The sequence below is a fragment of the Tenebrio molitor genome, chromosome 7 (assembly GCF_963966145.1).
Source record: "Tenebrio molitor chromosome 7, icTenMoli1.1, whole genome shotgun sequence".
In the NCBI taxonomy this organism is placed as follows: domain Eukaryota; kingdom Metazoa; phylum Arthropoda; class Insecta; order Coleoptera; family Tenebrionidae; genus Tenebrio; species Tenebrio molitor.
The window spans coordinates 12,573,630-12,819,049 of record NC_091052.1 but is presented as its reverse complement, the minus strand read 5'-3'; the positions used below and the strand labels follow the sequence as shown (position 1 = coordinate 12,819,049).

Below are 245,420 nucleotides of genomic sequence, written 5' to 3'. Positions count from 1 at the left end.
ACCATTTGGATGTGGAAAGTAAAAGGAAAAGTTGTTGGATTTATTAAAAAAGAGATAAATAACAGAAAAAACAAAAATTACTAAGTAAATAATTTCAGAAAATCAAACAGGAAAAACAACGACCAAGTGGAGAAACTGAAAAAAAATTGTCACCGATTATGATTATCAAATTTATACCGTGACATCGAAAAAAAAAAATTAGAGTTGGCTGTGACCAAAAATTTCAGTTGGCAATTCGTTAAAATTTCAATTACCAGATGTCAGTTTTAAAAGTTAGGTTAGTGATTTTGAGAACGTTAAAATCTTGATTTTCATAAAGGTGTGAATTATGTGTGACCTGTCGGTTGTGAGGAGCTCCAATCGTATTTACGAACTAGTGTCTGCCTTCAGCTTCCAAACATAATGCTACTCTCTTCGCTTTATGTTTTCAAATGACCTTCGCAAAGTCGGGACATCAATTAAATTGCATTTATCAATAATTACTTGCATTAATTCGGGAATTGTGCCAGGCCTGGCACGTTATTTTTCAGGTATGGAAAAACAAAATAATCAAGGCAAGTTGTTAGTAAGTGCCTTGAAAGTCCGGAATGACAGTTACTATTGTAATTAATGACATCTGATGACATTTGAATTAAATTTTTACGTGCTGCCAACTGAAGTGTATTAATCATGGCCATCTCGATTTTTTTTATTTTCGATCGCACGGTAGAATAATTGGCAATAAATACAAAGAAAACTTATTTTGTGTGTAAGTAAAGCAACAATAATACAGTTTTTAAAAAATAAGCCTTCACAGGGAAAGGAAAATTGTTTGAAGAGAAAAGACTCTTTTACTTTCCAAAATATGTAAGACGTGGATAAAAGTCTAGTTGATTAAATAGAAAAACTTCGCACGGTTAATTTTCTCTTTTTACAATTACTCTAAAATTAAAGTGTTCATACTTTTCTTTAATTTACTGTAAAAAAACACATATTACATGAATTATTTTTCGTATAAATATGTTTTTTTAATTTTTATTGACTAATAAATAGCTAATAATCATAATAGGGAAAATACGGGGTGATCAAGAAGGACTGTTTAAGTTGGTAACACTGAATTGTATTTTAAATCGTATAACAGGAGTAACTTTCGGTTGTTGATGGCTTGTCGTTGTTAATGCTATACCTACATCAGATATTTGTCAAATAAACCAACAAAACATATCCGGTTGCAGTGTTATAAATAACCGAATTAAAAAATTTTCTCAATTGTACTGCCAACTTAAACAGTCCTTCTTGATCACCCGGTACAACCTATTGGGTTGGCAGATCTGAATGTCAAAAATTTTGGCATTTGTTATTTCATATAAATCTGCAAAAGTGCAAAATAAAACAGTTGGTCAGTTGAAAAATCCAGTATAAATGTTGTGCGGTAGGTATTTTACATCGCTTCAACTAATCAGGCACTCGGCATTGCCTCATGCCTGAAACCTAGTTGTTGCGCTGTAAAATACAGCTACGACACTCTAATGTAAATAACTATTTTCTCTATTATTCTTTTTTCTTTCCGAAACAAGAAATGGATAAAAATATAGTTGATTAAACAAAAAAAAAACCTTCATAGAACAAAGAAAACGATGATGATTTTTTTCACAATTTGACAATTTCTTTTCCTATTTTCATTTTAGTTTCATGTTTCCAGATTTTATGAAAATTTTAAGTTTCAATTTTTCTACTGCGAGAGCAAAAGTTTTCAAAAACTAAAAATTTTTCTTTTGAAATAGGTACTGAATGAATTTCATTTTTAATCATGTTTCAGATTAAAAATAAAGAATCATTTGTCCAAACTTATTTCAACTAAAATATGTATATCAGGGGCAGAGATCTAGGGATAGAAGGAATAAGAAGAGGTGGAGACAATCCAAGAAACATATTAATTAGAGATGGGTGCATAGTCAGGAAAAAGTGCAAGAGGAGCAGGCTGAGAGTGAAAGGGGGAAAGAGAGCGGCAAAATTTGAGGAACGCTGGAGAAAAAAGAACATGGAGAAGAAGGAGAGAGAAAAATACTCGTACTACCAGAGGAATGGGTACGCCAGTGAAGAAGTGGAAAGATTGAGAGCAGAAGGAAGATGGATGAATGGCAGCTAAGTGAAAGGGACAAAGACGCGGACACGCAAGAAAGGAGGGAGCGAATCAGAGAATTAAGGTACAACAGAGAGAATGAGAGGTGTATGACAGAGAAAATTCCGGAGTACCTGGGGAGAGAGAGTACAAGAGAGAGAAAAATGATGGCGAGATTTAGACAAGTGTTGGACGGAAAGAGAGGAGACAAGGTGGAGGATATGCTACTACATACTACTATTTTGTCTATGGCAACAATTGTTTGCTTCTGTTATGACATTCATGACATTTGTTATGTATTGGACGTAAAGTGGAATAATTTAGCGAACAATGGAATTTACTAATAGTGAAAAAACCGATATGGTAATTTTTGCCGATTTTTGATGTATGACTCAAAATTTTATTATCAAGAGCCTTTTGAGACCGGAATTTGCCACTGGTTAAAATATTTATGAAACTTTATGAATCACCCTGTAGAACAGGCGGGACAGAATAGAAAAGAAAGGGGTGGGGGATAGAAACAAACATGTTAGGAATCAGAAAGCCCGTAGGGCAAATAAAGCATTATTATTATTATGTATGTATATCATTAAAATCTACGTTTTTTTGTGGAAGTGTAAAATTTGGCATCATCTTGCACGAGGAAATACTGATTCTGTGCGGAGAACAAAGAAGGTTTCCTATTAACGCAAAAAATTTTTTCAAAAAACGAAAAAAATATCGACGGCGGATTTTTTTCGGTAATTTTTTTAAATCGTCCTGAAACATGAAACTCTAGAAAGCCCAACTCGACCATTTTGTGACAGCAAAACGCTGTGGTGTCTTACTCGGCCACCAGATTTGTGTCCACTCGAATTTGTACGGTCTAAATGAAATTGAAGGTCCCTCGTTCGAAATCCTTTATTAAGCATGAATATTTATAAAACCAAGCAACAACGTATAACAATTGTTAAACTATCGTACAACACATTTTAACGATGTCTCTAGATCTAACATTTACATACAATATATGTACAAATGATGTTCCCATTATGTCAATAGGCAGTCTATTGATCTAAATATTCATTATTCTACCTAATCTAGTGTTAATTTGTTTTCAATTTAAATTTCTAGTTTACTTTGTTCTATATTATCATTTAGATACAATTCATCATTTTATTGTGTGCTATTTAAAAATGTTTTATTAAATCTTCGTAATAAAATTCGATAATGGCACTACGTGTTTAAAAACATACAAACCCAAACCGATAAGTCTTTGTAAAATTCTCTTTATAAATAGAAAACGTCACCGAGCCGTGTAAAATATATAATTATTGATGCTTATTTACAATTCAGGTAGCTCTCAATCGAATACAAAATTCATAAGCTTTATTCCTGTCGTTTAGCAGTCGACGTATTTGTAGGACGAGATGAATTTTGAACGGTGGCAACGTCGCACCGACGTAACGCCTCTTACGCTCTGTTTACCCAAAACGTTACGTCGTCACGTTCACGTCAAGCAAACAGGGACGTATTTACACGAATGAATGTTGATCGGTCGCGACTGGGCCCGCTATAAAATACTCAGATGATTCATATTTACAGAACGATGATCCGATTCTGGCGATGGGGATGACGTAGGCAATCGCGTGAGCAACTACTGCGGAGGAGGGCAACGGACGACGGTCGTGGTGGTGTACTCCTCGAACTTCTTGTCGATGGGGATGCGGTCGTCGTAGAGCGTGGGCGCCTGCAGGATGATCCCGGCCGTGCCCACCAGCACCGCCAACGTGAAGATCCACAAGAAGAGCCGGTCCAGCACCATCGCCACGTACTTCCAGTCCTCCTTCACCTTGGTGGAGTCCTCCAGCATCTTGGTGTGCTCGGCTATGAAGCGCACGCAGAAGCACGACTTGTGGATCTCCGGGGGGCACCTGGTGTGGGAGAAGGCGGGGTTGCGCAGGACGGGGCTCTTGATGCCGCTGCTGTCGCCTTCCACGGGCACCTCTTCGGACTCCGAGTGGGGCACGGCGACGGGGCCGTGGATCTGACAGCTGCCGCCGAAAGGGCCCCCGTCCTCCAAGCTACAACAAGAAAAATACTCTTCCTCTTGTCCTCAGTCCCCTAACTAAACTTCCCTTATCCTGAATATTAATTAGCGCCTCGAACGCAATCGACTTATTTCATAATTTTAACTACTTCTCGCTGTATCCGGATTCCATCCACGTTTCAAAGTGGAAGTGATGAATAATAATGGACTTAACAATAGAAATTGCCTTTTAATACAGCCGCCTTCAATTCGGCTGAAGGTTGAAGTTGATGGAATCCGGCTTGTGGGTTTAATAATTGCGAAAACATCGATCTTCTTGTTTGACGCTTCGCTCCAAAGCTCACCTAGGGGACAAGTCTTCCTTCGAGGGAGTCCTGCTGGGGTACTTCCTCCTAGGACTGCAATCGTCTCGATGGACCGTCGTGTGGTAAGGATAAAGACACGTCGAAGGCTCTCGCCCTCGCATCAAGAACCGACTGGACACGCACCTGCAACCAAAACTCCACTCAAGAACTCTTCACCATCTAATTACGCGAGCGTGTTCAACCCTCATTTCTGCTTCTTGGATATGCATCGTGGCGTGCGAGGTGACCATAACACCCTCTTACAACCCTTACCGAGACAGCTAATTCACATAAGAACACTCGCACCCCTCGACAGTATTTACCTGTTCGTTTCAAAAATATATTGAGGCCTTTTCATTACTAATAATCTGGGTAGTATGTGGATGAACACCCTCTTCACCCAGGGTGACATTTTGTGCGTTTGGGGTGAGCGGAAGTGCACGTTGAGCACCACCACCGTGACGCATATGCTGAAACAAGAATTAAATTTTTAATTAAGAGGCGACTGCATAATATGCAAACCGAGCTGAGGGCGAGCGCTGCAAAACACAGCGGGGGCGGCGTCGTATATTACAGTTCTGACCAGAAAATCGCATAATTTAGGCGAGGGGTCGAGCGGATGCCCTTAGTGGTATTAAACATGCAACGTGAGCTGGGGTGTTAAAAGCAGGGAAGATGCTGCAAGGGCAAAGTTTAGGAAATGAAAGAAGTGGAATTGTAGCTGGTGAGAAAGGAAGAAGTGGTAAGATTTATTTGTCTTTGGTTGTTTTGATTTTATTTTTTTGTAACGATTTCCAGCTCGGAAGGTAAGAGAAGCAATCAAGGATGAACCAAAGATTATTCAACAATTAATTGTGAAGGGTAGAACAGACACGTGATAAAGTTGTTACAAGTCAAAGAACGGGCAAACGGGAGGAAGTGTGTGAGAGCTCAAATTTGGACATAAATAGGATGAGGAGAATAAAATGAAAATAAATGCAATGGAATGAAATTCTAAATTAGAAATGGATCTAAAAAAAAGTAGAGTGTACAAGAAAAACAACAATGAAACAATTTTGAAAACAATGAATTTCACAGAGAAAGAAGAAATTATTGAATAGGAAGAGAGACTTTTTATTGTGTTTTTCTGTTTTTTTCCCAAAATAATTTTAGCTAAATGAGAATGAAAACATCTACAGAGTGTTCCAGAGTTGCGAAAAAGCTCTATAATTTGTTTGTTATTAAAGATATCAACTTTTTCTTTTTTCTATATGATAGCTACGTTTCTACTGCATATTCGGAAAATATTGCGGTATATATACAAGGTGTCCCAATATTATAAGAACACTAAAGTTTTTTTTTAATGTTACCCAGTTTGATTTCATTTTTGGATTCTATGCTAAATTGTGAATCAAATCTACAAGGTCGTTTTTACTTATCTCCCATTGTTTTTGATCAGTGGCGCTGGTAAATACCAGAATTTCGAATTTCAGGGGTCCCTTCAAAAATTCGTACCTTCCAAACAGTTACACATAAATTTAAATAATTGACGCTGTTTGATTCCTGAATGTTTGCCGCATCTGCTAAGTGTTTACCCAATAACGTGCTTAGTCGCATATGCCTTCTGCGATTTTTTAAATATAATAAACTAAAAATGTCAAAAATTCATTTTTTTCAAATGGCACTCCGCATTTATTATTGCACTGGTTGAAAGCTTTTTTGAGAAGCTATCCAACGGTACCGGGTTTGTATAGTTGAATGTGAAAATCTAGGGTGCTATCTTAAAATCACTAAAAATCACTAAAATAATTAAATGTTTAATTGTTAAACACTGTTTTGTTGGTTGATTCATCTTTATGGAGTGACCATATTGTGTGATTATCTTTTGTTAGACCTACTAGATTTTTGTAATGTCTTTTTAACGGAAAAATTGCACCAAATTTAGCGATTTTAGGATAACACCCTAGATTTGCAGATTCGACTATACAAACTTCATAGTGCAATAATAAATACGGAGTGCCATTTGAAAAAAATGAGTTTTTGACATTTTTAGTTTAAAAAATCACAGTAGGCATATGCGACTGAGCAGGTTGTTGAGTAAACACTCAGCAGATGAGGCAAACATTCAGAAATCAAACAGCGTCAATCATTTTAATTTATGTGCAACGATTTGGAAGGTACGAATTTTCGAAGGGACCCCTGCAATTCGAAATTCCGGTAAAAAAAGCGCCATTGATCAAAAACGATGGCAGATCAATAAAAACGACCTCTATAAATTTGATTCATAATTTAGCATACAATTCAAAAATAAAATCAAACTGGGTAGGTTCCGTTTAAAAAAATTGAGACGCATTGTATACAGAGTGTCTCAGCTAAGATTTTGGAGCCTAATAACTCAGTTATTTTCCAGCGGATTTTTGTGAAATTTAAAATGCAGATATTTTAGACGATGAAGAATAAAATCCCGTTAATGCAATCACCCAAGTCTTAAAAACGTAATTTTTACATGCCTTTTTAAAATGTTGAATCAATTAAGATTTACATAAAAAATTGATCGTCAACAAAAAATGCTGTCGGAAAAAACTCGTCCTTGAAAGACGTCTGGTAAGCAAGAAAAAAGCAAAAAACTGTGTTAAACGTGGCTGCAAATGCAAAAACGTAGACGCGTATGAAACAAGCGCAATTTTGCAGAATTTTGGTCATCTCTTTTCGCAGAAGCGCAGGTGACATATTTGACGTTTATCTTGCTAACCTTACAAACACTTACAAAGTTAAAGACAACATTTGGACGTAATTTATTATACTGGAAGCTTTAATTCTTCCATAAAGGACTAAAACACGATCAGGATATTTTAGCAAGGTAATTTAGTTCGCGTACGCTTCCTGTGTCTTCAAATAAATTGACGACTCTCTTAACCTTACATTTTGTAAAGCCTACATTTGGATAGTGTTCCACGAGAAAACGAACTGTATCATTGAAGTTCTTACGACACTCTCCATAGGCAATTTTCAATAAATTTTCACAATTTGAGATTTATAATAAACCGCGCCCAATTTTGAAAGACTTTAAAGGGTTTACAAAATGTTGCTTGGCAATTAATCATCAATTGTTTCAAAAGGTAACTGCCTAAATACCTTCAAATTTTTCATTAAATTTTTAACGACAAAATCTAATCTTTTCGTTGAATCAGACAAGTGATTTACTTAATTGTTTGTGTAGACCTCTATTTTTTAATGTTTAACAATCTAATAATAATCGCGCATAATTTTCGATAAAGGAAACATGTGTTCAAATTACATTTTTTAACTTGAGGTAATTTTATTGTTACTAATTGAACCTTACCGGTCTAAAATAACTGCATTTTAAATTTCATAGAAATCCGTTGGCAAATAACCGAGAGACTCAAAATCTTAGCTGAGACACCCTGTATATACCGCAATATTTTCCGAATGGCAGTAGAAGCGTAGCTATCGTCTAAAAAAATGTAAAAGTTGATATCTTTAATAACAAACAAGTTATGGAGCTTTTTTCTAAGTCTGGGACACCTGTATCTATAATTGAGTAAAAAAAATGTAAAATGGCTGTTGTAACAAAATTTCTCTTCACAGAAGAAAAACAAAGAGATTGTAAATTCTCTAATTCCCACTTTTTCTCTAAAAATTGAACCAATTTCTGCAGAAATGACATTTTTAATTTCTTTTTTTGTTTTCACTTACTTAATTTCGCGTTCCAAGATTTTTCACATCAATTTAATTTCCTCCGCAAGTGCAAAGTTTTCAATAAAACCCTCGATAACAAACCCCCAACGTTTCTTTCGACCGAATTTTACTGTTAATCGCCTTCAGCTGCAGATGCAGCGCTCTAGTTGGAGGTATTTAAAGGGGGAACCTAGGTCGCATTAATCCTTTAAGAGGCTTAAACGAGTCCTTACCTTATCGATACGAGGATCATCGCGAATATCAGATACTTCCCCAGGAGCGGGACCACCAGCGACGTCGGCGGTATAATCTCGACGACCAGGAGGAAGAACACATGGAGGCTAATCAGAATCGAAATGGAGAGCGTGACCTAGAAAAATCTCATCTCAACAAATCACTCGGCAAATTCGAAAGAGTGTCACGTCGCCCCACGTCAGACTTTAGCGCAGCTCGTCCACTCGTTGGAGTCAATTATGGCAACGCGATGAAATATCCAGCCACCGTAAGATAACAGAATGTAATTAGACCAGACGAGAATGCAAAGAGCGATTTCCAGGACAATGCTTGGAGACAAAATACGACAGGGTGCATAAGACAAACAAAATAATTCGAGCGGAGGGCATTGTCTCGTGCTGCCCCACTAGACTCGGCTTGTTTAAATCATTCAAAATATTTCGTAGAGCAACTTTCACCGACGGTCCAAATTTATGCGCCCCAATTAAGTGTCTAGCAAAGACTTTATTAAGGGGAAGATTAACCAACCCCCTGGCCCTCTTGTTTGCTTAGGACCCGGCCATTTGCCTCCTACGACACATTCCGATAAATTCCCGCGTTTTCATTAGAAAACTCCAATAAGGCGACTGTCGCCAATCGATGACGTGCACTACTGAACTCAATAAGAAATAATGATGTTTCAGAGTCTTGTGACAAGTTTAATGGAAGACCTCCGGCAATATGACAATTTGAATATAAAAAGCATCATTCAGGCGAAGTTTTCAGTGAAACTTTCCATAAATCAGGCGGATTGATGGTGTTTGCATAAGTTCCGCCATATTTCGAATTAAAACCGGCTCAGGAAACGAAATAGATTTATTTCGGGTGATTTGTACGCACCGAACACGTACCTGTCAATTGCCTGATCGATCTTAATGACAGCGATAACAGATGGTGCAAAAATGATTGATCGGGGAATTTTCAAAAGTGAGCTAATTAATCCGGAAAGGCGAGTTCCTTTTTAATTCCGGCAATTAGAACGGAACCGCGACCGTGTTTTTGGTGGCAGCTTTTATGACGAAACACCGCCAGATAATGGAAATTCAAGGAAAAAGAAAGAAACCGTCATCGGAGGCATCCATTAACGGACATTACGGCTCGCATAGGACTTCATTATGCGGGGACATCAGCCCGATGTTTATTATTTCTTGCGATGTAAAAAATTATTCAGACAGCTTGTTCGAGACTTGAAATTTCTTGTCGGTAAATATCAAGTTCCCAAGTCAAACAGACGACGACGTCAAAATGGCGTGGCTTTTTTGTCCTGGTCGCCGAGACGGGATGCACAAAATTACGCTATAAAGCCAAGGTGGATTATTTATTACCTTCTCTCCACTGTCTGAGGGCAGGTAGAATGTGAGCACCGTGAGGAACGAGATGCCCATACACGGGATGATGATGTTTACTGTATAAAACAAAGTCTTTCTTCGCATCGTAATATTGAAAGTTATATCGAGATATGGCTCATCACAGCACGTGTAGAATTTTTCATTTCTGCAAGGAAAAATGCGTTAGGGGGGTTTTTATTTATTTATAAACAGGAGATGGTGGAAGTGATGAGGTTTCAGCAAGGAACAGGAGAAACAGACGTGGGGAAATAAAATCGGCTGGTGAACAAAAATGGTGGAGGCGCCGGGTTGCAACGCGTCTAATTATTGTCAAGGCGCATCCACCGGTTTGTTGATTGTGTCTTTTTAAAAGGAAATATATTTTGTACATCGTGGTTAGAAAATTGTCGATAAATTTATATTGTTTCGTCGTAAAACATGGAGGTATTGAGTCGTAAATATTTTTAGAAGAGCTCTCAACACCGGCGAAGACATGGTAACGACGAATAAAAATAAAAATTTTACCATCACATTTTGATTACTTGGTTATAGTTGAGAAGGGGAAAATATATGTCGGTAGAAATGTGGAGAATAAAAAAATCGTGAAACAATTTTTTAGCACAATTTCATTCAAATGTCTTTATTTTTAAATTGGAGAACTGGGAAAAAATATTGCAAATTAATATTGTCCAATTTATAAGAGAATCGAGAATTAGCATAAAGGAGTGAGGCTTACAAAAAAAATAATTAAAGAATAAAAGGAGTATTGAGTTTGCAGGATGCGAAGCAATGAATGATTTTTTCAAACTAAATTGAAATGCAAAAGAGATTTATTTTAATTGTTATTTCCCTTTTTCATTCAATTTTTTAATGTTATTTTATCTCTTAGCTTTTCCATTTCGATATATTACAGAACTAAAGACAATACAGAAAATACATCCCATGATTGTGAATAAAATAAGAAAAATTAGTGATAAATGGAAGGAATACAGTGAGAATAAGGATAAGAATTAATAAGGACAATGGAAAAAAAATCTTTGCATGCATTCAAAATATCAGTTAAAAAGGAATGAGTCACAAATATTTTCAGAATAGCTGTCAGCACTGTCGAAGACAATTTTCGTATGAAAATAAAAATTTATAAGCATCCTATTTTGATTTTGATTACCATTATTAACCATTATTTGGTTATGTTATGATTAAGAAGAAAGGAAATTTAAGAGAAATAAGTAAGAGATAAGAATGAATAGAATTCGAGACAAAATTGCAAAGCAAATAATATCAGAAGATTGAAGATAACATTCAAACAGGTAAAACAAGGAGAAAATGGAAGAACTGAAGTAAAATTGTTACGTATTATGTAATAGAAAGATATGAGTTTCATAACATAATTTTTGTTAGTAAAGAATAAAGAAAATGTAGAGTGTACAAGGAAAGCAGCAATAGAACTATTTTGAAAAAAAATATCTCACAGGGAAAGGAAACTTGAAACGCAAAGGGATTTTTTTTTGTGTGTCATTCCCTGTTACTTTCCAAAATAAGCCTGGTTAGAAGAAGATGAAAATATAGATGAGGAAACAGAAAAAATGAAAAAATAACAATAAAACCATTGTGAACAAATATTTTTTGCGTAAAAAGGAAAACGATTATAACTCAATTATTTTTCAGTTTTCATCTTTTGAAATAAACAGGGTGTCCCTCCTAAGATTTTGGAGCCTAATATCTCGGTTATTTGCCAACGGATTTTTATAAAATTTAAAACGTAGATATGTTAGATGGTGAAGATTCAATTAGTAAAAATAAAAATTGTAATTTTAACACATGCTCCCTTTGTTGAAAATTAAGCGCAAATATTATTAGATCCAACGAAAAAATTAAATTTTCTTGTTAAAAATTTGATCTAAATTTTGAAGGTACAGGGTTATTCTACATGATTGTAGTCGAAGTAGGCCATGCCCATGTTATTACGTTTTTGCCGCTTTCATGTGAACTGTCAGTTGTGTCGCTGTCACTGTCATTTTTTAGGTGAAAAGTGCGGTGATGAGGATTTTATTTATTTTTGTTAAATTAACGATTGAATCCAGAAATATTGAGTTGTTCTACAATCAATTTAAAAATATTGAGTTGTTTTGCAGCCAATTTAACACATCATTTTGATCATTTTTTTATGTGGAGCGGCAACCATAAATTTTACATTCAGTTTTCACGCCTACTTCGACTACAATCATTTAGAATAACCCTGTATAAACCATTCACGATTATTTCAAATTCGGACTATCTATGAAAATCTGACATTTTAGTTGGCAGTATTGTGATTTGTCTTAATAAATCTATTTTAGGTTATAATTCAACCGAACACTGCTCCCAAGTTGTTACATTTTTTAAATAATTAAACGCATTAGGAACAATAATCGTAAAATTGTAATGAAACATACATATTTGTAGGGCAGTTCTGGGTAAATTCTTATTAATTAAATTAATGACGGAATTGACAACAATGCGAATATTTTAAAACGAAACGTCATATGACAGGACCTGACGCCAATCTAACAAAAAAATATCGCGGCCTCCTGCGTGTTTAAAATAATCGTGAACGGCATATATGTATTTGAGCAGTCGCCTTTTGAAATAATTGATGAAACATAGGCAAGCAACATTTTGTGCACCCCTTAAAATCTCTCAAAAATGAGCGCGCTTTGTTATACAGGGCAAGTCACATAAGGTTTATTTCTGAATTTATTTTGTACGCAACCAAGAATACTAATTACGCTGACCACTTGATACCATTTATAATGTGATTTTATTTAGTAATCCACGTATAAGGCATTCACGATCTTTTTGGGACCGAGTTGGCTATGACCATCTAGTGATTTTGTTGGCAGTACTTCGGTGATAACTAAATTCCCTAAAGGAAATTGACACTTTCTGTGTTAGGTTAGGTTGTTTTCAGTTTAGGGTTATATTTTCTAAATAGGTACATTGTTGCCGGATCTCTTAAATCTGATCTGTCCTTTTTAAATTAAATTAAATCGTTTAATAGAAATTTTTTATCGTATAAAATTATTTTGGCAATTTTGACTGTTCCTTTGACGGAAGTTTAAATTATTTTTACATACATAATAAATCATTTAGTTTCTTACGAATATTAAAATAATAAATCTGGCAATCCGGTGGCAAGAAAATGCCGAACAGACACTGACAGAAAAAAAAATTGCATCCGTTGCATCACTGAGTCAGTGAGTCCAACATGAAAAGAAAAAATCATAGCCAACTCGGTCCCAAAAAGATCGTGAATGCCTAATAGGTATGTAATTTGGCTAAAAATGTCAAAATGACAGTTGATGAATTTAATTTTTGATTTCATTAATCAGAACAGGAAAACGTCATTGTGACTTTTTTAGCCAAATTACAACGTAGGTACGTTGATTACTAAATTAAATCACATTATAAATGGTATCAAGTAGTCAGCGTCATTAGTATTTTTGGTTGCGTACAAAATAAATTAAGAAATAAGCCTTATGTGACTTGCCCTGTATAGAAAAGTAAAATTGTATTAATTTGTTGAAAATACTTTCAAAATAGACAACAATGGCAGAAGTTTCAATATTTTTTAAAAAAGAAACAAATTTTGCTATAAATAAATAACAATAAAACGTAACAACAAACGTCAAATGTCACCTGCGTTTGTACAAAGAGGGGTAACCAAAATTTGACGATTTTGCACATTTGTTTCATACGCGTATTCGTTTTTGCGTCTCCAGCCATGTTTAAGTGCTTTTTTCTTTTTTCTTGCAAACCAGACGTCTTTCAAGGACGAGTTTTTGCCTCTAACATTGTTTATTGACGATAAATTTTTTGAGATATTACACTCGAAAGTCTTAACTGGGACACCTGTACAAAACTTTATAAAATTTAGAGATAAACTGAAAATAAATAGAAAGGCGTAAGCTGTCTAAAATAGTTTTGGTTATAAATGGTCCCAAATTGTATTTTTTTTTAAGTTTCGCCAAGAACGTTGCGACAATGTAATGTTGGTTGCATCGACAATTTGGTCAGGCTCATTATTCCTCGTGATCACTCTGTACATACAGGGTTAGTCACCAGAGACTTCCGATGAAAATTTCGTTATATGCAACCAAAACTACAATTTCCAGTGGTTTCTAGCTTCCCAGATTTATAAAAAGTAATATTTAAATCAACGATTGCTGGCCCTTATTGTATGCATGTCAGTTTTCACATTTAGGTATATTAACTTTTGCTCATAACCTCAATAAAGAGAAAGTATCATGATTAATCTTATTCTTATTAATCTTAGTCTCTCGTGAATAACCCTGTAGGTATATGTAATAAGAGAAAAGAAAATAAATATTAAAAAAGATTATAGATTCAATGTCTATGAAGTGAAAATAAAAAAACATCGATTTTAAATTATTAATAGCAATTATGAATAACAAAGATAAGAAACCAGCGAAAAAGAAATATTTAAAACTATAAAGAGAATTTTTGTAACACAAATAATTATCCTTTCAAATCAATTTAACCTACACCGCTCGATATTTCATGTACGCTCACGTTCAAAAAGAACAAGAATTGTTTAAACTACAGAGCCGGCTCCATGTTTCGATTTTGACGTTCAATGAACGAACACGACCGCCAATCTCCGAGTTAATTAATATTCAAGCGATCAACCGCTTTAAACGAAATTATTATTTTGATGTGACTTTAAAGCAGCATCTGAATGACACACTTAGTTCGAAACTCTTTTAAACCGCCATAAAATAATGACGCCGACGACAATAATTACGTAAAGTCGATACCACTCTTCAACTTTTTAGAGCCTCATTGTTGGAAAGTGTGGTCCGTCGGGACCGCAAACCGAATTAATCTCAACCCAAGACAGTTTATTAATTCTTTTCGCTGCGGCCATTAGTTGTTTGGTGTCAAAGTAAAGCGATTACTGCCGATAAAATTTTTATTGCGCAACTCAATTAAGCCGAAGCTCTTCGCGATTCATAAGAGGCGATTTTTAAAGCTTTCGGCGGGAAGCTACGTGCAAACTTTTTCACACAAACAAGTCACAACCGCAAATGGATGCTTCAAAGGATTCAGCGACAATAAAATCCACCGACGGATAATTACCGAACTCCACTTAGGTGCGATTACGTATTCCCTGGAAATTTCGATATCGGCATTAATAATTTATAGTTTCCCAAGATATTGGGATAATCGAGGATCCCGGACAACATAGACCTGTACGTCTGCCATCCATCATCCAGCTTTGCGCTCCATTAAATCTGTTTATTCCGGGCGGAGTGATATTGATCTGTGCAAGTGTCCGACGTCGCCCGTAAAAATTAAGACACTTAATCTGAACATGAAAAGGTGGTGTCCTTGCCGGAAAAAAAATGGCAGCTCGGGACCGCCCACATGAAAGTTTAATCTTTGGAAAGCGCCGGAGCGGAACGCGTTTTCCGTCAGACGAGATCTTGTTAGTTGGCTGTACTGGTGTAGTGGCAGCATTGCGTAAGCTAAATACCCATCAAGGGAAGTCCCGACTTAATTACAACCGAAATTTATCTTCTTTAATAACTGATCTTGCGTCAATTAAAACAGAACGATACAAAAATGCATCAAGACTCAACATGCTTTATGATTTATGACAACGCACACATTTTCCAAGTCGTGATGACCTTCGACCGGTTCAAACGCGACTCAAATGACCATCGCACAATTTATAGACATTCTATCAAAAGGTGGTGCAACAGACCCGCAAAAAATTTCAAAGCTCCATTCGTGGAGAGCTTTCAATAACTGCGTGAATCAATACTGTAATATTTGTAAATTGGCAAATTTTTATTTCAGAAAACGGTTTACACATTCGAAACTTTTCCAATTGGGGCGAAATGTAATTTCTTCCTGACAACATTTAAATGTAAATTCTTTCACAGCGTGCCGTTTGGCAAATAATTGAGAAAACCGAAAGGTAATCGAGACGCTATATAAATCAAGGGAAAAATGAAACGAAAGGAGGAAAAGTCTTGCAGTGGGATATTAGAAATTGTTCGAAGGTGTATTTCTTTGGCTGTAAATGTGTAATGGGATGTAGTGAACACGTTTGTGTATTTTTTGTAGGGTTAGAATGATTGATTGAATAATGGTGGATGCGCCGGGTAAATTTCATTTGTTGTGGTTTTTACCTTACGGCAGGTACTTCTAGAATGTCCCATTCAACGGACATGTAAAATTCAGAAAGGTCCACCCCCACGTCGACGATGTTGCTTCCTGCTTTCTCGTCCATGTGGCGAAGATCCACCTAGAGAAGACAATGTTGGTGAAAAATGTGACGAGTCTAGAGAGCCACACCGATACGATAATATAACTATGAGAACAAGTTATACAAATAGTAAAACACCTGTAACAGACAATAAACATATGAATAGTGAGCAAACAAGAAAAAAATCCCGGATCCGGTGAGATTTTGAAAAATCCGGCGTGAACTTCTCAATCTGGGCCGAAGAAAATTGCGGCAAGATTTACGATTGTTCTCTTATTTAGTAGTATCCGTTTCGACGCGTTGGAAATTCGTAATCGGCCATAATTTCTTGTAAAATATTCCCTTCGGGTGTTTGACAGGAAAAAATAGCGAATAATTTCGTGGCGGAAACACGAAATCGTCGTCGACGAACCGGAACAAGTCGAATTAATTTCATTTATCAAACGGAATTTGTGTATGCAAATCTGTGTCCGTTCCCTAAAGAAAATAAACACAAGGCATGCTGAAGAGTCTTGGCCATGCAGAAAGAGGCGCACGCATTAGTCTCTGCCTTATTTAGTCCGGTCAGGATTAAATTGTCCTTGTAAAATCTCGTCAATTAGATTTAATCAAATCTTCGATTGTTGCACGTTGGCAGATCAGTCATCTGGCACCGCCGCCCTCCACACTCCGGTTAAACTCCGGAGCTTAATATCTTAAAATTGTGTAATTGAATTTTGTAAAGCGGCAAGCAAGGGAGAATTATTCAGATGAAGGCGTCGCAACCATATTTTTTTGATTGCAATTAAACAAAAAGTCGCGTTATCTCCCTGGAAGTTTAATTTTCTTCACAAATAAACTCGCACGCCGGAAAAATCAAACCAATTAAAAATGTAATTAAACAAGAAACTCGTTTCAAAGACTGAGATGACGTTGGCAACGAGGCGTTGTGTCACCTGTCAGGCGACCGATTTAGGTTGGCAGCGCGCGTCAAACGTCACATTGACAAGCTATAACTGTCACTGGGTAATTTATAACCTGACAATATTTATCACGAGTTGGAGGTAAACACGCGCCACCCTTAACTCGAGATTAGTGCTTTGGGGGCGGTTAAAATTGTGATACATCTGCCTCCGCTTTGACAAGAAGTTAATCCAATGAAGGCCGCATTAACCGGGCCGCAACTCGTTGTGTCACATAATTATAACGATGTACTGACTGTTTAAGATTCACCCTTTTTCGCCTCCCACACGCGGGGTTGCGGCTCGCGCCAACGCGATTAAGTCGAAAAGGATGACTCTCCCCGTGAAACACACTGTCATTTACGTAATCCAAACGAGACCTAACAAGCAGCAGTTTCTTTGGTAAAAGCAGTAAAAAGATCCCGTCGAATCGGTTCTCGCGAAATCGGTTCGGTGTTTTTAGACAATTGAGAGATTAAAGCCGTTAAGTTGGTAACAAGATAAGTGTAATGAACTGCCATTATTTACGGGGCCAATAAATCGCGCCGTCAAAAGCGACCCAACTTGACGGAAACAAAAGAACCAGTGTAAACAATTCCCTGGGGATTTTCTGGGCCGATCTGGTCACTTAATAACCGACTTATCTAATCGGGTTTAACGAGATTTTACACTGACAAGACCAATTAATTAGTTAATCGAGTTAAAGGAGTTTAAAGTTGATCAGTTTAGTGGATTTTTAGTCGACTGTTTTAGATTTTTATTTTTAGGGGATTTTGTTTGTCTCAAGTTTTGTACATATCTCTTCAATTACACTAAGTCCGGTATAATTGCTGGTCTGGATGTGTTAATTGGTGGTGACGCAGATGTGATGGGCATGCTCGAGATGAACCAAGCAAAGCACTGAAACTCATCTGTCACAAGTTCAAGCAAAAGTAAAATGTCAGATCCGGAAGAATTCAGTCATGCCGTGACGAGTGTGCTTTTGTATAAACCGTCAGGTTACTGCGTTTATTAGATTTAAGTGTAATTCTTTAGAGATGTCTTTTATACAGTGTCAGAAGGAGGAATTCGTGTCGTCGCTAGGCGAGTAATGAAACCAAGAGTAATGAATTGGAGCTGGAGACCCTGGACATAAACTAAAGCATCACAGGAACCATGTAAAGCACGAAGCGCAAGACAAGCCATTAGTTCACACCGGCATTTCTTTTAATTACGATTATTAAATTAAAGTGGGACGCAGTTTGTCAACTGTCATACTTACCAACCTCACCCACACAAAACACCTAACTCGTTCTAATCGTCTCTAACTGTTGGTAATTTTCGTCGTGTCAATCTAGGTTGGTAGCGCTATCATGCCGCAGAGCCAACGTAAGCGACATCTATCTAACATTTACCGAAACTGCTAACACTAACCTCCCTTAATGGAAAAGGTATAAAATTTGTGGTGCCTCAAAAATTATTACACCACACAAAAAAGGTCAAAAAAAAAAAGACGTTTGCTACCACTAGCTGGATAGGCCCGTCAAGTATGACAGTCAGGATCCTGGCTCCTGTTTAGGTGAGATTATCTCATTTTTTAGATTTGTCTTTTATCAGATTGTATTAGATTTTGAGAGCAGTCGAGGTGAAATCAACCGAAAATTGCCACAATAACTTGTTCCCGTGTGATTTGCTTATCTCCTCAAACAAAAAGGAAAAGTCGAAACCTGTTACGTGTTCGTAACTTCGTTCGAGTCAAAAAGTGACCCCAAAAAATGGAAACGAGCGTTCCGGGGGGCGCGTCCGAGGTGTGAAAAAATCCGAGCGAGACTGGTGCCCCAGAGCGCACTAATTTGGGCATTTATGGCGTAACGACAGATCTTGCTCGGGGCCCGGGATGCAAATTGCTTTGCAAGTTTAGGCCAATTTATTTTATGGTAATGCAATTAACTTCCAGCAGTCACGTGCGTCTGGTGAGTCACCGGCAACAAGAATCTTGTCTTGGTCGCATTTAATCCGGGAAAAGAAGAATGAAAGAAATGAAATCGAGATTTGAGTCGTTTAATATAGGCGAGTGGCGGCGTTCGTTCCGGATTAAAGAGTATCTCGAGGTATATCCGGAGACAACGCTTACCACATCAAATGTAAATTTAAAACCTATTAGGGCTATAAGTGGGATGAGCAGACGAGATTCTGCGTCTCGGTACCTCAGCCCTCCGCTAATTTATTCCATTGATCTGCTTATATTGTTGTTCCTTCGAGTGAACTACTTTTAGGCGAAGCGAATGCAAACGGGGGAGGAATAAGTGGATAATTGTTCGGCACCCCGACAAATCGATTGTGATCAGGACCGGTCGATGCGGTGGCCGATTCGTATTTTTCGGGAGTGGTGGAGAAGTGCCCGCTCGGAAGTCATAAACCAGAGCATCCACCCTCTTCGCAAATCAATCGCGCACACTTATTCTCCGGCTCCTTGTTCCTTGTAAATTAATGGATTTTACATCAAAACTTTCCAAACAGAAGTTCCTTATTATTTTCGCAATAGAGTATCTCTCGCCGTGATAAACTCCACCCCTTCTTGTCGGCTAAATATTAAAATCGATACGTTAAGTACCGTGCTGATAATTAATTGAAATAAATCAAACTCGTCGACGATTTATTGCAGTTTGAAAGTGTATCTATCGTATGCAACGATTGGCTACCCTTTAATAGGGGGTGAACACGCTACAAATTCAGCAAGGGGTGCAAAAGTCGTGCAGGTGCATGCATTCATTGAACTCGACCTAGTCGAGTGCTTTGAACCGACGACATTCAACCCGGCTAAAATGGCCGGCTGACTCTTTGACAGTCCCGCCGCCTCCGCACGAAAAATGAAGCGACACTTTTAGCGAAAGAAAAATAATTAGAATCGAACGGGCGCCAGGACGTGTCAAAGAGCGAGTTCCATGCAACACTCGAGCAAAACATTTCCATGCAAACTTCTGTTATAGCCCAGTCAATAAAAGTTTTAATCTAACCCGGTACTGCATTAGGGGATGAGTTAATGGTCCCCGGTGAACTCTGCCGTGGAATTTTAAGACAATCTGCAAGCCATGAATAGATGGAGCACGCCGGTTCGGCTTTAATACAAGAATGACGCTCTGGATTAACTACTGCGGATAAAATGGTGAATCAAACGTAATGTGCGTGCATTGTCAAAGTCGTATCGAGACAATCAACTCCAAGAACACAACGATCTAAGGAAAATAACTGATTAAGCGGAATCAAATGTCGAGTGGTGTAGGCAAATCGAAATACCCTGTCTGTGGGGTGGCTCGGCGCTAGTCGAGCCCAGCTGCTAAAACTTACTACAAAATGGGATAAATGCTTGTTTATCTGGGTCACCTTAAACTGCATCCTCACGAAAATAACACACGTTTGGAAAAATATTGTGTTCCTGTTGTGTCCCAAGTGGGTTCGATGGGAGACAGATCGGGTGAGGGGAAGGGTCACTAGTAACAGTTTCGAACAATTCTGTATTTGTCGTGTTGAAAAAAGCAATATCCTGTTGAAATGTATTCCAAAATAAAGACTAGAACTGTATCTGCACTACCAGCTTGTGAGAATGTGCAATTCTAAAGGAAAATCAGTTTTGCCTAGTAAATTCCTTGTTTCTCAGATTTCAATGTAAAACTAAAACTTCTGAATCGATTACGACTACGTCTAATTCCATTTATTTTTTTCTTTGATTTTCTACGCTTTTTTATCTTTTTTTCATTACCCTATTTGTTCCCTTTTTGTTTCTTTCTCAATTTTTCTATTCTCAATAATACAATATTTTTTGCCATCTTCACCTTTATCATCCACTTTTATTCTGTTTCTCTTACACTCTTTCTCATACATGAACTGTTGTCTTTCCACCCATCCCTTGTTTCGGCTCCATGCATCATCACACTTTTCAGATTCATTTTAAAATTCTTTCGTTATTTCTTTAGCATTTTATGATTTTTTCTCTTTAAATAACATTATCTCAATGTATTCACATTTTCTTCACTTCCACAAAATTTGTTTCACAGTCTAGGGGCCCGATTTCAAGTAATGGTGGCAAATAGGTGGTGCAGGGCAAATGTGTAGCTATCTTTGTCCTACAAATTAATTACCAATATGCGTCATCTTTCTCTCTTGCGCCGTTACCATGACAACAACAAGTGCGACAGTCGCAAGTCAACTTGAAATCGGCCCTTAAGACTGGTTTACAAATCTATGACCAACTCAATAGACCGGGACCAATGGCTTAACGTGACTTCCGAATCACGAGAGCCTTTTTTTTATTTCGCCCTGGGTCGGATTCGAACCCGCGACCCTCGCGTCCCTGAGCCGAAACGGACTCCCTTAGGCTAGAGCTGCCTTATTTAATTATCTTTGAATTCTAATGATATAGTGCATTCCTTGTCACGTTCTCTTTTTTTCTCTTTCATTTTCTTACCTCAATTCTCACATATTTATCTTTTTCTTTTCCCTTTTCTAGCTTTGCATCTTCCTGAATCTATTCTAAAATAGATCCTTTGTCTGCTCTTGCTTTTCACATTTTCTCATAAACGGTCACACAAGTCAGCTTCTCTTTTCCTTGTTCCTTGAGGATAATGGATACGTGTGTATTGCACCTTGGTGTAGCTTTGAAGGCTAGGTACACAATATTTTGAGTAACAGATAAATCTGGCACACCCTAATAAGCCTGTGTAGATCAAAGCCAGTCTGTTCTCCGCCTACGCGTCTTAGACTACATCAAAGAGGTTTTTTTTGGTATAGCTGAACACGAATGACGGACAACGTTCCTATTTGAGCATAAACAAGAGCAAATTTGGTGGAACAAAATAATTCTGGTGGTGAATAATATGAAATAATTGCGTTTAGGCATCATGCTTTGTTATAAAACGTGCTCGTAATTTATTCGCATTGTTCCAACGCTAATGTAAATGAAAGTTTCGTCGATAAAATCATTCAAAGCATGCAATCGATGTAAATATTTGTAACCGCGTTCATAAATCTATTAAAAGCGTTGCCGAATGTGCGAAACGTCTAAGTGTGTCGGCTCGAGATAAAATTTAAAAGAAGCGACGACCTACTCGGACGTTTCTTTGATTAAGTTCTCCCAAGAATAATTTTCATTTGTGGGGAAAAACTGCTGAGCCAGTTATTGTCTAATCTCTCGATTACGCTCGTCAGGAACCCTTCGATGAAATCATTTGGCAATTAATTGGTCTTTGTCAACAAAGCCGGTCTTGTGATTTTTTCCACGACGCTCCACTCATTTACGTAATCAGCGCAACATCACTTTTGATCCTCTTAGCATCCTCCCGACGAAAATGAAGGGTATCTCGCCTCATTAATTTGGTCACGGCCGTCATATTAAAAATCATAGAATGTGCTTTAATAAATTTAAAAAGGAGATAAATGGCGAAACGCTCTTGCTAAAAATACGCATTAAAACGACGAATTTCAGAGCTTTCAACTTTTCCGCTCCAACTCGAATGCCTGAAAGCTCTATTATTTCAACATTTCTTGAAACTTTATTTTTAGAGGGGTTCCAGTTTCTAATGGGTCTGCACCTGGAAGTAATTACGGAAACTTCGATAAATAAAGAAAGTCGAGATGGATTCCGGCAAAATTCAAATCACCAATTAGCATAGAGTTAATTATCATAACAGCGCTCTGTGATGATTGTTCCCGTTAAAAATCTGTTCGTGTGCAAGAAAAGACTGCGAGAGGAGCGCAACTGTGACTCGTTTGCGTTTTGAGAGCTGAGTATATGTGTGGCGTAGTTTGTAGTCAGTGGCGCTTTCGGTTGTGGTGATAAAGTAGCGCTAGTCGCGGAGAGATGTCTCTAATGTCGCGCGGTAACGCTCGCGGCTTCGCCGCTCCGGTGATATAAACGCATGGGATTGCTCATTGAATGGGCTATATGGTGCAGTTGGAACAAAGCGGCGAATATCGAAATGCCATTTAGGTATAGAAGCAGGTGCGCGTGTGAGTTGGTTTGGATGTGCAGCCCGTTCCACAGATCGATTTGCACGCCCATCTGGCATCTCATGCAGAAGATGTCTGACATTGTTGTTTACGCGGCCAGCAGTCAATATAAAATGGCATCTGTGAGTATAGACAAAGTGTGAGGAGTACTGTTAATTTTATACCTTTCCCAAGTGTAAACAGTCGATATGTACAGGGAGCGCAATTCTCTAAACAAACACCAGTCAACAATAACACCTCGCGAACCTTAAACCCATCGTACGTCCAACTTCCTAACTTCAACACGCATGTTTGGACGTCGTACGGAAAGAACTCTACGTCTATAGCGCACGAGGACTTGTATACCGCGGGCGGCTGCCAGACCACGAGGCCGTTGTAGTAGACGGTCGCCTTGGTCATCAACGTGACCTCATAGTTGCCGTCGGCGCTGCAAGAAAACACACTGACAGTGCTGGCGCGCCACGGACCGACCGTCCACGGGGACTCCACAGCTCTCCGCCCCAAGATTGCCAACATCAATCCGACGACGGATCGCGCGCGACCCACGAAGACAACCTTGGGGATGATCGCCATCGGTCAACAGCTCCATCTGGGTCGCACGACCTGGATTTATGTCACGGAGATAAGCGCCAAAATTTCCAGACCCACATCGACGATAACCAAAGTTCAAATTTACTTTGTTTCTACGAGAGCTCACGCGATAAAGGCTGGAGCAGGTCGGCTACGGTGACCCCACTCTTGTCCCAGATCGGATCGCGACAAAGAAATGTCCACGAACAAAACTCGATCGTCGCTGGCGCCATCACTAACCGCTGTGGCTTCTAATTAACAGATGTCGCCAATGTCTACACCTCCCACCTTTCCACCGCTTTTCTAGATCAAACAAGCTACAAAGAATCACACACGCCGTACACACAATCTCAACAATGTAAACTAGTTCTTTTACGAGGCCGCGGTGCTAACTCCCGGTTTATTATTCCGTCCTGGTACCCTTCCACGACGTTTGTTTTATGACGTATCTGCATTATTAAACCGGTTTTTGAAATGGCTGAAAACGGGATAATCTAAAATGACTCCATTCACTCGAGGGCAGCGGATTTGGAGGTGATCGCGCGACCGTTTGCGGCTGATTTACGTGACGTGATTGCCATGTGGTGGTGATAAATCTGCGGCGCAAACCGATTGCCCACGCGAGCTGTTTTTAATGTTATGCTTATTGTCAGATCATGGAGTGTGCACACTCGCTCGCGACTCTTTTTCCTTTTGTTTATCGACACCGGAGACCCGACACGTTAACAACGTTCCTGGTTTATTTAAACAGCGACAGAACGAGACCGAGCCGGCATTTTAATATTTAATTCGGATTCATAAATAATGCATTAAACGGCGACTGAAATTTAATTTTGTCAAAGAAATAAAACGAAAATATTAACGTGCTGGTTATGAATGGCGGAATTATTAAAACTAGTAATTCATTTACCAGTTGAGCACTCTCCCGACTAATTTATCACCGCGGGGATCTCGTCCAGATTTACATATTTTTATCCGACCTAATAAACTGCCACCAGCCTCGATCGACCTTGAGCGATCGTACAACGAGTCTCGGAGCAGCGTTGCTGCCACTGCCGGACAGATGGCGCCAGTGTCAACACCTCGCGCGCGTCAGCGCGCCGCGTCCGGCATATAAGCGGCACCGACGATTTTTGTCGTCTGGAAATTTTGGTGGTTTCGAGTTTTGTGGCGCACCTATGGAACAGGGGGGACAACTTCGGCCGTGCATGCACCACCTACCTTGAAGCCGTCGTACGTCCAGCTACCAAATTTGAGGACGCAGGTCTGTTCGTCGAAGGGAAAATACTCAACGTCAATCTCGCAAGACGACTTGTATATAGCAGGGGGCTTCCATTCGACTAGACCTTGGTGGTAGATGGTGGCCTTGGTGGCCAGAGTTACTTCGAAGTTCCCGTCCGCGCTGCAAGGCAATCAACAACGACCAGCAACCGCACAAACTAACAGCTACTAACAACTGTAAATCGATTTCTGAACACATCACAACACAATTATACAAGACTGGGTGGTCCAGAGTGGTACAACGTACGTATGTTGTGCTAATAAATACCGGAAAAGGAGGTGGAATGTAATGGAAAGCTCTAAAGACATAACAGAAGCGCGATAAAGTTGCTCGTCCGGATTTTACGAGCTTGTTTTATTGGCCGAGGCTCTTGTCACTCGTATTTGTTGCAAACGGAAACGCCGAATGTTGCACCGTAAAGGTGTCAAATTAACAACAAAGAACCGATCTAATGTCTTTTCGAACTCCTCGAACCGCGCCGCTTCGAGATCCACGTCGGAAAGAATTTCTAATGGAAATTCGCATCCTTCGCACTTAGCCGGTGCGTTTTTGTATAACTAAGCCCACGACGGCGTGATTTGTGAGTGGTAAATCTGAGCCGTCACGTTTTCCACAGCTCTGAAAGAATACAAACCGGGAGACAGTGCGTCACGTACAACACTGTATCAAACCACCCCTCCTAATGCACCCCGCCGTCACAACCACGCCCCACAAATACTCGGAAATAATTAATAATTAGTCCCCAACAAAAATTACCATCTCCTTCCGATTCCGCTCCTTGCGGATTTCACTTCCCCTGATTTATTATTCACAGTAAAAGGTCCTGCAATATTTACCTGGAGACCCAACAGATTCGCCAGGATTCTCCGGGGGAAAAAATTAAAGACGTTAATCCGGCACGCGACACTTTGACGTTTCTTGCGACACGATGAAAATTTTAATGATCCCTTTGTGTGTGGAGACGGATGTTCCGGTTTTAATGAACCGTACTTAGGGGAGTATTTATGACGGACGCAAAGGCTTGAGAAGCGATCTGTAAAAAGCGAACCGTCCTGATTAAAATGGCATGAGCGAGACGTATCATTAAATTGTGTTGTTTGAGTCTGTAGGTGCGCTGCAATTAAGAGAATGAGGGTAATGTTTTAGGTTTCACGAAACTTCCACGCTCTTATAATATCTCAGCAAGATAAGGAAGTCCCGCCGCCGTACCCAAATCATCACATCACATTCAAGGCAGTAACGAGAATGGAGCCCCATTTTTGCCAAGATTAACGTCTCGCAGATGAACCGATCCGGAGAGAGTTGAATTAATTCCTGCTGAGTACTAATTCGTGTTGCATGTTTACTGTCAATCTGGAATTGCAGCAGGACTGAGACAACCGAGATAACTTAGATAACTACTTCCTCTGTGGAAACTTGCGCGCGATACTATCACTCCACGAGGCTTTCGACCATTGTTCAAGGAAGAGGGACTCCCTCTCGCATTCAAATCGATACGCGCCCCGGAAAAATTTCACACCCCCGGGTCCGCACGATTCAGTTTTAAAGTCGCCACGATGCAATTAAAATGATGTAACGAAATTTCCCCCCAGGTAACACCCCGCCACGGTTCCGTGACTCCTTAAGATGCAATTTCCTTATTGTTGCTGAAATATAGCTCTCGGAAATGATCGTCTGTTCACGTTGAAAATCGCTCCAGATTTACTTCATCAGCAGATTGCGATATTCGTCTAAGTAAGACCCACGCAAAATTGAATTCCTCCACTTAAGCCACTTTGAGCCGATTAAATTCACAAATGGGTGGAACGCTACCGTACCAGAAACCGCATCGCACCCATTCCCACTCATAAATCAAATCTTGTTTACTCGCAAATCTAGTTTTTCTGCACTCTACACACCATTTGTTACAATTTACCGGCGCCGTCAAAACCAATCTAACACACCGAGATGTTAAGACTATTTGTATGACGCAAGGAAGCTACCAAGTCTCGCTAATAAGACTTCCAGGTCCCTCTCCTTAATGGAAAATATATGTAAGCCGGGCCCGAGCCCTAGGACACTACCCCTAATAACAAAATTGTTTCCGATGGCATCTGATCCGCTCGCATGTCCCTCTTTATTTAATATCGAACAACTTCACCCTCGCGTCCACTTTTTCCACGCCAATTTTAATAGTTCCCGCTTCCCCTTAATCCTTTTTCTCCGGCCGATCGATGCGCCGCCACCCATTTTTTACACGTGTCATTTCGCGAAATGTATCTTCGTCAACAGCGCGCCGACATAAAAACGAACACGGCTGAAATACGATCAACAAACGCGCACATGCCGGGTTATTGTATTTGCATCGGGAAAAGGCCGCCGGAATTAAAGTGGAACGGCGAAGGGTTCGCCGCTCCGGCCGGGCCACTTATAGGCGAGCGGAAGCCGCGCCGCGGTGAGACGCCGACGCTGGCGCCATCTCGCGAAACCGAGTGTGATTTTTTGGTTCGAATGCAGGTGATGATGAAAAATGAAAATTGAAACGGATGCGCTGTGAAGTTCATTTCCATGAAAAGCGCTATGACTTAATTGGCAACCCGGCCTAACGATATTCACAACGGTTAATAACGTTTATCCTCTAAATTGGTAAGTCTGGACATTATTTAGTCATTTATGAGGCCGGAGTGTTAATGTAATGAACAGGATGTAGCTGGGTCGTTTTTCTCCCACTAGTGTCGTCTTCAAGGTAGACATTTGCATGTTAATTCGATTGATCCTTGTCACCGGTCCCGGCGTATTACCATTTCAATTTTGATTCCGACGTGCCAATATTTACTATTTACCAGGAGCGTTCCAATTGGATTTCCTTTATTTAACATTCCATTTACGGCACGACACAGGACAAAGCATCCGATAATGGCGTCTCGATGAGACTCTTACGAATCAAAAATAAATAACAATCGCGGAAATTGTTTACGGCCGAAGTGAATTCCAGAGAAATTAAGTTAAGGCCGCAAAAAATGGCAGAAGGGAATTGAGCCGGACGCAGAGCAGTTATAAGCGGTTATGTAGAGGGCGACTCCCCAGAGATAATGCCGTAAATTACTTTAGTTACTGTCAGTAACCGTATCAACACTTTACGCTGAACGCCGCTAATATACCGGAGGTTTCCATCTCCCACGGTCGTCATTACTCCGCAGCTACACCGCTATGCCATTTCTTAATGATTAATCTTGTTCCATTTGCATGTGTGCGCTCCAAGTGAAGCCCTGAATTAACTAATGACCCCACAATTGGGGTGATAAACGCGTTTTTATCCGAAGCGCGAGCGACGGAGATTGGTGCATTTATGCGCGAGCGGAGCGTCGACACCGGTGGACGGAACACACTGGCGCCACCTCTCGCCGCAAACAAATAAAAACAAAGCGGCGTTCAGGTCGGGCGGATAAAATTGCGCAATCTGAGCAAGCCACGATCAAGACGCAATAAATACAGCTCAGGCCCAATAAAACATGTTTATAATTACTATAAATTGGAATTTAATGAATTGGAAACCAATATCGCCGATCAAAGTGGTTGTTAAATCGCTCGAAATTGCTTTTATGATTGTTTCGCTCGAAACGGAATTGACACCACGAGAAGCGTTATCACGCCGAACGTTTGTCGCCAGTTCGATTCCATTATTAACAAAGTTTCAACAGATCGAATTTTTAAAAGACTCGAGTATTCGAGATCCGGAGACAAATTAAATTTTCAATATGGACAAGGCCAAACATGAAATCGTACTTAGCCTCATGAATTCTTAATATGTTGGAGATGCTCTCAGACCGGATCTGACGACGCCGACGTGGTCTTCAAACAAATTCGGTCTTAACAGTCGTATTCTCGTTTAACTGCTTGTAATTAGCTGGGAGGAAGAAGCAAAGAGACGATTCCGCTGGGAATCGATACAGGGCGACGAAAAAAGCGCACAAAAATAATTAACGCGCCGCAACGCTACAAGAATAAGGAAAATTAATCATGAAGCAAGGCAAACAAGTTTAAAACCTTCTGCGATACACCATGTTAAGCACTAAGAAGATTATGCTCCGTACTTTATCTACGTAAGCGAGCTTTGCTCTTATTTAACCATATACTACAGATAAATCATACACAAATTGTTCCAGTCCTGGAATTTGCAAGCTTGCATATTTTTCCATGATCATTAAGGTTCAGTGGTCTTTGCTCACTGAAAATAGTGAGCAAAGATGGCAATTGAATCACTAGTGAGGAAAAAATATTTTCTCACTAGTGAACAAAGTGAATGTTCTGCGAGTTTGTCGCAAATGATGCACTGAAAGTGTTTTTAATCTATTTTTAAAATACTTTCTCAATATTAATAACTAAAGCTTGTCTTATTTTTAACCTGTTATTTAGATTTCAATTGACGAAAAAATGTGAAATTGCTTGGGGTAAATTTCATGCTAAGTGCATTATGTGTTGGTATCACTGATTAAACTAAAATCTGTAAACCAATTACAAACACGCAGCGCCTAACAACATAACCTCTTTTGTTTGGAATTTTGTTGATCCACGTTTTGTTGTGAAAAACTATTTTCGTAAGTTCCCTGTTGGGCTAATTTTGTAGAAGTTATTGTTTCAGTGCTTTTAACAGTTATAAAAAATAGTGATGCAGATAGATAATGATAAATATGTACAGTTTACGTTAATATAACCTCATTTTTTACTCTTGTCATGTTTTTTTCATTTTGATTTATTTACATTAAAAAATAGCGATTTACGTGACCTAGAAAAGTAATTTTTGAATGTGAGTCATGGTGATAGTAAAAGATGGTTTACAGAGATTTTGTTGAACTGACAGAAAAATGCTGCCCGGAATTTCGATTCCGCGACTGTATTTTATGATCATGGAAAAAAATCAGATTCAACACGCATGAGCAAACCTGCATGTAATCACTTGTTCGTTTGGGGTCTCGCCTTCGGCTCGGACGCCCAACTTCCGTACTCGTGATTAAATGCACTACTTTGGTCACTTGTATTGAAAATAGCTATTACTCAAGAACGTGAAGGAAAGATGCGAAGAAAAAGAATAGTGTAGAGTTTGTGACATTGGCGCCACACGTTGGGCGTCAACGTTGCGCAGAGCGCCCAACGTGCGGCGACGATCCAGTAACACTGAAATACGTTCTAAAAGCGCTATACTTTTGTAAGGAGTGGACTTATTTGTGGAGTCCATCTAAGTTCTTTGTGAACTATCCAGGAGCGATGGCTTCCTGAAAGAACGCCCTCATAACTCCAAATGTCGGTGCGAGGTGAAACTAGTCAAAGTGTGAATTGGCCGTAAAGTAAATTATGGCGCGACCATAGCCTCCCCCGGACAAACTACCCCAATAATTCCCCATATAAAAGCAGATAAATTCATGGTCGTCGCGACCGGATTGATTTAATCGCATCCGTACAGGCAACACTCTCCCTTTCGGCGATAGATGAAAAAATGAATGTGTTTCGGGGAAATCCCTTTCTCGCCCTCATTACTCGTACAATTTATAAACGTCAAGTGATCAAGTGGCAACCGAATCCCGCGATAAAAGAACCAGAAATGACACTGAAATATGAAGCAAGTGGGCGACCGTACTGAACTTGTGCTCGTAAACATGTTGGTCTTGAAATATCGCCTGGAAGTTGGCGAGCGCAATTGCTTTCGATGTTATTGAAAATTTACAGTTGACAAAAAGTCGGAATTTAAACGGAAACTTCCATATCTTCGCGCCATTAAAAGCTCCTCGTCTCTTTTTTATCCCACTTGTGATGGGGTAGGGTTGACTGAAATACGAGGCAATACACGGAAAGCCTGCCAATATGGAAAGTGCATATCGTATCGATGGCGAAACAAGGATGCGACAGCGTTATCCTTTGATCCCAGGGTGTAGTGTCGCGGTTACCTGTGCAATTTGAAAGAACGACTCCTGCGGAGCGAAATCAAACGATTCTAATTGCGTTGGAATTTTTAATCTGGAGAAAACAACTTTTCCGCGAGTTTCAATTTATACGTCTCGGCTTGGAATTTATCCAAAACACAACACAGTTGCGAAATTATGATTGTTCAGGTCTTAGGTGGAGGGAATTGAATTTTGGGAGCACTATTCAGCCACATAAATAATTCCTTGTGTTTGCGGATGCAAATGGAAGTATTACTTACTGTTAATATCCCCGAATTTGGCCATAAAGCCCCACACCCGCGCCATAAATTTCATTTTGAACAAGCATAAATCTTCCTTGAATAAATTATCTGGCGGCGGTCTCAATACCTTTGACGCACAAGTAGATCGCGATAATTTTTCACCCGCCGCTAATGACGCGCTTTGTTTCTGTTTTCCCGGAAAAAAGAGCTCCCGGAACATCCAGATTTGACTCGTTACCACGCCGAATTATAAGCCGATCTGACGGACCATATTTTATCTAGTGTGAAATTTATTTTCGTCATAAAAGTCCGAAACCGCATACCGGAAACTTTTAGTATTAATAACAGTCTTATTTCCTACTGAAACCTGTATTTATTACGTATTTTACACAAAACGCATGCAAACACTTCCGAAGAAATATTGCGAGCGTTTATTCCGTAATCAGCCGCGGGGCCGTTTCCGTCGTAAAAATAATTTCGCCTCTTCAAGCCACAAAATATAGATTCTTGCGGAGTCCGAATCTTGTTAAATGGAGCTCTTGGCTAATGGGCGCATCAGTTATGGCGATAAGGCGGATGACAGAGGCGGTGAAACATTTATAAGTGTGATCGATTCCGGGTGAGCTGGGGGCGGCTCAGGACCGGAATTAAATTAAGCCAATCGAAATAATTGTTGATCTATCAAAATATGACACTAACTGCGAGGTCTAATCGGCTACGAGGATTACAACAAAATAATGTCTCGATTCTCGTTTTACTAAATTGTTACGTTCTCGACGTCCTTTTTTCCGTCCTTCTCCTTTAATTTACAAAATTTATTTTTATTTTGTTCAAAATGTGGCAGTAACAGCGAGATGTACTCTGCAAAAAGAGTGCGATAACGACTTATTTATCTCAATTCTCTTACGATGAAAAAGTGCTCCACATGAACATCATCGACTTCTTTATTTTTCCCCCTCGGGTTGCATTATTATTTTTCATGTCTCTTGAACACATGTTCCTTTGTTTTTATCTTTTTCAAATACTTGCTTAACTGTAAAATTCGTAATAAAAAACATATAATCATGATTAGTCACAAAAAATATCCCGGCACCTCCACCATTTTTACACAACATACTTGTATCCAATTGGAATTTTCCCACCTAATCTTGGACATAGAGCAATTCAGTTTTTTGCATTTGTTTCTACACAATTAAATCTATAAAACGTATGTTTCAGATTTTCTTTACCTTGAACAATAACAGAGCCGTCATCATTTCCGTTAAGAAATCCTGGCGCCTCCACTATTTTTACGTAACTTTTTTTTTCTCGTTTCCTGCTAGCCACAGAATCAAGCAGTTTTTCCTATTCGATTCTCTTCAATTAAGTTGTTCAAAACAGTTTTGATGTATCTTAGGTAATAACGAAGATATCGCAATTATAAAAAAATATTTGAAAATTTTTTGACCAATCTGTGGGGAACCGTCATGCGACTTTTTGCATCTGATTCGACACAAATAAATCTATTCAGGACAGTCTCTAAATTTAATCTAGGTCAAGTCGAATCCGAGATATCATCACTTGCAACTTACAAATATCCCGGCACCTCCACCATTTTTGCAAAATATATTTCTAATCTCAAGTAATTCTAGGAACGGAATCAAATAGTTTTTCCACTCGAATTCTCATAACTAAATCTATTTAAATCAATTATTAGGTGTATTTAGCGAGCTGTAATCTGCGAAAGGAGGATTTATTTATCTTAATTCTGTCATGACGAAAAAGTACTCCTCATGAACATGATCGATCTCTCTTCCCATTTCCTTTACATCATTGCTTTATTTCTTAGGAGGGAGCAGTTACTTTATTATTATCTTTCCCAAAGAATTGTTTAACACGGCTGTAAGATATAATCTGAACTAGACGTGTAACAAAATAAAATACTCATTTATTTTATTTCTCTTTTCATAATGATATCTTTCCTTTATTTATCTACCTCAATTCTATTTTCATGCGAATTTGCTTCTTCGACTTCTAGATTAAAAAGAAACTCCATTTTTCATCTGTTAAAAAATAATACACAACTGTTAATTTCTTTTTTTTAAAGATACATCTTTCTTATCATTAAGTCTCTTTTTACAGAAACATGCTCTCCACAGGGATATCGTTATCTACTCTTTCTATTATTCTCCATCGCGCGTTCAAATGAAATCCTGGGCTGAGTAGGCATTGGAAAAATTAAACCGATTAGAACAGTGTAAAGTTTGAATTTCCCGCCGTTTGACACGAATGACATTTGTTTATGTTTAATCGGGACATAATTGAACATGTTTGTTTTCAGCAAAGGGTGCCCTTAGATATTTCCTTCGAGAATAAGAATCGTTAAGTTATTTTATTTTTAATGTAAAACATTGCCAAGAAAGAAAATAAGGAAAGACTTTTTTGGCTCTAAATTTTAGGTCAACATGCTCCAATTAATCTACGCTTTAAAAAACACAACAATTGACGGTTTCCAACGCCTTCCCAGCCCAGGATTTCATTTAAACGAGCGATATTAAAAATGTATACTAAAATAAAACAGTTTGATTTCCGTTTTTCTGAATATACGTTCTTTTTATTTCGATTTTTTTTCTCTTCTAGAAAACAGCTTCGACTAGAAAACTGATTGAATAGTAAATCAAATATTTTTCACTTATTCATCATCTCATTTTCTTTATTCTTCCTTATATTTTCCTTATATTCACTCCATCCATTTCTTCATAATCTTCACTTTCTGCTACAAATAAATTCTGATTCACTTTTACCCCAAACAACTGAAGAATTAACAACAAAGTGTTGAAATTATTTTGTTATAAATTATTATCGGTTTTGATTAGAAATCCTATCCGACAGTCTGCGCTTTGCCGTCCAATAAAATCCTAAATACAATACGATAATTTTATTCTCCCGGCGCCTCCACCATTTTATTTCCTGCTTTATAATCCCATGCAAATTGGTGCAGCTTCCCGCGGACACAAACTAGACAAATAAAATTTTACGATCCCGTCTCGACGCATTTCCGTTGTACATTGTGTAATTTTTGCATTTCCGTCATCAATCCGACACCTTCGCACGCGTTTTAGCAACAACTAAGTGAGTCGCTTCGCAACTTTGTGCCTTCCATTACAAAGGAAAGAGAGCAAAAGGAACAAAGACAAGGTAATTACAGATACTCGACATCTGAAAACCAACTGTTAGTCGTACATAGAGAGTAAGTAGATCTAGCAACTAGCAAATACTTGTAATTGTCTAGTAAACGTGTGATAATATTTAAAGCAACTTACTTGTTGTAGAGCACTATGTCTGGCCTCCATATGTGGTCCGATGGGACGTGTAGCATATGGACCCCGCCGTACTCTTTCGGCTCCCATCTTAGTTTGTAGTCGTACCACGACTGCGAACAACCGATCGAGTCAAAACCACATTTAATTAAATTCGAGGCGCTCCCTTTTACTGCCCATAAAACGGAATTATTTAAAATAACGATCAGCGTGCACCCGGATTATGGTGCATTTTAATTTTGTTTGTTTCCAGTTTACACACCACTCACTTGTCAGAGTAAATCGGGGAGTTGTAAAACATTTCTACTCACCTGCTCCACCCACAGATTCGTCGTCATGATCTGGTTCTTCAAGTTCTGCAACGAAAAATGATTTTTATTTGGGCGAAACAAACCCGCCGTACAATTAGCGAAGAGTTGCCTAATTGACTCTCCGGAACTTTCCGGAATGGGACTTAATGCCGCTTTGACAGTTTTAAAGTGGCCCGGATTTATCCGTCAAAACTTGCCGGGACACCTGTACAACAAAAAGTTAATTTGTCTCGGTAAATATTTAATTACTCGAGCTCGGAGCATTTTTCGCTGACGGACGAAATATTTTGGGTCACTAGATCGTAATTAAATATTGAGCAATTCTGAGATCAAAGAGCGAATTACGTAACGAGGCCGAAATTCTATATACTTTTTCTTGGGAAGTATCGTTTTCGAGGTGCTTTCGTTGATATTCTTATTTTTCCATTTTCTCCCGCGTACTAAAAAAAAGTACGGCACTTGTGAAGCGACCGTAAAAGAAACTTTCATCGAAGTCTGATTAAACCGGGGCAGGAATTTGTGCAGATGTTAAAATCGAATGAAAGTGAGTGTCGTTGGGCGACCATCTCGACGCACTTACAAATTATGGGCTCATAATGGAGCCTGCGATAAATAGACCGTAAAATTTCGACAAACTTGATAAAGTTTGTTTCATTAGACAATTTATGGCGGACATTAACCGATTCAATCTCTTCTCGTTAGCAAAGACGTGCATTTAGCAGTTTTTAATTCGGTTCACGTACACCGATTTAATTTTTAGTGAAACATGGAGTTTTCGGGATCTGCCTGGTCAACTGGAAAAACCAATAAACCACGTATCACTCCACTGCCCTTAATACGCCATCAACTTTTAATCCGAAATCGCACAAGTAATCATCTTTGCCAGGAAACTCGATTCTTTACTGACATCTTATCAATCCTGAAGGTTATGTTGCAGCACGGATGACCCGGATTAACTCCATTGTTGCAGGAATCGGTATCAATTGATTTGCAAATTCATCAATGGCACTGTTCCAATCATGCCAGGTATGCAGCTAACGATTTCGAGAGGGGCCTAGTACTAAACTGAATCGGGAGCAAATGTTTGTAACAAAGGGCATGTTAGGGCTTTAATAAAAATATTTTACTTCAAATGGCAACAACATTTCTTCGGTAAGAATGGGACACAGTTGAAAAGAAAAAAAAGTTGCATTCGCCCAGAATATCCACCTTCTTTGAACATTTGGTAATAGAATCTGATTAAGTAAAGCTGAAAAAGACAACCTCTAGATTTGACAGAGCTCTAATGGTAGCAGAGATATTGTTGTTTTGTTTTGAAAATCCTGGCACCTCCACCATTTTTGCAAATATATTTTACCTTCAAGCGGTCGAATATCGCTCCTTTGTGTATCTCTATAAAAACGGTTGAGTGTTTTTTTTTTTTTTGTAAACTAGAAAAACTTCAAGTCCTAGGAGTAGAAGTGTCCGGCGGCGCGACCGAGTTAAATGTAACGTCATTTGAAGCATTTGTCACGATTTATTTATAAATTACATGAAATATTTAATAATTAAAAAAATGCTCTAAAAATTATTAAGTACCCAATATTTAACCGCCCGTGTGGGCGTGTGCATGTATGTCAGATGTCAAAATCAAAAATAGCAGGACGGTCGTTCAGTGTTAAAAAGTAAACAGTTGTAAATTGTAATCTTTTGTTATTCACGTACTGATAATTTTTGTTATATTAACTGAATTATGTCCGATGCCATTGAAAACGAAATTCATCGCACGCTTCTAGAATTAACGCAGATCGAGGCAAACTCTTTGCAGGATCTAACCCCAGCAAAATCCCGAAGAGTGTATGATTTCTACATAATGCTCCTGGTGAAAAGTATCTGGCTACAAAGATAAAATTGCTGAGTTCCCTAGAGGAAGGATTATAAATAAATTATTATTGTAGGTTGTAGACTTCGCCTCAGTCTTCAATCTCTGGGGTTAGCACAAAAGCACTTCTACTCTTAATGATATAATCTATTATTTGCAGTACGTCAAGTGATCCTGATGACGTAGTCAATCGTTTTTTTTTTCATTCGCCACAATTAAAATAATAAGACACAACTCTCATTCTTAATCTATCTCGTCATCGTCATTTTAAAATATGAAATATTTTGGCGCCTATATCATTTTTATTAACATTACAAATGCTAAAAATTGCATCAAACTCCTTTTAGAATGCAGTGCACCACAGTTAGATCTCCTAAAATCTGGTTTTTGCATTTCATAATGAAAGTGGCACTTTTTACACGAAAAATCGTAGTGAAAGTAGTACTTTTTGCATCATTTTTTTCCATCTCCTTGGAGATGATTGTCAAAGTATACCTTTTTTTTTGTAATTTTTGATAAATTCTTTTGGACCAAATTTCTTATTTGCTTGATTAATTCGGGCTACGTCCTCATTAATCAATCTGCAAATTCGTGAAAAAAAGTATCACTTTCATAACTACCTTAGGCTTAATCTAATCAAACCAATGACAGTTAATTCTATTAAAAACAGTTTTCAAATTTAATCCACCCAGGTAGTAGCAGAAATATCTTACTTTTTAATAGAAAATTATGTATCAAATTTTCTCAACTAATCCTAATGACAGCGTCAGGTGGTCTCTTGCATTTGATTAGAGATAAAAAATCTATTAAGAACAGTTATTAGGTTTAATCTAGCTCATACGAGAATTTTTAATTAATTAATATCCTGGCGCCTTTTTTGCAAAACATATATTCGCAATTTTCTCAAATAATTTGGGAAATATAATTAAGTAGCTTTTTCTCTTCACATTGACACAACTAAATCTATTAAATATATTTTTTTTTATTTGGTGTAGCTCAAATAGTAACAATGATACAGTCTCTTTTAGTTTTAAAAATATCCCGGCGCATCCACCATTTTTACAAAACATGTTTTCAATTTTCTTAACTACTATTAGATATAGAGCCAAATGATTTTTTGTATTCGATTCGTCACAATAAAGTCCATCGAAAACAGTTTTCAGATTTTATTTATTTTAGATAGTAACAGAAACATCGTAATTTTTAGTAACAAAATATATTTGAGTTTTTCTCAGTTAATCCTAAAATTAACATAATGCGGTTTTGTACATTTGACTCGACACAAATAAATTTATTTCCGAGAGTATTTCAGTTTAATCTAGCTAAAGAGACCACAAAGTTATCATTATTTTAAGTGAAACATGTCCTGGTACCACCATCATTCTTGCAAATATGTATTTCTAGATTACTCAATGAATAGTAGATGTACAAAGAAGCGACTTTTTGAATTCGAATCGTCACAATTAAAGTTATAAAATCCAGCTTTTATAGCTTCTCTAGTTGAAAAGATAACGGAGATATTGTAGTTTTAATTTAAAAAATATCCCGGCGCCTCCACCATTTTTGCAAAGAAAATTTATTTACGCTGGCTCACTTAGTAGTAGACATAGAATCAAACAGTTTTTGGGTTCTATTGGTGATAATTAAGTCTGTTAAATGCAGTTTTTATATTTGATGTGGCTCAAAGAACGGCAGAGATAACTGTATCGCCACCACCTCAAGAGACGAAGATTTTTAATTTGAATCAATACAAGGAAGGAAAATTTTGTTTGGAACTAAGACGAAGCCACATTACTCGGGTACATATTGCAAGACATTTTGTCGAATCCGAGGTAGTTTTAGTACATTTAATTTCCATAAATGTCTCAAAGAGAGTCGGCATGAGTACATCCACAGTGCAAACTTTTCCATTCAATTTATTTAAACTGGAAACTATATTGGTGTTCTCCATCCGAAAGTACAAAGTCCTGGTTATAAGTCTCCAACTTTAAAACAATTCATTTTAAAATACAACAGAAGAATACTTGAAGTACATCGAGATGTTCAGAAACGAAACAGTAAATAAATATTTCCTGGCGGAAGAGTAAACGCAACTGCGCTAAGTAATTTAGTGGAGACTGGAGGAATCAAGAGCAATTTCTATTCGCGACACTCGACCATAATGGATTTTAGCTCGTCTACAATCTGGGAACAATCTTCCACTTCTTGCATTCGCTTCCAACGGATGTTTTTATTTATGTCGCGAAGACTCCATCCCTTAGCAAAACAGCCCCGGTCAGTTATTGTTATCGTCGGACCGAGACAGATAAAAAAATATTGACCGAGATGTGTAGAGAATTCCCATCAAATATTTAATTCGACACCGCATAACACGTGTCAGCCGAATCCTGAGCAGAATTCCCACTTCAGCTGTCGCTCGCGAGGACTCCTGAAAAAGCCGTCGCTTTATACCGGCGACAAATACAAATTTCGGGTGGAATCATCGCCGATTATCCGCCAGTCAAGGTCCCGGAGGTCCTGAAAAGGGTCATCGCGCCTCGTTGAACAGCGTCGAAACACGGTTTGCCCCGTTGTTAGCATTGTTTCAGGTGTGGGCCCGTTTTTCACAGTCGACCAATTAACGACCGTTGAAAGTTCTGATGGGGCTGTGCGGAGAGCCAATTAAAAAAACTTCCAACCGATTTGAACCAGGACCGGTCTGAACTTAGGATAATCGGTCATTTAGTCGATTTATTGAAGGACAAATGGACGGCGCTCCATCACTCGCCCCGATAAATGATACCTTTCAGGATATCGACTTCTTGGAGGACCGGGAGGAAAGCGCCAGATTAAACAGGAGCCACTCGTGTTCCAGTTAAACGTTGCTGCAAGCTATTGACGATTGTCGTTACAGCGGAGCGAAAAGTGCAAAGTACGTCCGGTAAATGTGACGAACGACGAATCCTGCAGGACTCAACGGCTTTAATTACTCCGATTTGTCTCTGCTTAACACAACATTGACGTTTCTTGTCAGCGATGATAAATGCGTGACCGCTGCTGATCTACTTATCGGACAATTTGCGAATGAATTATTTTATCGGGACTCTCACGCTCACAGCCCCGAAGCAACATAATCATCAATTGGTCTTTTTTCAGTCGGTCTCTCCAGGAACCAAGCTTATCTATTATTGATTGGTAATAAAAGCAAATGGTTACTATGGATTTAAATTTTTTATGAAGCTCGATGGAAAATTCTGGGCAGCGCTACAGGTTTTGTTTTGTGTGATAGTCGATCCAGCAATAAAGTACACAATAACAGACCAACACAAAATGTGAATGACGTTCTGATAACAATAGCTGACACCAGTTTGTCGACATGATTTAAAACATTCTTTCACAAAATCGATCCTAACACACAACCTGAGAACGTTTTTGGAAAATTATTTCATTAAGAGTAGAAGTGAGTTTTTTTGTGCTAAACCCAGAGATTGAAGACCGAGACGAAGAATGGCATCGGACATACTTCAGTTATTCCTTAAATATAACATAAATTATCAAAACGTGAATAGCAAAGATTACAACTTACAACTGTTTACTTTTTAACACTGAACGGCCATCTAGCTAATTCTGAATTTGACATCTGACATCATGGACACGCCCACACGGGGCGACTCGTGTTACATCACAGTGGAACCGGCTAAACATTGGATGATAATGTCCTTGTTTCGCTTTTTTGAAAGCATTTTTTAATAGGGATAATTTGCTACTTTAATGCCAATTTAACCGTTTCTATAGAAATACACAAAGACGCGATTTTCGACCGCTTGAAGATAAAAATTATTACTTCCTGTAACAGAGATATGTGACGTTTTGTGAAAAAGCGTAGTAGCGCCTAGTTATTTTTGCTAATCTATATAAAACAAAAAATTATTCAGTTAATGCTAAACATGAAACTGAGTTGATTTCTGTATTGTGACAATTAAATCTATGAAATATTATTTTTGGATTCTGCTAACTCAAACAATGACTAAAATATCGCCATATTAGCAAGAAAAATCCCGGCGCCTCCACCAATTTAAAAAAAATATATATTTTTTTGCATTTTCTCAATTAATGTTCTATAAAGGATCGGCACTTTGTTGCATTTCATGATATATAAAACAGTTTTTAAATCTAATCTGTCTCAAGCAATAACAGAGATATTGTCTTTACAATATAAAATTTCCAGAATATTAGGTAATCCTAGGTATGAGGCCAAATGGTTTTTGCATGCAAATTGTCACAATGAAATCTACAAAACGCAGTTTATCGATTTCACTTAGTTCAAACGGTGACAGAGATAGCGTCAATTTACTAAAAACTATTTCTGACCATTTTTGAAAAATAGTAGTTATTTGCAGTTTACTCAAATTAATACTCCACCGAAAGTGAAGTAGTTTTTTCACAATTCAATTCCTCACAATTAGGTCTAAAAACGAGCGTCAGATTTGAAATGGTAGCTAGATATTGTTATTTTTTAATTAAATATATCCCGGCGCCTCCACCATTTCTCATCCGTCAAATTTCAGCGTTGTAAACTAATCCTGGGGATGAAATCAAACTGTTTTTGCATGTTCGCACAACTAAATCTACAAAACACAGTTTCTCGATTTAATCTAGCTCAAATGATGACAGAGATATCGTCATTTTAGTTCGAACATATCCTGGCCATTTTCAAAAAATAGCTATTTGCAGTTTTCTCAATTATTTCGTCACAATTAAATCTATTAAAAACAGTCCTCAGACTTGATGGAGCTCAAATGATAATCTAGAGTTTGTCATTTTTAATTAAATATGTCCCGGCGCCTCCACCATTTTTCATTCGGCAAATTAATATTAAGGTGAAATCAAAGAGATTTTCGTATTCGAGTCTCCACAATTAAATGTACAAAACACAATTTTTTGATCTAATCTAGCTCATACGGGACAGAGATATTGTCACATTAGTAAAAAAAAATTTAATCGCACCTTCACCACTTTTAAAAAAACATTTCTTTGCAATTTCCTCAATTTATGATGTTTTAAAGATGTAAAACGGTTTCTTCATTCCATTCGAGACAAACAAATCTATCAAAAAAAAAAAAGTTTTTGAATTTAATATACAGGGTGATTTTGAAAGTTGTGCAGAAATTTTAACCACGAGCTACTGGCTTCATGTAGAACTCGGAAAAAATATTTAAAAAATTCTATGTCAAAAAATAAAATTACATTTATTTTTTGAGCTACAATTTTTTTTAATTGCTTTTAGTTTTCTACGTTGTCTTACGACCTCGCAGGTAAAATTTCGGCACATTTTAAAAATACACCCTTGTGTATCATGTTTTATAAAATGTACGCCGAAATTTTACCTACGAGGTTGTGGAACAACGTAGAAGACTAAAAGAAATTAAAAAAAATTGTAGCTCAAAAAATAAATATTTAAATATTTTTTGACATAGAATTTTTTAAATATTTTTTTCGAATTCTACATGAAGCTAGTAGCTCGTGGTTAAAATTTCTGCACAACTTTCAAAATCACCCTGTACATATTTCATGAAGTCATGTATAACCCGGCGCCTCCACCATTTTTATAATTCCTCATAATCGGTGTTATTCTTTTCTCTTCTTCCCCAAATTAAATAAAGAATTAATTTTCTACTGAAAATTGACCTGACCTGATCTGCCTGGCTGTCTCATTCACAGAAGTATTCATTCATTAATTTTTTCATTCACTATAATTACATACTGCAAAAAGCACCGTCTGGAATTTTTGGCATTCATTCATTAAAGTAATCATTCATCCGTTCATTCATTAATTTTTGTCGTTCACTTCTTCCGCAAAAAAGCACCGATTGATCAGCAATTCTTCTCCGGAAGTAATTTTACGAAAAATCAAAATCGTTGCGCCGGTCGTTTCCACCCTGCGCCAAAAAAAAAATCTGCAAAACATCGATCTCTCCCCCGCGCCCCCTCATGCCCCCCTCGCAATCAAGCTGATTTATGCGTCCCTAATTTAATAAGAGCCGCGAATTCGGCCAATTCCCCTAAACACCTCTGCATTTTTTCGGCGACAACTTATCTGTTTCTCCCTCTTGAACAGTCGCGCCCTACGGACGCTTTACACGGTCGCAAAGGGATCTCGCGTACAGGTCTGTTGAATTATTTAGAGCGGATTACGACCTCGGCGCTACTATCGACTCTTCCGACCGCCAAGCTTTAGAAAAACTCGCACAGAGGAACTACAATTCGCGCTACTGCCCATAAATACGTGCCTATTGGAGGAGGTCGGCGTGGGCGTTTTACAATTTTCCGAACGGCAAAATCGACCTGTTAATAGCGCGGGGATGAATGTATTAAACGCGTTCGTCATCCATCTGGACGGCGGCGTTGTCTCCGGAGCCGGAAGCTCCGATCCGGGCCCGGTTCGAGCTTAAAGGAAATGGAAACAAATAACTCGGATTAAAAAGCGAGAGATGGGGTGTTTATGCAGCGGCTTGATGGGCGAAGACTGTGCTTTGCAGGAACCAGCTGAAATATCGCCGTCCTGCCCCTGAACTCGGACGTCTTCAAGATCGATAAAGGTCCTTTATCACGTTTCGGAAAAAGTCCGCGTGCAGATAATTCGCGTTGACCACCGGCGAATTTCAACGCATTTTCGTTATTTATCCCTCACCTATGCCTCAATTTTCGCCGAACCGTAGATTAACGATTTCCATGATAACCGTAAAAACCCCATCACAATTTATCTCGGGGCTCTTATTTACGAGCGTCAGTGATTTATCTCATGCAAATGTAGTCGCGGGTCACAGACAGCGATATCTAAATCTGCACAATATCGACATCTGCAAGGCGAACGTGTCCTGATAAAATTATTATCCTTCAAGGTCCCGGCTTCTCGGCCGTTCGTCATACCCTGCCTTCCTGCGCCCCATGACAAACTATAAATTTAAATCCAATTTGGGGGAACGTGAGTTTTGCTTTGTATCGTGTAAAGAAATTGTTGCCGACAGGGATAACCGAGCCGGAAAATCGCCTAAGCAGGTGGATGCAGGCCGACCGAATTAATAAATAATCAGCTAATGGTAAAAAGGAGCCGGGAAATGCTGATTTATCGCCAGATTTCGACCGAACTTAACCAACTTTCATACGAGCTCAGTTCGCGGTGCATTAAACGACTTCATTGTGGCACTCAGAAAGTCTAATAGTGAAGATTGCCGACTTAAAATATCCGAAAATGATGGATCACGCGTGAAATAAAAGTCTGAAAAATGTATTGTAAATCTTGGAAAAATGGTGGATGCGCCAGGAAAGCTTGTTCCAAATAGCCTATATCCTAATTACAGAAAGCTACATAACGCAAAAAGTAATTTACAGTGTCAAAAGAGCTTGAAGAGTGTAAGCGAAATATACAAAAATATACTAGGAAGTCTACAATTTTTGCAAAAATCTATTTGCAATTTTAGAGTTCGTGGATTCGATTGCACTAAGATTAGAATATAGAACGTATTTTTAGCTTTGATTTATTTTAAATATTAACAGAGATATTGTTCATTTTAATTAAGGATCTATCCCGGCGCCTCCACTATTTCTGCAAAACGCGTTTGCAATTTTCTCTGTTATCGCTAGACATACAGTCACACATTTCTTTTGTATTTGATTCATCACAGTTAAATCTATTAAACACAAGTTTCGGATTTTATCTACCTCAAGCAATAACCTAATTTTTAATAAAATATTATTAAGGCGCCTTTACCATTTCTGCACAAGATAATTATAATTGGAAGATAGCGGGATGCGGTTTTCTGCATTTTATTCCCCACAATTAATCTAATAGTAACAACTTTTATAATTAACCTGGCTCTAATAATAACAGAGATATGGTTGTTTTCAGTAAAAAATTATCGGAAGGGATCTACCAGATTTACAATTTGCAATTTCAAGCTGTCACAATTAAATCTACTAAAAACAAAAAGAGCAATAAAAGAAAGAGTTCTTGGTACCTCGAAAAGTGTACAGGAACAACGAGAAACTTCAAAACAATATCCTCTTATCACTGACATTTTTTTACTATACTTATTTGCTATTTTCTCAACTAATCCCAGAAATTAAATGTCCAAGGTTTCTGCATTCGACTCGACACAACTAAATCTATACAATGCAATTCCTGCATTTGATTTATTTATTTGAAATGTCATTCTCAGAAAAAAAAATCCCGGCGCCTCCACCATTTCTACAAAATAAATTTTCTCAACTGCTTTTAGATACTCGTATAGAGCTAAATGATTTCTTGCATTGAATTTATCGCAATTGAATTTATTAAAATCTCTTTTCAGATTTAATTTAGTTCAATTAATAACAGAGATACATATCGTCATTTTAATAAAATTATCTTTTAGCGCCTCCTTCACTTTTGCAAAATACATATACTCGTATAATTATAATGTATTTGATTCGACACAGTTAAATCTAAAAGGACATCTTTATCCTTTTCAATAGAAAAAATATCCCAGTACCTCTACTATGTTTGAATTTTTTTTTTGTCAAGCAATTTTTTGTATTCGATTAATTATATGAAAATCTATCAAGAGCATCTTCTATTTCGTTATCCTGGCGCCTCCACCCCAACTTCAATTCGCCGCATTTAAATCTATCAAAAAGCAGAAAGAGACATGTAAGACCGTACGATGCAATTTATAGTTTGGAGAGAGATAGCAATGCCCCGAAAGTGTAAAAGGAACAAACGCAAACAACAATGACCTAATTTTTAACAAAATATTATTTCGGCGCCTCTACCATTTCTGCACAAGGTAATTATAATTAGAATTTTCTCAACTAATTCTAAAGACAATGAGATGAGGTTTTTTGCAGTTTATTCCCCACAATTAAATCTAATAGAAACAACTTTTAGAATTACCCTAGCTCTGGTAATAACAGAGATATGGTTGTTTTCAGTAAAAAATTATCGGAAGTCATCTACCAGATTTAAAATTTGCAATTTCAAGCTGTCACAATTAAATCTACTAAAAACAAAAAGAGCAATAAAAGAAAAAGTTCTTGGTACCTCGGAAAGTGTGAAGGAACAAAGAGTGACATTTTTTTTACTATACTTATTTGCTATTTTCTCAATTAATCCCAGAAATTAAGTGTCCAAGGTTTCTGCATTCGACTCGACACAACTAAATCTATACAATGCAATTCCTATATTTGACTTATTTATTTAAAATGTCATTTTCAAAAAAAAAATCCCCAGCGCCTCCACCATTTCTACAAAATATATTTTCTCAACTGCTTTTAAATATAGAGCCAAATGATTTCTTGGATTGGATTTATCACAATTGAATTTATTAAAATCTCTTTTCAGATTTAATTTAGTTCAATTAATAACAGAGATATCGTTTAATAAAATTATCCTTCATTTTTGCAAAATATACAGGGCAAATCACATAAGGCTTATTTCTGAATTTATTTTGTACGCAACCAAAAATACTAATGACGCTGACTACTTGATACCATTTATAATGTGATTTAATTTAGTAATCAACGTAGGTATGTAATTTGGCTAAAAATGTCACAATGACGTTTTCCTGTTCTGATTAATGAAATCAAAAATTAAAATTCATCACCTGCCATTTTGACATTTTTAGCCAAATTACACACCTACGTGGATTACTAAATAAAATCACATTATAAATGGTATCAAGTGGTCAGCGTAATTAGTATTCTTGGTTGCGTACAAAATAAATTCAGAAATAAACCTTATGTGACTTGCCCTGTAGAGGGTGCCTCAGCTAAGACTTTCGAGCCTAATAACTCAGTTATTTTCCAGCGGATTTTTGTGAAATTTAAAATGCAGATATTTTAGACGGTGAAGAATAAAATCCCATTAATGCAATCACCCAAGTCTTAAAGACGTAATTTTTACATGCCTTTTTAAAATGTTTAATCAATTAAGATTTACATAAAAAATTGATCGTCATTAAAAAATGCTGTCGGGAAAAACTCGTCCTTGAAAGACGTCTGGTTTGCAAGAAAAAAGCAAAAAACTGTGTTAAACGTGGCTGCAAATGCAAAAACGTAGACGCGTATGAAACAAACGCGGAATTTTGCAGAATTTTGGTCATCCCTTTCCGCAGAAGCGCAGGTGACATATTTGACGTTTATCTTGTTAACCTTACAAACACTTACAAAGTTAAAGACAACATTTGGACGTAATTTATCATACTGGATGCTTTAATTCTTCCATAAAGGACTAAAACACGATCGGGATATTTTAGCAAGGTAATTTAGTTCACGTACGCTTCATGTGTCTTCAAATAAATTGACGAATCTCTTAACCTTACATTTTGTAAAGCCTACATTGGGATAGTGTTCCACGAGAAAACGAACTGTGTCATTGAAGTTCTTACGACACTCTCCATAGGCAAAATTTTTTTCCTTTTTCAACAATATTGAAATTTCTGCCGCTGTATACTATTTTTAGAGTATTTTCAATAAATTTTCACAATTTGACGTTTCTAATAAAGCGCGCCCAATTTTGACAGACTTTAAAGGGTCTACAAAATGTTGCTTGGCAATTAATCATCAATTGTTTCAAAAGGTAACTGCTCAAATACCTTCAAATTTTACATTAAATTTTTAACGACAAAATCTAATCTTTTCGTTGAATCAGACAAGTGATTTACTTAATTGTTTGTGTAGACCCCTATTTTTTAATGTTTAACAATCTAATAATAATCGCGCATAATTTTCGTTAAAGGAAACCGATATTAAAACTACATTTTTTAACTTGAGGTAATTTTATTATTACTAATTGAACCTTCACGGTCTAAAATATCTGCATTTTAAATTTCATAAAAATCCGTTGGCAAATAACCGAGATATTAGGCTCGAAAGTCTTAGCTGAGACACCCTGTATAATTGGAATTTTCTCAATTAATCTTAAAAATAGAGTAATGCATTTGGTTCGACACAATTAAATCTATAAAACGTATGAAAGGACATCTTTCTCCTTTTCAGTAGAAAACATATCCCAGTACCTCTACTATGTTTGAATTTTTGTTTTTTTTTGATTGTCAAGAAATTTTTTCTATTCAATTAATTATATGAAAGTCTATCAAGAACATCTTTTATTTCGTTATCCTGGCGCCTCCACCCCAACTTCAATTCGCCGCATTGAAATCTATCAAAAAGCAGAAAGAGACATTTAAGACCGTACGATGCAATTTATAGTTTGGAGAGAGCTAGTAATGCCCCGAAAGTGTAAAAGAAACAAACGCAAACAGTTTGAATTGGTGTTATTTATTTGCGAGTTTGGAGTTTTTGAAGAAGACGTATGAATTGCTTGGGCGAAGAGGGAGTAAGCTAAGCCTTTGGCTAAACACCATCCCGGCCTCAAGTCTCCTAGAAAGAGATTTCTTATCGTACGAAAAAGTAATTTAAAAAAACAGTTTAGCCGCCACACCTGCACTCAAGATAAATCCTCATCCCTTATCTGAGCACTTCTAAAAAATTGACTCAACCGTACCTGCTTACTCCGACATTTGTACGATTAGCGAAAATGCAACACGCATGAGTTGCTCCCTCTTTTAATTTTTCAAATTCAAGTCTAAACGTTTGTGGCTCTCTGGAGGAGCATTAAATTTTAATCGACAAACTTGTCCCATTTTATCTGCCATTTTACGGCCCATCACTTTCGACGTTTAGACACCACCCTCGAAAATATCCAAATTTGTTGACCGTCAGGGTTGACCTCACTTTTACCTCGCGCCACCCCATCGAAAAAAATAATTGTTTATTCTGCATCAGAGAGCCGGACCGAGCGACTTGATGAGCTGTCATCTACAGGATTCACAATGATTTCCGTCATTTTAAGGCACCCTCCGCCATTATTAACCCCCGCCATGAATAATGCATTTTTCCATTACTCCCACCCTTCCCACGAAAAAATCACACATAATTATTCCGTCGTTTGGATGGTGTTTTCGCGATTGCGGTCCTCACCTCCATTTTTTCGCCGTCAGCCGAACAAAGTAAACATCACCGGCACGAAACGGTGGCGGCGCGCTGGGGGTGGTGATGCATAGGATACATCAGTATCGGAGCGCTTTCCCATAACGTGATTCTCTCAACCGTTCTAAAAATGTCACTCGGGTCCGCAGGGACCCTGCCGTACATTTGACAGTTTACGTTGCACACTCCTGAAAAAATAAACAGCCAGACCCATTTCAATGATGCAAATTTGAATTATTTTACGGCAAATCGGTCTTGGGATGCGAAGGGAATAGAGGCCACTTCGGTTACATCGCAGCCTCATAAATCAATCAGATAACAGATGTTTAACGAATTGCAACGGAATCGGCATGTTGTGGGTTATTTACGAGGAGGCGGGAAATGTTTCAGCCAAATTTCCACGGAAAAATGTGGACGTGGAAGTTAATCCGCAAATGCAACCAAGAAAATGTTACTAAAAAGAGTGCACGGTATCACACCCAAAATTGATAACTCGCCATTGTTACTTATATTAAATGGCCATTTTATATTATAACGTTTGCATTCGAGAGCTTTTGTTCAAAATTTATTAGGGTTTAAGCTTGACACAGTTACAATTACCTATTGAAAGTGTAAGGTTGTCGGTTCAGAACAATGTGAAGCTATAAATCATTAATGATACATAATCAAATGTTTAATGGAAGAAGAGAGAGTGGAGATGAAATTTGCGGAAAATATTGATGAAAGTCTCAAAGGTAAACGATTTTTTTATATTTGTTAATGCGTGGAATTGCGAGCACAAATCGAAGGAGCACATACTATTTTACTTTCTTCTACGCCTACTATAAAATTTTAAATGGGAAAATAATAAAAAGAGAGAGGAAGGTAAAGCTTTCGTTCACGCGAATTGTTATGCTTCATGGACGTTGCAATTCAAGTGAACGAAAGTGGCCTTACTTACATGCTGTATTTGGTTTTGTTCGACAACTCATTAAAAAGTGAATACGTGATTTTATATTAAAAATTTTAAATAAAAATAAATCACATTTTTGGACGGTTCTGTTGCTATAGGAAAAAATCAAATACTCGTACAAAATAAGTAAAGTTCTCTAACATCAATAAAGAGGCAAGTACCGCCTAAAAAATTTAAATTACGTTATCAGAAAGAATTGAAAAAAATTTCAAAATTATGCGTGAACGAAAACCAATGAGTGAAAAACGATGAGCGAAAGTGAAGTGAATGAAAGAGAAACCTTCAACTATGGATACAGACTCACTTTCTAGGCATCGAACAAAAATTATTAAATGTTCCGTCAAATCTGATGGTTCATTGGAAAAATTCCAAATTTGCGCGAAATTGCTCAAAACTATCATTCTTAGGTGAGAAGAGAGTCTTTTCAAAAACAGTAACACTGTAACATTTTTAGTAAAAAGATTCTGGGATTTCCACCATTTTCGCACATCATACATATACTTGGAATTTTCTTAACTACTCCTAATCATAGCGCGATGCAGTTTTTTGCATTTGATTCGATTCAAGTAGCGCTACAAAACGTATATTTTAGATTTGATCTGTCTTCAATAATAACAAAGATATTGGCACTTTAATGAAAAAAATATCACGGCGCCTCTACGAGTTCTACATATAAAATTTGATTTTTTTTTTTGTAACTTCTACTAGACAGAAGGTCAAGGGGTTTTTATATTCGATTCCTCACATTTAAATGTATTAAAAACAGTTTTTACATCTTATCTACCTTAAGTAATAACAGAGAAGTCGTAATTTTTAGTCAAAAAAATATCACTGTGCGTCCACCATTTTTGGAAAAGATATCATTGAGAATTCTGAAGTAATGAATAGTGCAAATTTTTATATTTCATTTAAATCTATTAAAAATAACCTGCATTTTCTCTAGCTATAGTAATGACAAAGATATTGTTATTTTCAATGAACAGTTATTCCAGCGCATCCACCATTTTTGCAATTAGCAATTTCAATTCCCCGCAATGAATTTATTAACAACATTTAAGGAAAAGAGAACGAATAGTACCCTGCAAAGTGTAAAAACATTACCAAGAATTGCACTATATAATGATCTAGCTCAATTAAAAATAGAGATATTTTTATTAAATTACTTTACAGTTTGATAATTTTTAATTAAAAGAAAGGAGTAAATTGCAATGCAATGCAACAATTAGTTCCAGGGATACAGTCATGGCAATTTTCTGCATTCGATTCGATACAATTATATCTACAAAACGTATTTTCAAAATTGATTTACTCTGATAACAGAGATATTTCAATTGCTAATAAAATTATCCCGACGCATCCACCATTTTTCATTCGAAAAATTTCAATTTGCTAAACTAATCTCACCGATGAAACGAAACAGTTTTTTGCGGTAAAATTGTCATATTTTGATCTCCAAAACACAGTTTTTCAATTTAATCTAGCTCAAACAAAAACAGAGATGATGTCGTTTTTGTTTGAAAATATCCCGGCGCCTCCACCATTTTTGAAAAACGCGTTTGCAGCTTTCTCAGCTAGTTTTAGGAGTAATTTCTTTGATTTGACACAAGTAAATCTCTAAAACACAACTGTTGGATTAGATTTTGTGCTGGTTTCAAATCCTTTCGTTTATGTGATTAAACAGAAAACGATGACAAATTCAAATTTCTGAAATCCAGATATCTACGACAGAACGGTGAACTTTCCTCAATGCATGAAAACCTCAAGACTGTTCTAAATACAGCCGAAAATAAAAAATATAATAAAAAATTCCAACACTCCCACGTATTGAAAGGGCAACGCTGTTAAAATATTAAAACCGCGAGTTTGTTAAAATTGTTTTTAACTGTAATCACTTGGGAGTCGAATTTCATTTTACAGTAAACAGCTTTTACAATAATTCCAGCACCGTTCCTTTTTTAAAAAGCAAGATCCAAGCCATTTCTGTATTAGCCAGTGCGACGTCTCTTAATTTGATCCAATTAAAACTTATATTTTGGTTGTGCAGTAATATTTTTCAAAACTTTCTGCAAATTGCTTAATTCGTACAATTCCAAAATCCAAATCTCGAACGTCTTTAATAAATTAAATTTTAATTTATTAACAAATTCCATGAATTTTGTCTTAGATTTTACATATTTTACTCCACACTCTGTACCAACAATTGTCTTCTTAATTTATTCCCGACTCCGGCCCAACTGATAATCTTTTTGCAAGATACAAAGACAAACTCTGTAACACCTCCGGTACTAATAAATCTAGAAAACTGAAGTTTTACCAACTGTCTCTACTAAAACTCCTGCATATTAATTTCGCACAAAACTTTACTAGTCTTCCTAATAATCCACCAACATAAACCTGATTCACAATATTGTATTACCGCAATAATTACACCGCAAGTTCATACATTCACCATAAATTAAAGCGATATTCGCAGGAAAATAACTTATAAACTGAAACTAAATGCACGACCATAAATGCATGGTTGATTACACTTTGCATTACACTGAAATACAGTGGTGCATCGCAGTAATTATTCGCAATTTGCCAAACTCATTATGAGCGAGATTTGAAAGAGAAATATTTCCGGTGCGTTTGAAATATTCATTTAATTTCCCTTAAGAAAACAGAGTGTGTTGGCAATCATTAAGTGTTGGCAAATTCTGCACCAGTTGCACTGTTTAAATATTACAGTTGTCACAGCGACCCAGTTCGCCATTCGTAAAATAATAAATTTCGATGGTGAACACCCTTGATCTTTTCTGTTTTGCTCAGGAAAGACGGAAACAAAGCTGTGACATGCATTTAAAGCGAAACGTGCACCGCATTCATGCCTCGAATTACCCCGAAACGATTTTTTAATAATTATCAACACCACTCTCGCGCACCGTTCATATCGTTAGCACAAAACACTCTCCAACCTCCGTTTTATTTGTTTTTGTCGCGCCGCCCCTCATTAATAATTAATCACCTATCAGTGCTACCGTATCAGTCGGCGCTTTATGCTCCTTGTCCTTTCATCCGATCACAACATCAAAGTCCCGCAAAGAAAATTCACCATTTTCTAAACGCCTCATCTCGAATAATCCCCCTTTGTAGCGACGCCTGAATTATTAACAAACGTGAGGAGTCGCACCTCTTTATTAAACGAATCCTGAATAACATCGATTGCTCCATTTTTGCGATATGTGCGATCACAGGAACGATAAAGTCATTACGTGTCACAACAAGAAGATGGATGGCTTTGCAAATTTTCACCGATCATTTTTTATTGTAATATGTGACAAAGTGACACGAGCCGATGTAAAAATGATGAAAATTTCAACACATTATTCGGTTAGCGACAATTTCGGGCGTCTCGAGACTCGTATCCATTTCATATTTCAATTTGCTGAAAGGAACATGAAATATCTCGAGCGCACTCACTGCTGAGTGGCGGTTTTCCCACTAAACTGCCACCGAAACGGATTAAAAAATCACAAAAAGGCACTATTGTCAACACTTGACTGTTTACACGCAACACAAAATTTTTGTGGTAGTTTTATTAAACCTGCAAAAATGGTGGAGGCGCCGGGAAGCGAATAGAAAAGTTTGGAAAATTCGCTCGCTGAAGCTTTGTGGATAAAACTGTTTTCTGTATTCAGTTCGTCATTTTTAAAGCTCATATAACTAGTTTTTAGAACTGAAAACATTTCTGGAAAAGGTATTTGCAATTTTTTTTCTCAATTACTCTTAACAATAGAGTTACGCAGGTTTCTGCATTCGATTCGTCATAATTATGCCACAAAATACAATTTTAGATGATCTATCTCGCGCAATAAGAGAAATATTAGTATTCTTCCACAAATACCCAAGCGTCTTCACTATTTTTACAAAACATATTTACGAGTACACTTTCCTCAACTAATTCTCTAAAAACAGTATCAAACAGTTTTTTTTTTGCATTTGATGGGACACTCTTAAGTCCATAAGATACAATTTTTAGATTTGCCTTAACCCAATCAAAAACAGAGATATAATTTTACTAAAATATTTTTATAAAAGGTATTTGCAACTTTCTTGAAGAGTCCTAGAGATAGAGAGATGCAGCCTCTTGTATTAAAACCATCACAACACAGTTCTAATAGTTTAAGCAATAACGGAATAAATTTCCTTTATAGAAAATATCCGCCGATTCCACAATATTTTCAAAATATGTTTGCAATTTTCTCAACTAATTCTCTAAAAACAGTATCAAACAGTTTTTTTTTTGCATTTGATGGGACACTCTTAAGTCCATAAGATACAATTTTTAGATTTGCCTTAACCCAATCAAAAACAGAGATATAATTTTACTAAAATATTTTTATAAAAGGTATTTGCAACTTTCTTGAAGAGTCCTAGAGATAGAGAGATGCAGCCTCTTGTATTAAAACCATCACAACACAGTTCTAATAGTTTAAGCAATAACGGAATAAATTTCCTTTATAGAAAATATCCGCCGATTCCACAATATTTTCAAAATATGTTTGCAATTTTCTCAACTAATTCTGAAGATAGAGTTGTACAGTTTCTTGCATGTCCTTCGTCACGTTGAAGTCTATAAAACACACTTTCTAGTTTTGGTCTAGGTCAAATAATGACAGAGATATTTTTGTTTAACTGAAAAAAGAAACCCGGTGCCCCCACCATTTTTGAAAACAATATTTGTAAAAAAAATTCACAACTAATTTAAAAAACAGAATTATATAGGTGCTTGCATCCGATTCACCATAATTAAATCCATAAATTACAATTTTAGATTTGATCTACCTCACGCAAGATAAATATTAGTATTCTTCCACAAATACCCAGGCGCCTCCACCATTTTTACAAAACATATTGACGCTTCCTCAACGGATTCTCTAAAAACAGTATCAAACAGTTTCCTTACATTTGATTCGACACTCAAAGCATATTTCCAATTTTCTTAACTACATAATTCTAAAGATAGAGTTGTACAGTTTCCTGCATTTGATTCGTCACGTTGAAGTCTATAAAACACACTTTCTAGTTTTGGTCTGGCTCAAATAATAACAGAGATATTGTTGTTTAACTGCAAAAAGTAACCCGGCGCCTCCACCATTTTTACAAAACATATTTTAAGTTTCTCGCTTACAGTAAAGATAGAGTCCTATAGTTTTTTGCATTCAATTCACATATTTAAATCTCTTAAAACTAGCATCTTGAATGGCATTAACTAAACTGTTAACATTTTTGCAAAAAAAATATTTACCAATTTTTTTCTCAACTAATCTAAAAAACAGAATTATGTAGGTTCTTGCGTTCGATTCACCATAATTAAATCCATAAATTACAATTTTAGATTTGATCCACCTCACGCAATAAGAGAAATATTAGTATTCTTCCACAAATACCCAGGCTCCTCCACCATTTTTACAAAACATATTGACGTTTCCTTAACTGATTCTAAAAACAGTACCAAACAGTTTCCTTACATTTGATTCGACACTCTTAAGTCCATAAAACACGGTCTCTGCATTTGTTTAACCCAATCAAAAACAGAGATATTATCAATTTACTTTTTTTTACAAAACGTGTTTGCAACTTTTTTCAAAGAGTCCAAGAGATAGAAAGATGCAGCCTTTTGCATTAAAACCGTCACAAATGAGTATGTAAAACGCAGTTCTAATATTTAATCTAGTTTAAGCAATAACGGAATAAATTTCCGTTAAATAAAATATCAGCCGATTCCACAATAGTTTCAAAACATATTTGCAATTTTCTCAACTAATTCTAAAGATAGAGTTGTACAGATTCCTGCATTTGATTCGGCATTGAAGTGTATAAAACACACTTTCTAGTTTTGGTCTAGCTCAAATAATAACAGAGATATTGTTGTTTAACTGAAAAAAGTAACCCGGCGCCTCCACCATTTTTGCAAAAGATATTGTAACGATTTCTATATTCGAGTTCGCTATATTTTCTAATATTTAAAGAAACTTTATTTATCACCGTCAAACATCAAAATCTATTTATTAAACAATTGGTTTTTCTATTCTCCCCACTTCCTCATTCCACTCACTTGATTACTTCTCAGCCCACACTATCACTATTCGTAACAATATTTTAAATTTCTCGCTTACTCTAAAAATAGAGTTGTATAGTCTTTTGTATTCAATTTATCATATTTAAATCCCTTAAAACTAGCTTTTAGAATGACATTAACTAAACTGATAACATTTTTTTTTTTATATATTTTGCCATTTTTTTTTTTCTCATCTAATCTAAGAGACAGAGTTATGTATGTTTTGGCATTCGATTCGCCATAATTAAATCCATAAAACACAAATTTAGATTTGATCTACCTCACGCAATAACATAGCAATATTAGCGTTTTCCTGACAATATCCCGGCGCCTCCACCATTTTTATAAAAACATATACAGGTGTTTTCGAAGTTGAGGGGTTCCTTGTAACTATACATTATTCTTAAGAATTTTAGCCTAAATCTTCTTAGTAAAATGTTTGTAGATAATTGATTGTATATTTTTATTGTTTTTTAAAATTTTGAGTCCGGTCCTGTCTATTTCTCCGCTGTCCTAGATTAATAACTGACGTGGCCCAGGATGGTGTCTTTCTGAAAATCGCTCTGCGTACTCTGTGGACGCCGCAGCTGCATTCTGATAACGTGATAACATTGCCCATGCATTAGCAACATATCTGTGAGCTCATTATTTTCGTAATGATAAAGCCATTCCGACTAATTAGATGACAACTCTGACAGTATTTTTGATTAACGTCCATGCTCATTTGATTTTTTTTTTTGTCAATTCTAATTTCTAACAAATCAGCGCAAATTTGAGCAGCACCGGTTCCAAAAATTTCAAAAAAATTAACTAATTGTATCTTGATTGGCGTACACATTTTACTAAGGTGACTTTGGCTAAAACTCTTTAGAACAACGCATACTATCACAGGTTAAAAGAAACACTTCGAAAACACCCTGTATACACTTCTCTCAACTGCTTCTAAAAACAAAATCGAACAGTTTATTGCATTTTATGAGACGGACTGTAGTCCATAATGTACAGTTTTTAGATTTGCTCTAACCTAAGCAGAAATATTGTCACTTTACTAAATAATAATATATAAAACGTATTTGCAAATTTCTCCACTAGTCCTCGAAATAAAGTCATGCAATATTTTGTATTGAATCCGTCACAATTAAGTGTATAAAACATAGTTTTAATATTTAATCTAGTTTAAGCAATAATAACATATTTTCATTTTTAGTAAAAAGAAATCTGGCGATTGCACAATTTTTATAAAACTCATTTGCAATTCTCACAACTAATTCTGAAGACAGAATCATACTGTTTGGTATTTAATTCATTGCAATTACGTCCATAAAACAGTACATGTTTCGGTGTTAAAAAAGCTCAGCTAATACCGTTATTGTTAATGAAAAACCCGGCGCCTCCACCATTTTTGAAAAAAATTCCACAGTCTTGACTAGTTGTAAAGATAGTGGCAATGTTTTGAATTCGATTCGCCGCATTTAATAAAGGATTTAGATTATATTTGACTCAAACAATAACCGATATATTGGCATTTTACTGAAAAAAAATTCCCGGCGCCTCCACCAGTTTTGAAAAACATATTTACAATTTTCCCACTTGTTCTAGAGATAGAATCGTTCAATTTTTTGCATTTAATTCATCACAGTTAAGTCGCTGCACTGAAGCTTTTAGATTTGGTATAACTACAAAACTGATGAAAGCTCCGGCGTATAAATACAAAAGCTTGAAAAACTCCTTTCAACACCTGAAGGTTTACATGCAACAAACTGTCTTCAGCTCGGCTTTATTGCTGAAAGTGTAGTGTGTGCAATTTACGGCGCTATTTGAGCTTAATGGCGTGTAGCTGCGGGGCATCGAATCATCGACTTATGAAAGAAAGCTCGACCAGCGTCTTTGTTAATCGCTCGTCGTTCGATCAATTGATATCTGAAACACTTCCAATTGACAAACATTTGCGACACTCTTCCACCCCTTCTGTATGGCTTTAAATTCGGTTCAGTCCGCCGACTCTATTGACACAACAGATTCAATCGAGCGGATATTCACAGTTTCAAGCTGACGGAATGAGTGAATTCTTGGCCGAGTTGTTCTGATTGATCAAGTCGCTGGCGGCGAATGTTTTTAAAAGTTTCCGCGGAACAAGAGCGCTTGTTTCGCAAGAAAACTCGTAAATTACCGACGCGAATCTGGGTCACTGATGCAAATCACCTTCCCTACAATCCAAACCACAAATCTGTCATACGCTTGCACGGGATGCAAATGGATCAGCGCCATTTCACCGCAGCGAAAATCACAACACGGTTACGTTGCAGGAAAAATTCCTGCTGCGACGATTCAACAACCAATTAATTCGGGCTAGCTTTGCGGATGATAGATCGGAAACAGTGACCCCACCAACATCTAATTTTATTTGTGTGTGTTGATTTTCGGAATTAGCTGAAGCTGGATATGTCTAGATTGCCTTGTAGCTATATCCCAGCTATCGGAACTAGTCTATCGATTTATCTACACAGGAAGGACAGGTTCATAACCGTGATGCGTTATAACTTCCGAAATTGCCAAGCTAATAACGGGTTAATCAGCGAAACGTAATTCTTCAACGTCAAATTGATCTAATTGCCTTTAATTTCCATAAAATGTTAAAGCTCTCGGTGATAAAAATAACAACGAATGGCTTTATTCGGGGTCGTAAAATTTAACGAAAGGAAAAGTTTTGGTTAGCTGGTTTTTGCCATAAAATAGGGTAAAATGACAGATGTCCGGACTCCATAAAATGTTAAGGGTGCGGATTAGAGGTGGTGGGGTCGAGAACAAGGTGCGAATCTTGAAGATCATACACCTGAGATTATCCGGCGCGATGAAAACTTTTTCACGAGCTTTCTCGAAAAAAAACTGGTAATTTATTTCGGTAACGCACAACACAACCTGTTAAATAAATATTTGCTACAATGAAACTTTCTTTCTTTGAATTCACCTCGTTATGTGCGCCACCCCCGCCAGTAATTGGAGCGGTTCAATTTAATAATGTTTTGTGAACGAGCCAACAATAACAAATACATCCGAAAGTGACGAAGTGAATTAGTCCTCCCTTATCCCATATTCAAGTCTTCATGTGTTAACCCATTTTCCGCGCCCCTCAAATCTCATTTAGGCCCACCCGATCGGAATACTCCGTCAATATTTAACCCAACTCTTAGTCTAACGAACAGAAAACACATACAGATCAGTCGAATATCTCGATCAAAGATATCTGCTTCCCAACTTTAAGACAATTCGGAGATTTCTCGCGAATCATTGTTGGAGAGCCGCTCCAACCCTTATTAACCCGAACTAGGGGCGTGTCCTTGTATTTCGCCTTCATTCTCTTGTCGGCCAGGAGCGGACAAGGTCCTGGCGGAAAAATTGTCAAGGTTGATTTGACGAATCAACAGAAAGCTATTAGGTGGAGATGGAGTAAAAAATCGCAAGACGGGGATTATGAGAGAGTCGTGTGTGTCGCAACAAAAGGAATCTGAGGAAAACGTGAAAAAACAAATAAATATAAGTGAATCGAAGAGGGAGAGAGAGGAGAATTATTCGGACGTGCGGAGAGGGAGTGAGACAAGGAGGCTGGCTGCATCCGGGTTTGTTTGCTGTGTATGTGTACAGGAGAGGCGCACAAAAAGAAGGAGAGGTGAAGGAACATGTATATGGTGATAAACAAATAGTAAATAATTAATTTGAATAAAATATGGAAGGTAATAAATTGGAATGGTCGCCTCCACCACTTTTAAAATACTATTAATGAAATCAGGCTTGATGTGAAGGGAAGGACATTGAGGGTGCGACACAGCCCTCAAAAAATTATTTGATCTCAAAACATCTCTAAATAATTGCTTGCAGATTTAAATTGGTTCGATTAAAATCAGAGGTCTTGTCATTTTTGCAGCAAATTTTAATTAAGCAAAACGAGTAAAATGCTATGCTACGGCTATGCAGCTTCCTGCATTCGAATAGATACAATTATATCTACAAATCGTATTTTAGAGAACCAATTTAACCCAAATAATAACAGAGATATTTTAATTGTAGTTAAAATTATCCCGGCACCTCCACCATTTTTCATTCGCAAAATTTACTAAACTAATCCCAGCGATAAAATCAAACGGCTTTTTACATTCCAATTGTTACATTTCCATCTCTAAAACACAGTTTTTCAATTTAATGTAGCTCAAATAAAGGCAGCGATATCGTGGTTTTAGTAAAAAATATCCTGGAGCCTCCACCATTTTTGAAAAATATATTTGCTTTTTGCTAAACTATTGCTGGGTGTAGTGTCGTACAGTACAAAAACATTTAAGAAAAAGAGAACCTACCTTGCAAAGTGTAAAAGCGCAGACAAAAACTCTACTGTGTTATAATCTAGCTCAATTAAGAACAAAAATGGATTTATTGAATTACTTTATATCGCGCGTTTAAATGAAATCCTGGGCTGGGAAGGCGTTGAAAACCGTCAATTGTTGTGCTTTTTTAAAGCGTAGATTAATTGGAGCATGTTGACAGCTAACCTAAAATTTAGAGCCAAAAAATTCTTTCTTTGCAATGTTTTACATTAAAAATAGAATAACCTAACGATTCCTATTCTAGAAACAAATATCTAAGGGAACCTTTTGCTGAAAACAAACATATTCAATTATGTCCCGATTAAACATAAACAAATGTCATTCGTGTCAAACGGCGGGAAATTCAAACTTTACACTGTTCTAAACAGTTTAATTTTTCCAACGCCTACTCAGCCCAGGATTTCATTTGAATAGTTTAGTCATTTTTAATTAAAAGAACGGAGTAAATTACAATGCAATGATTAGTTCCAGGGATATAGTAATGAATTTTTCTGCATTCGATTGGATACAATTATATCTACGAAACGTATTTTTCAAAATTAATTTACTCTAATAAGGGAGATATTTCAATTATTGCTATTTAAAATTATCCCGACGTATCCACCATTTTTCATTCGTAAAATTTCAATTTGCTTAACTAATCTCACCGATAAAATGAAACGGTTTTTTGCATTAAAATTGTCATATTTTAATCTCCAAAACACAGCTTCTCAATTTAATGCAGCTCAAACAGAGACAGAGATATTGTCGTTTTAGTTTCAAAATATCCCGGCGCCTCCACCATTTTTGAAAAAGTTATTTGCACTTTTCTCAGCTACTTTTAGGAATTAAATCATAGGGTTTTTTGTATTTGATTTCACATACATAAGTCACTAAAATACAACTGCTAGATTAGATTTTGTATTGGTTTCGAAATCTGTTCATTTCAGTGATTTAAGTGAAAACGATGAAAAATCCAAAACTTTGAAATCTAGGGTAGAACACTGAACTTTTCTCAGCACATGAAATCTCTCAAGGCAGAAGAAAACAAGAAATGCAATAGAAAAAAAAATGAGATATCGTCATTTTAAGTGAAGAATCGCCGCGCGTCCAACATTTTTGCAATACATTTTTTGCATTCTATTTTTTCTTAGAAGAGAGTAATCGAGTGTTTTCTATTAAATTCGATTAGATTAAATTAAGTCCTTAAGACATAGCTTTTAGATTTAACTTAGTCCAAGCAATAATGCGATATTGCAATTTTTGTAAAAAGTATCCCGGCGCCTCCACCATTTTTGCAACTCAACTCAACTAATTCCACTATTTTTGAAACACTGTAAGAAACTTTTACTGTAAGATTGGTTCGATTTCTACGTCGCCCTGAATTCTTCTTGTTGGGGGCGGAATAAGATTCGAATGAAATTGTCCTGAAATGGGAACACGTCTAGAATAACTTTACAATCAAATGAGGACAAATTAAATTCGTTTATTTTAATCAGGTCTGTTGTGGAGCGAAGAACATCGGGTGTGGGTTACATGTGCGACAGACAAAAATTAATTAATCTCCGTGGAAAAGTTCCTAGTCCTTTCTGTCCAGCAATGAAAAGTCGGGATCCGGCGGCGGAGGAAATTCGGTTCGTCGATATTTCAGATGAGACAAGTTATAGGGTCGCAAAGGTCGCCCCCGATAAATACGCGGCAAGCTCCTTCGCAACGCTGTTAAATTCAACGAAATGCGAAAATCGAGGAACCGTCAAATAAATTTTAAATATCATTCAGAATGAGCTAATAGGAAACGAGTCGGTTATCGGGGCGAAAGTTCCGCCCCAGAAAATAATAAAACATCAAATTTAGATCGACAAGGGGGCACCATTGTGGTTGTGCTGTCAGCCCTGCAGTAAACTCGAATGAAAGGGGCACCACGACCGGCAACTCTAGCTCATCGAGGATGTCCTCGTGGAGTTGTATCGCGCGGAGCAGATCTGAAGGATAAATGTTTATTGCCCCTCCGACCAGGACACAATAATCACATAAATTCCACCTTCTCGTGGCACGCTTCCTTGGAAAACTCCACTTAACCGCCGAATTAATTGGAAATGATTGCAACTTTATGTTAAACGACTATTCGAAATTACACCGTTTGTATTCATCGTAGCTTTGTCGAGAATTTATTAGGGTGTAAGCGTGACAGAGTTGGTCACAATTACTTACAGAACAATAAAGCCGCATTTTAGGACAATGTGCGACGGTAAATCGTTAAATTTCTTCGGCAAAAATTCAAACGTCCTCTCAGGATTTCGCGTTTTGCTCGACTTATCAAACTAATTAAGATTTATGGAGCTGATTAAATAAACAAGACGGCTAAAAAGTTGCTCTTAAGTGGTAATTAAGTGGGATCTATTAAAGCCCCAACCAGATGAAGAAAAATATTTACACAAATTACGTTGAACAATCTCACTCGCGAATTTACAATATGTTTACGCTTTGGTTGCGAATTACAATTAGTCCTGTTGTGAAAAATTCAAAAACAATCCTTTATCCTCGCGCCAGTCCTTTTTTAGTTTCAGTTGTGCACAAAGGATTTCAGCTTGATTTATGATAACTGTCTGACATAATTTTAAACTGTGTGTCTCGAACAACTCTAATTTAAATTTTCTAGTTTGTTAGTGTTGGCACGATTCATTTGTGCAAAGTTAATCAAACTGATACTAAATCTTCCATATCGCATATCCCACTTTATTATAAACACATTATGATTGACAGTTTATTTAATTTAACCCTCATTAGTGATAATCCCTGCGCAGATTTAATTAATTACAGATAATACCCCGATTTATAATGAATAGTGCCAGATAATCAAAATTCATATTTAATATTCACCACAATGGATTTTCCACTTCCCTGAATCCCAATATTTGTTTACTCGTTTTTGTTTAAACACAATTTCAACATGTGAACCATTAACTGATTACTTTTCACCGTGAACAACAATAAATTCCGATTTGCATTTAAAGGAAACGGAAATTGCTTCCAGGTTGTTGTAATTCATCATTCAGTTAATTCCTCCCGGGGGAATCATATTTTTATAATAAATTTCACTTACACTGACCTGAGGGAAACGAATTGCTGCGCATAACATATCAATGACAAGCATTTCAAATTTTTTTAATGTTAATCGATGTTGACCTTTACAAAATGGTGTCACCTGCAATGAGTCAATTATTTTGAATTATTCCGCAAGAGACGTGTGTATTTTTGATGAGGTGAATGGTCCGTAAATCAGGTAAATTGTCCCATTTCTAAAATATCTCGCTACATTAGATACTTATCGCGGTATAAAAATGGGAGTGGTGTTTTCGGATGGAACTTGTTTAAAATCGGGAATACAAGGGACCGGGAACAACATGACGAGGCAATAAAGTCGCCGTTCGAGGCCAAGTTACACTAATTAAAAACTTCAGAGGGCAATATTATTGCAAAAAATAAAAAGTTGTGATGGTGGTGGTGTAATTTGGTCTTTCTAGTGATGGGTCGGGGTTCTGCGCACTAAAAATAATAAATATTTGGGAGAGTCGGTGATAAATCTGTGCTTTGACACTAGTTCGTTCCGTAAAAAGGTCAGAATCGAATACAAAGGGAAATTCTTACGTATCAAATTGCTGTGACATAAGCAAACAATAAACTTCGTCCTCGCTATTTAATTAAGAGCGCTGTCAACTGCCCTAAAATTGAAGGAAAAGAACCGGAATTTACTATTACTGCGGTATTAAAACAACGGCAAACAGAGCTATTAATTTAATCCAATGAGGAAAACTTAAAAGTTACACAGCGACGGTTAGCAAGACGAGCACAGAGAACTTTTATTGGATAAGTGGTGTTTGCCGGGCACATTTATACATTTATCAATTTAATTTGAGGAAAATCAACAAGGAGCAGATGGAGGTTGGAGTTTTATTAGCGTGGCGCATCCACCATTTTTACAAAAAAGAAAAAATTGTAAAAGTACATGAAAATCCAATTTGTATATATCAGTGGCGAAAATTTGTTTCTGTGGGAGTTGGGTGCTGCAACGATAGTGGTCTTTTACGGACGCGGAAGCAAATTAACCCGGCGCATCCACCAAAAAATCTATCAGAGTAAATAAAATTCCACTTTGTTCATTTCGATGGAGGAGCTATAAAAATCGTGTCTTGTTACAGAGGTAGAAATATTTTTTTAAATCAGATCTACCCGGCGCATCCACCATTAAAAAATAGTTATTTGTATATCAAGGATGCGAAGTCGTACTTTGACGAACCGAGAGAAAAATTATCGTCAAGGCCGCTTTGCGGCCGAGACAAGACAATCTCGAGGTCGTCAAAGGATTTCGTAGCCAAGGTGTACACAACATTTTGTGTGCAACCCGAAAATTTGTATTTATAAAATGAACAAGTAAAATTTCCTTCACTGTCAATAAAAATAAAGTCGGCCTACATGTCGCCATGTCGCTATGGAAACGACATAAATAAAACAAATCACTTTGAGAAAAATTGCAAAAATGTCCGAAGAAAATTACGATGTTTCAGTTCCGTGAACTCATCCAGAGTTAAAAAAATATTATAAATTGTGCAGTGTCGCATTTGAAACATGAAAAATCGAAACGGCAACATGAAAAATGTTACAGTGACTTTGAGACTGATGTAACAAGAAGAATGTGAAAACCGTGTCAGATAATGTTGTACTGGCTTACCTATTTATTGGAATTTATTTATTGTGGAAGGTAAATGTTAAGTTCTGTTATGCTAGGTTGTATCATCTGCTCCTTTATTTCAGGTTATTTTAATCGTGGAAATATCAGGAGCCGTGCAAAGACACAAATAAACCAAAATGTCTGTTGATGACATTCAGGAAATGTTACGAGATATTTCTCTTTTTGATCGGTGAAAAATTAACCAAAATTAACCTAATTCACATGTGTATGTTTCATATAGATGATAGATTGATAATGGGGATCTTTCTTATCGACTCCTCAACCTCATGCGGCTGTCTCATTTGAAATTGGCGGAAATTTCAAACCGGATGAAAATTCCGTACTAATAGTGGCCGCTCCTGACACAAAATCAAACTTTAACTGTAACCAATCCAGATTTTGTAAGATGACACCGGAAATATGCAAATAGATATGTTGTAATTGTAATAATAAATAAATATAAAAATGAGTTTTACATTTACGGCCGTCGTCAAGGCAACGGCTGCGAAATTCAATTTCGCGGCCTGTTGTACGCACGCGAAGTGCTCAATTCGGGTACGGTTGTCACAAACGATTTTGGCGTAGAGAATGATTTAGTTTCAGTAATAAAAAATAACAGATCCTGATAAAACTTTGAAATTATTGGTTTTGTGTTTATTTAAATCAGATTAACGCAGCGAAATCAACATTTGTACAAAAAAGAGAAATGCTAGAACGCATAAAAAATCTGGTTTGTTCATATCAGTGAAATTGCAATAAGTTTTCACAGTTAAAAACTGTTCTCTTGCTATGAATGAAGAACCCGGCCCATCCAACATATTTATATCAGAAGAAATTTCGTAGTAATTAAAATAGGATTTATTCTTTTCAGGAATAAAAAAGATCAATTTCGAACAAAACCTCGTTGAAATGATTTTTTTCTTGTTTACTTAAACCAAATTAAGGCAGCACATTTAACATTTATTAAAAAAATCTTGATGAGCTCATAAAAATTCAGTTTGTTCATGGCAAATAAGGAAAGATATTTAGATCTAAATTATTGCAGTTAAGAAATAGTCTGCTTGTTTGTTAATGTGGGAATAGGTTTTTAACTAAAGCAACCCGGCGCATCCACCAATTTTACCAATAAATCATATTAAATGAAAGCCCTGTTTATTTATTTCATCGATAAAACCATCAGTTTCTAATAAATGTTGGTTAAAAGCGATAATTTCTTTGTTTTTTAAAATCAAATTAAGGCGGCGCATTCACCTAATATAAAAAAAACCAACCATAGCACATGAAAATGCATTTCAACGGAGAAAAAATATTTGGTAAGTTACCACGGTTATAATTGTAGATTATATAATTAAGAGTAGAAGTGACTCTTTTTGTGCTAAGCTCAGATATTGAAGAGCGAGACGAAGTCGGGGTCGGCAACTGAGCGAAACATAAAAGAGCTTCTACTCTGAATGATATACAGGGTGTCTCAGCTAAGACTTTCGAGCCTAATATCTCGGTTATTTGCCAACGGATTTTTATGAAATTTAAAATGCAGATATTTTACACCGTGAAGATTCAATTAGTAATAATAAAATTCCCTCAAGTTATTATCAAGAGATTAGATTTTGTCGTTAAAAATTTAATGTAAAATTTGAAGGTATTTGAGCTGTTACCTTTTGAAACAATTAATGATTAATTCCCAAGCAATATTTTGTACACCCTTTAAAGTCTGTCAAAATTGGGCGCGCTTTATTAGAAACGTCAAATTGTGAAAATTCATTGAAAATACTCTAAAAATAGACTACAGCGGCAGAAATTTCAATATTTTTGAAAAAGGAAAAAAATTTTGCTTATGAAGAGTGTTGTAAGAACTTCAATGACACAGTTCATTTTCTCGTGGAACACTATCCAAATGTAAACTTTACAAAATGTAAGGTTAAGAGAGTCGTCAATTTATTTGAAGACACAGGAAGCGTACGGGAACTAAATTACCTTGCTAAAATATGCCGATCGTGTTTTAGTCCTTTATGGAAGAATTAAAGCATCCAGTATAATAAATTACGTCCAAATGTTGTCTTTAACTTTGTAAGTGTTTGTAAGGTTAACAAGATAAACGTCAAATATGTCACCTGCGCTTCTGCGAAAAGGGATGATCAAAATTCTGCAAAATTGCGCGTTTGTTTCATACGCGTCTACGTTTTTGCATTTGCAGCCACGTTTAACACAGTTTTTTGCTTTTTTGTTGCAAACCAGACGTCTTTCAAGGACGAGTTTTCCCTACAGCATTTTTTATTGACGATCAATTTTTTATGTAAATCTTAATTGATTCAACATTTTAAAAAGGCATGTAAAAATTACGTTTTTAAGACTTGGGTGATTGCATTAATGGGATTTTATTCTTCACCGTCTAAAAAACCTGCATTTTAAATTTCAAAAAAATCCGCTGGAAAATAACTGAGTTATTAGGCTCGAAAATCTTTGCTGAGGCACCCTGTATATTATTTCAAGCGGATCACAAAAAAAAATTGAACTCATTTATTTTCTTCTGCTGCAATTACAGTAAAATGACAATTTTTAAATTTGCAATTTTCAAATTTTAAGGCACCAGTAATTCCTAGTTCTGTTGTTGCAATATTATTAGTACTTGAAGGTTCAATAGTATTAGGAAAGTCTACTAAAATCTAAAGTTTACTTTTTAACGTTGAACGGCCATATTGCTATTTTTGATTTTGACATCTGTCATCCATGCACATGGACGGCTCGTGTTACACCACAGTGGCACCGTAAAATATTGGGTAATAATTCCGTTATTTCTCTTTTTTATAGGCTTTTTTGATAAGGATAATTTAATTATTAAATATTTCGTGTAATTATTGATTAATAAATCGTGAGAAATTCTTCCCTAGGATTTGAAGTGTTTCAATTCCAGTTACAAAAAATTCACTTAAGCCGTATCTATAGAAATACACAAAGGTGCGATTTTTACAGTCAGATCAACCCGACGCATCCATCATTGCTCCAAAAAAATTGCCAAGTATCAGATTCCAATAAGTTTTCATAGTTTAGAAATGAAAATTACAAATTGTTGGCAACAATTTACGCTAATTTAGGCAACTCTGTAGCACAAGAGGACAATGCTGACTCAACATATGCTGAGTACACAAACCAATGCTCTACTTCCCAGATGATCTAATTTAGATGCAAATTTTCATTAAGAGAAGAAGTGAATCACTCCAACCTACGAAAATCACTTGTGCGCGTCCGCATCCTTCATAACAAAAAAAAAGCGATATAAAAAACAGCGAAAAATGTGCTATTGAGTTATTTACTGTTGTCCCAAAGTAAGAAAAACTCATTTCCCGGCGCATCCACCATTTTTGTAAATATATTACATAACAGCTCGGCAAAAAATCCAGGCTAGTCGGTCTAGAGCCATTGAAAGCGCCATCCTTCGGCGAGCTTCCCTCCACAATAAAAATCTTTTGTACACCGTGAGGACTAATCCAAGGAAAAGACACTGCAGCACACTTATAAAATATGCTAATGGCGTGCGGCTTGAAAGATAAGAGCATTCGAGTGAACAGGCGCATCTGCCAAACCTGTCACGTGGTTCTCAGCCAAGATCGATTATGGTGGTCCTTTCAGGATAACAATTTCTTTAAGTAGAGCAACATTTGAAAGGGTCTACAAGATACGAGTATTAATCCCACTGTCGTTCGTTGCAAAAGCGTGAATACAGACTCGGTACTTTCACATTTATTAACTCGATTCTATTTTCCTATTAAGCGTCGACAACCGCTTTTTGTCGACGGCGCTTTCATAAAGAGATCTTCCTGCTGACATACGTCCCCTTTCATCCCTTCGTCGCAAAAATACATACGGTGCATTTCTAGTGCACGTTGATTGATGAATCGGAGGAAACGTAATCGTTTCATTACTGCTCATTGTTTACCCGATTATTCGTAACACACGAAGATCAACAGCAAGTATAATTTCGCCAGTTATCAGTCAACAGGAAATATAATCCGAGCCGTAAGCACGGCCTAAGACACTGCTCCGAAATTATTCATTTCACCCTGTCAGCAGCAAACGTTATGTGAGCTCATAATAGTGCATGACACAGACAGTTCACCCCGACGCGTGTTGGTTTATTCCGGGGGCGCGCCGCGATTCCGGTGGTCGCTTTATACGATTTTACCAAATCCGTTCGCTCACCTCTTCGATGAAAGAACCAGACCTGTTAAAATTCCACCCTCGTGGCGATCATCCCCCTCGACAAAACATTGTGATTGTGAAAATTTAATATTTGTGTTTCGGGGTGACACGTGTACAGCGATCGCTCTGTTTTCTTAATGTCGTAAAAGAAAACGGACCGATCGTTACGATTTATTACGAGGAAGGGGTGGATTTTGTGCATCGACGCTCATATCTCTGATCATTTCTTTGTTCGTGTGATCCTTGTTAAAAATGACGCTCTGGGACCGGAGCAAATTTCCAAACATTCGATCGGCTGTAAAATTTAATCTGTCTAATGAAAAAACTCGTATCTTGTCCGGAAAGGGAGGAAAAAATTGATGAAAGAGTCGACGACGACGGGGTACGTTTGACTCTGCGGCATTATCATTTTTCAGCAATTTTGTAAATCGAATTAAGACTGAACAAAAATAAAAAGCTTCTATTATCCGATATCGTTATCATGTTTTTGCACTCGTTCATTTTATCCCGTCCCAGTGCGATGCTCGACAATAATGAAAAGATTATCTCTTTATAATGCGATTGGAGCGATACAGTTGCAAAAACAACCAAAAGGACAATTATTTTTACACGACGAAACCTGACACGATTAACATAAAAAATGCCTTTCGCTAATTATTATTCTGCGCCGAATCCTTCGACCAAAATATTGCGTTCCTTCTAAGAAGAAAAATAGATTTTCTGTATTTTATATTTTCGGCGTGTTTTTCTACATTTCCTTCTGTTATGCCCACTTCGGCGGATTCCATCCAATGCCATTGATCATAGTTAACATAATTTTATCACGTTGTGCCACGCCCCGATGCTCTGACCAAATCTAATATTTTTGTTTCGGAACCTTTCATTTACCCGGAACAAAAAAGATTCCAAGAGAAATAAATTTCTCGGCTGTTGACCCATTTAATTAAAAAGAAAATAAGAAAGACGTTGACCCGCCGCATCCACCGTTTGCATCTCTCGTTAAAACTGAATTTATCGTTAACTGACTTGACCCCTGGGGCGATGCTCAATCTTTTTCAGGGAGTCCTGTCAGGATTCGGACGCACGAGGGTCCTGCGGCACGCTCTAGAGGACCAGTTTAAATGTATTCTTATTTTAGAAAAAAATATTGTCATTTTAAAAAAACGCTATTATTTATTACTCCAGATTGATAAAATCGAAATCTGAAGGGATATCTTTCCTTTTATTAAAAAAAAATTATCTTATAATTATTTTAAATTAGGTATTGATGGCATTAGACTAGCGAGGTCAGCGAAAACAATTTTTTAATAAAAGAAAATTTTCATTGGATACTCCTGGAAATCGACACATTTAAAAAAAAAAGAGTTTCAGTCAAGAACAGATTTCGTAGACTTTTTTTAGAAAATAATGAGCTATTAGGAACCACTTTTTTTTAATAAAAGAAAGTGATTAAATTTAAAATAACTCTGAGAAACAGCAACACTTGAGAATATTTTAATTCAACAAAAATGTATGAAATTGTTGCTGCTTTAACCCCTGGATTGACGGTCAATCCTTCCCCGGGGCACCTGCCAGGATATGGGAAGCACAAGGACCTCGCGACACCCTCTAGGGCCTCTTGCTGCAGAGCAAGGGTCGCCACCCCTTTAGTCTGGTGCATCTAACCCAAAACACATTTTCACTTCGCAAGCCGACTAAAAACTACCCCTTTGCACCGCTGCAAATGATGAACTCGTGCAATTATTCAAGCGCATATTAGTGTGGTTATCTGTCAGGATCGAGTCACCCCGACGAAAATAATTAGCCTGTTTTGCGTATCGTTTAATTAGGCCAATTTACAGTTGCAATCAAAATTCAACCCGTGTTCACAACGGTTAAAGCACGCCTAGATTACCCCTAAAAACAAGGGTGAAAATAATTAATCCTAGGAAAACGGTGCAACAAATTGCAACAAGTCGCTCTATTTTTAATTAGAGCGGGGTGGTTTCATTATGTGGGAACAAAGAGCGAGGGTTATGAGGCCTCGCATATATCACGATAACTTTCACGATCTAACTTTTGACACGATTTTTTATCTGCAGGGCGAGACTCGCGGTTTATTGCATCCCCGGGTCTTACGATGGGGATTAAGTGGAACGCATGTTGAGAAGTGAAGAACGAGGCAAGGTAAAATTAACACCACCAGATTTATTCCACCCCAATACGAGTCGGACAAAAACAACAACTCGGCCAATATTTAAGCGAGTCAAGCATAATTCACAAGAGCCACACAAAGAAATGATCTATCACCCTGCGAGAATTACGTTTTTTAACACCCCCGATTCTTGACTGGCTCCTATTTATTAACAAAGTTGAGCCGTGTTTTGCATAAATTTAATATAAGTCGAGAAATTCACAAAAGTTCACCTGAATCATGCAAATCGCGGCTCAATACAAAAAATTGCTTTGATGAAGAGAACTCGGCTCAACAATGCATCGGTGTTGTTCCACTAGAAGCGAACAAAATAAACTTGAATCTTGAATGAAACATAATTTTCAGAATTAAATTAAGCACGCCCCGTTTCGCCAAGGGTAAACGTGATTGTAAATAGAATGAAAATCTTACTGGGGTGCGAATTAACCGTTCAAGGGACAATTAGGGGTGCAGTAATGACACGTCTGGTCCGTGGAATGGACCAGGGTGCGTTAGTGGCGCCAAAAACTTGGATCTTACGTCTTTTGTGGGCGAGTTCTTCCATACTCAAATGTGATGATTAAATATTTAGGAGGCAACTTTTAGACGCCACCCCAAATGGGTAGGTGGAGTGATAAATTCATTATGGCAAATTGTTATCTCTGCGGAACCATTCTTTAATTACGCCATTATTATAAGTTGTGGAACTCGACCTTCCACAAGTCTTAATGAGAATAAGTAGAGTTGTCGATGGTACTGGGAATTTAAACTCCCTTGAATTGGCACGAAAATTAATTAAAAATTTTAGAGCGGCGCATCCACCATCTTCGAATTTATTTCTAGTGTCGCAATAAATTTAACAAATTTTTGTCATAAAAAAGGGAGTAGTTTTAAAAAACAATTAGACCAGCGCCTCCACCATTTCTGCATCAAAAACAGAAAATTAAAGATAAATTTCAAACAAGTTTCAAAATACCGTATCAAATGAGTTCTCTCCCTCAAATAATAAATTGTGTTGAATTTTTTAAGTGTGGCGTTAGTAACTAAAGTCTTAAATCTAGACGAACTTTGCATTTTCTAGGGAAGAAGAAAGACTCGAGGAAGCTTTGAAAGGTTTAATAAATTTAGTTTTGATTTTGTAAAGAAATAATTCCGTCTATCCCGGCGCACCCACCATTTCCGCATTTATTTTTATTCTCATATTAAATTTAGTAGCGTTTTCTGATGTTTGTCATAAAATTAGTCACATTATGATGATTCATAAGCCAGGAGAAGTAGTTTCTAAAAACAATTATCCCGGCGCCTCCACCATTTCCGCATCAAAAACAATTTAATAAAAATTTTAAATTGGCGACAATTTTTCATCACTTGATACAAATTTCTAATCAGATTAGAGAAACTATAAAATACCGAAAAATGTGACAATAAATTTTACTGAAGCCTGAAAAACTAGATTTGGCTGCATTTTTAAAGTGTAGCGTTAGTAACTAAAGTCTTAAATCTAGCGGAGCTTTGCATTTCTGGGTGAAGAAAGCGTAAGAAAGACTTGAGAAAGCTTAAGGTGAAAGTCTGAAATAATAAATTTGTTTTTTAATTTTTTAAAGAAACAATTCCGTCATCCACCATTTCCGAATTAATATTTATTGTCATAATAGACATTGTAGATCACGTTTTCCAATGTTTGTCATAAAATTAGCTACATTATGATGATTTATAAATCAACAGGAGAAGTTTTTAAAAAGAATTATCCCGGCGCATCCACCATTTCCGCATCAAAAACAATTTAAAGCAAAGCTTAAATTAACGACAAATTTATCAGCACTTTTGATAGAACTTTCTAATCTTAAAGAGCTAGAAAGTGATGAAAAATGTGAATAGCACACGTGTGGATTAAACAAAATTGTCCACATTTTTTATAAAAGAACTGTACGATAAGATAAAATGAAAATGCACGTCCAGTGTATAAAACGCGTTTTGGAGCTTTTTCCCTCAAACAATAAATTCTACTGAGGTCGGAAAACCTAGATTTGATTGCATTTTTAAAGTGTAGCGTTGGTAAGTAAAGTCTTAAATCTAGCCGAGCTTTGCATTTTCTGGGTGCCAAGAAAGTGTAAGAAAGACTTGAGAAAGCTTTGGGTGAAAGTCGGAAATAATAAATTTGTTTCTTGATTTTTCAAAGAAATAATTTCTTGTATCCCGACGCATCCACCATTTCTCACCGCAGAAAATACATCTCAAGACAGATTTTTGATTGATGAGGGTCTGAACCAGGTGCCCAAAAGTAGCAAATAATAACAAAGCAAAAATGAACGATCGACATTTCTTTGGCAAGTGTAGAGGGCGACTTAAATATGGCAACAATAAGTCAGCAGGGTTGCGACCTTCGCCCTGCGAAAACAAGCGAATCTTGCCCCGCTCATCTTCCCGAAACATTTAATTAATTTCGGAGGCTTCGAGAATATCCGCGTGAGTTTCTAATCCCTAGAAAAACCCCCGGAAAAAATGCAGGCTCACCACGTCTATCAGTTGGGAAAGTTTGAGTTTGATGCAGACCCTGAGGACGTCCGAGGTGTTGACCACCGGCCTCACCAGCTTGTTGTAGTTGGAGAGGAGGTCGTCGTAGAGGCGTTTGGCATCAGGATTGCCGGCCACAGCACCGTGCACCACCAAGGCCGACAGCAGCCAGGCTCTCAGCGTCTCGGCGGCGGAAGGAGGCATCCCGACGCGGCACCGCGGCACTCTGGAGCCACACTGCACGCTCGATTCGTGCGGACGATGCCGGATCGGCCGCCGCCCGATCCCGTGCGAATCTGCCCTCGTGCACTGGAATTTCACTCCGGGATTAAGATGCCGGATTATCTTTTTCTAATTGCGACTGACCCGGTTCGCCCGTCTTAAATCATCGGAGGCGGACGCGATACGCCGCTACCGGGACCCTGCCTACTGCCACCCACCCCCCGGATTTATCGGGGACGGCGCGATACGCATCCATTCACTAACATTTCTATAACGATTTTTAAACCGACACAACAAAAAATTTCAGAAAAAAATCTTCAAAAACAACAATTTAGTACTATTATCATTGGATCAGTGAACTTAAGCAACTTGGGTTGTGGCCAACATTTGGATGGGTGGCCCCCTTTCACTAATTTTTTTTTACGATATTTTATGGATAAGTAGCTTTTAACAATCGCCAACTGCAGAATAGTGGGGTAAAGTGAGGTAGATGTCGTTTTACGGAAGCGAAGCTTTTCCTTCTTGGAGCAGGCCCATTTGCAAACCTGCGCTGGATAATGGCCCATCCTTCCCGCATCCATCTTGGTGATAATCTTTCGTCCCGATCATCGTTGCGTTTGATCGGAATTTGATTTGGCAATGGTTTCGAGCTCGCATGCAAATCTGGAGCGACAAAGCCAAGTGGAAATTTGCGTTCGCCATATTTATGTTCAGAATTTAGCCGCACATTATTCATGAAGTTTACGTATTCCTAGATCCGCAATTGCCGCCGGCTGTGAAAGACTCGGATACACATTGCTAACATAACAGGAACCGCTTAGCCTTGTTCGCACTATAAAAGTCCTGTTAAGCTGGCCGAAAAATAAACAATTATGTCCACCAGACGTCGATAGAATTTAATTCATGTTGGATTTTGTCCGGGATAAAAGGATAAAACGGCCCGAATAGTGCGATAAGGTCCAAACTGATTATTTTTGTTGTAGTAATATGGCGACACGAAATTGCGTTGAGTTTTCGCTTCATTACGAAATTCTGCATGTTGAGAGCGGAATTTATAAAGTACGGGGAAAAATCCGAAAAATCCCCGGATTAACGCGTTGATAAAAGCCAGCCGAGCGCAAAAACCGTTAATTATTATTACCTGAAACCGCGCAGGGAATTAACTGAAACAATAAACGGCGTGCTTGTCAAAAGCTTGTCCTGGGGAGGTGCAGAAAAAACACAAAAAAATACTAGGACTATTTGTTACGTGAATTAAAAATTATAAAATAGTTCCGTAACAAGATAAAGCGCGCACCTATTGAGCGAAAGTATTTTCATTTATATTTGTTTTCTATTTAGAATGCAAGTTCTAGCCCAAAACTCACGTTTCTCTGTTACGCAAGTCAAAGTTGTATATCTGGTTGCCTACCAATCCATTTCTAGTAACTTTTGGTACTAATCGTTTGCAAAACAATAATCGATTTGAATTGTGAATTGTAAAACAAACCTTTACAAGAAACTCCACGGGATTTGCGTCTTTAGTACCGCTTTGTGTTCCTGGAAAGTAGAGTTGTCCAAAAAGACTGAACAAATAGCGTTAAAAGCGACTTTGTGGGTTCTTAGCTCATTCGTAGAGAACTATGCAAACTTCAATACTTCTTAACACAATATTGACACAAAGAGAGTCATTGTGGCAACACTCGAACCCTCCCAGCTAATCTCTTACATTTTTACCTCGCCAACAAGGACACCTAGATTGATACGTCTCTATTGCATCTGCGTGAGACATTCGAGAAGCTTTTCTTCCCCCCGAGAAGTTTTGTTAATTTTTAATGCTTCCGCTGGCATGTGTCGGTTACCAAACCGTGTGCGAACCATTTCCTCCTGTTGCGAATTGATCGAAATAGCTTTTGCAAATTCAGGAATCCTTTCGTTTAAAGTCGAAGCGAAGCCAAATGGAGGGTGAAGAAAGTCGTGACTTCGAAAACGCAACACTCATAACGATTAGGTCGGAATTTAGAAAAAAGATTCCGGCCGAACAATCTTAATGAAATATAATTGGTTTTCGGGGTTTCTATGTTCGCCTAATTCTGTTAAGCGAATCCTACAAGTTTGTCGAGCGGGATTGACTGCCAATCGCACGCAATTCTCGCAGTAATGCGATTAATTTTTTGGGGGTTGTAATTAATGACGGCGGCCGCAAAGGCGTTCGGCTTTTTATGAGTGGAAAACATTTTAATTCATTCATAAAGCGAGCAGTGAGAAAATCGAAAAATGTGAGTAATGGACGCTCGCAGCAATCAATCACCGATTCTCCCGGATATCTGGAGTATCTTCCACTCCTGCCCCAAATCGAATTATTGATTTCAATTTACTTAAAAATCGGTCAATTCGCGATCGGGGAATTAGACGCGGTAAATACTGTAATGGGAAGTGACGGTGTTGAAGGCTCGCGGAGGCGAAGCTCAAGGCCGGGGAGCTTTCTCCGGAGGGTCCAATTACAGACAAACGGAGACGGACTGGTCCGAGCTTTGTTTCGGGGAATTGCCGAAAAGCTATCGCAGTTATAATCCTGAGCTTAAATCCACAATCAATATTGATCAACGGTTACCTTTCCTAACACACACCTACTGGCCGAGAGAAGTTTGTTTCCAGCTCTCGAGCTTTAATGCGTTTCCGGTTCGGTGTGTTTGTAAACAAAACTCGATGTTCTTAAATTGTACAAACATCACGCGCTGGAAAAATAACCGAAAAATAAATCGCGTCCCACATGAGATGCCGAATGTTCGTTTCAGATCACACATCGCGGTGTGAGTCTTGCCGAGATGTATAATCTGAGCCGATTTGAAAAAACGACAGATTCTAAGTCGGCTCACAATCAATGGATTTGTGCCTTCCAGGGAATTCAATTTTTTTTATTCGATACGATGGAATAGAATTCCCAACGATCCGATTGTTCACTCGCGAATTCTCCAAAAAATTATTTTGCTCGTGACAGACAAACATTCTCAAAAAATTAATCCAGCATAATTATTGTACTCTACAAGATCATAAACCAATTCATTCTTCGTTGCGCGTTTCCTAAAAATATATTTTCTTCACGATATTTGATTTGATGAAACATAAACCAACATAAAAGACGGAAATATTCTGTAAGTGGCTGTCTGCGTGTTTGTGCAAAGAAAACAAAAATCATTAACACTCGTGGTGACGTTTTGACCCTCTGACCCTCTGTCTTGTTCGTGATTAGACAACTAAAGAAAACTTTTTCAGAAGTAGAAATCTGTAAACTGAATACCGACATATCTCTTATGTTGCCATCTATCAACGAGTAAACTAATTACAGATTGTTAATTAGTGATTTCTTAAAGAATACTGAACAGTCCAAGTAAACTTTGGAGAGTTGTTGGTAGCGTGGGTAGCGTATAGATAATATAATAATATACTATCGTATATTGAATGCAAAGTCAATGCACGCGAAATTTTTTGGTTTGGAGAGCTTAGCCCCAAATATAAAGATGTCGCTTGTAATGTTTCTAGCACAGGTTTCTATAAATACGTATAATTTTTCCACGGCCTCCCAAATATATAAGACACTCGTCTCTTTTTCCGGCCAGTCGCATTCGAAAAATGTCTGTTTTTGATAATTGAAATTGCTATTGATAACGTAGAACATATAGAACGCAAAGTCCGTTGTAGATTTTGGAAAATCATACTCATAATTAGGGCCCGGATTTTAGGCAAAATGGACTATTTTTATTTTTTAAGGCACATGTATGAAACTTGTCTATAAATGATTTCTGGCTTAATTAGAGTAATTAGAGCCATATTTGATTCTGCCTATTCGGCCTAAAATGCCCTTTAAATACCTATTTTACCTTTTAACTGCCTGAACATGCCTAAAATGACCAAAAATCAATTTCATTTTTGCGGTTTTTTCCCAATTTTCGAATTCTGGGAAGTTTACGGTATTGAAAATGTAAAAGTGGTACCTCAATAAAATTTACAATGCTTTATGATTTTAAAATTTAAGGAGATGTAATTACTGAAATGTACAAAGTGCAGTACAATACAGGAATTACTTTTTCGCTTTTACGGTTGGGACCATGATGTCAGCGGTAAATACTCCGACAATACCTAAGTACCACAAACCATTAGACTGGACTGGCATAAATTACAGAGTTTATCTGTTTGCCTCTGTTTTATGTTGCCATAAAAACGAAAATTAAAATCCCGAAGTGAAACAATAAGAGAAACCTTAAGGGTGTCATTTTCTAAAAATTTAAGAAATATAAAATTAACCATCTCCTCTGAAATTTGGTGGGAGACGTAAATATAAGCATTACAAATTTGTCATTTCTCGTTTACTTTATCTCCGTGCAGTGGTCGTGTTTCTTGTGAACCTGTTTAAAGTGAACATAATGCCGAAACAAAAAATTAGTTTACGCGAAAAAATATTACAGTGGACAAGCAAGAAAGATTTATATGAAATAAAATCAACCCGAGAAATGTTTTGTAAAGCTTGTGGTAAACTGGTAAGTTAAGCATAATTAAAAATATGTCATTTTATATTTTTTACTTATTTGAAAATTTTATTTTTTGTAGTTTATATGCGAAAAAAAATGTCACTTGCAACAGCATGAGCAAACGGCCATCCATAAAGAGAACATTATGACACCGCTTCGGCAAACGTTGCTGACACAGAACTTGGAGGAATCGGCAAATAGTACATTCAATATGGAACTTTGTAACGTCTTTTTAGCTGCCAATATACCATGGCACAAACTACAAAATCCTGCGTTTCAGAATTTTCTGACAAAATATTGTGGTAGAAAAATTCCGGATGAGTCTACTTTACGGAAAAATTATTTACCAAAATGCTACAAAGATGTATGAACATACTATCTTTTAATATTTAATTTAAAATTATTTTCACTTTTAGACTATTGACCGCATTCGGAATGAGCTGGATCCTTTTAACATATGGGTTTCAGTTGACGAAACAACAGATGCACTTGGGCGATATGTGGCGAATTGTCTGGTTGGGAAACTTTCAGAAGATGAACCTGGAAAATCTTATCTTTTGGCGTCTAAACAATTAGAAAGAACAAATCATGAGACAATAGCTAGATTCGTAAATCAATCTTTAGGTAAGGGTTTTTCACTTTTTTAAATTTATTTTGATTTAAAATTTCTATGCGTAGAAATCTTGTGGAGTACCAGAGTTGTTGCTGAAAAGTTTCTTTTGTTTGTAACGGATGGAGCACCATATATGATAAAATCTGGTAGACACCTTAAGGTGTTTTATCCAAAAATTGTGCATGTCACATGCTTAGCGCATGCTTTAAATCTAGTGGCTGAAAAAATTCGCTATCAATATGAAGATGTGGATAATTTAATTTCGAACGTGAAAAAAATTTTCGTTAAGGCACCTTTGAGAGTTGAAATGTACAAAGAAAAACTAAAAGAAATGCCACTGCCTCCACAGCCAATTTTAACACGATGGGGAACATGGCTTCAGGCTGCTATGTTTTACAGCGAACACTTTGATTCCATTAAAGAAGTAAGTATATAAAAGATAAGCAAATTAATTGATTGTTAAACTGTTTTTAACTACTCACAGGTTGTCATGTCCTTTGATGGAAGTTCTGCTGTTGCTATTCAAAAAGCACAGTCTATAATGAAGAAACCCGGAATAAAAAACCAATTAATTTATGTTCGCAGTAATTTTAAAATAATCTGCGAAAGTATTACTCAATTGGAAAAAAATGGGTTACCTTTAACCGATTCAATCAAAATTGTTGAAAACGTATTTACCTCCCTAAAAAAATCTCCAGGCCCTGTAGCAGCAGTAGCATTAAAAAAACTTGAAGATGTTACTGAAAAAAATCCTGGATACAAATTTCTTCTAGAATTGGCAAGAATTTTTAGAGGTGAAGATGTGCCGGAACATGACACCAAAATGGAAGAAATTTATTACAAATTTGCGCCCATTACCTCTTGCGAGGTAGAAAGAAGTTTTTCAAAATATAAGTCCATTTTGGTGGATAACCGACAATGTTTTAAAGTAGAAAATTTAGAGCAATATCTTGTATGCAATGTAAATACGTAACAATGTAAATAACTAACAAACTTGTAGTATTGTATATTAATTAATAAAAAATAATTAGTAAATATCTTGTTGTATGTACCTACTTAAAACTTTAAAAACACATTTTTTAATTTAATTAACCACAACTTTAAGGACCTAGTATGGCTTATTTTCAGTTTTTAAGGGACTATTTGCAGTAGTTTAAGGGACTATTTTAGGCACCTATTTCCGACTTTTTAATTGCCTAAAATCCGGGCCCTACTCATAATATATTTCAAAACGAGTCTCTCTAGGAGACCGTGGTCTTTTCTTTAAATTGTGACAGTAAAAAAATGTTCCGAACCCTTTGAGAGATCGAATCAGATAGAAATCCTTTTGCCAAAATCCATACATAGAAAACTAAACGCTAAAAGACAAGGAATTTTTAAAAAGTTATCGAATTTGTGGAATTAATTTTGCTCCAGAAGATTTTACCAGTGTTGGAAGACCAAGTCATAGTGCCTGTCCCGAACAACCTGCTTTTGAAGGTAAATAACAGTCAAAGTTAGTGGTTTGTACTTTTGTATTTTTTTAAATGTATTTTTCTCGTAAAAATAAATCAGATTAAATATTATTTGATGTTGTTCTTCTTAGAAAAAGTATCTACCTATTGGTAATTAAAGGTATTTATGAGGCATTTCCACTGGAAATGCGTCGTAAATACCTTCAATACAATTTTGTAAAATAAAATCCATTTTTATTTCTTTTTTTTTAATACTTAGCCCCAAAAATGCAGAGGGCGCTCTTGTTTTATTTCAAAAGGGGCCATAATTTCAAACAAATTCCCTGAAGTTTGCATTCTATATACGATAGTATTATATTATTATATTATCTATTGGGTAGCGCCAAGGTTGGTAGAACTGACTAATTTGTATAGAAGGTTGCCTCGTTGCCATTTAAAACAATAGTTTGAATTTTTTTTCCCCCCGCAAAAGTTACTCGTGACGTCACAATGTACTAAACTTTTACGACAGAGTCTGTCGATCATGTACTAGGTGTTCCCTCGCTAGAATAGAGCCCAAAAAGCCACCCAATAATCTTGGGTTCTATTCGAACACTCTAAATTTCTGGGTTGATTTTACGTCACGAGTTACTTTTCTCCCTCCCCCCAATTTTCAACCAGGCAACCTTCTATACAAATTAGTCAATTCTACCAACCTTGGGTAGCGCTGAAGTGTTCGCCCTCTGGTGGTGCTACACGAAACTAAAAAGGAAGTAAAATGTCAAATTGAATCTGGGTGTTACGACTTCACAATCTTTGACGATGAAAATAAAAAACAAATTTCGATAAATATTTTATTTTTTCTCAGAATTTCTCTTCCTTCTTCTGCGTCTCTGGCGCTTTTCCTCTCGCAGATTACAATTTTGATAAATAATCTCGCAGTTGGCTTTGCCTAATCCAAGAATTGAGGCTTTCAAACTGTCAAGCATCGATGTTGCCGGATTTACATTTTTGGTGAGGCGGCCGGACATCCAACTCATTCCTAAGCTAAAAGCAACGTTTACAAAGTCACAATGTTGTGTAGAAAAATAAGTTGTAGAACACAAAGAAATGCAAGATCTGAGATTTCAAGACAATCTTGTAAAAGAAAGTTGTGAGTTCCCCTCCACCATCAGAAATTACAACTTACGGTACAGACCTGAATCCTTGGAGTCTGCGTGGAACAACTGATTTTTCTATCCTACTCTATCCCATCTGCTGCTAAGATTAACTAAACTAAAATCTACATACCTCCAGACTGGTATAAGTATTTTGTTGTTCCCCTCCACACTCCTCGAGAATTTATTATTTTCGCATAGTGTTTGCCTCAAGCAGTTCCCGTCGTCGTCATTGGCCACAAACGCTGCCTCAATTGAGGTCAAAATCCTCCTAGCCAGCTCGTTCAAAGCCTCGTTGTTCGGATTCGTAATAGTAGGCATGTCTCTCTTTAGCCTCAAGTTCACCGGGTCCCTCCCGGTCGCGGTCCCTCCAGTGCCGGTGCCCGTGCCACCGGTACCAGTTCCAGTTCCTCCGGTACCGGTACCGGTTCCGCCGGTTCCAGTACCTGTGCCGGTGCCGCCAGTTCCGGTACCTGTGGAACCACCTCCTGTAGGCTCTCCGTCTCCTCCAGTCCCACCCCCATCTCCCGTGCTTGTGGTCCCGTCGCTTCCAGTGCCACCGCCATCTCCCGTGCTCGTGGCGCCATCTCCACCAGTACCACCCCCATCCCCTGTGTCAATGTCTCCACCTCCATCCCCTGTGTCAATGTCTCCACCTCCATCCCCTGTTCCCGTGGCTCCGTCTCCACCGGTGCCTCCCCCATCGCCCGTACCCGTGGCTCCATCTCCGCCGTCTCCGCCGGTGCCGCCTCCATCTCCCGTGCCCGTGGCTCCGTCTCCAGTGCCTGTGGTACCGCCACCGTCTCCCGTGCCCCCGCCCGTGCCTGTGTCACCCCCACCGGTACCACCGCCGGTCCCGGTACCACCCGTGCCGCCACCAGTACCCCCACCTGTCATACCAGTTGAAGTCGGACTCATGCTCATCGGCATCATCATTCCGGTTGCTGTCGAGGCATTGTTGTGCTGTGGCAAAAACTGTTAAAAAAGTACTGCAAACCGGGTACCACTTACCGCCATAGAAATGCACATGATGACATGGATTATGAACATGCCGAACGACAAGTACGCCAACGCTGTTAAAGCGATGTCGAAGAGATCCGAAAGGTCGTGCTCTTTCTCGCTGTGACTCTCTTCGTGAACGACATGGTACTTGGGTTGTTCGTGAATTATGGGTTCCGGTTCCTGAACTCCGTGACCGCTGAATCCCGGATGACCTGAAAATTATCTGTCATTATGTGTTTTTGGAAGTAGTACTGTAGGTGCCTCCGCCTCCTCCGTGTGCCGACATTCCGCCGTAACCACCACCGCTTCCTCCTCCGTACGGATATCCGCCGCCACCACCTCCACCATGCGGACCACTTTGGGGATACGGATAACCGCCGCCTCCACCGGAGAAACCACTATGACCCAGCTTGGCCGGAGGACCTCCTTGTTGCTGCTGATGGAAGGAGTACCCCATGATTTGACCGTCATAATCCTCATTCAGCTCGTCGTCCTTGTCGGCGTCTTCCCCATGGTCGTCCACGCGATTATTCACGTTGTCGTAGTGGCGATAGATGTCCTCCAAAGTAGTACTCCTATACAATTTTCATCAAATAAATAAATCTCGCTCAAAATGTAAAATTATTTTTTTATATTTGTATTCCTACTTGGACAACCAGTCCTTGTAGTTGGAGGACCCCTCGTCCTGCAGCAACTGATTTTTCACCGACACCTTGTCCTTCGCATGCGTCTGTATACCGTGTGTGTTCGATCCCATCCTTCTTTTTATGCGAGACAGCGTCATATCACCGATTATTTCCTCCGCGACGTAATTCCGACACAAATACTCGTTCATTTTCGACCTGGAAACACTCCTGATGATTCAACACCCCCAAAAAATCACTCCACCTGTGAAATCCCATCGTTTCCATCGCCTCATCGAAAGTCCCATCGCCTTCCCTGGAAGTCAAATCGCCACCGACGCTATCGTTGAAATTCCTGATCGCTCCTTTGGGATTTTCAAGCATGAGTAGCGTCCCAGGCATGTAATCCTCCGCCAAGATATCGTCCACATCGATGATGTTGTTCGTTGCAATTTGCACTACTTTTAACAAAACTACGATTAAGAAGATATCAACGCGCACAAACATTTTTCCCTGCGGACTGTTGGAGCACAAGTGTTAACAGTGAATCTGCATTTCCGTCTCTCCAGTTAAGACTTCTGAAGCGGATCACGACAATTTTTACGAGATCGCACCGTGAAATGTCGCGATATTATTTTTAAATGGTCATGGTACCGGATGCGCCGTTAGGAGACAATTACAGACGAATTTTCTGGTACTCTCCTGCAAAGAGAATTATTGTAGTGTTAGTCACAAATTAAATTAGCGGCACAGAGAGTTAAACTTAATACACAAAAAATTAAGATCATGGATAGGGGGAAAACAAATTTTAAAAAAGTCTTCTGCAATTATCCAAAAAAATTTAACGAAGAACCTATTCTGTAGACATTTTTTAAAAATAGTTATTTATGTTAATAAGGACGAAAAAGAAAATATTTGCTCGAAATTGCGAGGCAAAACCGAGTGCAGCAATAGCGATGAGTCCGAAATATTGTTTTCGTCCACGTGTCATATATTATTTTTTAGTCGATTACAATAATACGATTACTCGTAAATATTTTTATTCCGTTGTCAAAGTGACGTTTGATCAATAATTTTGAAAAAATGCGGGCTGTTAAAAACTCTCTTAACAACCCTGAGTGTTGCCAGGGTGTTATTAACAACTTAACTGTTGTCGATTGTGGAATATTATTCATTGCTTAACAAAATAGCGGACGAAAATTATTTTTCGGCCTAGGACGAAAAATAATGCTTTGAGGAAAAGATGACGTTTTCGTCCAGATTTTCAAACCAAGAAATACTTTATGGTACAATCAACTAAAAAATATTTTTTAAACAAATGCGTCTTAGAAGTTATTGAGCTTTTCAATTTAATAACAATGAAAAAATATATATTTTTTTTGTTCTTAAAAAGTCCAATTCATTTATCAAACAGATTTCAAGGGAGATGTTTACAAAATAAACACAAAAAAACCCTTGAATAGAATTTAAAATTGACTTAAATTAAATTCAATTGTCTAAAGTATTATTTTTTCCAATTGTGAAAATTCTCTCAAAAAGTACCTATTACAAAAAATATTGTGACAATAGTTTTAAAAATAATTTTTTTATTGTTCCATTTCCAATAAATACTCTTCATCACAGTTAAAATGAAAAAAAACACTTTCAATTGAAAGTTGTAACATTTTTTACTAAACTTTAGACTTTCTAGGGCAACACCCCCCAAATAAATTTATTTCGTTCAAAATATTTTGTTTCGTGCTTTTTTAAACATTAAAATAAAGTGTAGAATAACAATTTAAAATTTGTTTGTCAAAGGATCGAGTCCTGCGAATTGTAAAGAAAGAATGAAAAACCAGCAAGATTGGAAAAATTCTAATTTTTATTTCCTAGCTAAGGTTTTTTTTAAAGTGAAATTGTTAACTTTAGATGTAGTGGAAAGAAATCCGATCGTTTGAGACAAGAAACGGAGAGGATAATTTTTCTGTGAGCTTTGAAAGCTCCGTAAAGCTCCCCAATCAATATCGGTATTGTTGTACCCAGCATGGCGCAATTTCAAATATGGAATGTAACACCTATCCCGTGTAAAACGCGTGTACAAATGTACTAATATCAAAAGTGTCAACCCATAATATGGTAAACGGTAAACAGTAGTCATGATTGGTAGAGAGGATGGATGCGCGAGCATCATCTCTTTCAGACTCCCCTCTCGGTAACGGCTTTTATACCTATTCGCTGTTTTGCTCTATTGTTGCAATAATAAATGATTTCTGTACTCCGGGATAGTCTGAAATAACGCTTCTAAATGGGATATATTTTCTCCTGAAAGCATTGCAAAGTGTTTTTAATACATTTTAGTAAATGGACTTTATTGTATACCAACACTTGCACAAAATCCCCATACAAATCACGGCAGCCCTGGAAAACAAGGCATCTCTGTGAATTTTGGTCCTGGAGGATCAAGAACTGGTTAATTGTTGATTAGCGTCGCGTTTGATCTTAGCCAAATGGGAGGATAAATCTTGTTTCGATTTTCGATTGTGGATATTTGTGAGGCGTTGTGAGCCGGTGAACAGCGCCTGAAGAGCTTTTAGTGGTGATTTATCTGTTTGCGATTGGCTGTCATGTGCTGGTAGGAAACCTACATGGGTGGTTATACAGTTTTAAACAGGTGTTCCGGACAGGTCTATTCACACTCTTGTTATATCGTTAGCGAGGTTAAAAGCAAAAATCTCGGGAAATTATTTTAATAAGGCTCACTCCCTCGAACCGGTGCACAATTGAAATGCAATTTGTGGGGGGCGAGAACGATTCATTACGTCGGTGATAAAACCCATCAAGTAACGGGGCATCGCTTACATCAAACAATATGGCCTCGATGTAAATTTATGGTGTAAAATGATATCAACCACTTAACTACATTTATCTCCCCCATTTGGTGGATGCTGTTAACCAGGGAACATCAAATAACTAATACAATGGCCGTTAATGCGGCTATATCTCGATGTTATGAAAAACTCATCTGGTTGAGTAGTGTGGGAGAATTATAATAGCTACGTGTGTATTCGTCCAGTGATTTCAAACAGGCTACATTATGATCCGGGGTTTGAGGGTCATTTCCGACGAAACTTGCACCGCAAAACTTGATGCATCTAGTGCAGTTGAATTCACAACATTATTCTGTTCGACAGATTATAAAGTAAATTTGAAAAAGTGAAACAATTTTTGCGAAATTGAAAAAATAGGGAAATATTTATTTCATACAAGATAATTTAAAAATTTGTTTTTTTGCATATCGTAATGAAACTAGTACTTTTTTACACGAAAAATCGTAATGAAAGTAGCACTTTTTTAAACGAAAAATCGTAGTGAAAGTAGTACTTTTTACAGTATTTTATTCCATCTTCTTGGAGATGATTGCAAACCATACCTACCTTTTTTTTAATTTTTCATAAATCCTTTTAGGCCAAATTCTCAACTTACAACGTTGTGCAAAAAAATAGCATGTACAACATGTTATGAAAGTTTCATTTTTTCACTCATTTGCTTGATTAACTCGGGCCACGCCCTCGTTAATCAAACTACAAATTTGTAAAAAAAAGTATGACTTTCATAACTAGTTGTACAAATAACTATTTTTATTATTAAAGGATTTATAATAAATAATCTACTTTGTAGACTTTTTTCACAAAGTGTTTTAGAGACAATGTATTTTCAAAAAATAATTAATATGTTTGTCTTTGACCTAAGAAGGAGCTAAGACTAACAAAACTTCAATTTTACAAGCGTTTTCAGAAATATTGTTTTTTTTTTACCAATTTATTTAACGGATGAGTTTTACAAAGCAAATATTACAAAAAACTCGTTGACTAGAACATCAAAAATTAAACTTAAAAGAATGTTAAATGTTTGATTTACAAATGTTACTTCTAGGTGACACTCGCAAAAAATGTAAACCTTTTGCAAGAGAAATCAAGTGTATTTAAATTGAAATTTATTTAAATATTTTTACAAAATAAGAAGTTTCAAGGAATGTACACTTCAGAATTGATTTTTTACCAAATAGATTATTTTGGTGATCGATTTGATGATAGAACGTTACAAAATATTTTTAAAACATGTTTTATGATGAGACTCACCATTAATAAAAATGTAAATTAAAAAAATTACAAATCTTCACAAGATTTTTAAGCTATTTCTTAAAAAGTTTATCCTTTTTCAAAAGTAATTGACTTTAACAGCCAGTCTATTACAAATGTCCACAAAACTTTGAAGAAACGAGTGAAAGCTATGTCTGAAAAAATCCAAATTTTTCAAAAAAATTTAACGAAGAACCTATTTTGTAGACATTATTAAAAAAAATATTCTTAAAACAAACGCGTCTTAGACGTTACTTTAGGACCATTTAATAAAAGAAAAAAATTAATTGAACACTGCACTACGTCTGCGAAAATTTTTCAATTTAATGAGATTGTTCTTAAAAAGTCCTAACTCATTTATCAAACAGATTATTTTAGAAATGCATTCAAAGGAAGATTTTTCCAAAATAAATACAAAAAATTCGTTGAATTGAATTTAAAATATATAATAGTATATTATTTACTGAGCGGATAATGATGGCTATAACTCGTGAGGGTGATTTTTTGTCACAAGGCGAAGGCGAGTGGCGTAATTCATCCGAGCCATTATCTGCGAGTAGAATACTATACTTTTTCTACGACTGTAAAAAGAAATTGACAAATAAGTTTCATTATGAGACAAACTGAAACTGACATTTTACAATTATTATTGCTTTGTATACTTGATAAAATGGCCGGCAAAAAAAATTAGCCATCACTTTTGTGTCACGTCAATACCAAATGTGTAACTAATGCTTTTTTGACACTGACATTTAAATGATGGCTAACTTTTTTTGCCGGCCAGTGTACCATTGCATTAAAATTTGCAATTGAACGTCATAAACTAATTGCTATGATATTTGCTGTAATTTTTGTATTTTTTGAAATTATTATTCAACGGGCTGTGGGTCATGAACCCTGTTATCTAATGAAAAACACTTTATTAATTACAGTATTATAAAATAGGAGTAGAAAAAGGTAATACAAAAGAAGATCAGAATTTTTTCAAGTTTTTTGTAAGATGATAACTTGTAGCTAAATATTTTTACAAAACAAAACCACGTTATAAAAAAAAAACATTCAAGAAGAGTTGTGAAGATTATTATCCTTAAAGAATTTAACTTGTTTTCAAAAGAAATTGCTTCAATACATTTTAAGAAAGATGTTTAGGAAACTTCCAAAAACTTGTGAAGTAGAATTTCAGTTTGGACAAAATTCAATTTAAAAGAATGTTGAATGCTTTTAAAAAACCTATCTTGTAGTTATCTTGTAATTATTGTGAATTATTGATAGCATTAAAAGATGGCAATCAGCGAACACATTTTTTTTTTCAATAAAAATCTGTGTTGTAGTTATTATATAATATTTATTTCAATAAATTTAATTTCATATTTCCACGAAATAACAGCTTGGCATTAAAAAACAAATTGATCTAAAAAATCTTTCAATTATCAAAAGATTTTTAATCAGTAACATATTTCCTAGACACTGTTTTAAAAACTTTTTGGTTCTTTTAAGAAATTATGGCGATTTAGAGGTAGATTTCATTTAATTTAATATTCAATAAAGTATTGTGATACTTTATATCGTGTTTCTTTTAAATTTCACCAAGTAGGCGTTGAAGAGTCGGTTGTGAACGCACCACGGATTACAGATCACACATGTTAAAAGCTAACCTCACTTTTTGCCTTGTTTGTGTTTTTACTCTGCAAACTGACAAATGGTGCATTCACAATCGACTCTTCAATGCCACCTTTGAGGTGATATTTAAAAAAACACCCTATAGTTTTGCTCTTACAACCGAATTTTTTGGAAAAATGTAATTAATCTTAAATCGATCATTCATTTCAAAAATATTTTCACTAGAATTCACAGTAATCCGTAACGTAGAGGGGGTTTTCAAGTTTTGCCACCCCTCGGGTCAAGGGGCACCTAGAGTTTGCTAGGGCAATGCCACTTGTCTCTTCAAAGTAGGACTCTAGATTATAAAATATCTCTGCCGCCACCCAAAACTGACTCAAATTTTTTGTTTTTTTATTTTTTCAAATACTTATTACATTTTCAAAATGTTTCGGAATTTCTCAAAATATCAGGGCGATCTTAAACCAACAACGTTGAGACCAAAATATTATCCTGTTCTGTAAAGCAAAAGCGTGCAGCAAAATATTTAAGATTTTGGTCAGGACTAATAAAAGTAAAGATTTGAAATTTGTTTAATTGGAAAGATGAGAAAGTGGTCTTTCCTCGGGATCAATAATGACGAAAAACAATAGATCGATGAAAGGGGGTAGGGGTGAGAGGAGGACAGGCGAAATCCGCCCCGTTCGTTAAGGTAGAAAATAATCGTGATCTAATTTTTCTGTCTCGATGGAATGAAATATGGTAAAACGCTCCACCGGCAGCTATAAGACCAGCAATAAGGGTGTAAACGGTTGAGAACCACACGTAAAAGGAAGTATAAAGGTGCGAAGATGGATTTTAGGGCAAGTTGAAAACACGCGAAATACCAATCTGTAGCGGCGGCTGACGAGATGAGCAACACGGGGCGGGCATTTTAGAGGGAGGGACAGGTACGAGGTGTTAGTTGATTCAGCAAAGGATCTAATGGACCAACCTTACACGCCACAGTAGCTGAAACACAAACTAGTCGTCATAACCATCTCCAATCCTTTGCACCTTGTGCGATAAAAATCATGGAACGGTACGAGAGTGACCGCGAAATGTCCGACGACGACCAAAATTATCTGGAATCGGACTACACCACCGACGAGGAGCACAGCCTCGACATCGTCTCGACGAATCAGGACGAGGGGAGCTTCGCCGAAGACCAGAAGGAGGAGAGCTCGTGCGAGGACAGTGCCAACGCCAACAAGTTCTCCATCGACAGTATCTTAGGACTGAACAGGAAATGCAAGGAGGATGACAAGTGCGACAAGGGGGTCCCTGCCAAAGACATTAAGTTTGTTAAACCGACACCGTTGCCGGCGGCGCCTCGCACAGGTTAGCTCTTTGCATTATTACTACACATTTTGACAGTTCACACCTAATCGAAAACTCTTAATCCACAACCATTTTGACTTGATTGTTCTACATTTCTAAACCAAATAAAATTCGCAAGATTTTCAAAGAAATTATTTTCGATAATGCTTTTTGTCTGTCATTCCTTAAAACAAAAAATATTTACTCCTGGCAAATTTTCAACTGTTGGATAAACAAATCATCTCCTTAAACATTGAACAAATATTTTATTTAAAGTGCAGCAGAGATGACTCTGCAATTAATTATTCGTCGAATGTAAAATGCTTTTTTACTGGTGCAACACGAACTGGCCAAGATAATTTCTCGATAATTGAACAAATGCAAATCAAAAACAAAACATTTTCTGTGCTTTTGTTTAAATATAAATTTGCCAGATTAACGCCGAACGTGTTAATCACGATACACATACACAATAAGTCTTGTTTATCGATAATCATGTAGTAACTGGTAATTTTTTACTTGTTTTTTCCATTACACAATAAGTGTAATCACTTTTATTAGATTTTTTATATTTGTAGGTTTATATCAGTCAGTGATAGACCTGCAGCAGTACGGAAGACCGGATCCGGCACCTCCTGATCCCGGTCTGCTGGAGTTTCTGTCGAATTCGAAAAGTTCCAGTTCGCAAAATACGTCTTCGGATTCTTCGTACCTTCCGTATCATCTGCATCCCGGGACCAGTTCGTCGTTTATCTACACGAACTGGTTGAGTTCGACGGGAGAACACAAAAATTCTAGTCACATCTTCGGATTACAAGGTAAGTTTCAAATTAATTTGTTAAGAGTCGGAGAGAGCGAAGACAGAAAATTTATTGGAAATGTATCTGGCTGAAGACTTTGAGGAAAAATATTAAACCGAGAAAGCTCTAAGGCGGTATTATCAATTTCAATCTTGGATTTTGATTTTAACACATTTTTTAAAAAAATCAAGAAGTTTTCCAAATTTTGCATTCCTCTAGAACAGTAATCGTAACTTATCCTGGAAGCGACAAGAATCTTTCATTCTTCCACCAACATATTTTTTTATTTTTCCTATTTTTATGACTTTTATTACTGTTTTATTCGCCATGATTTCTTCTTCATTAATTTCGTCTAGGCGTTCTTACTGAATGTTTTAATTTTTCTTCAACATTAGTATCAGTTATAAAAATTATCTGTTGATATTTAAGTCGCATTTACCAATTTGTTTTCCTGTTCCTTAGTGCAGTTTTGTTTGAAGTAAGTGAATTTGAAAAAATCAATTAAATTATCGATGTCGAAGCCATACGTGACTTCCATCTCTCAAAACAATTAATCAAAATGATTTTTTATATAAAAATGTTTAGTAAAATATGACACAAAGCCCTTAGAGACGCAATACAGAGTGAGTCACGTTTTACCGCCTAATCGAAAACACCCACTTCTAATCGAAGGTAAAATAACAAGACCTAATTTTTTTATCGGATACAATTTTCAATTCTACGAAAACTTTTTGCTTTGTCAATTTTACGACTTTGGCTCGAGGGTTTAAACTTTTAATAAAAATGCCCAAATATCAACGAGTAAAATTGTCTAAAGCAGATAGGTATGCCTATTAAAAATTAGGTCATGTTATTTTTGACAAGGTTAATTCCAGAATACTAACTTTAACGTTAGGTAATTATTTATTTATAATACAGTTATTAAAAACACAATTATTAAAAACAATTTGAGAACCTGACACTTTTGACCGATGACAGAAAAGTAGGACGTTTTTATCGCAATAAACATTTTTGATTGGATAAACACGCACGTTTGATGTACGTGGGAATTCATCGGTTTAAAATTTTCAAAAAATTCAGAAATTTTTGTGTGTAAATATTTCGATTTAATTCAATAACCGTTACATTAATTTACATAATTTTTTACTGAGAGTCCCTTCAAACATTTAGAAAAAATTTGGTGTCATTGAAATCATGCAAACATCACAGGTTTTTGAAATAAACGAAATTTGATATTAAAGTGCAAAATTTAGCGATTTATTTATTAAGTTGATTTATAAATTGAGCGGTCACTTCCACAAAAGACGTTGACATGGGTTATTTATGGTACCATTTATACGGATTTAAGAATTACTAGAAAAGTTCTCAACAGATGTTTGTTGGCTGTTTACCAACAATGAGGTATTTATTTAGACATTGTAGTTGTAAATCTTGGTAATTTTTCGCTGTTAAAGTTAAAATTGAAAAACTAATATGTAATTTTCTTTTGATGCGAATTTGAATTAATTGTGAATCGATTTTTTAAATTTTATGGCTCTGAATGAAGTAATACGGCAAAATTGATTGCTCATCATTTGAAGTCTTACATCAAGGGAACGTTTCGTAATTTTTATTATTTTTTTAATAGGGTTTATCGTGCGGACGGTAAAACTTGACACACCCTGTATGTACTGTACTTGGATAAGTAGAATATACAGTACGTTCGTAAAGCTTGGAATAAATTCGATAAAACTATAAGTATTAATTTCTGAGAAAAATCCTTGAAGGCATACTAGCCTTCGTACTAGCTAAATGATGAATGAAAAAAACTGACGCGTTACATAACAATTTTTTTGAGAAAATGACAAATTTGACTTCAAAAAATTTAATTTAATTTTTAACTTAATTTTTTTTTTAATAGATTTAGTTACAACGGAAGGTTTATTTTAATAGACCAAACAATTTAGAACGATTTGCGGTAGAAAATTCGCACTGAAACGGAACAAATAAGCCCTGACATTATTGAGCGCAGTGTACAAAGTATCGGTGAGTGCCAAATAGTTGGCGGGAGGCAATTTCAACATTTGCGTTAAATTTTATTGTTAAGCTGAGATGTTTGTTTGATTTTGTTTGTGGTCAATTAAAATTTTTACATTAAAAATTAAGTTAAATTTTTTAAGTAACATTCGTCATTTTCTCTAAAAATTGTTACGTAAGGTATCAATTTTTTTAATTAGTCGTTTAAGTACTAAGAATGTCTACCAGAAAAAGATGAAAGAAGTGAGAGTTGTCATTTAAAAAAAATATTGATGACGTCAATATTAGGAGACAAGCTGTTAACTTAAATAACGTACTGTACAACATGCACTTTTTAAAAACAAAGTTGACCTCTTCGAGGATTTTTCTCAGAAATTAATTACAATTTTATCGAATTTATTCCGAACTTTACGAACGCACTGTATGTGCAAATTTTGATATATTTCCAAAATAAGTGATCCGATTTACAATAAAATCAGCGATTCTTGCATCCGCATCGTGGCGAATATTTTACAAGAAGAGAATTTTAGATCGGTGCATTTTTGCAAAAGTTATCCTGAATGAAAATTTCACAAAATTGGATATATGTAATTCCAAAACCACCGATTTAATTGGCTTCCATATCAATTGATTTGCTGTCCCAATAAAAACGAAAGAAACAGTAAAGTCGGTTAATTTTTGCAGAAGTTATCATAAACGAAAAGATTAGGAAAAATTGCGTATATTTTCGACAACAAATCCGATTGATACCAAAATCAACAGGCCTGGACTCCTTAGTGAGGCAAACATTTTGCAGAAGGAAAAATTCAGATCGGCATATTTTTGTAAATGTAATCGCGAACGCAAAAAAAATTCCATCGACAGGAAGACGAACATAAAAATGGAAAAATTAATCATTTTTGTTTATTAAATATTGTAAATAATTTTAACATAACCACAAGACATGAAAGAGAAATTTCTTTTGCACATTTCTCAAGTAATGAAAAAATATTTGACAGGCATCCATCCTTCTTTGCTAATACAAGAGGATTTTATCTTTCTACCAACATATTTTTAAACAAATTTCAATTCAACGTGATTTACGATTCATCAATTTTATTTATCTTCTGTTCCTGCTAAATCATTTCATATTTCTTCAACCATGGTTTTAAGTCACATTTAATTATTTCATAAGTATGCCATGCCTATGTCAACATCATCTAATATTTCTCTTGACGAAAATGATAGTTTTTTTGAATTTAAATATCCTCAAGACTCAAGATTTCGTTTACGAACTACCCACTGGAAAATTAGTGATAAAGATTTAACCGACGCAGGTCCTTCGAACGTTAATATAAATCTTGACGAAAAATTCGGAAATGTCAAGAAATGTCAAAATACAATTTATGAAGATAAATTAGTTTTTCAATGTGAAGAGTGCAACAGGAATTTTAAAAATGAAAAGGGTCTTAAAATTCATAGAACAAGAATCCATGGACTAATGGGACAATCTTTTTTGTGTGAATCATTTTCCTCAAAAATTGATAAAACAAGAAGGAAAAATGAAACAATCCATCAATCTATACCTACTTCCATGGACTATGAGAAACAATCCGGATCACAAGATAGTCAACCTGATGGATCTCAACGATTACGTTGTACTCTATGTCCTGGAAAATCATTTAAGGATAACAACAGATTGAAAATTCACGTAGATAAGTATCATGTCGATAATAATCTATCAACTTTTTCTACTTCTTCTTCAACCGATTCAATAACAAAATTGCTAATTAATTTGAAACTTCAGTTACCAACTATTAGAAGAATTCCAAAAGCTTGCAGACATTTAGCTGCAGATAAATTAAGTTCCATTATTAATAATTGTCTTTCGACCAAATCATTATCATCCTTTGAGAATCTTTTGCTTTTTTCGTATAGAGCTTTCAATGTAGCAGAGAAATCTGATAAGTCGTTGAATAAGCATATAAAAGAAAATCTTTCTAATTTTGAAGTACCTCAAATACGAACTGGTTCTAAGAAACGTACAAATTTATCATTAGCTAAGAAAGTAGAAGCAAAAGTAGCCGATTTTGATATCAGAGGAGCTGTTAAATTATTGTCCTCGGATGACTCATTAGCTTCATTCAACGAAGATGTTGCTGAAGAACTTAAAAAAAAACATCCTTCACCATCTCGCGAACTTTTTTTCCCAGACCCTTTCAAACCAGGAGACATTAGTTTAATAGTCAATGAGCAAAACGTTCGAGAAGCTATCAATTCATTTCCTGCCGGTTCTTCACCAGGTTTAGATGGCATGAGACCACAATACTTGAAAGATATCATATCTTTGTCAGCGGGTGAAGCAGGTCAGAAGGCACTAAGAGCTTTAACCAAACTGTGCAATTTTTTATTATCTGGGCAACTTCCTTCAGAAATCTGCCATTTATTGTATGGCGCGTCTTTATGTGCCCTTAACAAAAAAGATGGAGGAATTAGACCGATCGCTATCGGAAACTGTTTGCGAAGATTGACCTCAAAGCTAGCCTGTTTTCAAAGTCGAAATATTGTAAATTCGTATTTATCTCCACACCAACTTGGAGTTGCAACTAAACTAGGATGCGAAGCAGCAATTCATACCACACGAACCTTTGTTAATAACGATCAAAACCGTGGCAAAGTTCTTCTTAAATTAGATTTCAAAAATGCCTTTAACTCAGTCGAACGGGATTGTATTCTGAAAGAAGTCCAATGTCATACCCCACTTCTGTACCCTTATCTTTATCAATGCTATAGAAATCCTTCAACTTTATTTTTCGGTAATCATTTAATTTCTTCTTCTGTTGGAGCTCAGCAAGGAGATCCCTGCGGTCCCATGATTTTTAGTCTTGCCATTCAACCAATTATTTTATCTTTGGATTCTCAAATGAATATATGGTATTTAGATGATGGAACCTTAGCTGATTACCCAGAAGTAGTTTTATCCGACTTTAAGAAAGTTATAAATTTATCTCAGGAAATTGGCCTTGAATTAAACTTTAACAAATGCGAGATCTTTTGCTGTTCTGGAGACACAGATTTAAAAGTCATAAAGGAATTTCAAAATTTAGCACCAGGCATTAAAATCTGTGACCGAGAAAGTTTATCTCTTTTAGGCTCTCCAATCTTTGACCAAGGTTTCAAAAACACCGTCGAAAAAACTATAATTACAGTTGAAAATCTTTTAAACAAAGCTGAACTCCTTAACAGACACGTGGCTTATACTTTAATCAAAAACTGTCTTTTCATACCAAAATTTAATTTTTTATTAAGAACAACTCCATTTTGGAAATTTTCTAATTATGTTAATTCAATTGATTCTTCTTTAAAGTCTTGTTTAGAGAGAATACTTAATTTACGTTTAACTGATTTACAATGGCGTCAGTCCACTTTACCGATTAGATTTGGTGGTCTGGGAATTCGTCGCATTTCCGATATTTGCCTCCCTGCTTTCCTATCTTCAATTAATGGGGTTAAAAAGCTTGTTTCTTTATTACTAAACTCAAAGGATAATGAGCTTAATATTCACCATTATGATGAAGCTTTAGCAGCCTGGGGTGTAGCAAATGAGAACGAAATACCAACAATTCCACAATTTCAGAAGAATTGGGATAATATTAATATCAAAGGAATAATTGCCAATGACTTAATCTTTAATTCACCTAGAGACTTGGCTCGTTTTAAAGCTTTGCAATGCAGAGAATCAGGATCTTGGTTACATGCAATACCTTCTCCTAATATTGGTACTCTTTTAGATAACACTTCCTTCCAAGTTTGTATTGGTTTAAGATTGGGTTGTAATCTTTGTACACCTCATATTTGCAAATGCAATGCGAAAGTTGACGAAATTGGCACCCACGGTCTAAGTTGTTTCAAAAGCAGTGGTAGATTTTCAAGACACACTGAAATTAATTCCATTATCAATCGGTCTTTAACTTCAATTCATGTGAATTCAACTTTAGAACCAAACGGACTGTCTCGGGATGACGGAAAACGCCCAGATGGGATGACTTTAGTACCGTGGATTAAAGGTCAACCTTTGGTTTGGGACGTTACTGTTGTAGATACACTTGCAGACAGTTACGTATTGAAATCATCTGAAGTCTCAGGTTTTGCCGCTGAAATGGCTTGCAAACGCAAACATAGCAAATATAGTTCAATCATTTCGTCAAACTACGTGTTTAAAGGTTTAGCATTTGAAACCTTAGGCCCTTGGTGCAAAGAAGCCATCGATTTCATTAATGTCATCGGAAACCGACTTATCGCGGAATCAGGCGATTCAAAATCAAAGAAATTCCTTTTCGAGAGGATTTCCCTTGCCATTCAACGTGGAAACGCTGCAAGCATTCGGGGCACTTTTCCAGATTCCGCAATATTATCGGAAATTTTTGTATTATAAAACAAAAATGTTTATGTAATTAATTTTATAAATTTTAAGAATTTTCATCTTCCAGTCTTTAAATTCTTGATAATTACAATTTTCCAAAATTATTAAAATAAATTAAAACGTACGTACACTTTAATAAAATTTACAGATACAATAGGACATGCAACAGAAATTTATTTTTTCCAATTTACCAACTGCATTTTTAAAATGATGAAAATATTAATTGGTCTGGTCTGAAACATATAAAATCATGAAAATTTGCTCACCTTGACTCTCAAGAGAGTCTCATCTGTCTGATCTTTCCAGCAACACATTTTTTCAATTTTACGGAATTAAATAAATCTCCGTTCAAATATATATAGGTATAACTCATTTATGAAAGATGAAGAATTTATTTATTTCGTGTTCGTCTTAAACCTTAAATTTTGAACAATTTTACTCTCTAGTTTGCTTTTATAATGTCTATGTCGGGTGTTCATTTAAATTTATCCTCAAAGAACGCACCACTCGTCAATTTGCAGAGTAAAAACGCAAAAAGTGAGGTTAGATTGAAACAGGTGATCTGTGATCTGTAATTCGTGGTGCGTTCACAATCGACTCTTCAACGCCTACTTTGAGGATAAATTTAAATGAGCACCCGATATAATACTTACAAATATTTTTCATTCTTTCCTGTACACATACCTAACCTATTTTTTCCTTATCTGTAAAACAAAAATAAAGGTTTAAAGGTGTTACGTAACTACTTCTTATACAATCTTCTTTCGTTTTTACAATGACACCAGTGTAAATCAAGGAAACAAAATTATATACAATGGCCGGCAATAAGAACTAGCCATCACTTTTGTGTTAAGTACGTCAAAATCCAAATGTGTAATTAATGCTTTTTTGACACTGACATTTAAATGATGGCTAGTTTTTTTTGCCGCCCATTGTAGTTAAGATGTTGCGTTCTTTAAAATCAACGAAGTACGGAACAAATCTTTTCAAAATTCCAAAAAACCCTACACGTACACTTATTTTTATACATTGTGTCACCTTATTCATGATCATGACACAATAGTCTTGTAGATCGTAAACTTTTAATCAAGCTTTTAAAAGAACACATCCTGCGACTGATTTTTTCGTATATTTCCTTATTCTTTCTGCACAATTGAATGTTTTTCAGGATTTACCTTTACTTCAACGTAAAATCCATAATTAAATACAAACAGGAAGAGTTCTGTAAACCGCTTCCAAACTACCTATTTTTATTAAGGATTTATGACACTTTTCGATTCTTCAATATCTTCAAAGTTTTCCTTCGAGTAAAAATCTTTTCTAGCATTTTTTACTCAAACATCTCCTCGTAAATGCCTCACAAGCGAATATTCTTCCGACGGAACATCAACAACATTTTCATCTTGTCTGGTCGGTTCATTTTCTTCTTTCGTCACAAGAACCAAATACCAGCGCCACCTCTCTTAAAACTAATCTACATAAAACGTGATTTTTCTCAATCGTTCCCCACGTCCGAACGCTTCTTGTAAAATCCATTTAGTCGCCGGATTCTCGAGAGAAAGAATCACCTTTTATTCCGAATAAAATGTTATTATTAAATACTTTTAAAGGTGTCCAATTAATCACATAAAAGACGTAAATGGTCGTTCATTACTTCACAATAGAGATGAACAATAACATGAATGATTGAAAATGGCCGGATCGCGTGCGGCTTAATAATAAGATGGCGTAATAAGAATTGAACAATTTACAAATCACTCCATTCGTAAACTCATTTGTTATAGTGTTTTCGGTAACCTGACGATAATTACTTCCACTTGCGATTTTTTCATCATGTACCTACTAGATGCAACGGTTTCGAAAAATCACCTCTTAATAGAACGTCTGTTTCAGCTGGTAGACAAACACGTAAATCACGTCTAACTTGTCATTTCTGTAATTGACTTCTTGGAAAATCGCCTGGTGTGAAAAAAAGAACTGTCCTGAACAGGCTTAAACAAACTATTAACTACTTTAACAAATAAAAATTTTTAACAAGTCAAACAATGTGTTTTACATACCTACATGATCGTTTTAGGAGCAGGTGGTTATGGCTATAAAATAGTTTGTCAACAGCGTCCGAAAGCGACAAGAAGGAGACTTTCCAATTCTGTCACTATTAGTGAATAATTTGTCGCGTATAAACGCATAATTGTTCAAATAGGCCCGCGTTAACACTAATTAGCAATATGGTTATGGTGTTTATGTTGTTGAATCCTGATCGTAAGTGCTAATTGAAAACAAAGGGCACGTTTTAAATGTATTTGCTTTTGGAATTACGGCGCGACTAGCGGCTGCACAAAATCCAGAAAAAGTGGGAGAGATTATGTGGTCGTGGTTGTTGACTTAGGAGTTTGACACTGTCATGTCACATAACTTACAAGTTGACAATTTGCCTGTTAAACACCTGTGTACTATTTCAAACACAATATTTATCCTGGCCTCGCGTTCACTACCGAATTTTTAGCATCAATTAAAAGCCCCCAGAGCGACCTCCTCGTCGACTTTCTCGCGACCAGATCGCAACAGTTATCGCCAATTATAACCGCCATAAAAAGAGCTTAATTCGACAGTACTAAATACATATTTATCGAAGTAAAAACGTAATTACTGGTGTGACATCAATAAGCAAACTTAAACATGTGTTAATGCTGCAATGTGACAATCGTGTTAGTAAATGCAAATCAGCTCTCGTTGTTTACATCTTTTTTTCACGACGACGGTTTTGAAAGCGCTCTCTAATCGCCCGGATTTTTCCCAGCGCCGAAGCCCGCCAACCGCCGCTCCCGCAAGCCCGGACTCGACCGGAAGCCCCGCCAGGCCTACAGCGCCAAGCAGCTGGAACGTCTCGAGACCGAATTCAAAGTCGACAAGTACTTGAGCGTCAGCAAGAGGATGGAGCTGTCCAAAGCGCTCAACCTCACCGAAGTACAAATCAAGACGTGGTTTCAGAACAGGAGGACCAAGTGGAAGAAGCAGTTGACCACCAGGCTGAAGATGGCGCAGCGCCAGGGACTCTTCCCGCCGCACTACTTCGCCCCGGCTGCGCAACAGTATTCTGCGCTATTCACGCCCTACTACTCGTCGCTAGGGTGCGTCTTCGGCGTTCCGACGATAGACGAGGCCGCCGCCGCGGGGGCGGAGGCTGCGAGGCGACCCACCACTTGATGAGTGCGCCGGACGGCGCTAGATGGTGCATCTGTCTGTAACTACCACCACGTTCTGTAAATTTGTATTTATCAAATAAAGTTTAAGTATTATCGAAGCCAAGCGTTGGGGGAAAAGAACAAAAACGAAAGAAAAATATGTCAAAATGGTTTAATGTGTGATACAGCTCTATAAAGATATTCTACAAAAAATATAATTGTACTGATAATACTACAACGTGTCTACAATGCAACTTGAAAGAATTCAAAATTATAACTTTTATATAACTGTAATGAAATGCCACCAGATGGGTTTGGTGCAGATATGAGCCTCGCAGAAAAAATCTGGTGCTTCTGTCAACGTCACGCAATAAAAACTTCAATTGAAAAAGTGCTGTATTTCTAAAAAATAAATATAAATAAATATCTTACCCTAAATAAGTTACCTATAAATAAACGTATAACATTCTCCTAACAAAAATATTCGAGTACAAATAATTATCATGTTAAAAACGAAATTATTGTACGCACATATAACATAACCTAAGAAATCGAATGCGATTCAGGTAATTTGTTGTCAAGTACAATTATCACAAAGTTATAATTCAAAATATCTATCGGTTTTAATTATCTTAGTCTAGTGCTCCTTGTCCCGTGCTGGGCAGCATGAGACACAGCAATCCACTTCCTGTAATGAGAATTTTATTAATTGGACGATCACTCAAAGCAACTCTGTGCAATTCGTCAACGCCGCAATTACCTAACAACATGGCGGCGAACAACACGATGGGGACGACGCAATTCAAATCGATGAGGAAGCCGAAGAGGAGGTTGCCCACCAGTGCGCCACCTCTGCCGAAAGTCAAGGACAAAGCCGCCGCCATCACCCTGAAACGATTCGGATTTCAGGAGGAAGTTGTCGTTTTGGGGAGAAATTGTACCTCAAGTTGGTCGGGAATAAGTCCACCATGACGCAATATACTGTGCTAATTCCCAAACTCGTCAAGGCCTCGAAGATGCAAGACAGGACCAGATTGGAGATTGTCGAGTTGACGAAGTACAACCCGAAAGTGACAGCTCCAGCTACGAGCAAACTAAAAACTGCGCAAAATAGCATTAGTTGTGTTTTTTGGATTTTTTTGGGGTAGTTTACCTAAGAAGAATTTGGCGCCCAACCGGTGTACACACAGAGGCAACCAGAAACTGGTAGGAATACAAGCCAAACCGATGATTAAAGTGTGGAGAAAAACCGAGTCTGCAATGGGTTCTCCGCAGAACTCTTGGTGCGAAGCTGTGGTGGAGTTTGGAGGAACAACAACCGATGAGACTTCACAAACTGTGGCTCTTTCGTTGGGGTGAAGAGATTCGAACTCTTCGAACCTGTAGAAAAGCTCGGGGAACCAGATCATCAAGGTGTAGTAACTGGAAAGAAATTGTCAGATCGGGGGTTGTCGGGAGGAGTCGCAGGTACCTGGTGGTGAGTCCGAACTGGATAAGGCACGTGATGATGGTGTACCGCAGGTGCGGGGGTTTGCACAAGGCTTTGGTCTGCTCCCAGATCTCTTGCAGCAACAACTTCAACTCCTTGGGTTTCCTGATCCTTAAGCTACGAATACTGCGTGTGGATTGTTGCGAGACGACACTCATTGTGCGCACTTTTTCCCTCAAACTAATAACAGGGAAAGAAGCGGCGCTGGCTCCCGTGTTGGTGGCGTACATGTCTTTCAAGACCTCGAGAGCGGCGTCAGCTTCGCCGCACTCCAGCAAGAACTTGGGACTCTCGGGGAAGAAGAAGAGCCAGAAGCCGATCAAGAGACTGGGGATGGAGCACGTGGCCACGAACAGATTCCAACTGGCGAATTTGAAATTGTCGGCTTCGTACACAAATTCCATAGGAATTATGATCCAGGCGATCCCTGGAAGGACGATCACGCCTAGAGTCCAGAACAGCTCCATCCAGCACAGGATGGTCTCGCGGTACTTCCCCGGCTGGAATTCGCCCAAGTAGGGGAAGCAGATGCCCATGGCACCTGTAATGCTGCAGGTTTTGGGTGAAAGAGTGTCGCGGGGGATGGTTTCGAGGGACTTACGCGAATCCGTTGAGGAACCTGAAAAGCATGAAGAGCCAGTAGACTTGGCTGATGCTGGACAAGAGTCCGCAGCAGCCGTCCATGAGTAAGGCACCGATTAATACTGTTTTCCTGCCCTTAGTGTCCGCCAGGCAGCCCCAGAAGTACGACCCGATCACCATACCTAGAGCAAACCTTGAGTGAAATCTAGCGCAACCAAGGTTGTAAAGAATCCCGCGACCAGTCGAGGTTGAGACAATCCCCGGCATTGATTGAACGATTGAAATTCAACGAGAGCTCTTTTGCAACGTCATGCGACAATAATGGTCAAGGCTCGCGCCAAACGGGTTTCGTCGGGCGCTCTTGACTTTTTATCTTATCGCATCGCCGCCAGATTCGGCGGCCTCCACTCACCTAGCATGGGGGCGGCGGTGAGCCAGCCCTTGTCCGCCGACGACATCTCGAAGTCGCACGTCGCCGACGGCAGCACGAACGAGATGATCGTGATGCCGACGGCGGTGTTCAAGTAGATCAAGCCGCATACTGTCAACAAGGCGAAATGGAACTTTCCGAAACCTACAACAATAGATCGATTTTAACATTGACGAAACGTCGACCGTCAAGGTCGAGATTTGCATCGGCTTTCGGCACGTCTCGGTCCATCTGGGTCAAGTTTAAGAATATCCGTGACGCCACCCCCGACTCATTAAAAAATCGTCGGGGGTGGATCGATCGGACTTGTTGTTCTGGAGCGAGCAAACAGTCGTTATTTTTATTGGGGGTCTTGTTTGTCGCGTATCGATCGGGGGTGGAGATTTTGGAAAAGGGACGACTCACCTGTGCTTTCGAGCGCCCTTTCGAAGTCTTCGCCTTGGCCCTCGATGAAATCTAGTCCTGCAACACAAAGCTCGTTTAGGAGAGTGAATCGGAGGTGCGGCCGCCGATGGAACACTAACCCATGTTGGTCGCTGGAATCGCTTCCAAACCGAATAATTACAGAGGTGTCACTCGAAGAAAGTCACCAGTACAATAATATTATTTAGCCGCGATTGTAAATATCATATCCCGCAGTACGTTACCTTCGCATAATACTGTTTTTCATTGGTCAAATGTCCATTATCAGTCATTATCTCAAGTTCATCTACTCCCCGATACGTTATTTTCGATTTTTGCATCTGAACCAGCGCGCTAACCTCTACTCATCACAAAACTCCAACTCTCGACCGCGAAGAACTTAAATCAACTTAGGGCTAGTGCGGATTAACGTCTCTTCGGCGAGGCATCGTGCTCGTGCCACTCGCCTCATAAAAATGATGGGTCTAGTGACAAGTTCAACTAAAAATAGAAATAATCGATGCTCGAATTAATCCCATTAATTAAGTTTACACATGTCACCTGTGTTATGGAGTAGTAATTTGGACCGCATTAATCGACTATTAAAATACGTTTTGACCACGAGGAAATTACACCGGTACTAAATTTGTTAAGCGGCTGTTTCGCCTAATTCCCTCGTGAAAAATTCACGCTGTTTATTCTTTCAACGCGATCGATAAAATCAATCACTTAAAATACATTCCGATCAAAATAATGCAGTCTATAATTAAAAGCGAGAGACATCGATTGATAAAAAAAAACAGTGACGACGAAAAGTTTCCACTGACCGACTGAAAGTGAAGAAGCTCGACTGATTACTTTGCTTGTGATTGCGGTTTAATCGGATTTTTTTTTCGGGTCGCAGTTAATTAATTTGAAAGAAACGTGTTATGGTAAAGCAATAAAACCACCAACATTTATCTTTTACGTTGAACAGATACGTTTTACGTCGGTTTGATATATTTATATATAAATCAAGGATGGGTTTTGATTGAATCAAACAATAGATACAAATACTCGTAGGTGGGCTCCATGTGAGGCTATGTGAGGTGGTGATTAATCCGGGGAATTTTCCAGAAATTAGATAAAAATTGGTAGACCGACGGTGGCAATGGACATCAAGGGCTTCATAATGAAAAATTATTTTTTAATGGAACAAAGCAAGGCAATTATCAATTATCGATGTTTCGTTAAACCGCAACGCTGAAAGTGAAACCTGTAGAGTGAGGGAAAATTTTCGGATCAAATGTTGCTTCATTTCAAAACGTCGTTCTGTATTTCTACATTTTTATATTTAATTGGAATAATTGGAAAATTGTTACATGAGAGTTATAGAATAACTCGAAAAACATCTAAGAAAAAATTGCTTTGCAATTATCTCGATGGTTCTGTGTGTATTTAATACATAAATTATTATTTTTGTTCGACACTGTCAGAATTTGAGAAATTTCTCCTTTGTGAACGGATTTTGATAAAAGTCACAACTGTCAAAACGCAATGTCAAGCTAATTTTAAAGATTTTAAGCGATTTGGAGCCTCTAAGGGGCTCGTTGAACAAAAAAACGTTGTATTCACCTCGTTCTTGTGTAAATTGGGCTTTTTTGGCACTCGTGGGCCCCTTAAAGGCTCCAAACCGCTTAAAATCTTTAAAATTAGCTTGACGTTTCGTTTTGACATGTGGTGACATTTATCAAAATCCGTTCACACAGGAGACAATTCTCAAATTCTGACAATGTCGAACAAAAAATAGTTATTTATGCAACAAGTGAGTAAAGTAGTACTTTTTTTACGAGAAGGAAAATTTGCCGCTCGAGCGAAGCGAGTGCGCAAATCCGCCGAGTAAAAAAAAGATACTTTACTAACGAGTTGCATACAAAAAAATTTTGGCCCCCGTAAGTTTAGATAACAATTTTTTCGATACTCTCACATTTGAAAATTTTCTCTTGTGTGAAAAATTTTATAATTGCGTACAAAAATAAATGGCTATGGCACTTTTTTGAACGCTTCTTGACCGATTCAAAAATCACATATTTTATGAAGGCAAACGAATGAAAAAACTTGCACTTTTTTTTGACGGACGTAAAAAAATAATATTGATATTAGGTTAAAAGATCACAAAGAAATAAAAAAAAATCTTAAACGTTTTTCTAGTTTTTCCTAATTTTTTATTAATTTTGCACTATTAAGACATTATGAAGAATTCTAGCTCAATGTGTAAAAATATGGCTTACATATTTATACAGGTGTTTCAAAAGTACCGCCTTTCCTACTCTACTGAAAAATATTTAAAAAAGTGCTACAGTGACTCCTGAAAGGCTTGAGCGCATTCACGGCAACGCATATTTAGACGCAAATGGGCAAACATTTTTATTTTTACATTTATTTTAATAAAATCATTTTTGTTGAAGTGTTTCATTGTTGTTTTACCTCTAAAGCTCATCAAACGGTTGTCTAGGTATTCAATAATACAATGATATTACGTATTTCTAGGTAGACGTAATTCTCAAGTTACAGCGTTGCCTTTTTTATATTTTAAAATTGCGTATATTTCTTAAATAGAGGGTCAGAATTTTTTTAAATATTTTTCCAGCGCTCTACCACATCCCTAAATGACGTACCTTCAAGGAAAGACGGTACTTTTGGGACACCCTGTATAATGTATCGTCAGAAAAAATCAAATTTTATGGCTTTAAACTTAACTAGTACGTACTGTATACCTAATCACTATAATTTATTTAATTTAATTAATAATATGTAGATAAGAATAATTAAACTTTTATGTCGTTAGTGATACTAATTGCTGCAAAAAATTAAAAACGGATTTGAAATAATAAAAAAAAAATCTCAAAATAATAAATTATAAATTATTACTATTTATAGTGTTTCTTCACTATATGTTAAATTATATTTTATTATTGCTTCAGTTTAATTAAAAACAAGATTTAAATACTTAGGGGGTCATTCACGAAACCCGGTAAGGCTCGATAAGACATTGCAAATTCAAAACCATGACAACTGATATTGTTGCAGCTAGTGTTTGCCGTTTCGTTAACGATTTGCAAATTATATGAGTTTTGTGAATGACCCCCTTAGTACCTTACCATATTAAAATATGGCTGCTAAAGTAAAAGTAAAGTAAAATAAAATAAAATAGTCTTACCTGTTCTTATTATTTCTTAAATACACAGTGTGTAAAATAATTTAATTTTCATGTCGATGGAAATAAAAATAAAATCAAAATATATTTTTTTTTAATTATTGTCTTAAAGGTCAGATTTTTTTTAAATCTTTTTTTAGTAAAATGGAGGGATAGATAGCAATACGAGCTCGTCGGCTTACAAGTCAAATTAAGTATACAGGATGCATTAAAAAAATATCTTTATAGCGTTGTAATTATCTTGATTACTCCATACAAAAAAATTTCAAACACAAAATTGGAACTGTTTTACAGGTCACAAAGAAAATTTAAAAAAATGTCTTAATTTAACTTCATTCTTCTTCACTTATTATAAAGAGAAAATACCAAATTTCTTAATTTAATTTAATTTAATTCTTCTTCACTTTTATATTTTCTCTATCATAAATTTTGAATTATCATCACTTTTAGTAGTTTTTTATTATGTTAGATTATTTTTTATTACATATCTGAGATGATAAAAATTACAAAACAGGATTTAAATACATATTTATATAGTTGCTCAATGTACATATTAAAATTCCGCTTAAATATATAGGGCGTCCTTAGAAAAAATCAAATTTTATTGTTTAAAACTTAAATAGTACATACTATAATTAACTTAATTTAATTTGACAAAAGTAGGACGGAATTTTTATTTGTTCTTACAAAACAGTATCTATTTAGAATTATGTAGTTTCATATCATCGGTGATAACACCTATTGCATAAATTTAATAAAAAAATTAAAAATTAATCGAAAAAAAAAGTTAAGTTGTAAATTATATTTTATTATACTTAATTTAAATTCAATAAAAAATTAATTGTATGTAATTGGGATTACATATACAGTATGTGACTAGGAAAATTAAAATGTACCTACTATTTTACACATCATTAAAAAATATAAACAATAGGACTTAATTTTTTTTTTTAATGTGTAAAACGTTTTCTTGTATATTCTTATTTTTTTGTTATTACTTTAGAACCGTTGGTCTTTTGGTATTTTTTGTATTAAAAAGATTATTTGAATACATATTCTAAACATTTTGTATTGTTGTGTTAGAGTTTGGCGGACACAAGTCTGTTCGAAACAGTTAATAATTCATAACAAATTTTAGAATAAATTACATAATAATTCAATTCGTAAACGAATTAGCTGTCACAACAGTAAATAATTCCTGTTATGTCAAATTAATTGGTACTAATTTAACAACACCCATTATTCTAATGTTGTAAGTTTATCAACCTCAACTAATTAAATTCCCATTAATGAAAATTTATACGCACCACACTCATAAAAATTAACTGTTACGATTATAAAATATTTAAAAAATGTTGTGACACGTGAACTTTCACTGTCACGTTCGACTCCGCATAATCAGCTGATCATAAATTCCGCCAAAACGAAGCAAACCAAATTAAAAATAACATCTAGGTGTGTGTGCAAAAACGAGAAGCGGCCAGATTAGAGCGGCCAATGCCATATTTAGCAACGATTTAATTCAGTGACCTTTCGGCAAAATTTCGCTAATTAGCAATTCCCCAGTGACATCTTCACGTTCACATTTCAAATTTCACGTTTCAAATCAGCGACTGAGCATGGGCGATCGTTCGCCTCCTTAAAGATTCACCGCGGCAGGATAATTCTTGTTGAATTAGTAAAAGCATGATTAATGGAAGGACCAACACCGCCACTCGTTTGCCCGTTACGAAATTAACGAGTGCCAGGTAAGCCTCGGCCTTGACCTGCATTCCTAATCTATTATCAGATGAAGAAAAAATGACGCGGAGCGTATCTGGTCCGCTGGCGGATTTTCCGCAGGAAATCGGTGGTCGGACAGCGCGGTCAAGTCGAACGGGTCCATCTGGTCTTATCCTGCGCAAGGACGCGTTCTTGTCCCAGACAATAACGCCGAGGTGTGAACTCGATTTGAATATGAGAATTGTAGCAGGAGCGCTCCGGAATTCGTAATGTGATATTGACATATTTTATTCGCCGAATTTACAACTCACTCGGAGGTGATTTATCGGCGCCGATAACAACTCCGAAGTCTTAATAAAATTTATACGGCCGCCCGGATTCAATTTATGGTAATTGTGTTGTTTGGGTGAAATGTGGGACACTTTTGTTTGCCGTATTATGCTTTTAGACTAATTTCTTGACATTTTATTCGGAGATTTTTTCGCTTTCAATAGCGCCATTGACGGCGGACACGTGGCGGTCTTACATTCCGCCCACGTAAATGCGTGATTGCATATTATTCGAAGTATTTTCCCAATGAAGGTTCCCGCAGGTGTAAGGACGACACTGTTTTCTTCGCGGTGGAATTTTACCGATTTCGACGAGGTGGCCCGACCGTCTTGTTTGGGAAATGTTTATCACACTCGAACCACTTATGGCTATTATTACTAATTGCACGATAAATACATAATAACGCGACAGATAAGTGTTAATCTGTGCCCGTAACTCTACAATTTTTCCACAGAAAACTGTTACTCCGTGACCGACACTCTCAAGGAACTCACCCGTTTTGACAATGGAAATATTTCTCTTTGACAATCATTCAGCAAGACAAGTCTTGTTGCACGAGTTACAATTTACTCGAGTAGATTTAAATAAGAAAAGTGGCAGAACCTGAACGACAGTTCTGTGGCAAACATCTGATGAGGAAATCAAACAGGTGGTTGCAAGAGTTAAAATGATTCCAAAAACCATCTAAAATTCTGACAAAAAAATTGTTTTACACCTATTCGATAGTAGCATCAGTTACTCTACATATTTAATAAATAAATCTCTATTAAAAAAACATTATTGCTTATCCGTATTTTTTTCGCTCATAAATTTTCAAATGATCACTGCTTTTTTTTAAATCTCTTTTTAGTAAATGGGAGCGATACATAAACTCCATTCAAAAATCTAAAAAGCACCACCTGTTGCTTTAGGTTGGTAAAATTTAAAAAACCCTGGGTAGTTATTTTTTCATACTGTGTTGGTAACTGTAAATTATGACATTTATTTGATTCAAAATAAAATTCAATTGCTTAGCATGTTTCATTTATTAATTCTTATTATTTTCACTTAAACATGCCCAGAAAAACAACACACTTAATAAACACAACCTCAAAATTACAATTCTCACCAAATTTTACACCAGACAGCGTTGCCGATAGTAATTATCGAGGAAAATGCGACGTTGATGGTTTTTTAATTTTTGAATGGACTTTGGCAATAGGAGCTCGTCGCCTTACAGGTCAGCTTAAATATACAGTGTGTATTTAAAAAAATGATCTTTATTGCGTTGTAATTATCTTCATACAAAAAAATTAAACACAAAATTGTATTTGTCTTAAAGATCACAAATAAAATAAAAAAAATTCTTAAGTTAACCTCATTCGTATTTATCTGTTTTTCTTTATTACACTTGGCTTCAAAAAAAAAACGGGAAATAAAATTTGACCTAATGTGAATTGGAAATTTAATTTGTCAATTTATGTCAATTTGTGTCTGTTTGTCAGTATTTGTACTGTATTTGCATAACTGACATTTCTGACACATAAGTGCAGTTTTTTAACCTAAATTCTAAAAGGCCGTTTCAAACTATAAAAATTTAATAAAATCTGACAGAACTTTTTCTGACAGTTCCCGTTTTTTTGAAACCAACAAGTTCAATTATGGCATTACTAATTTTAGCACCTGAAAAATTCAAAAATGTCATGGCTTTAAACTTATCTATACTTGAAAGTTGAAACATTAAAAAAAAAGTGTTAAAAAACCAGAAAACAATAAAATGTCTTAATTTCCTCTCGTTGTTTATTCTTATACATATATTCTTTGTTATAAATTTTGAATTATTGCCACTTTTAGTTGCTTCTCATTATTTTAAATTATATTTCTCTTTTGAAAAAATAATACGATTTGACAAAGCGCCAATGTGGTAATGGAAACTTCACAATGAAAAATAACATTTTAATGGAACAAAACAAGGAAATTATGTCGTTTCGTTAAACCACAACGCTGAAAATAATACAGTGAAGCCTGTGCATGAGGAAACATTTTTGAATTATTTCTACTTAAAAAAACCTATGACAAAATTAGCTTTTACCTCTCTGGATAGAACAACTTATTTTACACATTTAATAAAACTTACTTCATGTCTATGTTCAAGTCATTTTTGTTACAAATTTGCCACTTTTAGTATTAAATTGTTGTTTTTTAGCAAATGCTGATTTATATCGCGTGTTCAAATGAAATCCTGGGCTGGGAAGGCGTTGGAAACCGTCAATTGTTGTGCTTTTTTAAGCGTAGATTAATTGGAGCATGTTGACAGCTAACCTAAAATTTAGAGCCAAAAATGTTTTCTTTTTTTTCTTCCTTTGCAATGTTTTATATCAAAAATAGAATAACGTAACGATTCCTATTCTCGAAGCAAATATCTTTGCTGAAAACAAACATGTTCAATTATGTCCCGATTAAACATAAACAAATGTCATTCGTGTCAAACGGCGGGAAATTCAAACTTTACACTGTTCTAAACGGTTTAATTTTTCCAACGCCTACTCAGCCCAGGATTTCATTTGAACGCCCGATATGTAGAATACCATCTCGGTGTTGTATACTACGTCTTAAATACAAAGTCTACCTACTTAGAAAATTTAATTTCTTAATTATTGAACATTATTTAAAAAATATAAAAGAAAACATGAAATTACTATTATCTTAAAAATCAAAAGCAGCTTTTACAGCTCATTGTTTTACAGTATAACTTATACATATATACAGTGCGTACTTGGAAAACATTTATTTTCTTAATCTAGTTTTTTTCTTATCTTAGTGGTAGTAATTACACCATCATTTTAATAAAAAAAAATAAAAATAGAAAAGGTTATTTTTAAGGAAACATAAAAGTGTTATTGTTTTAAAGGTCACAGAGAAAATGACAGAGTTTCTTAATTTAACTTTATTCTTGTTTATTGCAAATTTTACATTATTATACTCATAGGTATCACTTTAAGCACCTTTTTATTATTTTAAAATACATTTTATTATTATTTCTTTTAGCAGCGACCAACGCAAATACCAGTGGTAATAGTACCGGAATTATTATTTGAGTTGGCAAAAAAACAATGGCATAATGTATTTGTCACATAACCGGAAGTGACGTGAATTTTGATAGATCGCCGAAAATTAGGTTATGTATGTGTGATGCGAAACAACGGTGTATTGAAAAATAAGGAGTTTTTAAAAACAAACAAGTTAGATCGAGGAAAAGACAATTTAAAGGTGCTGCTCCAAATGACTACCGTCATTTTATCAATAAAATATTACAAAAACCAAGACGTTTAAATTTGAAATATGTCAGCTGTCAATAATGACAATAAAACAAACGGAAATAGGTACAATTCAGTCTTGCCAATTTCAGGTAAAAATTTTATTGCCAACTCAAACAGTAATTGTTGCTCACGCTAACTTGTGCTGATAGTCCTTAGATCTCTTAAAAAAAAATTAAATGAAAAATAGAATTTAAACATTTACAAAAATTATAAAGCAATTGTATTCTTGTTCATCCAGAAATTTCTCTGTAACAAATCACTTCCGCTTTTCATATTTTTTGTCCCATTAAACGATATCTGATTTACTTCACACACAAAAAATTAAAAAAAAATCTTGAGTATTTAAAGAAAATAATAAAACTGCCCACATTTTTTTTTCGTCAATCTGTGTTTGATTCTTTTCTCTTATTAACCGAGAAAATTTAATCTTACCAACTTTACATGAAAATTTCATCTCCCTTCAATGAAAATAGCTCAAGTATCGCGTGTTCTTAAAGACGTTTAATTTTTTATGACGTTGACTACATTTCCGCCGCAAGCAACGTGGGCAAGTCAGTCTATAAATGCTTAATAGAACTGGAATAATACAATAAAATCGTAATTACAGTACAATTCGTTTCATCGCAACCCAACTTCGAAAACCGTCAACTGCCGAACCTGATCCAGCCTACCGTCCAAAGCGCTGTACAATCAAAACAGTTTGCCGTTTTTTTTCCAATTTCCGGTCGATTTCGGAGAAACCACAGATCTAAGTATTTTTAATGGTCCGCGTGCCCCCCGAAAATAGACCGCAATAAAATTTTGCACGCACGTCACTGCTAATAAAACCAGGTTCTATATGCCAAATATGCATGGAAAATTTTTCAAACCGACAAAAATAAGTTCAGTTTAGTGCGGTTATTTCTGGTCGGACAAATTTTCTTTTAATAAATTGAGTGCACAACAAGGATGAGATTTCAAATTGGACATGCTCCCAAATTAGCGACATCTCTTTTATCCAAAAATGAGATAAAAGCGTTGGTTTGATAAAAATCCAATAAAACCTCCCGGGTCAGATGTTTGTTGCAATTTTTCCGTAGTTGGAATTCCGATCTGGTTCTCGCCGATGCAAAAATAACTCTACTCTGTTGTCTGGTAGAATTCGCATCCGAGCCATCAAAATCAGAATCTTAATTTCCCATTTGCATAATATCGATTTTGGGTGGTGTTTTCTGGCGAAATCTGATTCAACAAGTACAAGAGCAAATTATCTGTCGCTCAACGAATCCTGATAGAACACTCGTCGCTGCCTATCAATTAGATCCGGTATTATTCGGTGGTCGTTTAATGACCAACCGAGTCAATTATTTTAGACTTAGCTTTATCAGCTGGTTACAGAGCATCTGGGGCAAAGAAGCCGACCAAGTTTAAGCCAATTAAACTTTGCTGACAAGCGAAAAGCTTCAGGATCGAGATGGTTTCTGCGTCGCTAAAAACACATCAGCGAGTTCATTATGAAAACCATTCACATTTCCACAACAACGAAACTTAATTAATTGAGTTCCTGGAGCGCCTCGCGACCCCTGCGTCAAATTTTTTCACTTCGCAGATGCCGCTACCGCCCCTGTTGCAATATTGTCGCATTTTGCGTTTCCGGCTCGGGGGTGGAATTTAATCGTTCAGCTTGCCGCCCCGTGTTGCGGCGCAACGCGCAAGACGGACGCAACGAAGAGCGCCAAGATGCAGTCGCGTTTTGTTGTCCCGGAAGGGTGAATCCATCAAGTGGTTGAAATGTGTTTGGAGTGGTGAAACAATCGACGATGGAGAAGCTGCACCGGTACGAGGGCTTCGTGGGGCGGCTCCACACCATACGGGACAACGTCAAGGACCGCTGGAGCGTCTGGCGGGAGCAGAACCCCGGTACCATCACCGAGATCCTCCACCAGAAGTGCTCCAGTCCGGCGGAGGTGCACCACGACTTCTCGCATATCTACAGGTGATGCGTGTTGCAGCGCCTTTACGGCGTCGTAAATGTGTCAAATTGTCTTCAGACGCAAGACCCGGACGGAGCTGATACGCATTTCGGCGGCGGTAATGGGAATCGAATTCTCGTATTCCGCCGAAACTGCTTTCGTATCGCCGACTTTATTGAAAATCGGAGTCGAGCACAAACACATGACGCTAGTCTGGGCCCTGTCGCCCCTGATTGGATTCTTCCTCACCCCCATATTGGGCTCTCTGAGCGATCGCTGTCACTTAAGCTTCGGACGTCGACGCCCTTTCATTTTCGTTATGTCTTTGGGAGTATTGCTCGGTAACAAATCCATTCTCGCTGAACGCGATCCAATACGACCGTTCTAGGATTGATGCTGGTCCCTAATGGGGAAATACTGGGGTACGCTGCGGGGGATGTCAAACCCCCAAACACCACCCTGCTCCACACCAGATCCACCCCGATCCAAGACAACTCCACTGACGACGCTTACAACAACTCGCACCCTTGGGGGATTTTCTTCACGGTCTTAGGAACGGTACTGCTGGATTTCGACGCCGACGCTTGTCAAAGTCCCGCGAGAGCGTACCTGCTAGACGTGACACTCCCAGGTACTTCCCATCTCTACCACCCCACACTCTAAACTGTCATTTGCAGAGGACCACGCTCGCGGACTGAGTACCTTCACAGTGATGGCAGGTCTCGGAGGGTTCTGGGGGTACGCCCTGGGAGGAATCAACTGGGACGCTACTCCTATAGGTACCACCAAAGCTCCCCCCCCTCTTCTGCTGTAACTCGATTCTTGACAGGGTTGCTGCTTGGGGGCCACGTACGAGCAGTCTTCACCCTGACCACGCTCATCTTCATAGTGTGCGTCGCCTACACCATCACCAGTTTCAAAGAGATGCCGCTAGGCTTGATCGAACTCAACAGTACTCTCGACCAAGACGATATCGATGTTAGCACCACCAAAGAAGCGAGTTACGGCAGTTTGGAAGTCGAGGAGAGACAAGAGGTAGTACTTAGACACGACCAAAACAAATTGTCAAGATTGCGTTGCAGGAAGGCGGGAGTCAGTACGTCAGCATCAATGAAGACGACAACGGTACTTCTAGGTCGTCACGGAGGAGTATAGTACCATCCCGCGACGCTTCTTTTTTTATCTATCTCAAGAGTATCGTGCATATGCCAAAATCGCTCAAAATCTTGTGCTTGACCAATCTCTTCTGTTGGATGGCACACGTCTGCTACTCCCTCTATTTTACGGATTTTGTAGGGGAGGCAGTTTTTGGAGGGAATCCGACGGTGAGTACCACACCAACCAAAAACTGTGACCGTGTGTGATTTTAAGGGCTTGGAGGGAGATCCAGATCGAGAGTTGTACGAGTCTGGAGTAAGATTCGGATGTTGGGGGATGTCCATGTACTCCTTGTCTTGCGCTTGCTACTCCATGGTCATCGAAAAGTTGATCAAAAATTACGGGTAAGTACCGACAACTCCCAAATCACTTTATCTGTTTCGGAAAGGGCCAAGAAGGTGTACGTCGGTGGTTTGTTGGTCTACTCGAGCGGAATGCTTTTGATGGCCGTCACCAAACACAAGATTGGAGTGATTCTGTTCAGCTGGACCGCCGGAGTGATGTACTCGACTCTGTTTACGATGCCATATCTTCTCGTGGCTCATTACCACGCTTGTGGCACGGTAAATCTACAGTGTTGGTGCCTTTGGTGTTACTCTTTGTACAGTTTGAGGTCAGCGAAGGAAAAGGACGGATGGGTCGACAGATCAGAGGGTTGGGAACCGACGTTGCCATAGTGTCTAGTATGGTTTTCCTCGCCCAGTTTATTTTGTCTGTGTGCATGGGCTACATCGTCAACGCGGCTGGAACCACCACCGCCGTGGTCGGCGTGGCCAGCAGCTTGGCCTTTTGCGGTGCCATCACCGCCACCCAAGTGGTCTACTTGGGCCTGTGAATTATTTGACAAATGTACGTGTCCTTGTAACGATAATAATAATTAAACCTGCATAAATTACGAGATTTGTGCCAACCCGAAACGTAGATGCACACGAAATGTGGGATTGTTTTTCGGCGCTTTGGGAAAATCCCGAGAAACCGGAGCCAACCGACTAGAGTCGGTTGTGATTTTTTTGGCAACGGTTCCAAACGTGACTTTGACGTGCAAAACAAAATATGAATGTTGTAAAAATGTAAAAATAAAAAAATATAAAACTTTTACGACCGGATAATGGTGAACGAGTGTAGCCTCGAGCCGCCAAAAAACCGCCTAAAAAATATTTTTTACGACCAAGATAAAATTCGTAATATTTGTTTTTCGATACGAGATAAAATTAGCAGTTCAGTGTCATTGTCAAGAAATTGGGGGAAATGGAGCGAGTCGATTTTTCAAAATCATGGGAAATCTGGCAAAAACAAATACTGCAGTGGGTTCTAAATATAAAAGAGGTGTTACCCTGGCCGGAATACTTCTTAGGGAATTAATTAAATCTTTGTGTTCGATTCATTTATTTTCGAGTCGTACACCTTAAAATCTTTTAATATCCGAGCTTGGCAACAACTTGTCTTTATTTTAGACCCGGATAAGTAGCTTTAGCATAAAATAATTGACGCGAGTTTCTTCGTTTCTGAAAAACAACGCTCCTTGTGACTAATTCCTAATGATGTAATGTCTATAACAGATGCACGAAAGACAGATAAAAAGAGCCATAAAATTATTTGTCAGAGTTGCGTCTAGCGATAAACGAAAAATTATCAAATCAATTCCGGCTATTTGCAAAATATTTGTCAACAATCTACGCAAATAGATTTGGCCATACCTATCTATTCTTTTCTTTCACGCTTCATTTTGCTCATTTTCTCGTGAAAACTCGCCTAAGATTAGTGAATACAGACCCATTAATTAGTTGCAAACTCTGTAAGCTGCTCTTGACAACTGCATCTTCGTCAGGACCGAATTTTATCCTAGAAATATTTTCGCTCGCGAGTCGCACTATTATTTTTGTGGCGCTAAGCCAGTTAGTTACAGTTTTCTGAAAGCCCAACAAATTAATCCGACAAGACACAGGTGCCATCTCAGTCGAGTCTTCTTCGGAGATTTATTCGGCTTCAAAGCGCACCAGATTGTTAATTGCGTTATATGAATTGAAGGAAGCCGCAAATGCGTGATTAGAATCTGTCAACGTTACCTAGCAATGTCATCGGCTCTTAGTATGATTCTCATAAAATTGAAACCGCAGCACAGTCCAGTGAAGTCCCTGACCGCCACTCGCGAACTAATCGAAGACGCCGGATAGCACTCACAAAAATCTTGTCAAATAAAAAAAAATGCGTAAAGCCAGTGGAAACTAACTGTCCACATGGGTCATAACCTCATAGATTTATGGTCGCGTCTGCGGATAGAGAAGCAAAAACATACATAAAAATATAAATAAGTGTTCAAATTGATTGTTTTACTTGTCTCGATGACGTGCTGGATTGTTAGGTGCCCTCGAGCGATCCTAAATCCAGATTTTTAAATTTAAAGCTTGTACAAGAGACCTTCGCGCGACGATAAAATTTTTATTAAGTCGAACGGTAACAATTGCATAACGAGTTAAAACAACAAACAAGAAATACACCGCCAACAAACGAACAATCGCGAGGGTGAGGCTGGAGATGAGTTGTGCAGGTAAGTGTGGTGACACCTGTTACAGATGTGTCGTAATAATTTTTTCGGAAATGATTAATGCGGATTTTGACCCGGCTTTTAATTCCGCAGTAGAAAATTCGTGCGATATTTTTGCCTGAATTTATACGAGCTGGGCCATCCGCAACAGTACAGTTTATATATAATTTGGCGCTGGCAAATAAATATTGGCAATTCTTTGCAAAGTGAACTACTACAACAGTCAAAAATGTTGCTTACATGCTTTTTAACGCACTGACTCTCACCATCTTCTCCACATTCCTCGTCAACTGGAGGGTAAATCTGGATATCGAACAGTATGTCACTTCCCGCCCATATTACTCGCGCCGTGCTTGCTTTACCACCATGTTTAGCCATAACGCCATGTAAACTTAGTCCGTATAGTCCGATGGTACCACTTGAACTTGCCAACAAATTCAATTCAAAAATAATTGCATCATTAGATTCTTTCCAAATACTTCGTACACGTGTTTGGCTGCCATCTAATGAACACTGGTTTTTTCCATTTGCCGCAAGCTTTATTGCTTGGCGTAAAAATAAGTGTCGCGAAAAATAAAACAAACACAAGAATAGACTGCACTCGGCTATTTTTATTGATCTTATCAATCACAATGAACGCCACCGGAAATCGACGGCGCCCGGGACGGAATCAATCTATCACAATCTATCGTGGTCAATTGCGGTGCATCCACTCGCGATCGATAAATGCGATCTGCGTCACTGGACGCACCTCGGTGTCGACTGCGTGCGTGCACTTAGACCCTCAGGTTGTTCATGGACTTGTCCAGAACGTCCTTTCTAATTTTGGGATAGTCGGGGTTTAGTTTGAGGACCTGCTGGCCCACGTCGATCGCGTCGGCGTAGCTCTTGCACTTCATCAGACTGTGAGCCAGCTTGTGTCCGATCCCGGGGTTGGTCTTGCCCCCGAAGCGCCAGGCGCACTCGTAGTTGCCGACGGCGTCTTTGAAGCGCTGCTCCTTCTCGGAGATGAACCCCAGGTACTCGTACGCCTTGCTGCACGCCCTGTTGTGCTGCACCACTTTGCTCAGCAGGTCGCCGGCGACGTCGAACTTCGCTGACTGGATGTAGTAGTCGGCGAGCAGCAGCCAACACCTCTCTAAATACTCGGCGTCTTCGAACGTCCAAGTCGCCTTGGCGACGCGCTTCAACTGATTCTTCGCTCTCTGCGTCTGCTTCAGTAGAGTGTAAGCCGTGGACATCCCCAGAATGGGACCTACGTGATCTTTGTAAACATTCTGCGAAGCCAACGAGACGAAATCGTCGAGGCCGCGCTCGATGCTGACTTTCTCCTGGCTCGCCAACAACCGGAAGTTCACCAACAATCTGTACTTCAGCATCTCCTCACCGTTCGCCTCGAGACGATTCTTCAACTCCTTCAAAAGTCGATCTGCCGTCTTGAGCGCCATCGACCTCGAGTCTCTGTACTCGATGTCTTCGCTGTCTACAAATTGCTCTCCCAACATCTCGTCGTCCGGATTCAGACAGATCTCGATCATGTTGTAGAGAGCTTGTTGGCCCCATTCCGGGTCTTGTCGCGCCAAGTTGAAATTCCTCAAAGCGCCGTTCAAATTCCCACAATACCACTGATAAAGAGCAGTGCAATACAAAAACCCCGGGTCTTTTGTAGGATTAGTCACGTGTGCTTCTGCAGTGCTCAGATACTCCGAGAAGTCTGTCAGATTTCCTGTTCTCCTCATTATCTCGGCGAGGCGCACGAGAGCTGTCCAATTCGTCGGTTGTTTAGAAACGAGTTGTGTGAAGTGAAACAGCGCCATGTCAAAATCGATCTGAAACGGGGAATTGTGTCAAACTGACTCGAACAGGAGTACCAACCTTTCTGAAAGCTATGTCCGCCATCATCACTGAAGCGGTCTCGTTTTCGGCATCTATGGCCAAAATGTTAGTACAAATCTGCTGACACGAGTCCAAAACGTTCATCTAAAACGTCTAAATCAGTACTGACAGTAGAGAGTGCAGTTAGGGAACTACCTGCATGTACAGTTTTGCCAAAGCTGTCAGTATCTCGGTGTTACTGGGCGAGATCTCTAACGCTTCCTTGTAGAACTGGATGGCTTGTTCGTTGTTCTTCAAAGTTGCAGCGATCTCGGCCAGTTTTATGCCGATATCGGCCAAAAGCTTGATTTCTTCTTCTGGAACATCTACCAAACAGAAAATGATTATTCGGAAACTCTACACTCACTCACTTGTCTGTTCGACTGTCAATCTCTTTCGGACTCGATTCTGATTGTCTCTTGCGTCTTTCAAAATGTTCAGTGCCCCCGACAGATTCCCGGACTTCTCTCTGGTCTGCGCCAACAGCACCAACAACTTGGTCTTGTACTGCAAATACGTGAGATCCTCCAAACTCTTGTAATTTTCCACCTCCATTTCGGTCATCAGCAGAAGCTCGGCCTTGTCGTGTTGCTTCATCTGAAGATAGAGATCCGCGAGTTGAAGCTTCAGTTCAGGATTCTGAGTGGTTTTGATCGAATCCTTGTAGAACGCTACGGCTTTGGTGAAGTAGTGAGTCTCCACCAGAGCTTTCCCCATTTTCGACGTGAGATTGCAATCCTTGGGGTTCTGCTGGAGCGCCATGCTGTAGCACTCCAGAGCCTCGTCGGGTTCTGCAAACGCAACTTACAGTTTTGACCCCCAAAAGAAAAAACTGAAAAACCCAAGCTCAAGCGTACCCAAAATCGTCATGTAAGCATCGCCCAAGAGGAGGTAGCTCTCAGGTCCTGGATTCTCGTCGACCATCTCTTGATAGCACTGCAAATAGGCGTAAGTGTCTAATCGGTACTTCAACAAGATGTCGGCCAGTTTGGTCCGCGCTTGCAAATAGTACGACTCATTGGGTTTCACTTTGTTCAGAAGCTCGATCGCTCCTTGCACGTTCTTGCGCTCGACTGCGTGGTCCGCGCTCAGAATCAAAATTCTCGCTTCTTCGGGAGTACCTTGGAAGTCTTCGGCCGCACTCTCGAGCAACTTGGACGCTTCGTCGCTCTGTCCCAACACGTTGTGAACTTCGATCAGTTCTACGTAAATCGACGCTTTTTCGGTCAGGGTGAGATCGCTTAAATCGCTCGATTTGTAGTTGGAGCTCTGCGCCAGACTCAACGCCATCGTCAGCGACTTGACCGCATCCTGGGGACTGTCCGTGTGCTTGTCCACCAGCCCCCTGATGTAGTGGTACATCGGGTTCTCCCTCACTTTAAAATTGTAACTCAACCCCACTTCCAAGCTCTGGGCGGCTCTCTCGTAGTACCCGTTTTGCACCTGGATCTGCGCCATCAGCAAGTGAGCATCACTCGAAGTGTCGTCGTCGATCTTCGACAGGATCTGCTCGAGACTGTTCATAGCGTTGTTGGTGTCTCCGCTCAAGTACTGGAGCTTTGCGAGCAGGTACGATGCTTCGTACAAGCCGGGACAAGCTTTGGCCACAGCTTTCAAAACTTGTTGCGCTGTTGTGGCCGCGCTTGTTGCGACTCGAACGCCACCTTTCGAGCTCAGATCGGTGTAGGAAATGTACTGCAAGTACTCCTTCACCACGTCTAGCATGAAATCGGGGTCCAGTTGTTGCAAGTACCGGTCGGAGTAGTACTGCGACTTGACAAGACTCAGCTGAAAATCGCTCGCTTTCTTCAAGAAAATTACAGCTTCGTCAGAGTTGTCGCTAATTTTGGCTCTGACCAAGTAGAGTTGGGGCGAATTCTGTGCCTCCTCCAGTTCCAACAAGAAGTCGACTTGTTTCTTAACCTGATCGGACTTGCCGTTTTCCAACAACTCACAAACACTCAAACCTAAGAGCGCTTTGAGACACGTCTCGTTGATTTTTGTTGCAGTTTTGTAGTACTTCTGAGCCTCTTTGACCCGTCCAGCCAACAAACACTGCTGTCCCAACTCTACGATCGAGTCGACGTCTTCAGAATTGATCTGAAGCGACTTCTCGACCATCTTGTACGTTTCTTTGAGAGTGTCGCAATGTCTCGCGCAGATCTTCGAGAACAATTGTGCATTTTCCAACAGCACTTTGCCATTCTTGTGCTCCTGAGACTCAATCGCCACCACAAAATTTTTGATGCAAGAGGCAGCTTCCTCGTAGTTGGCATCTCGACACAAGAGCATCAGAATGTTGATTTTTTGTGCATCCAGATTGTCCACGTCGTCTTTAATGACGCGATTCATCGTTTCTATAGCCTGCTCCCAGTCTTGCGAGGCGAACTGAATTCTCATTTTTTCTATCAGAGGCAAAGTCGACGCAGGAAATCTCACCACAGCTCTGTTGACCGCATCCAAAGCTTCGTCGTGCTTGTTCTGGCACAAGTAGCTTTCAGCCAGTCCCAAAATCGCGTCCAGGTTGCGTTTGTTATTCTTCAGGGCGGATTCGAAGAGCTCTGTGACGTTATGACCGACCCTCTGACTCGACTTTTTCAAATGCAACGAAACCCACCCTTTCAAGACCAAAGCTTCGACCAAGTCGGACTGGATGTTGAGAGCTTTATCCAAATAATCCAGTGCTTTCTCCGGTTTGTTCAACACAAACAAGACAAAACCCGAATGTGCGAAATCTACTGCTTCCGCAGTCTTGCGCAACTCTCGCACTTGTGCGTCCAGTTGATGGAACAACTCTTTGTTGGTCACTCCCATCATCTTGTGGGCGTACATCAACGCGATCACCGCGGCGAGCTTGACGTTGTTTTCCGATTTGACAGCGTCCAGTTCGTTGACACACTCTTCTAGGCGATTGTTCAGAAGCAGAGCTAGAGCGTGGTACAAGCGGAAGGGCCCCTCGCCTTTATACTTTGACATGCCGTCCTTGCACGCGGCGATCATGGCGTTGTAGTACTTGTTCCGGAAGTAGAAAAATAATTTTGCTTTGAAGTCGACCGCGTCCTGCTCCATGTCTAAGCCCAACAAAAACTCGTTTGCGTTAAAAAGTCTTTATTCAGGGTGTTAATCTTCTACTACAAATTGTTGGTACTTGTTCACATTTTTTGAATAGAATTTCTCCAAGAACTCGCAGGTTAGTTTGATTTTCTTGCGTTTCTGGACCAAATGGTCGAATATCCTCTGGAAGGGAATCGGAACATTTCAATTGCCCGTCAAATGCAAGCTGAGAAGCGATAATGTCACCAGCACAGTACTACTAGTCTAACAAGTGAAAAGAAAATGGAGTCAGGTTGAGTTTTTTACCATCACCCTGTATATACAAATGTCTAGCTAATTGATTTAAAAAAAATGATAAAAGCAAGCACCATGCCAACAATGATTCAATGAACCATTTTAGTTATCTACCTCTGCAAAGACAGTGCCTAAACCTTCACCCTGGTACTCCTCAGGAATACTGGTGTGCACTAAATCATAAACGTCGCCGTATTTCTCGTACTCCACCTCGGCAGCGTGCGAGTTAAAATTAATATAGAGGACACCTTGATTCACGTTATCATGCACTTTGGCTGTTTTGATCAGTCTTAAAGCACTACTGGACATCATTCGAGTAGCAGCCATGACAGTGCCAGAAATGTTAACTCAAACTAAAATTGGTGCCACATAAATTGACAAATTCGGAAATCGCTTACTTACATAATTGGTCTGTTAAACGGCGAAGAAGAAAAAACTATCAGGTATTTGCGTTTTGTATCAATAATAATATCGACAATGACAACTGAACAGTGTTGCCAACATTACAATCTGTCAAATTAACATGCTTGTGTTCATGTGTACATGGACACAACCAATCAGCAATCGATAAAAATGACACAAAAAGCACCACATTTGAATGTCACCACCCACAACTGTAAAAAGTCTTTTATTTGCCATTATATACTACGTAACAACTGAAACGTAATCAGTCCCGCATTTATTTACATGTTTTTGCAAGTACTTCTTATAGAAAAACCTCTTGCCGCACTTCGGACAATCCACACATCCTTGTCGATGCGTATGCATGTGCGCTTTTAACTCCCGCACTGTAAAAAACTCCTTATGGCAAATTTTACACTCGTGGAGTCTCTGACTGGTGTGCCTCTTCATATGTTTATTCAAATTGTACCGCTCTATAAAAGCTTTTGAACAAACATTACAAACAAACTTCTTCTCCCTGTGAATTCTCTTCATATGCTGCACTAGACTCATCTGAGACTTGAACACCTTGGCGCAGACCTCACACACCGTCTTCTCCGCAAAATGTCTGCGCGACGTGTGCACTTGTACTATATTGACCGATTTGGCACTAAACTCGCAGTATTTGCATTTAAAAGGTCTTTCTTCTTTGTGGTATGCCATGTGTCGGTTCATCGACGACTGACAACTGCTCTGCTTGCCGCAAATATGACACAGAAATCCTCTTATGGTGGAATGGCGGGCTTTCGTGTGTTTTTCTAGAGAGGCACTTGATGTGTGTCTCATGCCACACTCGGCACATCTACAAGAACAAAAATACAATTCGAGTTTTTGCGAGTGGTGACGTACTTGTAAATGTCTGTGTGGATGAGTAGGTGAGCAGACATACTCTTTGGAAGGACCTGGAGCGAACATATGTGACAAGAAATTTTATGTTTGGACTCGTGGTCAAGTAAATCTCGGCGATTTCTGAACACCTACAAAAATTTTACAATTTAACTTCATCGGTTTTTAACTTACTTAATACCTAATACCTGAGTACATTTCTCACATGTAAATACAAATTGTCCATCGTGAGTACTGTGATGATCCTGATAATCGAAAAATGTCAAGAATTTTTCATCACAAATGTCACAAACATACTTGTTTTCATCTATTGTACAGTTCTAAAAATATATTTTCTGATTTATATAATTGAATATGACATATGAGCCTTTACCGATGATTTTTTTGTACATAAACTACTACAATCTTCCTGCTTTTGTTCTACATGTGCAGACGTGTGATTGTCGTCACTTTGATCGTTTTGGAGAACATCTTCAAAGGAAGTTTCGTATTTTTCTTCAAATGTAGTTGAACTTCAAAAAAATGTTATTAGCAGATATGTATAACGCGATAAAATATTTAACACTTTTTAATATCTGGATACCTGTTATACTCTGAAATAACTTCTTTATTTAGTACACTTTTTTCTACAGCATCACCTGTTGCAAGGCTGTTTTTGTACTTTTTTGTTAGCAAAGTTTCTGAGCGCCTGCACATATCTATAAATTCGTCAAATTTTGTTAAAACGTCGTCACAATTACAACAAATATATCTCAGGATGGAATCTTCTGTACTGATCTGGAATAAATAAATAAAACTCTGAATACAAATTTGAAGTATTTTTATTCAAATACCTTCAGTGACGTACATTTGTACAGTTTGTTAGCTAGTAAAGAATTGTTAAATATTTGTACAAATCTAATGTTGGAATATTTCTTTTGCTGAATCAAACACAGTCTGCAAAATTTTAAATCATTGACAAATTCCATTTATCTTCTTAAAAAATATATCATTATTCAATTTCAAAAAACTGTCAGTACGAAACAAAAAAACAAACAGATAGCACGTGACACAAACCAGCAAATCATAATGATTGTTGTTGCTGTTGTTGTTTGACCTTGACCTGCACGTCTCAAAAAAGAAAAATCAATCAACCACCAACCCCGCAACCCGAAATACCCTAACGAGTTTAAATAGACGTCACTTTAAATTATCACAATTTGAGTTCGTCTTATCAGTCGCTTAAGAGAAATGCGCTCGATCATCCCGCACCTTGTACACTTATTTTGACTACCTCTGTAGTAAAATGGCGTCCGTCGAACCCGTAGTGTTCGTCCATGGGGGCGCCGGTACAATCAGCAGCGACGCAAAAGCCCGACAACTGGTCGAAGGAGCGAAAAGGGCGGCTAGGGCAGGTTATAAAACGTTAACTTCTGGCGGGAGTGTCGTCGACGCCGTCCAAATCGCAGTGGAGTTAATGGAAAACGACCCCATCTTCAACGCGGGCTTGGGGTCGGTGCTGAACGTCGAGGGAGAGGTCGAAATGGACGCGAGCATCATGGTGGGGGCGGACCTGAGCGCAGGGGCTGTGACAGTTGTGAAAGACATCAAAAATCCAATCGCGTTGGCGCGACTGGTTATGGAGAAGACCAGTCACGTGCTGTTGGCAGGGGACGGCGCGAAGAAGTTTGCGCTGAGTCACGGAATGGTGCCGCTGGAGCCGGGCGCGTTAGCCACGGACGCCACCAGAGAAGCCCTTGACAAGTGGAGGGCCAAACAGAGCGAAGTTCCTGCAGTGTTGGGGACGGTAGGAGCTGTGGCCATCGACAGTGAGGGCAGACTCGCAGCCGCGACTTCAACTGGTGGAAGAGAAGGAAAACTGGCTGGGAGGTCGAGCGATACTTGCATGATTGGCAGCGGGACCTACGCTGACGATAAAATTGGGGCGGTTTCGACCACCGGTCATGGAGAGACCATTGCTAAATTTTGTTTAGCGCATGCCATCATAAAAGCGATGGAAAATGGAGAAGGAGCAGATCGTGCGACCAACAGTTGTATTGAAAAGATGACTGAAAGACTGAACAACACGGCAGGCGCCATTACCTTGTCTTGCAAAGGAGAGGTTGGGGTGGGTTTCAGCACAAATAGAATGTCCTGGGCGTACGTCAAAGGTGACCAATTGCATTTCGGGGTTGATAGGAATAAAAAAGAATTTGAAAAACTATAAAAGTGAGTTTTAATCAAAAGCAACTGTTGCTATCATGATCCCCGCAAATGTGTTGTTACTATTATAGCTGCGTTTATTACATTGTTGTTAAGTACAAATTATATTGCAAAAGTAGTAAAAAATATTCAGTCAAATTGCACTTCAACCATTAGAATTATTTCTCTTTGTCGCCTTTTTTGGTTGTCGGTTTTTCTTTCTGTGTCCCTTTCCTGTACTTGATCCACACAAATACTACAAATCCGAGGAGAGACAACAACAAACTAGTCTGCCACAGCAGCGTATTTTCCCTCAGAGAAGTGACCACATTTTCGACAACCTCATCACTAAAAAATATACATTAGAAGACGTTCCACTCCATTTGGCGAATACAAACAATGGCGATTTGGGCACCGCCACCCGCTCTGGCTTCATGTTTTTAAACCAATCTTGCGCAAACGACACGAACGACTCGATGTCGTACTTTTGTATCTGGTACCTGTACATCTTTCCATGTCTAAACCTGTAATAATTCTTTCATTGTGCGAAAACACGTCAAGTTTTTTATTTACAAGATGAATGCTGGAACTTGTGATACTCCAAATCGTGACGCGGTTGCGCTACCGTCTGTACCTTTATTTACCCGTGCCACGTTCATTCGTGTTTTTAGCTTTGCGCCCACGCTTTCCCATCGCGCTTGTAGGCGGTGGCAGTCGGCACAGTCGGCAGAATAACTTGAAAAATGTGCCCATGATGATTTGTTAAAATCAAACCTTTGTCACTTACAACATGACAAACCAGTCGCCGGTTGTGGCGCCCGTGGCGGCCTGAGTCAAGTGCTCAAATGTTTCGTCGTTGAGCTCTTTTACAACTGGGTCTTTGTTGCTGACAAATGTGTGGAGTATCAGATCCTCAGAAGGCACATCTGGTGGGAGACAATTATTAAAAAAATATATATTTCGTTTGGACGATCTTACCATTATATAAAAGGGGAATTCCATGTCTGAAAAATACTAAAACTGGCTCTTTTGTGGGACTGTACAGGCGAGTCAATTGACTATTTATTACTTTGACCGTTTCTCCATTAAAATTATTAGCGAGTTCTTTTTGTAAATTATTTAAAACACTTTCAAAATTATCACATGCTTCGCAGTTTTTTGATGCTAGACAAAACTTGTGACATCATTCTAATATGGATTTTTTTTGAACTACTTACAAAACAAAGCAATAACGTAAGTTTCTGTCCTAATTAGATTCATGAGATCATCATCTTGGATGGATTTGATAGCCCCACAGTTAGAAATTGATTGTAAAATTGATACTAGTGAGATTATTGTAATAATTCTGTTACTCATGTTGGAACTGCTTTGCTAAAAAGTTGTTTTGATTGATTTAAAACTATCATTTCGTTTACCAGAAAAAGTTAAAGAGAACTATCAATTAGTAAAAACTATCACCTGGTGATAACCCTTAACATGAGTTCCAGTGTTGATATATCAAAAGGGTGTCACTGTATCACTTTATAACCTCAAATGAAAACACCCACACGTATTTACTTACTGTGAGGGCGCTGTTACGACCAAATAAAGCGCTAAATTCAAACAAGAGTGTGATTTTCCAAATAAATTGACACTACCCACTTTGAAAGGAGAGTCAATTCCAGGACAAGGGTTACATTAGTAAGGTCCTAGGATTAGACAGTTTACAATAAAAGAATTCTCTACAAGATAAAAAAAAGTTATTCTCTATTGGCACAAACTCCAGATTTTCCTTTTCATACAAATACTGAATTCACAACGGTCATTATTTTCTCAACTCCAGATTGCAATTCCTCTTCGTTGTTATTGCTTATCTGAAGGTCCCAGTTTTCAAAGTCGTCTAAATTGCATTCAGACGCTACATCATCAACACCTGTAATAGGTTTTTTATAAAATTCTGACGTTTCTCTCGTTATGTAGTACCCTTGGTAAAAACAAAACCTCTGCTTTCTCTAACATTTGTATCCGCTCGAATCCTAACAGTTTTAATCTTATCTTGATAAGTCTCCTTGAACCACTGAATGTCAGTTTTCCTCCTCACATCGCTGACAATCCACACCGATTTTTTTTCAGCTGTAACTGCACTAAGTAAAACATATCTTCAGTCACCCACCCACCTACCCATTTCAGACGCGGCTTTACAAAAATACCCCGGATCCTTTTCCCTGATCTTGTCGCTCCAATTAATCATGTCGACACGATATATCTCTTTATAAGGACCATCACTCAACAACTCCTGGAAGTCTAGCTTGTGGTTCTGGGCATATAAACGCTTTAGCGGCCCTGAAATCCTGACAATCGTGCACCTCTCGCCACCCAAGCTGAAACCTTTAGGTAAATATTTTTCGTAATTTGTGCGTGAACCTCTTACAGCGCTTTGATTTTGTCGCAAATGTGGTCTTTCCCCGACTTTCTTTTCCCGCTAAATAGTAAAATAATCCGCGGATCGCTCATTTTACAACTCAGCAGAAAATTGTGAGGTTATGATCACTCAAATAACTGTAATTATTTACGACATAAAAACTAAGAAAATTGCGCAATGTACATGAAAACTGGTTTATTTCTTTGATATTTGTATCATGTGGTGGTGGCCCCCGAACAGTGGTGCCTCGTCACCCCTTTCTTCGATGCGAACTTCCGCCCGCATTTATCACAGTCATACCAAGTCCTTTCGCCGTGAATCGCCATGTGCTCCTTCAAGCCGTCCGACCTGATAAACGCTTTATCACAAAGACGACACTGATAAGGTCTCACACCCGTGTGACACCTAACGTGTACCGTCAGCATATATTTATCCACGAATTTCTTATCACAATAGGTACACTTATGTTTTTTCTCTTTGCTATGTACTCTCCTCAGGTGGTCGTTCAAGTTGCGAGTGCTCTTGAAGATTTTTGAACACACCTCGCACACGCACACTTCTTTTGCGTGAGTCGACATGTGGACGTACACGGCCGACGCCGTTCGCCCCGCGTAGTCACAAAGCTTGCATCTGTACAACCTCTCGTCACTATGTGATCGCAGATGTACGGTCATTGCAGTTTTAGACGAAAACCGCTTTCCGCAAGTTTCGCAAATGTGGTCCTTCCTGTCCGTGTGGATTGTGATTATGTGTTGTTGGAGGGCGGCTCTTGAATTGAACCGGCTGGAACACTGGGGACACCTGCGGGCGACAATTATTGCTGACGTTGTTTCACTCCCAAATACTCACATGTGCCTATCTGTGTGTTTTATCAAGTGAAGTTTCATGCTGCTTTTGAGTATCATTTTGCCGCATTTGGGACATGGGCGTTTGTGGTTTCTATCATGTTCAACTAATTCCTCTCTTGATAAATACACCTGAAACAGATTAACCAAATCATTTGCTTGTTGTCAGTCAATTCTTACCTCTGGACACTTATCACATTTGAACACAGGTTGTCCATTATGAACAGATTGATGGTCCAAGTGTTCTAGACAATTATTGAACTGTTTTGAGCAAATATCACATGTGTACACATTTTCTGGCAATTCAAATTTGCCTCCATTTTCCTAAAATCAGATTTTAACAAATTTCACATAAAAAATGACCAAATCTCTACATAAAATTCCTGTTTTTCATCCTCCACAACCAGAAGATACTTAACATCTTCACTGTTGGAGTCTTCTTCGAGAAAACTATATTTGTCTTCAAAACGCCGCGATTTATCTTTCCCGCTACATTTTGCCTTCTTTTGCATCAATTCTAAGAGCACTTTGCTTGATCTGTGACAGATCTCTTTAAAACTTGACCAGTCTCTAATTTTTTTTATGCAACCATCACAAGCTGTCGTGGGCAATTCATCATGTTCTGTAATCTTGTAATTTCCAACGTTAAAAATCTGTATTTTGTAATGTTCGATAAAGTACCTCAATCGAAACGCATTCTTTAATTTTTTCAACAATATCTTCATTGTTTAATACAGAAATTAATTCATTCGGTTCTTCATGTAAACATAACCTGCAAACCTTCATCGTCGAATATTAATTCAAATGTTGATCGAGGCGCAAAATAAATTAGCATTATTTTTTCAAAACATCACGGCTAAATCTTGCAAGCTGAATAAAGTTATGTAAGCGACAAATTGCAAAATTGAAATATCTGATGAACCCTGAAGGGCTTGGGGAATTTTGTTTTTTTTATTATTTGAAGGTTGGCCACATTTTCTTTCAATAAAGTTTGATAAAAAGATTGAAATACATTTTTTATTTGAATTTGAGACAATTAAATAATGAGTTTTTTTTCAAAAGAATATCAGCAATTTCATAAGATAGAGATTACAACGTTTCACTGTTATTTTACAAGGCACTTTTATCAAGAAAACTATTTTTATTACAGATTATAAAATGTAATAAAATAATTGTAAAGAAAATTTGACCATAACTCCTGTGTCTTTGTTCAAACCATCGAACGATGAAATAATTACTTCTATAAGTTCTATAACTGTTGTAAATTACGATTATCTAGGTTGATTAACTGCGAAAGCCAATAAAATATGCTGCGCAATGCGCGAGAACCTCCAATAGTGACTATTTTTATCTACTTTGAAAATATGAAAGTCCTCTCCAAATAAATGATTGTTGTTTTGGTCGTGCTTCTCTCAACACTGGTCTGTGAGTCACACGTACACTTTTCCATCATTTAAATCAAATTTTTAGGTTTCACCGATAAAAATGACGAGCATCCACGCAGGAGGCATCACCGAAACCCACGAAATGCCAATGTCTGCGATAATCAGACCGTTCAAATCTGAACTCGCCGACGACAAAGTCGCTTCTATAATGGAAACGCTATCGAACCCTGCAACAAAAGACCAAGTCCCCCCTATTGACATCTTGTGGATAACTGGCCGCGAGGGCGGCAATTATTACTACAGTTTCGGAGGGTGTCATCGATACGAAGCGCATAAAAGGCTCAATTTGCCCACGATTCAGGTGAAACTGGTAAAATCGAACGTCCAAGACTTGAAAGGCTATTTGGGGAGCAGTACTCCGGACTTGAAGTAAACAAACCAGTTGCACGTAATATAACTGGTTTGCTATTTGCATTTATTATGTTAAGGTATGCAGTATTTGGTGTTAATAAGATTATAAATATGCGTAAAGTGTCTAAAAATATCTAATCGTACAAATAAAACTTTTTGCTAGCATTCTCCCTTATATTGTATTCGCAAAGATTAAAACAACTTCACCTTGAACACTGAATTAAAAATGTTGTTGTGTTCATTGTTATCTTCTACTTTAACCTGCAAATGACCCCAACCTGTTTGCATCGACTTGCAAATATGAACTTGATAATTCAATATAAACATTGAAAATTCTATAAACAACACAGCGCGAACTTGAACATTTTCAGACAAGTTTCCCATTACGAATGCACGTAAACAGATTTTTTATTCTCATATTAAACGGTGTACCGCGATATTTACATACGCATTATTACAGACACTCGAGTTCACATCACCGGTATTAGTTGAGCTAAACTAAATGAGTTGCGAGAGATTAAGAAAAAAGTAATTAAAACATTTTTATTGCAGATACAATATAAAATCACATTATATACCGGACACTTAGTGTTAATCTAGAATTTCAAACACAATTTTAAAATTCACGGTACAGGTACTGGATGTATGTTAGTGTTTAGGTCAAACCAAACTATCAAATTTTACAAAATCATCGCTCGTCATTCGTACGACCGAGAAAATTTGGCGTGAGGCACTGTAAACGACAAACGTGACACGATTATTTGATTTCCAAATTTTCTGGGTCGTACGCGTGGCATGCGTGTCAGTGCACCAAACTGTGTTCGCTTGTGTGCAGAAGTTGTCAAAACTGACGCCAGAGGGACTTATATAAAAAAAACATCAATAAACAATCTCAGGTCACATCACTTTGCATCAATTAAATCAATATTTACAAAAAAGGTACGTTGAAATATAAAATGTCATTTAAAATATGTACAGACTAACCCGCCACCTGTGCAAAACTTACTGAACTAACTTTAGTACGTAAAACAGCCACATCGTTCCGCTGAAAACGCAGACTCAACTGAAACTATACTTTTATTATAGACCAAGAAAAAAAATACATTCTTATATCACATTTCTTAGAAAATAAAATTAACGAAAAGCAAGATTTTTGGTTTGTTTCGAAACTGTCATCGGTGCGTAACTAACGTCACAAACTACAAAACTGAAACGCTAACGTATGTTGTAGACGTCGCGTTCGTCTCTCACAGCTTTCTGCTTGATAAAGTAAGGCCTGTACGCTTTTTTAGTCGTGTAATTGGTCGAGGTACCGCTTTGCTTACTTACGTCCTCGGTATTCTGATAGGTGGCGTTACCTGGTCTTCTCAGATGTTGCGGGATAGATCCGTACCTGATCTGGATGAGTCTCGTGTCCAAGACCTCGCAGTCGATCTGCATCAAGGGCATGAACGCCGGCTGAGTCATATTTTCTGGAACAAATAAAACTCCCGTGGCTGTTGTTTCTTTACTTTGTACCGACTTACCGGTGGGCAACACGGAGGGCATTATCAGCGACATCTTGGGCCTCCTGGTCTTGTTGTGGTGCAGTGCCGGCAACAGCATGTGGTGGTCGCTGAACGACACGACGTAAAAAGTGTCGTCTTGACGGTTGATAGCTTCGAAGAAATCGCTGTAGAGTTGCTCGGGAGTCGGGGAGAACACCTGAATCTCGTTGTTCGGCTCCACGGTCGACAATTTATTGCCAACGGTGTTGTGACTCTCGTACACCGAAGGAATTAAAGTTGTGTATTTCTTTTGTTTGCGCTTGCGCATCGATTTCGACTTGTAGGTTGGTACGGTGAGTTTAGTCACGTTGGCTGTTGGTACTTTGTCGGAGGTGTCTCGTGGCCTTCCTATCCAACTGTTAACGAACGAAATACATTTTTGTGACGGAAAAACGCAAACACTTTACCGTTCCAGTTCCGAGGCTAGTCTGGCGCTTTCTGTTTGGTTTATGGCGGCGGGACACATCGAAAATGGTGAAAAATTTGAACTGTTCTTGTCTAAGAGGTCGTCAGAGGCCCACAAGAGATTGCGGCCGTGATGATCCAACACTTTGGGGGCGTCTGACCGGAGCAAGTTCGCTTGGTTTCTTGCAGTGAATGGATTTCTGAAATGCATTTTGTCCAACTTAAAAATACTTAACCCACACAATACTCTACCTGACGTAATCCAAGTTGAAAGCCACCGAAAATACGAACATGCATAACACGAAACTAGTCTTGACGTGACTCAAACTCTTGTGAATATGAGTGCCCTCGTACTTCGTCAACCTCTCCGCAAGTTGACGATTTTGCTGAAAATACAATCTTACATTTTAACCAAAACTAAAATCATCTGACGTACCAGTTTAAGTCTTTGATTTTCAACTGTCAAGTCTTTCACTTGATTCTCCAGCGAAGTCAAGTAATCTTTTTTCTTTTTCCTAGACAAACACGCCGACTCCCTATTTTTTATTTTCCTTTGGTGCCTTTTTAAAATCTTTGGATCGATGTTACCGACATTTATCAAATTATTACTCCTTTTCAAAATAGCAGGTGGAACGTTACAATTATTATTTATTCCCGAATTGCAGATTGTTGTTGGCGGGATTTGCGTCACACTAGTGATAGGAACTGTGGTAACGTTTTCCAAGACCACCACTTTCGGCGGCGGCGGACTCACGACGTTCGTATTGCCGAGGTTGGGGGCGCCACGTTTATACTCAATACTTTTTACGATTACTTTATTTTTAGGAATACCGCACGGGACTTTCGGCTGTATAGGAACTCTTTTTGGCGTCAACTTTGCGACGCTTCCGTTTTGGACAATTTTCAATTGATTAATTGGGGAAATTATTACATTGTTTGTGTCAATTTCCGACTGAATCGAGATTGACCCAGGCGACGGCGGTTCGTTCTTCATTTCATCTTTGATCTCGAAAATTCTGACGCTTTCCTCTGGTGATTGAATCGGGGAAGCTGACTTATTTGACGCGGATGAACTGCAGCTGTCTGGTTCGACCTTGACATCTGAATACAGATTTGGAAATGCTTCAGGACTCCATTTGCTCGCGTCGTATTGTTCAAACTCGGACAAATGGTGCTCAATTTCTTCGAATTTTTCGTCGACAGAAGGCAGCGCTATTTCTGACATTATCTCTTCCGGACTCTTGTCAAAAAAGGCGTTTAACAAACTCATCTCGTCTTCGCCGGGATTCAGCAAAAGAGGTATGTCCAGATCCGAGGACAGTTGTTGCAGAAAGTCCTCGTCCGAGGGCAAGTCCGTGCAATCTGGAAGAGATGAGTTTTTGGGGGGCGATTCGTGTTTTGGGGGCGTGTTACCTGTAAAGCATGAGTTACCGCTGCACGACTCCGGCGAACTCTTGAACGCATAGTCGTCTATATTTAAACATTCGTTTGCGGTCAACATATTTACTACTTTCATTTAAAAACGAAAGAACAATTATTATTTAAATGCCGAACGTCGAGACATAACCACAAATTCTCTTATTATGCTGACGTAGTTCTAGGGTTTTTGTGTTTACTCCGAGAAATCGCGTCACCAGACGCAAAATCGAGTCATCCGTACACGTCACGCATATACAGCGTGCGTCTAAAATACGGAGTGGAGGTGGCAAAACAGCCCACAATGGTCCAAGTGTATTTATTTTCTTACTATTTTACATAAATATCTGTTAAAGAACACCTAATAATAATTAAACTTAATTATGTTAAAAACCATTGTCCATTACCATAAGCACTACCAAAAATGTATTAAAAATTAGTTATAAAATTTGAGATCTGGGTAAATCATGACATGAAATTTTGACATTAAGTACCTAACGCGAACTCAGGGAAATGACAATTTTACTCATCGTTGTTATACAAATGAAGTTGTTTCATTATTAATGTCGGTACAAGATTCAGATTCATAGAACACCGAAAAGCTGAAAATGTTTAGGCCTTTTTGATATAAAGAACATTGCTAAACAATTACTACAACAATTAAGCGTAAAATAAAATAACTACAATAAAAAATTTCCAACAACAAAATCTGCATGTTGTTCCGATTAAATTTGTTTGTTACAGATTTCATTGCACGATAACCTATTGCTAATTTATTTGAGGTTCTAGATTGCTAAAATAAATAACGGTTAAATCAGTATGAATTTTTACCCCAAAGACTTTTTTTACAAACATTGGTAAGCTATTGCTTATTTTTTTTTATACTGTCGAAAATATGCTTTGTGTATAAAATTTTTTATTATTTTATTTTTGAAGTTTTCTAGAAAAGTAAGCGTTTGGAAGTTTAAATTATTTAATTGGATGTACTCTTCGTGACGCAAGTACAAAATGACTATCCTCATTAGTACTATTATTTTCAGTTAGCTTGTATGAATTCTCAGAAATCTGGTTGTATAAAAATAATGAAGGAAAATTTACATTTTGTACAAAATAAAAAGATAAAAAGTAATTATGTAAAACTATAATAAAATATTACAAGTAAAACTGAAGGATCTACTAAAAAACCTAATATGCACAACCGAGCTCAATTAAAAGACGAGATTACAACTTATGTACAGTGGATGACAATGATTATACCTATTTTAGCGAATAAAATATTTATAAGTGGCAGCAGGATAGATCCCATCGATCACAAAATATCACTGTAATAAATCATTAAAATATTTACCGTCGTAGTTACACCAGTTTAAAAATATTTGCAAATACAGATCTCTCCTGGACGCACTGATAAATATTCAACTTTAAATAATAAAATTTCAATCATTAGATATTCAATAAAAATTTAAAATACGTACTTCACAAGTACTGGACATAAATTACAAATCTTGAAGTATAGTTACAACACAATAGTAATTATATTACACGAAAATTTATAGATGACAACCTCAAACCTCCGAAGTATGCGTACTTCCAAATAGTTGTGTTCAAATCTGTACGTGCTCAATATTTTCCATTCATCAAAGCAAAATTCAAATAATAAAGAAAACGAAAACCGTACACGATAATTTCCCTTTACATAAAATCCTGTGACACACGATCAGGACCGAGTATGATTGTGCATGACATGCATTGAAAAAAATCATATAAAGACTTGTAAAAAAATCACAGTAAATTCAATCAATATACACATAATAACACAAGAGAACGATAATGATTGCAGCATATAATGCACAGTCATATTATGCGAAAAAAAAACTTCTAATGTGCGTTGATACTAAAAGAGAAAACTGTTTAAAATTAGATGGTGTTTGGTGGTTTAGGACGATGCCGTCAGGTACCATTTCCGAAAGATACAATATGAAGATGATGTACTGTCCGCATGATGTAACAGGTACAACAAATGCAAAGGCGACAATGGCTGGCTAATCAGTTGACTCCGCCGGTTGCTACCTACAATTAAAGCCAACATGTCAACCGTCGAATCTCCACACCCTTAAAACAACAGAAACAAACAAATTGTCGCGAGATGCGAAACGTGCTGCAAACAACGTCAGTTACTGTTTTAGAAAAATTTAAAGGTGTTTACCACAGTAGTCGATTCGACTCGACTTCTTTTCTGCTCGTTTTACCGCTGCTGCGACTTGATCCAAAATTTCGAACCATCATACGCGAATTAAAAAAAAAAGAAAAAACTCGAACGTGACAAAAACGCAAAAGAAAAAAATTCCAAAACGAGACACCACCAGTCTCGAGTAAAGGTAATTTCGAAGCGAGCACACCTTTCGTCGATTTTCGTTCTATTCTACTTTTATTAGACAGACAAAAACTTAACAGTGTTACATCACAGACAGCATTACGTTTCTGACGTATTCGCAGTTGGTCTTTAGCCAATATCGGGATGCGCCCTGAAATTTTCCACATGCCCTTCAAATCCGAACAAACTGTTAAATTTTAACACCCGTCGGATGGACCGCCGTCCGACTTACCTGTGACCGATTATGCCGTTAATTGGTGCTGATACGGTTGGCACCATTTCAAGTTCGACGAGCAAGGGAAAATGGTCGGAGAAAACGTGCGGATGCGGACAGCCAATGACTTTGTTCTGCGTCAACCAATCGGACGACAGAGGTCCCAGCAAACCTAAGGGTGTCATTGTTTGTTTAGCGTAGAAAATATAGTCAATAATGCCCTTAAAGTCGAATCTGAAACACACGACGCCAGATCGTACACACCGAGACTCGGCCGAGGCGCAATCGTGAAACACTCACGTGTAATTTGTGAACGGCATTATCTCATCATTGTAGGCAGAAGCGAGCTTGAAGGAATGTGTAAATTCATTGGGTTTATCACAGCTCAGGATCTTCTCCAGGCATTGTTTATAACTAAAGTCTTTGAAATCCTTGTGATCTTGTGAAACTCGCCCGGTGCCCAAGAACTCTATCACGCCCGAATCCGGCAGAGAATTGAAATCGCCGCACAAAACCAATTGTATGCTGTTCGCATCCGCGTTCACGTTTTCTGATGCCTTCAACGTTTGAGCAGATTTCTCGAGTATCGTTTTGAGCTCGTTGCTCAACATCATCGTCTGGATCAGTTTGACGTCGCAAAACTCCGGATCCCAGTGGATATGTGCTGTGCATACTAGTATCGGCTGCTGGACGAACGGCGCATCCGCCGGAGCTACAACAAACAACGTGTGACCATCATAACGAACAAATCTCCACGACCCGACTCACTGTTCTCCCAAGCCGCTTCCGTCGTCTGCAAGAGCGCGGCCAGACCAATGTTGTCTTTCGGCATCACTCTGTTAAGCATGTGATCTAAACCGTCAGCGTTCGCCATCGCCAGCTGATTGAACTCCACCAGGTGCTCTTTGATTAGAGTGAACCTACAACACTTACCCTAATAAAACAACACTACAAACAATCGCCGGTTACTTTGTTGTTCTGTAAAATATGGCGCAACCGTCCACGTATTTTCTCTCGCTTTCCGCCATATGTTTCGCCCTCGATTTGGGCGAGTAGATACCCGCGTAGCCATCTTGTTTAAGTTCAGGTAAAAAGTAATTGTAAAATTGTTCCATTTCCACTTCTTGTAAGTTGATGATGTCCGCGCTATAATGTCTTATCTCTTCTAGGATGCCTTTTTTCCTATAGTCCCAATTTAAAGCCCAACTCGGACAGTAACTGTACATTTGTCGTGTAGCGTACTTATCACATAAAACATTATAACACATCACAGTGAAAATACCTACGAGAAAAATTGTTCACTCTCGATTCCCGACAGAACCTGCAAGACTTACATGCCGGTCGGGTGGATGATGGCCTAGCCAAAGGGATCCAAGGCCGAGGAGGTGGTGTAGGAGTCGTAACTGCAACAAAATCAATCGTAAAGTCAAATCCAAAAAACTGTTTTAAAAAAACAACCCCGCCGAGGTTTTTTCTCGATTTGACACCGTTCAGGAACCGCGAACGAGCTTTCGACGATCAAAGTCACACTTCGAGCGATTTAAGCTGAACTGTGAATTTTGAACGACCGATACAGTTCGGAAATTTGATCGAGAGAATTATCTTCGCTCTGTAATCGCTTCGATCTGGTCGTCTCTCCGTCCGGATCGAGTGCACTCGATTTGTGATCGTACAGGTCGTAAAACCGCTGCTTCTGTGTTACGCAAACGGCTTTTAGATCAATGTTACGTTACGAAAGAAAAGAAAAGGTTGAATAGGCGCGTAACCGGCGGGATGCACGGAATGTACGTTCAATTAAACGTTAGATCCGAGTTCCCTTACAAATCGTGGTCGCGAACAAGCGAAACATTCGTGGATACAATGCAACACTCATTACTCTGCGGTCGAGCATCTGCACCGTACAGGTGTGTGGAGTTTTTGTTATTAGAAAGTAAAACCGAAGAAGTGTCGGCACGTCGAATGGAGATCGTTACGAAAGAGTTGAAGAAAAAAAAACACTGGAAGAAAGTAGTTTTCAAGTGAACAATAATTGTAGAAACTGGCCAACAAAAGTAATATTGCGAAGGTTGCGTCGACCACAAAACTGGAAACGTGCGTACGCGTCAAACCTGCATCTATCTAAATGTTAATAAAACGTTATTCTTCGAAATGCCACGATCATAAATAGACTAACGCCGATATAATTCAGCTTTGCGACAACTGCGACTGGCATTTCTGTGTCGGCCGTGCCTCGGAGGGCACAAGGAGGAACTTCATCTGTTCAAATTTAATTTCGACTCGTCAACCTTCACACCCGAAGATTCGACATACACCACGACTGTGAAAGAGCCGCCGGATCCACTCGCGTGATTCGATTGTCCGGCAAAAAGCGCATTTTCGGTCGACACGGACTCGTTGGGCCGTCGATGGAGCGGAATCGTCGCGTTCTTCGACGATACGGAGTCGAAGAAATCGCTGGTTAACGAGCGCCGTCGTAATCGCAACGTTTCAAGAAAATGGGTCGTTGGGTAAAAAGATTAGGTCGCGTTTCACCGACGTCTCGCTGCATTTAACGCGGCTCTTTCGACGAGGTTCCCACAGTCGCGCACGTCTCGAAATTTTTGGACAAAGGCTTCGCTCGACCGCAGTAACGCAACACCTCCTGGTAACGATCGAGGACCGCGGGAATCGAGAAGATCTGCACACTTCCAACTGGGTCGCGCTTTTCCAATTTCGAATCGAACGTCGAATCGCACCTCGTGATATAACTACACTCGACTTTCACAAATGGTCAAAATGTTTACGTTGCGAATGAAAAAATTGTTTTGCTGTCGAGGTTTTGCCAACCGATGAGGAATGACGCGACGCGACCGCTTCTTCGCTCGGATGATCTCATGCGGCTTAATAATGGTTTAACTCTTAACTTTCACCTTTAGACCGAATACGGTTCCTTTGAGGAACACAATGTGGGAAGCTAATTGAAGTAATTGCGACAATCAACCGTATCAACCGTAACTACAACTTTCTGCAATCAAGACGGAACTTTTATCCGTTAAATGAAGATCGTCGAGAGAACAGCGCTCGCTGATACATATTTCTGAATAATGCACAATCATCTGTGGACTTTCCTGTTATTTATCTTAACCTTGGATCCTTTATGTTTATGTATAAGCGGACAATATAAAAGATTGAAGAAATTATTCCGAGAAATCTTAAGGTTCAATTCCGATTTGCAATTTTGTAGGGAACGGCCGCGTGAAAATTACACTTGTTACTACCTGAACAATAATTTATAAATAAAACAACTAAAAATTATGCGAAGAATGGTTCTCGGTATTACATAAATTCAATACGACATAGGTGCTCATTTCGGGTTTTTTAAAACCTTTTTTTTTTCTCGACGTCGTCATGTCAAGAAATGGGTTGGACCAAAGAGGCATTATATGCAGATGAGAATGGAGAATGACTGTGCAACAAACGTGATTTTCAAAAGAATCTCGTTAACTGGTCGCACCGTACCCGGAGAAAATAAAAGGCGAAAGATTTCATATTTCCATTCGATTCTGTCGATTTGCCACCTCCTGAAAAACTGATCCGTCCACACAATAAAATTCATTCGAAACTAAAAATAAAAAACCTCACAATTCAATATCACCGATACCAACTTTCCGTCTGGGTATTTCTCAAACCTCAAAAAACAACGAATGTCGCAAGAAATTATCCGTACGTACTTTGGTATTATTCCGACAATTTTGAAACCGAAACGTGCGAACGCACTTCAAGGACAATTCTTCGACGGATTCTGTTGCTCAATCACTCGAGATCGATAGCTCTTTCGATTCCCAAAAGCGGTAAATGTCACTACAATAGGTGCACAACAGAAGTTCTCATTTGGCGAACGAGGTGCGAACATTTTTGGCAAAAAATATTTGCATTCGTGGGTGCTAGAAAGTAGACGTTTGTTTGACGAGGGTCACCGGGTTAAACGGAGAAACATTCATCAGCAGTAATGTCAAGAAAGGGGAAGATCAACATCGATTAATTTAAGTCTTCGCTCCGGAGGCTAATCTTGAAGAATTCGGTGGCTCGGTTGCGAAACTGGAGAGAAATTGTGCATCGTCCCCTCTCGAAATCTTGAAAGCTCAGTTTTTGTGTTGCGCTAAATAGTATAGTTAAATCGTTAAATCCGTTAAAAGATCCACTTAAGATGCTGGCACAGTTCCCACTCTGCCGACTATGACGATTGCTCCTTTCTCTATTCAAAATTGTGGATTAATTACTCGAGAAAAATACAATACAGGCAACGGGTCTCGTTTCGAGAAAATCCTTCAGGACCGGTTCGGGAGATTTTTGACTTTTCATCGCTCATTATTCCAACACCTCCGTCTCTAATTACAATACAATCAGGGCGGACAAGCTGGCGAACTTTCTCCTCGTTAATATCTAGAGAAACACCATCAGCATGCACGGAACCTCTTATTCGGGTTAAAACATGCCCAGATGCAAAAAGGAAAGTGTCTCAAGTTAAAGCGCCACAAACCGATTTATCCGAGTGAAGGATTCAGCCAAGCATTTGACCTTGTTTTCGGACAGTTTGGCTTCAACTGAAACGATGACTAGCAGAATGAGAATTACAGAGCAGACACGGAACACCATTCGAAAAAATCTGGGCTGCATACCGCGATCGCGACAAAATCCAACCGAAGTGACACAAGTGCACCACAAAACCTCCACGTAATTGCTCGTTCTATGGAGAATTGCGTCAACTTTCTACGTAACCATCTCTGACGATTTTCTTGTGATCGCAGATGCCAGATGAGACAAATTAATCTGTCGGCCGGGGGCACCTGGACCTCCCCGCCGGTGGAGGAAGCTCTTTTCCGCCTTTTCGACGCACATCGAAGGAATTCGTCGACAGGTTTTTCATAGTTTAACGAGAGCGAGGCATCCGCGAGGTCGACTACATTCTACAATCCACACTATAAACAATGTGAATGTTCTAATAATCTAATGCAGGGTGTGGATCTCGGAGCGGCACAAAAATCGAGTGTCTTTGCCCGGGAAGGTGTGACACTTCCGGCTGTCCAAATCTGATCGATTTTTGGTGCGATATTCGAAAGTGCACCGGTCTTGTACATATCGAAAATGGTAAAATGTGGTCATCCACGCAACACCGCCTCAGTCGGCCGATCGATTGCTTTGAATTGCCGAGTTCAACCTTCAGGAAATTCGTGTGCACAGACGAATAATTATATCCGAGACCGGTAATTGCAAATAACAGTCCGAGAACACATCCATGTTCGCCGACACCGAATGAATTTGTAAAATATTGAACCGTGTAGAGTTATCAAGCCCGCATTGCAATCACTTTAAGAAAATAATAGGAAATGCACGTTCCTTATCTCCGAGCGCATACATCTCGCGCGCCCCGTTCGCATGGCTTTGGTTTCACTCGGCTCGATTGTTGCAAAAATTGTTGAAAATGGAACGCTTCAATTCCCAATAGTAACAATGCAGCATACAATGTGCGCACACTAACCTGGTTGGGACCGTTTACAAACGAAAAAAAATAATTAACAATCAACAATCAAAACAATGGTCGCACAACGTCGATACAAATAATTACAGTAAGGCGACCTTGTTCGGAAGCGATCGATCAAAATGTTGCCACTTTTGAGACGAAAAAATCGAATTACGAAATTTTCTCGCGTGCAACCTTGTAACAATCGAAAGATATGTAACGAGACTGAGACCCGGCAAAAAAGTACCGACTAATTGGACCACAATTAGAAAAATCACTATCATCAAGAAAATGTATTATCCTAATGTGGCCATGGTAACAAGTCATGTCTGAATCTGATTCAATTAGGATACACCACAATGGACTGTCCATCCATCAGTCGATCCGCCATCAAATCTTTTTTTTCAAGTCTTTGTTACCTTGCATACTCCTCTACAACAAAAATACAATGAAGCATTACCATTTTTCCACGAGATTGAGACAAGGCAACAATTTATCGCAAATACGTCCAACGATATTAATTGTCAAGGTTATCCTAAATCATACCGATTTAGATGCACTTTCCATATTGGTGCACCAATGTATTCGCACATGATTCATTCTGTATTGCACACGCAGCGAAGCCAATAATTACACGAGGGATGAAAAGATATACTTCAGTCCTTTGTCATATAATATACTATTATTAATTAATTGCCCGATAGTAGTTGGGACATCAGAACATATGGTTTACGTTGTACAAAGAAGAATGACCTAATTTTTCTGGATCAAAATACAGGTGTCCCAAAAGAACCGCCTTTCCTTGAAGGTACGTCATTTAGGGATGTGGTAGAGTGCTGGAAAAATATTTTTTTTTAAATCCTGACCCTCTGTTTAGGAAATACAGGGTGATTTTGAAAGTTGTGCAGATATTTTAATCACGAGCTACTGACTTCATGTGCAGTTAATTTCAAAATTATAGAGTACACCTAATATTCTACAGTGTAAAATGTACTTACATTTTTTTGTCAATAATCAATGTCAATTTTGACAAACCAAATGCTTAATCTAACCGAAAACGCGAAAGTGCTCATTCTTTCCAAATTAGAAGATGGGTGGTCCGTCCGAAGGGTAGCTCACTATTATAACATCGCCAAGAGCACCGTGCAGAGGATAAAACACACTATTATGGTGTTCTAAAATATCAACGACATTTTATGTTGTCAAACGTACCTAACCTATATAAAAAATATGACACTTAAATTTCAAAAAGGCATCTTTACATGTGAAAAAAACTGTAATAAATTGACTTCTTGATTTTTGAGGTGTACTCGATAATTTTGAAATTAACTGTAGAAAAATTCTATGTCAAAAAATAAAATTACATTAATTTTTTCTGAGTTACAATTTTTTTTAATTGCTTTTAGTTTTCTACGTTGTCCTACAACCTCGTAGGTAAAATTTCGGCACATTTTAAAAATACACCCTTGTATATCATGTTTTATAGAATGTACGCCAATGCAAAGTAACCTATAGGAAATATGCTTTAAAACAAGGAAACCGCATTGGTGTACGTTTTATAAAATATGATATACAGCGTGTATTTTTAAAATGTGTCGAAATTTTTAAACATTTTTTCCGAGTTCTACATGAAGCCAGTAGCTCTGTAGCTCGTGATTAAAATATCTGCACAACTTTCAAAATTACCCTGTATACGCAATTTTAAAATTTAAAAAAGGGAACGCTGTAACCTGAGAACTACCTCTACCTAGAAATACGTAATATCATTGTATTATTGAATACATTGGCAATCATTCTGATGAGCTTGAGAGGTAACACAACAATCAAACACTTCAACAATAACAGATTTTTTTTAAATAAATGTTCAAAATTTTGCCCATTTGCGTTTAAACATGCGTTGGCTCTTTTAACGATGTTGCCGTGAACGAGCTCAAGCATTTCGGGAGTCATTGTAGCAGCAGATGTTGAATTTTTTTAAGTATTTTTCAATACTCCATAATACTTCTAGATGACGCACCTTCAAGGAAAAGCGGTTCTTTTAGGACACCTGTATATTATACATCCAAATTTAGTGCAATCGGAAAAAATATTGTTGATTCTTCTTCACATGAAACTGAGTTTAACGAAACGATCTGCTTTAGAACACACAACGTACAGTGGGGAGCACGGAATTTCGCACACCAATTTGTATGTCATTAAAAAAAACTATCTAGTCTAAGCTTTATGGTCATTATAATCAATCATGATTTATGTGATCATGACTGATGTTTCACCTAAACTGTGACGAAACTGCCGCCAGTATCTCATTTTAATAAAATTATGTTAGTGAAATGTCCAGTGTGTGCGAAATTCCGTGCTCGCCACTGTACGTGTTTTGGGTACCTTTGTATTAAATTCCTAAATTTATCTGGCGTGAAGCTTTGTTGGCGTCGCCATTCACCAATCAATGTGAGCCTCGGAATGCTTCTCGAATTACTTCAACTTGGGCAATAAGAATCTTGATTACAAAATGTCAGGAAGATTTTTCTTTTTTACGTAGTTGTATCGAATCCTGGCGTGGTTCAAAACATAAATTATTGAAGACTCCATTTTGGAAGTCAAATTTTGTCGACCCGTGTTGTTTATTTTCTCGCAACATGTGAATCATCAGCGAGACAATTTTTCTTGGTACAGTGCAAACACAAAGAAACAGAATGTCCTGTCAAAAGTTGTGATTCAACCGGCATGATTTCTTGATTCCCTCGAATTCTGTCGTTACAACGGATCGTGCAAATTTTTGTGGTCGAAACTGTGCCGAAGGAAGTGATGCACTTCTGAGCAAGTAGCAGCAGCTTCCCGACAAGACCACCGCAAACGCGGAAATCCTACATTACCGCGACCAGCAGAAGAATCGCTTCTACCCCGATACTTTTGCATTCAAAAAGTGTGCTCTTTGTTATTTTTGCACGGACAACCTTCAACTGCACCTAACATCTAAAACCAAAATTTACGTGACGAGCGTGCGAACCAGTATCTCTTTCTAAGGTGTGAGGTGAGGTGTATTGTTTTGCATCGAGTATTGGCGACTCTTTTCATTTACCTTGAGTTCCAGCACCGTATTAGCGACGTTGTAACATGTCGTTTGCTGTTAAAAAATCGGATTAGATGTATTGTCTGGGTGGAGGACATTCATTGGTTTGCAAGTCACTTTCGATGGGTATACATGGACATACGTGCCTGGTACAGTTGATCGACCCATCCGACAAAATAATACACCTCCAACAAATTAATATTGCCACGCTCGCGGACTTTCTACCTTTCTTCCCCAACGTATCCCCGACCGATTAAAATTAAAATTGTAACAAGCCGAAAAACCGGAGCCGTTTTTCTCTTTGTTATCTCCTCTTAGTATCACCGGAGCGGTGTCAGCTACCAATCGAGCGGCGTTTTCCAATTATGATTCCAACACATAATTACCGGTATGGAGTTCGTATGAGTAGAATTCGTAAATTCCTGCCAACGTTACGAATAAAATTGCAAGGTACGCTGTACGCAAAAGTGCATTACTTAACGATAATGACGGCGTACGTTTTTCCATGTGTTTGTTACGAGATACGTTTTATTAGTTATTCGGAATTAATAAAGCAATTTTTGCTCTAGGTTTTCCTTTTACTGCAGAAAACAACACAACCTTTCGTTCGACAAGTGGAAACCGCAAACGGGCGTTGCACAATTCGAACGATATCGCAAAAATTACGTTGAAATGGGTTAGGAAAGGTGCACGCATAATGCGGAATGCATTTTGCACCAGGATATTAAAAGCGATAAATATGCAACGATACATAGATAAAACAGTAATTTGGTGCCAGCACAATAATTGTTTCTGGCGAATTAAAAGTCGTTTTATTAATAGAGGCATTTATTAACGATGTATGTATAATCCGTAAGACATAGGGTGCATACATCTCCTATTTGCTATCGCCGTCAGCATTCAGTAACAAAATGCAAACTAACATACTTGAAAATTAAAGTAAAATACTTAACATAAGTATTTTTTGCCTTAAGGTAGATTTAAAAAGTAGACTAAACGAAGACACAAAGGTAAAACCTAAACTATACAATCGGTAATCATTAAATAACGTGAAACATAAATAAAATGGGAAGAGAGAGTGCCAACCGACCATTCAAAAATTTGTTGCACGGTCGGCCGATTTTCCGTATGGACCAGTAAACTTTACGTAGAAAGTTCCCTACACAAAGTTTTATAATGATACAGGCGGAAAAAACCTAGTGACGAAGAGTGAAAGCTAAAACAATACAATAAATGAAATCTTCTTGAAGGGAGAGAGATCCGAGCCACCTCGAATCGAGATCAAATTTTCTCAAGAACGATTACTCCTCCGATGCAAATTTACACTCGCTATTTACACTCGCCTCGTCGCACTCTTTGCCGCAAAATCTGGCGTCGCCTTCAGAGTTACTTAAAATTCTGTCAGGACATTTCGGCGAGGCACGCACATTCTCGGCACTCGACGACGAAAAGAATTTAATTTCAATGTCACGATGTCCGTTTAAGGACGTCACAATTTCCGTGGAAACCTCCAGATCGCCCGGCGAAGACGACACCGTCTTCGGGTGGTCCTCCTCGAGAGAGACCGAAGACATGCCGCGCACCAGACAGCTGTGCTCCAAATCTTTGGAAGCACCGTACCTCGGCAGGAAACTGTCCACTTGCACGTTGAACTGGAAGCTCTTGGCCTTGGGGGCCGTCAGGAACGGGGAGTAACAGTTCCTGTCGACGTCCCAGATCTGGCCGGCGGGATCACAGTAGCGACACTGACACACGGTGGTCGACTGGTTGCCGTTGATGTCGACGGCTTCGTCCAGCTCCTCCACGTCCTCGAACGAGTGGTGGAGTTGCGGAGTTTCGGACACGTCGAACGCTTCGTACTTGTTGACGGGTTTGGTCGACGGCGGACTCGCAGGAACTGAAGCGTAGGCGTGCGGGTCGAAGACGAAGGGGCTGTAGGGTGGTCTGAGGATCGGGATCGTGTCGATGTCGGGGCTGGCGCTGTCCGTGGAGAAGCCGCCTTCTTGGTTGAGAGACCGTCCGATCAGCCCCGGCTTCCTCTCCTTTTTCCGGCGCTTCCTCGGCTTGATGATCCGCGGGAGGCAATTGTCCGAATTGGCCGATCCCGAGCTCTCGTCACTGGCCACACTGACAGTGTCCACAGCGGCACTCCGATTCTCGACACTCTTTCCGCCTGACTTGGGCTTGCCGTCGAAAGTCCTGGTCGGAGCGTTTTTCACTTTGTTCCTGCGATTGTACGTCTTGGTGAGGATCAGGGGGGCCCCTTGGGTGTGAACGGCGAGCCGCGCCAGGGGATTCTGCTGATCGTCGGTCTTCGGCGACGAACTCCTCACCTCCTGGTCGGTCCTCCTGTTGCGCTTCTGGTGGTTGGCGAACGAGATGAGGGGCATGCCCCCGGCCCATCCGTCCGCCGAGTTGCATCTCTGCACGCGGAACCTCCCGTCGTAGTAACTTCCGGGGTAGACATCCGGAAGCCTCGAGTAGTACACCTCGCGGGAGCTTATGTTGACCGCTTTCGGCCTGCTCTGCGATATCAAGCACGCACCGATATACTTTTCCACTTCCAGAGTGCCCGAGGACGCTGGGCTCATGGCAATCGGCGTGTTCGCACCAACCGTCACATGCCGACGTTTGCCACACGATGACGATCTGCACACCACGGACTCCGTTCGAGCACTGGCCCGTCAGACTCTCCGAGTCCGGTGCTCCGGTGCCGCGCGACGATATTCTCGTCCCACCACCGACTGTCGCTGCACTAACCTACTTCTGAAGCGGGCTGAAACTCAAACAAAGAGAGCGCACCGAAAGATCCACCCACACAACTGGGTCACAAGTTTAAATTGTAGGACGCCGGAGAAATGCACCCCCCGTCGGAGGCGGGCTGGAGATGTTGCGGAGGAGCAGCGGTACCGGCCCATGGCCCCGATTTCTGACCCTATTCGTTTGTGGGTCACTATCTGGGGTCAACTTCGACACCTTCTAAACAGAACCACCGTAGCGGTCGCTTCTCGGATGCGACGACGACTTATCGACGGGCTGTGACCGCATTCGACAACGCCACATCCTCCGATTGTTTCCCACAACAATTCAAAAATCCCAGCGCACCCTTCCAACCGCCAAGATATTCCTTCTTCTTCTTCTTCTCCACCACCAACCACCGAACCGACCGTCCAAAAATAAAAAAAATTCTTCGACTCTCCGCTCGATCGATTCGGCTTAGAAAAACTCGTCACAGTTTCCTGGATGTGAAGGCGCACCGACCACCCAATTAAGAATCGGATAATTAGTGCCGCTAGGTGAGTCGGAATTGCTGTGCCAGTAGACTAGATAAAGTGACTCGTCTGCCAGAGAATCGAGGTTTCCAGTGTAACTGCTCTCCCATTGACTTGTTTGTTCGCAGCGATCATCTGAAGCAATTTAATGTCAGCTGTAAATTATCCAACTCCTCCCATCAACGGAACCATCGGGAGCACCTCCGACTGATTACTATCACCGCACGAATTTATTTCTTATTTAATTTAACCCAGCTTATAAACCTACTTTCACTTGTACTCTTCATCAATTTGGATCGTGTAAAACATGACTCCCTTCCAACAGACGATCACAATAAATTTCCATTAACCCCGAAACGAGGAAACGACTTTTTTTCACCTGCACCAAACACCTGCCTTGGTAGCTAGCACCTGAGCACCTTGTCTCTCGTGGAGGCTACTCTATTAGGTGTTGTACACGCCATGTACAGAACGAGTTGCCGGTCTGTATCTGCTGCTGCAGACGCGTGCTACCTCCACAACTAGGCGAACCCATCAAATGGGCTAGGTCGGTGCAAATGGTGGCGGCGAAGGCTAACTGCACCGTGCTTTTATGAAATCGACATCTGAATTTCAAATTACGACGGGTTTCGTGCACGAGGGATAACAGATGCATCAATTTCTTTCTTGCACACCGTAACAACGGATAAATCCCAAATCGAGAAACTTTCAGGTCCGGCGTCGCATCCGCATCCTCGAACTCTCGAAGAACTGAAAAATTCCACCGAGGTCCTCTTCGGAGCGGGCTGTCCGAAACGAGATTCGACTAATCGAACCGCCGCACAAGACATTTATACCACCGATATTGTTAAAACAACTCCGCTAATGCAATTTACGAGAACATAAATGATTTACGTGACATAAAACTGAACATGTCCGTTACGTTGCACGACTAATAAACACTTAAATATGTGCGGCGCATTCAGTGGTGTGCGTGTTAAAAAAAATAATTAATGCCGCTACACTCATAACAATTACGGCAAACTATACATTTTTAATTTAACGGACTCTCGAGGATATCCGTGTTAGCGGGTTAGTCTAATGCCAAAAGTAAACATGAACCTGGACGACTGGAGAAAAAGAAGATTGTACTCGTCGAAAAAAAAATTTCGACAAAGTAAACCACTTCGACGCGGATGTCGAGGAAAAACCACGACGCGACGTCCAGTACAGATTTCTATTTGGACAAGTCGTTAGTCATCAACCGCACACAGAAATTGTGTACCATTTCCGGTAAAACCCCGGAGCGCGAGCAACACCGCATAATTAAGTATTTATAACAAGACGAAAGACGTAAAACTTTGGTTAATTAGTAGTAATATGTAATTTCACCGGAAACGAGGCACTTTCAGAATTCTGTTGCACTTTCTTGTGCGCGCATAAAAAAATTCGATCTAAAAAATTTCGCATTTTCGCGTAACGTGTGCGACATGTGGTCGATGTCCTTGTTATCTTCCGTGCCCAATAAAAACAATCGACTTTTTGATAGCTCAACCGTGTAGAGAAACCGTAATTCGCCATTTCTGTAACTGCAGATCTCGTGATAAAAGTAACATTTTTCCAAGAGAAAAAACATTGTCGTAGGAATCTGGTGTATCGTTTTATTGTCTTGGATCTAAGAATTGAAATTTGAATACGGAACACGGCACTTTTCCAACAATAGTACAAAACGTTTTACGAAACCGACCATAAAATAAATTACGAGTTCTTCCTTTTTGATACTCCACAGTACCATCAGGAATCGATTACTTTATTTTTACAACCACCGATATCATTCTCCCCGTAATTACCTCGCTTATTTAGATTTATCTCGTCGATTCGCGGTGTCTCGAACGTAATGAAAATGCTCGAAAAAGATACGTTTTACGTTAAAGCCAATCAAGGTGAAACAAAAAGTTGATTGGTAATTCTAGCAAACCTTGAGACAAACCGCTAACCCTGAAGGAGTGAAATAGTGAAGAGTACTCGCCAATTGCGACAAAGTACGAGAAGCCATGACTGTTACACTTTAGTGGAAAACTTCTCAATTTTTTTTCTTCGAGGTTTGGAAGTGCCTGCCGCCACTCCATTTTCCACTAAATTAATTTAACGCCAATTACCGCTAAAAACCGCCACACCAGCACCTGCCTGCCATGTCCCCTTCGTCGAACCGAAGGTCGAAATGTGTATTTATCTTCATTACATTAAACGCGGCATTGAGAAGTTCCATTTTTGGTCACTTCGCCCTTCTAGCCGCAGAAAATAAAAACATCAAAGGAGCCACGACTCGCAACGAATACAAAGTAATTTTTTAAAGACACCGAGGTCTTCGTGGAAATAGACAAAGAAGAAAAATGGTCGTTAACGACGTCACTTTATCTAGTCCGAAATCAGACCCATTCCTATTTCTGTATCAAAATACTTTTTAGAGAGAACGCACCGTTGTGTGTAAGAACATTCCATTGCGAAACCTCTTGGATGCTAACAAACATGAAAACATCATTGTTATCTAAGATAAAGCAACTAAAATGTTAAAAACGTGACCCAAGTAAATTATTTCGAGACCTCATAATTTCGCAACAATCGGTACCTGTACACGATGAATGAAAAATCTCAAAACAACATCGCTCTGTTCGATCCGTGCGTACAAATATTCGCGTATGCAACGACTTTTTAAACAGAATCAATTGTCACTGTCAAGGTTAGAATATCCAAATTTGTGTACGATAATTAGAGATACAAACAACAAATTTGGAATTTATCCACGGCAAACAATTTTTTTGGGGGAATTTCAACGCATAATCGGCGCCGTTAAAGGATCACGAGACGATTTATAAATGTTTAAAAGCTTGCGTGCACTACCAATAAGAACTTTGTCGATTTCACTGAAAGTATTCCACGTTTGATAACCTACTTCGCTCTGCTTCCTAATCAGATGTTGAACGCGTGGGTACGAAGAAGCCTTAAAGCTACATCAGCACCAAGTGGAAACGCTTCAAAAGTAATTTCGGACGAGGAGTAATTGTCCAGACCGAATAGGTAAAGACGAGTTTTATTCGTGGCAGAAAGCAATTTTGTCGGAAAAAAATATATGCATTGTTGTTGCAAAATTCCATATTTCACCGACTATCAAAAAACTGTTAGCCTACTAATTAGGCAAAGTGAACAATATAGAACAAATACTGGCAATTACCTTAAACTACCGTTGGGTTGAAGACCCACATACACATGGTACAGAACGATTTGGCCCGTTAAGCTACACGCCCTAGGTCTGCCGCACGACACCGACAAAAATGTTTAAACCATAAAATAAACAAGAAGACTGTTAACGATTGTCATTTTTCTAAATTAAAACACAGAAAGTGTCACGAGTTACGAGTCGTCATCCGCGGCAGAGTTTTTACATCGAACGTAACATCAGAGAAAACCACAAATCTGGCAGGAAACGAGATTTGTGAATCGCGAAAAAAAATCTCCCTCCAGCGACCAATTACCTAAAAATCTGACTTCTGAAACTTTATTTCCCAAGAACGAATCTTTCAAGGATGCGAGCAACAGAACAGTTGCAAAACATTTTTCCTGTCGGATGATTCAAATCAACAATTTACTTTCCCATCTTCGAAAAATAACACAACGGTTACCGAAGACGATAACGGACCACCGCCGATTACTGGCTCGATAATTATCCGATTCCGAAGATGGGTGCCACCGGTCCTCGACACGTCTGAACGAAAAATCTTTTTTGAGGAAAATCTCGAACGGTGGCACCTCCTTCGCACGCGCAACGGTATCAACTGTTACAATTACGGTTGATGGTGACGGCGGTTCTTTCGGCGTTAGACATTCCAAATTCGACGGCTGGATCTTCGAAATGTTACGTGGGACGGTGGCAGTCGTGCGATACACAAAAATCTCGAATAATAGTTTCTAGGACGCATAAATTGCGAGAGAAAGGAACGGGACGGTCTCTGATTCATCTGATCGATTTCGCACAACAGCAAATCTAAATCTGCGGATTTTTTACGTCCGCGACACCGCTCTCGTTACGACCAACGTCTGTTTCTGAATTTTGCGACGACTTAACGATGTCAGTCCCAGATTCGGCAACGGTCGAAGAGAGTCCCCCGCGCGCCGATCGAACCTACTTCCCGGCAATTAGAAATTGGACCGAGATCCATTGCGGTTATTAAAACAAACTCGCATGCGACCATTTCTGCAATCCTCGTGGACGGGAGAAAGTCTCTCGATTGTCCCTCCCGTGGAGGATCTGGACGTCAACCTCGCAAAATCCGCGATGTTTTACTGTACGTAACGGAAACAAAGAATAATAAAAACTAAGACTGTTATAACGCTTGTTTCGGAGAAAGCTCTCGCACGTCTCATTATCATAAACGATACGACCAGTTATTATTAGCGGCCGATGCAAATTGAACCGTAATTTAGCGAAAAAAAATAATGGTAACACATTACATTTTCACTGATACATAACAGTAACAATTAGAGAGACGTAACGGATCCTCCTGGATCGACGACCACCTACTTTACGCATTTCTTCGTCATCCAAAAAACTGACACACTGCTCCGGCAGTCGAGGCAATTAGAAGTGGAAGGTCGACGATTTTTAACAGAATCGATCGGAGACGAGCCGGTTTACAAATTTCGACCTTTAATCATCGAGGAAGCAAAACAGCCGTGCCCGATTCTCTCACTTGTCACAATGGGAATGGCATTCGAAAAGGAAAATTGCACCGTATTTAGATATGTTTCAATTACCATCATTCCAAGGTAACCTTTCGATGAACTGTGAAAGGAAATCGCTTACGGAAATCACGGATTCCCTCGCTGGGAGTTGTTTTCGAGATTGCATCGGATAAATTTTTGTTTTCACTTAAATCTTCCTCCAAGAAATTGACCTATGAACGGACGAAATTGCGCAACGAAACAATCTACGATCGACTGCACGCGGACACTTAATTACACTTTAGAAACTAATTTTCGCGTAATTGCCAATCACAATGGACCGAGCGCTAATTAAATCGATTGCGAAACTTTCTTTCATTAATTTAAAATATGAAAAAAAAGACATCTGATATGACCGGGAACAATGGACAGGTAGCTTTCTTTTTTAATATGTTGCTGATTTATGTAGTGAATTAATTATCGAAGGAATAAATTATTCAGGTGCGACATTATCGAAACGCGAACGACTTCATCAATTTCCGTTAATTCTCAACGCACGTTATTAATTCAGAAAACCTTCTAATGTGAAAGGTGAAAAACGTGCTTGGCACCGAAGATGGCATTAACGCTGCCAGTAATTATTATCTCCGAAGACGGTGGTCTTCTGGCGTGGGTCGCGTTTCATCATCGATTATTCAACATTGTCGTCGGCAAAAATCCGCCAATGCACAAAACCGCAACTAGTTCAATTTTTACGGTTGGCTTTCACTCGCAAGTGCGAAGCGTAATTGCGAGAGAAAGCTGGATCGAAAGAAAATCGTGCGCGCATTCGGTCCCGGCGAGGACCCTCTAGTTGAAAAAATCCTACCTTGTAAGTTGTCTAGCATGAAAGTGAGCAGCTTCTGCGTCCCATTGGGTTCAGCGTAAATGTTCATGATGTCTTTACTGAGCGGATTTCCAATTAACCCAAGGACCATGAGATTGAACAGCTTGCCCAGTTCGTACGGCAGAATCCGTAATTGGTTATGACTCAATTGCAGTTCCCTGGAACATCCGAATTCTAACTTAAAAAACGGAATTATTTTCAAAATATGAATTACAAGGGACTTACACTCCGGCCTGCGTGAAGGAATTGACAGAGGAACTTGGAAGAAAGGAGGAGGTATTGAAGGCCTTATAACGCAGGTTTTGAAAAGAGAGAACAAAACGTGATGTTATATATGTTGTCTTTAGCAGCCCCACAACACGGCTATAAAAATTAGGTTGAAATTATACTTTTCTTTTTTCTATTATCGTATGCGATAACGAATTATAGTTACAAGGTGTTCAGCTGCTGTTTTAGCCCGGGGTACTTGCAATTGTGAAAATAACTGTCAAACATTATGTACCACGTTTAGCATAAAACACATTCTGCTGCTGAAAATTATCATAACCAAAAATAAACGATCAGTTTTGGAAATTTTGTTCGAATCGAGGCACATCCGCCACTTACGTGCTTTCAACACACAAACGTCGTTCTTACATTTTAAGAACGTCGACGTCTGTGGCCATCTCTGCACGTAAATGGAGCCCGCTAATTGACTCGACAATCTCACAAAGTTTACAACAAAAAAATACACATTAATGTAACTGTTTCTGTACGCTTTCGCGAATAATAAATACACCGAGTTATTCACCCCTCAATACAAATTTAATATTCGACAAAATTTACGCGGCGAGAACGCCACCCAAACATTTTACGCTGAATTAACGATCAGACTTTAAATCTAATCGACCACTGATAAATATGCAGCACCGATACTTGCTTCGAGATTTTACATTTTCGTACCTCCAAATACATCTACCGGAGTCGGCTGAATATAAATTTGCATCGGTTGTAATTTTTTACATTCATCGCGTCCAATCCGAATCCGGGCCATAAATCAAATTGCCTTTTCTAGTCTGAACACCTTCCGCACCTATCGGCTCGTATAGATCGTCGATCGTGCGCTGGCTTACGAATTATCCAAACGCAAAACGACAAATCACTCGGGGCATTTTTCAAATGTTGAATCAAACACTAACCTGTCTGCTCGATCAGTGCTGACCTCTGTCGAACGCTGAAGGATCAATTAAACAGTTTTGATTCGGTCCAATAAACTCTCAATACGTTTTGTACACAAAGACTTTTGAAAAGCGCGTCGAAACCGACCTTCACCGGTGCCGAAGGTTTTATCGTTCAATGCCACTTTAATCTAAATTATATGTACACGTGTAAGTTTTTACAAAAAAAAAACAAACTTTTCGGTTAAAATTTTTATGGAAAATCTAATTCGACTCGAGTAAACTACACACGCTAAGAATAAACACACGAGGGGTGAGTCAACGGGAAGAACATCTTTACTGGGTGCTTTATTTAGCTATAATACTTAAAAATAGAGTTATTTGTACGGATCGAAAAGCGCTCCGCATAGATGTTTGCGATGATCTAGCCGTTCTCCGGATGATCACAGAATTTTCCATTTAACAAAAATATTCATCCCAGAATCTGCCCGTTTTTTTGTAAAGTGCTGACAAAAATAATTAACAGGAACCGTTTGGAGTACGTCACAAAAAAGAAATCAAATTTTATAAATATGTTTTTCGAAATTGAGTCCGTTTACTTAGTGCGGTCGCCGGTCACGTGACCCGCGAAGAGTCACGTGACTGGAGCGTCGCCATTTGCACAAGAAATCGACCAGATTTGACCGACCGCCGTTCACCTAACGCTAAAACAGACAAAATTAACGCATTCGGACTGAATTCTGGTTAACGACTGTGCGAAAATCACGAGCGATATTAAATTTATATTGAGTGAGTCAGTGTAAACAGGGCGATCTAAAAATAGTTGAGAAACATTTTTTTTATAATTACATTTTAACGCCTTCCAAGTGACAGCGGGCGCAGGCTCTGGCCTGTACTCACCTGAGTTGTATGAGTTCGCCTAGCTCTGCTGGCAACGAGCGCAACTTGTTGGATGACAAATCTAAGTTCCTCAAGTTGACCAGTTGGCAAATATCAGGTGGTAATCGTTGAAGGGAATTATTTTTTAAATATAAAGCTGTAAGATGGGTCATTTGAAATAGATTAGAACTTAAATTCCGTATAGTCCCTGTTATCTCCAATTCTGTCCAAAATGACTTTTTACCAGCCGCTTGATCTTCAGCAGACATGTAGGTGTGAGTTCTTCTATTAGAACCATTGTTCTCATACTTGCTGTCCTTAGGATTGCGTGGCATAATATATCCTACAATGGGAAAACACATTTTACTACATCCAGCTAGGAATCAGCGAAATGAACAGAATTAATTAGATCACTAGAATTTCGCGGAAATGTCATTGTTACAGCTACAATCACTTGTTTACAACTTTGATAATTACAAATCACCAAGTACAACCTCAGCTCTGATCTGGCATCTGCCAGACTTGTAAATAGAGTTATCCGATTTGTTTTTACGGCCGGGACTCGGTAAAACGTAAAAGTTCAACAAACTCTTGATGACCCTGTAAACAAGGGAAGCCTGAAGAACTGGATGGCTTGGAGCGCCCGCTCGACACGTCCGGTGTCTTCGCGACGACCTGACCCGTCAAACCCGCAAATTCCCCCGTTCCCTTTCGATATTTCACGCGTTCACTCTATTTACTCACGGTACGAATGGCATGACGCACAAAATTGTTAACTGTAGAAGACATCAACAGGGATAGACGAGCAGTTTATTTGGGCGGCCGCCACGACCTCGACCCACTTATTTCGGTAAAGATAACCTCATCTGCACTACTAATTACCTTCATCTACTCCTTAATTAATTATAAATAGCGGAGATATGTACAAATAACTTTTTTTGGGATATTCACTTTATACACAACACTTCTCCATAAAAAGCCAGATTCCAGGGTTGCAACCTTTTTGACACCGACAAAATCCCTAGACACGGACGCACTGATTGTCATTTAATGACGTTAGGTTCGCAACGTGACCGCGAAACGTGATAATTACGAAATACGAGCGTGAACGTGGGGGCTTTGTTCGACACATGAAAAGAAACATGCCTCGTTAGGCGCTCGTTAACGAAAAATACGCGTTTTCGAACACGCTTCTTCCCGCTTCACTACTCACAATTTATCTGAGATTTACGTCACCTCGCATTTATCTGTTTATTTTGATATTTATAGAATTAATAAAAATCGTGTTTATTTTGGACCTGATAACACTTTCGAGATACGATTAGTTTGCGTATTTGACTCGGAACTTGCAGTTAGCGGTCCTTTATCCGCCAGTTGCTGGCGGGAAATGGGCCAGAGGTGCAGTAATAACAATTTCATTATAATAATAGTTTATTGATCTTATGAACTAAAAGCACAGACTCACATACTGTTTAAAGAGTGATTACAGCAAACAGAATACATAGTCATATAAAATACAATATTTGCTGCCAATTAAATTAAAGTAACACTAACTTTAAACTAGGAAATAAGTATGGAAACATCAACTAAGGTTAATCTACCATTTTTTTGTACAAAACATTAATAATGTAAATGGATAATAACCTTAGTACTATGTGGAAACCTAGAAAACGAAAAATTTTGCTGGTAAATTCCATGCCAATGAGTCTTCATCACATTCACTTAGTCATGCCATAATTCAATCGATAACGTCCATCGGTAAACTAAACTGTAATTGCACATTAAACAATTACTGACAACAAATAACTCGCTTTCTGTCCAAAAAAATCAACTTTTTGGAGGTCAGTATGTTCCAACTGCGAACTTGAGAAAAAGAAGGAAAACAACATCATGAATGAAATAACATCACAGTCCCCATCATACAGTCACTCATTATTTCACCTTTTCTACAGAGAATAAAAACCAATGTTTTAAAAATGTAAATATTACATCACGGACCAATTTACATCTCTACACATTTGTTGTTTTTTTTTTTGTTTGTCTAATATACAACGTAATTTGGAATGAAAATGATGTTCCATTTTTTTTCGATTTTTTTTTGATTTAGAGAAAAAAGAATGTGTAGGCACTAAGATACAAGATTTGAAGGATATCCTCAAAAATCAACGAAACAGGCATCAAATGATGTGTGGGTACATTATTTTAAATAAGAAGGATAAATATATCTTGGCACAGTCTTTAATTAACCATCTTCCTTGGGTGGTGTGAACCAACCTAAAAAACGCACCGCTCAGTCTCTCAACAAACCAATTCGACTCGGGGCTCACCGTTCTTTTCGTGTATTTGTACGAGAGATTTGAAACTTTGCTGGGCACGCGCGAGGCTGTATTGTCCTTGAGAGCAGACTTTTGGTGTTCCGAACTGGATGCGCGCTTTCCCTTTGACTAACGTCGCCGATATCTGCATTATTACAGCTTCGACGGTGTACGCACTCGACCAGCCTTGCTTCGTCAACAATTCCATACATATCGCACCGCCGACTAACACGTAACCTCCTGAAACGCCACCAATTTTTCCCTTTCAGATCTGAGTTCGCTTCCGGAATCGCAGCCTGAAATATATTTACCTGAGATGACTGGGTATACCACTCTTACAAATGGCGGTTCGAATGGGTAAGTATCTTTAAAGAGCATGTTGAGCAAGATGGCGTCTTTGCCCTCTTTCTCCTTCAACATCTGGAGGTCGTGACTTAGCGGACTGTCGGGATCTACTGCCATCAGACGGATATTCCATTCGTAAAGGGATTCGTTCACCAGTTCGATCTGGTACATCTTGTTCTTAAACGATTCAGATCTGTATATGTCCCTGAGTTCTTTCATCAGACGGTCTGTCGCTTGCACCGACCCCGACACGGATCCCTGAAAACATCTCCTTGCAAGAAACATATCGCAACAACGCGAACAAAATGACAAAAAGTGCGATCTAAACGTTTTATTTTTGTACGAAATGAAGAAGATCGAACGTGAATGTGTTTTTTCTTCACCTTTAAATATTCCTGCCTTTGGTTCTGTCTTAAGCGCTCTAAAGTGGCCAAGTGTTCAACACCCATCTCGTCTGCTTTCGGTCGACTGTCTTCCATTTCCATCGCCAAATCTTCATCGGCGTCGCTGTCTTCTTCCGCATCGCTATCGGCGATGTCTCCTTCGGCTTCGCTGTCAAGACCTTCATCTTCCATCAGTTCGTCACCATTGCTTATCCTAAAACATTCGAAGCGTATCAGTCTGCGTAACTATAAATATTTATTGATTTTGTTAGCATCCATAAAATGCTACAAACAAACTTCTAAAGAACAATATGGCCAAGAGCAGCAAACGCTGAACTAAAAATGTAATAAAACGATCTACTTCGTTCCTTAAACATATTTTTAATATGAACACAATTTAATGTTATTTTATTGATCAAATTGTTAGCTTGGAGACAGAATTGGTAACAAGCAGTTGTTTTTGTCTTGGATGAAATGTTGGAATAAAGGAAAATAAGAATTAGCATTAAATAACAATTATGTTTGGAAAAGGAGAAAAAAGAACCAGGTAGGAAAGAATAAAAAGATGTGAATTTCAAGAGAACATGAAAGGCGAAAGAACTGACGATGGCAAAAACGGAAACAATGGAAAGAAAACAAAAAGAAAGTATACAATGAACTAGAGAAAAAGTGTCTGGAAAACTAAATTTGAGAGGAAATATGAACAAGGCAAAAATGTAAAAACAAAAAAATAAGAAAAAAATCCGACTTAAAAATGTTGGAAAAGAACAAAAATAAAGTAAAGATACAAAATCTAAAACAAAAATAAATTAATGAACAGGGGTGAATATGTAATAATGCAGAAAAAAAGAAAATAAAACCAACAAAAATAAGCAATGAAAGAAAATAAACATGAAATAGTTAGAGCTTAAGAAAAAATAAAAAGTAGAAAGTTTAGTTTGCTGAAAAGTTTAGAAAAATGGTAAATAGAAAAAATTAAAAAGGACCAAAATAGTGCTAATGAGTGTACAAATTTTAAGAAAATACAGATTTTAGAAAATCGAAAGATGACTATTGGGGACATAAACATAAAGTTGTAAATCAAGCATTAGGATGGTTAACCTTATTTTTTTACTACTGTCAGTACTGTCACTGACTGTCACTGTCAGACTCGTCATTGCAAAATGTTAAATACCGAAAAATGGACCACTCTGAATGAGAAATTCCAAGGAGGAAATATTGAAAAGGTTTCCACAAGGCAATTTGGCTCATGGACAATCCCTTAGAAGCGGGAGAGACGATTCTAAATTTTTGAACGGTGGAAGGCGTCATAGGTATTTTTGACAAGAGAAAAGTCAATATGTAATTATTATTTAAGTTATTCTTTGCCAAAAAAATATCCGACAAACAAAACATTAAACGCAGCAAATAAAATTTTTATGGAAAAAAAATAAAAGTAATTTTTTAGAAAAAAATTTGTTACGAAATATTGCCAAAATTTGAACAGCATTTTAAATTAGTATCTCGTATTGTCAAATTAAATCTTTTAACACGTAAATCAACCGACAAAAATACAGCATAGAAGTAGCGCAAATTTTCTAATAATTTATTTAAACAAAACAATTCGGTTGCCATGGTGACCATAGCACTCCCGATCATTGAAAATATCCCAATTTAACTATAATAAAGAAAAATAAGCACAAATATAATTTCAAGATCATTTATTAAAGAAATCATAATGAGTCGTTTTTTGTGCTGGTCAGTGTACAAAGAGAAAAAAAAAGAAAAAATATCAAACGAATAAAACAAGGTCAATTTTAAAAACTGCAACACAAATGACGCCAGACTACACAAATATGTAATGCTGAATGGAAAGAAAACATGGAGAAAAAAATTAAATTACTATGAAGTTCAATAAAAAGTGAACTGAGCAAGTTTGTAAAAGGCAAAAAAACAAAACAAGATAATTAGGGTTATATGTAATTATAAAATAAAGGAAATATGAAAGATGTAAGAAAGAAAAAAATAGAAATTGAAAAATAAAATTCCAAAATAGATAGAGAGGATAAAATGAGTGAATTCACAGTTCAAAGAAAAATGAAGAAATTACGAAACAAAAGGGGAACAAATATTATGAAAATTAAACACTGAGGAAGTAATACAGTAAAATGAAAAAAAAATGGAATTTAAAAATTTAAAAAAATAAAACGGACAAAGTAAGAATTTTACAAAAGGGAGTTGAGAAAGACAATAAAAAAAGAAAAGTGAACATGATTTTAAAAAATGTCAGCTGAAAGTTAAGCAATAGGTGGAAACATTTTTTACTGATGTAAATTTCAAGAAAAAGCTACAGCACAGAGGTATTGACGTTGAACTATTTACTGAACTGAATGCTAAAAAAGTGCAACAACGTGGAAAGAAAAAAAATGCTGATAAACAGAGAAAATAAAGCGAATGAAGTTCAAGGAAAACACAAATCAAAGGCGAGCTGAATTACTATAATTATGATAATTTTAATATATATATATTGTCACGATTTTAATAACTTGTTATTAAAATGTCCATTAATAACTTATTACGACACAACAATTCCATTTAAATTTCGCATGTGTTGTAAGGAGGAAATAAATAAATAAAATAACTGGAGTGTGTTGTCATTTCCTTTAGTACTGCTCAAACGTGAGTTAACGTCAAATATACGAAATTAATAAGACACATCTAGAAACGAATTAACTGCATTAAAATGAAATTTCAATGACGGTCGCCCTGGAAGTAATAAAATAGAATAGGTACATACTTAAAGCATTCAGCCCAATTAGTGGCGGTAGTCCTAATTGAGTTGCCAATAACTATTTCTGGTCTTAAGCTAAGCAATTAAGCACCAAACTTATGGTGTGTTAGTTTAATTTAAATATTTGCATAACCAATCGCATTTGTCACTTCAGCAACAATGTCTTATGATATAATAAATTATTCTAATGTAGAATGTTTAATACATTTTTATGGATCATAACAACCGCACAATATCGTAAATATTTGTTCAAGTTGAATCGAAGACTTCAGCAAGAGTCAGATAATGCTATTGTTATCAACCTAAATAAAAACCATGAAGTTTCCTTTCCTCTTACTGGTAATTAGATAAACAGCGGTCTATTATCCTACTAGAACATAAACAGCATGACGATATCGGTAATGGCCATATAGACACTTGACTGTTTACTTGAAATATGAAAAATCATTAGCACACTCGAGTCACGATGAGGAGAAAACGAGTAGTTAAAAGCGCTCACCGATTTGTCGTTTGTGGGTCTGGAATATGCAGCCTATCTAAGTCGGGGGGCTCGGGGACGGCATGTAGGCGGCATAGTTCCCTAAGAAGAATTAAAACTTGATGGAGGACATGGTTGTCTAAGCCTTCGGTGTTACTTAATATCTGCACCGCATTCGTAATACTAGTTTCTTCCGAATCCGCGAACCAAACGGGCGGCACTGAGGGGTAGGTCTCCTGCAAGTCAACCCCCAAATGAGAAACATTCCCTACATGTCACCTCAGCTGTTGTTTTTAGCCTACATATGTTAAATGTCAAAAAAAAGGCAACAAGGATGGCTATAGTCTTTGTTATCGTCGCAGGTTTTAAATTTAACAATTTTCCTGCACTTCCCGACCGGGGCCCTCTTCCTACATCTACCACTTACCGTAATGTTCGCGTGAATTTCGTATTTTTTACCGTTTTTTCCTATAAATCTACAACTCAGCTCGTCAACACTCGCGGACAAAATCTGAAATCGTTCATGGTTTTTGGAAAAGAATCCCTCCAATGTTCTTATTTCTTGCTTTAAAGTATTTAAACACGCCATAAGGCTCACTAACTATTAATTTAGAGCCCCTGATTACGGTGAAATTTTTTTAAAGAGCACAACTTTTAACACTAAATGTTTTATAACTGTTCACTCCCTGGACGTGCCAAGATGGCGGCTGTCTTCTCTTCGAGGTTATACAAATCGCCCGTTGCTTTACTGACAAGCGCACTGCAAAATACAACACCAGAAGAAGGCCTTCCACAGAAGACCCGATCGCACAACAATACCCTACGAAAACGCACGCACAAAGACGGAGTTTACCCCCAACAAACATAAAAAAAAAAAAATTGAGGATACGTGCAGAAATCTCAAAGCAAAATAGACCTGAAGATGCCGTCAAAACAGTCGAAACAAGTCGACGCTCGAATTATTATACGCACAATAACAAAATAATTGTAGGGCCGAACTATTGTAATATCAACAAATCAAGAGAAAAATCTTTATTTCTGATCCAAACTCCTATTTCTTAATTCTCAATTTTTTTATAACTGTAATTGATTTTTTGGTCCATTTTTTTTTAAACAATACATTACATTCCAATTTTTTTTAACAATTTCCCACCACGTTACGTTTGTTTATCTGTTATTAAATAATAACACTCAAATATAAATAAATAACACTTCGGACAAAATAGCGGGCGCTTTGTATTCTAGTCTATACATCACAGTGAGAAGATTCGATCGGACACCCCCGCACTATTTCGGCTCTCTTCGCGTTCCCAATTTGTATTGAATTAACGGGATCCGATTTTTTTTGCTTTCATTTCTGATTTTTTTTTAGTTTTTTGAACGTGGGCCGCTCAGGACCAAGAATGGTGACGAGAATGGTTCGGAGGGTTCACATCTCTGAAAATATTTTTTCTCCGCAATTTCAGCTTCCTTTCAAAAATGGGACAATCTGGGGTTCTTGAGATAATTATGGCAGAAATGTGTATTTTTTAGCCTTGAGCCTTGGCTGAAATTTTGCAATTTCATGGAAATGGAAACTGTATTAGTAAACGAATTAAAAAGTGATTCGGTTCGAGGTTGAGCGGCGATTGTAACTTTCTTGCCGACAATAAATAAATAGCGAGAATGTTATAGGTAACTAATTTTTCGTTATTTCGGACAGATTGAAGATGTTTGTTGTTTTGGGAATCTAATGGAAAAATACAGGCAAAAAACAGAAACATGAGCTTATAGATAATAAAAAAATTTAGTTTCACAAGTTGTTAAAAAAAAATTTCAAAAATTTTAAACTCCAAAAGAGATACCTACCTAATAATTCTTGAAATGACGAGATTCCAGTTACAACTTTTTGCGTTAGAAATAACAGAAAATCATGTCATTTATCAAAAGTGTTATCAAATCTCATTGTCAGCCGAGTTGTCAGCTTTTGGTTGATGGATTTTATCTCATTTGAAAAAATTAAAAGCTATTCCCAGAACGGTGCTATAACTGTAATTATTTGAATTAAACCGACTTGTTTATAGATGGACGTAACGAATTGATTTCTATTTTAAGAAACTATCCAATGTATCAACGTCTTTTATTAAGGCACCGTAAAAAATATGGAACAGAACAACCCACATCTGGCTTGATATACCTATTCTTGTTGCATTAAAATGTTAGAACCTCATAACCGCCCATCAAAATGCAAGCCGTAAAAAATGTTGAATTAACGGTTATCCTCCTCTGAGATGCTCCTATAATTCAAAAGGTTGAATACTAAAATGTACAATTTTGCCTTTTTGCACGATTTTGATGTGGCGGGGGAAATTACCAACTGTAGGTATAAGAAGTCTTGACCGTGACTTTGAAACAAATTCGCGAATTGTGTGAACGACGCTCGAGATCACCAAGGGGTGGAATTTGTCCAATCAAAATGATCATCACCAGTGTTTGCTTAATTCTTACATTCATATTTAGTCCCTCACCGGTGTCAGCAAACAGTAAGTACTAATTATTTTTCTTTCTTACAACTAGTTTATCCAACACTTTTCAAAAATAATGAGTCAAGCTCAGCCAAGACAAGACAAAAATCTTCCCTACCAAAATATTTTTTTTTATAAAAACTCAACAGTCTTTGTCATTGTCCTGTTAATTAAACAAGAATATTTTTTTTATTTTATTTTCACAACGCCAATTATTTACTTCTCGTGCAACGAGTCCATTAATTGTCCCATTAAAGTTTTTTTTCTTTTCGTTTGTCACATTTCAATTATAGTTGTTGCCTTTTTGTATCGACGACCAGATTCTCTCATCATCACTTGAGATATTTACCGAGATGTTGGCCGACCGAAAACCGCAAAATCTGATATCAGAAATAAATTACAGATTCCAAAACCGGATTAACACTATTCGAAACCAAGTTGCACTTGTTGCGTCCAGATTTTGTAATATTTTTTGTACGGTATCAATATTCTCTTAATGAGTGGATTAACATATTATGCAGTTTGCTTATCAAGTAAAAGTAATACACTCCTTAATCGACTGACGAAGCCGCTTCTAAGCCCGTTTTGATGCGGGAATACCATTTAATTAGTCTGCAGGATGCAGGTGATCAGCAAGTGTATGGAAACACAATCTGGGAAAGAACCAAAACAAATAAATAATACGTCGAGCGAGAGGAGCGCTGGAAAATATAAAGTCTTTATCTGAAGCGCTTATTTTGGTTGATTGACTTTGTAATTCCAATTAGCATAAATTTTCGAGTGCGGAGCCACTGTCGAGATAGAGACCCGACCTGTGGGCGATTTTCATTAAAAATAGGTACTCGAGGCGAGTTGAAGATAGCGTTCGACAAAGTAGTATGTACTACCTACTTATCCCATCAAACAGCTTCGTAAATGGTAAAGAATCCTAAAAAGGTTGGACGAAGAAGTAATAAAAATTAAAAAAACATTTGCCGATTCGGATGCCCGTAATTACAGCCCACCATGCCGTGTTGGGTCAATAACTTTCGGAAAATTGCACCAGTCTTTTTTTAAATTTATTTTGAATTGAAAATGCGGTGTAACAGTAAAATCTGACCGAGGCAAATGAAACCGCTGCTTTTTTCCGTCCGCCACAAAAACTGGAAACATTTTGAATATTCCATCAGTTCAAATCGATAAATTACGAATTAATTATAAGTTGTCCGGCTCAGTTTAGGCAGGAGTTCTGCAAAACAGTTTCATTTGAACACGCTACCAGCAGAGTAATAAAAAGTAACAACCGCAGTAATGTGCTAGGGTTTGCTAACCACACCTATGCAGTAAATTGCACCAGTCAGCTCATATCGTTCATCTGGAACTCTTATTCTAGTAAAACTGGATTGTATCTTAAAAACGTGCACAACCGGTGACACTTCAGAATTCACAATAATTTTAATTCTTACGTAAAGTGTACGTGACATTTTCTTTCGATATTATTATTCTCCCAGTATACACGCTCTTATCTTTATGACTATCATCCTTCAAGTGTAACAATTTATAGATTCAATTTAGGAGAAAAGATCCTCAAGAATGTTTTTGATGAGTCCGATTTGAATGAGTTGTCAAATGTGACATTTATGATATGACGTTTCAACTGTCAAAGTTTGACGTGAATCGAAAGCGCCTTCTATAATTAAAAAATCGAGGAAAAGAGCGAAGTACGAATAAAAATATTTCCAGCTGTACCACTGGGGCTTCCAGCGCAACCCGAAGGACCTCCGGCCATCAAGCCCAAGCAAACCATCCAGCAATTCCAAATAGCCGTGGTCCTGCCCCCCGGGGCGCAGAAACCCACGAACGGGCCCCAACCCCCAAGCTCGGGGTCCCCGGATTACGTCTGGGTCCAACTCCCAGCATCCTACTTCACTCAAGCCCCACCCGTAGCCCAACCTTTGCCCGTCGAACCTCTGCCGATCCAGCCCGGCGTGATGCGACCTCCTAGTCCGGCGAATCCACCAAATGTACCAGCGTCGCCTCCCACTACCAGCGCTCCAGGTAGTATAAATCTGCACTAGAACGCAACCTCATTTCACCTTTTCAGTCGACAATTTGCTGAAGAAGTGTCTAACTCCTCGGGGACAATTTCAAAGCGACGTTTGCAACAAATACGTGAATTGCTGGGACGGAGTGGCGGTGGAGCAGTTTTGTCCTGAAGGAACGGCGTTCAACGCGGCGAAGGGGTACTGTGATTATCCTGCGAATGTGGACTGCGGAGGACGACCTATTCAAGGTAAATGGCTAGGTTTTCGCATTTAAATGGGAATGGTTCAGTAACTGTACAAACGAGTCTGGCGCCACCATAATGATAACTGTTACATGTAGGAATCCCACCTCCGACTCCAAGCAATGCAACCACAGCTGTCCCAGGTCAGACATCTTCGGAGGCTCCCACAACCGCCTCTCCTCCAACGGTCATCGTCAGCCTGCCCACGAGTATTGCGTAAGCAACGCCTTGTTTCCCACTATTGAATAAAAATATTCCAGTTGATCCCAGCCTGCGGAAGAGGTGTCTCAAGCCTCGAGGACAATTCCGCAGCGAGTCCTGCAACAAGTATGTCAACTGTTGGGACGATGTCGTCATAGAACAGGAATGTCCCGAAGGATTGCTGTTCTCAAATAAAGGTTATTGTGACTATCCTCATAACGTGGACTGTCAGAATTCCTCGGCACCGCCACGTAAAAACACAAGTCCAGTATTTTTTTCTTTTTGTTCAAATTTGTTCTTCAGGAAGCGGAGATCTTGTCTCGAGCGAGTGTCCTCTCGATTTTGGTACGTTTAGAAACAAAGACGATTGTCGCAATTACTACACCTGCATCGGCGGAAAAATTGTAGCAAATTATAGTTGTCCTGTTGGATTCAACTTCAATGATGTAAGAACCCGCGAATATTTGTAATAACAGTGAAAAATTTTTTTTTTCGATAGAACATTGGAGTTTGCGATTATGCCGACAGAGTAGACTGTACTAAAGAGCCTTTCGTGTATAATCCAAGGTCCAACTTTTTGTCAAATGTACCCAAAGGTAGGTGAAAATATGTTTGCTAAATGCAGACGTAAATGTCAGTAGGGTGTGATAAGTCACTTCTGAGATTTCTGCAGCGTCAGACGTCAAAGTGACACATGTCAGACAAACTATCAAGCTCTGATTTTAATTGTTTTCAAGATTTCATGGAGAAAATAGACAATTGCGAACCGGGTTCGATGTTTGCCCTCAACCCACAATGCACCGCTGCTTGCCTGTGTCACGACGGTCTATCCGAAGTGGTTCAGTGTCCAGTGGGTCTCGCCTACGATTCTCACGCCGACAAATGCCTCTTACCACATCTTGCCAAATGGTACAATCCATCGCTTCAAATTCTTACCAATCAACAATTCTGTTTCAGCTAAAACGAACGAATTCCCAACAAGACTCCAATTATTTATTTAACTTATTTTCGTCGGTTCATGATTTCATTCCTGCGAGGACGGAATGTACGGGATGGTGGTGGTACTTTTTTCATTTCATTCTTTCGATAAAAATATAATCTAATTTATAAGAATCCAGTTCAGGTTTTTTTTTAATCCCAAACACGTTTCTGATAATTATGCAGTTCTGGCTCCCAAAGATTATTTGCGAAATATGCTAATTTAATAAAAATGTTTTATTGGACATTCGTAATCGGAGAAGAATGTGTGGCGAAAACATTCAAACGACTTCGGATGACAATAAAACTGTTAAAAAGTGAAATTAAGTGAATCTGGCGCAATTATTTTGCAGTCAAGACGAGCAATTATCGTTTTATGGTGATACAAAGAAGAAAGTCGAAATTGTCAAATATTAAAAAATAAACATTTATTGCAGCTCGTGTGAACTGACATGTTGTTTATGAGGCGAAAGTCTATTTTCCATAACACCAAAAAAATTATCAATTCCATAATATAGAAACAAAAAACATAATAATACAAACAAGTTTGTAAACAGAGCAATGGACAGTTTACTATCTTTCCAACTTAAATCATGCTTACATTAGTCTCTAGTTTAATTTTCCTACTGGTGTTAGTTATGTCACTTAATTAAATGTCTGTATATTTATGGCTAACAGGCAACAACCTATTAATCTATTATTTCTAAGCACTTATATAAGTGACAATTTTTAGTTTGAAATAATTTCGTTGCGACTTAACTAAGTGCGTTTGTTATTTTTAAATAGTAATTAAGTATGGAGTGAAAATGCACTTATAAAAGCTTCCTAAATCTCAATGGATTAGCACATTATACATAATAGACATGCAGTGATATAATATTCACCTCTTAGCCTCAAATTACATCGACATTTGCTTGAATCGACGTAGATGTTATACGTCCTTGTCCAAAATTGAATTAGAGGCCATAATTAAAAAAAAATATAAATTAGACAATCAAGTGTTAAGTAGTTGTATTAAAAATAATAATAACAGTTTCCAGTCAACTAGTTATCGGTGTTGATGGAAAAATTGTGACGTGTCTGGCGATAAATCATCTCCTCTGGAAAAAAAACTTGATTTATAAACGAAATAATTAATCGAAACAAATATCGCGACAAAAAGTTTGTCGCTCAGGCCAAGGTCGTTGGCGGATGTTAGAAATCCCATCCGGCACAAAACGAATTGTGTTTAATTTGCAAACTCAGCCCCGGCAACATCCTAAAAATAGATTGTCTATCAGCGGCATCAATTAATTAATTTCCAAAAAAACAATGATGTCTCAAGTACGAATGTGGTGTTTTCGTGAAAACGGAAATGCGAATCATGATACCGTACGATTTCTTGTATTGCGAAGAATACAAATGATTGTCTAGAGAGGGAAATGGTATTGTTAGCGGGTTAACTTTGACACACGAACTGGAACCGACAACCGCAAAGTCACCTTGGTATCTGGTGTCTTTGCTAAATCAATTTTCATCAAGGTTCGAGATGGAGATGAAGTCGAAGCCACACCTAATCTCGTTTACATTTCCTAGAAGAACAACAAAAACTTCCAGATGATTCTCCTCACGTCAAAATGTATCCATGCAAGTTTTAGACTAACAAATGGTGAATAACAAAGAGTGTTTACGTTTTTTCACCTCGTCCGAGAGCCTAATAAGTGATTTTTCTAAATTGTTGGTTAGGTTTCATAAATGTCATTTTAATGTGACAGTCACAGGTGACAGCTGTCACAATAGGGAAATGTCAGTTTTAAATTTCAGAAATGAGCGGAAAAATTCAGATTTGAAGTTATTTACTCACAAGATATTAAATTTGAATTGTTTTTACGTTCTTAATTCATTCCTTCTCGCGCACAACAGATCGTAAATGACAAAATTGGTTAAAAAGCGACGAGTTTTATTGTTTGTTTGCTCAGAATATTTTGACAGATGCAATTTTGGTGGATGCGCCGGATCACTATTTGCTCCTACCCTGGTAAAAACCCCTAGGATCGGTATTCTTCCATTAAAAAAAATGTACTTCTTGCACTTTGTTTAATCGGTGACAGTCAAGAGCAACCGTAACACTAGGTACTCAAAAACGAATTTCCTTTTTCAACTTTTACTTCGTTGAAGAGTCCTTCAGTTACAATTTCGACGAAACATGTCACCACTTGCTTCCGTTTGGTTCTTCAGCGTTACTAGCGTGAACGGAACGCATTCAGGTTTACTAACAGACCACAAAATAAGTAATTTTGAAATTGTGAGTAGTTCAGTTGTTGAAAATCAAGCCTGACCCAAAAAAATAACCGATTGAGAAAGTAAATTATCAATATTTACATCACTTGCACGGTGGCACGGCATTTAGGTCGCACTGCACACGTTCTAAAAGAAATCTAATTACGCTATTATCGAATCTCGACGCAGCAAAACGAGAAAAAATCGCGATCCCTTGGTTCTGTCATCGACCGATTTAATTGCATCTCGGGTTGTATTTTTTTCATTTTAGAATGTTAAGAGATCGATTATTTTTTAGCAACGCAATATTTTTAATCTGAATATTTTAATGTCGGCTGCTTTTTGCAGAATCCACGTCATTTACATTTTAATTGCTGGGCTCAACATCTATTGCATATTTTTCGAAATTCTGCAATCCGATCGAACGATGCTTTTTCAATAAATTATTCTGTGACCCACAATCGGACACTTGATGCTCTCGAAGAGTGATTTTGCTTCTGAATGGACAAGAGAGACCACAAGAATTTTTTGACTGACCCACTCATTATGCTAATGCACACTTTTTCTGTTGGAAAATCGTTAAAATTTTAAAAATAGTGAAAGTAAACAAGTATTTGGCTTTTTTCGGTTTCGATAAAAACCAGTTTTCACTTATGACCTTCAAATTAACGGCTATTTATAGCAATACAATGAGTGCGTGACATTTCCAAAATACTTCACTTTTCCTACAGAAAATCCTGATCGCGTGGAATGACATCACACAAAAAATTCTCAAACGAGTCCGCAACAATCTCATCGAAACATGGACGATTTCTACGAGATGTGTTAATTATTTTATCGAAACGTTTCATCGTTTGTCGGTAAATGTTTATGAACCAAGATGAACCGAGTGTGCCACTTTAGCATAATATAAACAACATCGTCGAAAATCATTGCGATTGTGCACAATTATATAATGAGTGTTTTATTCTCAATGATGTCCATAGTGAAAGTAAGAGCCGGTGGGTAAATGTCTTACGATATTCCAAATATTTTAAGTAATCTGTTTTCATAACATGTTTATCAGAGAGCAGCAATGTGGAGCATTTGGTCTGAACAGACGAATAATTGTTCGTTGTTTGACAAATCGAGAGAAAATTTCAGATTTTGCAGTGAAGTTACAAAATCACACGTTCGTGTTAAATTATGAAATTGAAGGTTAAAATCCGGTGCAAAACTAGAAAGTGTCTACACCTACTACAAGTCACCTCTTCGTTAAGTGTGGAAACGCCATTAATTAGTGCACACTTTTTCGGCAGAAGCCTAATTATCAATTAGTGAAGAAAGCAAATTGAGCAAATCTGGATTTTGAAACTCATTGATCTGATCAACTTTATTCACCTACGTGCTACTCTCTTATGTAACATTAGTCAAGGTTAGCCGGTCTTGATTGCACAAAAAATGCACAAATTCGTCTGCATCGATTCTTCTGCCAGCGGCGCTCGCTAAACTATGACATTTGCAGGATCTGTCAAGGATGTAACATCCTGTTATGCGGCTAAATAACATCATATTCCGAAGATTCCGGGCCAGGTGAGTGTGCCAAGTCTACAAACAACCTGTTCGACTGTACCCATCTCCGACACAAGGAGAACAACTTTTCATTTCGGTTCTACACGTTTCTCTCGAAGAAAAGTTGTGCAAAAATTTTGAAAGAGCGCCGTTGTCGCCGCGTTTTGATCCGAGAAAACCGGGAAATTTTCCGCTGCGGGGTTGCCAGTTCCCCGGAATTAGATTGTAAAATGCAGAACTTGATTAGAGAATTTTCAATTTATTTAGTAATAAATCAATGTGAAAAACCCACAGAAAAAAAAATTAGCTAAACACATCTTCATCAACCATCACAGTTGATAATGATATTTATTTACAGTATGGTTCATACTATACAAATATACCTACGTAATAAAAAATAAAAATGTTATTGATAATTCACACTAAAGTCCATTCAAAAATCAAGAAACCACCACCTGTTGCTTTACGTTGGTAGAATTTAAAAAACCCTAGGTAGATATTTTTTCATACTATGTTGGTAACAATTATGACATTTATTTGATTCAAAATAAAATTCCATTGCTTTGAATTCCGTTCATATTGTTTTATTAGCAGCACGTTTCATTTATTTATTGATTCTTATTATTTTTACTTAAACATGCCCAGAAAAACAAGACATTTAATAAACACTTAACCTCAAAATTACAATTCTCACCAAATTTTACACTAAACAGCGTTGCCGGTAGTAATTATCGAGGAAAATGCGACGTTGGTGGTTTTTTAATTTGAATGGACTTTACAAGAAGTATAATCATTGTTACATTAACGATGATCTTCCGGAATCTTCGGTTTTGTCACTTGATGCATTGCAGTGATGCATCATCGCAAAGAAAATATAACTGATGGTATTACAATACTTTGAAAAATAACGTAAACTTTATTGTTTCCTTTAATGGACTTAAATAGATATTGAGAATATTGTCTTCCTGGTCATCATCTGTCTCTTTTTCTGATTTTCCCCAAATTCTTGTATCAGTTGTAATTAGTAGTACTTCCGCCATCATCTCCACCGTTACCTCAATTCCTTTGCCTCCTCCAATTTTGAAGGTTAGGTTTTCAAATGTCGACATCTTTAACCTTTTAGCGTAACATCTATGTTGGAACTGATGAAATTCCCACATCATTTCCTTCATATTCATATTATCCAAAGCAAAAACTTGCTGTTCTTGATTTTATCACTGAAAACGGGGAAATTTCGCGTAGCGGCGTTGCCAGCTCCCCGAAATGATCCGCTCTAGACCGTAAAATGCAGATGTTCGGTCGACCGGTGAAATTGGTACGCATGTGATGAATGCAATTTCTAATTGTTTGTTTGCATTTATGCGGTTCTTGAACTGTTTGGCCATTTAGGCGTGAATTTTCTCGGTCCCTCTGTATTTTTGCTAACTGTGCGGCGCCAAATTTTGCATTTGGATTACTGTTACAGAATCATTATGTGACTCATGTCTCGTCCAATAATACTCTGACATCCGTTATTTTACTAGTGTGCAAGAAATTCATAACCGAGCTTTGTTCGGCGGAAGTCACGCCTCGAACATCCTTCGATTCTTCGGACAAGTTTTAATGAATTCCTGCACGATCCTGAAATACAGCCAATTAGCAGGAATTGTACAGAACGGAACGACAAAGTGTGAGAGTCAGATGCAGATGTCTTGATCTTTGGCGGGTTAACAGCGAAGATTTGCTTCAAGAAAATCGAGCTTTCTAATAGTTTTGGACTTATCAGTCGGATTGCAGAATGGTTATCACCGAACGAGTTCTTCAGATTGCTTTGGCGAAATATCAGATATTTGCAAAATAATTATTTCGCAAGTTGTCGTGAATGGTGCAAGTAGTTTCATTTATGTTTTGCAAATGTTGGAAGAAAATTAACCATTTCAAGACTATTGACCTATCAGATAATCCAAATTGAGGCAAACAACTCGCGTTATATAAATATTTGTTACCAGTTTGAGCCGAAACGTGTTCACGATTTGCAAAAAAAGACAAAGATGTAAAAAGTTGTTGTTTCAAAATTTTGGCGGCGAATTTATGAAAGTGCGTTAAAAATGGGATTGTGCAGGTAATAAATTGCGACTAGGATGTAAAAGGATGGAAAAAATATCCGAGTTTATGGCAATTCGAGAGATAACCCTGAGATGTTTTGTTCTTTGCATAATTTATGAAACGCTCGAAAGATCAAAATGCTCTAAGGTGAAGGTTTAGACGATGCGCTCAGTTTTGCACATATTCAAAGATAAATTAATATTTTCTCTTCCATAATTAGAGTCAAGGTTTTATTTTTGGTGGTATCGATGCATCAAAATTCTTCAATGTAAATGTCTGTTCCAAATTAAATTTGATATTTTTACAGCGAAACACACTTAGGCAATCCAGGGTCACTGCAATGGCACAAAACTGTCAAACTCGCAAATCTTCTTTAACCTTATTACAAAATGGCGGAAAAGCAATATGTCAGCGCTCCGATTGCATTTCCTGTTGGTCTCATAGGTCAAAGTCGCAACCTTTGAGTGTCCAGCGAAGGATGATTTTATTGTGCCACTCGGTATACTACTTGACACGTCACACCGTACAGTTTTAACATATTTTACACTTCAACCCGAGGTAATGTCTGCCTACAAATGCATAATACAGCTGCTGCAGTGGCGTTCATACTTCGTGAATACTAATCATTTATGTAAGAGTCGGTTATGCAAGAATTCTAAGAAAACCGGCGGAAGAAGATCCATAATGGGTGCGACTAATAATATGTGGCAAATGGTAAACGCCAGGGACTGTTGGAAAAAATTTTGATCTTTCAGGAACAAACGACGATTCGAGACGGTTTTCCAGCTTCGGCTTCCGGGAAAATTGAATAAATTTGTTGCAGTCGCGGTAGAGAACTGTTAGTGTTAGGTAATGTTGTTTGATTAGATTTGATTAAAAATTGTGCCAACTACCTTGAGGGGCTTCCGTATTTTGTGAATAAAATAAAAAATCAAGAATTAAAAGGGAGCGTTAAATATAAAATAAACCATGACGAGTTTATGACGTTATAAATCATAGGTTGAGCATCTCGGTTTGAAATCGTGCTCGTAATGGCGAGAAGAATCGTATGTTTGATGATTTACAACCATTTCGAACGGCCTCTGGAGATTATGATTTATGATGAAACATACGCTTTGTTGGTCAAAAAGCTTCTCTGGAAGGATGTGGGATGATAGAGGGTCATGTCTGCATGGAAGTGCTAAAGTTCAGTGGAAATAAATATGGAAGACGTTAAATAAATTTTTTGGTTCTTCACTGATTCAGAAGAGAACAAGAAAGGAAATGAAGTGTCGGAAAGAAAGAATAGAGTGAAAGAAACAATGGGAAGTAGATGGGAAGGTATGCAATAATTAATAAAATTGATGGAAGAATAGTGGGAGGAAAAGGAAATAATTGTTATAAAAGAAATTAATGGTACGAAGGGAAACTAATAAAAAAGAAAATGAAGGAAATGTCTGCGATTTGAGTGTCCAGAGAGGAAGAAAACTGTTATGATTATATGACGGAATTGGTGGAGTAAAAAGGGGAAAGATTAAGACTGACGAAACAAGAATCGGAAAAAAAACCAAATACGTACTTAGAAAAAAAGAGGAGAACCGAATATAACCTTAAAATTCACTAACATAAATTAGAGAAGAGATCACGAGGGCAATTTGATTGAACCAGTAGGGCTAGGTGAAAAATAGTATCAGAGGTGGATTAGCTGTGTTTTTTCTTTTCAATAAGTTCGTTGTGACCGGTCAAAAAAGTTCGTGTCAAGAAAGAAAAGAAAAATCAAAAGTCTAGCCAAAGAAAATTACTTGACCCCCTACTTCAACTTTTCCGATTGAAGTTGAACGTTAATTCGTCTTTAAAGAGGCTATTTTGAGTCCATTGGAGCTGTCAAATTTTCGATGTTTAGGCCGGTAAAGTAGGAACCGACCATAACATAAATTTTAGCGATTTGAGACTTCGTCTCGATCGAACCAAGAGGAGTAAGTTGAAAATAGTGGGAAAAGCGAATTGACCATTCTTTGCTGCATTAGTATGCATTTTTTGAGAATTTTTCGGGCCCCCATAAGTCCGTGAGGACCGGTCAAAGGGGATGGTGCCAGGAAAGGGAAAAAAGACAAAAGTTGATCAAATAAATTGTATTTGAAACCGTGCTGTAAATCCAACTTCACTTTAGTCATTTTTCACGCGACAACACGTCAAAAAAGTTCTCTGATGGAAGTGGAACATCATCTTTTGGGTAAAAAGACCATTCTGAGTCGACTCTCGACTGGTGCGCTCGGTTTCAATACAGCAGCCGGTAAAGTAGGAATCGAAGGTGACAGGAATTTGCAAAAACCGTGGGGCTATTTTGAGGCTTCGTCAAGATCAAACCAGCAAGACTACGTTGAAGATAGTAACAGGGACGGATTCCCCGTTCTTTTCTGTACGAGTGTGAATTTTTTTGAAAATTTTCGAGTCCCAATAAAACTGTAGTGATCGGACAAACGGGGTGGTGAAAAAGGAAAAATGAAAAGATTAAAAAAAACAAAAATAGTACAATATAGTTTCTATTTGATTTGCCGAAACTTCCTTTTTCTATTCTGTGTATTCTTATTCTCTGTTTTAGGCAAAAATAATAAAAATAATTTTTTTAAAAACATTTAAACACATCTTTTTCTTCCTACTTTATTGTTCATTAACTACTCTCTTTTTTCATTCTTTCCCACTGTCTTTTCTTCTTTCAACCTAAAAAAAAAGCATTGCTTCATTGCCCGCTCCCGCAATTTCCATTCCTTCTCTCATCACGTTACATAACGCTTAATTTATGGCTTCTTACATTAAGCCTTATTAAAAGACGCCCAGGTAGATTCACCATCATCTTCGCAAGTCTTCTCTCGCAATCTCCGTGGGTTTACTAAAAATAGCCGCCAGACAAATGGCAATGTTACTCAAAGGTCGACGCGACTTGTTGTCGAACAATTGTCTCATTATTGAAAAACCCAAATTGTCGAGACATTAACTTCGGAAAAATGCTTAAAATTCGTCGTCACACTTTCACTTTTTCGCATTGATATTTCATAGTGTCATGTTTTATGGAGTCGGGGAGAAAGTCAAGTTGCCTTTTTGATCCGTCTCTCACAACGAAAACTTCACAAAAGCAACCCCAATTAAGCGGTATTGCGCAACACGACCGGTTGCCAAGCTCAAATCACCTATAAAATATGAAACAACGAATGTGTAAGTCACCGCGAGCTCAACCGTGCCGTTCACGGCGGTCTAATGGGCCAGCATTGTGCAATTCGAGAGATCTTCTCGCAGCCAAAGAACGGCACATTCCTCGTTCATTACAAATCCATGGGCGTTTGTAGAATTACACAGTGCATAGTGGCTGGTTGGGCGTGTACAGTGAAAGTGAATTAACAAGAATATATTAAAATATTTAGCGGACAGTAAGTCTGATGGGCACAGTCGGACCTTGAGTGCATGGTACAGAAATATATAACGACAACCGACGATTTATTCGCTTTCCTTCGACTTTATTTAAGAGATGCTTTCGTCGTCGCATTAAAACCACCTCGAAACCGCATAAATCAATCTGTTGTACGCAACGCAAAAATGCAAGGCATTCGCCTTCGACAAAGAACCAACGGTCCGCGTAATTCGTTTTTATGCAAATTCCCTCGGAAATATTTGTTATCAATGTCAGGCGATGGGCGGGTTTCTCGAAAAAAATTCGAATGCGTCGCACTGAAATATTTACCATCGCGGTGAAAACAAAACAGCACAGGTGAGGCGAAAACATTTAAATTTCGTCGATTACGTGAGCCGCCTCGGAATTGAGTTTCCACAGAGAAATCGACAACAGTTATAAAATCACAACGATGTAAATGTTATGTTCAAAAAGATGTAACATGTGCCCCGAAAACCCATGATCGACCCTGAGAATCAACCCAGATGGGCACACCCAACTTTCCACTCGATCAACGACTGTCGCGATGCATCCAGACCGATCCGCAACGGTTGTCTGTTTACTTCGTGCCTCAATTATACACCGGCCAAAAATCAACAATTTATAGGTCTTTGCCAAGTTTAAGGTTGCGAGATTTGTACGCACTAAACCTAGATCGATACGTAATTTCGTGTAAACAGATCTGGTGAATTTGAAGTAATCTGATTTCTTAATCGAACCTTAAACTATGCAAATTAGCGCTGTTACGCACGAATTATTTCGAATCCCTCGAGCTATCAGAGGGTACCTCACTTAACTAAGAATGTCTCAACTATTTTAATGGCTCATTGAAGGTGAACTGCTGTTCGAATTTAGGGGGGGTCAGTGAAATTCGATCCAACATTGTCACTCAAACTGCCTGTACAAAATTCTTGTAACAATTCCACGAAATAAAATCGTTTGGGAAAAAGCGACCCCTGCTTGTTCAAAGATTTTGAAACTCAAATTGTCACCTAAAGTAACTGTACCGCTGCATCAAAAATGAATCATCATTGACATTTCTAGAATTGAACCAGCAGACAAAATTGTCGTTTAAAGATGCAGTAGTAAATTTTGGGATTGCAACGTCTGAAGCAAAATTGTCACGCGAAGTGACTGTAGTGTTAGATTTGAGATTTTAGGAGTGCAGAGCCGGCTCAGCCCATAAATCAGAATCAGGGTGAAGATAGTGAAATGTCAGAGTGTGCAGATACATTTAGATACCATTAGATAAGTGAACAGGTATTGTTCAATATGTATTGTGATCACTCTGGAAAGAGTGAAAGTCACTGACACATTGCCTCCTGCACAATGCTTATTTGACACTTTCTCTGCACCCAACTCGAATTGTCTTTGGCAGAGATTCACCTTTGAACGGTTCACTCCAGAAGAATTTCTTCCGGTGACCAACAACCAATAATTCAAATCATTTCATGCTCGGATTAAGACGCACGACTCGTAATTAGAACTAGCAATTCTTCAAGCTTCTTTATACGCCATATTTCACACGAAATGAATGCGCATTTAATCGTTTCAGCTCCACAGAACGTCCCACTTTTAATAATCACAAAATAATTATAACCCATTTCGCAGGCTTTCTGATCTTGCGTGAATCTTCATTCTTATCCTGCGTTGTGCCAAGAGATCAACTCTTCTTCAGCTCTAGAAGCACGCAAAAGTGTAACATGTGACTGGTATGACTTGTCAGCAAAGGGAAGTGATTTCAAGAACCGTGGCTGACCTTCTGAGTGGCACCTTCACACCTTCGCAGTCCATATCTGCGGTCAATGTCTGTCCCTCAATGTCACCTCAAGAGGAAAAGTCCTTCGTTTTCATGAATTTTCATCGAGCTGTCGCGTTTTCAACGACCACTGAAGGAGGAGGGTTGTTGGGGAAGTGGAGTGTCGCCAAGAAATGACCGCGGAATTCTCGAAGGAATCGGATCAAGGTGGTCTGCGTTTGGGTGTGGTGTCGCATTTATGTGATCTTTCCTTACTCATACAAGGAAATTGAACACAAACATCCACTCCGACTTGAACCAATACAAATTTTTACACAACTCGAACAATACCTATAGAGTTGGGGCTAATTGGGGGGGTTTTGGCGTGACACCGTCACCTCTCGTTGAGTGAATGTTTTTAAACAATAACGTCCTCAACTGGCGATGTGTACAATATCTTGTAAATTGCAAGTTGATTGGTTTGACTAAAGGCAATGTCAATGAGGCTTGGTCTGCATGTACTTGATCCACTTTTTACGCTCGTTCCCTTATAAGCCAGGTCCCTAAATGACAATTTTCAATATCGCTCTTCGTCAGAATTAATCACTTGATCAGTAGAGAAGAAAAAATTTGAAAGAAAAAACTCGTAAATTTGATTTATGTTTGGTGGGTTCGTAGATCAAAACTTGCGCGAAGTAAACGAGTCGGAATGAGAAAGACAAACAAATTAGGACCGAGAGAAAAAGAAATCTCTTCGCTTAATCCAAATGGTCCAAGAGTCTCGTATATTATGTTTGTAAACAGAAACTATTACTGGACATCTTTATTTGACATTGAATTATTATATTAAAACAACAAAGAAATAAAAAATAAAAGTAACTTTCTCTTAAGGATATATTTCACACCGAGAACGCCAACTTTTCTCGTTTTCCGTCTTGTTCAGTTCAGTCCAATCAGACAAAAATAATTAAATTGCGCCAGTCGAGCTCCTGCTGGGTTTCGGACCGGTAAAAAATTATGGCGGTGCTGGATAATATATTTTATTACTTCGCAAACAAAGCAAATTGTTGAAAGTGAGGCGGCGGCGTTCCCAGTTCGAAAATAAAAAATTATTAATTTGGATGAGTCACCGGGCGGTATTTTGTGAGGCTGTGTCACGGAAGACTGTGTCGTAGCTTGCTTCGTCTGGTTATTTTATTATCAATCTGTCAAGTGTGAATGTATTCAGGTGTGGAAATCCATCGGTCATATGTCACTTATTTACCTAGAACGTGATCGTACGATGCTGGATCGAATTTCTCCGACTTTCTCACAACAATCGGAAATATCGCTGGAAGACAATATTTTTGATAAAAAATGCATCATGGCGATTTGGTATGTGGAACATGTTTTGGTGGTGTCTCGACCACGTTGCCGGCTTCGTCAGTGGCGTGCATTGGAAAGCAATAGCGGTGTTAGTCGGACGGACTGTGGAAAGAGCTACCAGCAGGACCAGCAAGCGGGGGGTCCTGCAACACCAGGTATAAAGTAAGCAGACCTCCTGCGGAAAGACAGTAATACATACTTAAGTGAACAAAGATGAAGTCCTACGCGTGTTTGTTGGTGCTCAGTGCACTCACCCATTATGGTACGTACTAGTGCATTTAGGAATTATGGATTTACGCTGTGACAATCGTGCGTTATCGAGTGACAAAAGTACAAATTCCGCGCTTTTTTAAGAGTGACCCGTCAATCGTTGCCGACACGACAGATTTTCGGAAAAGTGTAACACATTGCTAGATTCGACTTTCAAACGAGAAATTTCTAAACGCTTTGTGAAATGCAAAATTCCACTAACATGATTTATACGATGCATTGTGACACATAAGTACACTTACGCAGCTTTCTTGACGAAATGAGACAGATGGTTGAATTTAACGACGCCAATACTGACCGCTCGCTTCAATTGGTTCGTTTGAACAAGACAAAATGCGATTGCATAAGACGCTTCCAGTTCCTGCTGTTAAATTTTGTCGAATTAATTTAATTAAAAGTCGCCGATAACGCAATTGTCCACCGTAAAGCTGCGCTCCGCCAGTTTTTCTCAACCGTGAAATAACTGAGCAAGTAGGTTGAGAAACTTATTGTGAATGTATTCATTTACAGCGATAACCACAGCTAATAGCAATAATTAATGTTGTTGCGATGATTTCAATTACTTCGGATCGTTCCGAAAGCTTCCAATTGTAGAATTACCACAAAATTGTAACGTAAACAATATGTAACTGTGAAAATGTTACATAAAATGTTTTGACGAATTTCAAATGCATCGAGATGTAAAAAAAAAACAATAAATAATATGCAGCTATTACAATGCAGCATGACTCGAGTGTAAGGTAATGACATTTCATGATTCAGGAAATCGAGTAAATTGAACACTTTTACAAATTAAAAACCGTACCAGTCAACCTTCAACTACTACGAAGAATATTTTGCAATACATTTCTGCATAAGATTATTGTCTTCTATAAATAAATAGTTCAGAGTGTGTGCGCATTCTTGGAAAATCTTGTCGCTCGTTTTAATTTTGTTGAGAAACTATCCAGCCGGTTTTCTTTGCCAACATTCGAAGAACTGAATTAATTACTGAATAAATAATTTATAAACTTTCAATTACACACCAAATGAAAATGTAGGTTAGAGCGACGTTTCGCTGAAGGCTGTTACATTTCAAGTTTATTATTTGTTTCCAAATGACTAATTATCTGAAAAAATTAGTCCCAATTACAAGAATGTTAATAATTGTGTTGACGACCCACATTTATTTTTCGACACACAACGAAAGAGACAAATCCGATTTGAATCTTTTTTCTTTGACACTAAGACATTCAATTTGTCAGTCGTGATCGGATTATTGACAACACCACTTTCGATTGCTTTCGATTCGCTCAATGAAGAATCGATCCGGTACTCTCTTTTTCGCTTTTTTACCAATTTAACCGAGATAGATTTTTTCTGGAAATTTCTACCGCAAACTTTTTGCGGAGGCGAGCACGTGACAACCGTAATAAGCAGTGCATGATACGCATTTCTAACAGAAAGGAGCAGATCTAAATAATCATAATCCACGTCGTAAATTTCAAGTTGCGTCCGAATTAAGCTCAGACGCGAGTCCTGACTTCCAAAGCTGAGCAAAGAATAAAAACGTTTTGGGCAAGCAAACGCTTTTATGTCACGTCCAAGTCGGTTATGTCAATTAACGTTACAAATTTGAAATTTGTGTCAAAGTGGAGCGAGAACAGTCCGAATTAAGCTCAGACGCGACTTGTATCGTCCAAGGCTAAGTAAATAACGAACAATATTTTGACCAAACAAACGTTTTTATGTCGCATCAAAGTCAGTTATGTTTTGGTTAAGGTTATAAATTTGAAATTTGTTTATCTGTCAAAGCGGAGCAACATCCGTCCGAATTAAGCTCAGATGCGACTCCTACGTTCCAAAACTGAACAAATAAACAAACGTCTCATGACAAATTCAAATCAATTATGTCAGTTAAACGTCATAAATTTGAAATTTGATGTCTCTCAAAATGGAGCGACAACCGTCTGTATTAAGCTCAGATACGACTTATATCTTCCAAGGCTAACTAAACAACAAACAACATTTTGACCCAACAAACGCTTTTATGTTGTATCTAAGTCAGTTTTGATTTAGTAATCGTTACATATTTGAAATTTATTGACCTGTCAAGGTGGAGTAACATCGTTCAAATTAAGCTCAGACGCAACACCTGTCTTCCAATGTTGAGTAAACAACATTATTTTGAACAAACAAACGTTTTTATGTCATTCCTCGGTCAGTTATGTCAATTAAACGTGACAAATTTGAAATTTGTTGATTTGTCTAAGTGGAGCGACATCCGTCTGAATTAAGTTCAGACGCGACTGTTACCTTCCAAAGCTGAGTAAACAACATTGTTTTGTGTCACACCCATGTCGGTTATGTCCGTGTTTATGTATAACTAGATTCCAGTCAGTAGAAAAACCTTTTCAAATGCAAAATTAATTTCTCACTTCCTACACTTACGTCGCGTGCCTATTTTACTTTCTTTTACGGCTTACGCCTTTTTTCTAATCGGACATCTATAAAGTTATGTCATTTGGGCAAGAACCTCGAGTGTTTAACACCATTACCGAGTGATTGTTATGTAAAGAAAAACAAAAAAGTTGTGGGGTGGTGCTAGATCCGAGCAGAATTCGATCTGTCACCGCAAGTTTAAAATGTATCTCACCCAGAATTGCGTCATGCACTTTCACAATATGTGTCTGCATTTAGAAAAACAGGAACTGTACCGATATGAGATAATTCGAATTAATTAATAACGGTTAGCCGGCTGACCTTATCTCAAAATCGAGAAGCATTGTTCGAGAAACCATCCCAAAACCGCCCACTCGGATGCAATTCCGTTACGAAACAAGACGGAGCTGCAACACACACTTTCTGAATTATTGTGCGGTACACATTACAGCCGTACGCATACATAATCAAATTGTAAATAACACATTATATAATGGTGTCATAATAAAATGCGTAAGCATTCATACTTGCGGAATTCAAAGACTTTCTCTGGCGACATATCGACCACAATCCGTCAATTTTTCGGCGACCTTCAAAAAAGAGAATCGTAGAAAGTAACTGTCAATCGGTGAGCTTCAGTGGAGCGGCTAATCGTCGCTTGACGCGCCATTTACCCGCGCTACAAAATATGTGAAGCGACCTTAACCTTTGCGTTGGGACGAGTTGAACATCGAGATTCGAGAATCTTTCGGATTTCGGTGTGGGCAAGCGGAACGTCTTGTAGAGAATTGTCGAGGTGTTCCACATGCGAGCGATGCATCGAGGACGCTCCCGGGGCAACCCTGGGAGCGAAACTCGTCGCGAATGCACAATGCAACAAGACTCTAGGCGTGGTGAATTTGCATGCGGCCTGGGTGAAAGACCGCGATGTGGAACACTTTTCAAATTCGCGCAAGTCGGGGAACCAAGCGCGAAAAAACCTGCAGTGCTTTCGACCCGACCGCCTTCGTGGCGCAACAAGCTGCTCACATTACCTTTCCTCTCCGGGCGCTGCAATTACAGGATTCCACTTTCCATTTTTGTTGCGTACGCGTGAGTGCCCGAAATGTCGACGGGTCACCGAAAATGTCACCGTTCCTGGCCGATCTGCAACAGATTCGTTTTGCAGCCTTCGCCCAAGAGAACTTCAAATGTCCCGATGATTTCGGCTTCTACCCACACCACAGCTCCTGCGACAAATACTGGAAGTGCGACAACAACGTCGCCGAGCTGAAGACTTGCGGGAACGGGCTCGCCTTCGACGCCAGCGACCCCAAATTCCTCACCGAGAACTGCGACTACATCCACAACGTGGACTGCGGCGACAGGACGCAGCTCGGTAAGTCCCCGGTGAGTCTCGATGTGGGGAGCTTGACGTGTCCGTTGCAGAGCCACCGATCTCCTCCACTCACTGCGAGCGCCTGTACGGCATCTTCGCCGACGAGGGTAAATGCGACGTCTTCTGGAACTGTTGGAACGGTGAAGCCTCCAGGTACCAGTGCTCCCCCGGACTGGCCTACGACCGCGAGGCGCGCGTCTGCATGTGGGCCGATCAAGTCCCAGAATGCAAGAACGAAGGTAATTTTTCGAATCCGAGTTAGAAAGGGAGTGACGCTCGCTCGTTCTTTTGCAGAAGTCGCCGGAGGCTTCTCCTGTCCCGCCCCCGGAGAAGTGAGCAACTCTGGATCGTTCTCCCGCCATGCCCATCCCGACGACTGCCGCAAATACTACATCTGCCTGGAGGGAACAGCTCGCGAGTACGGTTGCCCCATCGGCACGGTCTTCAAGATCGGCGACGCTGACGGCACCGGCAACTGTGAAGATCCAGAAGACGTTCCCGGATGGTAAGTGTCGACTAGCTTCACCTTCCACTAACGCAGAGTGGCTCGCTTTCGCTAAACACCTTCTGCTTTCTGCATGCGTCTTTACACACTCATTCTCCCGAGTCTCGTCCACGAGAGTTTAAAATCGAATTTATTTGCGACCGTACGCTGATTCCTTAGTCTTTGAGTATTTGTCCTTGCTTCGCCTGTCCCCTTCCTGTGCAATTCAGGCTAATGCCACTTGACTGGGGGTTCACAGCGAGGACTACTACGGCGATTTGGACTTGAAGAGCATCCGCAAGAGCGAACTTTTGGCGGGGCTCCATAGCAGCGGATCTTCCAGATCGGTCACAGCCGGCAAGAGCAAGCCCAGGCCGGCCCCCGCGTCGCGCAACGCCCCAGAACCCGCCGATAATTAATCCATAAACCTCATCACCCGTAACCTCAATCTAATGACAGACCGTCATTCGGATGACCGAGATACTCACTCTGTATTATTTAATTTAGATAGATTTACCTTAGCGAATCGGGTATCTATTTAACCGATTGACTTTCTGTTCCTATGTTATAATAGCTTAATTTAAAAGTAAATTAATTGCAAAATTTGTTCTTGCGACATGTTCTTAATTTCTACACGGTACAAAAATACAACATAATTTTTATAAATAAAAAAACTGTTTTTTAGCCCCTTGTTTTTATTTTCAAGTCTCCCAAAATCTCGAATCTCTGGTAAGGACACTCACTCACACTACCTAGGTCTCAAGGTCTAGGGCGGCTGAGGCTAACACCTGTTAGACATAACACTACTCACAATACCATTACCTTAACACTGGTACGATTTCAGACTTAACCACAATATAATTTTAGTCGGCTTAGGGACTTACTTTCTCGAGCCCCTCCCCCTGTACGAATCTCTTGGTAAAATACCGTCTGGAACAAAACTGTCAATTAAAATAAAAAGTCACACTCAACTTTTTGCGCTTGTGGAAAGCTGCCAAAGAAGTGGTGAAAATGTGTGACGAAGCGTAGACTTGTTCAAATCCAGAAAATATTTCTACCATGACTTGCCACCTCACTAATGTATTTTTTTCTACAGCGAAGACTACTACAAAGATGTAGACTTAAAGGCTCTGAAAAAATTAGGGTACTAGAGGAGCTGGCTTTCGAACGGCCTGTACAGAACTCATTAGTGTAAGTCTCATCGTAATCATCGAGCCCATCGGTTATCAGTCAAGTAGATGTCCAGTGAATGCGAGTGCGTGTGTGAAGTAGATGACGTTAAAAGCACCATCAAATTCCGCTGCATAATCTTAGTCGTTGATTTTTTGTTTGATATTGTTTTTTTACTAGTTTCAGTGACAAGTATTATGTATGTTGTAAGAGATCAATAAATTATAAACAAGAGTGTGGATTTGTCTTGGGGGTGTAATAATTTGAGCTGTCATTTAAAATATCTTTTAATTATTGTAGTCAGGTAGGTAATATTTACATCTTTTTAAATTAAACTATACAGTAATATCAGGTATGGCATCTTTAATTATTTACAAATAAACAATAACAACGCGAACGTATCGTTATTGTTGATTTAAAGTGAATCGTGTTAAACCTGCAACAGAAACGAATAGAGTAACAGAACAAACGAGTGAATTTTGGAGTCCTAATATTTAGTTTACGATGAAAAACGACTTGATTATTGTAACCTATTACTTATAATATCTAATTATACAAAAAAAAGACGCTTGAATCTGAAAAAAATTAACAGCCTTTAGAAATTATCTTATTATAGAGCATTTAGTATCTTTTTCTAAACTGATGTTAATTACAAGAATTTAATAAATATTAACATAGCAGAAAAGTAGAAGTAGACAAACGAGTCTCCATGTTTTAATTGGTAAATTAAAAAATAGGAAACGAAATCATAAATGTAAACTACTGGCATTTCATCGAACGGATCACGATAAATTCAACACTAATTTCATTTGAAATGCATAAAAATATCGATTTGACTCGGTAAAATGCCAACTAGAAATTATCCACACTTAGAAAGTAGAGTGCTGAAGTATGAAGTGTGGAAGATTCCTTGGGAAAGGAACACTTCTAAACCGAGTAAACTCTTTCATATATTTTAATAAATATCAGTCCAATAATAATTGTTTTTTTTCCTCCTTTTTATTATTACTCGTTTAATACTAAAATAATAGATGTGATTTCTAAAAATGATAAATTACTTAAAAAATTAATAATACACAGGACCAGCAACCAACATCCTGACGGATTAAAGACTAGTAATGTAAGATGACTATGTTTTAAAAACACAGCAGAACACACGATAATTAAAACCAAAAAGACTTTACAAGTTTGCCAATATTCAAATCAACGTTGATAAAATACAAAAAAAAAAACATATACTCGTATAGGCAGTGACGGTATTATATCATGCACACAGCGTGTTTGGAGAGAATCTGGTGGTGGTTCGTAGAAAATTAGAATTTTGGTATTTTTCATGCTAGGCGCGTAAAAAGTTATCTAACGGCTTTTAATTCGAAGATAAAAACAAAATAAAACAAGACACCTGTATATTCGACGTGCACGCGAAACTGTTACCGAACCGATGATTTGAATATATCCACTGGAAAATAATTTTTCAAGCACCATTAAAACAATCGAAAGCTTCAGCTTAAATTTTCACACCCTGCAACAGCAATACTATAAAGGCAATTAGTTTTTCGACACTTTTTTAAAAAAATTAATTACATATTGGCGTTTCGTTATTATCCAATTTGACGACCTGAATGTTATGTAAGTACTCACACTAACTCTGTACATACTACGAGTGTTACGATACGTCGTTGTTGTGGAATAAGCGCCTCTGCGGTTCGGGTGTGTAGTGAAATCGCGCCCGCAGGTGCTGAGGTGAGCCCGGCACCGAGGTGCTTTCGGACAGTCGCCTCGGAGGCGGCACTGGCGGCGTCGGCGAGACGTACCTACAAAAGCGTCTCCGTGACGCGACTGGCAGTCAAATCTTGCGACCTACCTTCTCGACAGACTCGGCGAATTCGATTCTAAAAAAGTCCTATGTAACGCTAGGGGGCTCTGATTTTCGCTACTGACAGTTCGGTTGAGTCTGGGTGGGGGCTCGGGGCTCTGGTGTCTCGACGAGCGGCCGCTGCGATCGCCGCCCAGCTGCAACTTGATGTAGGAAGCAAACCTCTTCTTTCCTGGAACTCGCGCCGTGAACAAAAGTGCGACTCGTCGCGACCGGAGCCCTACCGGATTCCTCGGCTTCCTTGGCGAGCTGCTGTTGCTTCTGCTGGTGGTAAAACCTCTGCAAAATTATGGGACTAGTATTTCCACAGTTGTATTGTTGCTCTTGGTTCGTCTGGTACTGCGTTCGCAGCGGCAGGGGCGACGCGCTCGGCGACCTCCACCCGCCCTCGCTGACCCCCCTCTTGTACGGCGCCGCCCCCGACGACTCCGCCCTCTCGCTGTCCGAAGCGGCGTCCTGCTGCGTCTTAGTCGCCGCCACGTGATTCTGATATGCTTTGAACGGTGAATAACTCTTGAAGAGACCATCGTTGGGTTCGGTGGTGCTTTGGTGAGGCAAATCGACTGTCCTTTGGTGTAAGTATGACTGATTATCGTTTCTTTGGTGACTATTGTTCAGTGTTTGGAATGTGCTAAGACGAGACATGTGACCTCGGCGACCGTCGGGCGGTAAGCTCTGGTAGATCGGCGGCTCTTCGGCCGGTCTGTTGATCGGCTCGGGTGGTTTCAGCGGTTTGTACTGACACTGAGCGTTGCCGTTGGTGATGTTCGTCAGGAATTGAGCAAGATGTTGGCTGTTCTGGGGTTGCCTTTGATGCGAGGTAAAAAAACGACGTAGGGTGGATTGGGCGATGTTCGGTCTGCGTGAACGCAACACAAACGATTGAGTTTTCACCATTTCATAATCAACACGTCGACGAACTCTACAGCTCTACATCTCCAAGCACACAACACAAACTACCTGTCACCAAGAGTGTCCCACCGGATCGGTTGGCCGGTTTGTTCAAAATACCAAAACCGTAAAACCCATGACACCCTTGGCTACAATCAATCATTCCATCACATCTAAAGTAGAGTTCATTAGTATCCGTCCCCTAGATATAAAGTAAAGATGGCAGCGTTAATACTTTCTAGTACATTCTGCTTTACGTGGTTGGCAGCTCTGACAGTGACAAGCAACCAATTTTAGAATTATTGCAAATTTTCGAAGATTTCGACGAATATTAATGACTCCAGGTATACGTTAGCTATTATTTACTTAACAATTACTTAATCCATAATTAGGCAAAAACCACTCCACTTTTTATTAATCACACGGCAGGCAACAAACGATTAAAATTATAATAAAAGAAATTAAAAAAATTCGAAACTAACCATGCAACATACCTAGGCGCTGTTGTATTAGCTACAGCGTCTGCTTCTTTCAGCGCTTTTACCACCCACTCCCCCACGTTCACCGCCTTGGTCTCGTACTTCTTTATGAACGGCAAATTTTTCAATTTCGCATATTTCGGTCTCTGCTTTTGGTCTTTGATCAAGCTGAAAAGTGTGTGTGACGGTCGTTCGGTTTGACAGGTCGCGACAGGCTTACCAACACTTGACAAATTCCCTAAATTCCAGACTAAAAGTTTCAGGTAAGCTTGGTGGGTCCTGGCCCAGCACTTTGGTGAGCACTTCGAAGTCGGTCGTGCAGTTGGGGTAGGGGAAAACTCCGGTCGCTAGCTCGACAAGCGTTATACCGAGTGACCAGACGTCGGCGCGAATGTCGTAGTCGGGATTTTTCGGGTCGGGCTCGATCCTCTCGGGCTGAAATCAAAATGAATAGGACGATCCACGATGGTGTGTGGAACTTACCGCGAGGTACGCTGCGCAACCGGCACTTCTCGTCTTCGCCATGGAGTCGACCAGGCGACCGCTGATGCCGAAATCACAAAGTTTCACTTGACCTTTAGTGTCTAGTAGGATGTTTGATGGTTTCACATCCCTGTGTATCACACCGTGCTTATCTTTCAAATATGATAACGCTTCTACTGTCTAAAATTAGAAATGAGCGAGATGGTCAATTTGGGGGATAAACTTACAGCAACTGTGACTTTTCCCAGTATTTCTTCTGGTATTGGCTTGCCCAACCTTTTTAACAATTTGTCAAAACAGGTGGTCATGAGTTCCATGCATATCCACACTTCAGAGTCAGTAATAAAACAGCCTAAACATTGAACTATATATTTGCAGTCATGTGATTTTAATACTACTTCTATGTCCATGATTATCCTTTTGTTTTCCTCACTGTTACCTGAGCGCCGCATTTGCTAAAATCAATCAAAAGATAACTCTAGTTTTGTCAATTTTCATCAAAGAATTTACTTTAACTGCTATTATTTCGTTACTAGGTTTGTGCCTCATTTTTATAACCTGACCGCAAGTCCCACAACCTAACTCTTCCAGGCGCTCCATATCTTTTATATCTGTCTCATATATTTTATTGTTAATAGTAAGGTTCCCACTAATCTTCATTATTTCTTTTAATTTTCTATCAGTCTCTAAGTTTTCATTGCTCCTTGTTGTAAAAGACAGATCTCTGGGTCTGCTCATGGTAGCAGTTGTTATGTCCACTGATCACATAAAACGGGACGTTTTAATTTAATTTCTTTACAGAGAACTCTACCAAACAACTTACACTGAAGACTGGGGCGACTTTGGGGGACATCACCATTATTTCTGGCGATATTTTGTTGACCGGACATTTGAGAAGTGCGTGGAGGATTGCTTTCTTGTCTTAATCGATCCAATAAATTATTTATTTTCTGTTCTTGACTAGACATAATTATACACACTACACAATCGAAACCAATGACAGCTAAACCAAATAACCTGAAACTTTTGTTAGCTGCCAAAGGAAAATACCATAGAATAAACTTACTATAGAAAGGTGACTACAAACGAGCAACCCGACAGAGCGACACCTACCGGCGATCTTTTACTATACACCCGCGAAAATTCAAAAACGTTGACATTAAACTCTCCATTTTTGAAAAATACAATGAAACCAAACAAAAAATCGAAACCTCTTAGTCATTTTGCTCCCCAGAAATGCCAAAAAATTATCGATGCAAGTAACGCAATAAGTATCATACAGTAGAACCTCGTTTATCCGTGTCGAAGCCGTCGTTCGATTATCCGTGCACGACGGAAAAAAATACCAAATTAACTGATAAATTACCAGAGATAATCTCTGATAATACATATAAGAAGAATAAAAACCGAAATTAAGCAAAACCTTTTCAACCGAAAGAAGCAGAAGAAAGTCACAGATTATTTTGGTGCAAAATAAAGTCTATGAATTTCTTTTCATGGAAGATAAAAAACTATATATTTTGTTTCATACATACACAATACATACGTATGTAATGATATATTTACACTTCTATTCAATTAAGTGGTACAGCTAATTAAATTTTAACTTTAAAAAAATCCATAAAAAAAAGAATGCTGTTGTAAAAATTACGCGACACTGGAAACTTGACGGTAACGTTTTCTGTTAGCGTTATGTAACGTTTTAACTAAGAACTTACATATTACCAAAATAGTGCTAAAACTGAGTGCAGTACCTATTTGTACCACTTTTTATTGAATAGAAGTGTACATACAATTGCATAAAATACGCATTTTTAAAGATATTCGATTATCCGGCAACGCTTCGGTCCCAACCGGCACGGATAATCGAGGTCCTACTGTACTTAGGGTTCTTTTAAATAAAAAACTTTTAGAGATTTAACATAAGTTTTATTGAAATAAATAGTTTAAACTTAAATTATTGAACGAACTGTCGCATTTGGATTAAAATGCATCCATAACCTTCACGCATTTTAATCCGGTGATTAGAAAAAAAAAAAGTTATAAATAGTTCACGTTTGAGCATGTTTGGCATTGTGATGCCTTTTGAGTTTTTGGCTCTCCATGAAGGATTTACCGCAATTTGGAACCTTACAGACATACGGTCTCTCCCCAGTATGACTCCTCAAGTGAATGATCAAATGATGACGTTCAAAAAATGTCTTAAAGCACTCATCACACTTGTGCAAACGCAACCCCTACAACAAACGGGAACCTTAAAGTAAAGGAAAAAACATGAAATGACGATTAGTTATTTCCCCATTCGCTGAATCGACCACTCTTGCTGACAAAGAGGACATCGATTGTTCTGTTTTACCCATAGAGACATGCAACAATAGTGGAACGAGTGATTGCACTCGCCCCACACGACGACGCAGTCTTGTTTTCCGTAAGAGTCTTTTTTACTTTCAGCTTGACAGCGAAGGCAGGCGTCCATCACTTGCACGCGACAAATGGCACAAGTGTCGCACTCCACGTCCCAGCTCCACATCGCAACGGCGTTCCACTTTTTGAGGGTGAACATTTTTTCGTTTTTGGTCGCTTCGCTGTCGATGCGGTCGGTGTTTTCGTTTTCGTCAGCAATGGACGTAGACATTTTGTTACGCGAGTATTTTTGTACGGTGGAATATTCTAGATTATTTTCGCGTTTCGTAGATATCAAGATATCTTAACCTTTAAAATACGGAAGAGATACCTGTCAATTTAATTTACTGTTGGGTTGGCAGTTGGCACTTGACAACAGAACAGGTCCACCAACATAAAAATTTTCCCATAAATTACAAAAAAAACAGTGTAATCTACCGTATCTCAATACGCACATTTAAAAGAAAATAATCTCTTCCTTGCAAATAATTATGTAACGCTGTACAATAATTGTTCTCAGACATTTCAAATCAACTTTTAAAATTCATGCAGCTACAACCACGCCCTCTATCAGCCACCAATGAAACGAAAACCCGATAGTACGAGCCAATCACAATGCTACTTGATTTGGCGTTTCATTTGAAATTTTCATTTAATCAAATTACCCACCTGATGGTATCGCTGGTGTTTCAGAAGCTCCTTATTTGTGTAAAATGCCGAAGGACACGATTCACACTGAAACTCTTTGATTCCAGTGTGAATCCTTTCGTGTCTTTCTAAGCTACATTTTGAGGAAAACGCTTTAGTACACTGTGAACAGTAAAATCTCACACCTTCATGATGCTTTTTTTCATGGGCTCTTAAATTACTTCTAACTGAAAAACCTATATTACACAATTTACACGTGTACCCTTTCACGTCTAAATGTATTTTTTCGTGGCACGTTAAAGAATTCTTTGTTATGAATCCTTTCCCTGTAAAAAACCGGGTTTCTTTCCACTTGTTGGATAACAAAAAAGTTCTTACCACATGTCACACATAAAAATGAACGCTTTCCTTCATGTTTCAGCTCATGCGTTTTCAAAGAATATGCCGAATTTAAAATCTTCTTACAGTTTTTCCAACTGCACACATATTTAGCTTTATTTTGAACTGTCAAGTCCTGCTTTTTGCATTTTTCTTCACAGCCTAGTTCTAGAAACAACTTGACTTAATACAAAACTAAGACAGTTGACTTAAAATACCTGGAGTGCTACAGTACTCATTTGGTGTACTTTCTTTAGGCAATTCTAAAATTATTCACAATTATTTCTATTTCTAGCAGATATTTAAAGAAAAAAAATGTACAATTCTGCATCACCTGAATTATCTTTAATTTCTTCTTTTAGGTTTGTCTGATACTTTAATGCCATTTTTTGTAATGACTTTGATTTATTAGTACCACAATCATGAGATCCATAATCTTCAACATTTTTAAAATTTTCTTTACATGATGGACAAGATATATCTACTTTTAGATTTTCTTCCTTAAGAGTAGCATTTAAAGAGTGGGAATTCAAATGTTTCTTAAATATATCTTCACTACTAAAGGTTCCTGGACAAGAGTTACAAACAAACGTTTCTTCTGAATTGGATTCAGAATGCTTCAATATTCTTCTCAAACATTGATCTACTTTCCGTATATGTTGTTTATACAGAGAAAAACATTTTATCGTCTTTTTGCATTCCTCACACACGGAACGCGGCAACAAATCCATCAATCTATCATTCACCTGAAAGTGAAAACGTTATTTTTGTTTTAGATTTTTTTCAACTTGCAAGTCGAAAAAATTGATATGAAAAAACCAAGTTGTACCTTCACTTTTACGCATTCATAAATGTCTCGTATTAGTTTCTTGTCGGGATTTATCTCGTACAGGCCAGGTTTGTTATGGCATAACCGACAGTTATCCAATACAATAGATTCTATTAAAACCATTACAGAAAAATTAGCGGCGACGAATGAATCTTAAAAATCCATAAAAACGGTCTACACTAGCAATTTTTAAAAATGCTCTATTTTAAAGCCGCTGCAAGTTTACGAGATGGACGGTCCTAACCTCACTTTTGAACGTACACTATATACAGTGACAGTTTTAATTTACATGATAAACTCAAAATATTGAACGAATGTAGTCGTAAATGAAGGAATTGTTTTCGTCTATTTAAATTATTTATTTGAATAGTTAATGGTAAATAATATGCACATAAAAATAAAATACACTGACTGTACATGATAATAATGGAGAACAGCATGATAGTGGCAAACGTTAGTAGAGAACTAAAAGACGATAAAAATTGTATCACACTGTCCCAATCAACTTAGAGTTAGATCAAGTTTTATATACACCTTACAATACAGTTGATAAAAATTTCAGAATTTAAATAACATGGACTAATAATAATATTTATACATCAGACTGGAGTAGTGCAAGCGTAGGATAAAAAAAATCTTAAACAATCCCAATATAATCTATCGTGTTAAATAATTAAATAATCAGCGTTAATGTTAGATTGATACTTGAATAAAAACAAACAAAAAAATGCTTAACGTGTACGAACATGATAACAAGTTTTTTGAACTATTAGTACAATCTAACTTAAACATTTCACAACATAACAAGTGTAACCTGTCAGTCTGTTTATAAATGCACACGATTTACTTCCTCGATTAATTAACTATAATCTTAATTTATTTTATAAAAAGAAAATGACGTAAAACTATTCTAAGATTTTTAGATCGCAAGCAAGCCAACGATAGTTGATTTTTCGTCAGTAAACAACCTGAAAAATATTTCTCCCTTTGAATTTTGTACAGATAAGCTTTCCGAATTTAAGTAGCGCATCAGGTCACCTCAATTTCTTTTATTTTCGCTTAAAAATAAAAAGAAAAGGTAGATTCTTTTTGTATAATCTCTTAGAAATTATGATTATTCAGTCTGTGTAATAAATATGTACACGAGTTTCAAAAGGTAATTAAAACAATGTTCGCTCTGGATCTACAGAGGCACATTTTGGAGTATACTGTTTCAAAAACAATGCGCAGTTAGTTATCCTTCCGAAACAGACGACAGACTGCTTCTCGTCGAACCCAGACCGATCTTGCAATTGTCTTGATTCAAATCGGGCAAATCTGGTGGCAAGACCAAAGGAGTCGACACCGGACCGTACACCCTTTCCTGTTCTTCCAGCTGACAAGCGAACGCCTCTTCCAGTTTCTACGCAGCAAATTAAGTTTGCATTATCACAATATACAACCGTGACGGACACTACATCAACTACGTTGTTAGTTGTCGATGGTGTGACGGATTAGATCATCAAAAAAACCAACCTTGTCTGTTTCAGTCGCAATCGCCGCCCCCGAAAGAGATCTAAGATGAAGGCAAAAAAAAAGCAGGCTAGTACACTGACACGAAGCAAAAACGATACACTTTATTCGGAATTTCGGGATGAAACGTTCACAATTAAGCACACGGCATTCACACACAACATACGATAGAATAAATTAAGACAGATTAAGCAGCAGAATCGTCCTCGGGATTGGGAGGGAACAAAACACTGCCCCGACTCCTCGAACCGTCGTTCGCCCACGACCTAACGCTACCCCAACTAGGCCGAGCAAGGGAAAATGAGGGAGTTTCGGGAGTGGTTAGTGGAAACTGTACGTCCTGATCGGTGGATGAAGAAGTGCTTAGTCCCGTTACGTGCAATTTGGGTAAATATTTGGCGAATGTCGAACTCGCCAGTTCGTGGAACATCTCCTCTTCCAGTTTCTATAAGAATGCGTGCAATGTTAATGGGTGCGGAAACACGTGCAAATCATTAAAAAACCAAATGTACTTGGTCGGAGAAAAATTACATGCAATACTTGACAAGCCAACCTTTCAGACGGACGCGACTTACTTGTTTTCGCGGCTTCAAGAGGGCCTTCCACTCTTTCAGTTCGCGACTGAACGCCTCCTCCCTCTGTTTCAACTTCATGGTTTCGTGTTCGAGCAACATCTTTCGCTTCTCGTTCTGGAGTTGTTCGAGTTCTTTGATGGTGGCGTCGCTCATGGCGCGCAGTTCTTCTAGTTGGCGGTGGTGTTTCAGCTCGAATCGTTGTTGTTCGGCTTGGTACCTCTTCTTCTCCTTCTCTTGAAACTGAAAAACAAAACAACAACCAAACAGTTAAAAAACATCCTTTCTTTTTCTCTTCGATTTCGTTCCAACCTCCTTGAATTTGTTCTTCTCGCCCTCCGGGTCGTTCGTCCCCGATATCGATATCCTCATCGACTCCCTGAACATCAACTCGCGCGCCTTCATCTCCGCCCTGATCCTCTTCGGCAGCGATCTCCTCTCCGCCGTCTGCTTCTTCAGCAACTCCTCTTCTTTGCGCGCCGCCCTCCTCTTGATCTGCTCCTTCTCTTTCTCGTGCCTCGTCAACATCTGGTGTCTCTGCAAGATGAATATGTCCTTGATCTGTCTCTTCATCAGCTGGTGCTTCTCGTGGATTTGCTTTTCTTCGATTTCCCAGAGCGCCGCTTCGCGCGTCCTCGTCAACTGTTGCTTCTGTTGAAGGAACTGTCTCTCCATCAGCGCGATCTTCTCCCTGTGCGAGTCGCTCAGTCGTCGCAGCGAACTCTCGTGAGTCTCGTTCAACCTCTCCAAGAACGCTTTCTCCTTCTCCAGGTGGTCGGCTTCCATTTTCTCCTTGCGCAGCTTGAACTCGAGCTTGCGACGCTCCTTCGGCAGCAGATCGATCTCGGCTTTCATCAGTCTCGACTCTTGCTTGAGACCCTCGCGGAACAGTTTCAGCTCGCGTTCTTGCTCGCCTCTTATCTTCTTCGACATCGCCCTCAAGTCGGCGTCCTGGTGGGCCTCGGCCTTCTCGATCTGCATCTTCTGTTGCCGACTCAACATCTCCAAGTCGTTCTCGTAGGTCCGTTCCAACGTGAGACGCTCCTGTTCGAACTTCTTGTCCTGTTGCTCCAGAGTAACGTTCTCTTTGAAGGCCAAGTCCTGGAACTGCTTCTGTTCCTGCTTTTGCAAGTACTTCAATTCTCTCAACTCCTGTTTCCTGTCGTTGTGCAAGTCCGACAAGTTGTAGACCTCTTCGTCGCCGCAGATCACTTTACTAGTGGTCGTCGTGATGAGGACTCCGTCGATAACAAATTTCCTGGTGCGTTTTCGAGTTTTCCTATTTACATTGGCCAAGATCGTCTCTTTAGCTTTCGGCGCTCGCTTCCTCAACACGACCGTGTCCTCGGTCTCGTCGAGCTCCGACAACCTGTCGCTCTTCGCCTCTTTCCCGTTGCTTCCTCGACTCTCGTGACTAGCTATCGACAGACTCTCGACGTCCGACTGCTCGATACTCTTGCTTACCGAAACCGGTCTCCTGTTCGAGTCGTTACTGCGCACGGACCCGCAATCGCTGTGCGACCTGTCGGAGAGGGCCGATTCGTAACTATCAGGATAACTCTTCCCGTTCAAGCTGTTCTTCTTGTAGATGTCGTCACGGCTCGAAGCGTGAACGATCTGTCCGTTCATCTTGGACTTGACGATCGACTCGTTCACGTCGCTCGACCCGTCCAAAGTGATCGACGTTCCTCTGACCTCGTCGCCGAAATCGCTCTTGCTGCTTCCGGTCTTGCACGACGACGCGTTAGACAGGTCGCTGGTCGAACTTCTGAAGTTGTCGCCCGATCTGTCGCTCAAATAAGACGTCGAATCCTTGACCTGCACCTTCTCCTCGTCGATCTTGACCACCGACACGTGACTGGTGTCCAAGAGTCTCGAGCTGTCGTCGGATACGTCGAGACCTGAGTCGTTTATGACGTAACCGGAATCGACGATCAGGACTTCGCTTTCGTCCAGTTTTTTGGCTTTCAAGGGTCTGTCCCGGAACTCGCTGGGCGGGGGATACTCCAGAGAGTCCAGGGAGGGGTAACACTCGTCATCCGACGATTCCACGTGAGTCTTGTTGGTCTCGTTCGCCACGATGACCACTTCATTTGTACTATTGTTCGGGGATGTCGACGATCTCGACAGACACTGAGTATTGTCGATAATGACAGGTGGATGTGTCGTAACGACGGTCACCTACAACACAATTTTCAACGAAAACTCAACGACTCCCGCCGACTCCTCTACCTGACTTATGTTGGAAGCCAGACTGTTGGAAGGATCCGGAAGGTCCGAGTTGATGGTGATGGTGGAAGTGTTTAACTTGTTGCGCTCGGATTGCGGCGACACCACCAGGAAATTATTAACGGTGCCATCTTGACTGTTCACGGTGACCGTATCACCGACGGCGACATCTCCAAAGTGAAGCTTCTCCTGCGACGGTCTCTTCTCTTCCTCCGCTTCGACCTTGGATTCTGCCGTTCCCTCCATCTTCGCCGTCTCTTCTCTTACCTCAGCTTCGTCTCGCGGTTCGACTTCATTCGGATGAACTGGACTAGAATGGGGCGGTGTTGCTGGGGGGGTGATCGGCGAAGACGGGGGCGTCGGCAGATTCGGAATGAGAACGGGGAGAGGCGGTGGCGAGGGTTTGTACACCGAAGACGACGAACTCGGCTGGACTGGGGGCTGGATGGGGGGCGGGGGCGCTTTGCCTTTGTCACGTGATGTCTTCCTTTGCACATCGTCTTTCTTGTCAACCTACAAAACACTCGATAATTGTCATCCACAATCAACCACACTCTACCGACCTGTTTCTTGTCGGACGTCGTCGATCCTGTTAAATCTTCTTTATGTGATTTTTCTTTGATAGCTTCTTCTGCTTCTACGTTAACGATGGGAGATTCTAGGTCATTTACTGCAAAAAATTCCACATGAATCGGATGTACGTCGATAACGAAACCATACCTTTATTGTCAACTTCGCTGCTCTTCACCGAAGTGGAGTCATCTTCTATGTCCAGAGGAACTTGAGAGGTGCGGTTGTCCTAAAAATAACTCGATTCAATTGTTGTTTCACGATTTCGACGAACACAAAAGTACGACTAGTCTACGGTATTTTCTTCTCAAGTCTGAACATTATGAACTAAACGACTAAGCGAAAACGGCATAAGCGAACTGATTTCTCACCTGGGCCAGCATGCCAGGCGAAGGAGGGCCCGGAGAGCCGCATGCATAACAAACAAGCCGTGATAACACAAAGTTACCAACAATTCGGGAGTATTTGGGTGTACATCCTATTTGTCTCGATCGATAAATACTAGGAGTAGCTTACGTGACTTGATCCAAAAAATAATGTTTAGAAATATATTCACAGAAAAAAAAAATACAACGAGAAAACTAGTGAATTATACATTTTTTTCATACTCCTCAAGACGTAAAAATGTAGATGACTCACAAACGATACAGCGTTACGTTATGAATTATGAATTATCAGAATGTGGATCACCGGAATAATTTATTTTTTCGCCTGATTTTAAAACAACAAACTTTGAAGAAAAAAAAAGATTCGCAGAAAACGTTTCATGTGTTGTTGAGGTGTTCTCTACGCGTAAAATTGTTGATAATAAAAAACAGTATTTGTACACACGTTAAAAATAACGCCGAAAAGGCAAAGCCGTAAAAGCCCGCATCGATCGGGTGGAATTTTTTTGATAACGGCGAGTTTTTCGCTCGATTTATTCAGTTCCAAACATGAACGGAAAAAATTCCACGATAATGTATCCAATTTTGATAACTGCCGACGAAGCGAATGAAATCTTCCACCCACAAATCGCCCGGAAAATGTGACAAAATAAGCGATTGTCTCCGATGAAACTTGTGAATATATTTTACTTGTTGGAAAGAAGTGTGGAACATTGTTTAATAAGGTGCAGATCAAAAATGGACGGGGTGTTAAAAAATTGGTAACGGCAAAAGAAAACAAATCATCTCGTTTCGTTTAAAAAAAAATTACAAGTACTAAAAAATGGGTGGCGAAACGTCACCGTACTGGGGGTGGCGACCTTGTCCAACTTACCGATTCTCTGATAAAGCTCTTTGTGTTTGCGATGTTTCCTACCCCGCTAAGCATGAAATTATGTACAGAAGCTTAAGAAACCGTGATGGAAGTATAGCAACAGATAACACCGTCCACGTTCGACAAGTTCTTACCTCCGGATCGTCATCGGTGAGTTCCTCCTCGACGACCTCCGCCTTGTACTCCAGCAACAAGTCCCTGATCGGCTTCGAGTCGAGGGTGCAGTTGATGAAGGGGTGCTTGAGGAGTTCGTCGCAGGTCGGTCTCTTCTGGGGGTCCTTGATCAAGCACGTCGACACGAAATCGTTGAACTCCTTCGACCACTTCGACGGCTGCTCAAGCTTGGGCGGGTCGGACTTCTGGATTTTCAACAGCACCCTCATCGGCGACATCTCGTGGTTGGGAGGTTCCATCTGAGCGAATTCGATCAGGGTGATTCCCATCGACCAGACGTCCACCTTGAAGTCGTACGGGTTGTCCCGGAAGGTCTCGCAGAGGACCACCTCGGGGGCCATCCAGTACGGCGTCCCGATGAATGTGTCGTGTTTCTGCATCGTGCTTTTATTTTTAGCAGACACTCCGAAGTCGGCTGGGGAAAATCAACAGCTGTTAATTACCCTCCGCGGCGTCAGCACAAACAATAATAAATGGCTGACGCAGGCGATTTGCAATTTTACAACGAGGCAAGAAAAAATGTCTTTCCAAAAGGCACCGCAGACGTCCTGTTAAAACATTCGCGAAATTGACCTATGATGCTTTATGCTATTTGTGTATCAATTAACCCACGAGTTAACCTACAAGTTGATATAAAATATAGACGAGCGACTGTTACTCAAACAAAGATGATTGCAAATTTTTCGAAACGCAAACCAAAACAAAATCTCAAGCTCTACTTTTTTTTAAACATCCTTGATACTGATCCCATCTTCTCGAGCCCTCCTACGCTGCTTCGTCAATAATATATTTCGAGCGAATGAAAATTATAATTAGAAGCTTGAATTACGAATATTTTTTAATTGCTGCAAGAATGTTGCCGCTAGTTTCCTTTTGATTTTTGTACAGTCGAGCTGTTTCAGCAAATTACTTTTGCACAATATCCTCTACTTGACGGTATAAATGAATTTAACATTAGACTCACCGTTTATCCGGAAATGACTCCGAATTTTTAAATACTACATCCTGCGTATCTAAGAAAACGAATTTAGCTGGAGTCAAATCGTCCAGTTTCGATCAGGTGGATATTTGCGGATTAGGAACTAGGTCGGCGTTATTGATTTTCAAAATAAATTAAATGGAATTGTGGACGTCTGCAGTGAGTGCATTCCTGGAAGTCATGTGATGGCTCATCCCACTGACAATCTTTTCCAATAGGAATTCAATAAAAATCGTAACATTTCAAGATCAACGTCACCACCAAGTCATACACGTTAATTTGTGATCACGCTATATTTTTAGAAATTGCATATCGGAACAAATCTGTCAATAAGCAAGGTCCGTGGTTTTTCTTTGAGAAATTTCATTGACTGAAACATTCGTTCATTAAGATTTGTATGTTCCAAGGAAAATATTTAAATTGAATCTATAAATTCCACGGTGCAGTTCTAACGCATCTAACCTTGGCGGCCATGGCACAAAGCAATAAAACTCCACGTCTAAATAAATTTTATTTGAGGAAAATATTTACACACTTTCCGGCGAACGAAACTGTCTGAAGAGCCGAAAACATCGCGAATACAAACATATCGAGAAAAAATTCTTTAATCCAATAACAATTACATTATTTTGTCGACTCGCGATGATTGATGAATGCGTTAAATCAGATTATCTATTTATCTTTTAATGTCAATGTGAACTTTTTTCCCTTGAAAAATATCAGATCGAGATAGCAACACAGAAAAATTTCTAAAATTATATTTATAGAAGATTTGCAAAAACTCGTAGTGAGTTGACAGTTGTGGATCACGTGCGGCCCTAATTGACCATTTTTACAACCTCAATAACAATAAATGTCGAAAGTGGCATTTGTCCGCCAATTTAATTCTCGTTTAATTCGTGGTCATAAAGACACTTTTAAGAGTGACGACGGATTTATTTGGGAGCATTGACACAAGCCACGAATTTATCGCAGTTTTAGGTTTTCTACCGAAACAATTACCTCATGTAAATAAACAGTGTGGACAATGTTTACAGCCTGGAGAGGCGGTTGTTATGTAATTTTTTGCTGAAAGAAAATATCGCGGTACTCACCTAATTTGACCCCGCCCGCCATGGTGAGCAAGACGTTGCCCGCTTTCAAGTCTCGATGGATCACATGGTTCTTGTGCAAAAACAGCAACCCCTTGCACATATTTTGGCACACATACGATATTTGCGGTTCGGTAAGAGGTTTCTCTAATTCAGTCATAATACTATCTAAGGCCCCACCATCACAGTATTCGATTAACATCCAGAGTTGCTGGTCTTTCTGGAACGCCTCGTGCAGTTCCACTATGTTGGGATGTTTGGTCTCGGTCAGAATATCAATTTCGATCATGAAATCGGAAAGATCGTCCTCGCCGTCGAGGCGGCACATTTTCGCCGCCGCCAAATGCCCCGTGTGCTTGTGCTGCGCTTTATACACTTTGCCGTACGCCCCGTCCCCCAACTCGCCTATCATGTCCCAAAACTCCTCCGGGTCGCACTCCATCCGCACATTGTTGAACACTTTTTTCTTTTTCGCGTCATTACCACCAAAATGAAGCACTTTTTTAATGTTATTGAAAAAAGACATTGTCGGGACTATTACTGTTCACATTCAATAAAAAACACTATCACTGCAACCACTTTGAAAATTCGTCGGGATTCGCGGTGGGAAAATCATTTTTGCGGAAACGATTTTCTTCGCCTCATTTTCGCCGATCGACTCTGCAATAAAAATGTTTATTTGACTTGGCCTTTTGCAACTTCAGTGGGTAAATATGTGTACAGTATCACAAGCAGATTAGGTACATAAGGTGCGAAGGTAAATTATTTGTCCACAAGGACGTGCATGTCATGCAGAGCACCGAATATCGGCACATTTTGGTGCGTTTCGGGGATCGCACATTTACGAGTGTATGTTCCATATTTTCTATGATGAATATCCTCATGTTCAGTGAAAGGAAATGTCAGAACAGCAAGTTTATGGCCAACAACCTGTCCAATTATTTATGTCGAGATTCGAACATTTCATACTCACGTTTCAAAACTGAACGACGTTTGATTGTTGCGAACCACAGAAATTTTATCAACGCCACTGTATACATACACCACTGAATTCTCACATTTGTGTATCTTCATTTTTCACTAAACCGTCGGCCATACCATTTTTTACCTACAGCCAATCCCCGGCCCCCTTTCGGCACCACGCCTGAAGATGACATCACGTCAACAAAAACCAAAAGTCCCTAAGTAAACAGTTTTACCATTTAATCTAATGTAAATAGGGTCCATTTACTCGTAGGTTTTACGTTTTTAAACGCAAATTCCAAAACTTATACTATAGCCCCTCTACTAGTAAGAACTATAGCTTATACTTATGTTTAAACTGTTTATGTATATGAGTTTTAGTCCATCCAATAGCCCAATTTCGACAATTACATTTTTTTTTCAAAACTTCCCCTCTACAATTTCCAAACGCATCGGTTTAAACAAAGTTCAAATTGTTACATTCGTCGCAAAGCTTTTTGCAATGTAGTTAGGGTTATTCCCTGAGTCAGAGAATATATCTGGGTTGGTAAACAAATCAGAAAATTTAAAAATTTGAATCGCAGTGCTGCCAACTGTCAATTTTATCAAGTATTATTTCTTTGTCCACGGATTATTATTAACCTTGTGGATTGTTAAGTGCAGGTTTAAATAAAGAAATTAACTAATAGATTGTGTTTTGATGCCCATTCGACCACATTTGAATGAACAATAACGCCGACTTTGAGGTTAACCTCAAAGCAAGGCGGCATTGACAACAAGAACAGCTGACCAAAAATTCGCAAGTTAGAACTCACGTACCGTTAGTTTTGTCTTTAACAGCCTTAAATCAAGAAAGATGAGTCAACCGCCTACGAGGAGCATATGGAAAATGATCATAACGAATTTCATAAATTCGTTAAGGCCCAGACAAATCAGGGGGGACTTGAGAGGGAGCGATTATTTTGGTAATAAATATTACGAAATTCCAGCCGATCCCTCGATCGGCAAAAGAAAACCGTCGCGGTGGTTCGAACCGCCCGTAAAAGACGATTTTCAGCAGGAAATGCCTGCTGAGTGGGAGGCCTGGTTGAGGGGTAGAAGGACCCAGCCTCCAAGTGAAGAGGAAGTGATGAAGAATTTAGCTTTGATGCAAATGAAGAAGAAAAATGCGATCGCTGTGGATGCCAAGGGTGGGAAAATGACGCCCATGGAGAAAGGGATGGAGACATTTCCTAAAAGACCAGAGTATGAGCTAGCTCCAGGAAAGAAACAAGATGGATGAGGGTCAAAGTAGAAAAAATTAAATGTATATACTTTAGCTGTAAATATTGAGTATCTTAAATATACTTTTATTTATTATTAATCCTAGATTTGTGACAAGCTCAAAATCCTTTTTTTTTTTTTACTTATGAGCTACATTGGCACCTGTCAAGCTCAATCTTTATGAAGAAGCCTTAGATTGAATTAATCTGTACTTTACGGTTTTCAGCTCATCGTTCGATTTATCAGAGGATCAAGAATTATTTGAACTTTTTTTGTGTAGTTGGTTTAAAGACAAAAAGTACGGAATGACGCTACGCGGGACTTCTGCATTTTTCTTTTTCCTTGGAGGAAGGGATGTAATAAAACGCAATTTATTTCGTAATGCTTTATTTACAAAAAAAGGCAAAGTTATATGTCATTGCAAAATTATTTGAAAATTTACAGTTTAAAAAAGTCAATTGATATAAATAAAATAATTTGCACCATAAAACTTTTAAAGTTTAATACTTAACAAGAACAGTTACTCCTACACAGTAGAAAACAAAATTGTCGATCATTCCTAATATTTAACCTGAAAAATCACTATGATCAAATAGGGTTTGATCATAAAGTGATGCTTGAACCATTCTTCCCCCGAAATATCGTCCGTTGAGTGCGTCTCTTGCTTTTTCCGTTTCTGCAACAACATCCTCGTTACCCCCGCCCGACTAAAAATGCTGAAAAAACATACCCGGTGTTTCGGAGAATTCTACAAAAATTTTCACCACCACGTCGGCATTTTCGTCGTCTTCTGACTGTTTCTCGTTATAAATAATTACCCTCTCTACCGCGCCGTATTTACTACACTCCTCCTGAATTTCCTCCTGCAGCGTCTCGTCCACATCTTCCGGCCCCACCATGTTCCTCAAAATAACCACCCTCGAGTCCACCTTCCTCATCAGCTTCTGCATGACGAAGTGCCTCGCGTTCTGTCCCTTGATCGACATGTTTTCCTGCTGCTGCAGCGTCTGCGGCTCGTTCTGATCCAGCAACTTCTTCTGCAACTCCTCCTGCTGCTTCATCTGCGCCTCTTGTGCCCTCTTCATCGCCTCTTGCGCCGAATTGTTGCTAACGGGCGCCGTCGGCTGCGCCAGCGTCGGTGCGACGATGGTCGGCGGCGCGATCACCGTCTGGGGCACGGCACTCACCACCGGCGTCACGATCGTCGGCTGGATCGTGTTGTTCGGAAGCACCTGCGGTATCGCCAGTCCTGGGGGCGGAATCACCGCCGGGATGACCGCCGGCGGCGATATCACCGCTCCTGGAGCGGGCGTCACCACTGGCTGGCTCAACTTCGAGAATCCGAGGGCGACGGCGTTGCTCGCCACCGCGTCCATCGCCTGGATTTTTGCCGTCGCCGCGGCTGCCGCTACGGCCGCCGCTGTCGGCATCACGCTCGATCCGGACGAGGGTCCCAGGAGCGCGTTCGGGGGCGTTATCGCCCTGCCCACGCGCAGGTATTGACCCCCCAGGTCGAACAGGTTCATGCTGGCGATGGCCTCGTTCGCCGCCTGGGCCGTCTCGTATTCGATAAAGCCGTAGCCTTTGTGCTTGTGGCCGGAGCTTCCCTGCGCAAGTTTACAGTATATGATGGGACCGAATGCCTCAAATACGCTGCAAACATAACTGCGTTAGACGGGTTCGGACCTCCAGAAAATAAGAATCTCTCGAGTCGCACCACCTCAATAACACATTTGTTTTAATCGTTTGTGGTGAGACTTGAGATATCCTCGTGAGCGCCACCAAGTGCCAAGAAAGCGTCAAACGAGTCGCCCTCGGACGACCCCTGGTGTCGGCTTCTTGAACTGTTCTTACTCGCTACACAACTGTCAACGGACCAAAGTCAAGACTGTACCTTTTAATGTCGTCTTCCGTCAAATCTGGATGTATGGATGCGACGTATATCCTGTTGTACTGCTTGGCCTCCTCTTGTATTTCGTCGATGACGGCTTGAGCCTGGGGCATATTGCTAGGCCGTCCCACCACCTTAATGTTACGGCCACCTATCATAACTCCGTTCATTTGTTCTAACGCTAATTGCGCAGCCTCCGGTATCTCGTACTCGACAAAAGCGAATCCTTTGTGTTTTTGTGTGACAGGGTCCCAGGACATATTGATGGATTTAATTGGTCCGAACGGCAGAAACGACTGCCTAATTGTATCCTCCTTCAGTTCAAAACTGATGCTCCCAACGTACACCCTAAACCCAGTACCTTGTCACCCAGTGTTCGTCTCATATTACATATTAGTTATACATCGGATTATGGAATGGTTATAACAAATTTTGAGTCGACGGAACAATCTCGGTTTAAAAACTGAACAAATCGGCAATTTTTACGAGAGAAAAACAGAAATTGTTCCGTTGCGATGGAGAATTAAAAGAATGAATCGGCTTTGAGAAGTTTTAAGAAAACGAATTACTTTAAGATCAGATCTTATCAGCGAAATGTCATGAGTTGGAGAAAACTGGAGGCTTTCTCGACAACTTCAACTGAAAAATGATCATCATTTATCAAGATTATTACTGATGGTCAAAGCAAATCATGCAAGCTTATAATGAGTGAAGTTACATTGTTGCTCTTCAACAAAGTGCAACAACCACGAGACACACTGAATAAAAAAAGAATGAGAGTAGAGCAATGTGGGAGCAGTAGGTGAAGGCAACAATGTAAATGCTATGGACGATGAAGCGTGCTAACCTGCACATAAGGGCGAGAGCCTGCTGACGCTGGACCTGAGTCCTCTGACTAGCCATTTGCTGCAACAGAGGACAAGTGGCATGTCACAACTAGAAAACGAAAGCTTGGGGGCGAGCTCTCGCCCCCTGAGCGGGCGCGTGCGATAAGCTACGCACTAACCTGCACATTAAAACTAACACTTGATGTCTCTGGAAGGTCTTATTTTTCTGTGAAGCAAAATCTCATTAGTAAACATCTTATCATACACACAACTCCAGAAAAACGACAACTAAACGCTAAACAACCGACATCACATGTCAAATTAACGACCGACATGCTACTTTTCTCTCTAATGATAAATTAGCTTCCAGTCAAATTACTTCCGACTTGGCATCGCCAAACCAGGTATAGACAGCTAACTAAACCTTCGTACAAAACAAAAACAAAACCAAAAAAAAATAATAAAAAACCAAACAAATCTGACGTGGTGACACAAACAAAAGTGAAAGAGTCACGTCTGAGCTAAGTTTTTACAAGTGACATTTTGTTCAGTTTTCTGTTTGCATCACGATCTCGTCACGCAAAATTTCGATATGTACCTGCTGTTGGTGGGCCAAAGTCTGCTTCATCAGCACCATCCGAATGCTTTGTTCCATGGCGTATTTCTTCGCTTTACTGACTTTGTCGCTTTGATCGGACGACAGCTTCGGCAGGGCTCCTCCCAGGATTCCGGCGATCGTGTTACTTCTGGCTCCGGGACCTTAATTCCACTCGTTAGTTAAAAAAAATATATTTACAAAATCATTACGCATTACCTGTGACAACTTCTCCACCCTGTTTCAGATCATAAGTTAAACTTATTCTTTGTGATCCATCTACAACAAAATTCAATGTGAATAAAATTGCTGCTGATGGAATTTAATCGTTGAAACTATGTTAACTCAGTCCTTCGTTTACTTACAAATTTACGAATAAATTAAGTCTTTTAACAGATTCAGTTAACAGAACTTTCAAGCCAGAATAACTATCTTGTCGTAAAATACAATAAAACTAAAAATTTTGACCGCATTTCTTTAACTGAAGCCAAAAAAATGTTTCACAACGAAAAACAAGATAATTCATTAAATGAAAACTAAAAAAAAAAATAATAATATATGTAATTTTGAATTTTTTTACTAAATCAACAAACCATTTCGCAACAGACTATCGACATAAGAAACATTTTTATACCTGAAAGCATGAATACAGTTAAACAAAGGTGTTCATGCTTCCAGATTCGGATTACAATATTCCACCGTAGGAGTGAGTGTCTGGAAAACATGGACATTCTGGAAAACTAGACTGTGAAAAGTTATTTTGAAGAGTTTTCCAATTTAAACAAAATATATTTTGTGATCTTCCATAACACGTTGATCGCAAATTTAACAAATTAAAAGATAGAAACAATATATTACAGGTTCCTCAACTTGTAGAAAAAAACGCACAAACAAAATTACTAAATATAAACTAGGGTACTACAAAACAGGAAAAAATCGTATCTTTTATTTTCCATGACTTAAAAAAATGATTTGTATTTTTTTTTCTGAATGAAACAATGAATATCACTCAGAATCATTTCCGCAGTTTTATTTCTATTTTATTGTGTGGTTAAGGATGATAAAAAAAACGCATAAAACGCCGTTAAATAATTGCAAACTGGTGGTGATTGAGCTTATCGATCTGTAAATAAATTAGGGCTGACCTGAGGTCTTTGGACATTAGTTTTTCACACAATTGTGAGTCTGAGGTAATATTAAATCATGCATTGCAACTATAGAATGCGCAGTAACGATTTGCGCACGTTACTGCGCCGTATGTTACTACTGAAGTTGTTGGGAAATTTGGTGATTGTGAACGAGATTTGCGCAAAAAAAAACTGATCTAACAAAAACTTGCTGAAAGTGTCAGGTAGTAAAAGGGCTGCGCTTTACTACCCCATCACAGAGAATCGAGAAAGTGTGTTAAAAAATATGTACATTTTGTAGTTCTTGCACGTAGTTTGCAGACGGCGGTCAAGTCAAGCCTCTAGTAACGTAACAACTCGAAACTGGTTGCACCTAACTGTATCTGGAAACACAAAGAGAAAATAGATATGTCTAAAACAACCGGATTGACCTGGCGATTTATTCAAACGAAACATGTTGAATGAGTATGTGTTTGGCCGTGTTGTGGATGTGATCAAAACGGAAGTGAAAAACTCATACTCAAACACACATAAATTATTCTTTGGTTTTCCTACCATGTAACCGTGTAGGCTACGGTTACAGCATTTCGTTCAACTCCACGTGAGGCTACGTTCTGGCAGATCTCATTTCTGGAACATCTCAAGCAGACATCGCACATTAGTATGGGTGTCCCGTACTTGAGGCTCTATACCTTACTAACATCAATAGTCAAAATTAATACTTACTGTCAATTTTCGGGACCTTCGGCGGCGGGTCCTCGGTACCGGGGGCGGGTGGTTCCGCTTCTTCTTGATTGTTCATCGGTTCCGGCTGCAACGTTTACTATAGTAACACCGCGAAAGAGCATCGATACGCCTCGGTCATCAGGCCGTCGAACTCACCATATTTGCACCTCCGTTCAACACTAGACGCTCCTGCTGATAGGTCGTCATCATGTTTGCACAAATTTCCTTCTTTTAACGAAAAAAGGACCACGAAAGTCGCTTTTTACCATAAAAATAACAAAATTACTGCTTCACAACAAAATGGCGTACACTTTATGTCAATCGGATCAATAAAAATGATGGATGAACCTGGTCGGTAAAGTCGCTTGCGGTCGATAACACGACATCGAAAGCGCACAATTTAAATTTCCAAAATTGTAGATTCAAAGTTGTTACAGTAGATAAATTCCGTTACGCAAAGGGTTTTTTGTAAACGTTTTCGGACAAAACCCTCGATCAAACGAGAACTTTATTCATGGGGGAATGATTGCATAATTACAAGAAACGTTTACAGGCTATTTTACCCATGAAATCTTTTACGCTTTAATTATTTTAAGATTTGTTCGTTTTGCTTTGGGCAATCTGTAAGTGTGATTGTGACCTTTGACCATTTTACAGATATTTATTTTTACAATATGTTAATAATTAAGAAATCGATAACAGCTGGGACAGCTGTCAACTGTCAGCATGTGTTGAGGTTATGATAAAAAAAAGTTTAAAGAGAAAATAATTTAATGTGAAAACTTTGGACTGAATAATGGATGTAACGTTGTTAATAGCATTAGCTGCCGTTGTTTTATTGTTTATTTTGAGTATAGCTCTATTTTTCCGAAAAACTGAAAAACCCAAACAAGGTAAGTACCCCTTTGTTTCAACATATGTTCGATTTTTTCTTAAATATTAAACCAACAAAATTGGTATAGATGAGAGGCCGAGACCCGCTCCCAATCGCGTTCGTGAAGGGGTTCCGCGACGGGCCCAGCTGGCCAGGAACAGAGGAGCACGATTAAGAGCAAATGGTAAGAAGTCTAATTGTCATTTCTTTTTTTGTAAGTGGATGTTTAGCGGCAGCTCAAGAGCCCCCACCTTCTGACGAGGAAAACAACAGGAACGAGCACGAAAATGACGTAGAGATTCCCGACGGTGCGAAGATCGGCGCCAAGAAGAAGGCCAAACTTGAAGCCAAGGCTGAGAAAAAAGCGCAACGCGAAGCAGAAGAGCACAGTCGAGCAGAAAAGAAAAAACGCGAGCAGCAGGCCGAAGAAGAGCGCCGAAAAGCCGAGGCGAAACTCGAAGCGGAAGAAAAGCGCATAGAAGAAGAGGAGCGCAAAGCAAAAGAGGAGAAGGAGCGGCGCGAGTACGAGGAATATTTGAAGATGAAGGAAGCGTTTTCGGTGGAAGAGGAAGGCTACGAAGAGGGCGACGACGGAAACGAGACGAATCTGTTGCAAGAGTTTGTCAATTACATTAAGAATAACAAAGTGGTGGTGATTGAAGATTTGGCGGCGCACTTCAAGCTGAAAACGCAAGCCGCCATCGACAGAATCAAGGATTTGCAAAAAGATGATATTCTCACAGGAGTCATCGACGATCGAGGGAAATTTATCTACGTTTCTCAAGACGAAATGGATGCCGTTGCGAAGTTTATCCGGCAGAGGGGGCGAGTCTCCATCGCCGAACTCGCGGAAAATAGCAATAAATTGATTAATTTAACACCTGTAAATGCTGCCGCCAATTAAATACAAACTTAACGTTGTTTTCGTAATTTTGAGCGTTTTGACTGAATTGCAGCCTCGGCCGGATTAAGCCCACCAGAGGGCGCTTCACCTGACAACTTCCTTTTCCCATTCAATAATAACACTCAAAATGAAAATAATTAAATTCTTTATTCTCGACTTGCCTCAACAACAATGTCTAATGGATTGTTAATGCTTAAATCTTCTTCACTGTGCGGAACTTGATTGGAATAGTTTGGAGTACGACGCAGTCAAATTTACTCGCTCATTTCTTCGTCGTCTTCCTCTTCACTTGTAAAGTCGGGTTGACACGTTTGCTCCTCGCATTTCGGACAGTTACAAGCGAACAGATAGTTCTCCATCAGCTCTTTCCTCCGGGAATGCCTCGACCGCTGCAGATTACACTCGTCCAGATAACTAATACAAATTTCTTCCCCTTCCTGAACATCCCTCACAGCCACCAGCGACAACTTGTTATTGTTATGAAGATAAGTCGGTTCGGCGTTCGGAACACAACTGTGATTACAAGCGCTTTGCAACGTAAACAGCGCAACTCCCTCATTGTTTAAGAAATTTCCCGAGTGCGAATCCATATCTTCGTACAATTTGTCGATGAACTTGTCCAAAACTGCGCGTTCCTCGTCTGTTATAGCCAAGTCCGACGTCCTCGTCACCCATTGACTTATAGCACTAGTCCCTACTCCCTGTCCGTTAGTACCGATCAACGCCAACAAACCTTGGAAACCTACGGGGGTCAAAAACTGTTCGATTCCCTCGTGAGGAAGACACTGCAAAAGAAGATTGTGCAGGAGAGACTGCTGACTGGCGTACTTCTCCCCCAACAATTTGTGGGCAAGTTCGGCGTCTTCGTTGACTGTCCGGTGGCAAAATTGCAGAGTTTGTTCTATTGCTAATTCGCGATTGGAGGATTGGGTAATGCGAGCCAAGAGGCGAACTATTAACATGATCGTGTTGGTTTCGGGGGGGTAGTGAACGTGTCTGCGATAGAAAAAATACAAATCTTAGAGACTGTTGGAGTTGGAATATCGTACATACTTCCAAGCTTCGTTGAGTTGCTCCAGAGGGTGGTAGTTGTTTCTTTCGGTGGTTTGTAAACAGAGGATTCTGTGGTATTGGTTGTAAGCCGCAGATTGACATTCCACGGAGCAATATTCGGTACCGCACAAGCTGCACGAGGTGAATTTTGCTTTGTCGGTGGCACAGCATTCAGGGAAGGGTAGTTCTAGGTCGGGTTTGCCAGTCAGGCGTTGAGCATTCTCTTGAGCGGTTTCTAATGGTCTGGCAAATAATCGAACAAAAACAACTGACGTAAAAAACGCAACTCTTGAAATGAAACGCAACTTGTATTCACAAAAAATTTCCAACAAAGAACTAAGTCCCAAAGACAGCGTATGGGTCCGGTATGGGTAAGAAATTTGTTAAAAAAGAATTACTTGGTTTTCTTAACAGTATTTAAACTCCCAATCAGTGGCATAACATGTACAAAAGTTTATTAATCAATTGGAATGAACTAAAAATGCTTATGAAAGAGGTGGTTAACACAGAGCATGTGTTTTTTGTGGACAAAATACAGCCTGAAATAAACTGACATGCCGCCTATTAGTCGAATGAATGAGACACGTCACAAAGAATTTTAAATGCGTAAATACCGCCAAGGCAGTGGCAAAAGACATATCTGTTGGGATTTATCTAAATTTACTAAAGTGGGGTAGTAGGCTTTAATTCTTCTTTTGAGATAAACATCGTTTTGGCCCAATCCTTTTTGGTACTCACTTTAAGCAATGGTCGCATGCTTTATATTGGTACGCCGCGTTCCATGAGAACTGGCAGGATACTAGTGGTTCCTCTTCGAAAATAACAGACCCACTTTTGAAAAATTTCTTGGCAAATAATCCTTTGCCCTACAAACAAACACAGTTAATACAAAATATTCATTATAACAGTTGATTAAAACAACTTTGGAATTGTCTACGATGCGCACTTCCACATCCATGCTTCCAATTTTCTCGTGTTTACATGTGAGTCGGCACAAAATTTGAGGTTATGTTCCAACTTCCAACTGGTGCAAGAAGCGCTCCAGTCTGGAAAAGCTCATCTAATCATAGCACTCATTTCAGTCGATGTAAATAGAATAACGAATGAATTCATCAAAATAGACGACTAGTTTAAGTAGGAGACATGAAGAAGGTATTTGTCACTGTTGGGACCACAAAGTTTGAAAAACTCATTGAGGAACTCTCAAAAGATGAACTTCTGGATATTTTGTACTCGTTGGGGTACACGTTGGTACAATTTCAGGTGGGTTCAGGTGCCTACAAGAGAAATGAGGAACACTCAAAAATCCAAGTGAAGTACCACCCCTATTTTGAAAATTTTGATGAAGAGATTGCAAGTGCAGATTTGGTCATCAGTCATGCAGGGGCAGGAACATGTTTAGAGGTGTTAAAAAAGCAAAAACCTTTGATTGTTGTAACAAATGAAGATTTGATGGACAATCATCAGACTGAACTTGCAGAAGAGTTAGCTAGGCAAGGCTATTTAAAATGTTGCACCCCAACTAGTTTAAAGAGTGTACTGCAAGAGGACAAGTTTGGTGATGTCAAGACATATCCAAAAGCCAATCCTGCGTCATTTTCACGGTATTTGGACAAATGTATGGGTTTTGAAACTAACTTGATGTAAATAGAAATTTATTACAAACAATAAATATTAGAAAAAGATTTATACAAGCTTTTTTGCTTCAAAGAAACTCTTCAAGTGTTTCATTTGCCAAGCGCCCATCGCCAGCAAGACGGCGGTTTGTGTGACAGACCACCACAACACTCTAGAATTTGTACTTTCACTAGTTTGGCGGAAACGCTCCTCACGGTACTACAACAGAAAAATCAGTACTATGCTAATTTCTTTCTCAAAACTCTAACCCTTTGGTAGTTTTGCTCCTTTGTAATTTGGTCCACTTGATCCAGCAACTGTCTAACCCTCAACTGCAACTCTGACAGTTTTTCTTTTTGTACCACCTCCCCATAGTTGACTGCATGTTCTCCCACCTGGATGTCCAGATGGACTCTCAACTGGGACCCACTGAACCAAGCTGAGCTGTTTGAGTACATGCAAATCACGTGTTCACCTGGGGTGTGAGACGTGAACGAAATTTTTCCTTCAGAGCTGTAGACACGGGATAAGAGAGTTTTATCGTCTGGATCTCTGACTTCCACGTGCATGCCTATACCGGGGGAGGACGGCATGAAACCGCCACTGCGCGGGTCATATAACTCTACTTTGTAGTTGACTGAAACAGGTTTTGATTGATAGGGGAGTTCCAAGAAGTTCGGGAACTAGGTTTGGGAACTGTACCTACGACATTAGTCTCGTCTGGAATCTCTTCAATGAAACATTTTCTTTCTGTTTCGCCGATGTGGAAGTACAGGGAGTGGCTGAAGTGGAACAAAGCACAGAACAACAAGAAACTTAAATTATACGCGCTAGACATTGCAATTATTATATTTATTCGTTTTAAGTTAGTTTACACGTCACTTTCTGGATTCTAAAAGTGGACACAGTGACGTATGACGTATGTCACTTGTCAACAACACAAATACGGCAGTCACCCGGTAAATTTAAATTTGCGATTCTATATTATGCAGCAGAGATTTTTTATTTGAATCAGTTAACGTAAGATTACGATATTTCACGGTTAAAATGTAATTTTGTATAATTTTGGTTTATATAATTATAAAAAAAATGTTCTTGCTTAAACATTGTAATGGAAGTTACTAGAATTAGTTGGTGATAAAATGAAAAACACCAGAACGTTCGTCGTTTATTGATTGACCAATTTATTTGTGACTTGACACAAAACATAACCTCATTGTGATGGCTGTGGGTGTATAGTTGTCAAATTTAAGGCGTCACTTAAACCCTAGTGGATCAGCGCATCAGCAGCTGTGAGTTCTTAGTTAGTGTACTTCGATGAAGGAAGCGTCTCCACCGGTTTCCGCGATGGCCACTCCAACAAACAGTAGTGGCAACTTAGTCGACGAATTTGAAGAAGCCTTCCAGGTAACGTCCCCCAACGACTGAACGCAACCCCCAATCCCTTCCAACCCTCCGACTGCCGATTCCCAACTAATTTCGAGTTTCGTTGCAGCACTGCCTCAACGTCCTGACAAAAGAAGAAGCAGTCCCGTCGTTGGACAAAGACGAAATGAAACTAGAAGTAGAGCAGACGACGTTGAGATTCATAGATCTGGCCCGACAGATGGAAGCTTTCTTCCTCCAGAAGCGATTTTTACTGTCGGTGTTGAAGCCTGAAATGGTCGTGAAAGAAGACATCAACGAGTTCCGCCTGGAACTGGCGCGGAAAGATGAGTTGCTGAAACGTCATCACGACAAAATCGCGGTTTGGCAAAACTTATTGGCTGATCTGCAAGGCTACGCGAAAAGCCCGGCCCAAGGCAGCGCCACCCCCACTCTAAACAACGGCGGATCAGTGCCGCCGAGCCCGATGGGAGCGATGGGCGGCAGTCAGACGCCCAATCCTATGATGGTGTCCGGGATGTCTACGACGATGCAACAGCAGCTGCAGCAGCAACAACAGCTCCAACAAATGCAGCAACAGCAGCAGATGCAACAAATGCAACAACAGCAAATACAACAGCTTCAGCAGCAGATGCAGGTAGACCGACGTTGATCTCATCAAGAGCATGATTGTTGTAGATATTTATTTGTAGTGCATTTTTTTAAGTTACTAAATTTTAAGCGATTTTAGTTGACTAAAGCTTCATCTAATGTGTAATTTTTTACGTCAGAAATATGTAAGCATTTGGCAGTGTAAAGATGAATTTCTATTAGATGCAGTTATTATAGTATTCCTGCCCGTATTATATATGTATATTTGTATACTAACTCTCAGGGTTTTTAGAAGTGGCAATACTTTATAAAGATCAAATGAATGTGATATGTACAATGTAGGATTATGTTGTACGAAAAAGTAGTATACGTTGTCAACTTGCTCAAATGTGCCTTTACTAGAAATTTTGTTCTCATTCTCAATAAATGTTCATTTACCTTCTCAAGTTTGTATAACAAAATTTATAGTTTATTGCAAATCGTATGATGTAATTTCGATCTTTCTATTATGTAAGATTTGTAAAAGACTGTTTAATACAATAAATGTTCCAAAAACACGTGGTCTCGTTATTTTCAAAATTCTGCTCTAAAAATAGAGGGTTGGTATGCACAATATCATAGCCGTAGAGCTTCTCGCTCGATGTGTGGTGATGCTCGAAAGCATTGTCCGAGCTGGACTCGGCTGGATTAACCGAGTGTAGTCGCAGGTTCCTCCCGGGATGGCGGGCGGCGGGGTGGGAGTGGGCCCCGGGATGGTTTCCCCGCAGCAGGCCATGTTCATGCAACAGCAGGCGATGGGGGGCCCTCGCGGCCCTTTTACCCAACAAGGCCCCGGTGGGGTTCTCCAGGGACCTCTGGCCTACCTTGAGAAAACTACGAGTAATATAGGTATACTCGCGCTCCAGTTTTACATAAGTGTTATATGTTCTTTCGGCAGGCATGACGGATGGGAGAAGGTGACGCGGGCGCGGGAGGGGGCGAGGTAGAGGCAGGGGCAGAGGTAGAGGTCGCGGCCGCGGATCTTTGCCAGATTACGTTTCCCCATAATGATCCCCCTCCCGAAGCCGGGACACCAGGAGGAGGTGTCCTGGCGAGCGGCCAGCATTCCACCAAGGGGACGTCCTAGCGGATCTTTTATGTGCATGTAGTTAGTGGTACACCCTTAGAATAGATGTTGAGCAAGTTACTTCTTCAAATAAGCAATGGTTAAAGACGTGTAGATGACGAGGTTCTTTCATTTATTTCGAGTTTTCTTGTTCTCACAAGTACAACATGTTCAATCTTACAAATGTCACAGCTACGCGACTAAAACTATCAGTTTCGATGAAAATCTGTAAATCATCCCCTTATTCACCTCCCTTATTCACAAAGCACAGCAGAGCTTTATATCCTTCATACTTGTCAGAGCTTTGGTGCTTAATGGGCAATGTCGGTAACTGTGATTTCTGTAAAATGCGATGGTAGAACAAAGACAAGTTAGGGCAAATTTGGGTTGAAAAGAACCGTTTGGTAACGTTAAAACAATAAAAACACCCTCGCGTACTTCTGGAGTCTTACGTTCATTATTTTTAAATAAAAAATATACGTATGTTTTTGTTAAGAAAAATGTTCGTTACGCAGATTGACCGCAAAAGATGGTGCCATTGCAAAAGAAACGAAATTATGCAAGGTTTTTGTTTTTTAATCAATGAGGATCAAAGATTGTGCGTGTGAGACATCAAGATGTTTACTTTTACCATTTGTATGGTTCTTGACCATTCGGGTTATTGGCAACTTGCAAACAGCGATATAGCGCCATTTGTAAAAATTAGTGACATTTTTACCATTTATAATATTATCAAGAGTGAAAATATCGTGCAAGGTGTTGCTCACTTATCCAGTGGATAACAATACAATAGAAATAAGCGTTGCACTACGCTTATTGCTTTTGCACGTTTTCAGTAATTTAACATAATTAAAATAGTGACTTGTAAATTATCAAAGTATAAACTACTATACCATGTCGACCAAAGATGACGTGAAGGCCTTAATTAAGTAATAAAAATAAATTGAGACAATTGTAGTGGAATTAAGTTTGTGTTCGGAGTTATCGAAGAACTCGAAATTGATCGAATTCTTTTTGTAGTTTGTTTCTGGTTTAGATGTCGCTCATTTCCCGTTCAAACTAGTTCAAACGCTCAATTTCTCGGTCTTTGATAGTTCGTAGATAGTTTGTAGGTAATGTTGGGCTGTTTTCGTTGCTCGTCACTATATTTAACTTAATTTTGGGTGGCAAATTATTGTATTCGGACTGTGATCACTTTATATCAGTTAAAATTAGTTGAAACGAACAAGGCCAGTGAAGGACTCGGAAATATTGAACTCTCTCGACTTTCTCACTATCACAAGTGATAAGTGGAACTGTACTTATCTCGACCGGCTCTTGTACGCAATCATTGTTTCTTGGTCCACATGGGATAAAATCGCTAAATCTAATAGAGCAATCGACACACTTATAAACTTATGCAGCACTCTAAAATAAGGAATTTAAAGGACAGTTGTGATTATCGTTTACAGTTTTTGTAACGTGCTGATTTCGTTGTTTTAAATATGTAACGTTACCGAATTTCAAAATTGTGATATAATAAATTATAATGAAATAAATTATACTCGAAAAGTGTTATATTTCTAAAATTACAAATCAACATTTGGCTTGGGCCTCGATGAACTCTATTAGCGTCCTGGTGGGCCTCCCCGTCATCCCCTTGCCCAGATAGAGAGTGCTGTCGTTTGGCCCCATCACCCCTGCGATATCCACATGCATCCAATCCGTCTTCTCGGGGGCAAACTCCCTCAAGAACGCCGCGGCGGTGCAACTCCCACCTCCTTTGCCCGCCCCCACATTATTAATATCATAAGCGGCACCCCTCGTCATCTCTTTCCCGTAGTACTTCCACAGCGGCATCCTCCACACCCTGTCGCCGCTACTCGAAGCCGCCTCCTCCAAAACCTTGTACAACCGATTCGAATTGGAGAACACCCCCGAAGCTGAACCACCAAGAGCGACTCGAATCGCCCCCGTGAGAGTCGCCACATCTAGTACCCACTTCGGCTTGTAGGTCGCGCTGTAGGACAAAGCGTCGGCGAGGATCAACCGCCCCTCTGCGTCGGTGTTGTCGATGCAAATAGTTTTACCATTCCGAGCCGTCACAACATCTCCCGGCTTGATCGCACATCCTGAAGGCATGTTCTCGGTCAAGGGGATCAAAGCTTTGACGTGCACCGGCACTTTGAGACACGCCAAGGCGTAGATCGTGCCCATGACGCACGCCGCCCCCGACATGTCCGCCCTCATCTGATCCATGGACGTCGCCGATTTGATACTGATGCCTCCGGAGTCGAACGTCACTCCTTTCCCCACCAGTACAAAAGGGTCGTGGTCGCTTTGTTTGTACGTGAGTTCCACCAATTTGGGAGGTTGTTCTGGCGAGCCCTGCGCCACCGCTAAAAACGCCCCCATCTTCTCGTTCTCGATCCAAGACTTGTCCCGGACTTGCACCGAAATGCCGACAGACTTGGCGAGATCTTGCGCGTTTTGGGCAAAGATCGAGGGCGTCATCAGATTGGACGGAGTGTCGGCGAGTCGTCTTGCGATGTTTTGTCCGGTGGCTTTGACCACTCCTCTTTCCCACTTGGCTCCACCTTCATCACCGGCGCAGTAGAAAGACACTTGCGGCAACTGGTCTTTTTTGCTCTTGTACTCTTGGAACTTCCAAGTGCTCAAGTTGCTGCCTTCCGCGGCCGCTTCCGCATCTCCCAGACTCTCCACTTGTATGTTTTTAACACCTGAGGCGTCTAGCGACTTGCATCCCACTGGAAGAGAAAGAGATCTTGAAAGTTTCCAGCGCGCATGCGTATCGCAGTCATCAGTAGCCCAGTCAGTCTACGACGGCATCCATACCATCACTTACAGCTCGACAAAAACAGCTTGGCACATGGCTGATGGATGTGTAATGGACTGAAATTCCGGACCCGGAGTGCACTTGTTTGTTGTGTGTCGAGGTGTTTAGATCGTGTATAACTGGGCGAAAAATTATAATAAAATGCTTCAAGCGGACAGCATGTCCGGACTGTTTAGCAGATTTGCTTCATTGAGTGTATCGTAGCTATAGTCCATTCATTTTAAATCTTGGGTTTAGTAATAAAACTTGCCTGCTTTGACACTTGTCCGAAACTCAGTGAATCTAAAACTGTGTTCAATACCGAGTGTCAACTACCAAACCTGACCATAGGAATTTAACATGAAAAATAGTTTTTGCGTGATTTCAGGTACCTACTTCATTAAGAAATTGATTAAATTTAACATTTGTTAAATGGTCAAGTTATTAGAAACATTTTTATTCACATTTATCAAAATGTCGAAATATGTTTGTGTTTAAATTTACTACTAAAATCGCCCAATAATTTGATTATTAAAAATACCATCCCAAACATTAAATTTCTGAGGGCATTGCGTTCTTGTAGTTAAATGTATCCGCGGATTTTCTTGAGACAAATATCGAGTGTTCTGGGTGGCTCATTATTTAACATACATTTGCATTCGTCGGTAAAACATCTGTTTTTAGATACTATAAATATGTTCTGCTTACCTTATCTATACGACGGGTGCAGGTAATAATAAGACATCCCAAGCGTAGACAGAAAGTACATAATAATGGGGTTTTCCCGAATTTTAAAAATACAGGACCGGCCGGCCTTAAGCCACTAAACAATTACAGTCTTAGTTGTACCGTTCAAGAAATAACTTGTGTTGTGTAAAGTGAATTCAGTGCGTTAATTTTACTCAATATACTCGTATAATACGGGGTGATCAAGAAGGACTGTTTAAGTTGGTAACACTGGATCGTATTTTAAATCGTATAACAGGAGTAATTTCCGGTTGTTGGTGGCTTGTCGTTGTTAATGCTATACGTATATCAGATATTTGTCAAATAAACCAACAAAACATATCCAGTTGCAGTGTTATAAATAACCGAATTAAAAAATTTTCTCAATTGTACTACCAACTTAAACAGTCCTTCTTGATCACCCGGTATTTGTTGCCAATACTGGTGAATCATCTAATGAATTTGATTCAGATGACGATTAATTTTCTATTTGTTTATGTAAGTATTTTATTATTTTATTTATTAATTTACTTTAAAGTAAGTATACATGTAATGGATACTTTATTAATTACTCTTATTTCTTTATTTAGTAATCTTATTTCTCAAATACAAAATTTCCCAATACAAAATCAACAATCCCTTAACATTTTTTTGGTCACTGATCGCAAAATGTGTTTTAATTTTTTTTTATTTGCGGATACTTTAAGGTCTCTTTCTTTTGCTCGTCGATAAGATAGTGAAAGTACGACGTGGTACCAATTTTATGTGAACAGAGGGATTACTACTTTACAGTACCCACACAATGAAAACTTGCCGCTTTCGTAATTTACGGCGTTTTGAGTTTACAACTTTACCCAAGATTTAAAATGAATGGACTATACAACCCTAGCCACATCCTTGTCTAATAGACACTCTCTCATTTCCTCTTCTGCGCATTTCATGTGCCAAGCTGTTTTTGTAAAGCTGTACCTACATTCGTTCAAGAGTACACTGGTACAAATGGGTTCATTTATGGAAACTTTCGAAAGCGCGCTGCGAAGTACAACTTCATTTTGGTGTAACTACAGATTCGTCAGTTCGCGCCGGTTTAGCAACAACTGATTGAAAAAATCTAAATGTCTAAAAATTCTGAAAAAATTCATGAAGTCTTGATATTATATCTTTATAACATTTCTAAGCCTGTTAAAAATCTACAATATTTCAGTATTTTTACTGCATAATGGGATTATGGTAATAGCAAAAAATTTTTTTAAATAAATTGTTCAAATAGTTGCCTGAATATTTAATCCCCCAATGTAAATGTGTGGTAGGATCTAATGAACGCACCTGTACCGATGACGTAATTGTTTGTACTCCCTAAAAAGAACGCAAAGAAAATTTTGAATTGACTGGACTATAGACACCTCCATCCGCTCAGTCACACCAACTTTCGAAATAAAAATACAAAAACCCTGTCACAAGTGACTTGATTTTGTTCAGTCACCACTTTCAAAGACTCCAACTCCTACCTGCAGCAGCCACTCGTACCGACTCTCTTTCTTCCGACACTAGTTCGATTTCGTCTCTCGGTTTCGACCTTTTGCCCAAACCCACGACTGCTACAGACTGAAATTCCTTATCGAGGCCCCAAAAGACAAAGCTCTTGCCCGCCTTTACTTTATTACCTGCGCTATAAAACAACAATCGGATCAGAACGTGAGCACCTGCCGGTTTCATTAAAGCTAGACTTGGGCAATGGGAAACTTTATTGCTATTGTACAACTACTTACAACAATAAAAACATTTACTTAAATAATGGATCACAAAATGAATTCATCGACAACTTTCATCAATTTTTTTGTTTTTGTTTTGTTTGTTTGTTTAGAGAGAAAGGTTACAGTACTGTGAAATCTATATCATGATCACGATGAAACACTGACTCTTCAGACGACACGAATAGTGCAATGTAGTTACAGTTAGGGCGAAGAAATAATCACTAACAAATATACAATCACTTTTTTGAAAAATATAAAACGGGTATATTTTTTCTGGGCATCAGTTGCCTGTTTTTGTCTTTTTTACATTATATACTCTATGCACATATATACACAAAATATTCCAAACATATTCTTCCGCTTTCAAGCTCGAAAAAATTCTACAAAAAATATATGTGGGTGTATACTTTTCAATTCAACATTCGAAGTAAACAAGAACAACACATTTCACGTAAATTGGATTGGAACGGAACATATTTGATGCAACAATTTATTCCATATATGTATGTATATAATTTTCTTAAAACCTAAAACGACGTTAGAATTTCTCAACCGATTCGTCTAATTAGTGGACCAGCACTACACACTAAGAATAACATGATTACAACACAAAATTGGCACATATATTGCTATAAATACTTACGCTAATAATGAGCAATGTTACTTGTTTTGTGAAGTCTTGTGTACATCGAACTACAACGTTTCACACGTAATAAGTATACTAAACGCTAAATTGTGCGTATGTAACTCTGAAATTTGGCACACTTGGGCATGAGGAGAAAATCTGTCACTTTGGGAATGATATAGACATCGCTACGAAACGAGAACCTCTACTAGAACTAAGTCGACGGTTTCGGGTCGGGATCGCAACTTGAACACCAGGAGGCGAAGAGAGAACGCCGAACATCGTCCCGGGTGAAACCGGCGCCGACTCGAATTTACATTTTTATTAAAAATAAAGCGATCTCACCCGGGATCCGGTCGTGATCTCCGGTTTTTAGTATTCCGCAGAGTTAGTTGTCCGCGCGAATTTGACAAATTTTAAAATCGCGCAAAACGTCGTTCCGCCTTTCCTAATTTCGAACGATCCACAAAAATTCACCGACGAGGATTTGATACGCATCAAAACGCGATTAAATTTCATTTGCGCGCCCACAACGTTAAAACGCGAAGTTAATTGGTTTTGCGCCCCGTCGGGAGTACATTTTGTGAAATTCTGTTTGAAATTCATTTTAAAAAGGACGTCGGGGATATGCCAAAAAACTGTGATTGTCCTGATTTTGTCTGTCGACCGGTCGACCCCTAGACCAGCTCGAGGATGTTGATGATCCCTTGGCTGTTCGCGGCGACGACCACGTTCGAATTCTGCTTCCAGCAGACAGCCGAGACGAACTCGTTCATGTCGTCCTCTCGCCTCTCCTGGTCCAGCACCCCTTGGATCGCCTCGAATTTGTAACTGAACAGTTTCTTGCTCAACCCTTTATAGTAAATGTACATCGCGTTGTTTTCCGAGCCGCAGGCGACGTAGTCGCCGTCGGTCGCCAACCCGATGAAATTCTTCTCGTTGATGTGACCGACGAAAGACCGAAGGCAATACGGAGTGTTGATGTTCCACATTTTCAACTGGGAATCGGTCGACGCCGAGACGATGTCCTCGTTGTTCAGGAACTTTACGTAACTGACGGCCTTCTTGTGGCCTTTGAACACCGCCACCGCCTCCTTCATGTTCCTCAAGTCGTAGTAATGAACACAATGGTCGGCGCTCCCGAACGCCAAGTGACAAGAACTGCGCGGGTTGAACTTCACACAACAAACGTTCGCCTTGGCCTCGAGGGTGGCGATCGAGTGCTCACCGTTCAGAGAGTACAACTTGACGCGGGCGTCGTCCGAACCTGACGCTATCAACCGCGTGTCCACCTCGTTGAAGTCGACGCTCCAACAGCGCTTCTCGTGCTCCTGGTAGGTCTTGGTCCTCTGGCCCGTCGAGGCGTCCCAGATGGTCACGGTGCCCTCGTAGTCGCTGGACGCGAGGATGCTCTTGTGGTACGTGTTCCAGCTGACGCAGGATATCTTCGACTTGGACAGCATTTCGATGCAAGGGTAGTGAATGTCGACGGAGTCTTTGATCACGGCGCCGTAATCGAACACTTTTATCTTTTTCGTCACGCCGGCGATCGCCAAGAACTCGTTGTCCTTGTCGAACTCGATGCTCGACACTATCGTCGAGTTGTTGAAGAGGTCGCTGGAGTAGTTCAACGTGGCCAGCACCCTCAACGAGTTGTACCGCGAGAATTTGATCAGGTTCTCTCTGAACTCGTCGAGACCGGTGTTGATCGCCGCCTTCATCTTATCGACGCCGTCCTTGCCGAAGAACAAATCTTTCGAACGGGAGTTGAAGTAGCAGTCGACGAAATCGTCGAAATGGGCGTGCATTCGCCGCCGCCTCATCGCCAACGAGGTCGACCCCAAACGAGGAGTGTCCGAATTGGAAGTCTCCTCTTTTCTCCCCGTCGAAGTACCAATTGTGTCGATCAAATCGAGCATCTCTTTCTTCATGGCGCTGACGGCGGCGTCATTCTCCGACGCCGACGCCACCGTCCGCTCCACGTCCTCCAAAGTGGGACACTTACTGTGCACCTCTTTCAACTTGTTGTGCACCTCCTCGATGTCGTGCTCTATGATCGCGATCTCCTTGATGATCTGCGCCTGTCTCTCTTTCTTCTGCTTCAACAGATGCTTCAAAAACTCCAACAAAAGCCGATTTTGCGCCGCACAAGACTCGGCTTCGAGGAGTTGCTTCCGTTGAGTCAACACCTCTAACATGACGTTCACGTCGGGAAGAGTGAGATTTTGGGACTCGGTCGCCACAAAATCCCTCAACCCGTCCGCCGAAGTCCCAAATTCCCCCGAACTGTCCCTGTTGAGTCCCAGCGCCTCGAAACTGTTCAACCGAGTCTTGTGCTTCTTGATCAAGTCGTTCAGGAGAAAATTGGGAAAGATCATGTCCTCCCCGGTGACGGGGGCGCTGCACTTGGGGCACCGCTTCAGCGCCTCTATCGACTTGATGATGCAGTTGTAGCAGAAAGTGTGTCCGCACTTGGTGATGTACGCTTCCTCGATCAAGTTGAAGCAGACCGGACAGGAGAAGTCGGTCGTCTTCTCTTCGAACGAGCCCCCCGCGGTCGAGCGTTGCCGTTTGGGGGTGCGGATCGAGGATCGGTTCGTTGGCACGTTCGAACTACTGTGCGACGACGCCGAACTACTGCGACCGTCGCGGCTTGATGCCATTGCCGAGGTACGAGAGGTAGTTAAGAGAAAAACACCGACCTGAAACAAGCAATGTGTTAAGGAGGCGACGCTCAACGTGTGTTGGTACATTGACTCGCACTGAACTAAAGTCGGGATCAAGTTTCAGGTCAGGTTTTTCAAACAAAAGTAACTGGTGTGCCCAAAGAAAGCTGGTAATCGGACGATCTGACGATAATCGGTACGGCTGGACTTTGATCCGCACGGATTACCGTCAAAAGAAGTGTACATCGTAAAAACAAAATGCAAGCGTTACGTAACAGAAAAAACACAAATTTAGCGCCAACAACGCTCACTTACAGCTCGATGTGCTCCACCAGTTTCCCCTTGCTGATCTGATTGTACTTTTCGGCAGCTGGGGTCAGTTCCAGCCCTTCGCAGTCGTCATCACTGTATACACCCAAAACTAAGCCTTTCTGTAACGATAAATTGTGACACTTGAACAACTATGCGTTCTTTTAACGGTGGACCTACTTTTTCCGGACAAACCGAAGAACATGGTCTGAAGAAGTAGCGCCTACTGGCAGATAACCTGAGCAACGTTTTGCACGTCAACGATAATGCCATACTTGTTTGCCACAGGAAAATAAATCACTATCACGTATCGATGCGATTAGTTTGACGATACTTCGCAATTCGTAAACACATTACATGTAAATACAACACGAGTTTTATACATTCCACTCCCGCACATCCCAAAATCAACAAATCACAAAATTGATTTTTGACAGGTCGCCGGGCATCAGACAACGATGACAGAAAAGCACAGAGGGCGCTTCGAATCGATCAATGCACTAGTATAACAACTCTCACCAATTCGATAAAAATTATTTATTATTACCGCGTTAAATAACTTAATAAATATTTACTCGAGTCGTTACCTAAATAAACATCTGGCTGTACCGGCAAATTTTCATGACATTTGTTTAATCAGATTTTATACATGAATTAACCTTTCGTAGGACATCTTGGATTTGAGTTTCGTGGCGCAATATTTAAAATAATAATACCAAAAAATGTTTCCAAATTATTTTTCATTTGCTTGTTACTTCTGATAGCAATAAAATTAACAGTAACCATCCGTGAATTTTGTACCATCGAGTCGTGTTTTAATGTGTTTATCTTGAAGCGATTGAGGTTATGTATAAATCATCTGAAATGTACCTGCGGTGACCTAAGTTGCGAAAATTTTGTGCAAACACTTTCTGTAAGCGTAAAAATGAACACCAGAGAATTGGCACAGTAAGTAAACATTCAAACATTCGATTTTTTTATTTATAAAAACTGCTTTCTACCGCTCTGGATTTGTTTGTTCAGAATTTTCAATTTTAATGAAATAAAGAGGTCAAAACTTGAATACTGTGTTAAGAAACGTAAACTCGTTGCAGTACAAGACCTTACTGTTAGTACTTACGTTATCTCTGCTGTTAGTAACGTGTCATTTTTTGTGATAATGAAGCGGAACGAAATGGGGGAAAAACAGGGTGGAAAAAAAAAGAAACAGGTGTACAAAAGTACAAAATTTATTTTTATTTATTACCCAACAGAATTAATTAATAATCTCTCTGAGTAGCTCAGATTTAACTTAATATTTTAGAAAGCTGGGCTCTGTTGAGGTGATATACTCCGACAAAAACGCTAGATCGAATTCGTCCATCCAACCCTTCGACTATCTCCTAGTCCTCGACTTCGAGGCGACTTGCTGGAACAATTTAGACTCTAAAAAGAAACAATCAGAAATCATCGAATTCCCGGTGGTCCTCTACGACGTAAAAAACAACGAAATCGTCGCCGAATTCCAACAATATGTAATACCCACGGAACACCCAAAACTGAGCGACTTTTGCATCCAGCTGACCGGTACACAAAACCCTAAATGTGACGTCACACTTGAAACGTATTTTTAGGCATCCAGCAAAATCAGGTCGATAACGGTGTCCCTTTACCGACCTGTTTGCTCGAGTTTATGAGATGGATCAATGAGCAAATGAAACTGTACAACATGGATTTTCCCGGTGGTAAGGGCGACGGGACGAAAACTTGCGCTTTCGTCACGTGGTCGGACTGGGATTTAGGCGTCTGTCTGAAAAAAGAGTGCAACAGGAAGCGGATTCATTGTCACAAGATGTTTCGAAAATGGATCGACGTGAGAGCGTTGTACAAAGTACGTCAACAGCTTGAGAGGTGAAAAAACTAAAGATTTCTTTCAGTTGCATTTCAAGCGCCCTCTGACCGGTCTTTCCGGCGCATTGTTGGACCTGGGCCTTCAGTTTGAAGGCAAAGAACACTGCGGTTTGCACGACGCGAGAAACACCGCGAGACTCGTCGGGAAAATGATCGAGAAGGGAGTGATATTACGATTAACTAAAAACTAAATATATTTTTATTTTCACATTGTTAGTTCATAAACTGATTCATTGGATCCTCTTCTCGTCGTCTCTTCAGATAATACGCTTCTATTTCTTCTTCTGTCGGCTTCTTCACCTCAAACATGCTATTGTACGGTCTCTTTCTCTCGTCCAGTGCCAACAATCTCTCGGCTTTGTTCTGGTGATCCTCTTCTGCCTTCAGTGCTTCCTTCAACTTATCTTTCTCTTCGATTCTCTTCTGTTTCTTCTTCTCCTTCTGTTTCTTCTTTTTGTTTTTCTTTTTATTCTTCGCTTTACTCTTCACTTCCGCGTCTGAACTGCTCTCAGATGAACTGTCACTTGATTCTTTTTCTTCTGTTTCCTTTTCCGGTTCAGATGCGGCGACTTCAACTACTGGAGTTACACTATTTCTACCAGCTTCTCCCAAACAATACGAATTCTGCAAAAAAAATCTCATAGTACACAAGATTATACAAAAACCACACACTCTACCTTGACAAAAGAGTGACAACACTTGTAGCCCCACTGTCCCCCTCTCCAGTAAGACCCCCAAACGGACGTGTGATTATTTATATAAACATCTTCTTCATATTTTGATTTGATAATTTCCTTTTCTTGTCCTTTTATGACTTTGCCTGATCTGGAATACTCAACGTAATCTTCAGTCTGTGCCAAAAGAAGAGTTTTCGGCGGCGCCTCCAGATGCTCTTCACCTCCGTATTTTTCCAAAATGCTTCCCTGAACCTTAGACTTGAACTGATCCTTCTTTTTTTCATATTCTTTCTGCAGCAGCTCCAATTTCGTGGGTTCTGCCAACAAATGGACGTCGACACCTCTTTCGTAAGCCTCCCACGCGAACAACTGGGCTGAGGCGTGCTTTGTGGTGTCACCAGTGAACCTCACAAAATTTTCACCCGAGTACCTACACAAAAAAATAATTAAAAAAGAAAACAATCCCGACCAAACGCATTCCTTACTGATCGTCTTTGCTCGGATTCGGATTCTCCCTCATCGATCTTGTCTTCGGATCGTAATACGCCGAGTTCGGGTCCAAGTTCCTCAAATACTTCGCCGTATCTTCGCGAATTCTCAAATTTCTCACTGTGATTCTCTGTTTGCTGTCCACTTTAGTACCGGGCATGTCCACCTCGTCCACGTATTTATCTTCGTCTTTCTCATCGTCGCTGTCTTCGTTCGCGTTCAACTTGTCCGCTTTCAACTGGCGCTTAGCCTCTTCCACTTTCTGGAATTCTTCGATTACCGACTTGTGCTCGGAGGGGTCATACCCGCTCCAACGGTCGCGTTTCCCGTCGTAATTCAGCGACAATTTCTTCTGGATGAACTCGTCGGCTGCTATTTTCGCCCCGGAGAACTTCGCCCCAACTTTACGCGGTCGCTCCATGCAGTCTTTACGCTTGTGCGTGAGGGCGCCGCAATTTTCGCACGCCCCTTTCCGGTATTTCGTAACGAGTTTAGTCTGATCACAAAAAATAAATTAAAACAAAAATACCACTCATTCACCCATTCATCTTGATTTAACAAATGTACGCATCGCACACACTTACCGTATCGACTCCACGCTTGTACCACTCATCCAAATGGGAGAAGTTCTTTTGTTTCTCCTCTTGGGGCCTCTGATGTTTGAGTGTGGGGCCAGCGGTGCCATAGTACCAAGGGGCTGACGCTATATACTGGGGGATGTGAGGATTTATATCTTTCCCTTCTTCGTCGACAGCTGCCGGGGCCGTACCAGCTTTTCGGGCCTCCTCCAACTCCTTCGCCTTCCGCCAGTCCTCCCGAGACTTCTTCTTGGGTTCATCCTCGATTTCGCTCTTAGATTTTAAAATCTGCGACACTGGCATGCTCTGCGTATTGCTAGCCATGATTTACTTCCAAATTTTCACCACGAATTCGCACAATTACAACAAAATGCGTTTATCACAAATTCTATCGTAACATTTTGAGGTTATGTTTTGCTGTCGTTTGTCAGGTTTGATATACAGCGTGGCCCAAAATTTGTGGAAATTGAATATTTATTTAATATTCTTCTATAAAAAAGAAATTAAAGAAGGATTAAGCCGAATCATTAATAACAACTTTAAAGTGTTCGAATGCGGTATCGTAAATGGGGGAAATGTTTAATTTCGACTGACTTTTGTAATTTTTTCGTAGCAGAAAGTGACCAAAGGAACAATTTGTATAAAATATAGTAAACGAAGAGTGCCGTGTAAACAAAAATTCAAATGAAAGCCCGTAACCAATAAATAAGAAAAATAATATTATATTTGTCTTTCCATTCCAAATTATTCTTGTAAAATGTATATATTTTAATTTAACAATGTCGGTTGCAACAGTTATAAGGCAAATAAATTCGATTAGGCCACGAATACTCAGTGTGTTTAGATCCAGAAAATTTTGTTCAGGAGAATCTGCGTCATCAGGGGACGATAAGGTAAAGGTGTCATCCAGTTTCTGGTTTAGTTAATGGAGTCCCTTGCTTGCAGAAGGGAATAATTTTAGGCGTATATGAAGTAGACAATGAATTGGTATTTACAAAAGCTGCACAAAAATTTAATGACCATGTAGGAGGAAAATTGATGGAAATGGTGAAAAAGTAAGGGGGGGTCGGTTGGTGCGGGGTGGATTCTAACGTGGTGGTGTTTCAGAGCCGGAAAAACCGTAAAACGAGGTAAAGCACGAGTCTTCAACAACATCGACCGCGAATTCTGGGCCGTCGCCGTGGTGGGCCTGGGCCCCGAGAAAGCCGGATACAACGAGATGGAGGCCATCGACGAGGGAATGGAAAACGTCAGGGTGGCCGCCGGCATCGGGGCACAAGTTCTCCGCCACCAAGGCGTCGACAGAATCCTGGTCGAGGGCATGGGATTCCCCGAGCAAGCAGCAGAAGGAAGTGCCCTGGCCCTGTGGAGGTGAGTTTGAAATTTTCCCCAAACGTCACTTTGTCATGGCAAGCTTTGCACAGGTACCAAGAGAACAAGATGCGAGAGAACCAGAAGAAGACTCCGACCTTAGAACTGTTCGACGATCCCGACGGCGAGAGCTTCCAGCGGGGCCTGTTCAAGGCCGAGTCGCAAAACCTGGCCCGCCGCCTCTCCGACACCCCCGCCAACCAGATGACGCCCCTGCACTTCGCCCAAGAGACGGTCAACGAGCTGTGTCCCTGCGGCATCAAAGTCCAGGTCCACGACAAGGACTGGATCGAACAGAAGAAGTTCAGCGCTTTCCTGACGGTGGCGAGGGGCTCGTGCGAGCCCCCCGTCGTCTTGGAGATCTCATATTGCGGGGGCCCCAACGATCAAAAGCCCATTCTGTTCTGCGGCAAGGGCATCACCTTCGACAGCGGTGGTCTCTGCCTGAAGCAGTGCAAGGGAATGGACGTGTATAAGGCGGACATGTGCGGCGCCGCGGCAATCATCGCGGCCATCAGGGCGGCCTCCGCCCTCAGCTTGCCGCTCAACATCGAGGCGGTGATCCCCCTGTGCGAGAACATGCCCAGCGGGATGGCGATGAAGTGCGGCGACATCGTCATGGGGATGAACGGAAAGAGCATCATGATCACCGACACCGACAACGAGGGCCGACTGATCTTGGCCGACGCCATGGTGTACGGCCAAGGCATCTACAAGCCCCGATTGGTGATCGACGTCGCCAGCCTGACTCCCGGGGTACGTTCGGCTCTCGGCTCCAGCGCCAGCGGAGTCTTCTCCAACTCGCAGACGATGTGGTCGCAGGTGAGGAAGGCGGGGGTCATCACCGGGGACAGGGTGTGGCGCTTGCCTCTCTGGAAGTTTTTCACCAAGAAGGTGACCAGGTTCAAGTCGCACGATGTCAACAACAAGGGGTTGGGACAGGGGTCGTCTTGTCTCGGCGCCGCTTTCCTTAACGAGTTCATCAATTGCGTCGATTGGATACATTTCGACGTCACGGGGGTGGGCTTCAGGAGCAACCACAAGGTCACGCCTTATTACACTAAGGGGCGGATGACGGGACGTCCGACCAGAACTCTCATACAACTCCTTTACCAATTGTCCTGTCCTTCGGAAGGACAACGAGAACTTTGATTTTTTTGTAATAAAGTTAATAAATCCACTTTAGCTATGGGATTTGACCCGCATGACCTTTAAATTTACTTGTAATAAATACTTAGGGGAATGTTATGACTTGAATCGCAATCTGGTCAATTGCTCAATAATCGGTTTTTGGCTTTTATTTTAAATCTCGATGATTTTTTTTCAAAAAAATAAAAATAACGACATTCCGAATATTTCCTAAGTGGACTATTACATTTTTGTTGCAAGTTTTACTTTATTTGGAAATTTGTTGTATATTACCAATTTATTGTACTATTTTACACAAAAACTGTCCTATACTGTACATTATTGTATCAATAAAATAAAATCTTTGACATTGGAGTTTTTCTTTGCCACGATTGCGTTCACATCACACTATCACCTTCCGTTTTCTTAACCAGAGATAACGTTATCTCTGCCTGAACTATCTACATTTACAAAAAAATCACAACAGAGTTCTTGTTGCCACAGTAACAAGCACAAAACAAACTTTGATTGCAGTTAGAAAAAGACACAATTGTTTTTTACTTGCACGATGCGATTTCTTTTATTCGATCCGTTTAAAATTTATTTATTTTTTTCCAAAACAGGCACCGACATTTTCAATCAAATTATTTAATAGTACCAAGTCTCAAATTATGTAAGACAATAAGTAACCACTTAACAACTTTAATTCAACTATTTCATATTGTGGATGGAGATGAATAAATTAATAAGTCACTTTCGCAAAATAAGCTGATGCAATAAGTAACCGGATAACGTCAGATTTTTAATTTCCCATGAATTTTTATTTTTGGAAGCATGACTTTCAATTTTCATTTTCTATGAAAATAGGTACTTTGTTTACTGAGAAAAGATACCTATCTAAACAGCATCTTACTATCTGTGATCCGCCATCTTTTCCTTGTTTCGTCTGTTTGTCTCAAACTGCACAAGTTGACGAAGTGTTTGAATTTCCTACTGCTACATCTTGTGTTAAACGCTAATCAGTAATCACTAATAAATCTGAATTATTACACCGAACAACTTTTGATGAACCAAAAAGGAGACGCTTTTCAGAAAATGTTTTCATCACTTTGACTCCTCAACAAAAATTACGCTTCAAAACGATGCGCCCCTTATTTCTAAACTCTGAATTGGGAAATCTGTAAAAATACTGTAAGTTGTGTCACGTTGCTCTGATTTTTAAAAAACGAGAAGAAATATTTTGATTTTTTCGAAAAATCCAAAAATACTGAATGCATGTAAATGTTTGCAAGTGAAATTTTATTAAAAATTAATTTAGGTGCGTACAAAATAGAAGAAGATCGATTTAGATTTACTTTTATATTCCAATATTGATTATTTATTTACCTATTTATTGTGATGTTTACTCCATCTATCCTGTAATCTTTTTCAAGGTAATCTCTTCGCTTCGGCGTTAGGTATAACCGACCGATGTTCTTAGTTACTTAATTATTTTTTCCATTCTTTCTGTTGTTTATTAAAATCAAAAATTTACAAATACGAGCCTCGGCATCCAAATTTTCAAATAATTTCACTAGAAAACAGATATTTTTTGCTTTGTTTGAATTAAATAAGGTACAAAAACTGCGAACGAAAAACGAATACCATACCTACTGACTAAACTTAAATGCAAGTCGATTTGCAGAGTGCAAAAAGTTTTGTTTTTTTCTCTAATTACATAATTTTCAATACCGGCGTCAGTGGCCATTTTGAATATTCATTCATTACTCTAACATTTCATTGGAATTGAATTATAATAACTACGAAGGTGAAACCAGTCCTGACGTCACTCTTCCCACTTTATATAACACTCTTCAGCCGCTCCGCCGCCAGTTCACCGCGCAACTTCCCCAGATGATCTTCGAAGAGTTGTCTTTCTTTTAATTGTTTCAAGTGTCATATGTGTCAATGAGAATAATTGAATTTGTGTTGACTTCTAAGTTCCATCAAGTCGTCAGGTACCACACCCGAACCCGTTCCTTTCGATTTCTGACCCCCGATTAATTCCAGCTTGGACAAAAACCTAAGAACCCGTAAAGGAAGTCGTCGAGGAAACTCCGGAAACCGTCTAGAACTTCAGGTTCTAACCCAGATCCACCACGTTCCCTAGCTTGTGAAAATTTCATGCTCAAAATGGTTCAGAGCGCTGTTTGCGACCCAATCTCCAGTAAAATGACTGACACCAATTGGGGCCAGTCCAAGTAAGAGGATATTCAGATATTCAAATTGACACCAGAAACGCTAAAAATAGATTAGAATCCGGTTTGTACAGTCGCTGGTCTTGTTTCAGGAAGGCGTCTTTCGAAAACGTCCACAAGAAGGACGAAGGGAAGAAGGAGGAGAAAAAGGAGGACAAGTATGGCGCCTGGGGGCCCACTTTCAAAAACAAGGATCATTTCGCCAGCTTACATCATTGCTGAATACGCAAAATGTCCACTCGCACTATTTTATCATTTATTATTTGTGATACGCACTTAGTCTAGTTTTGTTACTCGTTTAACTCGTTCAGTTGAATAAATATTATGTAGTGAAGGGTTGAATGATTTTCTTTTTCCTTTTGGTCACGTACTTGAACCACAATTTCTCGGAGATCGTGATGAAAAAAGAAAGCAGAAATCCTGAAAGTTCCAAATCACTAAAAATATTATTTTCTCGTGCGCTGTACCGAGAAACAAAACGAAGAAACTTCCTTGCATGTCGTCCATGTTCACGGTGTGGTTGTTCACTTCGATGACGTGTCTGTTATTTTTCCAACAGCGGTCTTTCTTGGGAAGGTAGTCTTTGAGCCACTTCTGAATCAGTCCCACTTGATGAAGTCTCTTTATCCTAAATATTCAACACAGCTTAAACCTTCTCATTATGAAATTCCACTTACTCATCGTTGATGATGTCCAAATAGGGAGTGTCCTGCGACACGATCATCGCCAGCTGCTCGTTAAAAATTTCATCCAAGCCTGCAAACAATCAATAACAAATCAATTCCAGAAACTTTGACTCATCAAAAACTTTTTGTTCCCGAGAACCCGTTTACCTAGAGCCAAGTCGCACCGGTCCGACTCCAAGTATTGATTCTTCATAATAAACTGCAACTTAATTTTCCATTCTATAAACACATGTTTGCCGTTCTCTATATCCCTTATCATGTCTTTGTAGCTCGGCACGTCAATTTTCCTCTCGTACAGCTCCCTAAACTTGGGTTCTGGAGTCATCTGAAACGACAGTCGTCTATTTGTCCCCCTTGCTCAGTTCAAACAGTACTTTGAGACTAGTTTCCAGAAAACTATTTTTCGTCATGCTCCAGGTGACCGTATCGCTGTGATCCAGAAGCTCGTCGATGGTGGTGATCGGAATGTCAATTTTTGGAAACGTCAAGAACGCCACCAAGTTGCCACAATAAGTGGTGGCCACCACCAAAACCACCAACCACCACGCCCCTACGATTATCCTGGCGCTGTCGGCGTGGGGCAGATGCATACCCCCTGAAAATCGCAATAGAATGTTTTCTGCTCCGGTAGTCGAATGAAATTTTTTCGTGAAAACAATTTTTGCATATTCATTTCTAAACTGGTTTCTAACGCGGGATCCGGATATTTCCAGATCGAATGTAAAAGTCGACACGGTTACCTTGTTGCAGAAGGGCCCCGTACATGTACCATATGCAGTTCTCTATCGACGAGAGACCACCCTTTTTGGTGATCCCTTTGTACTCGTAAACGGGACTGTGTTTGTGGATGTAGTACAAAATGGGTCCCATCGAAACAATGGCGGCCGAAAGACACAGCCAAGTCTAAAATGATCGACGTTTTTAGTCTCGAGGAATTTACATTAGAAATTTTAATTTGATGGAGACAGGTTTGCGAGTGGAAATCACGCATCGCTCACCTGTCTCGATTCAAGGAAATAGGTCGTGGAGGTCGCGCTTTACTTACATCTCCCGTAAAGGGGGACATGAAGAGTAGAGCTCTGCTCAATTCTCGGGGCCGAGACACTAGAAAAGTGTAGGCTTGGGTACTGACAGGCCCCGTGAAATTGATCAAATGTTTACTCTCATCGGTGACTGTAAACGCGCAAGCCGCCATCGCGACGCTCTTATTTTTCACCATGTCCATGATAGCCTCTGGGATGAAGTTTGTGACAATGTCGGCGGTCCCCAGCGCCCCCTTCGACAAACTACTGTTGTCTTGCACCTCTTGGCGCACTTTGACCAAATCCACAGTATAAGTGAAATTCAAATTTTTTGATAGCTCTTTGATCACGTCGAAGACCAAACCGCTGTACTCGTACACCGTCCCCGACTCGTTCGCTTTGATGATCTGCCACGGAGGATTCTGCAAAAGCGTCATTAGCATCTCCACTCTTGCGACTCGACTGGCGTACGTGGAAGGACACCAGAGGCAAGTTTCTTCGTCTAAAACCGTGAACCACGTGGGGGAACAGCTCGTCCGTCATGGCCGGACCGTCGCTGGGTCGCCACTTTCCGACCGCGATCACGTCAGCGGTGTTGGAATTGTTCTGTTGGTACTCGCGCCCCCAGGTGTCTCCGGTTTTCATCGACCACGAGGTGCAGTTGCCGCACTCGCCTTGCTGCCACAAGTACGTCTGAAAGTGGGAGTTTTGGGTGGGTTTCGGCGGTCCACCGCTCACCTTGATGCTCTGAAGAAGCGAATTTCGCCGGTCGAGTTTCGTCGGTCTGATCGCCTCCCACTCCTCGTCGGAGACTTGACTCGAGGTGTCCAGCTCGACGACGACGGCCTCGTCCAACGCTCTCGTGAAAGCCGACAGAATCTCTTCGCAGTGGCACTGCAAGCCGCCCTAAAATCGACACTCGACCCTCAACAACTCCGTCCATATTTACTACTCACAGTACAACTCGCGCTGTTAACAGTGCTGTTGTAGAGAAACGCGACGTTGTCTCCCTCCGTGAGCAGTTGTTTAAACCGATTGATCTCTTTAGATCTGGATCTAGTATTCGGAATCACGTACAACCACTGATTCCTGGTGTTGACAAGACCTAAAGACTTCGCAAACTCCATCATCAACTCCACGATTTCGAAGCCCACGATCGCTAGAAAATTCCCACCGACTGTTTTAATCGAAATCGACGACAAAACATCTTTCAGCGATTTCCTCAAAGTACTTGTCGGTACTCTTGTTTCCAATTTGATGAGAGACACTGCGGCTGTATTTACGTGTAAATTCGACGAGTCTGCTGTGATCGCTTTCACAACTCTAGTCACTTGGTCTCTGCCTACGCGACAAACAAAATAATACCACTCGAGCCAATTTACTGACTTACTTAGAGTGTCGTCGTACAAAATCACCGCAGAGTTCCAACTGTACGTTTTTGAGGTTCGCAGGTCCAACAGGAGTTGAGGCATTTCTTCACCTCTTGTGATCAGCGGTACCGTGATTGCTTGGTCTGGAGGTAGCCTCGGACAATCCGATTCTGAAAACTTCTCTTGAAAACACCTCTCAAACAACGTTTCTCTTACCAGAAATCGCCATGTGCAACAAATGAGCGTCTTCTGCGGTTTTGAACAACCTCCAAGTGTCTGAACACGACGTAATGCTTAAAATTGCAGTTATATCTGCAAGACTTTACTTAACTAATAATTTTATCCATCAAGACTTTTACCCTTTTTGATGCTGATACTCGTCCAGGAGTAATACTGGACGTTGACACCTCCATGCTTCATAATTTCTCTTTTAGCGTAGACCAAATATGATTCAATAGCATGTTTGATACTCGCGTATTCGTTCGCCAAAAACTCCTTATCAATGATCACGGCTGGAATCAATAATTAGATTAGAAAATTAACACGATTGTCTTACCTAGAGTTGCGTTGGTGGTAAGAAGCGAAGGGAAACTTTCACTTTTGACGACACACACGAGTGCGGTCCCCACAAACAGTTCAAAAAACATCTTACAAAAATCATATTTGTCAACAACACCTGCACTTATATAACCTAGTAAGACCCAATCTGCTCGAATCCATATTAAAACTAATACCATACCGATTAGACATAAATCTTACATGTGCCACAGGTGTGCAGTGTACGAACTGAATCAGTTCTGTGAGGGTTGGGGCGAGAAAGGTCGCGATTAAAGATTCATCAGAAGAGTCTATCTAGTTCACTGGAACGCATCCTTGAGGAGTTTGATTGACTTTTCCTGGTCAAGGGTTCACTTACGAATTGATTGATTTTTAAATGGAGTGGAATAAACAACACAATTCAATCGCTTAATCTATATTTTTGTACAAAGTTTATGCAGCATCTTGAGTTTTGACAGACGAGACTTCGCCCACGATTTTTGACAGCCGGCCAAGAAGAACCTCGTCGAGATTCAGTTTCTCGTGGAGTTTCGCCCCAAGTTGTTTCGCCTCAGGGAATCCGCAGTCCGAACAGTACTGTATGCAGGCCTGCCAACATAACATTTTAAAAAATCCGATTTGATCGCGTCCTACTTACTATAGCTTTAGATGGCGCTTTTTCTTCAATGCACTGATCCACAAACAGCGAAAGCGCTTCGATTTTCGGCACTCCCGCGATGTTTTGTTGGTTTTTGTCGAGCTTCTCCATTACTGTACACGCCTTCTCGAACTCTCTGTTCTTCAATAGCAACATCAAAATCTTGCCAAGTTGGTCCCCCGTCAAGCTAAAAATTCCCAAATGATTTGACAATCCGAGAGACAAACTGTCACTCACTTGAGCTTGTTGATTTTGCTCTCTTCTTGTTCCTCAGCTCTCGTGTAAATGTCCCAAGCAATGTTCGCAAACTTTTCGTTATAGTCCGCGTTGACTAGTTGCTCGTTGTTGACCATCGTGTTCATTATAATTTCGACAAGATTTTCGCGATACGACTGATCAAAAACCATCATGTCGGACCACAGTCTCGGGACGTACTCGATGGCCCCGTTCGCGTCGATTTGAGTCAAGATTTCTGCCATTATCCCGGTTTCGGGGACGTAAATGTGGGGGACGTACTTGTAGTAAACGTCATTCATGAATTCTTCTGCTGGGAGGTTCGCACAAAGAAGAGAGAAGAGGTGGCGGCTGAAAGAATCATGTCAGAGGTGTGCTGAGACAATTGGGCGCTAGTACTAGTAAACCGATTCCTTGTAAGAGTCGCCGATCAAATTATAGTTGTCTCCGTGGTGCAACAAGTTGTCGACGCGAGTGGCGACGGCGACATCGTTCAAGTGGTGCCGGCACATCTCCATGGCAGTCACGAAGAAATTGACGTCCTTCAAGTCTCGGATTTTGTGTTCTTTGTTTTCTATCAGGTCCAGGATGTCGTTTAGTATTGTGCTTGTCGGTCCACCTGCAATATCGTGTTTATATTTCGTCTCTAACGGTGTCGACGCACTTACGCATTTTACAAAAAGTCAGTAAAACGTAATACCAAGACGCTAGAGAAGGTTCAATTCCTAAATTTTTAAATTCCGATAGGGTCTTAAGCGTGTACTGTTTTGCAAGGCCACTGTTGCCTATGTAGCTAAGTACATACAGTACTGAGTTTAGTGTACCTAAGTTGGGACTTAAGTTGGCGGCTTTCATTTGAGAAAGCAAATCAACGACGAGATTCCACCTCAACTCAAAATGTTCTTTTACAGCGTTGACAACGTAAATCAAAGAATTGAACGTGTTGGTGTTGAGGACAATATTTTTTTGTTTCGTTTCTTCAAACAGTTGATAAGCTCTGTCAACTTGGTGGTATTTGGTCATCCCTTGAATCATGGCGCAGTAAGCTTCAGCTGTTTTATTTTCAAAACTGTTAAATATTTCCTCTGCTAGATCCCCATCCCTGTTACACGACAACACAAATGTAACAATTCCTCAACTGTTTTTTTTGTTTTCTATACTTACTTCCACGTCTTCCGCACCTTCTCCTTCACCTTAACAGACTGCCTAAACCAGCGTTCCTCTATAAATTCTTCTGAGGGCGCCTCTAAACTGTTCTGGTAACACAACAGCTCCAACAACCCGTGTTCTAGTTCAGGCGCAACTTCCACATTTTTATTTTTCAACAATCTATAAATGAGAACGGCGTCCGATACTTGTGCCGTGTTGATCGATGTCTGTAGGTCGTCAATCGCGACTTCACTCTCTTCAGTGTAAACCATTGGTGGAGCAAATGCTTCAATCAAAGGGTCAGCTTCTTTATGTTGGAACAAATCGGGGTGTTGTCGGCGGACCCAGTGGGCAGCTTTGCGGCCTGCCTCTTGGGCCATGGCAAAAGTACGTTTGCCGTTATTTGACAAGGGAATGAGGTAAGGGTCATCATGGTATTTATAATGAGCAGCTGTGGGGTCTCTACCCACTGTGCTTTCTAAAGCGCGTAAGATATCGGTGGGCCCTCGAGGGATTCGTCTGGGAATCTCGATTTTTTCCTCGACGTCCGTAGAAAAGCCGGTGGTGCTCAGAATGTTCGGAGTTAACCTGATTTGAGACAACCTAAAAATACGATTTAAAAGGTGTTGAAAAATCAGAAGTATCAAAATCTACCTCCTGCACAATACTGCTTTCGAGATATTCATCATTGCGGCTAGTTTTGGCCTAGAACATTAAATATTTGTTGAAAAGAGAGGTTATGTGGATCGATCAAAGAGGTTATGTTTCGATCAGAGGTCCACAAACTTTTTTCAACAGTTCGTCTCAAAGCCAATTTTACGTTTCTATTATTAACAGAAAAAAATCCGCTAGATCGGAAAAAGGGTTTGAGTTTTATTTTCTAATTAATTATGCAAATAAATCACAATTGAATTAGTTGTGAGGACTGTGATAAATAGTAATGGTGATCGGTTGTTGTTGGGGATCACTGATCGGATGCGCTTTTTAGGTTATGTTCTAACCCACCAAAACAAATCCTATAAACTCGATTAATTCCTCGATTCGCGATGGGTAAGCTCCATATAATGCCTGAACATGTAACGAATCAATAAAAATTTACTTTGTTAGACCTCAACGAGGCCCGAAAAAACCTGGAGGCCTGCCTGAGCGAGGACCTCCGCAAGGAATATTTCGACATCCTGCGCCGCTGGTTCTCCTTCAAATCGCCAATAACTCGAAAAGAATTCGACACCGAAGTGCGCAAACTTCTCGTAAACGAGGAACAAATCCGCTGCCATAATTATTTCGTCCTAGCGCTGTTGTCGAAACGTACAAGCAGCAGAGTCAAAAACACGAGAAACACGTGCGACAAAGGCGTATTCGAATGCGCCGAATACTCCGACTACATCCAACCCCCCAGCCCCACGATGCTCCCCCCCGCGGAATACGAGAATCGCAGCGCTGCAGGTGAACTCTTCATGCCAGATTCGGGTTTTGTTGCCACCAGAATAGCGGTGACGAGTTGGGAAAATGGACTCGACGGGGCCGAAGAAAGCGTCACGGAGTTGATTGTACACGCGTGTCAAGTTTTCGTAAAAAATATTCTGATGGCGATGATTTCGCGAATGAAGGGGTACAAAGTCAGGGATGGGAAGTTTCAGTACGGGTTTAATCTCCCGATTCCGGACCCATTCATACGGAATTATCACAACGTGATCGACGAGACGCAAGAGTCAAAGACAGAGGTGGTGGATAAAGACGACACTTTTATTCCTAGGAGTAAACCGTCGCTAGAGAATGCAGAACAACAAGCTGCTTTTGCCTATGCTTGCGCCAAAAGACCGAAAATCGAAAATGTATTGACGGTGAAGTTGCTCTACGAGACGCTCAGAGAGAATCCGCAAATCTTGGGTTTGCATGAGCTGCAGAGTGTCAATTTGTTCAAGCTGAGTCTCCAGTTGGACGATTAATTTTAGTAAACTAGCATAATTGTTGTTAAAATATTTTTTGTTATTTAAATTAAGACTATTTCAAAACCAACAGTCAGTATTTTTTAATCGTAGTTGCTACTTTATCTGCATTGTACCAGGTACTGTTAACTGTCACACCTTTGGTACTACTTATATATCTATTGATCAAGTAGTCTGGTGACAATAACTGTTAATGAAAAGGGAAATGTCAACCGTTGAACCGGTCTTAGTTGTACAAAATGTTGAACCATTAAAACACCTTTGTTGCAAAAATGATTTATTGAAGATATGGCTCCGTTATTGTGGTACATTGCCCCATTGCAACCTATATCTGTTGCATAAGTAAAAAAAGCGTAGGTACTAACAAGGTACTAGCGTACCTAAAAGAGAAAGCTGCCTCTACGAATATCTATTATTTGCCATTAAAATATTTCCGAGATTCTTGAATATACTGCTAATGCATTTTACAAATCGGGATGTATATTTCAATCAAATTTTTTGGAGGTAGATGACATAAACATTTAAAAAAATATTATGTATCCATTTGACATCTAGTTCTCCGTTTTGACAAGTTTATTGTTTAGTGTGATGTGAATTGAGTTACGACGTGAGTAGTTTTTTTAAATAGGAGATGACGGAGCCTTTTTTCCTCATGTGGTAATCCTTAAAATTTTTGTGGGAACTTAGAAACCTGGCGAATTACTTCAACACTTCGGTCACGAAGAAAGTGTTGCAGTGAGCTGTTTAACATTAGTACCACAATCAGTACTCCGAGTTGATACAGTTATGTAAAAATAAGATTTGCAATAATGGTGCGACTAGGTGGTGCCGCCCTAACCCCGACCTTCACCGAGAGCGAAAGTGGACCACGCCGGGGCTCTCAATTGTGCAACAAATTTGTATAAAAATCGCCGAATGATCGTCAACAGTATCAGTCTTCGACAAACCAAAAACCACCAATTCACAATGGCATTCAAAGTGAGTCTTCAGCCCCTCCCACCCTGCATAATCCTGAAAACTTGAGAAAATTTTGAAAATGTTTAAAACGTCTCAATTTCAGTTCGTCGTCTTCGCCGCCGCTTTGGCTTACGCCAACGCCGGACTCTTGGGTGCCCCTGCCGTGGCCACTTACGCCGCCGGCCCCGCTGTGGCCTACTCCGCCGCTCCCGCCGTCAGCACCGCTTACATCAACCAGGCCGCCCCCGTCTTGGCTCACGCCGCTCCACTGGCCGTGGCTCATGCCGCCCCCTACGCCGTCCACGCCCCAGCCGTCGGCGCCTCCCACCAGAGTGTTGTCCGTTCCCTCGGTGGCAACCAGGCCGTCTCTCATTACTCCAAAGCCGTAGACAGTGCCTTCTCCAGCGTCCGTAAATTCGACACCCGCATCACCAACGATGCTCTCCTCCACGCTCCAGTGGCCGTCGCTCACGCCGCCCCCGTCGTGTCCACCTACGCTGCCCATGCTCCAGTAGTCTCCAGCTACGCCCATGCCCCACTCGTCTCCAGCTATGCTGCCCATGCCCCACTCGTCTCCAGCTATGCTGCCCATGCTCCTCTCGTCTCCAGCTACGCTGCCCATGCCCCAGTCCTCTCCACCGCTTACGCCGCACATGCCCCAGTTGTCTCCAGCTACGCCGCCCCCGTCGTCGCTAGGACCGCCGCCGTAGGATACTCCCCAGCCGCCGTCGTCTCCCACACCAGCTTCACCGGATTGGGAGCTTCCTACGCCTGGTAAATAAATGAAGACTCACTAATGTCGATCTAGTTGTAAATTATTTATTGTTGAATAAATAAGGAAAAAGTATTTAACGTTTCATTGCATTTTATATACCGAGAAACCCAAATAAACCTACTTTTCGTCATGTTGTCAAAACTGACTTTGTTAATAGATAAATAACACATTAATTTAATTCTTGTGTAGTGTAGGCCAGATAGATCATAATTCGGGAGGAAATTGTTTTTTAATTACTTTTTAAAAATATTTTTTGTTCGACACTGTCAGAATTTGAGAATTTTCTCCTATGTGAACGGATTTTGATAAATGTCACCACTTGTCAAAACGAAACGTCAAGCTAATTTTAAAGATTTTAAGCGATTTGGAGCCTTTAAGG

The 245,420-nt window shown here is 39.2% G+C and overlaps 37 protein-coding genes and 2 long non-coding RNA genes across 72 annotated transcripts; 15 read left to right on the top strand and 24 right to left on the bottom strand.

The window, feature by feature from the left end:
* Positions 1-3,020: 3,020 nt before the first annotated feature.
* Positions 3,021-73,713, bottom strand: nAChRalpha4 (nicotinic acetylcholine receptor alpha4). Of its 2 annotated transcripts, none has more exons than XM_069053062.1 (10): positions 73,466-73,713; positions 34,576-34,620; positions 34,268-34,377; positions 24,745-24,925; positions 15,951-16,066; positions 9,751-9,919; positions 8,386-8,522; positions 4,798-4,944; positions 4,475-4,618; positions 3,021-4,164 (listed from the first exon to the last, which is right to left on the bottom strand). In XM_069053062.1, exons 1-10 carry the CDS (start codon positions 73,667-73,669, stop codon positions 3,738-3,740), a joined length of 1,680 nt encoding a protein of 559 aa, XP_068909163.1. In that variant the 5' UTR covers positions 73,670-73,713; the 3' UTR covers positions 3,021-3,737. The 2 variants fall into 2 exon arrangements, with proteins under 2 accessions (XP_068909163.1, XP_068909164.1); XM_069053063.1 differs by lacking the exon at positions 24,745-24,925 and adding an exon at positions 23,200-23,380.
* A 4,175-nt stretch (positions 73,714-77,888) lies between these two features.
* Positions 77,889-79,845, top strand: LOC138135638 (uncharacterized). 2 transcript variants are annotated; one of them, XR_011161036.1, is made up of 5 exons: positions 77,889-78,204; positions 78,275-78,559; positions 78,612-78,819; positions 78,874-79,232; positions 79,293-79,845. It is a non-coding gene; the product is annotated as an uncharacterized lncRNA (long non-coding RNA). The 2 variants fall into 2 exon arrangements; XR_011161035.1 differs by having other exon boundaries at positions 77,889-78,559.
* Positions 79,846-81,095: 1,250 nt separating this feature from the next.
* Positions 81,096-89,876, bottom strand: LOC138134972 (WAG22 antigen-like). Of its 2 annotated transcripts, none has more exons than XM_069053585.1 (7): positions 89,735-89,876; positions 83,289-83,725; positions 83,048-83,242; positions 82,662-82,975; positions 82,410-82,612; positions 81,532-82,361; positions 81,096-81,288 (listed from the first exon to the last, which is right to left on the bottom strand). In XM_069053585.1, exons 2-7 carry the CDS (start codon positions 83,528-83,530, stop codon positions 81,096-81,098), a joined length of 1,977 nt encoding a protein of 658 aa, XP_068909686.1. In that variant the 5' UTR covers positions 83,531-83,725; positions 89,735-89,876. The 2 variants fall into 2 exon arrangements, with proteins under 2 accessions (XP_068909686.1, XP_068909687.1); XM_069053586.1 differs by having other exon boundaries at positions 81,149-81,288; positions 81,440-82,361.
* Positions 89,814-100,621, top strand: LOC138134980 (homeobox protein vab-15-like). Its single transcript, XM_069053607.1, has 3 exons — positions 89,814-90,120; positions 90,678-90,917; positions 100,118-100,621. The coding sequence occupies exons 1-3, from the start codon at positions 89,814-89,816 to the stop codon at positions 100,522-100,524; spliced, it is 954 nt and encodes a 317-aa protein (XP_068909708.1). The 3' UTR covers positions 100,525-100,621.
* A 39-nt stretch (positions 100,622-100,660) lies between these two features.
* On the bottom strand, positions 100,661-118,130 carry LOC138134976 (synaptic vesicle glycoprotein 2B-like). Of its 4 annotated transcripts, none has more exons than XM_069053599.1 (9): positions 117,874-118,130; positions 103,409-103,465; positions 102,986-103,147; positions 102,593-102,755; positions 101,974-102,540; positions 101,656-101,924; positions 101,444-101,603; positions 101,263-101,390; positions 100,661-101,190 (listed from the first exon to the last, which is right to left on the bottom strand). In XM_069053599.1, exons 1-9 carry the CDS (start codon positions 117,983-117,985, stop codon positions 101,135-101,137), a joined length of 1,674 nt encoding a protein of 557 aa, XP_068909700.1. In that variant the 5' UTR covers positions 117,986-118,130; the 3' UTR covers positions 100,661-101,134. The 4 variants fall into 4 exon arrangements, with proteins under 4 accessions (XP_068909700.1, XP_068909703.1, XP_068909701.1 ...); XM_069053602.1 differs by having other exon boundaries at positions 117,848-117,986; XM_069053600.1 differs by lacking the exon at positions 117,874-118,130 and adding an exon at positions 117,129-117,268.
* lovit (loss of visual transmission) lies at positions 112,315-115,957 on the top strand. The gene is made up of 9 exons (XM_069053598.1): positions 112,315-113,927; positions 113,983-114,245; positions 114,293-114,535; positions 114,582-114,683; positions 114,734-114,939; positions 114,987-115,229; positions 115,276-115,406; positions 115,451-115,625; positions 115,670-115,957. The coding sequence occupies exons 1-9, from the start codon at positions 113,752-113,754 to the stop codon at positions 115,895-115,897; spliced, it is 1,767 nt and encodes a 588-aa protein (XP_068909699.1). The 5' UTR covers positions 112,315-113,751; the 3' UTR covers positions 115,898-115,957.
* A 68-nt stretch (positions 118,131-118,198) lies between the features above and the next one.
* Positions 118,199-123,429, bottom strand: LOC138134970 (tetratricopeptide repeat protein 21B-like). Of its 2 annotated transcripts, XM_069053582.1 has the most exons (7): positions 123,233-123,422; positions 122,945-123,183; positions 120,340-122,719; positions 119,854-120,273; positions 119,639-119,808; positions 119,483-119,587; positions 118,199-119,436 (listed from the first exon to the last, which is right to left on the bottom strand). In XM_069053582.1, the coding sequence occupies exons 3-7, from the start codon at positions 122,549-122,551 to the stop codon at positions 118,384-118,386; spliced, it is 3,960 nt and encodes a 1,319-aa protein (XP_068909683.1). In that variant the 5' UTR covers positions 122,552-122,719; positions 122,945-123,183; positions 123,233-123,422; the 3' UTR covers positions 118,199-118,383. The 2 variants fall into 2 exon arrangements, with proteins under 2 accessions (XP_068909683.1, XP_068909684.1); XM_069053583.1 differs by lacking the exon at positions 122,945-123,183 and having other exon boundaries at positions 123,233-123,429.
* A 46-nt stretch (positions 123,430-123,475) lies between these two features.
* On the bottom strand, positions 123,476-124,158 carry LOC138135040 (zinc finger imprinted 3-like). The gene is made up of 2 exons (XM_069053676.1): positions 124,121-124,158; positions 123,476-124,073 (listed from the first exon to the last, which is right to left on the bottom strand). The coding sequence occupies exons 1-2, from the start codon at positions 124,156-124,158 to the stop codon at positions 123,476-123,478; spliced, it is 636 nt and encodes a 211-aa protein (XP_068909777.1).
* Positions 124,159-125,226: 1,068 nt separating this feature from the next.
* Positions 125,227-126,468, top strand: LOC138134982 (isoaspartyl peptidase/L-asparaginase-like). Its single transcript, XM_069053609.1, has one exon. It carries the CDS (start codon positions 125,403-125,405, stop codon positions 126,321-126,323), a length of 921 nt encoding a protein of 306 aa, XP_068909710.1. The 5' UTR covers positions 125,227-125,402; the 3' UTR covers positions 126,324-126,468.
* Positions 126,309-127,904, bottom strand: LOC138134981 (thioredoxin domain-containing protein). The gene is made up of 7 exons (XM_069053608.1): positions 127,757-127,904; positions 127,516-127,669; positions 127,277-127,462; positions 127,086-127,224; positions 126,872-127,033; positions 126,697-126,822; positions 126,309-126,646 (listed from the first exon to the last, which is right to left on the bottom strand). Exons 2-7 carry the CDS (start codon positions 127,652-127,654, stop codon positions 126,478-126,480), a joined length of 921 nt encoding a protein of 306 aa, XP_068909709.1. The 5' UTR covers positions 127,655-127,669; positions 127,757-127,904; the 3' UTR covers positions 126,309-126,477.
* Positions 127,905-128,015: 111 nt separating this feature from the next.
* Pmvk (Phosphomevalonate kinase) lies at positions 128,016-128,836 on the bottom strand. Its single transcript, XM_069053610.1, has 4 exons — positions 128,709-128,836; positions 128,459-128,658; positions 128,261-128,410; positions 128,016-128,210 (listed from the first exon to the last, which is right to left on the bottom strand). Exons 1-4 carry the CDS (start codon positions 128,789-128,791, stop codon positions 128,074-128,076), a joined length of 570 nt encoding a protein of 189 aa, XP_068909711.1. The 5' UTR covers positions 128,792-128,836; the 3' UTR covers positions 128,016-128,073.
* On the top strand, positions 128,531-131,505 carry Srx (Sulfiredoxin). 3 transcript variants are annotated; one of them, XM_069053613.1, is made up of 3 exons: positions 128,533-128,671; positions 130,824-130,965; positions 131,015-131,505. In XM_069053613.1, the coding sequence occupies exons 2-3, from the start codon at positions 130,930-130,932 to the stop codon at positions 131,360-131,362; spliced, it is 384 nt and encodes a 127-aa protein (XP_068909714.1). In that variant the 5' UTR covers positions 128,533-128,671; positions 130,824-130,929; the 3' UTR covers positions 131,363-131,505. The 3 variants fall into 3 exon arrangements, with proteins under 3 accessions (XP_068909715.1, XP_068909714.1, XP_068909713.1); XM_069053614.1 differs by lacking the exon at positions 130,824-130,965 and having other exon boundaries at positions 128,531-128,671; XM_069053612.1 differs by lacking the exon at positions 128,533-128,671 and having other exon boundaries at positions 130,242-130,965.
* LOC138134979 (zinc finger protein 626-like) lies at positions 128,878-130,217 on the bottom strand. Its single transcript, XM_069053606.1, has 4 exons — positions 129,919-130,217; positions 129,725-129,868; positions 129,549-129,676; positions 128,878-129,500 (listed from the first exon to the last, which is right to left on the bottom strand). The coding sequence occupies exons 1-4, from the start codon at positions 130,054-130,056 to the stop codon at positions 128,915-128,917; spliced, it is 996 nt and encodes a 331-aa protein (XP_068909707.1). The 5' UTR covers positions 130,057-130,217; the 3' UTR covers positions 128,878-128,914.
* Positions 131,506-131,869: 364 nt separating the features above from the next.
* Atf6 (bZIP_ATF6 domain-containing protein ATf6) lies at positions 131,870-134,953 on the bottom strand. The gene is made up of 6 exons (XM_069053584.1): positions 134,706-134,953; positions 133,729-134,654; positions 133,545-133,678; positions 133,295-133,492; positions 132,867-133,243; positions 131,870-132,812 (listed from the first exon to the last, which is right to left on the bottom strand). Exons 1-6 carry the CDS (start codon positions 134,806-134,808, stop codon positions 132,556-132,558), a joined length of 1,995 nt encoding a protein of 664 aa, XP_068909685.1. The 5' UTR covers positions 134,809-134,953; the 3' UTR covers positions 131,870-132,555.
* A 58-nt stretch (positions 134,954-135,011) lies between these two features.
* Positions 135,012-158,007, bottom strand: twin (CCR4-NOT transcription complex subunit 6-like twin). 10 transcript variants are annotated; one of them, XM_069053589.1, is made up of 10 exons: positions 157,641-158,007; positions 156,780-157,101; positions 154,948-155,085; positions 154,705-154,880; positions 138,631-138,699; positions 138,266-138,578; positions 138,065-138,216; positions 137,597-138,008; positions 137,315-137,530; positions 136,794-137,252 (listed from the first exon to the last, which is right to left on the bottom strand). In XM_069053589.1, exons 2-10 carry the CDS (start codon positions 157,091-157,093, stop codon positions 137,165-137,167), a joined length of 1,878 nt encoding a protein of 625 aa, XP_068909690.1. In that variant the 5' UTR covers positions 157,094-157,101; positions 157,641-158,007; the 3' UTR covers positions 136,794-137,164. The 10 variants fall into 10 exon arrangements, with proteins under 10 accessions (XP_068909692.1, XP_068909690.1, XP_068909688.1 ...); XM_069053591.1 differs by lacking the exons at positions 136,794-137,252; positions 157,641-158,007 and adding an exon at positions 135,012-136,778 and having other exon boundaries at positions 156,780-157,594; XM_069053587.1 differs by lacking the exon at positions 157,641-158,007 and having other exon boundaries at positions 156,780-157,599.
* LOC138134977 (uncharacterized) lies at positions 146,677-149,881 on the bottom strand. Its single transcript, XM_069053604.1, has one exon. The coding sequence runs from the start codon at positions 148,455-148,457 to the stop codon at positions 147,168-147,170; it is 1,290 nt and encodes a 429-aa protein (XP_068909705.1). The 5' UTR covers positions 148,458-149,881; the 3' UTR covers positions 146,677-147,167.
* Positions 158,008-158,171: 164 nt separating the features above from the next.
* On the bottom strand, positions 158,172-163,779 carry LOC138134978 (ubiquitin-conjugating enzyme E2 Q2). The gene is made up of 6 exons (XM_069053605.1): positions 163,477-163,779; positions 163,071-163,285; positions 159,802-160,015; positions 159,385-159,676; positions 159,086-159,313; positions 158,172-159,032 (listed from the first exon to the last, which is right to left on the bottom strand). The coding sequence occupies exons 1-6, from the start codon at positions 163,636-163,638 to the stop codon at positions 159,001-159,003; spliced, it is 1,143 nt and encodes a 380-aa protein (XP_068909706.1). The 5' UTR covers positions 163,639-163,779; the 3' UTR covers positions 158,172-159,000.
* A 1,602-nt stretch (positions 163,780-165,381) lies between these two features.
* Positions 165,382-169,137, top strand: LOC138135783 (probable chitinase 10). Of its 2 annotated transcripts, none has more exons than XM_069054647.1 (9): positions 165,382-165,571; positions 167,276-167,593; positions 167,637-167,825; positions 167,918-168,028; positions 168,080-168,271; positions 168,324-168,466; positions 168,520-168,616; positions 168,758-168,929; positions 168,978-169,137. In XM_069054647.1, the coding sequence occupies exons 1-9, from the start codon at positions 165,505-165,507 to the stop codon at positions 168,979-168,981; spliced, it is 1,293 nt and encodes a 430-aa protein (XP_068910748.1). In that variant the 5' UTR covers positions 165,382-165,504; the 3' UTR covers positions 168,982-169,137. The 2 variants fall into 2 exon arrangements, with proteins under 2 accessions (XP_068910748.1, XP_068910749.1); XM_069054648.1 differs by having other exon boundaries at positions 165,384-165,571; positions 167,276-167,590.
* An 11,671-nt stretch (positions 169,138-180,808) lies between these two features.
* Positions 180,809-185,280, bottom strand: LOC138136080 (uncharacterized). Its single transcript, XR_011161158.1, has 3 exons — positions 185,146-185,280; positions 181,320-181,563; positions 180,809-181,260 (listed from the first exon to the last, which is right to left on the bottom strand). It is a non-coding gene; the product is annotated as an uncharacterized lncRNA (long non-coding RNA).
* Gasp (Chitin binding Peritrophin-A domain-containing protein Gasp) lies at positions 181,521-187,377 on the top strand. 2 transcript variants are annotated; one of them, XM_069055151.1, is made up of 5 exons: positions 181,521-181,682; positions 185,280-185,489; positions 185,540-185,728; positions 185,784-185,994; positions 187,070-187,377. In XM_069055151.1, the coding sequence occupies exons 1-5, from the start codon at positions 181,634-181,636 to the stop codon at positions 187,122-187,124; spliced, it is 714 nt and encodes a 237-aa protein (XP_068911252.1). In that variant the 5' UTR covers positions 181,521-181,633; the 3' UTR covers positions 187,125-187,377. The 2 variants fall into 2 exon arrangements, with proteins under 2 accessions (XP_068911252.1, XP_068911251.1); XM_069055150.1 differs by lacking the exon at positions 187,070-187,377 and adding an exon at positions 186,233-186,657.
* A 37-nt stretch (positions 187,378-187,414) lies between these two features.
* LOC138136053 (dual specificity mitogen-activated protein kinase kinase 7-like) lies at positions 187,415-192,018 on the bottom strand. Of its 2 annotated transcripts, XM_069055124.1 has the most exons (10): positions 191,696-192,018; positions 191,383-191,630; positions 191,100-191,327; positions 190,873-191,052; positions 190,610-190,824; positions 190,405-190,557; positions 189,244-189,878; positions 189,085-189,191; positions 189,008-189,035; positions 187,415-188,957 (listed from the first exon to the last, which is right to left on the bottom strand). In XM_069055124.1, the coding sequence occupies exons 1-10, from the start codon at positions 191,838-191,840 to the stop codon at positions 188,692-188,694; spliced, it is 2,205 nt and encodes a 734-aa protein (XP_068911225.1). In that variant the 5' UTR covers positions 191,841-192,018; the 3' UTR covers positions 187,415-188,691. The 2 variants fall into 2 exon arrangements, with proteins under 2 accessions (XP_068911225.1, XP_068911226.1); XM_069055125.1 differs by having other exon boundaries at positions 189,008-189,191; positions 191,696-192,007.
* Positions 192,019-193,012: 994 nt separating this feature from the next.
* Positions 193,013-193,919, bottom strand: Roc2 (Regulator of cullins 2). Its single transcript, XM_069055160.1, has one exon. It carries the CDS (start codon positions 193,505-193,507, stop codon positions 193,163-193,165), a length of 345 nt encoding a protein of 114 aa, XP_068911261.1. The 5' UTR covers positions 193,508-193,919; the 3' UTR covers positions 193,013-193,162.
* Positions 193,920-195,465: 1,546 nt separating this feature from the next.
* Positions 195,466-204,669, bottom strand: Slik (Sterile20-like kinase). Of its 2 annotated transcripts, none has more exons than XM_069055113.1 (9): positions 204,491-204,669; positions 203,521-204,177; positions 201,408-201,862; positions 200,164-200,242; positions 200,007-200,113; positions 199,447-199,956; positions 197,527-199,395; positions 197,218-197,457; positions 195,466-196,532 (listed from the first exon to the last, which is right to left on the bottom strand). In XM_069055113.1, exons 2-9 carry the CDS (start codon positions 204,041-204,043, stop codon positions 196,365-196,367), a joined length of 3,951 nt encoding a protein of 1,316 aa, XP_068911214.1. In that variant the 5' UTR covers positions 204,044-204,177; positions 204,491-204,669; the 3' UTR covers positions 195,466-196,364. The 2 variants fall into 2 exon arrangements, with proteins under 2 accessions (XP_068911214.1, XP_068911213.1); XM_069055112.1 differs by lacking the exon at positions 195,466-196,532 and adding an exon at positions 196,647-197,087.
* Positions 204,670-205,068: 399 nt separating this feature from the next.
* Positions 205,069-205,843, top strand: LOC138136077 (NADH dehydrogenase [ubiquinone] 1 alpha subcomplex assembly factor 2). Its single transcript, XM_069055159.1, has one exon. The coding sequence runs from the start codon at positions 205,337-205,339 to the stop codon at positions 205,760-205,762; it is 426 nt and encodes a 141-aa protein (XP_068911260.1). The 5' UTR covers positions 205,069-205,336; the 3' UTR covers positions 205,763-205,843.
* Positions 205,844-206,113: 270 nt separating this feature from the next.
* On the bottom strand, positions 206,114-211,250 carry hfp (Poly(U)-binding-splicing factor hfp). 7 transcript variants are annotated; one of them, XM_069055133.1, is made up of 9 exons: positions 211,066-211,130; positions 210,739-210,994; positions 210,476-210,566; positions 209,276-209,335; positions 209,060-209,220; positions 208,482-208,540; positions 207,638-207,982; positions 206,474-207,396; positions 206,114-206,419 (listed from the first exon to the last, which is right to left on the bottom strand). In XM_069055133.1, exons 5-9 carry the CDS (start codon positions 209,114-209,116, stop codon positions 206,310-206,312), a joined length of 1,494 nt encoding a protein of 497 aa, XP_068911234.1. In that variant the 5' UTR covers positions 209,117-209,220; positions 209,276-209,335; positions 210,476-210,566; positions 210,739-210,994; positions 211,066-211,130; the 3' UTR covers positions 206,114-206,309. The 7 variants fall into 7 exon arrangements, with proteins under 7 accessions (XP_068911234.1, XP_068911233.1, XP_068911236.1 ...); XM_069055132.1 differs by having other exon boundaries at positions 209,276-210,566; positions 210,739-210,822; positions 210,910-210,994; positions 211,066-211,122; XM_069055135.1 differs by lacking the exon at positions 210,476-210,566 and having other exon boundaries at positions 210,739-210,822; positions 210,910-210,994; positions 211,066-211,122.
* A 340-nt stretch (positions 211,251-211,590) lies between these two features.
* On the top strand, positions 211,591-212,713 carry Ddrgk1 (DDRGK domain containing 1). Its single transcript, XM_069055145.1, has 3 exons — positions 211,591-211,802; positions 211,872-211,967; positions 212,014-212,713. Exons 1-3 carry the CDS (start codon positions 211,706-211,708, stop codon positions 212,685-212,687), a joined length of 867 nt encoding a protein of 288 aa, XP_068911246.1. The 5' UTR covers positions 211,591-211,705; the 3' UTR covers positions 212,688-212,713.
* Positions 212,714-212,815: 102 nt separating this feature from the next.
* On the bottom strand, positions 212,816-215,294 carry Smyd5 (SET and MYND domain containing, class 5). Its single transcript, XM_069055142.1, has 4 exons — positions 214,663-215,294; positions 214,479-214,606; positions 213,741-213,983; positions 212,816-213,683 (listed from the first exon to the last, which is right to left on the bottom strand). The coding sequence occupies exons 1-4, from the start codon at positions 214,696-214,698 to the stop codon at positions 212,942-212,944; spliced, it is 1,149 nt and encodes a 382-aa protein (XP_068911243.1). The 5' UTR covers positions 214,699-215,294; the 3' UTR covers positions 212,816-212,941.
* Positions 215,295-215,382: 88 nt separating this feature from the next.
* On the bottom strand, positions 215,383-216,292 carry eca (eclair). The gene is made up of 3 exons (XM_069055157.1): positions 216,060-216,292; positions 215,627-215,994; positions 215,383-215,576 (listed from the first exon to the last, which is right to left on the bottom strand). The coding sequence occupies exons 1-3, from the start codon at positions 216,193-216,195 to the stop codon at positions 215,427-215,429; spliced, it is 654 nt and encodes a 217-aa protein (XP_068911258.1). The 5' UTR covers positions 216,196-216,292; the 3' UTR covers positions 215,383-215,426.
* A 214-nt stretch (positions 216,293-216,506) lies between these two features.
* Positions 216,507-219,990, top strand: MED28 (mediator complex subunit 28). Of its 2 annotated transcripts, none has more exons than XM_069055148.1 (4): positions 216,507-216,764; positions 216,853-217,380; positions 218,036-218,222; positions 218,272-219,990. In XM_069055148.1, exons 1-4 carry the CDS (start codon positions 216,675-216,677, stop codon positions 218,292-218,294), a joined length of 828 nt encoding a protein of 275 aa, XP_068911249.1. In that variant the 5' UTR covers positions 216,507-216,674; the 3' UTR covers positions 218,295-219,990. The 2 variants fall into 2 exon arrangements, with proteins under 2 accessions (XP_068911249.1, XP_068911250.1); XM_069055149.1 differs by having other exon boundaries at positions 216,510-216,764; positions 218,042-218,222.
* Positions 219,991-220,014: 24 nt separating this feature from the next.
* On the bottom strand, positions 220,015-223,696 carry LOC138135039 (cytosol aminopeptidase-like). Its single transcript, XM_069053675.1, has 2 exons — positions 223,489-223,696; positions 220,015-221,186 (listed from the first exon to the last, which is right to left on the bottom strand). Exons 1-2 carry the CDS (start codon positions 223,694-223,696, stop codon positions 220,015-220,017), a joined length of 1,380 nt encoding a protein of 459 aa, XP_068909776.1.
* LOC138136054 (E3 ubiquitin-protein ligase COP1-like) lies at positions 223,511-227,538 on the bottom strand. Of its 2 annotated transcripts, XR_011161156.1 has the most exons (4): positions 227,515-227,538; positions 227,341-227,456; positions 224,378-227,061; positions 223,511-223,649 (listed from the first exon to the last, which is right to left on the bottom strand). XR_011161156.1 is itself a non-coding variant. In XM_069055126.1 (3 exons), exon 3 carries the CDS (start codon positions 227,020-227,022, stop codon positions 225,037-225,039), a length of 1,986 nt encoding a protein of 661 aa, XP_068911227.1. In that variant the 5' UTR covers positions 227,023-227,061; positions 227,341-227,456; positions 227,515-227,538; the 3' UTR covers positions 223,708-225,036. The 2 variants fall into 2 exon arrangements, 1 of the variants encoding a protein (XP_068911227.1); XM_069055126.1 differs by lacking the exon at positions 223,511-223,649 and having other exon boundaries at positions 223,708-227,061.
* Positions 227,505-229,432, top strand: Snp (Snipper). Its single transcript, XM_069055156.1, has 4 exons — positions 227,505-228,282; positions 228,638-228,900; positions 228,948-229,204; positions 229,251-229,432. The coding sequence occupies exons 1-4, from the start codon at positions 228,260-228,262 to the stop codon at positions 229,413-229,415; spliced, it is 708 nt and encodes a 235-aa protein (XP_068911257.1). The 5' UTR covers positions 227,505-228,259; the 3' UTR covers positions 229,416-229,432.
* Slu7 (Pre-mRNA-splicing factor Slu7) lies at positions 229,401-231,465 on the bottom strand. Its single transcript, XM_069055136.1, has 4 exons — positions 230,975-231,465; positions 230,387-230,886; positions 229,902-230,331; positions 229,401-229,848 (listed from the first exon to the last, which is right to left on the bottom strand). The coding sequence occupies exons 1-4, from the start codon at positions 231,290-231,292 to the stop codon at positions 229,438-229,440; spliced, it is 1,659 nt and encodes a 552-aa protein (XP_068911237.1). The 5' UTR covers positions 231,293-231,465; the 3' UTR covers positions 229,401-229,437.
* A 150-nt stretch (positions 231,466-231,615) lies between these two features.
* On the top strand, positions 231,616-233,835 carry LOC138136059 (cytosol aminopeptidase-like). The gene is made up of 4 exons (XM_069055137.1): positions 231,616-231,861; positions 231,914-232,023; positions 232,076-232,339; positions 232,393-233,835. The coding sequence occupies exons 1-4, from the start codon at positions 231,748-231,750 to the stop codon at positions 233,489-233,491; spliced, it is 1,587 nt and encodes a 528-aa protein (XP_068911238.1). The 5' UTR covers positions 231,616-231,747; the 3' UTR covers positions 233,492-233,835.
* On the bottom strand, positions 231,689-239,692 carry Ir93a (Ionotropic receptor 93a). 4 transcript variants are annotated; one of them, XM_069055122.1, is made up of 14 exons: positions 239,339-239,603; positions 239,142-239,294; positions 238,999-239,094; positions 238,803-238,952; positions 238,369-238,754; positions 238,151-238,318; positions 237,884-238,105; positions 237,436-237,834; positions 237,131-237,293; positions 236,765-236,985; positions 236,538-236,715; positions 236,382-236,460; positions 236,172-236,332; positions 231,689-236,124 (listed from the first exon to the last, which is right to left on the bottom strand). In XM_069055122.1, exons 1-14 carry the CDS (start codon positions 239,517-239,519, stop codon positions 236,027-236,029), a joined length of 2,655 nt encoding a protein of 884 aa, XP_068911223.1. In that variant the 5' UTR covers positions 239,520-239,603; the 3' UTR covers positions 231,689-236,026. The 4 variants fall into 4 exon arrangements, with proteins under 4 accessions (XP_068911223.1, XP_068911221.1, XP_068911222.1 ...); XM_069055120.1 differs by having other exon boundaries at positions 237,884-238,318; XM_069055121.1 differs by having other exon boundaries at positions 231,689-236,332.
* LOC138136079 (uncharacterized) lies at positions 235,322-236,038 on the top strand. The gene is made up of 3 exons (XM_069055161.1): positions 235,322-235,464; positions 235,517-235,707; positions 235,797-236,038. The coding sequence occupies exons 1-2, from the start codon at positions 235,415-235,417 to the stop codon at positions 235,614-235,616; spliced, it is 150 nt and encodes a 49-aa protein (XP_068911262.1). The 5' UTR covers positions 235,322-235,414; the 3' UTR covers positions 235,617-235,707; positions 235,797-236,038.
* A 47-nt stretch (positions 239,693-239,739) lies between the features above and the next one.
* On the bottom strand, positions 239,740-242,154 carry LOC138136056 (small ribosomal subunit protein mS39). The gene is made up of 7 exons (XM_069055127.1): positions 242,015-242,154; positions 241,376-241,963; positions 240,880-241,313; positions 240,611-240,830; positions 240,215-240,562; positions 239,978-240,164; positions 239,740-239,928 (listed from the first exon to the last, which is right to left on the bottom strand). The coding sequence occupies exons 1-7, from the start codon at positions 242,047-242,049 to the stop codon at positions 239,773-239,775; spliced, it is 1,968 nt and encodes a 655-aa protein (XP_068911228.1). The 5' UTR covers positions 242,050-242,154; the 3' UTR covers positions 239,740-239,772.
* A 4-nt stretch (positions 242,155-242,158) lies between these two features.
* On the top strand, positions 242,159-243,582 carry LOC138136066 (transcriptional adapter 1-like). The gene is made up of 3 exons (XM_069055146.1): positions 242,159-242,297; positions 242,349-242,410; positions 242,468-243,582. Exons 2-3 carry the CDS (start codon positions 242,407-242,409, stop codon positions 243,307-243,309), a joined length of 846 nt encoding a protein of 281 aa, XP_068911247.1. The 5' UTR covers positions 242,159-242,297; positions 242,349-242,406; the 3' UTR covers positions 243,310-243,582.
* A 545-nt stretch (positions 243,583-244,127) lies between these two features.
* LOC138136071 (pupal cuticle protein G1A) lies at positions 244,128-245,113 on the top strand. The gene is made up of 2 exons (XM_069055152.1): positions 244,128-244,287; positions 244,370-245,113. Exons 1-2 carry the CDS (start codon positions 244,225-244,227, stop codon positions 245,042-245,044), a joined length of 738 nt encoding a protein of 245 aa, XP_068911253.1. The 5' UTR covers positions 244,128-244,224; the 3' UTR covers positions 245,045-245,113.
* Positions 245,114-245,420: the final 307 nt, after the last annotated feature.

Coding starts and splice junctions, on each gene's coding strand:
- Gasp (XM_069055150.1), top strand. CDS start 181,634: ATGAAGTCCTACGCGTGTTTGTTGGTGCTCAGTGCACTCACCCATTAT. Junction 181,683..185,279: donor CAGTGCACTCACCCATTATG/GTACGTACTAGT, acceptor TTCGTTTTGCAG/CCTTCGCCCAAGAGAACTTC. Junction 185,490..185,539: donor CGGCGACAGGACGCAGCTCG/GTAAGTCCCCGG, acceptor TGTCCGTTGCAG/AGCCACCGATCTCCTCCACT.
- LOC138136053 (XM_069055124.1), bottom strand. CDS start 191,840: ATGTCTAGTCAAGAACAGAAAATAAATAATTTATTGGATCGATTAAGA. Junction 191,328..191,382: donor ACGAAATAATAGCAGTTAAA/GTAAATTCTTTG, acceptor GATTGATTTTAG/CAAATGCGGCGCTCAGGTAA. Junction 189,879..190,404: donor GCTAATACAACAGCGCCTAG/GTATGTTGCATG, acceptor GCGTTCACGCAG/ACCGAACATCGCCCAATCCA.
- Slu7 (XM_069055136.1), bottom strand. CDS start 231,292: ATGGCTAGCAATACGCAGAGCATGCCAGTGTCGCAGATTTTAAAATCT. Junction 230,887..230,974: donor ACAAGCGTGGAGTCGATACG/GTAAGTGTGTGC, acceptor TTTTGTGATCAG/ACTAAACTCGTTACGAAATA. Junction 229,849..229,901: donor GTTGTCACTCTTTTGTCAAG/GTAGAGTGTGTG, acceptor TTTTTTTTGCAG/AATTCGTATTGTTTGGGAGA.
- LOC138134976 (XM_069053599.1), bottom strand. CDS start 117,985: ATGGCTAAACATGGTGGTAAAGCAAGCACGGCGCGAGTAATATGGGCG. Junction 101,925..101,973: donor CAGTTCGGACTCACCACCAG/GTACCTGCGACT, acceptor ATTTCTTTCCAG/TTACTACACCTTGATGATCT. Junction 101,604..101,655: donor GGGCGCCAAATTCTTCTTAG/GTAAACTACCCC, acceptor TATTTTGCGCAG/TTTTTAGTTTGCTCGTAGCT.
- LOC138134970 (XM_069053583.1), bottom strand. CDS start 122,551: ATGGAGCAGGACGCGGTCGACTTCAAAGCAAAATTATTTTTCTACTTC. Junction 119,809..119,853: donor ATTGACAGTCGAACAGACAA/GTGAGTGAGTGT, acceptor TCTGTTTGGTAG/ATGTTCCAGAAGAAGAAATC. Junction 119,588..119,638: donor TGGCAAAACTGTACATGCAG/GTAGTTCCCTAA, acceptor TAGACGTTTTAG/ATGAACGTTTTGGACTCGTG.
- LOC138134972 (XM_069053585.1), bottom strand. CDS start 83,530: ATGTTTGTGCGCGTTGATATCTTCTTAATCGTAGTTTTGTTAAAAGTA. Junction 83,243..83,288: donor GAAACGATGGGATTTCACAG/GTGGAGTGATTT, acceptor GAGTGTTTCCAG/GTCGAAAATGAACGAGTATT. Junction 82,613..82,661: donor GGCACACGGAGGAGGCGGAG/GCACCTACAGTA, acceptor GATAATTTTCAG/GTCATCCGGGATTCAGCGGT.
- eca (XM_069055157.1), bottom strand. CDS start 216,195: ATGTCTAGCGCGTATAATTTAAGTTTCTTGTTGTTCTGTGCTTTGTTC. Junction 215,995..216,059: donor AGACGAGACTAATGTCGTAG/GTACAGTTCCCA, acceptor AACCTGTTTCAG/TCAACTACAAAGTAGAGTTA. Junction 215,577..215,626: donor AGGAGCAAAACTACCAAAGG/GTTAGAGTTTTG, acceptor TTTCTGTTGTAG/TACCGTGAGGAGCGTTTCCG.
- Ir93a (XM_069055119.1), bottom strand. CDS start 239,519: ATGGTATTAGTTTTAATATGGATTCGAGCAGATTGGGTCTTACTAGGT. Junction 238,953..238,998: donor GTTGCACATGGCGATTTCTG/GTAAGAGAAACG, acceptor AGAAGTTTTCAG/AATCGGATTGTCCGAGGCTA. Junction 237,294..237,435: donor TGTCCCCCTTTACGGGAGAT/GTAAGTAAAGCG, acceptor CGATCATTTTAG/ACTTGGCTGTGTCTTTCGGC.
- LOC138135040 (XM_069053676.1), bottom strand. CDS start 124,158: ATGTCTGCTCACCTACTCATCCACACAGACATTTACAA. Junction 124,074..124,120: donor ATCCACACAGACATTTACAA/GTACGTCACCAC, acceptor TTGTTCTTGTAG/ATGTGCCGAGTGTGGCATGA.
- Pmvk (XM_069053610.1), bottom strand. CDS start 128,791: ATGAGCGATCCGCGGATTATTTTACTATTTAGCGGGAAAAGAAAGTCG. Junction 128,659..128,708: donor TGCGACAAAATCAAAGCGCT/GTAAGAGGTTCA, acceptor TAAAGGTTTCAG/CTTGGGTGGCGAGAGGTGCA. Junction 128,411..128,458: donor TAAAGCCGCGTCTGAAATGG/GTAGGTGGGTGG, acceptor GTGCAGTTACAG/CTGAAAAAAAATCGGTGTGG.
- Srx (XM_069053613.1), top strand. CDS start 130,930: ATGATTGTTGTTTTGGTCGTGCTTCTCTCAACACTG. Junction 130,966..131,014: donor TCGTGCTTCTCTCAACACTG/GTCTGTGAGTCA, acceptor TCAAATTTTTAG/GTTTCACCGATAAAAATGAC.
- LOC138135783 (XM_069054647.1), top strand. CDS start 165,505: ATGATCATCACCAGTGTTTGCTTAATTCTTACATTCATATTTAGTCCC. Junction 167,594..167,636: donor CACTACCAGCGCTCCAGGTA/GTATAAATCTGC, acceptor TCACCTTTTCAG/TCGACAATTTGCTGAAGAAG. Junction 168,029..168,079: donor CATCGTCAGCCTGCCCACGA/GTATTGCGTAAG, acceptor AAAATATTCCAG/TTGATCCCAGCCTGCGGAAG.
- LOC138134980 (XM_069053607.1), top strand. CDS start 89,814: ATGGAACGGTACGAGAGTGACCGCGAAATGTCCGACGACGACCAAAAT. Junction 90,121..90,677: donor GCCGGCGGCGCCTCGCACAG/GTTAGCTCTTTG, acceptor TTATATTTGTAG/GTTTATATCAGTCAGTGATA. Junction 90,918..100,117: donor TCACATCTTCGGATTACAAG/GTAAGTTTCAAA, acceptor GATTTTTCCCAG/CGCCGAAGCCCGCCAACCGC.
- LOC138136054 (XM_069055126.1), bottom strand. CDS start 227,022: ATGGCATCAAGCCGCGACGGTCGCAGTAGTTCGGCGTCGTCGCACAGT.
- Atf6 (XM_069053584.1), bottom strand. CDS start 134,808: ATGAAAGTAGTAAATATGTTGACCGCAAACGAATGTTTAAATATAGAC. Junction 133,679..133,728: donor AAAATCAAAGACTTAAACTG/GTACGTCAGATG, acceptor TTGTATTTTCAG/CAAAATCGTCAACTTGCGGA. Junction 132,813..132,866: donor GCCCTCCGTGTTGCCCACCG/GTAAGTCGGTAC, acceptor TATTTGTTCCAG/AAAATATGACTCAGCCGGCG.
- LOC138136059 (XM_069055137.1), top strand. CDS start 231,748: ATGTCGGTTGCAACAGTTATAAGGCAAATAAATTCGATTAGGCCACGA. Junction 231,862..231,913: donor CGTCATCAGGGGACGATAAG/GTAAAGGTGTCA, acceptor CCTTGCTTGCAG/AAGGGAATAATTTTAGGCGT. Junction 232,340..232,392: donor AGTGCCCTGGCCCTGTGGAG/GTGAGTTTGAAA, acceptor AGCTTTGCACAG/GTACCAAGAGAACAAGATGC.
- twin (XM_069053587.1), bottom strand. CDS start 157,120: ATGTGTTTTCCCATTGTAGGATATATTATGCCACGCAATCCTAAGGAC. Junction 138,579..138,630: donor ATCATCCACCCGACCGGCAT/GTAAGTCTTGCA, acceptor TTTTTCTCGTAG/GTATTTTCACTGTGATGTGT. Junction 137,531..137,596: donor ATGCCGTTCACAAATTACAC/GTGAGTGTTTCA, acceptor CGTGTGTTTCAG/ATTCGACTTTAAGGGCATTA.
- LOC138134979 (XM_069053606.1), bottom strand. CDS start 130,056: ATGCAAAAGAAGGCAAAATGTAGCGGGAAAGATAAATCGCGGCGTTTT. Junction 129,677..129,724: donor AATGTGATAAGTGTCCAGAG/GTAAGAATTGAC, acceptor AATCTGTTTCAG/GTGTATTTATCAAGAGAGGA. Junction 129,501..129,548: donor AAACACACAGATAGGCACAT/GTGAGTATTTGG, acceptor TGTCGCCCGCAG/GTGTCCCCAGTGTTCCAGCC.
- Slik (XM_069055112.1), bottom strand. CDS start 204,043: ATGTCTTTTTTCAATAACATTAAAAAAGTGCTTCATTTTGGTGGTAAT. Junction 200,114..200,163: donor CAGCGAAGTTGACAATAAAG/GTATGGTTTCGT, acceptor AATTTTTTGCAG/TAAATGACCTAGAATCTCCC. Junction 197,458..197,526: donor AGAAGAACAAATTCAAGGAG/GTTGGAACGAAA, acceptor TTTGTTTTTCAG/TTTCAAGAGAAGGAGAAGAA.
- LOC138136071 (XM_069055152.1), top strand. CDS start 244,225: ATGATCGTCAACAGTATCAGTCTTCGACAAACCAAAAACCACCAATTC. Junction 244,288..244,369: donor AATTCACAATGGCATTCAAA/GTGAGTCTTCAG, acceptor TCTCAATTTCAG/TTCGTCGTCTTCGCCGCCGC.
- MED28 (XM_069055148.1), top strand. CDS start 216,675: ATGAAGGAAGCGTCTCCACCGGTTTCCGCGATGGCCACTCCAACAAAC. Junction 216,765..216,852: donor AATTTGAAGAAGCCTTCCAG/GTAACGTCCCCC, acceptor GTTTCGTTGCAG/CACTGCCTCAACGTCCTGAC. Junction 218,223..218,271: donor GAAAACTACGAGTAATATAG/GTATACTCGCGC, acceptor TTCTTTCGGCAG/GCATGACGGATGGGAGAAGG.
- LOC138135039 (XM_069053675.1), bottom strand. CDS start 223,696: ATGAAACCGGCAGGTGCTCACGTTCTGATCCGATTGTTGTTTTATAGC. Junction 221,187..223,488: donor GGTACGAGTGGCTGCTGCAG/GTAGGAGTTGGA, acceptor TTTCTCTTCCAG/TGGGATGCAAGTCGCTAGAC.
- LOC138134982 (XM_069053609.1), top strand. CDS start 125,403: ATGGCGTCCGTCGAACCCGTAGTGTTCGTCCATGGGGGCGCCGGTACA.
- Ddrgk1 (XM_069055145.1), top strand. CDS start 211,706: ATGGATGTAACGTTGTTAATAGCATTAGCTGCCGTTGTTTTATTGTTT. Junction 211,803..211,871: donor AACTGAAAAACCCAAACAAG/GTAAGTACCCCT, acceptor AAATTGGTATAG/ATGAGAGGCCGAGACCCGCT. Junction 211,968..212,013: donor AGCACGATTAAGAGCAAATG/GTAAGAAGTCTA, acceptor GTGGATGTTTAG/CGGCAGCTCAAGAGCCCCCA.
- LOC138136079 (XM_069055161.1), top strand. CDS start 235,415: ATGAGAATAATTGAATTTGTGTTGACTTCTAAGTTCCATCAAGTCGTC. Junction 235,465..235,516: donor AAGTTCCATCAAGTCGTCAG/GTACCACACCCG, acceptor GATTAATTCCAG/CTTGGACAAAAACCTAAGAA.
- Snp (XM_069055156.1), top strand. CDS start 228,260: ATGAACACCAGAGAATTGGCACA. Junction 228,901..228,947: donor CTTTTGCATCCAGCTGACCG/GTACACAAAACC, acceptor ACGTATTTTTAG/GCATCCAGCAAAATCAGGTC. Junction 229,205..229,250: donor ACGTGAGAGCGTTGTACAAA/GTACGTCAACAG, acceptor GATTTCTTTCAG/TTGCATTTCAAGCGCCCTCT.
- nAChRalpha4 (XM_069053062.1), bottom strand. CDS start 73,669: ATGCCTCCTTCCGCCGCCGAGACGCTGAGAGCCTGGCTGCTGTCGGCC. Junction 34,378..34,575: donor CGAATCTGTGGGTGGAGCAG/GTGAGTAGAAAT, acceptor GGTTGTTCGCAG/TCGTGGTACGACTACAAACT. Junction 9,920..15,950: donor CTAGAAGTACCTGCCGTAAG/GTAAAAACCACA, acceptor TTTTCCTTGCAG/AAATGAAAAATTCTACACGT.
- LOC138134981 (XM_069053608.1), bottom strand. CDS start 127,654: ATGAGTAACAGAATTATTACAATAATCTCACTAGTATCAATTTTACAA. Junction 127,463..127,515: donor TTACGTTATTGCTTTGTTTT/GTAAGTAGTTCA, acceptor AGTTTTGTCTAG/CATCAAAAAACTGCGAAGCA. Junction 127,034..127,085: donor GGCGACTGGTTTGTCATGTT/GTAAGTGACAAA, acceptor ACATTTTTCAAG/TTATTCTGCCGACTGTGCCG.
- LOC138134977 (XM_069053604.1), bottom strand. CDS start 148,457: ATGAGCCCAGCGTCCTCGGGCACTCTGGAAGTGGAAAAGTATATCGGT.
- LOC138134978 (XM_069053605.1), bottom strand. CDS start 163,638: ATGGCGTGTTTAAATACTTTAAAGCAAGAAATAAGAACATTGGAGGGA. Junction 163,286..163,476: donor AAATTCACGCGAACATTACG/GTAAGTGGTAGA, acceptor GTTGACTTGCAG/GAGACCTACCCCTCAGTGCC. Junction 159,033..159,085: donor ACAAATACACGAAAAGAACG/GTGAGCCCCGAG, acceptor TGCGTTTTTTAG/GTTGGTTCACACCACCCAAG.
- LOC138136056 (XM_069055127.1), bottom strand. CDS start 242,049: ATGATGAATATCTCGAAAGCAGTATTGTGCAGGAG. Junction 241,964..242,014: donor AAAGCAGTATTGTGCAGGAG/GTAGATTTTGAT, acceptor TCGTATTTTTAG/GTTGTCTCAAATCAGGTTAA. Junction 240,165..240,214: donor AGCAAAATCAACAAGCTCAA/GTGAGTGACAGT, acceptor GGGAATTTTTAG/CTTGACGGGGGACCAACTTG.
- Smyd5 (XM_069055142.1), bottom strand. CDS start 214,698: ATGGATGTGGAAGTGCGCATCGTAGACAATTCCAAA. Junction 213,984..214,478: donor GCATGCGACCATTGCTTAAA/GTGAGTACCAAA, acceptor ATTATTTGCCAG/ACCATTAGAAACCGCTCAAG. Junction 213,684..213,740: donor CAACTCAACGAAGCTTGGAA/GTATGTACGATA, acceptor TTTCTATCGCAG/ACACGTTCACTACCCCCCCG.
- hfp (XM_069055128.1), bottom strand. CDS start 211,119: ATGATGACGACCTATCAGCAGGAGCGTCTAGTGTTGAACGGAGGTGCA. Junction 209,221..209,275: donor GGGTGGAGAAGTTGTCACAG/GTAATGCGTAAT, acceptor AGTGGAATTAAG/GTCCCGGAGCCAGAAGTAAC. Junction 206,420..206,473: donor AGAATTCTCCGAAACACCGG/GTATGTTTTTTC, acceptor ATGTTGTTGCAG/AAACGGAAAAAGCAAGAGAC.
- lovit (XM_069053598.1), top strand. CDS start 113,752: ATGGAGAAGCTGCACCGGTACGAGGGCTTCGTGGGGCGGCTCCACACC. Junction 114,246..114,292: donor GTCTTTGGGAGTATTGCTCG/GTAACAAATCCA, acceptor CGACCGTTCTAG/GATTGATGCTGGTCCCTAAT. Junction 114,684..114,733: donor CTGGGACGCTACTCCTATAG/GTACCACCAAAG, acceptor GATTCTTGACAG/GGTTGCTGCTTGGGGGCCAC.
- Roc2 (XM_069055160.1), bottom strand. CDS start 193,507: ATGTCTACGTCCATTGCTGACGAAAACGAAAACACCGACCGCATCGAC.
- LOC138136077 (XM_069055159.1), top strand. CDS start 205,337: ATGAGTCAACCGCCTACGAGGAGCATATGGAAAATGATCATAACGAAT.